Source organism: Epargyreus clarus, unplaced genomic scaffold (genome assembly GCF_041222505.1).
Source record: "Epargyreus clarus isolate Ecla_fem2 unplaced genomic scaffold, WU_Ecla_fem_2.2 ptg000009l, whole genome shotgun sequence".
Lineage (NCBI taxonomy): Eukaryota > Metazoa > Arthropoda > Insecta > Lepidoptera > Hesperiidae > Epargyreus > Epargyreus clarus.
In genome coordinates, this window is record NW_027332217.1 from 9,766,946 (window position 1) to 10,000,000 (window position 233,055).

The window sequence follows — 233,055 nt, forward strand, 5'->3', positions numbered from 1 at the left end:
TATTATTTTTTCAGTACAATAAGTGCAAATTTTTATATTGCAGAGAAAATATATTTATTCACTCAGTATAGCTCGTCGCCTAATATAGGTAGGTAAGTAGGTCATGCCAGCCTGAGATTGTGTGTGATTAAATACAAACTAATATTTTGTGTAGTAAACTTCATCTTAAAACATTGCACAAGATGTTTATTATACACAATTAATATGTGTAATATTTTATCTGTTATCTAAGCATTATATAAGAGTTACTTGACTTTTGATCTACGGTTTACAAAAAATAAAAATTGCAAACATAATAACAACATGTTGCATAAACTCGTCTAATCCTATCGAATGAGAGCTTCTGTAATACGAGACACGTAAGTCGATTCGTTCCAAACTTGCAACTCCTATGGCGGCGACTTACAAAAACTCCGTGTTCCAATTAGTGACACAGCGCGCTGGGATCCGACTCTGCACAATAAGGATCCGTCCACAAAGTGACAGCCGTCGAATTACACAGTCTCTGTTGGAAAACGATCCGTGTCTATAAGTCTAGTTAAAGATATTAATGAGCTCTCTATTATAGAATGACGATCTAGTATGGGATAAATTGGAATGCAGGGGAAGTTAATCTTGTGTATTTCGAATCGTCATGATACACCTAATTAGGACTGCGAAAAATTGTGAGAAAGTATGCAGTGTCTATTTTATAGATACCATCTGATGTTATATATTTTTTTATTCAATGAATGTCTATTTGTTCTAAATATGTATTTATATCAATAATTTAATTTCATAAAATAAAACAACAAATTTATTTTAATATTATGACTTTATTGAAAATTATACAAAATATTTAATGGATACAGTATCTCGATAGTAAAACGACAGATACAAATAAACAATAAATATGGAAATGGAGTAAATTATACATAGTAATATGTTAGATAGTTACGTATAGTGTGCTAATATACAAAGGTTATAAGAATGATAGATTTGAAAGGACAGTAATATGGATATTTGGAACCCGATACCAATCATTTGAGCAAGAATATTTGTTCACAAAACATGTTTGTTTTACGTGATATATTATATCATCGGTATGATATTTAATATTAAATTTATACTTTTCATTTCATTGTACTCTCCATAGTAATCGTTTTTGATTATGACGGTGATATTGTTATGTATAAGTGCAAATTTACAGTGTATAATTTTATATGCCATTTCATAATGGAATGAAAGTATGATACTACGAATATAGGTTGTAAAATTACGTAGTACTTATAGACAGGAACTAACTAGATAGTATCTTAAGTATGGACGTCAACTGCAAAGAAAAATCTCTCAAAATCAAATTTAAAATATTTTACGAAATGCAAGAATATATTAGGAGCATCAAATACTATTAATTACAGTCTCTAATTATACCAATTCCGTTTTGATTGCATTCAATTGAAAAATAATCGCTACGACGAAACAAATATCTTAGTGCGAAACGCTTACAGTTAACTAATATGTAATATTTACATAAACAAGTATTTAATAAACTACTTTGTACAGTTACATTAAATATACACTATATTGGATCGTGTGTCATGAAACCTCGGGCGCATTACATTATAAAAATAAATCCTATAGTTATACTTAATCTAATCGTATGTATAATTAGTAATTTACGCGTAAATGTATTGCGAGGGAAACCTCAAAACATTTGATGCGAACACTGATATAAAACTAAAAATCACAGCGAATCTCGATTACCTAGCTAACTTTACAAATCTAAACGATTCAACAAACAGTGGTGTCATATCTTACAGTATTATAATTTACCTTACCCTAAATTATTATGAAAATTCGTATTTGATAGTATAATAGTAACATTAGTATAAAGATGCTATGCAAACAAATAAATGAGAAAGTTAGGACTAGATCTGAAATTTAAATTTGTATTTACCAAATGTTGGTCCTTAATCTAAATAGATATAGAAGTAACTTTGATAGAGCCAAATACCGATGTATTCAAACTTCCCTACGAATAACTTAATACACTATGTCTTTGACTGAAGCATTAATTGCTTGCGTGGAAGTGAAATTAATTAACAAACAGTGCACTAGTCTCAGAGGTTGCTTTGACAGTTTATAATCATATTCCAAATTATATTAATATTGTCCAGATGTACGAACATATTGAAATGTATAAGTATCAATATAATGAAAATTGTATATGGATTCATTTGTGTTCACAAAGCATCCGATTGTTAGAAAATATTATTTGATAATAAATAATATTACGCCCTGTATAGTGTTTTAAAATTTTAGATTTAAATAACAAATTTAATTATAGGTACCAACTTATTACGGGTGCAGTAAGTACATGTTACATACAATCGATCAGAGACTGTATCTGAAAATTAAAAGATTCCTCTATGTACGGTTATGCTACATAATATTAAATTTATATGTAGGTATGTTTCGTCACATATATCAAAAAGCTCTGTAAAGCTGGATATAAGGATAAAGCCGTTATTTGTGCTGACTATTCACAAACCTGTTACAATAATAAAGAAGAATCGTCGATCAGTGAACGTTGAAGAGTTGTGGTGATACAATTCCGTTCGATAAGTCGTAGGAATACGTTCAAACTTTCTACATAAATGGCGCATTACTCGTTGTTCGTCATAAATATTCATTTTCGGTAACCAAGAGGAAGTTTCACGCTTCTCCCCGGCTTGGAGTAAATGCGAGAATATTACTGAATTTATGAGTAAAAATGTTCTTCGTTCTCAAGAATCGGAGTTCTACAATTTTGAGCGTATTTTTTTCGCATCCGCTGAAATTAAAGGCCTGGTAAAAAGTAATACAAAAGCAAAATTGTGACTTATTTTAAGATGTTTCTTGATAAAGATTTTACCTTCCTCGTAATACAATTTAGATAATCATATTTCCTCTATATTGTTTAAAATGCAATTGAAATTGAGTTTTGGTGTATTTGGATACCCATATTTAAAACTAAGAGTGATTCTATTAAATATACTTTATGACAATAAAAAACATTAAACAATATGTTACAATCGACTTATGCATTTGTAATAAAAGGTAACACTTAGACATAATTTACATAGTTATTGCAATTCACCAAAGCGCGTTAAATAATAACTTCATCGTTCAATTACTTACACGCGTTTGTAAATCGCAACAGGTATTTGGTAACTTACAAAGTGAAGTAACGAAGCATCAATCGGGTATATACAAGTATAGAGTCAAAGAGAAGAGAAGTAGAAGAGATATCGATGTATCGTTCACACGTGTTCACTAGATTCACTCATTGTCACTAAGTGTCCGAGTTCATAGCAAAGCTTCTTCGAGTTGATCGAAGGGTTCACACCATCAGTCGCTCTCGTAGACCGTCGAGTTGGAGCTCTTCCGTCGGCTGTACGGCGAGCAGAACTCGATCCTGTTGTCCGGGAGCCAGGTGTACGCAGCGCGTTCCGAGGAAGCGCTGGAAAGAAAGAAACAATATATTAGTCGCGTTACAAAAATATTTAAAGCTGTAGTACCCGTGGTTCGATTTAAGAGGTACTAACAACACAACTATTACAAGTCAAGGCAAGCGCTATTGTGTCTTCGTTTTAAGGGTAATCAAAACAAGAGGCGTTTCAACTTAGTCCCCAGGTGTAGTAACTAATCTATATAAGATGACCAATCTTAGATAGGAATCTGACCGGGGATTTAATATAGATGTCCATGGGCGGTAGTTCCCGTTTACTATATCACGTACGCACCTCTGATTTTGAAATTTATGTGCGTATTAAAAATTAATTATCACTTGCTTAAACGGTGAAGGAAAACATCGTGAGGAAACCTGCATACCTGAGAGATTTATAAAAAAAAAAATCTTAAAGGTATGTGAAGTCTACCAATACGCACTTGGCCAGCGCGGTGGACTATGGCCTAATCCTTCTCATTCTGAGAGGAGACCCGTGCCCAGCAGTGTGACAGTAATGGGTTGATGATGATGATGATATCACGTGGTCAGTCAGCATATTCTGTTGCAATTTTAATTTAATAAAAAATAATGTTAAAGTGCGAAGATTACCAATTACGGTATATAATAATTTATTTATCATAATTTATTAATACTACTATGGATACTTATTGATACTAATATATGGGTTATAAGTATGGTATTGAAGTTCGATATAGGTACACAATTAAAAGGCTATTTGCATATGGAACCGTAAAAAGGAAAATATACAGTAAAGCACCGTACAACAAAGGTTTTCAATACTTAAGAGAAAATAACTTATATACAATTTCGATAATATACACAGCACCGATTAATAATAACAAGATTTTCTAAGATAATATTATTATGATATACTGTAAGACTTACGATAGCTTAAGTTTCTAAACTATGCTTTATATTCGAAGTTAGTGAAGTCTTGAGTATATTCGGGAAGCGTTAAGCTAAATCGGTTTTCCCGTTTAACAGCATAATGCTGTCACAGAATTTCAAAAGCTATTTCAAAGGACTTTGTAACGAACCAAAATGTTGTTAATTCATGGCGCGATTAAACAGATTTTGATAACGAATACCTAGTTGCGATCTGCGAAACTAATGTATCAGACACATTTGTTTATTATAGTTGTGGCGGAGAGAAGTTTTGTTCAAAATGGTTGTCTTATAAAGTAAAAAAATATATATATTTATTAAAAAAATATATAACATGTTGTAAGGCAACACATTCTTTATACATGTTCCAGCAGGCTTTTAGTGAAATAGCTCTATGATTCTATAATCGAATTTCAAATATTACGATTGTGTGTCTTACCGTATATTTTAATAAAACCATAATCTCAAATAAACTATTCGTATCCTAAACTATCATTTGATTGTCCAACGACGGAAATATCAGAAACTCTGAATAGCTGACAACCTTAACCGGTAATAACATAGATATCGGATATAGCAAGACTTCCAACAGGCGCTTTGTGTAATACGCTATAGTTCACGAAAGTAGGGAAAATCAATGTCAGCATTAATATGCCTAGTTGAGCCTCGGATTAATACAGGAGTTATGGTGCGTTTATATCGTCGGTTTCCAATCGTAAATGGTATTATGACTTTACAAGCGCGCGATTAAGGATGAATAAACTCGTAAAAGCTCTGATGGTGTTGTTCAATGAGTCGTAGGAGGTACTAGGTAGTGCTAGCGTTGACCAGCAGTAAATGTATTAAAATTATATAACTTCCGTTCAAACGTAATTAAGTATTTACTTAATTTAAAGTAGAAATATATATATAACATTCATATTATTTTTTTTTATTTGATTGTATATTTACTTACTATAGCTATTATAACAGCTAACGGAACGCGAATGTGAAATTACATCGAGATAATATCGGGAAATTATTCTCTCAAGTTATTTTCGTTTTTATATATATTTTATATATATTTCGTTATAAATTTTTATATGACATGAAGTGAAATAAATAATACTATATTTTTCCTGTCTAGTATTGTCCTTATACGAATTTCTTTGTCAATTATCAGTCGTTTACCGGAATCAGTAATCAGTTTGTGTATAAACGAACCGTAACTGAAATGCATACAAAAACCAGCTGGCCTGCTAGTTGTCCTACATCCAATTTAGATATTACGACATTACGTGAGTAATTAAATCAAAACTTCCGCGTACTGATCACTAATTTATTTATTTGAAAGAGACTACAGTTATTTTATTTCTATCGGGTGTACTGCAGTTTTGAGATCTGGGGGCACAGCAGTGTGCCCGCCAAGTCATGTATGATAGCCAAGTTATTTTATTGATAGAATAGAAATAAATGTGTTAATCTTGATTCGATTATTATAAAATGTTGTTAGTTACTAAATTAGGTAACAATTTATGACAAACTTCTTTGATAAATGCGCTCTACTACGAGATACTGAAACAATTAACTGACTTTTTATAAGGTCGCTTTTACATTAGGTCTATCATTCTTTGCGGTTGAAGAAATTCGTTATGAGACACATTTTTGCATCATAATATGTTTAGAATGGGATTCGTATTATCATTATGAAAGTGTGATTTCACATAAGACCTGAAATTTGTCTACAATTACTTCCTTGTTCCTCTGCTGGGCGTGGATTTCTTCCCATAACTGGGGCGGCCCGGAGCTTTTTTCACACTTGTCCGGTGTGGTTTAATAAAATAACTTTAATAAAAGACCTTACATTTATGTTTATCAAAATGTATGCGCAACGTAATAGTATTCCACATTCTGTTCAGATAATTATATTATTATAAAATTATCACAACCATATTATATTATTATATAATTCATGCAAAAATAAATAACACAAATGATGGTTAAATTAATTACGTTTATTACGGTTGGTTTGCCTTTATCACTTATTTATGAAAACAAAACAAATATGTCAACATTCGGAAACCTTTGTAACTATGCAATGAATAAAATATTAACATGCTTATATGAGATGTCATTTAAGCATAATATGAATAAACCGTTGTTTATGTATATAAAATACATGTACATAGAATTTATATATTATATTTACTTATTTATTATGTTAAAACAAGGATAATAAAATTATAACTAAATAGATAAAATATCTATATAAAGATATTAAGTTTACGGATACCGATATCATGGACGAAATAAAATTGTAGTCTTAACTCTAGTCTTATTAAGCTATAATTACAAAAGTAGGTAATTTTAGGAAAATACTGTGTATATTTTTGAAGTAACTTTAATATATATTGAAGAATAAAAAGGCATTTTACGCAAAATCAGGATCAGGTGTCAGTCCAACACACTGTATTATATAACAACCATGTTATGAACGTGTCAAATAATACAAAATATGTTATTGAAAGTATGAGACTATAATGCACTACACGAATCATTTTATCTACATATCACAAAAATAACCTATTAATATACCATATCTTGCAACTACAGTTCCATAGAAATAAAATAGTGGAGGAAATTACGTACGTTCACAACGTCAAAATTACATCTGAAATGGGAATCGAACTAATAAACCATCTTAGACGGGAGGAAACTAACTTGTATAAATTACCGCTACTATCTAAGCGCTCCATCTGGCGAACGTTGTATGAGGTTTGCTTTTATTTCTTGAAGTTGAAAGTTAAAAGTTGTTCAAGTGAATTTATCGAGTTTCTTACGATTTTTGCTCTCTTTTTTATTTTATGTAGGTAACCCGTCTTAGTGTAAAATACACAGCTGTGGTACAATAGTGGGTTAATGACAATGATGATGATATTTTAAGGAAGCACAGATTTATTATTATTCCAATTAATTATAAATAGCCAAGTATATAAGTTTTTTATTTTATGTAGGTAACCCGTCTCAGTGTAAAATAAACAGCTGTGGTACAATAGTGGGTTAATGACTATGATGATGATATTATCACGCAGCACAGATTTATTATTATTCCAATTAATTATAAATTGTAGCAGACAAAATAATGATACTACTGAATCGTCTGTCGAAGGAATATTTGAAAATAATGATTGTTATATTACTTTTTCATTAATTGTTCGATAAGTCTAAACTCAAGAATACCTCTTCAGTGTGTTACTATTATATACAATAGCATTATTTTATAAAAAATCGAAATATTATAAGGACAAACACGAGTGGCGTATTTTTTTTTGTCAGCGCCATATTTACTTAATAAATTAATTTTTTTAATATTATATTATTGTTTATCGAAACCACAAACCATATATCCTGTATGCCGTAGAGCTCTAGGCATACTCATCACGCTTCGCTGTGCATGTAGGTAACTGCAGTAGATGCATAACTACGAAGGAGGACACTTTCCTGAATTTAACCCTCCGGTAGCTTTCTACGAAAGTCATAAGGAGAGTGGAGCTGTAAGGTATTCTAGACCACGTGGCGAAACGTAAAAATGAATGATAATTTAATAGAAATGTATTTTATCACACTAGGTATAAAAGGTTCTGAATTACTAAAATTTTTATTTTTTATTTTACGTGTACTAATATAAAAGTATTTTTGTTAAATAAGAACAGGTTTTCTATATTATAGCTGCTAGTATCTCGTGCCGTGGGTGTGTAACATAGGTAGAGACGAGTACACAAAAACACTGACTGACAATAGAAATTCTTTAAATGTGTACCAAGCCAGGAGTTCACCCTCGATCCTTCTGTGTCTCAGACTGCCATGTAGAACGTCGAAGTAAATAGCAAAGCCTAACTTAATTAGCAAAGCGACATTTATAACCTCCATAATACAGAAACTAAAAACATAATTAACATTGCAGTGAATTATACAAACCGGGAATAGAAAACGTATAAAAACCTATTCATTCATTGAATTCACAATTCACATTCAAACCTTCATTGAATTCACAAAACGAAGTTGAAACGCACTGAATTAGATGCAATGAAACTGCCGAACTGGGATTGCAGCTGCAGCTATAACGCTGGGAACTCGCGGGTGTCCATTCGGGAAGCCATTTAGAGGCACTTAACACATCAATATTTCGAGGTTTTCGCTCTGGTAAATTGAAACGTTCTATTTTCCGTTAAAGTTGATAGTTTTCCACGTACTGACTGTGTTATTTAAAGCGACATATGTGGTCTAATTTAGGGTTAATATTTAAACTGAGTTCTACTAAAGCTTCCACCTGGCCACTGCAGGGCGTGGTCGCTTCTTGCAACTATGTTAGTTCTGGACCATACATTGCCATGGTGTTAGTGAGGATAGACAGTCAAAATAATTTTATCATAATTTTTTAAACTCTGTAAGTCTTAACGATTAAATAACTTTAAATAACGATAAAACTGTTATATATTTTTTTAAGGGAATAAGAGTACAATACTAGCTTTCAGCAATTTCGAACGTATCATACATAGTATAAAATAGTCAAGAATCCGTTTTTAAGAAGCTCTGTTACCAATACATCTTTACGTTAGTAGTTGCTCAAATTGTATCTAATCTTAAATGTGCTTCAAAATTGGGTTGTTTCTATTTAGATTTTAAATGCATATATCGATTCATGTCCTAGCCACGAATAGTTGCGAATAAATTCGCTATTAATAGAGATATGTCGCTGTGAACACCATGGATGGTATCTGGGGCATGGCAAGTGGCACGATGAACTGATTTGAGTGCTCGTACGAGCTACTTTTTAATTTATGCCAGGAATTTCAGTCTAAAAGAGTAATGGTAATATCATGAAAAATGAATACGGAAATAAATAGGGAATTTCACGGGATTAAAGATTTTTATTACTAACGAGGTTACTTAGTTCTGCTCGTGGCTCTGTCTGTGTACATCCTGTTTTCTAATGCGCTCTACAAGTTTATGTGAATAGTTTGTCAGTAGGCATTAGTGACGAAATTTAAAATCTTAATTCATCATCAGCTGATGCACCAGGCTATATCTCTTCCCGCAATAGTATACTTAACACCTCGTTCTAGTTTATCTTTTAAATGACTTGGCTTGAAATCATAAGGTTTAAATTTTATTTACTTAAAATTGCTTTTTGAAATTTTAATTTGTTTAAAAATATATACATCACAGAAAAGTATTTTCAATTTATCTCATAATGTCTACGAGATAAATGATTATATTAATAATCACTAGTCATTATCTAGTATCTATTAGGTACTTTTTGTAAAATCGTGTTTAATAAATGTTACTAGCTGACCCGGCAAACGTTGGGTTGCCATATAAATAAAAAAATGTTAAGGGTGAATATAATCCTTCACTTAGGGGTATTAAAAATAGATACTAGCCGATTCTCAGACCTACTGAATATGCATATAAAATTTGGTGAAAATCGGTAAAGCCGTTTCGGAGGAGTACGGTAACTAACACTGTGACACGAGAATTTTATATATAAGATAATGACATGATTTCTTTCTCAAGTCCTTTTCCAGTTAAAAATTTACAGTACGATCGCTCCAACATTTATTTAATACTTACATTACATTTATTTAATACTTAACTACACTTAATTACCGTCCTCTTCAAGTCGATCATATTTAAAACAAACTTCATACTTAAACTTCGTATTCATTTGCAAACAATCAGAAGCTTGAAAGTTGCAGCAATTTTCCTGGAAGTCGATAGCAGTTTACCGAAGTATAATTGCACCATTACAATAATTGTACCGCGCTAGGCGGCCCATATACTACAATTTCAATAATGGTTGTTATTTTTATGAATCGGTCAATAATAATAAAGATGGATAGCAGGAATATGCTAATAAAATTTTGCCGTATAGAAATCTTTACGCAGTTACTTAAGCCCATAGTTAATTAAGATAGTTATTTTATAATATGCAATCAAGTGTATAGGAGATACAGTTTTAGTCCATGCATAAAAAACGTGATTTTACGAAATAAACTTAGTTACTTTTTGGGTTGTAAAGGATTATTTACTTGCCTTCCATCACTCCCACAATAAGTTGCAATACAAATAGTATAAGATTTTGTAGGACTCAATAATATTTGAAAGAAAAAATAAATTTTAAAACAAAATAATTGTATAAAAACCGTTTAATAAACGGAAGCCTTTAATCTAGCTGCATCAACTTGTATCTACGTCCATGTAGAACGTTAAGGGGCTCTAAAACTATTTAACTACAAACTATGATGAGTTCACGCCTTCGAGTACCACCTACGAGACCTAGAAGCATTTGAACAAACAGGAATGATATTTAACTTTGCTCTACGTGTTGTATTAGTCCTACCGAATAGGGGTCAACGTTATTGACACACTTTATAGAATGGAACAGTCAGTCTTATGAAAAGGAACAGGTAATAAATATGGAAAGAAAACTATTATTTCTACGGGAATGGGTTCTTTGACTTCTTATTGAGGGAAGTATTATTCTTTGAGGAACGGTGAAATATAAAATTATTTTTATAGCATGAACTATTAAACGGCCTGATTTGTAACGAGGGTAATGGTAGGATATACAGTATTTTAGATAAAACAGTTATTTTATTACTATTTAATTTAGGAGCGTTCATAAAATAGTTCTTATTTTGAACTAGTTTTGCATATTTTAAAACACTATTGCATTTATAATTATTGTTTGAAGCGAAACGATCCATATAACTATTTAATTTATTTTTCTTCCATTTCCCTTAAAATAGTATTCTTTCATCTACCTTGTATCTTTGTTGAAAAAAGAAATAAAACTACACAAAGGAAAAAATACCTTACATTCGCGAATCGAATCTACTTTTTACTCTTTAATTATTTTCCAATGACCAAACGTATGACGGACATTAAAGGACGTGTGCAAGAACACTATTAAAAGGAAGTGTAGTCGAGAGCCGCGACTCCGACCAAATCCAATTTGAAATAAGTGCCTTGTGAATTAATCCGGCCACTTTGAACGAACCGGATGAAATTTCTGGTATTTTTCACGTCTAGCAATAAAAACGGTCCGGAAAAAGATGAGTAATAGCTCCTTAGCTCTGAGGGTCTGTAAGGAATAATAATATTATGCTCATGCCATGAAACCTTTTTAATCCAGGCCCACCACGGTTCAGTTGAGTCTATTAGATAACCGTTCCAGGATCTGCCTTTTATAGACCCGTAGGAGTACCTTTAACACATGCTGATATTTATCATATCTGAAATGTGACCAGTGTACGATACAAAATGAAATATGAAATAAAATAAAAAAGCAAAATAAAACTTATCTGAGTTAAAAGAGAGATATTAATTTGTATGTTAATTCTTAGTAAATAAAAACGAGTTACAAATTTTAGTTAAATTAAATGAAACAAATGATGTAGGCGTTAATATTAATGATAATAAAAAAGAAATTTCCGAAAAATAAACACAATTATTTTTAATTACTATGCAAAAACCGTCCACGAACCCTAACAAAAAACCTTAACTTCAACGACGATAATGTCCCAACCATAAGATCAATCCAGGAATCATTATCATCGACAAGAAACCTAATGAGCTTTAGCGGGTTACCATAAATCCTATGGGTAAAAAAACATTTCAAAACATTTTTATCTGCGATACGTTCACTAATTTGCCGGAGCTCCACTTTAATTAATTACAGAGGAACACGCGGCATCATGAAACGCCGCATCAAAAAAGTCGCATCAGTTATCAAAAGCAATTAAATGTTAATGCTTTGCGGAGAGCCGTAATTTCGAAATTAAGTAATTTAGCATTCAGAACTTGTGTAATTAACATTCAGTCGAAAATTGTCGCCGCCTTGTCGCAGGCTATTAACAATTACAATGCTTGAGTGTTAACTTAAGCGGTGTTTACCTATGTAAGTCTATGTGTCACTACAGAAACAGATATAGTATACTGTGCAGTCGTAGGTCTGGGGTGCTTCAGCATTATTGGTATATTACGAGCCCCAAGGGGTCAAAAACACGATACACTTTGAAAAAACGCTGGCATAGATATGGTCCATGATATTGAACTAATCATTATTATAAACCAAAAAACCTGATTGCCTACTTTGCCTTTCATTATTTAGAAGAATTCAACGACACCTTATACGTTAAAATCCATTCTCAGCAGTTTGGTAAAAACAGATTGTCCATTAATATAGTAGAATTAATTTCATACGTTTAAGAAGAAAGATAGGATAGTAACGGACTTATGATAGGAGAAAAACGCGCTGAAACCTTTCGTGTAGTATACACAGTACACTTAGATCAATGCCTTCGTTTGGAACAGCTGAAATTTGTCTAACGCATTGCCGTACTTTGGGAGTTTTGATATCTTTAATTAAAATGCTAAATTGTTTCGACATCATTTCATGAATTGTAAAACCAATCTCACTATTGATGACATTGCTATTTCGAGAAAAACAAATGCACATTATTTTATAACAAAAACACAGTATAATATTAATAATATTGTATCATAGCTGCGTTCTCAGAAAATTATTAAAGCCCAAAAATAATATTTTATCTACGAGAAATGTTTATCGTAATAGCCTGCTAAAATAATTTTAGTAAATGTTCGATAGTCCAAACAATAATTTTGGTTTTAGGGTAACAACGAACTTATTAAACTAATTTGTGGTGAATATTATATGTACCTTTACTTAATAACGTAACGTCAAATATACGCAATAAACATTAATAATTAATATTTACGTTTAGGTATATATATTGTTAGCAAGTTATTAAGAATTTGATTGATATATAATAAACTAACGAGGTGACATTGTCTTCGGCCAAAATTATGATACCAATCAAATAATGTTTAGTGATAAATCATGCATATTTGTGTATTATGTTCATTACTGAAATCTGATTGATTAGACAATAAAATATTTGAATCGACATTGGCCTTTATTTCTAAGATTGAAAGAAGCATTTTGAACATATATTGTAAAATACCTACGTTGTAATAAGTAACCATAGATAAGTATAGATATCTCACCGGCTTGTAATTGATGGAAGCCATTCAATGGCTGAAACGACTGACAATTCTGTCAGCCATTTAATTACTCTTATGGTGTAATTTACGCGGAACAATGCCGACATGCGCAGTTAAGACACGAAATCGAAGAAAAAGTGCGGAGAAATATCGTTTCATACGTAAATGATCTAAAAACTACGTTTTTTTTAATATTTTTCAAACACGAAAATATATGACAGTGACAATTTCAATTGTCAAAACTGGTTACTTTTTCTTTTTAGGAGTGAGTAATCTTTACTAATCTATGTAAGTAACTAGTTTATTTTAGAAATGCCTTGGGTTTCGGTTGTGTTACCATTATCACATTTTAATTTTCTACCATAAACTTTGTTTTTTATTATTATTACTGTATGGATCGAAATTGAGCGGATATAAATATTAGAAAATGTGAATTAATCTTAATTTATTTAGATTATTATTTTATTATTGTTGTATTACTTTAATATCGACAAAAATAAAAAAAAACTACCATTTCTAACGTATTTTCTTGATAGGTCAACACCTTTGTTTACATTTTGGACATCTAATTATGAATCAGACTATAGGTAAATATACGTTACGTAATAACATAACTTACATAACGTAACTACTGAAGTAACCGCTCTATTCATATTTGTGTACAACAAAAAGTTTTCCTTTACAAATAAGTCAATAGAGAAGTTAGTGAATCCATCTTGTGTACCATTTCCTAATGCCGCTCAAACTTAGACATAACAAGGTAAACTTTGTAATAATTATTGGAATCGTTAATTGAAAGCACTTTGAAATGTAGTCTAACAACTGACAAATACATTTAGGGTTGGCAAATGTCAATTTAGTATGACAATTTATTGTCATGACTGAGTAAGTCGTTTTTCATTTAAATTGTTATAGTTGTTGTTGAAAAAATAAAATGCAATTAAATTATTATAGCGCATATAAAATAGTAGGTATTTGATTTCATTATGTGCATTAAGGAAAAAAATAGGGTTTAAAATAATTAATCGAACTAACTTATTGATGAACAAATTTTCTACATTAACCAACGGTTTACGTGGTAGAGAATGCCATCATGCATTTAGTTTGACCATTTGTACCATTACTTTATGTTGGAAATGATACAAAAAATAAATAAATATGTTAATAAAAAAAAGAAATGAGATAGAGTAACAACAAAACAGTAATATTAGGCAACTCTTAATCATAGGAACCTCTGAAGTCGTTTTTGAGTTAGCCACTTTTTCTATGCCAAAAAGGCAATTTTGTGTGGAGATTAGAGTCTAAACTAATTTTAATATATTACACCGTAGATAAACTGGTAACCCTGTACGTAGTTTTATGAGTTGTGTCAACAAGTTTTAGTTTGCACCACCTGCTTTAGTTGAGCTTCAAACTAGATCGGTTAACACTCCGTATTAACGCTCGCGAGAACATTTATGGCTTTGAATCATTGAGTTACACTCACTGTACATTGAAACGAGATCATCTCTAATTTTCGATCCTTAAGTAAATACAATTAATTTTCTATTGGTATTAAATTCACTGTATAAAGCTCGAGAGCTTTTTATGTTACGTGGGTTAATCTCCATGGAATTTATCGATAAATCACAAATACGATTGTTTCAATAAATTATACTATGACCTCAACAAATAGTTATGGATTGATCAGTTTTTATCCAGGAATTGGATTCCCCCGAATCCGCCTCGGTGAACCTGACCTAACCTAACTCAGGACTAAACCTGAAAACAGCTATAACAATATAATATAACCTACAACCACTACTCCACCACGCGATTCCTCTAAATATGATATTAATGCGCAACCACTCATACATATTTTAAAATCATAATTATACTGTGACAATTAAAACTTGATTCAAAAAAATATTTTTATGATATATCATTGTTTTCGAAGAGTCAAAAAAAATATTATTAGTTTAAATAGCCTATAACAGGTACTAGGCGAACATAAAACGAAAAAGGCAAGGGATGCTACCTACTTCGGTGGCATAAGCCGTAGCGAGAATTGTCAGTGCAAACATAGACAGCGGTCAAAATGGAAGCCCCATTGTGTCAGAATGTATTCATTTGTATGGAACGCCTAATATTGACAGTACGGAACTTGTTTCGTGTATGTAAATATTTAACAGCGAGATGGAGCCATCTCGTATTACTCAGCCCTCAATTATTTCTTAGCCTTATCCCTACTAGATACACAGTTAAGAAGAAATAAACGGAAATTAAGAATTCTAGACAATTTTTAATAATTTTCTGACAAACTTATTATTTTAAAAAATATTAATTGAATTATAATTACATTACAGCGCATTTTTTAAAATAAAGATACAGATTAATCTTCTCTTTAATTGGATTCATTGAGACTCGGAACCCTTAAAAGGTAAAACTGGTCAAGGTCTCGTTGAGGCAATTTCATTTATTTCCATAAACATTTAATTGGTCGTAGCGTGACAAACCGATAATTGTACTGAATGCAGGGTTTTGATGGGCACACATAATCATTAAATGTCTATAACGTATTAGCGACGTCGGCGCCTATCTTTTGAATCGAAAAGGAGAGAATTATATTTTTTAGTCTCATCAGAGAATTAAATTGTCTCCCGAGTCGTGGTCAGACGGAATAAAAAGGCTCGAACATAGGTATTGCATTAGATTTTTGTGCGAAATAGTAGAAATAATTTAGAACCAAGAGACAGAATCACATAATGAGTTTTATTTCCGGTAATTTTGGTTATGTGACGGGAATTGCAATTATGGAACTGGATTGCGGCGGTTGCCGGAATAGACGAAAATGTTATTTCGGCAAATTTTGTCCAATAACTACTAATTTTGGGACAAATTTAGATTTAATAACTTTGACGCTGTATGAATTTCGGCATATCTTTCTATAACATTTCATTGAGAGGATGCAACCTCAAAAGGGATATTATTTCATTAAATTTATTATACCTCTATGAACCTCTATGAAAAGATAGGTAAGCTATTATAAACTTATTATTTTAAGTAGTTTTTTTTATATTATAAAATTACTGAGATTTACTTAAGTACTTATAGGTACTATGTTATTTTAAGAGACACACAATGTGGGAATAAAATTGCGAAGAATTATCATGAACAAAAACTTATAAGGATATTTTTTCAACATTATAAATATAGGTATGTAGGTTTACAAGGGGAATTCAATTGTATTTTACATCAACGAATTGTTCTCTACGATATCTTCACACGACTATCCGGATGTTAAAATTAAGGCCTTTTGAATAGAAGTCGGAAATGAAAAAACTACTCTGGTGGTCTCAACACACTAATTAGTATTCAACGGGTTAAACATTCTCGTATCATGCGTTTACGTGTTATAAGCAATAAACTTAATCCGGGAATTTATAAGCTTACCTTTTGTTTGTTGATTTTTGTACAATAGACTTCGAAATAGTGTTAAACGATCTAATAATGCAATTAAAGATGCGTTGACTCCCCCGAAAATAATACATAAATAGTTATGACACCAATATATGAGTACTTTGAGTACGTGCACAGTCCTTTTAACTAGATTGGAAGAGGCGTGGAATATACTAAAAAAAATTGTTCCAATACAGATTTGGAAAACAAAAGTTTCAAACCGCTCTAAAAACCTCCGACAAGCCTTTACGACTGCTATTTAATAATCACAGTAGGAACAGACAGCTTAAGATTTTTAAGAGAATGCGAAACCACTATTTGTCACCAATTAAACTCCCAATTGATCTTTGCACATCATTTACGACCTACTCTAGCTACAGAAATGAACGCGCAACAAAAAAACAAAAGCGCTATAAAAACTTCATTTAATAACAACGTTTCTCTTAATAAATACCTTGTCCTTCAAATTAAAATGATACAAAAAATAAATAAAAGCGTCCAAATATTATTCAATTTACGGGCTTATTTTTAGGCGCCGTCCCTTGTGTCGGCCGGTCATAATTTTAATAGTCGTTCAAATTACACTAATAACAAAGCACTAAAACAAGCAAAGCCATTGAGACCATAAATAGATATGGAGACTCCTCACGCGACTCATAACTTCATAAACGAGGGAGTGAAATATTTTAAATATTAAATCCACACTGGAAATGAGATATTTCGGGATTGCTGGCGGAATATTTAAGCCATGAAAAATTATGTTATGGCTTTATTTTTATAGATTAGTGCTTTACATAAATCAAATAAATTTTACAGCTCGTAAGTTTAGAATCTAAAATGCCGTTTAATATTTTGAAATATAGGTATTAATAATAAATTCTGAAAGAAAATGTGAGACTATATTAGCAAAGGAAAGAAGTGTTTATGGTTTCATCAAAATATGTAAATTGTTATTAAAATTAAATTCATTATGGTTTTTGGTCATAATTGTTCAGTTAATAAATATCAATCTTATTATTTTGTATCATGCATTTGGTAACTATGTTACGTTAGTGATTATCGCATAAAAAACATATTTATCTCACAAATCTTACTTAGGTAACTAGAGTCATATTAAACATAAACGTCGGAAAGTCCCTCGAAAATCTCCAAACATGGCAACCCTAACAAGTCCCAAGCCCACTGTAATCAAAAGTCATGGGAACCAAAATTTAAACAATTCCCGAAATCTGTGTAACAACCAATTTGGTGAATAGATAAATGCATTGTAAAGTCGGCAGTTGCCAGCCAATCAACCCCCGTGATACGCAATGACCCAGCGATGTAGGGATGATAATATTGTTTGGGCGTAACCGATCTCTATGGTTACACGTACGAAATGCGATTGTTTGCGAAATCGGTATTTGAATATGTCGGCAACGTATAGACTGTAGAGTTTCCTACTTTTGATCAAGATATTGTCGTTATAATTGGTAAAAATGATATTTTGGGCCATCTTGATTATCATGTTATCGTCTTGCCATTAGGCATGTGTCTACTCTCAATATAACCAGTTCAGATCTGCGAAGGTTACCAAGAGCAGACTTCATACACTTTTTAGTCATGGCAATAAGAAGTAGGTAAATGCTTGTATGATTCCTTCGGCATTCATGTAAATTCTTATTTTCAATAATGCTATTGTTAGACAATTAGAAGCTATATTAAGCCATGATATGATATTCTTAAGTAATATATAAAGTGAAGTTATAATAAAACTACTCAATGGAAAATAAATACAATAGTGACTCGCGTGGCTGTAATAGAAGAAGATTACGTCATCAAAAAAACCACAAACCAAATTGAAGTAATTTCCAAACTCCACATACATTATTATGCTACTTAAACAAATAGTTCTATTTGTTTAACTACACAATTACTGTACATACCTATTATCCACTTACTCGACAACAATGTTTAATTTTCATTAATAAAGTTTCGTCATTAGAGTAGAACAAGTATGAACGCAAAATGTTTTAAGCTGATAATATTACATTCTGTGGATTTGATTGAATCCGCAAATAGCTTCCCATGGTTACGCGAATAGTGTGGACAATATTATTCTCGATAATAATATCGATATCGATAACATGAATTTGGATTTGTACAATGATTGACAAATAAACTGTTTGTTTCATTAAAACATGTAATTATATGAATCGTATAATTATTTCGCAAGCGAAATTTGTTGAACAAACCAAATGCTGCGCTATTACGTTATTGTAACAAATTATATCAAATTATAGTTTGTGTATTTTCAGTAAATGTTTTGCTGTATTAAACATGAATCTATAAATTTCTAGCATTTAATCATAATAATAGTCAAGCACGTTTTAATTTCAACAAAAAAGTTTCTTATTAAATTCTATAGAAATTTTGAAAATCTATGTAAGCGTATCTATATAAATGTATCTAAATAAAGATTCTTTAAACTTATATGGACCTTATTATTTTAATTAAATTGACCTGATATAAGTAACTCTAATTATTTTTAATTTTGCTTGTTCATGTTTAACTGTTTAGTGCCAACTAAAAAAGTTGAGTTGCGAATTAAAGAAATAAACGATTTTATCGCGTTTATTTAGTTGATTTATGTCGTTTATCTACAAAATCTTAAAAAAAGGGAATTTTAATTTTAATTATTAACATTAAAAATATTTCGTGTATTCTATTGCTAAAGTTTCAAATTATAAGGTAATACGTAAATTTGCCTTCAGTTAAAGACGAGAAACAGTCATCACATAGCAGTTAAGATGATCAGTTTTTATTAAATTTTTATGAAAGCATCATCGACAGAATAACAATAGTTAAACACAGACCCAACACTAAAAGGAAATGACATAGTGCGTGATATGCGGAAACGTATTTAATGAAACGCGAGGGTGAGCGCAGTGGGTCCGCACTAGCGCTTACGCACACATCGCACTCGCAATATTATACATGCTTATTGTTCTGAATTGTTATTGCGTGAATAAAACTCGATTTTATAATTATTGAACATAGACGCGCATAAATTGATAAATTGTGTAAAAAATAAAGTTTACAAAATATAAACTTTGTCTATAGTAGGTATTCCAATTTTTAATAAATATAATATATGAGTAGCAGACAAGTAAATAGTCCCTCTGATGGTAAGTGGCTTCTGCTGTCCATGGACACTTATAACTAACCCCAGAATAGATTAGATTTCCTACCTAAGGTTGACCACAGATGTGCCGGTACCCATGTGTTGGAATGCCTCAGTAAAGTAATCCTCCCTTACCACACTCTCCAATCCAGAACGCAGCAGTGCCTAACACTGCTGTTATTATGATTGTTAGATAGTTAATTGTATCAGGCGTTACTTTGCGGAAATCCATGCTATTAAGTTAAGATTATTCTGAAGTTAAGATATTTTCATCTGCATGGTTTAAAATATATACCATCATACATATTTGTAGCGGATTGTTGCGAAGTAGTTTTAATCTTAACTTAATATTATGATTGTGATTGACCTTACAGATTCAAACAAATTGGAGTGTAATATTAAATTGTAGAGTGTACTTTAAGAGAAGGTAGCGTCTTCCAGAATCCAACTGTGATGGCTAAATTTTAATATGTTGACCTAATGACTACGTTAGGACAATTCAATTCGAACATTTTTTTAAAAATTAGTATGTAGTGACGTATCCCAATGTTTTAGAACAATCTGGATTTTTTTTAAGTTGATACCTACCACTTACGGTAATCTGTAAGCAACTCGAAGTGTGATCGGAGTCCTATCTCATGACTTTGAAATGCTAAAATCTGAGAGTTCTTAGATAGTTCTGCAAAGTTCAAAACGTTCGCATGGCGTGTTAACTGTGATCACCTTACAGACAACTTCTAACTAATTGGAGTTTATAAACGTTATTGGTTAGCTAGTTTGCTTAAGAGAAATTCTGGTAGAATAGTTTGATTAATCAAGTTTCATAGTTAAAGGTCTCGTACAAAAACTTATAATTATAAAAGGTATTGACTCCCTAGGTAATTCGATTTGCCACTAGCAAGAAAAGAAAAAAACCGTTATACAGACGTCCCCTATTTCTGTAATAGGTCTCGATTGAAAGTCGTCGAGTCGCGATCCAATTCCTAGGTTGAAAGCAACAGTCACAAAAGAAGTCCTGCTGGGCAATCGATTCGAAGCCATATGGCAGAACGTTTCAAACCAGAGTTACTTAATAAATTACATTTAGACGACAATCGACACGGCTTATTAGCGAATAAAGTTACATGTCGCTAAATAGCTTGAGGCCAAACCGATAATTTAGGGCCTGGCCCCAGGAGGCAATCTCCGTCGATTTCCATGCTGTGATTCTATTATTCCCCTCGCGGTTCCGTGTAATTTTAGACTTATAATAATTAGCCCGCGCGGATAAACTGTTACTACTGGATGTGTTCAACCGAATGTTATTAGTATTTTATTGCTTAGAAACGGGACATAACGTTAAATGGGTATTAAATGAAATATCACTTAGTGTGCGTTGATTTTACAAAGTGATGGAATATAATAATATTATTATGTACGAGCTGTGCCCCGCGGTTTCACCTGCGTTTAAAATTATAAATACTCGGGAAATTGTATGTGGTTAAATATCTTTCTGCGGATCTCTAATTAATTTCTGAAATAGAAGTCAGCCTAAATTACGCCGTGTAACATCAGCTAGTTAGCTAGAAGTTAGAAGTGAAAGTTCTATCAAAATCAACCCAGTCGTTTCGGAGCTTAACCGGAACAAACATAGACAAACAGACAAATTTTGATATTTAAATTTGTTGTTTTAAGTATTGTATATATTATAACTCGTCAATATATTGTCAGAAGCTTCATTAATTAATTATTTATTTATTGTTTCATTAGTTTTGCCTCTCCTAATATAAGATAGATATTGCTGGTATGAAAACAAAGTTATTTTTAATATAATACTCAGAATATAATTACTCGATAAACAATATAATGTTTTAATATATTTTAGCATTAACGAGCTTTACATTTCAAAGCTGTTTTATTTTATAAGTACAACCTTTATTACTTTCTTCATAAGTAATAATTATGTCTTTTACTATTCATATTTTTATAAGAGTTATTAAAAATACGGGCTTTATAGCTACAAAATTGTAGATCAAAAGCATTTTAATAATATTTCCTTAAATCCCTAACATAATCTACGACTAGGACCGCTCCGTGAGAAACATAAACAAATAAAGCGAGTATCAACCCCATCAATGCGATATAATGAACCGTTTTGGCCGTTGGTAAAAAATAATTCGTAAAAAGCGCCATTAACGGTGGACTGCAACAAAATATTATAGTGTAATAAATAATGGTACACCCCGAATTTTAGCGATCGTTGCACACAGCGCACGCTCAACTTAATATGTACAACCCTACATTTAAACCTGACATTCAATTCATTGTAGGACATAAATGTTCGCACCGACAACGCGATATTATTTATTATGACCCCGCATGTGTCTGTCGCGTTAAAGAGTACAAAGAGACATTCGAGATTATTACATCTTTCCACGTTTAATTGTACACAATGGGTAAACAACAAAAGCCGAATTCTACATTTGTAACAGTAACAGTTGCACTCGAATTCATTATGCGATGGGGCAACGGCAAAAAGAATGAGCATTTGTTGCGGCCACGACTTTGTATGAGTCTTGCTCGGAATTTGAATGATAAAGCTCGATAAGTTCCGCCGTCGTTCGGAGCACGTGAATAGATGAAGATATATTAATCTAGTTGGGGTTAAATTGTTATTAAAACTATGATTAATGATTCCCGTTAATGGGGCGCAGATTAAGGAGCGGGATACACGCAACGTTTAAAATCTACGATGCCGGTGGTTGGCCCGTGACATAGAATGTAAATTTATCATCATCATACCCGCGTTAGCGTCGATGAGACCGTAACTCGGTTACTGTACCATGCTCTACAGTAATTTGTTCAATAGGCATTCTATACAAAAAGATAATTAAAGGCTTCATTGATGATGAAAGCGTTCCTACTAATAACGTTAATATTGATGCCTCAAAACGTAATGAGGAATTGCTGCATAGTAAAATCTTATGAGTGAGATGTTAAAAGGTTTAGAACTTATTATATTCAGTGAGATCATGCTTTTAAACATGGAACACCTTCTAAAATGTTTTACAGAGATTTTATACGAGCACTTCGTCGCATTAGTACATCTTGAAAATGCAATTTTATTATCGACAACCACATCCAATATAAGCAACCCCAATAAGAAATTTACTCGAAATGCTATCATATACAAGCCGCGCGTTTTATTAACTCATTATTAGCGAACAAAATTTCATTTCACGTTCAAGTTTAACCGCCTGTCTGTACAAACAGAATTCCTCTCATTGCCTCAAGTCGTTCCGTTGGATTCCGATACAAACAAACTTATATCGGAAAGGTAAACACGGTCGTAAATTTTACTACAGTATTCGCGGCACCGGAAACTCAACATCAAATTAAAATTTGCTGTTTTCACTCCGCTATTGCTCTCGGGTTCCTGATTAACTTCATAATATGCAATAGAGTGTATACATGATGTAATGATCAATTTTATAATGTTAGCGCTAAAGATGGATGGTGTTATAACAATATTTCTATGCATCTATAGTGATTGTGGAACTTCGATGACACTGAGAAACTTTTAATTCGATACTACGAGTACATATTTGAAGGTTATTTTTTCTCCATAAATACTTATTGACCATATTTGACCTACCTCCATTTTAGGAAATACTTTAAGTAATAGAAGTAGTAATAGTTCATTATTTGTGTTTATTTCTGAATACTACATTTGACAAATATCGATCTATGGCAGACAAAATAAGGGATAAATATTTAAAAATAAGCTTTGGCGATGCTACAATATTACGAACAACAACAGTACATTATTTTTAACGGAAGTTTTATTTACGTACTTTTGTTAATGTTGAGGCGATTGAATCTAAAAAAGGTACGAGCAAGCGTGACGAATGAAATTTCTATAATAAAATTAGCATAATCGATACCGGAGTCACTATGCACCCTTGCCGCCCGTAACGATCTGTATCGAAGTTTATTGGCAACGCTCCATACAACTTTACATATGTACTTAATGCACACGGAATTGAAATTAAGCATTATTTCATGCAAACGAATGCATACAACGACAATTATTGCGATACAATCTATGTGGTAGCAATTCTCTCGGTTACTGGAACCAGCTGGTTTAGTTCCAGTTATGACTTTTTTATTAATTATGCGATTGTGGTTATAAACGAGTATTGCCGCTTTAAATAAGTAAATTAAGATATGTTTCAAGAAAAAGTATTTAATTAAATACAACTATACACAAAACTATACAAATTATATTATTACAAAAAAAAAAACCAAAAAGCTCAACAACTTAAAAGTAGTATTAACTACAATAATTAAATTAATACTTTTATTTAAATAGAAATTAAATGTAATAAGGTGCTACAGGCGAAGGTAAACAACAATACAGAGAAAAATCTACCAAAAATTAATTTTAACTAACGACCTCGCAGAAGTACGTTATAATATTTTCACAGTCACTATTTTCACATTAGCGCTTCCCCATTTAATTGCAAATAACTGTAAATGCAATCATTTACACACATAACATATGTAAACAACGTTTTAATCGTTACAATACATACTATATTATGTAATATAAATGTAAATTTGTCATGACAAAGCTGCAATTGTAATGCCACTAGCCACTAGCCCATATTGACAGCATTGCCTATGTTAACGTAAGTCGTGGATAGCTATTGAACATGACTCTTTGAGGGAGCAGATTGTTGTCAAAACATTACCGTCTCACTTCTGGCCATGTATGTACGGTAGTATGAGAAGGCTTAGGCCCTAGTCTACCGCGCTGACCAAGTGCGTATGGGTAGAATTTTGACTTTGTGAAAACTTTTTTTGTAAGATCTCTCAGGTATGCAGGTTTTCTTACGATGTTTTCCTTCACTGATAAAACAAGTGATAATTAATTTCTAAAACGCACATAATTTTGAAAGTAACAGACACCCAACTTTTAGCGTGTCTGGGATTCGAACTATAGGCTCTTGAATCGAATCGCGATCAGAGTCGCGCGAGGATACCGTACCATATCGTACGAGGCGGCTACAGTCCTGGGGCGGTTTCCACCCCTGGACATTCTGGCGGATATGACCGCAGAGATCTTCTTTAACATCCGCGGTCTCCGCCAGAGGGCTGATCCTGAGACGGTCAAAATGCTTCGGACGAGAGCCAGCTGGCGCGCCCTAAGACGCTGGCGTGAACGGCTGCAGGAGCCACGGGGCGCACGCCAACGCGTAGTCTGTGCAGTACTGCCCAACTTCCGAGCATGGCTCAAAAGAAGGAAATGCGTCACCTACCGGCTGACACAGATACTCACCGGACATGGCTGCTTCGGTGAGTATCTGCATAGAATAGGCAGGGAAGCGACAGCGCAGTGTCACCACTGCGGGCATGACCAGGATTCCGCGCAGCACACGCTCGAACATTGTCCAGCGTGGCAGTCCGAGCGGCGGATCCTGGTGCAACGGATAGGACCAGATCTCTCCCCGGAGGCTGTCGTCGCGGCAATGGTCCGTTCTGGCGAGGCGTGGGATAGCGTGGTTGCATTCTGCGAGCGCGTTATGGTCGCCAAGGAGGACGCCGAACGGGCCAGGGAGCGCGCTGATCCCGCGCGGAGAAGGAGGCGCCGAAGGCGCAGATAGCGCCCCCCGGCGCGGTGTCCCTGTAGTCCCGGGACTAGAATAGGGCTACGGTATCCCCTGCCTGTCGTGAGAGGCGACTAAAAGGGGGCTTCCGGGGTTGCGGGCGGCAAGATTGGGAGGTCGAGCCGTCCAGCAAGCAACTCCGGGAAGGACGGCGGTATGTGTGGTCGCATACCGTCGTAAACACCAGACGGTGTGGTGAGTCCTGAAGCTCACCTAGGAGGAGCCCGAAGGGGCAACGCGTTCAGAGGACTCCGGTTGCGTTCCGTAGGAGATCCCGGAGTCCTCTTGGCAACGCTGAGGACGGCCACCGGGGGGGTTTTAGTGCGGTAAGAATCCCACATAACCCCGTGTCGCTCCTACGACACTGGGTACCTTTTGAAGGTTTCCCCCTCGTAAACAAAAACAAAAAAAAAAGGCTCTTAAATCGAGATACAACGTCGAAAGTGGTAGAAATCTCGAATAGTATAAACAAGGAGTTTGACGTTAATTTTTTAAATGAATTATTGTAGTTATTTTTACTCGAATGTTGAGGTGGAGGTTTCTCGATTATATGTATGTATTCGTATGTTTCATTCTTTGGCAGTCCTTGCAGCCGAAACGACGTAACATACCCATAAAGTGTCGTTAAATTCGTCTAAATTGGTGAAGTGAGATAGGTTTTTCAGCAGTTGTTAATTAGTTTTAAAATGAAATGATAGTTATTATAAAACAAATGACCAATGTTCTAGTATCTATTCGGATTATATAGACCGTAACACCTATGTAAATACATACAACACTGTCAACATGGCTGGCCGTGTCACTACATTGGGAGCTTTGTCGCTGATTACGGCTCGTTGCGTTTCGCTAATGTGACATGACAAAATTTAGTACGTACGGCAATTAACGAATGATGCTTGTACATACTATTAGTATTGATTGAATTGGTAAGCGCTAAATGATTAGTAAATACGCACGTTCGTTCGTAATTTAACTTTTTGGCAAAGTTTGATATTTGACAAATAATTTCCTAGTAAATTGGCAAAAATTAATTTACTAATTGACGATCGAGAAGTTGTAGCGAAAACATAGTTTGTGGTATTAAGACAGTTAGAACCTTGTTATCAGTGCATTCTAATTTAGAGTCTGTTCAAATCCAACGTTAAATACTGAAATGGTCACAATATTTTATTTCATAATGATTACTGTAATCCTCCGACATGTAACTTAGCATATCTTAAACTAATAATTGCTATGTATTTTTTACTCCCAATCTGCCCATTATCGTGCCAGAATAAACTAGGAGTTTTATTGGAATATCTGGTATAAAATAATGTTGTCATATTAATTGATAATTACATTTTAAATGTTGAATATTTTGTTTATGGGCTCAGTATGGAACAGGTATATCTAAAATATATCAGCATGAAATAGATAGCTCTAATACTACAAATATACATAGATGCAATGTTTACAATACTCAGAGGCTTAGTCAGCCGATTCAGGTTCATTGGCGCGCGTCACGGTAATGTGACATGACGAAATTCGCTTGTTCCGGTACACATTGTACATGTTGAGATAATGAGGATTACGTAATTAGGACTTCCTTGCTCTAATTTGTGTTAGTTGTTCTTTCTCTATGAAGTATATGGTGCAAATGATTCATCATTTTAAGTGAAATGGCCCCTATAGTTTTGAGACATTCCCAAACAGAATTGAATTTGAATATTTTTTAAACTCTACATTATTATTTAGGTATTATATGTGCTAAGTGCTTGTGTAGGCACCTAAGAAAGTTACTTATTTTAGCATATTTATTATCAAGTTATAAAAAAAACTATTAGTCCAATCTGCATTGAAGCAGTGTTCCGGAGTATGCTCCAAGTATCCTCAAGTTTTAGGAAAATACCTGTATTCATTAGTGTATTATAAAATTGATAAGCTTATATAAGCACATAACTAGGTAACATTTCTAGGTAGAAAGAAAATGTATTTTTCATTCAAAACTGCCCAAGCAAGCAACAAAATAAAACTTTAAAATGTAAGCAATATTTATGTATCATAAACTAAGAAAAATACGCACTTAAGGTGAACCACGGAAGCTGTACGCAACATTTGTATTAATTCCCTCCCCAGTTCATTCTCATCAGCAGTACAAACTTAGACAATTACGTCATAGTGCACGTAATGCCACAAATTCAAGTTAACTGACCTAATAAATTTATTGTACCATAACTAGCTATACTGGTGAGTTATGCCTCGCTACGTCGACCCGTTTCCACTGTCGCTACATAAGTTATTTACGACGGCGTAACTTAGAAAATTTAGAGGGTCCAATAAATGTGGTCAAGAGTAGCTTGGTCGTTTCACAGTTACAGCTGAATCTGGTACTTCGTTTTGTAGGATCCGTTAAAGAACGTTTTATAGACCATCTTCGCGTTTAGAGGTCCACTGGTGGACATAGACCGCCGCCGATTGACCATTCTGACCGATCTTATGACCTCTGCATCCAATATTTTCTTTACGTCGTTGCAAATAAATAAAATTGAAATGAAATGAAACTCTGCAGTTTTCTTTTCTAAATACTGGCTACTTATTACGTTAAAAACTTTAAACATGCGTCATATCAAAGTAGACAAAAAAATATTAATCGAGCTTATTTCAAAAATGGCTGGTTCGATTTTCACGCGACTACGTAAAGTTAGCAAAGAACCTTATATATTGAAAATGTCTAGATATTAATTATTACCTATTTAGATTAACCCATATTTTCTTCGTAACTCTAAAGTTCTTGAGTAAAAAATAAAAATCGAGTGCACGTGCTTGAAGCCAATGCTCGTTATAAACGCATCTTCTTAAGAAAATCTCCTAAATGAGGACAAACGTGGTCACAATAAATTATCGTAACGTGAACTAAAATGAGCACAGTGCTCAAGAAGTGTTCCGGACATTTCTGATGAAGATTTATAAAGAGCATGCTAAATCACACCCAACGTATTATTCAAAACGACTACATTAGCTTCTACATTCTAGTGTCTATTACGTATTCATTTTGCGTATAAAAAATTCGTCTCTATCATAAGAAGAAAATTAGCGATTTATTTATAACGTGAATTAATTATGACAGTAGGCATTTAGTATTAGAGTAGGTGCATTCTCGTAAAAGAGAAAAAATATGTGCTTTCATCTCCTAATTAGCCTTCTTAGGGATGCATTAGAGAAAATACTTCATTAGCACTTATTTACATGACGTAGATTCATACGTCTGGGTTTAAATACGTAAATGACAATATTCAAAAATGAGTTTAATACTTTTAAATAAGTAAACATATTATTATTTATTTAAATATAAGTTACAAGTAGGATTTATTATAAAGATTATAACTTCCAAAACCTGTCATGAATAGTTAAGACACAAATCGGCAAAGTATTTTCAGTTCCTCGCTTTACGCTATTTTCGAGAATGAGACAATTACCTTAAGTTTCGTTAAAACCTCTGCAACATTTCAGTGTAAAGTTTCAAAATGCTGTTGACAGAGTTATTTTCGGTGGCAAACTAACTAGCTGAAAGAATAACATTTCTGTCCATCAAAAACTAATTTAGTAAGCAAACTCCAAGTTTTAATGTCGCGGGTTGAAACGTGAGCTTTATTAGGTTGAAAGTTTCTAAGATACAAATGTAGTGAAATATAACTGTTTTGTAATTTATTGTGTTTTCGTTTAATTGGACGATATTTCTAAATGGTAAATGAGCATGCAGTCAACACGATACAGTAATGTAGGACTTTTATTTTAAATTGGTGGTGTTTATCATTGAATTTCACATAACACTTTCTACACTTACAGCCTCACACTAGGATTCCCTGTGTCGTGGGTGCCATGGACACACACATAGACAAATACAACGCTAATAAGGGTGACGGTAGATATTATATTCTATCAAAAAATGAAGTGTTATTATTATTATATTAGTAACACTTCCGTTGTTACCGGCTTCTAATGACGCTCGGAAATACTCTGCTACCAAATGTCTATATTACACCCCTTAGTGACCTCCGCGGACATACATAGAAAGAGATCAGGCGCTTTCTATTACAAGTAAATACCACATGGAAAAGTTAACATTTTTGACGACGGAGAAATACTATTTTGAGCCATATTTTTTAGCAAATATAAAAATAAAATAGAAACCCCATCAAGAACTAAACCAAAGCTACGCCTGGCACTGTTTTAATTACTCACTTCGATACCTAACAACAATCGTTTCGCCCTTCGCATGAATACTAATAGAACATGTACTTGCACACCGCTTACTTGTACAGATGTGATGAAAAAACACGTTCTTGATGAATAAAGGCCCTTACAATACAATACCGAACCCAACTAATGGTGTGCACGGCGACGCGGCCCGATGTGTCGTTTTAATTCATCAGAACCCACCCTAATCATTAAACAAGCTCCAAAGTAAATAAATAGGACTAGCGCTGAGTAAATATGTAGGGTATTGCTTTGTACCGACTTATAGAAAAACAGTGATAGCTTAGTAGTTCAAATTTTGTATGACATGTTACGGATTCAGGATTCGTATTCTATTACTGATTTTGCAAAGTTATCTATTAAAAAAAATATGAGCCTTAACAGAGAACGAAAACGGAAAGGAAAACTATATGCCTAATCGCTACTAAAAGGTCTCAAAGGTATGAAGTTTATCAAGACACTACTTAGCCAGTGTAGTGGACGTGTTAAACTCATCAGACTCTGAGAGGAGACTTTTGCTAGTGGAGGAGATATGCATTAACGACAAACACTTTTTTGCTAAACTGTTTATATAAGTAACGTAATTTACGCTAAAGCTTCCATAAAGAAAGCAATTTCAGGCGAACATTTCATATAAGCAGAATTATGTATAACGATTGAATTTCAAAATTTGAAATATATTTCATATATTTTTAACTCGCGGATAAATTACCGCTTTGACGATAATTCCCGCATATGACTGTAATAAGTCTAAACGTATGTTCGCAGTAAAGTACAGTCGCGCACGACACTTCATAGCGTCATAAATTGCTACTCGTAAACTCACACGGCCGCACCGCGTATCATTAAAATTAAACCTTTAATGAGAAAATGAATTACCAGCAGTTATGAAAAGTTACGACCACTATAATGTGTGCATTACACATACTTTTATTATTCGCACCGAAATGTATGGCCTGTAATGAAACATATATTATCGGCAATTTATTTATTAGAACTGACAGCGTATTGACCATAAATACCGCGATATTTCGGAAATAAATTTTGTACCGAGCGCTTCTTTACATAATACAAAAATGATATACTAGTAGTTGGGTCAGTGGAATCATATAGCAAGTAACCCATACTGATTCTTTTTGGTCACTCAAACATAATATTTTTCGTATTACATCAGTCACAAAGATCTTCTATAAATCCGCACCAAATAATATTATTTGTCTAAAAAATTAAGGGACTCTCTAGTTTAATGGCGTTCAGTTCTTAGACATATTTGTACGAACGTGTTCAGTACTCGTTTTAAGTTTATCTGATTATTGAATGAAAAGTGTCTGACTATGTTTCTGATAAAATTTATCTGCAATGTAGAGTAAACCCTTTGATCATCATTGTATCAACAAAACATTTATTATTACCTGAAGATTATTACGAACGCATTAGCGTTAGGAATTTCCTTACAAAAATTTTAACACAATAACACTTCCTTCAGAGCAAATAACTCGCAGAAGCCCGTTCTCGATGTTTCTTAACTCACAAAATCGCTTTTGATACTCCAGCTTTTTGGTACTAAGCGTCACTAACACAAACATTCATGATCGTATACACTTTGCGATAGTGTGCACTGTTGGAAACTTTTGATCCCCTGACATAAATCTCCATCAGAAAATAGGGAGGGACGTAACCGGCTTAAGCTTAACTGTGACTAGTGGGCCCGAACCTTGCTTTAAATATATTTATAATAATGATAAAATACTAGCTAATTTCGGTCTTTATTCGCTTCAAAGTAAAGAGCATTTTGTCATACCCCTGTTTGTTGTGCGAGCGTGCCCGGTGCGCAAATATTGTTTCATATTTCGGAGTTATTTTGGTAAATAGATTTTGTATTATCGGAGGCAATAATCTTGTTTCGTTAGTCAGCTAATCTGTGCTAAGTACCGTGGTACGTATTTACTTAGGTACAGGGAATAACGAAGTTAACGTAACAGCGGCTTTATTAAAGGAGAGATACTGTTTATTTATCGAGTGTTTTTTTCGCTAAAAAAATATAGAGTTACTTGAGTAAAAATTACGAGTGATACTAAATTGTTATTTTGTTCATTTGTTTTCATGAAATTTTATTCTAGAGACCTAAGGCACGTAATTTTTAAAGTATTATGTGATGCCTCAATAATCCAATTTAAATATTTTATAACATTTTGTTATTACTTAAATTCAAAATTCTGCTCGTTTTGTAACGATAACTAAATGTTTCGATGTTTTTAGACTTAAAGCTACACATTAAGATTTCTTCCGTCCTTTATTATGGTTGCCGCGGAGAGTTAAAAGTATCAAAAATGTTTGAACAGTAAAAACACAAGCCCTTTGGTTACATACAAAATAATATAATGACTTATTCCAAAAAAGAAAACGCTTGTTCGTCGCTTAACCATCTCAGTCAGACAACATAATAAACTTTGAGAAATCAAACGGAATAATTGAATTAAAAACGTATATCTCTCAATAAAGGAAAACTCGTACAAATATTAACGATTTTATTCATGGTAATGACCACAGAAATGACTGTGACCCAATTTTGCGTTAATCATTTCATATTAACAATTTCACTTTATGTGTCATCCAAATGCTTTTATGTCGTTTTGGTTCATGATTTCATTATGGCATAGGGTGGATACGACTGTATTTTATAACATTGTGTTAAATATAACATAACATTTATATTATTTATGTTGTATGTGTAATGACTTTATAAAATATGTAATAGTATTAGATAAGGCCTAACAAAACAAAATAAGTAATATTATTTACTCTATTTGCTAATTAGTTGATATGTTAATCATATTAAGGTCTTTTATTGCAATTGATCTCTCTCTTATTATTGTTTAATAAAAAGTTAGCTTATAAATAGAAAGTATTAAGACTTCAAATTTTATTTTAGGTTTTATTATAGTTAAATGGAGTTAAGGTAACCAGAAATGATCTAAAATAAAGTTGCAGACGTTTAATGTACCTATAATGGTCGTGATGCAAGCTTTCCTGTTTATTATTGAAATAACACAAAAATTAAAAATATATATTTTCTGAAATGTCCAGAATCGTTAATAATACTATTTTTAATCGCAATTTCCTGAACGGTTATCCACACTAACCTTTCCCAGTTATTGTTATTCTCTTGTGGTATATTACGGACTTAATGGCATCATTTTGGCGTATTCTGATTCTCAATAAGCTCATAGCGTCGCATATAATTCGTATCAATAAAGAGTGAAATGAAAACTGGTAGCTATCTGAAACATCATTACTGTCAAGACTCAACAAACATACTCATAAACTCTTAAGAAGTTTTGGTATAACTTGTAAATCTGTAAAGGTTTACAAAGTTTATAAATAATTTAAAAACTCTTTGTATTCTTCCCACCAATCCGCATTGAAGATGGGAGGTCTTGTATGCTTTAGGAATTCCTCCGTGGTAGGGAAAGACCCGTGTACAGCAGTGGGAAGTTCAAAAATTATAACTACCTTCTGTTATTCAATAATTTGTATTTTTGACTTCTATTCCTCATTTTTATAGAAAAACCCTCACGTAACAAACAAATGTGATGTCGAAATCCATTCTTCATTAGATAGATATTCAGATCCATTCTTTACTGGTGTAGGTGATATCTAATAGTTTTTTACCCTTGGCCATTTGACAGATATCGATGGGTCGTATGTTGGCCACAACTGTCGAAGCACGACCGACAGGTTGAGCTAACCGACGTAAAATCGTTTCGGTGTTTCAGTCACCAGTAAAGTGTGATTTATTTTTTTATTTATGGCCCGAACTCATTCGTTATCGATGCTTTGAGTCCTCTGTGAATACATGGTGCTGCCTGTTTCGTAATGCGAAACAGCGCAGTATCTGAATAGTTCGATTTATTTCCATTATTTTTATGTTTTGTCCCATTTTAGGAACATTGACTCTATTCATTTGAGTATTGATTACTTGGTGACAATTTAAATTAAGAATAAATTAATTACGATTTTTCAAAAAATTGTCACGATTTGATTTCCTTTTTCAAAAGTCAAGAGAATTAAAAAAGTAGTTTTTTATTTACTACAATATATGTTTCATACGATCGAGTCATTTTTAAATAAATTTCAATAAACATTTCTAATTTAATATTAAACGTACATGACATTTAAAAAAATATATTAAAAAAAGTATACACAAGCAGTTTATGTCACATTAGAAGTTAAGTGGTCTACAATTTCAATTAATGTTCATACCGAATGCTTAACGGGAGAGCGGCATAATTATACCCGTAACAAAGGAGATATTCGACCGCATAATCGCGGGCTTGTATGCTGGCGTTTAAGACTAATGGATGATACAGAAGGGTAACGAGTTTTTAGGCAAAATTGTTACGTAATATAACAACACGGTGTTTTTATTATTGTAGCAAGCTTGAGTCTGCATCAAGTGCTCGATATAGCCTATGGACACATGTCATTGTCGATAAGTTTGAATATAACAGTACTGCAAATCTAACTTTGCATATTGACATTTCTAACTTTGTGAAATAAGTTTATACCTAAAAAGTTACTTGCAGGTAAGTTCTCCTGAATCTGACAGCAATTTTTTTGTCTCAATACTGGGGAAGAATCTTTGCCCAGCATGGAAAAAAGTGTTGAAGATGTTGAAACATAGAATATAATTGAAAATAGACCGCAGCTGAAGAACATAGATACCACAATGTACGCTTTATCATATCGAATTATTGGACGAAGTATATTATTAGGTTATATTGAAAGGAGATTTTCTTTCAACAATCGGGATATACGCTAGGATCTCGTGTACACTGGACGACATGAAAATACAAAAAGACGAAGACACAAATACCCAAACCCACAAGCCACTCATATTTAGCGATAGAAAATTAATGTTTTCGTAATAATCCGTTTAAAATAAAAAAATAATTCAATTTGTAACTTTTTAAAGGTATTTCACACAATGAATGTTTAAAATGCTTTCATTTACATAATACGTGTTTAAAATTCATTGCCCTTCTACACCATAACCTATAATCAGTGGGAAACGTTCCCTTATAGTGGCCAAATGTCGTTCATACGGGTAAACATTAAATAATAACCAACTGGCAAGGGATTGAATTTTTCAATGAATTCATTAAATTTTTATTGCTTACGACAATTGCCGTTAAAGTTTAAACTGTGGTTTAAATGAAAGGGTGCTAATCGAATTGAGAGCGAGTGGACTTATTTTGTGGTATACATATGTGGTTTCCTGTATTTTTTTTTAATTTATGTGACAATGTTTTCTTTTGACATTTCTTATCTATACACATAAATAAAATTGGAGCGTCTATTTTATTATTGAAATAACCACTTTTTACCACATGCTTATGAATACACATACGGTACATACACCAAAATAACATTTTTTACAATTTTTGTCTGTCTGTTTGCCTGTTTGTTCTGGCTTATGTCTGAAATGGATGGACCGATTTTGACGGGATTTTTATTCGCAGGTAGCTGATGATATAACGAGTAACTTAGGCTACTTATATTTTAGAACTAGCTGTGCCCCTGTTTCTTTTTAACGCGGGTGAAACCGCGGGGCACAGCTAGTAGAAAATAAATAGGATTGTAATCCTTACTGAATTCGACCATAGGTTAACTTCTTAGTAATACTACCCCTAAAGACTAAAATGAAACGTCTTTTATCTGTATGTCTTATATCTACCTTACTAATTCCATTAAACTAGAACACAGTAGCACTCAACACTACCATTTAGGTAGCAATAAGTAGGTAGTAGAGCTGTCTCAGTCGAACCACGAGGGTTTCTACCACCATACATATCTTGTAGTCACCAACACTCATAGTTTGGTGTGATCACTATTTAAAAGCCTTCTAATATTATCATATTTAGCACTCATATTGTTTTCAATAACTATTATCATCCACAATTAATACAACTTAGTTTCGGAGCCCGGTTAAATCAAACGATGTATTAATTATTACATATTCATAACGAATACATAAAGCAAATGTTTCATGGCATTATTTATTCAGATGAAAACTAAATTATAATCCAACTAACCACAATGTGAATTGATTTAAATCGTATCGCTCGACATATTGTTAAGCTAGGGGTCTGCTAACTCGGTTAGGACGTGAAAGGGTGAGCTAACCGCGCCGTGTGGTTGAATTAAGAGGTAGAGTACTCTTACTGTTAGCGGTATTTGGAATTATATGAGTAAATTTATGCTTTTATGTTGATATATTTTTTTTTATGTCGTGGCTATGTTGTCCATATGTCTTGTCTCACTACTGTACCCTTACCATGAGTTTTCAAAACATCCCATAATTTTATGTTATGTTTACTCAATTCATTATTATGTTCCGTTTGCTTCAGTAGACTAAGTAAACGTAACAATAAGTAAGTGCTCAAGTATTTTTGTCTACCTCACATGTTCCCAAAAAAGAGAGACAAAACATAAAGCGCCATTTTGTCAATTTAGACATTTAATGTTACGTTACTGACACTATAAATCTGATACAATCCGCTAGGGGCGCTGATTGGAAATTGTATGGGCAAATACGTAAACAAATACCAAAACAGTCATATTTGTCAAAACGTAAAAACTCATGGTAAGGGTACTGAGCACATGTCTCCTTTCAGAACGAGAGCGGTTAAGGCCATAGTCCATCACGCTGACCACAGTCATGACTCAAACACGGTGCGAGTCGGTAAACTTCACTTACCCTTAAGAGCTTTTTTCAAAGAGCTGTTTCCTATCAATATCTTCTTTCACCGTTTACAAAATTGATACATAAACTTTAGAACCTATGATTCTCTGATTAAATGGCTAAGTTTCAAATCACAAGGCGACCATTGCTATTGTTTGTTACTTCCTTTTTTTTCCTATCTGACACCATAATTAAAAAAAATAAAAAATAGAGCCGCATGTTGTTCATTCAGAATCATCATCACTCAGAATTTAGTCATGCATTCAGAATTAAATTGATATCAGATACCTCTCGCATTGTCGTGATCACCGGAATATTCTTTCCCGGGCAGGTTAACATCTAAATAATGAATTTATATTCTGAATCTGGAGAAAGACTTGAAATACGAATAAATAGAAATAACATCATGTCGTAGAAAACCTAGTAAAGATTATATTCTACATATTATAATGTACTTCGGTCAAACTCCTTTATCACGTCAAACAATCCTAAGCCCGAAAGACATTTGCTGAGCGCTTATATTCTTGTCTACACAAGCAAAACGGTCGGAGCGAAATTACCGAAATCGTATTTAAATTTCACGATCTCGCCACCGATAAGCAAAATCATGAGTTAGGTCGGAAGGGTTAAAGAAGCCTGCGTGCTACCGCATAATTCCGTTTACCTCGGGGTGTCTGCGTCCATAACTCTAAGGAGATATTGGCTTCCCTTAGAACCCTCTTACATACAAATAGGCCCAAATACGCCTACTACTATTGCTCATGAAATTCTCGTTCTGCCCATATACTAAGATATTGAGCCGCATTTGTCGTCATATGTTCGGTTTATAGTTTTTACTGAATGTAATGCGAAGTATCGTAGTTTAAAATTATGTTTATTAAGGTTGTAAAATAAGATTATTATATAGGGGTGCGAAATAAGGCCAGTATATTTTATTACACGCTTCCCAAATATAAGTGATGTTACGGTAATGACTTCACTTGACTGTGCAAATAGTGACTACAGCATTATTCATTTTACGGTCCTGCCTTCTATGACATCCATAGGAGGAAGCCTACTCAGCACTTTCTGTAGGCCTGTACGACTTTGCTAATATTATAATGCTATTACTTTAACACTCTGTATAATTTCATTTTTAATATTAATGTTTTTAAATACTGATCAGATTGTTTTAGCAAGTTTGTAGTAATCGTAATATGCAGTAAGAATATGTTTACGTACAATGTAAGATAACCCGTATATCGACAGCCCTAGAACTGCCTTAACGCACAAAAGCTTCCCAATCCGTCTGAAATCAATACTCGAACATTCGAGAAGCTCTTCCATCATCGGTAAATCAATGTAGACCAACAGTATTACCGTAATTAATGGTCAATTCAAATGGTACCACAATGGCTATTGGAGAGCTTGCATACATCGGCGTCAAATCTCTGTTGAACCTCATTTTACAAAAGCCAAAGTAGTAGGATTTAAATAGAAAACAGTTATTGATTAGTTCTTTTGACATCTGTAACCAACTCCAGGTGTAATAATAGTTCCACCTCGAGCGAAATAAGTAAGGATAATAGATTATAAATAAGTAAGTAAATAAACAAATATATCGTCATATTGACGGCAGTCGGTGATTGACGCCGTTAGTCCTCAGAGATCTCCATCGTCTGTTTACCATTGTTTGCGAGCTAGAACGCAGTAGAAAAATGTTGTTGGTTCATTTATATTGTCTTAAATGCTAGATCATTATTATTGTAGCAAGATATCTGTTCATTCCTAGTAATAAAATTGAATATGGGCGTAACATGGTTACAATTCAGGATATTCATGACCGAACCGTATAAATTAGACCTGATACGTATATCTCAACAATATCGGTGGCTGCGTAATTTAATTATGCAAACACAGTGTCGTAACGTCGCATTTTATTTCACGCAACGCATTTTTATCCGGACCTCGGCCGTAATTTAGGTACCATAATCCCGGCACGGCTCGGCAAGGGTGAAAGAGGGAAAAATTGGGGGTGATTAAAGATAAACAACGGTTCAACGTAGACCCCGGATAATTTGCAATTGTATCATTATCTTCGGCAGTAAATTAAACCGAGACTTTTATGCCTTGTTACTGTGATTTATAGCAATAATAGTAGCAATAGCTTCTCGATAGAGAGGTTCGAGGTTCGAATCCCAGCCTCTTATTTTTAAAGTGCTAACCTCTGATTTTTTAAAGTTATGTGCGTATTAACAATTATTTATTCATTCTGAGAGGAGACCCTATCCCAGCAGTGGGACTGTAACGGGTTGACGACGAGCGTGATTTATAAGGTACTAGCTGACCCGGCAAATGTCGTGTTGCTATATAAATGAAAAAATGTTAAGGGTGAACACCCCTTATCACTTAGGGGTATAAAAAATAGAAAGTAGCCGATTCTCAGACCTACTGAATATGCATATCAAATTTAGTGAAAATCGGTAAAGCCGTTTCGGAGGAGTAGGGTAACTAACATTGTGACACAATTTTATATATAAATACCTTATATCGATATTACTGATCGTTGAAAGATTCTTGAACTTAGCGAACTCAAGTACTGGGGTATTAACAGCTGATGGCATTATCTTCATTAATTTATAGATGTCGTTTATTTCGAAGAGCGCGCGCTGTGACAGGTAGTTAGTGGAACGGCACCTACGAGAGTTGTATCTGAGTTATTGAAGTGATTTCACTGGTTAGCTCTAAGTTAGATTCTGGCTCTAAACGTTTCTCCATTTATTTCCGAGATCATTTTATGGTGAAACATTTGAACAGTAAATTGAAGAATTCCGAGATAAAGTACCGTACAAATGATCTTTGGATGCGACTCACTGTAAAGTTACAAACGGGAATAAGGTTCCCTAGGTGTTAAATATCAACTATCATATATTTTGAGCCTTGCTCGTACTTCAGAGGGTAAGTTAAATCAGTGCGAAGAATTCTGTTTTTATTGAATAGTTTATAATATAACTTTATTGGAGGCCTTAATCGGCTTGAACATAATTATCCGACTAGGATTGTGCCACTTACCCGTTCCTCCATGTACCAATCTGAATTAGTATAACATGAAAGTCCAAGTTTTTTTACTAGAGAGACTTCTTCTAAATAATAGTACTAAAGCGACATATCCAATAAAGACACAAAAAGAGTTACAGTTATGACGTCATAATCCTAACGGTTCGCTTACAACTTCATGAATCTATTATCTACTAATATGAATACGCGACGGTAGCATGACATTCTGCTTTCAAAATGTTCTACACCTTCATACTAGAGCCATATTGAACTCGCAAATAGGATACGTTTTGCCCATAAAATATAACTTATTATTATTTTCATAACGAATGCTAGACATGCGCCACGCGGAACCAATATTACGGAAGTTATTGCAACCTTAAAAGGAACTCACTCCGTCGAACTTCGCTGTGCTTTTATTAAAAACCTTTCATTCTCAGCCAGTTCCACTAACAGTTATTATTTCAATCACAAATGGTCCATTAAATGAAATAGCGTTTGTTACCCTCTGAGATTTTTTCCATGAAGCGTTCTTTGAAAGATTGAAGGAGTCTGTTTAATTGAACTTCAAGTTTCCTTTGTAGTAGCTTTAAGAAGAAAGGCAATTTCGCACTGTTTTTTGATTCTTCTGTTTTAGTCGAATATTACCAAATTAATTAATAATAAAGAGCATAATTATTAATTAATTAATGGCAGTGATAGCCTAGTGGTTAAGAAACTCGGACTCTCCATCGAGGGGTCCGAAGTTCATATCCCAGGCATGCACCTCTAATTTTTTTAAGTATTAGAAATTAATTATCACTTCTTAAACGGTGAAGGAAAACACCGTGAGGAAACCTGCATGCCTGAGAGATTTATAAAAAAAATCTCAAAGGTATGTGAAGTCTACCAATATGCACATGGCCAGCGCGGTGGACTATGACCTAATCCTTCTCATTATGAGAGGAGACCCGTGCCCAGCAGTGGGACGTTAATGGGTTGATGATGATGATGATGATGAATTAATTAACCCTTATAACTTAGGACTGTTACTACTCGTATTAAAATATGATGTTTCTGTACATAAATGTTACAATATACTGCTTAAATAACAATTACAATATACTTCTTCTAACCTTGTAAAACGGAAAACATGTAAGTAGGTCGTCACTATGGGATCATCCTACACTATATCGATTCTTATAAAAAGGGTAAATTTCTTAAGGATTTTATATACTTCATATATTTTCCGTAACTTGGAATATCGAAAATCCTTCACATTTAATGATAGTAGTGCGAATAATTTATACATATTTCCTCTTTCTTATATAACATCTATCTTTACTTTGGTACTGATGAAAAAAATACGCTCAGATCAATTGCAAAAATGCCTTATGGCGGTGATGGTCATAAGGTACAAATACAGGTCTGTGGTCATAAGTAAGTATGTACGAATTTAAAACTGCTATTGTAAATTATTGTTCAGCATAAAAAATGAACCAATCAATATTGCTATATTTTCAAAGTATTAATATGCTATAATTTAGTTTAGTTATGAGAAGTAACTGATATTACTCGTATTATATTATTTTTCATGAGAAAAAAATAAACAGATATTAAAGTTGGTTGTTGGTTGGTTGGTTGGTCACAATTGTACAACATTTGTTATTTTACAATAATTATCTTAACGACACCATACAAAATGTTAGACAATGTACAAATATTTTCTTAAACGTTTGAATACATTTCATGAAGCTACGCCTGTTTCTCAGAAACCCTATGAATATTTTTCGGCAATACGAATCCGTGTTACAAAGCGTGGAATATTTGATGCTTTACTTTTATCTTTATCGCGAACAAGTATCATTCTTGTTATATAGAATATGTAATAATACACTGATTTAATTTTTAGAAAAGAATCTTTTTATTCTTTTGTTATTTTTCTTTATCTAGATTTTTGTTGATAGGTATGTAACGGGTATTCACGAATCGTGGCTAATTTTTTTATTGTCAGAAATTCTTTTGATTCTCTTTTTTACTTAATATTTTAATTTTTTTTATTTTAAAGATTTCATTCTCTATGTTGCGAATTGCGTGGACACAGCTACCTAGTAGCATCAAGTTGACTGTATGCACATATGCCACTATATTTTAATAAAACAAAGTCTTTTATATTATAAGAAATACCGATAGACGAGCCCTAACCATTAGAACCTGTATACATTTGTGCTAGTAAACGTTAACTCTAAAAAATCCTTACTCTATTAATCTACTACGCTTACGCCAAAGTAACGTAATGAAGTATGATCCAGGTATAACATTTTTACCAATACACATACCACAAGCAACACATGTGGCTTACAATCTATATTAATAAACATATTTATTCACTGATGTTCGATTATAGATTATAGAAATAGTTACGGATATAAAGATCGGGTCTACGATAAACTAAACATGCATTTTATAAACGTAGATCGACGTTGTACAAATCAGCAGGTAATTTATTATTATATGTACGGAGTATCTTACAAGTAATTTCTGTAAGCAACTGCCGTGTCCGGCCTTTATATTGTAAAAAATGATTTTTTGATTGGACCGGCCGTAATGGCCATTTGAAAATGTAATTGTATAGAGATGTTACAACAAAATGTATTTATTAAGAAATATTCAAAGAAATGTAAATGATAAATAATGTAAACCTTTATTTTTGTAGACGAGGGGGAACCGATAAAAGGTACCCGACGCCATGGGAGTGACGCCGGGTTATACGGGACTTTTACCGCACTAAACCCCCAGATGGCCGTCCTCGGCATTTGGTGGAGAACTCCGGGATCTCCAACGGAACACAATCGGAGTCCTCCTAACGCGATGCCCTTCTATCAGGCTCTGCCCTGGTGGAGCAATTTACGCTCTCTCACATCCCCTGGTGATTACAGCGATATGTCACCGCACAAACCGCTGTCCTTCCCGGGGTCGCTTGCTGGACGGTTTGAGTTCCCACTCTTGCCGCCCGCAACCCCGGAAGCCCCTTTTAGTCGTGTCTTACGACAGGCAGGGAATACCGTAGCCCTATTCTGGTCCCGGTACTAACGGGAACAAAATAATGTAAACCTAGTGATAACTAAGAATTTTTGAAATATATTATTTTTTATTAGTTAATTCTAATTTGGAATAAAATAGTACGTCAAATTCAGGAATTGATATCTTAGTGAATTATCACTTTTTTACACGCACGGGAAATATAAGAAGAACTTATTATTAGGTTCATATTTCATTAAAATCAGATATCTCTGCACTTGTCAATCAGAATCTCTGCGATTGTCAATTAAATAGCTTTACATTCGTAATTTAACTACACAGCAAAAATTATGATTTCTATAAAAGTTTAGACTTATCGCTACAATCGACTTAACTTTCTTTATTTTCGAATTACCAACTCTATATAAATACCAAAGAGCTTTGGGTCACCGCAAGCAAGTAGGACGTCCCACTGCCGGAACGTACACATGTTATTGACCCTGTCCTATTGTTAACGCCATATGGTAACCGAAATTATCTCGTGCCCACACAAAATTAACCAGAATTTTTACTCCCGATACGCGCAAAACTGTTGAAAAATGTAACCATACGAGGCTTTCGTAGTCTTTTTTGGTGCCTGTACCGATTAAACTCCTTTTCTTTTATCCCATATTCGACGCCTTCGACCTGAGTTTTTAAAATTGCTTACCTTTTGAATGCCTGTGTAAATATTTTTAGATCCAGGGCCGTTTCAAGATATTAGTTTTTTTTATTATATTGGGATTGTACAAATATTTTACTTCTGATTAATCAACATGCATAAGGATTAACAATCAAGAATAATATGGGAAGTTCTTGTTTTTGTGAAAAATTTAGCTATACGTTATCGTGCCGCATTTTATTTTTGCGAGGATTTACTACGTTATCTTAATTAGTATATTTCAATAATCATTAAATAATATTCGTTATCAAAATAGAGAAAGAGCTTTCATATTACTTATTTCAGACTGATAAATTGTAGTGATAAAGCTTAGATAATAAAATTGTCAGTATTTAATTTAAACTTTCGGAAGCAAATTAGGCACGGAGCTTTTTATGTTCTACCAATGATTTATAGCGTTGAACTCCTATAAAAACATTAGTTTTTATAGGAGTTAATACTTTATTATTTTCCTAAATTATTTCATCTAAAGCTGACTTTAGCATTTTATGAATCACTACAAAAAGGGGTTGATAAATAAAAGTTTCACAGAAACGAAGCCGCAACGCTTATACAAGCTAAGTAGATTTTATAACGACAAGTTACTTTATATATTGTTTATGCGAGCAACAAACATAATTTATCTTTATTTCAAACACTACCTCACTATACAACATTTCAAATACCCAAAGTCCCCAACATATGTCGACCGTAGTGCCCAAAAAACCGACTTTATAATGATGCAAAATTATATCCAAAACAAGGGTACGAATTATCATCGGATAGACAAGGGTGGACGTGATAAAAACAGATATCCTAACACGTAATTACGTAATTGTGCGCCCTCGCCGCCTCGGGTTACGATGCCTCACGAATATGGGCTAACCAGACACCGAAAAATAAAATTACTATTGACGGCCATAGTGTGGATATGACGTGACCGTTATTGAGATAGATTTGTATTGTTTATCGATGTTGAAGGCGATAGAGCTATAGGCACAAGTATGAAAATAAAACGCTGTGACTTAGTGCTACTTTTCTTCTCTCCAATGACATATTTTACAATGAACTATTTAACTTGTACAATTTTGTGATGTGATAACTAATTTAGAAGAAACCATGAACCAGAGTGAAATTATGGGAATATTTTCTCCCAAAATTCTAAATATCCTTTCACGCAACACATTTGAACAGAATTCGCGGAATTATTTTAGCTTTTATTTTATGTCAGTAAAGGAGTAATATACCTAACTATATTTAGGTCGAAATACATTGCTACGTACCGAAGCATTCCTTAAGCATCATTTGTTCATATTAGTACCCATCAAAGTCACACACAAAACATTTATCGTTTTCACGATAAGCACTTACTACAAGTATTTTATAAATTACGAAAAAAGACGCAACTATTCATTCTACGAATCCGTCAAATCTTATCAACATTACTTCCGCGACGATGCGTGAAGATATAGAAAGGGCCGAACGAGCTTAATAAGACGGTGGAAGTAAAATATTTTCTGTACCGGAATTGTTAATAACTGTACGTTGCGGTCGAGGTCCGATATAGGCGCCAACGATTCCCTTTTAATTTGAAGCCTGAGCAGGAAAGAAAATGTTAACAAGACAACGCCTAATTATAGGCCGCAGAACAAACAAGCTTGGAATTACGACGGCTTATGACGCCATATGGTGTATTTGATAATCTCTGGCGTAGATAGTTAAGGTTCATAAAATCTGTAAGCAGTTATCAGGTGCTTAGATTTTTATGGAATTAACTGTTTTGAATATTATTATTTTGTATTGTTAAATATAGTTCATTATGTAATAATGTCTATCTTGATCCAGAATCTTGATTTTGTTTTCATGAAAAAAAAATTCTTAATTGTATTCTTAATTCTTAATTAAGTTCTACCCGTTTTACGTCCGTAAAAAAATCGAATTATCCAATGTTTTGTCTACTAAACATTGAATTTTTATACTATATTTTTATTGCCACGGGAGTGCTTTTTGTTAGAGTAACGATCTCGATATGCTGACGTCAACATAATTGCTGTAATTAATAATGCACTTATTTAATCATACGATATCTATAATTTAAAGGAAAAAGGAAGTAAAAAACTAACGCCAATTAACGTAACCCATCTGAAGTTTTTTTAATTGTTTTATTGATCTAATTTTTAAATGTAACATCGCAGGTTATCGATCTAAGATTCATCAGCTTAAAATTAAGATTAAGATTCCAATAAACCATAACCCGAAAATTCCAATAAGCGCAAATAAACAAGTGGAACATCTGAAATATGTCAAAGACAAATTCTTACTGAGCATTCTAATTCAAATATGGAACGGGGATAATCTTGTTTATCCATCAAATATTACATTTAAACAGATATTGCTATTAACTTAATATTATGGAAACGTTATTCACAACATGAAGTTCAAACATCGTATAAATTAAGAGGGGTACATACATATACCCGAAATGTCGGCGTTATAAACCATATTTCGATCTTAGACTGAATTAGTTATGAAGTTTCTGTCTAAAATTACTCTGGCCCGATAGTGAGCTTACAACAGCCATCCTTTGCTATGCATATTAATGAACTCGCATGTTAAGTTGATATGTAAGGGTATTCAGTTGGGCATATATTCCATAATTAGCTAAAATACGGCCTAAATTACCATGGATTAATGAATAAGCGGCAACAACAATCATTTGAATTATTTTTAATGTGAATATTTATAAAACAAAACATGTACATTTAACGTTAAGTTCAAGTTTTTTTTATATCCGACTGCCAAAGAAGGGTTATTTAATAAGTTTTCCTATTCGTCAATAGATGGCGCTTGAAGTTTATCTTTCTGACCACAAAATATAGTTCAACTTTTTTCTTTAAGAGCTTGAACATTCCTAAATGGTTTTTCTTATAACTTCTATAAAGAAGACTTATACACATTTAGTATAAGTATTTTGCAGCATGTCATAAAGTCCTGTCAATATCATGAAAATCTTATCATCTTAGTAAATTTGATTTCCACCACCTGATTAATGCTGACTCAATTTGGGTGTGTAACAGCCCTTATGGGATCGACTGTGCCCTTTAGAGCGATCCCTGGTCTACTGAGCTTGTGCATGATAAGTTATTAGTCAATAAATATTCATACGGTCATCGATCCTTGTACGTCGTTGCTGTTATGGGTAATTTATTCCTATAAAACGCCTGGACCGCAAATCTTGGGCTAAGCGAAATTCAAAGACGCCTAGCTAGAGCAATTTGACCGTCGATATTAGTTCTTGCATAATAAATTAGTGTGAGATAAGGTTACTCGTGAAATGTTACCTTTGCGTCAACGTTGATGTAGGTTTTGTAAGAGCAGTGCCAAAAAGGTTTTAGTCTGTTACTATTTTTGTAACGGAAACGACAAAAGAACATTGAGAACATCCGAAGTTAAGTGGTGAGCGCCATATAATATTCATACTAAAATTTTGTTATTGACTCTCAATTGAATTTGTTCGCGGTCCTATTTATTTGGATGTAATTTATTTTGGAATTATACAAAATGTTAAATTTTATATAATTATACTTAAGCGCCTACATGATATATAATCTGTGATTATTAGATTTTTCAAATTAAATTCCTACATCACGACATTCGTGACATTATAGGAAATGTTTACGAAAATGAATGCCATCACTAATATTTGTTTATCTTTATGACCGTCCACAGTATAGCGGGTGACAGATAAATTTATAGCTTCTCACAATCCCGAAAGATTCCGAGAAATGAATAACAATTATGATAATTATCACGCCATCACAAGCTTAATCTTGAAGACGGCCATAACAATAATTAAGACCGTATAAAACGCTATCGGCACGAAACCAGTAAGGTTTAGACAAAAACACTGTCAACATGAAGTTCTTGATTTCGATTTACGACTCTTCACTGCGGCTTCTATACCATTTTATCTCAGAAGAGAATCCCTTCGAAATCAACCACAAAGTTTAAGTGCTACGGTTGATTATCAAACTGCGCTGTTGTAATCGACGGCAAACATTATTTAATCAGAGTTTGGTCGAATCAAAAAGATAAAGTATCAAGTTCTCACACAACCATTATTTCGTAGTATCAAAACGGAGATGCGGCAGCGGCTTTTCCCAAATTTAATGAATTATAATTATAAACAATTACCAGCTGATTTAATGAATAAAGAAAAACGGTGGAGCAGTGAAGAAGATAGTTTATTGCCAGGGTCATAGGTGTGAGAGGGAGGAATGTAGTAAACGCCTACGCGGTATCTTTAGGCATACGATTCGGCAGGCGATAAAAATCGCTGGTCTTATTCGTCCGTCTTTTTTTAATTAGTGAGGGGTCCGATGTGAACCGAGTAGCGGCCATTGTATAGGAATAAATACGACGTTTATAAATGATCGGGCTTCCGACATGGACATTGAGAAGGACATAAGATAAAACATATTCGGAAGGGACGGGTTTTATTCTATTCAAATGAGCATACGAATTTCGTGGATTCATGCCTCAATGCCGGATTCGAAGGTGTTGATTTTTGGTTTCCCGGGAAAAAATGTCTTGGGTTTGGTTAGAATTTACAAAAGGAAGTTTACATGTCTTAAAAATAGCAAAGCGGTATTTTTTATTTTTAAATGCTAAAATAAAATGAATAAAATATTATGGAACTACTTACAGTCTGCTTATCAATCTGCTTATAATATCAAGTCTTCTTGTTACTTGATCATAGGAATGCTGATTCGCCATATATTATACAATTTCTTATTAGATTCCAAGCCTCATTAATTTTAAGCTGAACGTTGATTTACGATTTTAAAATGTTTTTACTGATGTTAAATGTTGTAACGATGTTATAATTAGTGAATTTACATAATAAAATGGCACATTGCGTTCTTATAATTAGCGGAAAGCTTTCCTAAGTTATAATTTTGTTGGTTTCTGTTTATTATTTGCATAAATTAGCAAGCGCAAGTGTATAATTGATACGTCTGTTAGGGCAACCGGCAAAAAATGATAAGGAATGTGGATAAGTAGTAATTAATCAAAATGAAACTTTTAAACAAAGCATTTAATGTAAAAAGTTTTAAAACTTGTTAAGTAGTAGTAGAAACGATAGCTAAGATTCAGTGGTGGAGAACTAAATGTTTATTTATGAAACCATTAAAATTAAAAAGCCCTCCGTGTTCAATACTAGTGGTATAATTGTAAGACTTTTTTTATAATATAGGAGTAGCAGACGAGCATGTAGTCCACCTGATAGTACGTGGCTACCGCCGCCTATGGACATCTGTCATCAACCCCAGATAGGATTAGGTATTCCTACCTGAGGTCAGCCACAGATGCGCCGCTACCCCTGAGGACTAAGCTGGAACGCCTCGGAAAAGTAAGTCTCCCTTACCCGCACCCTTCAAACCGGAATACAGCAATGATTAACACTGCTGTTAAAAGGCAGAAATAGGTTTGGCGGTGGTGCTGCTGGAGTCGAACAACAAAGGGTTCTACCATCTTCTGTGCAGTGTGTAATGCAGCTGTGTTCTGTTATCAAGAGTTCCCTATGGTATTCCTACTTCTAAATTAGTCGACATGGTAGCTAGGAAAAGAGTACCGGTAGCGCTCCAATCCTATTAAGAGTAGATAAGAGATATCCAGAGAAGGTAGTGATTACTTATCTTCAGCTAGGCTTTGTGCTATTGCTGCTTCAATTTCAAACAAAAGTTGAAAAATATTTAGTGAATATCACGACGGATTTAATAACGTAATAACAAAAATCTAAATCATATTCCGTTTTATTTGTTTAACTATGAAATCTATGGTGGTTTGGATAGAGATAATCCTATTTACGATAACGTTAATCAACAATCGAACAACTACATAAACTGGTTTTGGCAAGCATATACCAATGTACAACTCAGTATATCTAATTATGTTGTGTGATCCAACAGGATATTCGTGTAGTGTAGAGACAAACAGATTAGGTAATCAGCACAGAGCCAAATCAGACGTAAGCTCTGGATTAGTACGTCAGAAATAACATGATGTAGGGGCGTATGTGACGTAATTTAAGTGATGGTACCCATTCGTGGTTCGACTGCGTAGCTACTGTAATATGTAAACTTATCTGTAATCAATCCCAAATAAATATTAAATAAATCATCTAATATCTGCGGTCTATGTTACGAAGGTCTGCCTGCTGCTGAGTTTGAGGAATAAGATGTAAATTTTCGAACACGTATGTATCTCTTACCAAATCCTTCAAATCTTAAGTTCTGGTCTCAACTTCAAACCTTCAAATCTTAAAAAAAAAACAATTTGAAACTCGTCCTCATATCCGAGGTTCGCATTTCGATGTTGGCTGCGTTTTAAAACTTAATTACCACTTTTTTCAAGCTCTTAAAAAAATCGAAGGGTGTGTGACCAATTGTCACTTAACCAACACAGTGGACTATGGCCTAAGCGGGTCTCCTTGTGAAAGGAGACACGTGCTCGGTAGGACAATAATAGGTTGATGACGACTGCACAAGTATGGCGTATGTACGCGCTTTTCTTCAATTTATTTTCATACTAAAATAGAATATGGATTATATCCACATTAAAGTATATATTATTTACACTATCCACACTTTATTCCGCCGAAGCTTTAGTTGTAATTGCGTTATAATTGTTCCGGCTACTGCACCCAGTCTTTAAGTGAAAGTAGAACGCGGTACCTGTGTTTTTATGCACTATAATTACTTCTTCCATATTATTTACTGCGCTACCGTGTAAAATATTTCAAAGGAAAATTATCTTGAGTGTAGATATGAATTATGTATTCTATTTTTGTATAAGCTATGAGCTTCTGTGCACTTTTATGTATTTCGTATTCACATGGGTTATGAGGTGCAAATCATTTGTATTATGATTTAAAATAAAATAATATAATATGGAGTTTTATATGCATTTTTGGTGATAATTCTAGTATTCTTTCATATTCAAACTAGATGACCCGGTGAACTTCGTACCACCTAATTATGAGTGACTATCTGTACCTCGTGGTTTCACTCGTGTAATTTATGTATTATGTCCATAAACTACTGGTAAATATTAGGACAGATATTAGCCACAGGAGAACAGGAAAATAAAAAATACAATTAAATAAAATTCACTCTACCTCTCTGCACTCTGTTATTTTTTTACCGACTTCAAAAAGGAGGTGGTTATCAATTCGGCCGGTATCTTTTTTTTATGTATGTACACGAATTTCTCCGCCGTTAGTGAACCGATTTTAATAATTCTTTTTTTATTGTGTTATTTTTTATTGTAGGTTCTAATGAAATTACAAAGTCAGTTCATCATTGACTATTTAAGGGTCTGATAATGTGGCTCGGAGACAAAATATGTAACTCCTCAACCGATGGGAATAATAGAGTCGTGTTTGAAGATATTTGGTGTAGGAGGTTCTAATGAAATTGCAAAGCCAGTTCATCATTGACTATTTAAGGGTCTGATAATGTGGCTCGGAGACAAAATATGTAACTCCTCAACCGATGGGAATAATAGAGTCGTGTTTGAAGATATTTGGTGTAGGAGGTTCTAATGAAATTGCAAAGCCAGTTCATCATTGACTATTTAGTTAGGTTAGGTTGGAACACATAAGACAATATAAAACTAAGCGGGCAGGGCGCGGTAGCGCCCTGCGAGCGGGCGGTTCCAATCAATGTAAATTCAGACCTTACCTTAATTCATGATCACGTTTATACAATTTTATATTGTATTAATATAAATGTTATTATGTCATCACTAAAAAGGGTAAAAAAAAAATTAACAAATTATACAACCGACTTCTATGTCACTACATAGTAAAAAATAATTCAAATAAATGTTGGTTTAGTACATATTTCTGAAGTCGGCGCTCAATATATTTCGTTAATTTTATTTTTTACTTTGTAGTGACATAGAAGTCGGTTGTATTCTTTGTTATTTTTTTTTACAAACACGCGAAAAGAAGTACCTAAACCTTCAATAACGGTTTTTTTTAAAGAAAGTTTATTTACTTATAGTACTCTAATCGGGTTGTTGAATAGCTAAAAATGCTGAAACAGGTGTGTAAATAGAAAGGCAGTTTATAACAGTCTTAAGGGTTGATCTAAAAAAACAAACAGTGACTCAGATGCTTCATTATGTCTTATGATAATTTTCTTAGTGCTCCAAATTAACGGATATTAAATTAAAGTTCCATACCCGATTAAACGACCCTAAGGGTTGATTTTCCAAAAACGGTGAAAAATGTGTTCTATTATTTTGAATCAAAAAGCTAAATTCCATTTTTCATAGACTTTGCTTCAAAATCTGCCGACTTCTAAACGAAGTGTCTTCTAAAGCCAAATACAAATTTTTACAGTCTTTGCTTCCAAATTAACGAATTTTAAAATGAAATTCCAACCCCTACTTAACCATCTTAAGGGTTGATTTTGCAAATATCGTAAAATAGATATTTAATTACTTTCTATCGAAATCCCAAATACCAATTTTCATATAGATTTGCATCAAAACTGGGGGACTTTAATACAAACTTTCAACTCTCATTTATTCACGGAAACGCGGTCGAACAGGATAAAAAGTATCCTATGTCCGTCTCCTGGTTCTAAGCTACCTCTCCACCAATTTTCAGTCAAATTGGTTCAGCCGTTGTTGAGTTATAAAATGCTTCACGAAAACGCGGTCGAACGGGATAAAAAGTATCCTATGTCCTTTTCCTGCTTCTAAGCTACCTCTCGATTAATTTTCAGTGAAATCGGTTCAGCCGTTCTTGAGTTATTTAATGACTTCACGGAAACGCGGTCGAACGGGATAAAAAGTATCCTATGTCCGTTTCCTGGTTCTAATCTACCTCTTTACCAATTTTCAGCTAAATCGGTTCAACCGTTCTTGAGTTATTAAATGACTTCACGGAAACGCGGTCGAACGGGATAAAAAGTATCCTATGTCCGTTTCCTGGTTCTAATCTACCTCTTTACCAATTTTCAGCTAAATCGGTTCAACCGTTCTTGAGTTATAAAATGACTTCACGGAAACGCGGTCGAACGGGATAAAAAGTATCCTATGTCCTTCTCCTGGCTCTAAACTACCTCCCTACCAATTTTCAGCTAAATCGGTTCAGCCGTTCTTGAGTTATAAGTGGAGTAACTAACACGACTTTCTTTTATATATATAGATGTTGCAGATTATTGCTTAATCATTTATTGCAGATAAATTAAAGCCAAAGCATACATACGAACGATTTTACATCCATTATGAAACAAAATCTTGCATAAGTAGGTTAAATTTACAAGTTCAGGAAACAATTATTTAAAACTGACAAAAATAGTACATAAAATACATATCTGGGCATATTTTCATACATATATTCCGATTTAGTCTCCAGATTTTAAACCAATGAATCCCCGATAGGTGTTCTGTATTAGAATATTCTACGAAACTACAACTATTCCTAAACAGAATATAGAAGCAGGTGTATGGATGTGAACTCTGCTAAAAAGCGTTTTCAAAAAGCGATAGAGGCTATTGAAATAAATATCACAATGGAAAGGATATGTGACAGCCAAAAGGACGCGCACAAAAGTTTTGAGAATTGCGACAAAGTTTCTAAATTTCCTCCGATTTTTCGTATTGCGATAAAATAGAGTTTATAATTGAAACCATTTTGTATTTTGGACGGTAAAAGGAATATGGTTTTTGGTGCCGTATGAATGACATGTCCAAATGTCTCCGAGACTGTTTTTATGACAATACGTTGTAATTGGTGGGTTGGGTACCTGGGTACGGCGGTTTTGTTGTGCGACAATAGTTGGTTCATGCACAAAGGACGTGTACAGCCAGAGTATTGGAGTAATTTACTCATTGACAATTATCAAAAAAATGTCAAGGAGTAATTAAGTCATATTGTAATTTTTTCTATAATGCATATATGTACATAATTACCCAAACTGTGATTTACATACTATATTACTACTATTACTACTACATACTATATTACTACTATTATTACTACTACTTATTGAATATAGTTATTAAAATAAACGTTACTTAAATACTACAAACTATTTTTTTCTATAAACATGGATCAAATGAATATTTTTTTTTAGATGTTGTTAGATAATTCGCTCCATTCTCGATATTTTAAAAAGCGTACTGCCAACAGTAGGTAATATGTAATAATATTAGGTAATATGTAATAATATTACCTACTGTTAATTTGTTTGTTACATTTATCAACCAACGTCAGGATTTGCGGGACTGTATTTTAAACTGATAGATTCGATCCCACAATGGTAATCCCAACAGCAACGCAACTGCGATCAGGTCGAAGTCCTATCCATGAGCACTTAAGATTAGGCGGTCTTTATGCAAATGGGCAATACAATGTAATCGGAGTACCACGTCCCCTACATTAGTACTTCTATATTAGAATAGATGTAATAATTAGGAACATTATGACTTTTGCTGTAACAAAAATTTCCTTTCATTATTCCTTCAATGGCATAGATAAGTATAAATATCTCACCGCCTTATAATTGAAGAAAGCCATCAAATCGCTTAAACGACTGTCAAGTCTGGAACAACATCTGGAATCTGGAACAACAACAACGTGGAACAATGCCAACACGCGCAGTTAAGTAGTGCAAAAACACGAAATCGAAGAAAAAGTGCGGAGAAATATCGTTTCATTCGTAAATGATCTTAAAACTACATTTTTTTAATATTTTTTAAACACGAAAAGATGACAGTGACAATTTAAATTGTCAAAACTGGTTACATTTTTTTGTTAAGAATAAGTAATCTTTACTAATCTATGTACAAAGGTTACGGAAATATTTCTCATTCATGATTATCATATGAACCATAAATATACATCCTCGTATCGACATAGCTATAAAAATATATGCGTAATTGTGAAAATAACGGGAAAATTTATTCGTGTTTTCTCAAAGAGAAGTCGGGCTGCCGTTAATGGAAATATTTTTGCTAACCTTTTTCCATGCGCATACTAAAACATGTGAAAGAATAATACATACGCTAATTACGCTAAAATGTTCTGTAAAATAAAGTTAATGGAAATGCCGTATGTTTTAAATATGATGTATGTGATATAATGAATGTGTAAAAACGAGTGAATTGTTATGGGTTAACGTCAATTTCAATAAGGATTTCCTTTGTCGTGGTTGCCATGGACACACACAAAGACGAATACACAAACGCCCACACCTAGAATAGAAATCTAAATTCGTCATTTATAAATTTGGCTGGCCTGGGTTTGAACCCGGAACCTACTGTGTATTATGGTGACCATAATGGTGACCGCCCAGCCGCGCATAGTCGGCAGTCCACATATTGTCATCAGATGGACTGTATACTTCTGTGCCTCTTCAATTTCATTTTATGTTATATAAATAATTTGAAAGTATTTTTATAATATAGGAGTAGCAGACGAGCATGCAGTCCACCTGATGGTAAGTGGCTACTGCCGCCCATGGACATCTGTAATCAACCCCAGATAGGACTAGATATTCCTACCTTAGGTCGGCCACAGATGCGCCGCTACCCCTGAAGACAAGGCAGGAACGCCTCGGAAAAGTATGTCTCCCTTACCACACCGTTCAAAACGGAACACAGCAGCGCCTAACACTGCTGTTATTAGGCAGAAATAGGTGTGGCGGTGGTGCCGCCGGAGTCGAACCACAAAGGGTTCTACCACCTTCGAATTTATTATTTTTACTTTTCCTTTATTACCTATCTATGTATTTTTATATTTGCTAGAGTAATAACTATCTGGGGTCAGTTAACGTAATGAAATATGAAATAAAAATACATAATCTATTATGCATGTTTGAAAAGTCCCTTGTGTATTCATTATGACCAACTTCCAGAAATAATATTATTCCTTTCATACTACCAAACTCTACACGGAAATGCGAAAAAAGTCTGGCATTCATAAACTGGTGTGTATGAAAGCTTCAACAAGTTCAAAATTAAAATCCGTCCGCAAACTAGACTTCTAGAGTCAAGACCAAATGAAATACTCTAAACTTTTTAATTTCAGCATTAGCCGGTTTCGTACTTCGTCGGTTTCGGCCACTGCTTTCATTTCTACCCCTACATTTATCTTTAGAACTTTCCCGGTACCGTATGCGTGCACACCGGCTCATGAAATTATATGAATTAAAAGGCTGTTTTTCTTCTAGAATACATATTACGAAGAAAGATATTTTTTATTTTTTTCACGTTTTAATTTCACATAAATAAATATATGAGATTTCAAAATTTCGGCAATTTTTATTACACTCATACTTATCTATACTACAATTATAAAATATGTACTAGGGTTCCTCCTATTGATCTAATTTTCTTCTATTCATAACAGTAAGCTCGTCAATAGCTACCAAAGTTGTAGACAAAGAGAAAAAGCTCTTACGAGTAACTAAGTAGTTTGTCTTAGCCTATTTATATATAGATTTGTGTAGAAATTTAAGTAAACGACCCATAACTTGAAACGAAGCTTTTAGTTACGCTGAAATTCGTAAACCGCAACATCTGGCGTACTATCAAAGTAGGTAGTCACAGATTGCATTTCGCCTACTTTCTGAAACGGGGTAACAGAATCTGTACCTTAGAGTTGGATGTTAAAAGACCTTTTTGTTTGATAACGTGAGGTAAATTTTCCCGTACTTCGGATCTTTTGGCAACGACGGTGGAGGTTCAATCTGTTGTCTCGTCTGTTTGAGTGTTATCGGTAGGTATGCTTCCGATTTACCACACCTTATCTAAAACAGTTTTCGTTCATGTTCATTTATTCCATATCGATATACCAAATCGACCGTTGTAAATTAACCAACTAATTAACAAACGTACCAAATTACCTTAAAGGTAAAACGAATATCGTATTAAATATTCAGTAAATCTTAGTTCGACTATTAACATTGATTTAGGCGAAAAAGATATATTTTTATTTATTTAAATGAGTAGATATTTCGATTAATCGATTGTTTGACACTTGAAATTATACATCGCACTGCTAAAACCTTGTTTTGATATCGATATAACAAAACGGTTTTCATATCGATATGAAATCAAAACGGTTACATAACCGTTTTCAAATAAAACTGAAAACGGCAATGTCTACTATAGCGCTATTTCACACAGATGCGAATTGTGGGATGAAGAGGCGCAAACTCGATTTTCCTCGGGCTAGAATGAAAATCTCGGAATGACATTGAAATGAGTATTAAAGGAGTGTTTTGCGAATCATGTATGTCTCGTGCCTCGAGGGACTGTATCAAGAAAACTTGTTTGAGAATTTAAACGCGTAGGTAATCTGAAGTTTGTCGGTGTTATAAAGGGTTTATCTTTGTTAACTCGGATAAGTATTAAATACAATAATTGCGTACACATGTGGTAATGTATGTAGTAAGAGTGAACATATGGAGCGTATTTCGTTTTAGTAAATTACTTTAAACTTGCATTTACTTTTGTTATGTTTAACAGAATTCTTAATTTTTGACAGCAATAAAATTCTTTCACCATTAATTTGTAAATGTCACACCTTTATCACGATCCAACCTTAGTACTTACTGATATACGACCAATGAGGTATTTAATATAGGTACCTAATAATACACTTACATTTTTGAAAAAAAAAGTTTAAATGTTTGCTGAATTTAGTGTCCATTTAGACTATTCAATTTCTTTTATTCCACATTATTTTATGAGTGTAAACATATTATAGTATATTGAAATGTATAAAACTTTAATAGTCATAAACGTAACATGATATCCTACGTATAATAAACATTACATCCCCCTTCTAATATACGAGTAAAATAACGTTACGTAGTTATATTAAAGAAAGTTAGCGAAAAGGATTGCGCGGCAGTGTTCGAGATCGAATAAAGAAAGTTTTAATATTTTCTTACCCCATTCCCCCTACACCCTTTCTCATTTGTAGCGTCCTCTGCATTAAAAGTATTCATGTGGTTTCGCGGTTGGTGAAAGTAGGGCGAATTTTATTCGATATTTTTTCTCTATCACCTACCCTACTCTCACAATGGGTTTAGGCTCCTTACACACTAAGCGACTTACCCGCCAATGATAACATGATTACTGTATTATATCAGAAAAACGTTGAGTTGCCTATAGTAATATAATAATAATAAATGGATTTATGGTTTTTTAACTGTTTGAATGAAAGGAATAGAAAAATAGTAAAAGAAGCAAACCTAATAATTTTGTTTAGGTACTTAAATAATATATTAAAGGGAATAAATATTAAGATTAATATACGACTAATTTAAAATATTAATAAAAATCTCCGGAAAATGCTGTGAAATTGAACACGTATCGGATAATTAAAAAAAAATACATATAATTATTTGAAATCTTTTTAAAAAAGCCCGTGCAAGATCAGCCTTAGTTTGGTTGCATTGTATCTGCTTGAGAGAATGGAGGCTTAAACGTTTTCAACTTTATTTTGTGAAAAGAAAACATTTTAACCAGTAAAAAGATTGTTCTTTAAGAATAGTTTTCAAATTCTTTTAAACTTCAAATAGTATACGATCATCTGTTATTAATGTATGAAAATTGGCGTTTCCAATCCATAAACCCAAGTTTGTTGATATTTTCATAAAATCAGTTTTAGTTTGAAATTTCATTATAACTATCATTAGTTTCACTGTCGCCTTTAATAATAAAGGTATTAATATAGTAGTCATATAATTAGCTCTACATTAAAACTAAAAGTTTGAAATCTTGTCATTGTAGATATTTATTTATTAATCGTAGAGAAGCAACATTTCTATGTTCCCGTCTCTAAAAAATCGATGACAAAATGGCCGCTACTACAACATTGTTATTAATCTATAGTTATTAAATTACGCAATCATTTATTTGTATGTATTTTACAAAACAGTCCTTAATCTATTCCAATATTATATAAAATAAATGGCGTTTAAAATAGATATAAACGCAAATACTTATTAAGCAATGCAGTCCATACCTCATGAGTTGACATAAGTGTGTTAATTGAATAAATGATCTTCGTGTTTGTCATACTTTCGTGAATCATTGTTAAGTAGGTAATTGATATTTAGAGCACTTGTGAAATCGCTATTTGGCTTGTTAAAATGATGTCAACAATTTTATTTACAAATAAGAAGTTCTATTTAAATATATTTAGAATAATTAAAGTCACCTAACCAAATTAAACTACATTAGACTAATAATAATAACGATGAAAATTAAATAAGATGGAGGTTACGAAACTGTGTATTAAATTTGACGGGTGCACTTAAAGTTACTTCTACTATTATGAAAACTACAATTATTAGTTACCATTTCTATTTAATAAGATCAGTGTTAGGCGCTGCTGTGTTCCGTTTTGAAGGGTGTGGTAAGGGAGACAGACTTTTCCGAGGCGTTCCAGTTTAGTCCTCAGGGGTAGCTGCGCATCTGTGGCCGATCTCAGGAATATCTAATCCTATCTGGGGTTGATTCTGATGGCCATGGGCGGCAGTAGCCACTTACCATCTGGTGGACTGCATGCTCGTCTGCTGCTCCTATATTATAAAAAAATATGAGTACAATAGCTGCGTTTTTTTTGGAAATACAAGAGAGCTATAGGTATTTGCATTTTATCTTTGGGGCATTTTGGGCTATACGAAATAAAAAATATACGCATATTTAATTAACTTAAATACAAACGTAGAGACAATTTCTCTATACAATTTGATCAAAATCAAAATACAATTATTGGTATTATAAAAATTGATATTAAAAATGAATCGATATGTAGAAAGAAAACCGATACAGTAACAATAAGAAAAAAAATCAAACCCGGCGTCAATCGTACGATCAGTCGTAAACTAAAACAATGCATTCTGATATTCAAATGCACATATCAAATTTAAAACAATGCATCAACCGAGTTCCGATACCAATCTCGAGAAACAGGCAGAGCTTAATAAATCAAACACATTACCTACCTTACGATTGTTCCGACTCATTATTGTCTCTACGGGTATTATTTACACAGTCGAACAGTAGGTACGAGACCCGCACTTACACTGAGGGTGGCCTAGCGGTGTTATAACAGAGGATTGTCCTGAATTATTTGGTATGAAATTAACATAAAAATTGAATGTTTTAATTGTATTGCGTTATTAAGCGTAGTAGTGATAGCCTAGAGGTTAACTCGGCCTCTCGATCGAGAGCTCCGAGGTTCATATCCCAGGCAAGCACCTCAGATTTTTCGAAATTATGTGCATATTAGACATTAATTATCACTTGCTAAAACGGTGAAGAAAAACATCGCGAGGAAACCTGCATACCTGAGAGATTTATTAAAAAAAATCTCAAAGGTAAGTTTACCAATACAAACTTGGCCAGCGCTGTGGACTATGGCCTAATTCTTCTTCAATAAACATAATTTATATATTTATCTGAAGAAAGGACAGAAAATTCATATACTATTCATATATTCATTCCCAACCTGGACATTCAGTTCAGGTTGGGAATGTTCCCAAACAGAAGAAACTTTCTCATTGTTATTTTTAAATTATGGTTGGATATGGTTATCTACATTTCTCTGTCATAATTCCTCCAACGTGTGGTCACCTTAGTTACACCCGCCAGTCCAAGAAATACCACGAACGAAATGTCTTGGCACGCTCGAAAACACTTCAATTCCTCAGTCCTAAACAAATATGTTACCGGTGCAGTAATTGCTGTCTGTGTTTACAATCTTTTATTGTATATTGCAAAGCAAATATTGTTTTTGAATGCATCAGTTGTTTTACCTACAGCTGCGATCCATTCCGGCTTTTTTGAACCAAAAGTTAATTTGGCGTTCATTTGATTTGTATCATGTTTGTTCTGTCGAACTCCATCAGGGATTCGGTTCATAACGAAAGGTGTTTGTGTTGATACAAAAGAAGAATAAAAAAATTGGGAGATACTGCAAAAAGTGATTGTACAATGACATTGACTATGTAAACAATTCGCTGATAAAAAATTAAATGCATTCCAAATTCAAATTTTATTTTATTCAGATGAGTTGAGATCTTGATTTTTTATTAGAACCTCAACTAGATGGCGTTACTGTTGCCTTTTGATGATACAACATTTAATATAACGTTATGTATGATTTGTTTTAATATTTTGTATTATATCATTTTGTATAGAGAAACTTAAGTTGATTCAATATTTTGTGTAAATTTAAACTTAAATGGAATTATTCTAATTATTTGTAAATTGATCTAGTATTGTATAATCTTTTAAGGCGTCTATTTATTACATATGCCGTGCTCACCTATAATTGTGGGGACACGACCTTTTATTCTCTACTTGTTATCTTTGTGAATTGTTATTGTGTTTTCTGCGTTGGTGAGCCTTAATTAAATAAATAAATAAATAAATAAATAAAAAATAAATAAATAAATAATACCTTACTAACCGAATCCCTGTTGACGTTATTCTTTTCCCAACACCACCGAACTTGACTTTCACCCGCCCAGACTCGCCTACCTACTTAAGCAACATACATGACAACAATAAAAGTTTGAAAAAACTTACATTGAGTAAGCCGATATTAACAAACAGCACCAACTAGAATATCTAAGATTTCAAACGCAGCGGAGACTACCGTGTAATTCGAGATCTAAAGGAAGCTTATGCGACAGAGTGGGACAGTTTACAAAAAACACTTTCAATCGAGCGAGAAGGAAACTCAATACTGCAGTGCAATGTGGATTAAATTTTGTACAATCTAGAGACTCAATCGGCAGCTGTTGCCAGAAATTTAGCCAACCATTGACGCAACATTATTCCTGGAAACGCATCCGATTAACTAACAAGCTCGTTGTTAGAATGAAATATAATAACACTAAACAACAGGGCAGTTGAAATCAGTGGCAAATCTGCTTATTATTTTAAGAATAACACGTTTCATATCAACGGTCCCAAAGACTTCAAATTAAGTTGATTTAAAATTATTAATATTATTCTATTTTATGTGTTATTCATGCCACACCTATATATTGCTGCCTTATCATAGCAGCGTTAAAGGCAGAAATAGGTCCAGGGCGTATCGATCTAGGTTTTTTATTCATCTGATAAAGAGAAATCTTTTTTTTTTAATTTATAACTAGTTTCTTTAATGCACCAAAACAAAGTAAAATTACTATCGTCAGTAGTAAGGTAATGTTAGACGAAAATTTATAGATACTAAAGCGACTTCATCTTGGTATTTATTTCCATTAGCAATAATCGTTAAGACGACTGACTCATATGTCATTATAATAGTCTAATAAAACATTTAAAGCATCAACATTTTTTGAAATAACTAACGAATTATAACGAGAAAATTGGTCTATAAAATTTATTACGTCCAAAATCATGGACGAATGCGATGTTTCATGTTTATCTAAGACCCTTTTACGAATACCAAATTTTATGGTGGCCATAACATCGGTTTTCAATAAAATCTTGGTGTCATACTCGTATACAGGAAAAACAAAACAGGAGTTCAATATTATGACACGAGCCTAATAAAAGTAAAAGCGATTTATGTGCGTAGTAAGTCAAGTAAAATTGAAATTTACCACATTTTTACGAGAGGCCGCTACGGATGAATTACCTCTTAGAAGGAATAAAATTTCCTGCGCTTTATAAGGAAATTAAGTTACTTAAGGATGTAAAAGTTAGGAAATAGTATCTAGAAATCTTGACCTCTAAACCTAAGTTGCCTATCTGAAATAAAATATACTTAACACATTACTTTAACAGCAAAGGAAATAGTCTAAGTTATTATCATAGTTTTTCTAGATATTAAGAAAAATATTTTGTTAAATCTTATTTTACTGATGATTATTAGTATAAAATTTATATACCCGTATCCAATAATGGATGTTAATTTTTTAAATAAGCATGCCTAAAACATTCTAATGTCTATTTCATCTTAAGCATGCTTACTCGTAATTTGTCTAAAGCTACATAGTTTTGTATATAATCCCAGCGTCTTAAATAATGTCTATCGCTGAGAGATACTTAGCTTTAATTAGTGAAATTGCTTGCGTTCTAAGCGCATACTTTCCATCGAGGTTGCCGCAAGTAATTCGAGATCTCAGACCACTAAAGGAGAAAACATTAGTCGGAGTGTGTAAACAACGAGAACGGCGGCACGACAAACAATCAACCAGTATCTCAAGTCTTCGTGTAATCGGATACAAATGGCTCTAGAGCCTTTCTAGAAGCTCCAGACTATACCAATATAGACTTTACAAAAGAAATCGCATGGTATTGCTGCATTTTTCTAAAGGAAGTTAGTTTCGATCAGGAAAATAGCTTCGCAAAGCTTCATATTTGAAATCAAAAATTATTTCGAAAACGTTTGTCTCTCTATTTTAAGTATTAAATACGTTTTTGCTATAGATGTTCTTAAGGATTTCAACGCTATGGATGTAAGGAAGTAAATGCCTTTTATATGATAATTGTAAAAGTAAAATTAATTTTGACAATTTACATTTGCTTTCTTGTAAAAATATGTACGTACTAAAACAAATATATTTCTACCTCGTAGCTACAAAATAATGAGAGAACAGGCTACTTTATACTAAATAATGCATGAATAATAAATGTATTCAAGTTGTACTTCTTCAGTGCTATCAACGAATCTAAAACGAAACAAAAGGTATACTTGTATGAATAAACAATAACTTATTTTATGATAGAAACTAGATATTTGAGTGGCATTGAATAAGATTGGTATCACTCACTACAAACTATTGACAAATGGCACAGTACAGCTTTGAAATAAAATCGTAGGTTAACTTGAACAAGAAAATGTCTCGTATTATCCATTGTTCCGACAATCACTAGCTTGTAAACTTTCAAAGATATGAGAAATAAAAAAGGAAATTTTCAACTTTCGCACTCCTTTATTTTGAATTTATTGTTAGATATAACATTAAATAATAAAATTGTTGAAGTTATATTTCTTTTTATAACATTAGCATGAACATTTATCAACAGACATTAGATTTCTTTCGTCTTCTATTCTTTACGATGAGTTCGCTGTGATAATAACTAGGAAAATTTAATGTAAAGTGTGATTGAGCAGACGAGCTTTTTAGTGTAGTTTACATTTGTTAATTATTACAAATTAAAATTGAGTTTTATCTGACATTGTTTATTATTATTATTTGTTGGTGGTGCATTGCTACTCTTGAGGAGAACTTTGAAAAATCTCGTGTTTCTCTGTTTTTGACAAGTCTTGTTTGACCAGGAATCACGGGAGGTTTTACGAATTTTCATTTTAAATTTTCTTAAATTTGTTTCTTATATAAGCTATGAACTGTAATATTATTCTAACCGTTTAAATATTGATTCATATCGTTCGACGTTTCCACGTAATTTTTAGGAACAAAAATGATGGATGGTTATCCACTGATCTTAGCTCTGATGTATTGAGAGAACGATTTCCAATCTAAAGAGGGTCTTCGCAAGATTAGGACATATTTCATTTTCGGAAATTACCTTAACCTTTGAGAAATTCTGAATCTCATAGGTCAAAGTTATTGCGAATTGGTTCAAAGTTTTGAATAAGATATAAAAGATATAGTTCCATTCTTTGAAGGTCCATTGATATTTTTTGATCTCGTGTGAAAGATCACATTGACATTCATTTGGCTCTAGGCATCGTATTTAACAAAATAAAAAGCTCACATCTTTTTATAAATAAAACATCCAGTAGAAACTTTTGGTGACATCGAAGATCTTATCCGAGCTAAGCCTTTGCACAATGGTCTCGTAATAATGGGCTCACAAAAAATGATCAATATCAAAAACTACTAAAGGGGACAAAAATGTTATCCGGCAATCACACACGCAGAGCTGGTGACAAAAACACCGTGGTACTTACATGTGTGCGTATTTATATCAAAGGGTTTGGAGTCACTTTATGGACCTTAGCGACTGAAAAAATGCGACTATAAAAAACGGATGCTACAGAAAACGGATTTATTTAAAATGTTTAATAACACAGCGGCTCGTAAAACTAGTTGTGTTGTGTAGCAGCTATTTTTCTTTACTTTTTGTCAATCTGATCTTTAGATGTGATATCGCCCTTGGCTGTCGGGCACTCTCGTTAATGGGGTACCTATGAGGCCCGCGCCCGCATTATATGTGTGTGCTGTTCTATACACTTTGCCGTCGACCCTACGTGACAAAACTTTGTCCCTCCCTACATTCAAATTTCTGAAGGAGCAATTGAAATCGGAGATCGTAAAGAGAATTAGAGCGGGGTCTTTTTCGAGCGCCCGTTTTGTTTCGGGCGCGTTCAAAGCGGGGCTTCTTTTGAATCTCGAACAGCCATCGATGTGGAAGTGGGGGCAGCGGTTATTGGGATTCCCTATGGCCTACCAATCGGCCGGTGCGACATCGTAATCTAATAGCTTATTAATGAGGGGAAGCCTTCAATCGGTCCCCATTTTTCTATCCTAGCGAACTTTAAAATAATAGACCCAATCTCGCTCGTTGGCTTTATTTATTTGACGGCTCGTTGCGCGTATCGTCTTGTTCCTGCGGACGCGAACGGAGTGGGAAGGTCGGTGGCTCGGGCCATGGCTCCTCCCACTAAATTTATAATACGATAAATGAGTGAAGTCGGCGCGGAACCGGCCGCGGAGATAACACGTAATGCGAGGTTATTGCGTGAAAACAAACGGCAAAAAACTGGTACGTAAGAGAGATATACGGTCCAGTATAGCGGACCTTTATGATCCGAGTCGGCTAATATACGAGAGAGAATAGCGCTCCGTGGATTATCTGTGTGCAATAAAGAGGATAATTCAAAATTACGTTTCCTACAATGTTGCGCATTACGTGTAATTGGCAAAAACTAAGGTAACACTTTAGTTCTCCAGGAATCATACCTGCGATGGAGGTGTAACTACGCAGCGTTAGGTTTGAACGTCAATTCTGTTTAGTTTCTCGTATTGAAACGGTGAAAACTTTTACCAATATCTCTATAAAGTTTGTACGAATTTATATAATTATAGTTTTGTGTGATGTTTTGTATTCACAAAAGTTTTTACTTTAAGATAACAAAATGTTAAGTAAATGTATTCTTTAATTGTTTATAGATACTGGAAACTCACTAATTAACGAATTACATGAACGAACACCATGTACGAGGTAATGAGACCAATTTATTGGACAAATGTATATTAATTAAAAATCTCGTAGTCATAAAATCGCTGTAACAACTTTTTATTGATTCAACTCTTTATTGTGAAAATGTAAATTGATTGCATTTCTTTTTTTTAATGAATTAATTGAATTTAATAACGTTAATTATTTAGTAACGTTTGCTTCCAGTTATTATTTATATATTTTCTCTTCAAACTGCTCTCAATATGCAGGCGACGTAGAAAAATATTTAACCGGCTCTTACATCATCCACAACCCATTACTGTCCCATGAGAAGGATTAGGCCATAGTCCACCGCGCTGGCCAAATACGTATTGGTAAACTTCACATACCTTAGAGTTTTTTTTTATAAATCTCTTAGGTATTCAGGTTTCCTCACGATGTTTTCCTTCATCGTTTAGCAAGTGATAATTAATTTCTAATACGCGCATAACTTTGAAAAATTAGAGGTGCGTGCCTGAGATTTGAACCTAGGACCCCTCGATAGAGAGGCCGAGTTTCTTAACCACTAGGCTATCACTGCTTGGCTCTCATATCACTATCTTAAGAGTCTAGTAGTTATGTTTCTATTATTTTCTTTATTACAGGTTCAGGTTCAGGTTAAATACAGGTTCTTATAGATGTAAGAAAAATCCAAAGAATCGGTAAGGGTTAGTATATTTCGAACAAACCCCAATATTACCTAGAGTAACATACAACACTAGATTGTGCGATTAAGCGATCATAGCTGAGTCATCGGCTATACATTTGTTACATGAGACGCTACGACGAACTTCGATTCCGAGATAAGCTTGTAATAACTACGCGTGAACTAACCCTCATTTTTTCGATTGAGTTTTCTGGGTTGATATTTAATGTCACTTATCTAACGTATAGTACTGCAGTGATGAGATTTTACTGTTAATATTTATGATAATCCTTACAACTAAGTCAACTTACTCTGCATTATTTTTTTTTGCAAATCAAATAGCAGTAAAAGATATTAAGTATATAAATAGGAAATAAATCGTAAAAATGTATCATATTGCTTGCATTACCGCACTTGAGGATAAAGTCCGAATGCTTCATAAAAGCCAAATGAATTTATAAAAATCCAAGTTAGGTTGATTTAGTTTATCTCTCAACGCAAAACATACTCGTACACACAAAGCTGCATATTGATTAAGCTCCAATTCTATTTGCTTGTATTTCTTCATCACTTAAGAAGGCTAACGTGGTCGCATAATATCAATCTTTATGGAAACACCAAAAATTAGTACATTACTTAATTTAAAAATATTTTTATTTTTATTTATATGTCACCAATATAATTTATACTTCTTATACAACTTGAAACATGAGTACGACGGTTCTCTAGTGTTTTGATTCTGGGAGGTATATTTCTCTCCAGTCATCTTTGCGGTAGGTCGGTCAATCAAGCAGATATCCGCTTAAATTAGCTTGACTAATATAGCCAACTGATTTAGCTGATTGAAAAACAAAGATAAACGATCTACTTGAAAGCACTACTCGTTTCATATAAGTAAATTACGCTTAATGACTAAGCACTTTTTTATTTATTATTTACTTTCAGTATTGCAAATTAAGTGCTGTCAACATTGTGTCGTCGGATGGTTTGATATGTTATTTATGAAAGGTTAAGTAATAAGGACTTGTTTATCTGTCAAATACTTACTAAGACAAATTGACGAGTAAATGGTTATTGCTACCAGTACACTGGACAGCAGACAGCAGGAATCGAATCTAAGACATAAAATGTTTTTTTATTGCAAAACAAATATGATAAAAGTGATATAACAGAAATGGATTTGGCATCCTTCGAATTGACGGCCTGACGATTTGAAAAAGTACACAAAAGTCCTATGGATACATAGTGAAGGTCCTGCCTGATTGACACTAAATACGGAAGTCCTTTTCCCGATAGTGGACTAGCAAAGGCTAATGAATGGATATTTATTTACCAAACAATTTTACTTAAAGTAATTACCAAATTGACTTTGAAAAATGTAAACAATGTTTAACACCATCAAATGATTTAATCACAATTAAAGTACCACACAAAGCGGTGCTTTTACTAATGTAATGGTGGATTAAATGCCTTTCTCAGATGAAACAACAAGAAATCTGCTCACAATTACACGCCGATCGCTACCGGTTACGCTTTTAAACATTTTAAGCCAAAGACAAAGTCATTTCCTTTATACGTCTATGGTGCCGATACCATAGCTAATAAGATTACTAAGCGTTCGAATTTTAAACATGTGCATAGATCATGTTGGAAGCTTGCGCATACCTTAATGTAACTTTATGCTTTTTATGTTACCTGTTAGTCAAAGTCAAAGTGTAAATTAGGATAAATCGGCCGTAAAATAATTTTTCCTTATAGTGTAGTGAAGTCGCAGGCTTTTGTGTTATTGAAAGGCGTGTTGATTGAACGAAGGCTTTATTATAACTAATTTAATATTACTCTAACACTAACTTATATTAGGGTGCCTTAGCTCCACACTACAATAGCTTAGAAACATACTATAGAACCGATAATCTAGCTGCGATAAATATATATATTGCTAAAAAAATTGACGAAATTGTCGAAAAATTCTTTTTAAAATACATGGAAATTGAAATAAAATACATTTTAGTTTCGGAAAAAAAAAATACAAACTTTCATTTAGTATTATGTCAATTAAATTGAAATTCTCGATTAGCTAACTATTAAATGTCATGTTTCAAAACTGTGTTCAAATAGATAGGTATTTGACTATATTTTATTGCTAAAATTCAATAATCCTTTGCTGTCCCACAGAAGCTATCTATTGAGCTGTAGTACATAAACATCATTTTTTCCTTAATGCGATTGACTCGCCTAGTTCCGTTACCCCATATGTGTCTAGCGGTAATGGAGTTGTCATGTTTATGGTAATAAACTACAACCTGATATATCATTTATCATTTTACTAGATGACCCGGTGAACTTCGTACCACCTAATTATGAGTGACTATCTGTACCTCGTGGTTTCACTCGTGTAATTTATGTATTATGTCCATAAACTACTGGTAAATATTAGGACAGATATTAGCCACAGGAGAACAGGAAAATAAAAAATACAATTAAATAAAATTCACTCTACCTCTCTGCACTCTGTTATTTTTTTACCGACTTCAAAAAGGAGGTGGTTATCAATTCGGCCGGTATCTTTTTTTTATGTATGTACACGAATTTCTCCGCCGTTAGTGAACCGATTTTAATAATTCTTTTTTTATTGTGTTATTTTTTATTGTAGGTTCTAATGAAATTACAAAGTCAGTTCATCATTGACTATTTAAGGGTCTGATAATGTGGCTCGGAGACAAAATATGTAACTCCTCAACCGATGGGAATAATAGAGTCGTGTTTGAAGATATTTGGTGTAGGAGGTTCTAATGAAATTGCAAAGCCAGTTCATCATTGACTATTTAAGGGTCTGATAATGTGGCTCGGAGACAAAATTACTTAACTCCTCAACCGATGGGAATAATAGAGTCGTGTTTGAAGATATTTGGTGTAGGAGGTTCTAATGAAATTGCAAAGCCAGTTCATCATTGACTATTTAGTTAGGTTAGGTTGGAACACATAAGACAATATAAAACTAAGCGGGCAGGGCGCGGTAGCGCCCTGCGAGCGGGCGGTTCCAATCAATGTAAATTCAGACCTTACCTTAATTCATGATCACGTTTATACAATTTTATATTGTATTAATATAAATGTTATTATGTCATCACTAAAAAGGGTAAAAAAAAAATTAACAAATTATACAACCGACTTCTATGTCACTACATAGTAAAAAATAATTCAAATAAATGTTGGTTTAGTACATATTTCTGAAGTCGGCGCTCAATATATTTCGTTAATTTTATTTTTTACTTTGTAGTGACATAGAAGTCGGTTGTATTCTTTGTTATTTTTTTTTACAAACACGCGAAAAGAAGTACCTAAACCTTCAATAACGGTTTTTTTTAAAGAAAGTTTATTTACTTATAGTACTCTAATCGGGTTGTTGAATAGCTAAAAATGCTGAAACAGGTGTGTAAATAGAAAGGCAGTTTATAACAGTCTTAAGGGTTGATCTAAAAAAACAAACAGTGACTCAGATGCTTCATTATGTCTTATGATAATTTTCTTAGTGCTCCAAATTAACGGATATTAAATTAAAGTTCCATACCCGATTAAACGACCCTAAGGGTTGATTTTCCAAAAACGGTGAAAAATGTGTTCTATTATTTTGAATCAAAAAGCTAAATTCCATTTTTCATAGACTTTGCTTCAAAATCTGCCGACTTCTAAACGAAGTGTCTTCTAAAGCCAAATACAAATTTTTACAGTCTTTGCTTCCAAATTAACGAATTTTAAAATGAAATTCCAACCCCTACTTAACCATCTTAAGGGTTGATTTTGCAAATATCGTAAAATAGATATTTAATTACTTTCTATCGAAATCCCAAATACCAATTTTCATATAGATTTGCATCAAAACTGGGGGACTTTAATACAAACTTTCAACTCTCATTTATTCACGGAAACGCGGTCGAACAGGATAAAAAGTATCCTATGTCCGTCTCCTGGTTCTAAGCTACCTCTCCACCAATTTTCAGTCAAATTGGTTCAGCCGTTGTTGAGTTATAAAATGCTTCACGAAAACGCGGTCGAACGGGATAAAAAGTATCCTATGTCCTTTTCCTGCTTCTAAGCTACCTCTCGATTAATTTTCAGTGAAATCGGTTCAGCCGTTCTTGAGTTATTTAATGACTTCACGGAAACGCGGTCGAACGGGATAAAAAGTATCCTATGTCCGTTTCCTGGTTCTAATCTACCTCTTTACCAATTTTCAGCTAAATCGGTTCAACCGTTCTTGAGTTATTAAATGACTTCACGGAAACGCGGTCGAACGGGATAAAAAGTATCCTATGTCCGTTTCCTGGTTCTAATCTACCTCTTTACCAATTTTCAGCTAAATCGGTTCAACCGTTCTTGAGTTATAAAATGACTTCACGGAAACGCGGTCGAACGGGATAAAAAGTATCCTATGTCCTTCTCCTGGCTCTAAACTACCTCCCTACCAATTTTCAGCTAAATCGGTTCAGCCGTTCTTGAGTTATAAGTGGAGTAACTAACACGACTTTCTTTTATATATATAGATTACGATATCTATGAACCACCAAGCAGGCTTAATTCCGGTGAGCTCTTATCGATAATTTTCGTTCATATTTTTTGATAAAAGTAACTATTAATTTAAGCGATAGGACACTATACTTTAAAATATCATCTACGAGGTGTTCGACTGAGAAAGGTTATTATTATCAACTCATTACAGTCCCATTGCTGATAAAAGATTTATCTCCATTAGTACGCCATAAAAGACTACTCGCCTTTGAGAACTATAAGGATCTCCGAGATTTTGTAGGTCATCAGAATTTTGAACACCATAGAAATGTGTACATATTTTATAAAGTGTTCATGACTTTATCATATATAAAATACACACAAGATACATACATAAAATACACACAAAATAAGAGCATATTCGAATATGTAATAATATTAATGTCAAAAGTACGGAGTGCGTTTCCAAATTACGGCAATGCATGCAGTACTGTATTACTATATACAGGCCTTGCCTGTCAGAATATTGTATATAAAATGATATTGCCTGCCACATCTCATATCTGGCAAGTTCTATGTCTGTGGATATAAGTTAACGTTAAATATCCTTTGCTAAAAAAAAACAAGTGCGTAAATTTCTACGTATCCATGTAACCTAATACTGTCGCACTGTATTCGTTGTACAACCCTAGAAAGTCCCTTATAACGCTTAAAACATTTTTAAGTTCCTTTTTATTATGATATCAAAAAACCAAGCTTAATTCCGGTAAGTCCTTATCCAGTGATGCTTTTGATTAATGTCCGCTGCGACGTCCTTCGAGATATGATGAGAAGCAAGATTGTATGAAGTTACACGTCTTTATATTTTTTTTTTATTTGGTACGTATGTGATACTTCTCTACGTAATTGTACAATAATAATATGTATGACATCAGGGGGCCTACCACCATCTTTTAAAAACCATCATAGTTCAGAAAAGTTTTATTTCCTCCTTAAAACAGTAAAATATTCCGTCATACACAGTTGAACAAACTTAAACCCTTATTAATTTTTCGCTTATCCATTTTATAAAACCAATTGAAATTATCATATTTTGCTGAAAAAGTTAAATTTCCTGCAATAAAAGTAAAAATATGATTAAAATTATATTGTTTTAAGAGATGGTAGTAACCCCCAGTAATCAATCACAGACAATATTCGATTCCTACCTGAGATTAGCCACTGATGCGTTGCTATCTCTTAGGACTAAGTTGGAATGCTTTGGATAAGTATATCTTCCTCAAAAGCGAAGCACAGCAGCGCTTAACACTGCATATGGCAGAAATAAATAGCGGTGGTGCTTCCAGAGTTGAATCACAAAGGGTTTTGCTAAATACTACTTTGTAAACATTATACCTCACGAAGTACCTACATAATACTCGTAATATATGCATTTTTTACAGTTTATTTAATTATTGTTAATAAATTATTGACATGTATCTTACGTTGGTAAATATAAACTGTATTGCACATCCGTGGCTATATCAAACGTTGCTGATTACAATGATTATAATTATCTTACCTTACAAACAACAGCTAATTTCCCGTAATGGGCCAAATGCTTTATCAAATTAAAAACAGTTGTGACCATAAAGCGAGTTGGACGCAATAAATAAATACGTTATCGTGGCAACTGTTAATGGCCTTAAATTTTTGGCTTATCAGATGAGCCGAGGCAATAAATAGGTCAGTTTTATTGTTCCGAGACAAAAATTATGTGTTAGACACGTCGTTGCTGGCGCAATGAACCGTCTGATAATTTCCTGGGTTTAATTCCTTTGGTGGGTATTTAGTGTGCATTTGTAGATTTCGATGTTTGTAGTACATTCTGGGGTGACAACAAATAAAAAATATTCGAATTATTGGAAAAATCAATTATAGCCTAGTAGATAGATATTCGGCTTCTCAATCGGGGAGCCCGGGATTCGATTCGAACGCACGTAATTCACAAATTCAAAATTATGTACGTATCTCGGTGATTGGTAAAAAAAAACTTCGCAACAAAAAATCTAACGACACTTCATACATTTATAATGTCATCTACCATCCATTATACTTTTCAGACTGTAGACGATGCCAGAAATATACTAAATACGTTGTACCCTCGAAAAACATTATTCTCGCTCCGATTGATTAAAAATAGCAATAATAAATAGCAATAATAATTAGATAGCTCATCATTTGAAGTTTTATAATTATGAGTACTAACACTCATACCTTCAAAATCAACTTTACCATACATCAATATACAATATAGTATAAACAGTAAAATAGATCCATAAAATAAAACAACAGTACAAATGTCTTTTGAGTGTTACATTTAAATGGATTTCCAGTTTCAACGCATCCGTCATTCAAGCATAAAAATGCATGTTGAAAACATGAATAAATAAAACGGGAACGTGTCTAAAGAGCTGGAAGAGACACTTGAAAACCATTCCGTGTCCCATATTCGAATATGTGGACGCATAATTTTTGAATACGAAATGATACACGAACAAACACAATGAGTACCTGTTTCAGAGTATTCTGAGTGCTTAGACGCTGACAAATACATGCTATTGTTCAATTACATGAGATGAGACAAAAGGGGTTTGGTTGATGTCACTTAAACACGTTCAGTTTTCGGTACAAGTTGAAGGATGATTGTCCGGAAATGTGTTACGTTTCTATCATATCATCGTTATGTCTCTAAACGACTGTTATTTAATAGCAGCTTTATACGTATCAGTAAGTTTATAAGCAGTTTAACAACATCTGAAATTTGTAACCTTTTATCTATTACCAATTAGCTATTTCTGTTCTGTCGTCTGGTTTGATCGGTGCGGTAAGGAAGAACATGCCAGTATAGACCTAAGGGGTAGCGGCGCATCTGTGGTCAGCCTCAAGTAAGAATCTAATCATATCTGGCATTGATTACAGATATCCATGGGCGGCAGTTGTCATTTACCATTACCGTCAGGTGGACTACATGCTCGTCTGCTACTGCGATATTATAAAAAGAGTCAGATGTTAAAAGTAAACGACCGTGTATAATACAACACTTGATGATAAGTGGTCACTGCCACCCATCTGCACATATTGCTCATCTGTATGGGTTATGCATTCCTAATACTCGATAATATCTTCTGGGCTAACATTGTTTAGCATATTTAAGTGCTCTAAAGATTCTACAAATATTGCAAAGCTTTGTGTTACTGAATCTGGGGAAAGTCTGACGTTCACTCATTCTCATCTATTCAAAAAAGAATAAAGGCTCGACTTGCCGGAGGCACTGCCGTGCCTCCTGATATTGTATATCGTTTAATTTTAACCAATATTTCATTCGAATGTAGCAAATATATTATCGGAATAGAAAAACAATAACAAAAACATTACAAAGATAACCCACAACTAAAAATATATTCGTATATTTAGATCAATAAGGGAAGCAACGTCAATTCCTCATTAATAAATGGATAAAGGCACTTGATGTGGGTCGAGTTATTTCAGTAGCGATATTGCAAAAGTATTGGGTTTCTAAAAGAAATTGCGACTGAACGAATGGATGCCTTTGTCTTATTAATAAAATAAAGTCGCTGTGAAGAACATTTAAAATAAAATCTAGGTGGATGTCTTACTATTTATTACTTATTATATTTTACTTACAAACTATGAGCAGGAAATAGTTAAATAACGAATTTAAAATATATATTTTAGCTCCGTAAGTCTAGAGATAGGACATTGCGGAAAATATTTGATTTGATCAGATTATTTCTTTATGAAAGTAAATTCATTTTCGGTTAATTTTAATTTACTCTGGTTGGATTTTGTATGTAGTAAATAATATCAAAAAATCACTTACAGTAAGTATAGATATATATATCTATAGCGATATTAAATCGCCCAAACTCAATAAGAATTTACAGAGCAAGTTAAATAAAAGCTCCACTATGTCAAACTCAATTAATAAAATATAGACTATTACGGCAAAACTGGTTCATAGTGCCGTTTACCCCTTCGCAATTGCAAGTCAGTAAGTTTATTATGAACTAGTACTCAGTTAGTTGTGCCAGCACTTCGTTGTTGCCAAGTTTAAGTGTAGGAGATATGTTCAGTAATCTATTGCGTAACATTGTAAATTGTATTATGATGGAGTTTTACATTGACGCTGTAAATATTCTTCGAAAATACTAACATTGTCTTTGATGTTTTTAGGGAGGTTAACAACGTTAGCTTGCTTCAGTAGGCTTTAACCATCAAAACTTGCACGTGTTTCTGAATGGTCTGAAATGAGTGTCTAATATACTCTCAGGATTTTCTGAAAAAGTGGACTCACCAACCCGTCCTAGCCGTCTTGGTGTTTTACGACTACATAACCTCTTTTACATAATCTAAGTTAAAAGTATTCAAGTTCTATACTAGGTAATTATAGACCAGACTCATTGCAAATGATTGAGTAGGTCGATGTTATCAATTTCGAACACTTATTTATGTTTGTGATAATAATAGCTGAAGAATTCAGTTTAAACGTTACTTATTTACTTGAATAAATCTTATATGAATATTTTCCACGCTTGCAAAACTCTAAAATATTACACGGTCATACCACTACGTATAAATCTGTGATATAAACCAAGCGTAAGACAAATTCATAACCTTGTTTTATTCAAGAGAGCAACTGAAATATAAAATTCCATTTTTAAAACGCGCTCATATAATATGAGCGGCAATCCATCTGCTCAGCTGATATGATATGTAACGCTTGAAACGGCTATTCAGCAAGTGCTCTCACAGGATTTCATAAGTGGGTAAGAGAGAAAAGATTTTGTACGGAATAGACAATTGACGAGGGTGAAGGAGACATAAAGAAACTTTGATGTGTTCTATTGAAGTAGAAGAAATTTCGCGATCCGTGAGCTGAATTTAGATTTAACCGACTTGTGCCACAATCAGTTAAAAGCGTTGTGTTGTTCAATAGTACATGGTTTGTATCAGTGGAAGAGTCTTGCAGATATTGTAACTGTCACTGTACGTGGAGCATTTCTTTCGAAATTATGTTTATCGAATTACCCATTAACGCCCGTTATTAATACAAAATATGCCCGAATTTTGCATTTTAGTGTGTAGAAATTGTCAAATGTCGATTTTTTGGAAGGCAAAATATTTGATAGTTTGATTATTATCAAGGTGGGTAAACGTGTAGTTATACAATTGTTGAAGATACTATTTCTAGTTAAATAAAAAAAATACTGCTAATATGTTGTTATGATACTAAGGCCATTTACATTTAATAATTTTCTCGCTATTCGTTACCAGTGAGACCCGTCCTTAGGTTGATTTGTGACAGATATCGTTCTGCATAGAAAGCACTCTCCGAAACTTATTTCAAGTAAAATTATTCAGTACATGCTTACCGCCTTCGAATGTCTGTGATAGACGGAATCCATATGTAATAATAGATTTTTCCCATCAATTTATGTCAGACTTAACTGACACATTGACTGACTAACTCACATGCTTGTTGTTCCTCTTTAGCTGTATTGTGCGAAATGTTTTTAAAATGATGTTGTTTTAAGTTACTCACAGAACAGGCCTGTGAAGCTACTCCCACGAAGTCTTTTCAGTTTAATCTTACCTGAAACAAATGAAAGTTATACATTATCTGTGATTCAATTACGGCAACGGCTTAACAACGATAATATTATGCTGCTGTGTTCTTATGTTAAAGGTATGATATAGCGGGCATATTAATATAGATAGACCCTCCAACAGGGGTAGCCACGCATCTGTGATCGATTTATACCTTTACCTACGACTAAAAACGTTTTTTTTTCTTTATTGACATTCTAAGTTCAAAAATACATTAACATTAGCATATTAGTAAGACATATCACCTTCAGGATTAGACTGACATTTGTGATGTATCATTAGAACTTAGTACCGATAGAAAATTCAAATATGAAGCATTCTAACCACATGTCACCGCATCAGCTCCATACATTTCGTTACCGTAAGCTCGTCCATTCATACGCGACTCGTATCGCAAGATAAATTGTCCCCGTACACAAATAAACGCGGTCGAGAGAAGAAAAGGGAACAAAAACCTTACGTATACGTACCAACTTCTTAGAGGATAGCCGTAGTAATTTATTATATTCAGTTCGCTCCGATCCATTGACTTTGTGGTCGTTCGAGCATCTTTTGTCATTGCGTCAAGAGGCCTAAGCGGCCGTGTAATATGAATTAATAAGCACAAAGGACGATTATAATGCGTTTATTTGTCGCTACGAATTCTTGGAGTTTTAATTTTATTGTAAGACGCGACGGTTTTGTATGAAGCCGGAACAAATTTTGGTGCATCGCGTGCGCAAGATATTCTCGTTGGTTCTGATAACTCGGAAGATCAAGTACGGTCAATAGAGAGTCTATTACTTTAAAGATGAATTGAGGACCCATTGATTCAATATTGCAATATGTGACCCTATTGAATACCTTAAATACTTTTAATATAATATTTTTATGTCAAAGGTTGTCTAAAAATATACCAAGTTAAATTCTAGATACATTTTACATTTGCAAAAAATATAATTATTCTTTGTATTAGGTAAATAAATGAGGAGTTTCTAATGATGTTTTGAATCAATACCATGATTACTAGCGTAGAGTTTTTATTCTTCCCTTTCATTCTGAGCGAAGCTTAATGTCTTGTGGGCATGTGTAAAAATTAATATAAAACAGACATCGTGGAATTCATACATATTGACATGCAAAGATAACTCTATTATCTACACCTTATATGTCCGCATTCCGATTAAGTTCCCTGGATTGTGGTCATAAAATTGCGGACAGAATTATAAATGTACTAATGGTACATAAGTTAACCCTGTGTTTGTTTTTATTGTTCAGGTACTTCAGCAATACATTGTTTAACCTTCCAAGGTTTGAAGAATTTATGAAAAAATAATAAGCTAAGAACACAATTGTTTTATTTAAACCACATCTTTGCAAGTGTTCATTAAAATTGTTGTTCTCTTAGAGTACAAATTCGATTAGGCACTAACTACTGAGCACACCTTCTGCGGTTCCCTACACTATGGTATCTAATGACTGGGCTGGGCTCGAGATGAAAGGGTCGCCGAAGATCAGCGGAGTGCTATCTAATGTTGTTGAGGTTATCGAACTAACACGTTGTTTTCGATTGTGAGATATTTCGTGAGGTTTTGTGTTTATTTAAAAACTGATAGTGAGTACAGATGGGTGTGGTAAATTCCTGTTGAATAAAGTGTTACTAAAAAAAAAAAAATACTGGCTCTAAATTCACAAAAAAATATTATTTATTATACTTCAATCTAGCTATAGATAAGCTACTAGTTGTAGTAGTCATCGTCGCCTATGGACATTTACAACATCAGAAGAGGCTCCAATGCATTGGCGACTCTGGAGGACCGCTCTTTTTTACACCTTTTTACACTAACTCAAAATCACACTGTTGATATTTTAATTTAGTTCACAGTGTTCTATCGCCTCTACTACCGGTACCGATCACTTCTCGGAATTATAATATTCCACGAAATGTGATGACAGTTTTCACCGATAACTTTATATGATACCCTTCATCTACAAACGTAGAAAATTTTTGTCTCTATAAATAAAAAAAATAACGGTACATCAGTTCTTGCAGTTTTTACACCTAAGTTTTTGACAAGTGTTCACTTTCGATAACGGAAGGAAGTGAAGGGCCCGTTTAGATACCTGCACCCTTTCTTACTGCGCCATAACTTACTATGAATGGTGAAGGTAGTTATAGGGGCGAGACAGCAAACTACCCCATTACTTCCTACTTTATAGGATCAGAGAATCATAGATTTTAGTCATGGGAAAAGTTTTTTACTATGTGAACAAACAGTTAATATTACATCTTTTAAGACTAATATCATGGTGTAATAAAAACATTTATAATTAGGCAAGTACGTAGGTACTCAGGATACCTTAGTTTTAGATCATTTTTCGATCCAGTTGAATGGATCGTGGTCTAGATAAAACTGACCGCTGATCCACCGAACATGGTTCAAGGTGTAGCAGAATATTGGTATAAAACTGACTTTATAAGTACGAGTAATATTTATATAAAAGATGTATTCGTAAATCCACAACATACTTAAAAGCTCCACAAAAAAATATTTTTACTTACTAATTAATGTCGATCATCTATGTGATAACCACGACTAAATTATTTAAGAACAAAATATAACGTAGTTAATACTTTAAAATGGGAAACGAGCAATAAGAAGTTTCGGGCTATTATAGAAATACAAAAATAACTTTATTGACAATACCCTTTAATCCCCTAATCACCTCCATTTACTTACGAGAAGGGAGGGAGTGGTGCTATTCTAGGCAAACGATACCACGCGATATCTATAGCGCGTGGGTTATTTAACAATTCTATTTTATTTTTTCATTAAGAAAATAATAATGGGCAAATGTCTTCAAAGGCACTCATTATCTCTCGGATATAACTTATAAATAAAAGTTGATATTTAAAAATAAAGGTAGGTACTCATATTTACAAAGTATTCGTTTCATAATGACGACAATATATCTTAATTTATTATAATAAATGTTCACGGTTTACTTAAAGATTTCATTTCACAAAGCGACGACACAAAGAGATGATTTTTATTATTTAAGTTCACAAAGAAGTAAAAGGATCACGTCGTCTGTCTGTCCGGATTTATTAGAGGATTAGACGACAATAAAACTGATTTAAAGTAGCTCACGACCCATGTGTTGAAAGATATAAATAAAACAAGGATGTGTTATTAGAAACATATTTGTTAGAGAGGATTTGTCTATACAAAAAGTAGGGAATATATTCGTAGAAACTATTTTCAGTAGACATCGTCGAAGTAACATTAACATATTAAAATATTATGATATCGTACGAAATTAATGAAGAGCCTTCTCAATTAATATAAAACATTTATTTTGATGTCGTAATTATTACTACGAAATATGTCATGTTTTTAACATATATTAATTTGTATTCAAAACTTGTTTAAATGTAATTTTTAACAGATCAATGTTAATAAGATAATTTTAATATCATGTCCGAATTACGGAATGAATTTGTCTAGGTAAAAACTGTATTAGGGTGGGATTGCGATCTATTTCCACCGAAGTCATGATCAGAATGTAGTCAAAAGTAATGTTAAACGATATGCTATTCTACGTGATCTAAATGTTAAAGAATATGAATTTTCTTTTTTAAATTTATCTTAACAGAATCTATAGGAAACGTAAACAACGGAAAACAATATTTACAACAAAGAAAATCACGCATAAAACTCCAGAGGCTCGAAAAACGATGAGGAAACCGCTAAAGTGGAGCCTATAAATATTTCCGGATTTTACGTCCGCTTATCCACAACAATGGCCGAAATTGACTGTATCCTATCTCATTACAGTAGAACGCACTTCACAAAATGTTACCCATATTTTTGGGAAAACTTGATATGTTTACCTTATCGGTGCGGGAAGTGGACGGATTTCGAGCTCAACTACAAATCTGTGTGAGTTTGTTTTTTGACCTGCGATAGTGTATTTAAGATTTATTTCTCTCGTTTGTAAGATAGTAGAACCCTTTGTGGTTCGACTACGAAGACACCACCACAATTTTTCAGTCTAAAAACTGCAGTGTTAAGCGCTGCAGTATTTCGATTTGGTGTGGTAAAGGAAGCATATATTTCCGACTCTGGGTACTTGAATAGTATAGAAAACTATACAATTTAATATGAAGTTTTTCAGTGTGCTTGCTGTAATGGTGTTATGCGCTTTCATTCATAAGGACTAAAGTCCTGGTTTGAATTTAGTTCAGTTCTGATTTTTCTAAGTAACACGCGTTTTACTTATTGCTTTAACCTACATGCGTAATAGTTCTCCATAGTATTCTCAGTACGTTATATAAAGCTTAGCAACGCCACTTGGCTAATGTACATGGCACATTACAATTCTCTGTTTATTATTTTGAGAGGATATGAGATCGACTAGTTAAAGATTGAATTATCTTATACACTTAATATATACTTTACACTCGTTAGTACTATGTGTTTCGTCCTATAAAGAGCAAACCCAGAAAATAAACATAAATTATTAATGTGAGCGTTAGCGCCTCCTGGCATCGAACCCGAAAGAGTGCATATCAAACCAGTATAGTGACATCTGGGCTAGGAAGGTCATCAAATTCGGTTATAAATGGGTATAGGACGTTAGCACCACAAAATAACTACTCATACCTATCGGAAACATATAATTATTTATTAACAGTAATTTGAATATTAAATATGGATATGAATTAATAAAAATGACCTTATTATTAATCACGAGACGTTTCAATATTAATCAACGCTGACTTTATATTTAGTCCAAAATGTTACTATCGAGGTAACGAAATAGAAATTTCATGCTATTTTGTAGGCCGGTTGCCATTAACCTAGTATGGTAAGTAAACCACCGCGGTAACGTTACATTACGTCGATAATAGCGTGAACTGTTTCCGTGTAAATTATTCCAGCACAAATAACTTTGACACATAACGTGCACGACAAAATAGCCTTCGCTGACGTGATGGGGCGTATCTCAGTGCTATATTTGGGATGCCGCTGCTCGGATCTATTGCCTGAGGTCATTTCGTGCTGCATAAAGTTAAGTATGACGTAATGAGTCTACGTGATTCATGCCTTTTCCTACCCTTTGATATGGACCAGCTAAGTCAGGTGTATTCAAACTTTTGATCGAAAATTAACACTTAGGTAATATTGTATATTCTGCTATATTATATTAGTTACAACATACACATAACATCATACATATTTTATCGCTATCAATGGCTTTGTCGTTTTTCTTAGTGTTGCGTTCTGAATTCGTAGTTTAATAGAGTCTGTTTGTTAAACATCAATATTTACACGATATCCCGTAAATATCGATCGATCATCGTTTATTTAGACATATGTCTAAATTAGATGTCAGGGGTAGTAGCACGTAAGACGCGGAAAGAAATTAAAAATAAATAGCATAATTTACTACTTCGGTCTGACTTTTGGTAGAGAAGACTTTTTCCTGTAAAAAATTAAGTTTATGTATATGAAACGCCTTCATTTTTTCGAATTCATGTTTAGTCAATAATGATTTATAATGGCATTTTCAAAATACCGTTACGGTCAAATTTGCTTCACGTATATAGTATCCTAAAATCGCAAGATAAAATATTTACGCACAAAAACGACCTATAGATAGCGGACCACACTTTGAGAATCGCTAACGTAAGGTATAATACGTGCGATTGCCCTCAAGATCACCGTTGAACTGTATCAAATGTGATTATTATGTACAAAATACTGAAAATGTGCACATTTATTATAGAGGTACACGTAACTGTTTAAGATAGAACCTATACGCTACTTTGAGGTTGCAGTTGAATAAGTGCTGCAGTGATGACTTACTAATAATGCATATGATTATTAGTAAGATTACAATTATATAGACCGACATAAGGTACAACTATATTTTTATAAAGAAGAAAGGATATGTTTTCTCTTATTACTATTAGGTATACTGATGTAAAAACGTTAAAACGTTAAAATAGAAAGGATTGAATCTAGAGGAGGTGCATCTTTAAATCGGAAATGTTCTAAGATCATGACAATATGATTTGCTGCTATAAGTTACATGAATAACAAAGCAATTAAACTTCAATGACATTTTTAGCAGTTTTAGTCAAAGACAATGTAAGAACATTTTAAAACAATTAAGATTTTTTCCCATAATCATTTAAGTTATTCTTCTGAAAAAAAAAATACTAAAACTTAATGATTTCGTATCCATATTAAAAGTATTGTATAATTTACAATTAGTAAATAGTCACCTAGGTAACCGTAATTTTACGGGGAAAGCCTCCCTAAAATTTCCACAATAACTGAGTAGAATTAGTTGAATCGTCTTCGCTTTATTAGCGCCATAACACTAAAAACAATTGAGAGAACCTACTTTTGGGGAAAAGTGATACCATTTTGTTTTACGGGTTGACTTTCACACTAAATAATAATAATAGTTATTTTTACAACAACAAAGTTTTAACTGAATTCTCTGTTGCTTTATCGACAAATATTTGTGTGTATTGAACTGAGATGTTTAACAATTTTGACAACACCACGATTTTATTAATTTTAAATGTTGAAATTATTACCATTTGTATAATATTATCTGTAAATATATTTTTAAACAACTTTGTTGCAATTAATTTATTAATTCAATTTGGACTTCTATTAATAGATAACTTACTTGATTAGCACAACTAAAAAACGACAGATATGTACCCCTGAAGACTAAGCAGGAATCAGTCGGATTTTTTTGTCGCCCTTACCCTTCAAAACATAACACAGTTGTTGTTAGGCAGAAATATGTATGGAGGTGGTGCCGTCAAAGTCGACCACAGAGGATTCTACCTCCTTCTATCGCCTGACGATTTCACTATTAAAATCAACTTATTTCCTTATTCAGAATTATAATTCGTTGATATGCGTAATATGTTCCTATTAAAACGTTGTATCGTTACAACCAGTTTTCGCATAAATCTTTCATATCGTCCAAATTAATTCCGACATAATTAAACGGCTAAATTGATTACGCGTTCAACATATACCGCTTCCGAACTCCAAAAATTTACGTAGTAAATAAATAAAATACATAAAATAGTAATGTCGGGGAGACCAATCAACTACTGTGGAATTTACTTATTCCGACGAAACTAACGAACCACGATTTAATTAAAAACATATCAACTGGACGTTCTCCGAATATTTACGATGCCGCTAAAACAGAGCCCTAGTAATAATTTAACTGGTGCCTAATAAGAAAATTATGTAAAACAGAACGATTATAATTAATAATTCAGGTTGGGACGAGGAATACATTAACATCGGGTATTTAAAGCCAGCGATGACGCTCCTTTTTTTGGGTATACGAACATTTGTATTGTAAGGGATAATTCATAATGAAGTAAATTAATAGAATTCATGGCGATACGAATTTATATACTGTTGATTTTGTAATAAAGATGTTGGTTGTGTACGTTAGGCTCGCAAATAAAATCAATCACTGCCATTTGCACAGGCCTTTATGCTAATTGGAAATTTTATTTTGACGACCAGACTGACGACCTTTTATTGGTTTTAACTTTAGGAATACCTCATCCAATGAATTTTTAGGATAGATTTTTAGTATTTGAAATTAGCGACCACGAGCTGATTACGCAGATTCACACTTTTTTAGTGTTAGGGTTACAATTTATATCATCGACTTATTTATGTGAAAGGCAAAACTAAGCATAGCATAGCACACGATTGCCAATTTTGACTTATATCTTTGAAATTTTTGTAGAACTCTCGCATATAGGATATCTCAAAATATATTATTTTAGCATTAAAGTGGTGAATAAATTTCAATTGTAACAAAATATCTAAAAATCAAAGTTCTGAGGATGAAACTGAGATGCAACCTGTAAACCCCGCGTCAGAATAAGAATTTCAAACCATCAGACTATCACTGTTTAGCTACTCGTATTACTAACAAGCCGTGAAACAGGTAATAATGAACAATGTATTTTAAAAAAACATCATAATATAGCCAATTTTCATTCAATATTAGTACAGTGTGTATCCTCCTTAACACTGATTGAGAATTAATTTACGTCCAATCCCATTGGGCTTAAGCGGTGTAGATACGGCCTGAGATGGAACCGGCCTTGATTAATGCACGCGACCCCACGACAAACAAGCCATAAATAAAAAAGTTCACAAATTAAGTTGTGGTAATGTATGTAGATAATATAGCTTATTAATTCATTGCTTGATTTATAGCGAAACTCGTCGATAATACGAGTACTAATGTATATATTACATGTCGTCTTGGTATTACATGTTGCGTGCTGGTATTCGATAGAAACTTACCTTTGAAGTTATCAATAGGGTTAATAAATTATTGTATAATTATCTTTACACATAAAACATGTGTAATTACGTTACTTTTATGCTACGATAAATGTAAAAGCGTTAAATTACTTATCGCTTATTTTCGTTGACATTGGTAGGTAATCCCGAAATTGAATTGGAGGCATACGTCTATAGAAGTATAGGCACATTTTTTATAATACTGAGGTCAGCAAGCATTCAGTGTGCTTGATGCTAAGTGGCTACTGCCGCCCATGGACATCTGTAATCAAGCCCACATAAGATTAGATTCCTATCGGAGCTCGGTCACAAATGCGTTGCGTTGCGTTTCTACTTCTATATTATAAAAAAAAGATCTTGGAACGAAAGATCAATTTGAACTTCACCACATCCATCTGTGATAAGTTTGTCTAGCTGCTTGCGACAGTAACGTAGCATTCCAGAAATTACTTTTTTATATAACATAGGAGTAGCAGACAAGCATGCAGTCCACCTAATGGTAAGTGACTACTGCCGCCCATGGATATCTGTAATCAACCGCAGATAGGATAGAATATTCCTACCTGTGATCGGCCACAGGTGCGCCGCTACCCCTGAGGACTAAGCTGGAACACCTCGGAAAAGTATGTCTCCCTTACCACACCCTTCAAACTACAACGCAGCGGCGCTTAACGCTGTTGTTATGAGTCAAAAATAGGTGTGGCGGTGGTGCCGCCGGAATCGAACAACAAAGGTTTCTACCACCTTCTAGAATACCACTTATTAGTATTAATTCAGTACTTTCATATATGTTATACAATAAAATTTCTAGTTATCAACTTATTCGTACTTAATATTGTTTCAACTCTTTTAAAAGCATTTTACATCATTATTTACTGCTGTTCACACAACGTAACAATAAATACTTGAGCACGATGCATTGTTCGATTTATTGATTGTTTGCGAATTTCATTTGCGAACATTTGTTTTGCGGAGTGCTGCGCTATTTGATAGTAATAATGTGCTAATTGTTTATTTTTATGATGAAAAACAAAGTTATAGAAGGTAAAATCTTTTATGCATAGTCAAAGTTATTTTTACAACAGATTTTTTTGATTATTTTTGTTCCAAATTATGAACACACGACTAAACGTTATACAATATATAGTCCGCGTAAAACTGCTAGTCCGCTCTGAATATAGAAATGAATCGCGTCGCTATAGCAAATTGTATGACTACACCTGCTCGCAACAACTTCAGAGCGGACTTGCAGTTTGACGATAACTATACCTTCTTTTTAAACAATTACAGAAGTTCTTTTTTACTTCTGAAATACATTATATAAAAAATGTTCTATAAAAAATATACGTGCAATAGGTACTAGCTGCAATTTCGACTATGAGATTTAAACGAATATGATTTGATCGATAATACTGCCTTCACCAAAATACAACACCCTAATACGAGTATATAAGGCTAACAGACTACCCAAGATTTTTTTCGTAATCTCGTACGATTTTATTGATACACTTTAATAAGCAGTTTTAATACTCAATCACCATTTCGATTTGCTCGTATTATAACAGCATAACGGTTGCGCGGCATTTATATGCGTCCAGGTGTTGCTCTGACAAAACAATCGGCCCTTGAGCGCGAACGGGGCGGAGTTGCCATTCATAAAAATTTATAAAATCCACCAAAAAATAAAAGCTTCCAATACAAAAAACTCAATACCTCTGTTCTCGTCGATGGCCGGGCAATATTTCATAATATTAACTACTTAGGGTTGTGAAGAATGGGTGTGCTACAAAAATTTGTTATTGATTACATTGTATCGGTTTCTTTATACGGCTCATATTTTGGACCACCTATAATATTTTGGACGCTATTTTGTGGTGACCTTCTGAATTTCTCTATACGTTTTATTACAATCGTTTGAAAGGGTCAGTTTCTCGATACATTAGTAAATGATAAATGTATGTGTCGAAAAATAAATATCTAAAGTTATAGGAGTATGATGGCCTACTATAATTACACTAATAAATGACTTTGGACATACTTATGGGTAATAAACAGCGTACCAGTGATACGCTAAATGTCCCGGGGTCGATCCCAGTGAGTAATTTAAAATAATTTAAATTTCTCGTCTAAACCTTACATACTTTATTCGTTAATTAATAAAATTATGTAAAACTTACTCTGGGGTAGCGACTTATTTGATTTATTAGCATGTAATAACATTACTACAATTTTTATAACGTTAAAAAGTGCACTCCGATTTTGAAAGTTACGTACACCTATCACAATACGGCACATCAATGAAACTTCTTACTTTGTAACATGTTTTCATAAGCCTCAAGTACCGCCTTCTGTACGTTAGGGATCGAAAATCTTAACGCTCGACCACGCACCAATGGAATAATTAGGTGTATATTTTACAATTTGCCAAAGATCCCCATTGTACTCTTTGTATTGTAAGTGGATTCGCTACCAACAAAGCTTTGCTTGACACCGTGCCGACTCCAGAATCTGTATAATACACGCGTGTGTAATGTTATTATTCAGAGCCGCATCTGTCAGACGTTGTGTCCGTAATTTTACAGTTTAATCAGCGTTAAATGCACACAGACTTACCGCGATCGCAAAAAATTGAGGGTTCCGACAGTCGTTCAAGTTTGGAATGCGAGCCCATAAATCATTGGACCTCGATGACGCTAGCAATAAAATAAAGGGAGCACCTTAATAAGAATGTCGAGGAGATGGAGTGGTGGATGGAAATATGCTGACTTGAAATATCTTTTGAGTGAAAATCACTTCAGTGTGATTTTTAAAAGTCGCTTCAGAAGAACTGAAGAGAATCCAATTATGTTGTATCCTAATTATTTGCCATATTTTGTAACTTATTCAGTATTGAATTTTGGGAATAAATAACCTTATTGGTAATATTATTGATATTTTTATGCTTGCGTCATTCATATCTAACTATCGTAGCTCTACTAAATTTCAAATTTGGTAGTAGTATTAAATAGGCATAATCCTAGTGAACTAATTAATAATTTTATAATGAAGTTATAAGTTCGATAAACGGTAATTTTATTTATACAAGTATTATCACCCTTTTATTAAATTCTGCTACAGTACCTACCTACTCGTAGGAAAAAAAATCATATCTTCATTTTTAAATCAGTGATAAAAAATGAAGACTAACCAAAGAAAAAACCAAATCTTAAAAAATGAAAATTATTTTAGCTAAAATAATAAGTACTTAGTTATCAAGAATGCAAGGAAAACGTACCAAGACAATAAATAGTTCACAAACCAAATCAAACGAGTTCCTTTACACATACAACGAGCTCAATTATTAAGGTAGATATCTGAACTTCAAAGAGATGAGTCTCATAATGTTGAATAATAATATGGTCTGCAAGACAGTACGCTCAGGATACAAAGAGATATGTCATCTATTATGTCTCATTGCAGTGACCACTTAGCTCGGAGAGGAAATAATTTATTCAAAGCGTACTACGCTCTATCTTCTCCTTATTGGACCACTTAGAAGAACGATAATGTTGCATTTTGAATACTTAATGTTTGTGGTGCTTCCACAATTCTTTTGTCTTTTACTAACTTGTTTAGTTTTGTGTTAATTGAGAGACTTTCTTTCGTAAGTATTTTTTTTTATACTTTGAATTCATACAATCAACAAACGTGTAAGAACTGGAAATAAAGTATGGTGATATTTTTTTAAGGTTTTTAAATTGTGTATTTTAGGTACTAGGTACCTGACTGCGGAAGTTAATGATTTTCTAGCAATATGAATATGTATGTATGTCTCATTCCTTGGCACTATGGATTATACTCTGTAAAATGCGGTTAGATTCATCTAAATTATGGGAGTAACATAGGCTACATTTTTAAGAGTTTTATGACTTTATAATGATATTTTTTATTAAGGTTAACCTTTATAAATATTCAAAAATTGTTATTATTTTCATTGTTAAAAGAAAAGAAAACTTGAACAATATTCAGGTTCTCAATGGCGGCGTTTCTCACTATTTTCGGCTTTCTTTCCCGTTTCTGTTCAGTTTAGCAACCCATTTCCCACGTAATTGTGATATCCACGAATTACTAACTCATCAATTAGCGGTCCATTGTGTGGTAGCCAAAGTTAATTAGCTTCCCTGTACCGTTCACAAAAACAGCAGATGCGAGTTCGAGTACATACAAGCTGCATTATTAGTTGCTCAGTAATGTTTTGTTTTTATTTCTTTTGCTAACCGCCCGCACTAAAACACCATCTGTGTTCGGCCACGGTTCACTGTGGGTTTGATACTTACGGATGACTTGTTTGACGAATATTAAGATTGCACGTTTTGAGTATTACAATCAAATGCGCCATGTTTTGAACAAATAAACCGTGATGATAAACTGGTGGGACAATAATTTCATATTTCTTCAAATGGATGTCAATATTTACCTAAAAAAGTATGACATTATCTATTCGAAATTTCACTATGTTTCTTGTTTTCACTACTTATTTCACTATGTGATTAGATCACGACATATCAATAAATACGTACCTATAATATATTCTATTCGTATAATTTCAGATTTTTGAAATTCTTGCAATATAAAATAGATCATGTGCTAAGGATAACTAAATGATTATATGAACACGTACCTACATTAGTCCTAGAGTTAAAACTTTTTATTTTGTATGCCGAACATTGCACCCGTGTGTCCTAATCTGAATTTAACTTAATTATAACACTTGTCTATAGGGACTGTACGAGATTGTATGACTGTAGTGGAAGATTTATTGCGATCTTGCCGACTCGGTAAGTAAGCGCGGCTCGTCTTTTTGTTTCATTCGTTCCACGGTTAATCACTGAATGATGTCGGCCTAATGTGTTTTCGGTATAATCTGGTTAGTGTCATAATTACACCAATTTTCTCTCCTCAATGTCGTTAGTGCTTCGTACTAAATAACGCTTTTCGAATAAATAACCTCGACCCTGAACGTAATTCATGTTGAGATGGAGTTTATTAATCGTAGTAAACTCGAAATTAATTCGAAAAGTTTTTGAAAGTAAAAGGCAGTATTGAAACAGGATGTTTTGTACTCTACCTATTAATTAATTTGGACTAAGAGTAGGATAGTTAAGAACACCTTTTTATCTAAAAACACAATACGAGGACCGGTTTCAAATAAATAGGTGTCTTAGTATAATAAGGCGTTTGAAATTTCTATTCGAATCTCGGTGATAACTTGGTGTTATAAATTTATTTTAATTGGTAATACTTTATAACAAGAAACAACTGCTTCCAAACATTTATGCGTTTATGAAGACCACGATTCATTTTGGAGGGAATTAATAGTTATTGGAACGAAGGTTCGTAGAAATCAATTTGGGAAGCAATTTGTTTTTTCCTATCGTATTTTATGTCAGCAAGTAATTACAAGATGATTAAAAATTTACGTTATATTATATATGCAGCCATCATGTTCAAATATTTTACTGTGATTATCCCGACGATGCGCATAGCGTAGCAATAAACATGCCGACTTGACGAAGGGCTTAGGTTTACACTCTGGTCAAGCAGATATCTAAGTGATGAATTATAATTTCACTTCTGGATCTCGGTACTTGTTTTTGTATGTCCATGGCATCTAGGATATAGATAATCTTATTGTGGTATAAGTGCGCGCTACAATCTAACGATCGGTTTATTAATATGTACTTAAATCTCGCTTTTATATTTTTCCAAAAAAGGTTCATAGAAAATCAATTTAGAAACTTCGATTAAAAATTTCCCTTTAGTACACAAACGAAGGCTTCATTGGCGGGAGAAACGTTAAAAATTAACGACATCCAAACGGAATTTTTGCTCGTGCGAATTGAAGTGCGATTCCCGATGCAAATTGATCATGCGAACATGCAATTGGTATTGAAGAGACAGAGTCATTTGCATATCACAGGGTATGAAATTCACGAATTCTCAAATACTGTTTTTGAATTCCGTTTTCATGGGAACTTATCTCTTTAGCGCATATGCTGATGATGATCGAATAAACTGCTTCATGCTAATGATGTCCAATTCTGATTGACCGAATTACTGTTATCATTTGAAGTTTTAATTTACTATCATTATTCCTGATTATTTACAAATATGTTGAGTAAAAAACATTATATTTCAAATAATTCGTACCTATAAGTAAAAAAAATATTATTAAATCTATTTCGTAAACAAAAACAACATCAAAAACCAACAATATTAAATATCGTGAGCGCATTCTAAACTGAATATATTCTCATTAAAACGATATTGAAAATCGTCTTAGTAACACGTGTGAGGAATCACAATGTTTTGATTTCTGTTTGTCGACTTGGCATTCACAAGACGGATCGATTCGTACAATTAATATCGATGACTTCGTACTATTAATATACACCGCTTATGAACAGTTTGTGTTTAGTTTTGTAGTCAAAACAAGTAGATCTACATGTAAGTAAATATTTAATAAAATTCATGTTTACACAAATTATAATGAGAATATATTTTTTCCAACTATTTTTTTTAATCTATGAGCTAACTCGTGCCTAGCAGTGGGATTAATTTAAGCCGGCGATGCATTGGCGACTCATCTGGTGTTGCAAATGTCCATAGGCGACGGTGACTGCTTTCCACCAGGTAGCCCGTCTGCCTTATCGTTAAGTATAAATAAAAAAAGGTTATGAAGAAAAATATTACCTATTATATGATTTGATTTAATAAAATATGAGCTATACGATAATAAGTTGATAATAAGTAGTAAAACAAACAAAATGAATGTTATATAGTTATTTTATGCTCCAGTCGGTTTATTATAACCAAGTTATATAGCGAATGCTATAACTGAAACAATAACGATCGAACTATTTATAATAAGCGGAAGCATAAACAACAGCACGCATAATCTGAAACGTCATAAAACCTGTAAATAGCTGCTATATTTCATCTTCTCCATATGCGTCATAAATTTTTAACGTTGACAAAATGATATTTAATGTGCATTCATTCTATTATTATTCGTGTGTGTGTGCGTTCATTCTCCAAAACTCATTTAGGACCTAATGCCCTTAAGCATCCATCCTTAATTTTAAAGGACACGTTTTTTCCATCGACTCCGTCATCAATCTGTTCGTCTTGAGCAGTACTTATTTCCTTGTTATTTCTTTCGTCCTGCTCTTTAAGGTATAGAGGGTAACAAATAGAGAATGTATTATCTATTTTGTCTTAGCCGTGACAATAATTAATGACTGGATTTAAACGCTTCCTCACGCCCGTGACATTAACATAAATAGAATGATCTTCGTACGCTCGTTCCAGCCCCTTTGATTCTCGTATTTTTAGCTTAGCCGGCTCAACTTTTGTATATTAATTTGCTGGGTATACGTACAAGCCGTATCCAGTACTTTGATGTTTTGTGTTAAGAGGTGTCTGGTGATTTTCAGCTTAGTAGCCGTTACTGAGTCTATTTGACAGTTTACAAAGATCTGTTTAATTCAATCACCTAAAGTTTCTTCTTATAGACAGACCAATGTCTTACATGGAGACACATGACTAAACCTAATAAGTATAATATCTTATTGATGTAATTTATAAGGAAAGTAAGTCAAAGGTTTAAGTTAGGTTTATGATAGTTACAAAGATATCAAAGTAATAAAATGATGTGAAAATGAAATCATTATAGTATGAGACAAAGCTTGAATAATTTGTTCATCTTTAGAACAAAGACAGTATAATGACAAATTCATTGGGTGTTGGAGACAGTCATAAAGCAACCGATTAATGCAAATAGCGGCCGACAGCGTTGGACAAAGATACAATAGTGTCTGAAGAGTTATGAACAAGACACGTGTTAGCAATCGTTCATTATCCAAAATAAAAGATACATCCTCGTTGAAGAATGTTTTAAATTATAGTATTAAGAATTCCCTTCTAATTTAAGGAGATTATTTCAGGTGCGCACTTACGCTATGTATTTTATCAAGTAGGTACAGTTATCTATACTATATAAAATAGCAATTTTCTATTTCCTTGTAAACAAAATATACGTATGCCATTCATAATCTTTTGGTATAGTTTTATTGTAAGGATGAAGTATATTAATAAACAAAAATAGCACAATAATAATCATAGTCCTCAGTTCAATGGACTAAATAAACTAAGAAATTAAATACTAAAAGCTTGTAGTGGAATAAATTATTTTGATTAAAACGATTTGCTAAATTGCTCTTTACAACTTTATTAGTCTAGGAGATAACAATCTAGACTTGATTTTGATTGGGCTTAATAAGTGTTATATCTTAATATAAAATATGGTTTTATTGTAAAATGGTTTTATTCAGTCATAAACAGTTTCTTTTATATTATATCAAAATGAATAAATTTTATTTTGTTTTTCGTTAATGTTTTATTGATAATGGTTTAATGATCAGACGAAAGATAAAAGGAGACGAGTATCGTCACAAACAGCACCATCTGGCGATAGAAAAACCAGATAAAATAAACAAGCCAGTCATATACCAACACTGCATGAACATTAATTAGCAAAACCTGACTCCGGACATGACGCAGAGATTTATATCTAAACTTAATAATAACGCTAACTAGAATTTCACGACATAGATGCTCTCTATGATTTGCCATGTACATTTGTAACGGCTTTTTTGTTGTTTCTGTCGATTTTTGCCATATTTATATGAATGATAAAATAATTGTATTTCTTTTTGAGAATGCATTTATGTAAATAAAAGGTACCTAATTACTTTTCCCGACTACTCTTTAATCATTTTTTATGATCCTAAATTCGACCAAGTAGTGGGCAATGAAATAAAAATAATAACTAAAATGGACAACATTGATTAGAAAATAACGAAAGCCATACTACGAGTACATATTTATAATAGTCTAATACGAAATATTTACATTCATAAAGTATTTTTCGAAGGTCAATGATGTTGCCAAAATTTATAGCGATATTTATAGGTTTTAAAAGAGATAATTATAATATTTGAGTTGGTTATTATATTTTTATTGGACCAATTATTATAATTTTACAATCCTTTATGGAGACTAAATGGTATAGTTGTAAAAAAATAGTTTTGCATAATTTTGATAGCAAACTTTTAGTAGAAAGTGCCGATAATGATTAACATCTGATCGAAATGTTGCTCAAAGATATCTGGAATCAACCTTTAATAGACCTGCAGTAATATCTAGGTTTTTTATAGATACGTATATACATAAGTGTATCCTACTATTACCCTCTAAAAAGCAGAACACAGCGCTGACATGATTATGACGGATATAGATGTGATGGTGGTACTACAGTAGTAAAAAACACGAAAAGTTCTACAACTGCGCCCACCTGAAGTAGGGCACTACAGTCTACTATAAAATTCACTACATGATTGAGTAAAATCGCAAATATCTAGAAGTCTCTTTATCTACTGTCAAGCGTTGAAGTCATTGCATACTTCAAAAGTTACCTCCAAGATCTATATATTAATAACACTAGCCACTTGAAATCTACACTAGTGTATCTACACTACCCACACATTTCCTTCTTCAACGCTTTTACACCACTTATCTCGTCTACAGCTATTTCATACACAACCTGAGCAAGATTGTTCACACAAGTTATTCGTATATATATAACCGGTTTCATAAAGTTAGTATAATTGTGTAAGAAATTTTACAAGTTCGTAGGTTTTATTTACATTAGCTACGATGTTCTATTTCTGTATAATACTACCAACTTTCGTCCAAACTTGATTGCATGTGCAAGTTTCTACGAATATTGATAGATATCATGTTTAAATAAAAAGCTAGGCTGATACATAATGCAGATATTTTTAAGATAAATCAATAAATCCCTGCTAATTCTAAGATTCTTCGATAAGCCGAGATAGAAAGTAAAAAAAAGATTAATATATTAATTAATTTACTTCAAAATCAAATGTTTTGTTAGAAGTAAAAAGGAAAAAGACAAAACATTTGAAAAATATATAGGTTAATTAAAATCTGGGCTAATAGAAATTAGGTTGATATTGACAAGTTTGTTTATGTCTATTACATACAATGCAAATATGGTTAACAGGTTAACAGGCTAATAAATTGTCTTATGAAAATTATACATAGGTTCGATTTGGCTCTTCCTTGTTATCATTACTCTATTTTATACATAATATTTTGAAATGTTACATTGTTTTCATTACACTTGTTATACGTGTTCATATGACCGCTACGTCACACAAATTGTCAGTCCCTTCTGTCTTCCCCCTCGTCCTTGTCACAAGTTGTCATTGTCACGCCCTATCCACTTGTTCTTTTGTCGCTTGATCAAATACATCGTTTATGTACCCATTTAACTGAATTGTAATATTTTGACTCAGGTGTAAGACAATTTTTAGGGTTTGTTTTCCTTGTATCGTCAAGTCACACTTTTGTAGAATTTGGCGACGGTACCTCACATAATGTAATTTATTATAATTAACGTTTACAATCCGAGTAAAAATTTAAAAACGTGAAAGTCGAAAAAAGACACGCAATAAATATGCGAGCTATTATTCAATTCTTGGTTCAAATATTGAAGCTTCGAACCATCTTACAATTCACACCACTTTGTACATCGACAGATAAACTCATTTAAAATACACAGCTCTATAATTCTATTACTCTGAATACCGACGTGACACAGATTTATGTGTGCTAGGATCCGTTCAGTTTGCAATTGAGCTACAGCTAAATGACTTTCGTTCATGTGATCTGAATATTTGAACTGATCCAGAGCTGAATTACACACGTCTATTTGAGGTACTTTCTCGTAATTGAAGTGAAAGAAATGTCTTACAAAACACGTACGAACGTATCGATTTACGCTATCAATTTATCTGCCGTCTCATTGATATTGAATTATCGTCGCGAAATAATATGTTCCAGAATACAGACTTCGTACGGTTTCCTACAAATATGTGAAAGCTCGTCTCTTGTTTGTTATGTTGTTGAAAGACGCTAACTGTACAGGACCTAGACATAGCTAATCAAATTTTAAGTATCCGTGAATTAAGAATTTGTATTTTTAATGGGGAGCAATTTACCAGGACCTAGTTTTATGTCAATAAAATCGCTTAAACAGTAATCGCTTAAAGTCATAAGCGATTACTGTTTCCCTTGAACGTTGAAGGCGTTAAAGGTTGACCTTAGAGGTGTTGTTATCCCTAAGGGCTGAATCGAGATGAAAGAAAGACTAAATTAGAACACAATAATACTTTACTGTCTTACAAATACGAATAAGGTGAAATAATAGATTTTAGGATGTGCGTGGTGTTTGATAAAGAGTTTACAATTCTCATTTTTCTGTAGCATTAATACATTTTGTAGATTCCGACTATGTCGCGCTACGAACAAACAGATGAAAAGCAAACACCGGCTTCACACGCAGGCAACAACATACAGAGAGCTAGTATGTAATAAATACAAGCTAGTTTTGCTAGGAGTCAGCAAATGGCCCCGGCGTTACGTGAGCCTGATTGTATCGGGCCGATCGGGAACCCGGATAGCGTTAGAACTTAGACCTTTACGGCTCTCTAGTATTATTTTACTATCTTGTCTGATTTTATTAACCAAGTCCTATGAGTATCCAATTATTGAGCTAGAGATTTTTAATACCAATTAGAATCATTAGTAGTATAGGTATATAGGCTTACTGAGTAAACATATGTATTATTTACTAGCTGACCTGGCAAACTTTGTACCGCCTCAAAATCTATTTATCAAATATATTCCATATAAAATATAGTCTATGTTACTCCTGTATAATGTAGCTTTCGAATGGTGAAAGAATTTTTAAAATCGGTCCAGTAGTTTTTGAGCTTATTGATTACAATCAAACAAAGTTTTCCTCTTTATAATATTAGTATAGATATCACGTACAATGTAGTAAAGATCAAAAATGATACCGAAAATCATTACTACTAAATTAATGTTAACTGAAATACGATGTATCACGGAAAATCGAGAAGTATAATCTTTTATTATAGATAAAAATAATTGTTGGTGGGTCTGTTAATGATCGTGTACCTTCTGACCTACTTGACCGAATGAGGTCATATGCACACAATATGTTTTGTCATGACGATGGTTCATGAAAGACGTTGTTCTGCCCTTTCCGGTAGCTGTCATGACGAGCTTGATTTCTTCATTAGAATTAAATTTCAGTGTTTTATTGAGAACTCATCCAAAGGTTTATTTCGAAGAAAATTCAAACTACGCATAATTTATTTTCATTGAATTAACAACTTACTTAACACTTGTAAGATCTTAGCCTGTGAATAGTAATGTTATCGTTACAATGATAACAAAACTTAGTAAATATTGTGTGAGTGTCAGCTCAATCAGTGAAATCATTCCCAAGTTACACGATTATTTAAAAGACAACCGTCATACCTATAAATATCAATCTACCTATTGGTCTCCATATGAAGTTTTCCGGATGAAAATTCTATCTATAACACACTTAATCATATGGCTTATATGTGTCAAACTGAACGTGACTAAATGCGGTTATGTGAACGTGGTTTAATTTCCACCCGTTACTATAATTTTGTCGCTAACGAATAACCACGAATACATTTTGGAATTAAACATTTTGCTATTTCCTGTAATATGTTAACTGATATCTTAAATTTGATTAAAGAAAATGTGTCACTCATGTTAAAATCAATTTTACAAATACATAGCTTCATTTCCAATTTAACACAGCATAAAATATATTCATGATTAATGAAAATAAAATTGCAGATATATTATTATCAAACAATTCGTAATTATTGATAAATATGTTAAAATGAAACGTGTTAATTAATAAAACTAAATTGCGATAAGTGTACTAGAGCCGAAGTAGTCGTCAAACTATTATTATACCAATACTGGCCATGAGTCTCCTTCTCAAAGCGAGGGGATTTAAGCCATTGTCCGCCGTTCTGGCCAAGTGAAAATTAGTAAATTTCACACATTTGAAAACTTTTTTTAAGAATCCTTAGGCATGTAGGTTTCTTCATATTGTTTTTATTCATAATTTAATTTCTTATAACTTAGAAAAATCTAATGTGCGACGTGCCTGAGATTCGAAACAGAAACCGAAACATAGCAATGCAAACTTACTTTAAGTATTTTTCTGCATCTAAAACGCCACAGCAGATGTAGCCTTAATAAGCAACCAAGGGCACAACAGGGACATAAACTTTATCAGATTATTCTAGCAATTATTGGAGGATTTCCCTCACTACCGGAACATTAATAACTAACTTGTGAACTATCTCAGGCTTCGTACTAGCTTTGACCTTTGCTGACTTATTTATGTAACATATCGCACACGACAAATTAAAGGGTATTAAGTCTAAAAAGGCGATTTTTTTTTATTTGCGTTTCGAATTCCATATTTTTTTCTCTATAAATTGGCCTGACAATGATATTTTTAGGCCTATTAATTTATAAGATATGGCCACATATTTCTTTATGGATTGTTCAATCACGCTATTTCCGATTCGGTCAAAAGGGTCACAACTTAGTTGATTCAGATGACGCTCAGCGCCACATGCATTTATTACGAGTTGCTGCCAGTGTTTTGTCAACTTCGGAGCAAACGCATACATTGTGAGTATTCTATACAGTATTATTTTAAGTTAATACCCTTTTGCCTGTTAAATAATGATGTCTTTTTTGTGTCATTATAATATAATACCCTATTCGCTGTTTAATTTTGAATAATTAGTATTTTTTTAATAAAATATTTCAAAATGATACTTTATAGCCCTCGATTTGCTTGTAATAATACTCTTTTGTTTGTAATTGTTGTTAAGTTAGTGTAAGTGTCAAATCAGATACTTTCTTTTGTCGAGTATTCATTGAAAAAAAATTTAAAGATTTAGATTTTTACAAAACTATGAAGCAAAATAATAGAGCCGAAAGGATAACGAGGGCAGTCTACGACCGCCAAAGTACACCCGAAAGCAATTCTATAGGTGAATATTAAGACCGGTTTGCTGATAGTGATGACATTAGCGACCCAACGTATGTCCCCGAAAATAATTCGGAGCGGCGTTGTCAATCATGTGCATCAGAGTCTTCAGGTAGCTACCAAACCTGTGACTATGTCTCGTGTTCTTTGTAGGTGTTTTCAGCTTGCAGTAAGTCCAATAGTTTTCTATGTTGGGATCATTTTGACAACGTTCAGACGTATACCGATTGTGAATTTTACAACAAAACTGCTCATATGACCAATAATGCTCACGATAGAACATTGATAGGGGAAACAGTCAAACTGATGTACAAGACAATACTCTAACTGAAACGAACCACGATAACGTATTATCTGATTTAACCAATCTCGCCAGTGAGCAGCACTGTGACTATAAAAATTGTTTTGAATAAAAATTTAGGACATGATTTCAATGTCAAGGATTTCTCTATCTCCATCATTAACAAATTTCATACGGATAATAACTGTATGCTGCAACTCATTTTCTACGGGTCTTGAGAATGCTAATACTATGACTATTACTAAATCTATGAAGCAGATCGTCAAGAAGAAACGCAATTTAGGATGGGAGTAAATAAATTCGAAAAAGAAGCGAGTGGACCCCTGATCACCTAAAAATCCCTGTGATGAAGCTACCTGTAGGTTGAAGTGTACATCAAATATAGATGAAACTAAACTAAACCATATTTTTGATAATTACTGGTTATTGGGCGCATTGGGGCAAATAGATTTCATTAATAATACACTATGTATTATTTATTAATGAAATCTCTTATGCAGGAAATAAAATCAAAAAATCTTTCTAATCATTGTCTTATTTGTGTAAATGAAAATTTGTAGGATATTTTTTTATCTTTTACAGATTTTTAAGTAGTTACAAAAATGATAATTTATTTCTTGTATTTTTGTAACTGTATTGTTTCCAGTATAATTCTTACTGTTTTTTTGTTTTAAATACTGTATTTCCAGTATATTTTTTGTAACACTTAGTGTTTTATTTTATTACCTTGTTAGTTAAAACTAAACATTCCGCAAATTTTATGTGGTAATATAATTAATTATTACTTGATATTATCAAATTGTAGTGAAATTTGGTAAGGCAAGACAGTCGTTATTGAATAATGTGAGCGATTTGAACTGCTTATACAGTATCATCTTTAACGGGTTGTGTAAAACTCCCAATAAAACGAAAATATCAGTTGATAAATCTACCAAACTTACTAAATATTAACTAGGATAATGCAGTTTAAAGATCAATATAAAAGTAGGACATTACAGCCATTCATTTTGCTGCAATGAATTTTCAAACTTTCAAATCGCGTTATCTCAAACACTGTTTTTTAAGATAATACTGTATTGTTTGTGCTGTGCGATATCTATTATCTTCCGTTTTGTCCATTTACGTTTATTAAGTTACTTAAGCTCTTGTAAGCAAGTTACAGTTATATCGTCTTTCATGAACATGAATATTTAATTATTGTAAGGAAAATATGGAAAAGATTATATGATTATTGATCACAATTCACTTTTCCATTGTTTCTCTTATTTTTGTCTCATAGTAAGAGTTTATGAATAATGACCACGCATACGTGGTCATTATTCATAAACTTACATTACTCATAAGTAACTTGAATAAAATATATTATTTTCAATGTTCCCTGCTAAAAGAGTTGTTTTATTTGGAGTAACTCGGACAGAAAATATTTGTAAACATTTAGTTCAAATATTTGCCTCGAACTGTTTATTTTTATTAATCAAATATTTTACTCCTATAAGGCTAACTAATCTGCAAGGAATATTAAATAGAAAGCTTCAACTTTATTTTTTGTATGCTCGAATTTAGTAGTTGGCTGCACGAGATTAACAAAAGTATCCCGATTAGGCCGGGCATCTCCATAATAAGGTATGTTCTACCGCGAACGAATTAGCGATAAACTATACATATATTGTTTTAAAAATATTCAACAAAATTGTATTATTTATTTCTTAATATATGTGAAAACGATAATTTATATCTTTATGGAGGAACTACATCTTTATTAGTACAATACAATAAGTCGAATTGTCCATGTTATAGTACTTTCTTCGTTCGCTCGGATTCCAACCAATGTTGTTCAAATGAATTTGGGACCATTGGTCTTGAAATAGATGATTTGTCATCCGAAAAAATGACACGGTTCCTGGAAATACAAGTAGTTAGTTGCTATTAAATGAATAATGATTATTGTTTTATAATAAACTACCACGAAAATACGTTATATTAATATGTTTTACTTGTCATTCGTCGATTGTAGAACAAGTGTCTCAAAATGGTCCACGCCATATTAAGCCGGTGCCCCCGGGAAGGTGTCCTCTAACATACCACATTGTTTTCTTCTACCTCAAGACAAATTCTCCAATTATTAAATTCTCCCAACGTATGCATTCAGACGGGCTATTAAATAAACAATGGGCCGCGCAAGAAACGTTATATTAGATATTTTATTTATATAGAGATGTACGCGAAACAATAAAATTGACAGGCCTTATAATTTTAATGGGAATCACTTCATTATTAATTAATAAAAAGATATTTATGAATTGTTTATTGCATTCGCATCGTTCGGAATGGATGCCGCGTATTGTAACCCTTAATTTATGGGTCTCGTCGGACGCCGTAAATATTGACGTTGCTGAACGAACTTAAACTCAAAAAGAGAGCATAAAATAAGATTTAATCTTCACATGTGAATGCGAAATTGTTATTTGTGTAATTAAAACGAATATCGTAACTACTCTATGACGTTTGGGTTAAGCCAGAATTTATTGGTGTAGTATTATTTTTATAAGATTGAGGTAGCGAACGAGCAGTAAAATGCTTGGACTTGCAGTTATCTTAATGGTAGTGTGCCGCCCATGGAGTTCTGCAACCATGCCAGATAGAACAGTGATTCTAAATGAAGTCGACCACAGACGCGTTCTATCCTGAGGGCTAAGATGAATGATTCATATTCTATACTCGTCGTAGTTAGATATTTGTCTCTTCTTAAAATAAAAAGAATCAGGTTCTTTATGTCATATTTTTGGCATACTGACAAAGGGTGCAACTTCACGTTATCGTGATTACATACCTAATAAAAAACACTCAACCTCAACACTGAAATCTCTAAGGTGTTTTCAATCACTTTTTAACCGACTTCCCAAAAAAGAGACTACCTATTCGTCACGTATATAATCTTATATATAAAATTCTCGTGTCACAATGTTAGTTACCATACTCCTCCGAAACGGCTTTACCGATTTTCACCAAATTTTATATGCATATTCAATAGGTCTGAGAATCGGCTACTATCTATTTTTCATATCCCTAAGTGAAAGGGCTGTTCGCCCTTAACATTTTTTTTATTTATATGGCATCACAACGTTTGCCTGGTCAGCTAGTAATATATATATTTGAGTCAAGAATTTTTATTTATTTCTAATACGAATAACATTGTACATACCGAATGTACCTACTTAAATAATCGCATGAACTACGAATTTGATATATGCAAATAAATTATACAACTTCACAGGAAAATTAGACTCAGTGATGAATGAAATCAACATGGAAGTGCAATCATTTGAAAGCAATTTGCATAATAAGAGGTAAAATATTCGAATTAGTCACACGTATCGTAAAATTGAAATTTAAATATTTGATCATTGTGATTAGTTAATTATTATACAAACTACTAGTTAGTATCGATTTTAGAGTATCGTTCAGATTACATTAATAACCTATCGTTAAATCGTTAATAATTGTATTCGCATACTTCTTCAAGTATTTTATTAGTTTTAGAAAAGAGCTCCCTAAAGTACTTAGGCGTTGTCCTGACGAGAACTTGAGTACGTAAGAAATATAACCTGAATACCAAAAATGCTTCATATTTATAGGTGGTTTCAAATCTATTCTACTATTTAGTCTCAAATTCAAATCAATCTCAATTTCAACTCAAATTTATTACCTCCTTCGATATAGAAGTCGGTTAAAAGATTCGTACAAGCGAAAAACTATTATGATGAAAAACACTCGCAAATCACACAAACTATTTGCGTTACTATTCTGAAGTTATTCGACCAAAAGCAGGACTCCGTTGTGAAATTCTACAGGCTTTAAAATTAATATCTGGCTGCAGTCTTTAGCAAAAGCACAATGTTTGACTAAATTTATTGGGGCGTAACGCTTGTAGGCTACTCGGAAGACCAAAAACAAAAGATAAACCGCCCGTGTTTTATCATCCTGGTTTGTTTGTTTGGATACGATGTATTTATACCTATACGGATATATATTTTTTGCTGCGTGCTCGCTGTATGATAAATTACGGCACAGGGCCGCCTGAATGCAAATCTTTCGAAGTAGGTCAACATGGCGATATTATTTCACGTCGAACCACTAGTGCTGTAGCTCGTCTGCTGAATGATTGATCTCTTATTGTCTCTTGACATTTTTACGATTTGAGAGTGTAATAGAATTTTACAATGCTCGTCGAGTAGCATTCTTTGTGTGGTCGCCAATCTCATTGTGTTCTTCACGAGTGTGTGAATGCACTGTTTTTGCAGTTCCGGCTACTGACAGCTAAATCGATTAGGTGTGTGAAAAAATGCGTATTGGTCCAATAATAAATCATCGCATTGATCTCTGATCACAATAGACCCTTAGACGTGACTCTGATATTGAAGAGTTTTAAGCTAACGATAGATAAAATTGACTTAGGATTAAATTATTTGTTGTTTTTGGTTATCAGACCTGTTACACAATGCAGCGAGTATATCGCCCATCGCCCATCGCACATCCCACGCTATCGGCAATGGGCTACAGTAACGTCGACACAGCAGAACGTGCCTCGCGGCCTGTTTCCCACGAAGATGATCCTGGTGTCTTTTTAGATTTAAGAATTATGTTATCCAATTGCGGTTCCCACCTCGAACGTAATTGTACATGTACTTAGTTAATAATTTTTAATATAGTGAAAGTAATTGCAGCATTTTTGACTTTAATTTCAATCTCTGCATCCCCCGTCTGCAGCTTATGTAACTGGCGCAGTCGGTAGGATGTCCATAAGTTAGGGTCATAGCTAGGCCAAAAATTAGGACATCCTAAACCTACGAAGCTTCAGACCAAGAGGAGTATCCAAACCTCGATACAGCAGCAGAGATATCAAAATGCGCATGTGAGTACTTTAGAATCGTACTATTGTGGCTCTCCTTTCACTTTACCTATAGTAATTTTCCTTTTTTTGTGTGTATTTTATGTGAAAAAAAAAAAAAAAAAAAAAAAATTAAACTAATATTAATGTTAAGTAAATAAATGTGGTACAGTGTTAAATAATTTTGTCAAAATTTTTCATCCAAAGCAATCGTCCCCTAGGTTAGATAAAATTAAGAGAAATCAAACATTAGACTCTGGACGAAATTTAAATAATTTAAATACGGAAAATTCTAGTTCTAATATGGATAATCTAGATAACATTTACAAGGCCTTGAGGCTATTGCCAGAATTTGATGGAAACTGTCATGTCCTAACAAGATTTATTAAATTATGCGACGAATTAGTGAAAACTTATATGAGTACCACACCTGGACAAGAATTAGGTAATTTAGCGCTTCTGAACGGTATTCTCAACAAGGTCACGGGACCTGCAGCCCGGTTAATAAATTCTAACGGCATCCCGGACAGCTGGGATTGCATTCGCTCTTCACTAATAAACAATTTTGCTGATCACCGCGATGAGACCTCGCTTTATAATGATTTGGCTCTTTTGACTCAAGGGTCAGGGTCACCTCAAGAATTTTATGATAAGTGCCAAAATTTATTTTCCACAATTATGACCTATATTAGTTTGCACGAAGATGTAGCAACTACAATCGCGTCTAAGAGATCTTTGTACAAAAAACTTACCCTTCAATCCTTTGTTCGTGGACTAAAAGACCCGTTAGGATTTCGTATACGGTGCATGCGACCATCAACTATTGAGCAGGCATTAGAATTCGTTCAGGAAGAATTAAATACCATGTACTTGCAACAAAGAAATGATAAAAGTCCTGACAAAAAATTAACTTCTTTCAATCAAGGTCAATCATTTAAAGTTCCTTTTGCACATCATGCGAACACAGTTGCGATGCCACTACCTAGATATAGCTTACCCAGTACAAGTCGTCCATTGACACCACACCAACCACACTACCCACCCAACCCTCTGTGGAGGCCTCACTATGCAGGTCCTAGCCGCACACAGCAAATTTTCAGCGCACCTTCACCAAATTACAGATTTAATAATGTGTTAAGATTGCCGCAACAAAATTATGTTCAAAGTTCTTCTGCCAATAATAAAGTGCACCCAATGAGTGGAGTAAGCCATTACATTTCAAAGCCACTACCACCAACTCTAAGAGGTCATGATTGGTCGAAACAGGGTAATCCACCACCCTCTAATTATTTTAAAAGCAGGGAAATAAATTTTAATGAATTTTACGGAGAACCATTATCAGGACCTTACGATAATACAGAACCATTTGACTACTACGGATATTCCGATTATAATTATGCTTGCAATGTAAGTGGCGAATATGATAATTCATTCTGTACTGAGGTGCCGGAGTATGGTGAGGTAGAGGTAGAGGAGCATCAAGATGACACTAATTCTGGTTCTTCTCATGGTAAAAATTTTCAAAAGGACCCGAAGTCAAAACCCTTAGGATAGAAATTAACCTTCAGACTCAGCGTATGTTGCCATATATTGTAATTTCAGATCCCCCGCTAAAACTACTTATTGATACTGGGGCTAATCAATCCGTTATAAGCCCTCAGGCAGTTAAAACATTTTATTCACACATTTCATGTAATTATGAACCATTCGAGATAACAAATTATCATGGTACAAGCCAGCACAATTATTCTATTACAGTGCCGACGTTTTCAGAGTTTCGAGAAGAAGGTAATATGCGTCTTTTCATTTATAACTTCCACGATTATTTTGATGGACTTCTAGGTTATGACTTATTAAAAGAATGGGAATCTAATATTAATTTAAAAAATAAAACTTTAATAACTCGTAATGCGACCAATCCAATTCACTTATATAACTCTAAAAATTGTAATTTATTTGAGGAAATAATACCAGCTAATTCAACAAAATTGTTAAAGGTTCCAATTAATTTTAAAAATGGTGATGCGTTAATACCAGAGCAAATAATTTCAAATTGTATAATTCGAGAGTGTTTAACTGACATTAGTAACAATCGCGGTTATATTGAAGTATTTAATCCCACTAATAATGATATAGTTTTCTCAATGGATCGCCCAGTTTATGCCGAACTATTTAATTTAGAATGCAAGCATACTCAACCACTTGAAATCTCAAGGTCACGCATTGATGAAGTTCTTTCTCGGTTAAGGACTGATCATTTAAACCCTGAAGAACGCACAAATTTAGAAAAGTTATGTTCTCAATACGCTGACATTTTTTATATAGATGGTGAGCCGCTCACTTTTAGCAATAAAACTAAACATAAAATTCGCACTACAGATCAGGTTCCAGTTTATACAAAGAGCTATAGATACCCATTCATACATCGGCAAGAGGTTAAAGATCAGATAACTAAAATGTTACAGCAAAATATTATTCGGCCCTCAGAGTCTGCATGGAACTCCCCCATCTGGGTAGTTCCCAAAAAACAGGACGCATCAGGTAAACCAAAGTGGCGGTTAGTAGTCGATTTTAGGAAACTAAATCAAAAGACCATCGATGATAAATATCCTATTCCTAACATCACAGACGTCCTTGACAAACTCGGTAAGTGTCACTATTTTTCAACTTTAGATCTTGCGAGTGGATTTTACCAAATTGAAATGGACCCAGAACATATACCGAAGACCGCATTTAGTATAGAACACGGCCATTTTGAGTTTTTGCGTATGCCGATGGGGCTTAAGAACGCTCCATCAACTTTCCAAAGAGTGATGGATGATGTACTTAAGGACCTTCAAAATCGAATCTGTTTAGTGTATCTTGACGATATCGTCGTCTTTAGTGTTTCCCTTCAGGAACATATTGTCAATTTAGGAAAAGTATTTGAAAGGCTACGCGATTCAAATCTGAAAATTCAACTTAATAAATCAGAGTTTATGAAATTAGAAACTGTTTATTTAGGACACATTATCAGCAAGGATGGTATCAAACCGAATCCTGAAAAAATCACAGCCATTCAGAAATTTCCAATTCCAAAGACATCCACTGAAATAAAACGCTTTCTGGGTTTAGTAGGATATTATCGCAAATTTATTCCTAATTTCGCACGTATTACAAAACCTATGACGCAATGCTTGAAGAAGGGAGCTAAAATTAAATGTGACGATCCAAATTATATTAACTGTTTCGAAACTTGTAAAACATTATTAATGAATGATCCTATACTGCAATATCCCGATTTTACCAAAGAATTTATTTTAACTACTGATGCATCAAATCTAGCAATTGGTGCAATATTATCACAAGGACCCCTTGGGTCTGATAAACCAATTGCATACGCGTCACGAACTTTGAATACGAGCGAAATTAATTACAGCACTATAGAGAAAGAGCTGTTGGCCATTGTATGGGCCACTAAATACTTTCGTCCTTACTTATTTGGTCGCACCTTCAAAATTGTCACTGATCATAGACCCCTGCAATGGGTAATGAACATAAAAGAGCCGAGTTCTCGCTTAACTCGATGGAGATTGAAGCTCAGTGAATATAATTTTACAGTAGTTTATAAACCAGGAAAATCCAATACTAATGCCGATGCTCTTTCAAGGATCCAGATTAACAGCGACGACATAAATTCTCTTGCAGTGAATCCATCTATAAGGCGCCCATCTCGTTCTTCTACTCTTACAGCTAACTCTAGTTCTACTCTTACAGCTGACTCTAGTTCTACTATTACAGCTAGCCGTAGTTCTACTTTAACAGCTAGTTCCTGTCGTACAGCACATACTAGTCACGAAAACCCAATTTTAGAGATTCCAATAAGTGATATTCCACTTAATCGTTTTAGTAATCAGATTTGTTTTGTGATAGTTAATGCCCGTAAGAAAAACCCGACCATTACTAAACCTTTTGCAACTCACACGAAAACTATAATTCATTTATCAGAAACTTCTCTTGAGGCTGATGTAATTAATGCTATAAAAGATTTTGTGAATCCAAAGATTAGAACAGGTTTATTTGTTCAACCACCACTAGCTATGTACAAAATTATTCCCATCATTCAAAGGCAATTTAAAAGTTCTGCCATGAATTTAGTGTTTACAAAGTCTGAAGTAGAAAATGTCACAGAATATTTACAGCAACAGGTATTAATAAAGAATTATCATTTTGGTAAAACTAACCACCGTGGAATTAATGAAACGTATTTGGCTCTATCTCGAAGATATTATTGGCCTAAAATGAAAGATCAAATTGCAAAGTATATTCATGAATGTAGCATCTGCGGCCAAGCCAAATATGATCGTAATCCCATTAAACAAAAATTTCATGTTGTACCACCGCCTACCAAGCCTTTCGAAATTCTTCATGTCGATCTTTTTACAGTACAAAACGAAAAATATTTGACTGCCGTTGATGCGTTCTCCAAATATGCTCAAGCATATTTATTAAGAGATGGAACAGCATTAAGTGTAGTTCAAGCTCTACTTCAGTTTTTCACTCATCATGGCGTGCCTTTGACTATAGTAACAGATCAGGGACCAGAATTTTGTAATCAAGTATTTCTTGAATTTATTAGAGTCCATAAAACACAGCATCATAAGATCCTTGCACATGCGCCCAATGAGAACGGCATAGTCGAACGTTTTCATTCGACTATACTAGAACATTTGAGAATATTAAAACTGGAACATCCAAATGATAATGTTAAAACTCTCATGCCTTATGCCATTTTAGGTTACAATAGCTCTATTCATAGTTTTACCCAATGCCGTCCATTAGAATTAATTACAGGCCATTTCGATCCTCGAGATCCTATAGACACCGACTTGACTCAACATTTAACACAACAATACATACAAGATCACAAGAGTCGCATGAAACTAGTATTTGAATTAATTAATAAATCCTCCCTGAACGAACGAACGCAACTAATTGAGAATAGAAATAGAAATCGCGAACCTGAACAAGAATTTTCTACTGGTCAGCAAATCTTTATACGTAATCCAACGGCCGGCCGGCAGAAATTAGCACCACGTTTTAATGCGGACAATGTATTAGCAGATTTGCCCATTCATATATACACCAAACGAAATCGGGGTCCAGTTGCCAAGCACCGTTTGAAAAGACTTCCTAATAGATAGATTAAGGACGATATATGCAAAGGATGAAATTCTTGATATTGAGCTAAGAGAGTATTACGATACAATAAAATTAGGGTACTTTTACATGGATAAAAAAAAAATAATAGTAGTTTTCAAAATAGTTCCTCTAGTTTTGCCTTTTTACTAGTTATCCATAATTCCGAAGAAAAACCATACATCCCTTATACCTGTCCATCCATATGTAGCCATTCATAGAACCGATTCTTTGTACATAGAGACAGAATGTCCGAAGACCAATTCATGGTATCTCTGTGAAACCAGACTGCGTAAATCGGCTAATTATCAAGCAGGAATGTCATCCAATTTGTTACCTCACACCAGTAATCTTAACCAGAGAAGCAATTGAACAACTCGACGACAGACATTACGCTATAAGTTTTCCCGTACCAACCAAAGTCAAAGAGAAGAAGTTGCAAGCTAAAAGTCTAATGCCTCAGCCACTTCGTCCGAAGAAGTATATGCAAGGGTCGCCGACCAAGAAGAACTTCACCTTAAACTCATAAGAGCAGCATATAACCATGCAGCTATTTCAGCAACTATGTCATCTAAAGTTCGCCAATAGTTGCTTGTCTTCAGGAGGGAGATGTTACACAATGCAGCGAGTATATCGCCCATCGCCCATCGCACATCCCACGCTATCGGCAATGGGCTACAGTAACGTCGACACAGCAGAACGTGCCTCGCGGCCTGTTTCCCACGAAGATGATCCTGGTGTCTTTTTAGATTTAAGAATTATGTTATCCAATTGCGGTTCCCACCTCGAACGTAATTGTACATGTACTTAGTTAATAATTTTTAATATAGTGAAAGTAATTGCAGCATTTTTGACTTTAATTTCAATCTCTGCATCCCCCGTCTGCAGCTTATGTAACTGACCGCTAAATATAAAATACATATTTGTTATTCCCTTAAATGACAATATTAGAATGTTTATGCAGCATCTGCATGTTTGGCGGTTGCCGCAAACCTCATACCTCTAGAAACGTTTTGATCAAAAGCTATGCTACAAGCTCTTACAAACCTACACAAATCAAGTCAAACGCTCTATCCACACGTTTGAATTTGTTACGGTTTGGCAAACGTGCAGTCGTTGCATAAAGTTTTTTGTCGCCTTTATTAAGTCCGGCTAAGCTAAAATCAAAACTTGAAGTATTTAAAGTATTTATTACTTGATGTATAATTACTTTTCAAAACAGTTTCTAGTGATTGACATACAGTTACCCACTGACCTTGTTTTATGTATACAGCTTAAATGGGCCTTTTAATTTGCTTCCCATCAGTTTAAATTAAGAAAATGGTTATTTAAACAGCCAAAGACGTTGCGTATCGAATCACAAAACGAAGTCTATAGCGAATCGATCATGCAATTTGAATTTTAACCACATATACTTGTTCCTTGTATCAAACGGCTATTAGGCGTCTGAATTATGTATAATAAAATGCAAAAAAGTTGGAATCTTTGCCTTGAGAAAGTAAGATAGGCGCATTATACAAACCACCGTTCTCTATCGCAAAGTAAAATGAGTTTGCGTAAAGGTTAAAAGCGAAATGTAGCGTGGAGTTTAAGTACATTGTGTTTATACGTGGATTATCTTTATGGAAATACTTTGAAGCCATAAGAATTATGTTTTATGCTATGTTCTACATAAGTTTTGTAAATAATCTTATCGAACACATTTAATTATTTACATATTGTGTCAGGGCAATATGATTATCCATATTGATTTTGTGTCAATTAGATCTTGCCATATTTTTAATGAGCGGAAAGTTATATGTTCATTTCTTCTTTATCGATGGAATTATGGACACCCTAGAAATCTATCTTTAATTTTATCTGGTTTACAATATTTATTCTTCCACCATAAGAATTAATTAATGCTGAACTAGATTTTATTTTCTTATGATACTGGTCCAAAGATAGTTTTAATCGCCTGCTACAATCTCACATATCTTAAAACAGCTAACATTGCATGTATATAATTTGTACGCATTATAAAAGAGAGTATATGTTATATAATGATAACAAATGACAATGATTGATAGATACCTATTTACTACCAGATGCACCTACTGGATAATACTACATGGCCCCATAAAAAGATACCGTGTTGCATGTTGTTACTGCGAACATAGGTATACCTTCGGGGATTAATATTTCAGTCCTTCCACACATGTTGGTAAAGCCATCTCCGGCCATATATGCAACAACTAAAATATTTTGCATTCTTCCCAAAGCTCACAGGTTTAACAAAATTTACTTAAACACACTCACGTGAATTTTATTCATAATGCAGTTGAATAGGGCCCATTGTTGCTTGCACGAATATTTTTGTTTTTGTTAGTATGGTCACTACATTTACATTTTAACACGCTTTCTTGTAGCTTCCAGCTTGATTCTTTTTTGATTTATTAAGATAATTTTCTCTCCGTGTAAATTAATAACCTATAAAGACGTCCAGGTAGTGTTTCATTAAATTGCCGCTCTGATACCTTTGAAAAATAATTTACAAAAACATTTTTTGTAATAAAAAAGTAAGAACGGGAACAGTCGACATTATTTTTTTAATAAAATGGTTAATAATGTAAGTGTTACGTAGTAATCAATTTCAACTAATATACTGTTATAACTTGTACTTTACAGATATCCACGGGCGGCAGTGCCTTTAATCAGATGAGCTGTGAGAAAGAATATTCGTGGCTCTATTGCAACATATTTCCCTTCACCGGAACGGTAATGTAAGTACTATTATGTAATTTTCTAGTAATTAATCTATGTTCATTCGAAAACTTAAATTTGGCAATTCTTTACCTACTAGTAAATGCCTACAAATGTATGGTATGGGTATATCCGTATTTATAGGTAGGTACAAGTATGTGTTTTATGTTGTCAATCTGTCCTAAATTTGCAACATTAACTTATTATGATTTTACTAATGTCTAATGTACTAAAATAAACTATTTTCTTTAACTTCTCTCTCCTAATTCATAACATCAATCATATCTTTGTTTGAAAAACATAGGTCAAGCGTAACACCGCGAATACTAGGGGTTCCGTGTAGAAAGTCAAATTCGGAAATATTAAAATAACATATTGCGCCAATGTGTCAACGTAACGTAGTTTTCCTGTTACACAGATAATACTTTTGAGTAATGGGAATAAACTGACATTTATCACACCGGGAAAGTTCTGGTTTCGCGAGTAAATAAATAAAAACTTTCTAAGTAAAGCTTAGCATGTGGAGCTGATGTGAAGGATAGGTATATTTTTATATTTTGGGCTTTCTATATTTCGGATATTAACCGTGGAACCCTAATGAAGAAGGTTCCTTTCAAAGTCAAAAAATATGATGATGATGATGACTTATGTAATGCAATCATACGTCGTAACATTTGACGCGGACATCGGTTGATAAAAGTACAGAAGGCATAAAAGTTAACTTAATTTACTTTTCCACTCTCATTTCAATTTAAATAATACATAACAATTGCTATATAAAAATGGACCAAGAAAAATATTTTTCCAGGCTTAGAAAACAGATTTCTCTGTTTGATGACAAGCCCAGACAAAAGTGCAGCATTTAAATTATCAAAATAATGGTAGTTAGCAAAGGTCGATATTGATTATTATTTATAAAGAAAGAATAAAATACATTGTTTTTTATTTATTATATATGTATTTATGTCAAAAATATTCTCTTTCAAAATTCTTAAAAATTTAAGAATCTTGAACTTAAAGACAATTCGAAAGCAATGTTTTACAATTTTTGCCTATGCTACTTCTTGTTTGTACTGCACTGCATTATCTTGTTATTACGAAATGTTAGCCTTCACCTTAAATTGTTTATCGAAGTATAGGATTAACATTAAGATTTACGATATAAAAAAAGATGAAACACAAAAATAAAACAAAACGTTATTATATTATTCTGCTGTCGCTACAAAAGATGACGATTAAAGTAATATGGCGTAGCATCCGACTCGTCAAACTCGTCATTACTACTCCGGTACTAATATGGGCGGATACTGGCAGTATACTTGGAAGTTAACGTTCACCTTTTTCCACACATTTGTGGACTTTAACTAGATTTATTACAAGTCAGGGTCACGATCATGAAATAGGTCAAGATTATTATGATTTTATTTACCTTGTGAAATACAGTACGATAAGTAAGAAAAAAAGGAAGAAAATGTTTAAGGCATAAAGAGCCTCGTTGATTACACGGGTCAACATGAAATTTGACTTTGATTGCAAAGCATTAAATTTCGTTAGTTTAGGTCGTAATAAGACGGAAAAAAAATATATGGCATGAAAAACTTTGCTTTTGTGCTTAGAAGACTGATTGAACGAAATTTTTAAAAATCTCGGATTTTAATTTTTGATTGAAAATAAAACTATTGAAATAAAAATGTTTATTATTTTTATTAAGTTTTACTATCAAATTAGCTTACAGAAAAGTGGAAAATAACTTAAAAGTGCACACTTTTACTTTTTCTTTTATGTTCATAGCTACTTTCTCTCAATAAACCCCAAATATAGTCGCCCATCATGTTTTCATTGTATTGGCCTTGATAGCGTTGTTCAAAATTCATGATGTCACAAAAGCAAACTTTATACCGAAATAAATATAGTTTAAAAAACTAAAAAAACACGCTTTTATGTTAAAATCAACTAAAAAGCAAAAAATAATCTTCAATCTAGGAATCAATTAAGGAACAGTAAATAGTATCATTGTGGAAAAAGTGTGGGGTGCTCCATTTATCAGGTTCGAAAAGCGCCCTACACTTTTTCCACAATTATACTATTTACTGTTCCTTAATTGATTCCTAGATTGAAGATTATTTTTTGCTTTTTAGTTGATTTTAACATAAAAGCGTGTTTTTTTAGTTTTTTAATTTAATGGTACAAAATTATTAAAATCGTGTATTTTCATCGGTCCTCAATAAATCTACAAAGTTTGAACGAAATCTGGCCGTTTAAAGTGGGTCAAAATCGCGCCCAAAGAAGTCGGTTACAAACATACAAACAAACATACAGGTGAAGCTAATAAAAAGCGTGTAAAAAGGTATTTTCTTTTCGTTTTTGTGCATAACTAACTGGAAAATAATAGTATAAACTTTAGGACAAACAACGAAAATTTTTTTGTAGAGTCGTGTTATTAAATAAGCACTATTTTGATAAATAATTAATACTTGAAAATTTACACTACGCGAACATTTTGTGTGTTAACCTGGATATTTACCTCTATAAATGGAGGGAAAATTAATTGTTCAAAGCCGACATCACAATATCGACAGCTCTATTATTGCAGTTGTATGGACACTTGTCAGTGTTTTCGTTATGGAAACAATGACGTCAATTTCCTAGCAAGTATTTACTATGTTTCAATTATAAAGACAAGAAGAGGCGTGAATGAATATTAAAATAAAATCATGATTTCACTTAAATGGGGAACCCTGATATATAAGTTTGAAATATTTTTTGTATCAACTTTAAACATACTTAAAAGATTACTTTCCTCTTACTTTTTTAAATCCTTAATATTTTTTATATTTTCTCCTAAAAATCTCTACTTTTAATTATGTATCGTTTACAGCTAACTTCACTATACGTAACGTCAGAATCCTTCCAACGTTGATGTGTCCGTGTATACATGGACTGTAGCGGACTTGAAATAGTTCTTGCATCATAAAGTTAGGCAAGCACTTGCAACTTGATGGAAAACGATGTTTATAGGTCAAACTGAATTGACCAATTCCCTCTGCTCGTAAAGTTTCCCTTCGTGCAGGGTGAGGCACAACGTCGTTTTATTCCGTCGACAGCAAATGATATGAAATGTATTTTATTTGACTTTGTTATTAAATTGAAACATGTAACTACTGTAAAAGATCATCCGTAGTCAATTCTATACAAATACTAAGTTTTATTACGTCAGCTACAGATGAGTTACTACCTTCAAGAACTAAGTTGGAATGCCTTATTAACAATGTTTATCGAAACATATTTTGCGTTAATGGATTTAGACCTTTAAGCTCGATAATGCTATTATTGCGACTATCACAACGATCGAATAAAGTCATACATTTGAATATATTACCGCACTTATTCACAATTTTGACAACCTTATAAATTCGAGAACATCTGGTAACATTATATCATTTTTATGAAAAACACTTGTATTACACCTTATAACCGCTTACAAGAACTACGGCATTCAATAAGACAAGAACATGGTTAGCCTAAATTACACACGAAAGTAACCAGTAGGATCGAACCGTGAGCAATAATCATTACTTTCTTGGCTCATCAACCTTGAAAGATGGTTCATTGTCTCGATTCGGCTCATTGTCGACTTGTTACGAGTGTTATGATAGAATAAAATAAAAAAGACATCACAAACTCGTATTATGAAACCTCACGCGATCGTTATACATGGAGAAAAAGTCCGGATTATTTTTTGACTCCATTAGAATAGGCTGTTAGGTGTGGTTGGGAAGGAATCGTTTTTATTCGGTATGATATCAATTACTATTAACCTTCTGACTCATCTAACTGTGTCTATGAATATGTGTATCATGTTTTTTTCTTAAGCGATCGACAAAGGAATTCGATTGATTGATATCGACAGTGTTGTAACAACTTTCTTGTACTCACGATCTTGACATTCTGTCGTCATACCATTCTAATAGAATCCTGGTTTATGTAAATGAAGAATAATGACATTCATTTCGGAATAATGTCCGTACGTTGAAGACGTAATAAACGTTTTGTTGTCATACAAAAATATAAGAAAAAATAGCGTAGGTTAAGAAAGCGTTTATGTACATATACAAACATCAGCAAATGTAACAGTAGCTATGTTTTACCATAATACTGGTCGAGTAGCGTTCACGACCCAATAAAGTGTGCCCACTGCCCACATGAACTGTTATTTCTTTATTATAATACCGATCAAGGTTTCAGTGCTGGACAAAGAGAGTAGTCGATAGTACGCAGTTCATAGAAAGTATATATTCCGCGGAAGAGCCAATAACTTTTTAGGGCCACCATGAAAATAATATTTACGATTGTTGGGAATTAATATCGGGAAAATGGGTTCGGACCCTGGTATCTTCATTGATAAAGACCATTCGATATTGGTTTCAATATATCAATAACGTTTAATATCTTTAGTTTTGTCTCGCACAACATTCTTGTGAATTTCAATTACCTAACGAAGAGCTTATCTGATAATAACTAGTTAGTGCCTTTGATTTTATCGTATAGTCTACCTATGAACAGGTATATAGGTACTAGTATTTTACGGACACGTTTGCGCTATTGGGTAAACTTTAAGACGCCTTATATAAGTAAGTTATACTAAAAATTTCAAATCATAACTTATAACGTAGTGTAGAGTTAAGTACTGCAACCAAAAAGAACCACAAAGATGTGGTATCCTAGTAACTTGTACTTATTTTATAATTGGTAGCCTTCCGTGTATATTTCAAGGGGTTGGTATCGTCGTCATGGCAACATCCACAAAACGCACATTGATGTTCATGGGGCGTAAAAATCAATAAGCTTAAGGAATTAGTTTAACGTAGGCTGCACAACCCTTCATGGTACGCCTGAAATGTCATTATCAACATACATATTACCGTCTAATGATAGTAACAGTAAAATACCAGTGCGGTAAAGTAGACAAAGTTATCCTAGACTAGACATATCAACTTAGTCCTCAGAGGTAGCTATGGAAGACAAGAGATAGAGTCCCAATCTTATTTGGGACTAATTTTATTTTAATGTTCATGGGCATGGACACATTAGGTTATCTCATTTTCAAATAGAATGAAACTAATTATAAAGAACTTCACATACATTGATATAATATTATAGTAAGAGTATCTTATTACATTCATGCTATTTCCTTCCCAAGAGAAATGTCCCGAGTATGTGCAAGCACAATTAAGATCTCCGGTCATTAAGGGCTCATATCTTTTAAGTCAGTCGAGTGGAGAATAAAATGCGGGAACTTCCTGTTACCACACTTTGCTAAGGCACAAAGCCGTCGTTTTGATTAAATTTATTAAATAACATTTTATTTATTTTGTCAGTATTATTTTCTATGGTAACATTTAAATACTGCATCTTATTTATATTGTGTTAACTTGCGGGTTTTATATACTAAACTTGGCTCCTAAAAATTTCATAGGAGACGGGTATTTCACTCGTGAGGAATCTTAGGATATCTAAGATAACTATGAGGTAATAAAAGGTTTGACAAAGATTGACTTCACGGAAAACTTCTGATTTATGTGGAATTGGTTGCAGATATCCATAGGCGGCAGTAATATTTTTTTTTGTGTTTTGTTGTGTTTACGAGGGGGAAATCTTCAAAAGGTACCTGGTGCCGTGGGAGCGACACAGGGTTATGTGGGATTCTTACCGCACTAAAACCCCCCCGTTGGCCGTCTACGTTGCCAAGAGGACTCCGGGATCTCCTACGGAACGCAATGCGTTGCCCCTTCGGGATCCGCCTAGGTGAGCTTCAGGACTCGCCACACCGTCTGGTGTTTACGACGTTATGCGACCACACACACCGTCGTCCTTCCCGAAGTTACTTGCCGGACGGCTCAATCTCCCAATCTTGCCGCCCCCAACCCAGGAAGCCCCCTTTTAGTCGCCTCTTACAACAGGTAGGGGATACCGTAGCCCTATTCTAGTCCCGGGAATGGGCGGTAGTAACTACTTAAGATCAGGTGGACTGCATACTCGTGGGCCAATTCAATCTTATACAAAAAATATAATGTATCAAAACTCGTACGTATAAAAAGTACAGACAACCTAACCTAACCTAACATTATACTACATTATAAAATGCTAATCCTTAACCTAACTTAATTATTTATCTGAGGTCTCGTTTCAGAACTTATTTCTTTTCAAAATAACATTATGAATTGTTAAATACCACTAACTTTCGCGATCCTTAAATAAGAAACTACGAACCAACTGAACTGAAATATCCCTTAAATAAATTGTTGAAAGGAAATTTGCGCGCCAATAATTAATTTCCCTGTTAATATTATAATTGAAAGCAAAGATGTTTGTTTTAGATTTAAACGGAATGATGTTGTGACAAGGTAATGACAAATTGTGATTAATAAGGCGGGTCCGTTGTTCCCAAAAACATCCATCAAGATATTTTAAATCAAAATTAACGCAATGGTATTGACATGGTTTTCTTACTGAGTTTTAAATTAAAAGGCTTTAAAGGACTTAAAGTGTGTCCGATACGTGTGTTTTTTTTTTACAAAATTGCCTAAGTAAACGAGCGTAAGTCCCCTGCCACGGAGAACTGTGACCAACTCCTTATAGAATAGGTTCTGCACTTCTGATTAAATACTAAGACACCTCTTATTTTATAATATAAGAGTAACAGACGAGCATGCAGTCCACCTGATGGTAAGTGGCTACTGCCGCCCATGGACATCTGTAATCAACCCCAGATAGGATTAGATATTCCTACCTGAGGTCGGCCACAGATGCGCCGCTACCCCTGAGGACTAAGCTGCAACGCCTCGGAAAAGTCCTTCTCCCTTACCACACCCTTCAAAACGGAACACAGCAGCGCCTAACACTGCTGTTATTAGGCAGAAATAAACACCTATATAAATATACACCTGATATGTAGGTCAGTCGGCATTCACAACCACCAACCAAAATGCAGATCTGTTTCACTCAAGAACTAGGTATGACGGTAGTACCTCCCCGATCGAACCATACTGGTTCTACCTTTCAAATAGTAGAATAATTAATACCATCATAATATTTTCGAATTATATTTACTGATAATAACTGCTGCACCTGTATTTTTACGTGGAATCACTTTCAAACAGGGATACAACCTAGCTTAATAGCTAGTGATCGCATGTCATTGCTGCCCATTGGAATCAACTTCACATGGGCTAAATATCCTCCACGGAGTTTATCATAGAGCATTACTACACCTGATCGTGTTCAAAATGTAAATCTGCTTTGCTATATTTATTAAACGGATGGCTGTTTAATGCTACTATTTTTTGCTATAAAGCAGAAATAAGTTAACGAACAATTGTTCTACCAACTTTGAACATTTCAATAGACTACAGCAACGAAAAACTGAAGCTAAGTTTGCTAAAGAAAACTGAAGGAATACTTACTACTCAAACACAGAAAGGTGTTGAACAACCTTTAATGAAGTTTATTTTATCCTCTAGTACTTATTAAATTGTCTGAGTACTCCCGAGGGCATGTAAATAAACTTTACAAGCTTAAAATAATGAGCCAATATGTATTTAATAATAAGTTATTGAACTCCATATGCGGCTCTGTCTAGGTTGAAGGTTAGGTCACATCTGTTTTGATTACAAGCACACAATTATTAAGGTACGTATAACTTAAAACACATTTTCAAGAAAATAAATATGTGTAAATTAATTAATTTATGGGTATAGAAAGTTAATTATTTGTACAAGTGCTGATGATTACCACAAACTTAACATGTAGGTTGTAGGTACATAAACTTAAGTAGATCTCTGCGACAAAATTATAATTATTATGATAACATCTGCCACTATCGTATTAGAAATAATCATAAATAGTGTCTTATGTAATAGTCTATTTTTAACACATAAGTAAAGCGTAACACAGTGATAAAATGTAATAGTAGCACCCGATGTTTTTTCAGAAGAAATGGTTTAAGCGGTACAGTGTTCCAATTCAGCGTAATAGGTCTTACAATAAATATACAATACCTAAATGTAGGGCAATAAAAACGCTCCCGGAGTCATGTAAATGTCTCTCTATTCGTTTATTTACGCCATTATAACTTGACATTCAAACAACACCATTACGAAACTCCACTAAGCGGAGGTCCCGAAAAAAGTTTTTGTTTTAAATACCCGCCTGGAAAAGGTCGCCTAATTTGTCGACCGGAATTGGACATTATTTCCCTCTTCCATTGTTTGTGTTACGATTACCGAGAGAGCTAAATAGCGTTTAGCCGACGACTTTTTCGTTTAACTTACCCGCTGTTACCCCGGCGAAGGGGTTAAGCTCCGACCCTAAACGTAAACTGCTTGATTTTCTTTCAAGAAAATGGGGTAAGGGGTTGAAAAATCGCCGGCATAATCTCGGGCTTGTGTTTAAGGCTTCGCTACGATTGTAAGTGGTTGACGGTTGGAATTTAAAATTTGTTATAATATGCGGTTGGAGATCGAATAATTATTAAAGAAATATTTCATTTGAAACTCATATTTATTTTCTTTAGTTTACCTCCATCATTGTATATCATATTTTTTTGTATTAATTTTAAACAACAATGTTGCAATTTGCGTCTCTGTTTGATATATACCTTAAATCTCTGGGTCGGCCCAAATTTACAATGTTGGTGATCGTTCATATAGAAGGAAAACAAGACGCACTTAATAAATTGGTTATGCGGTTTATAAAGAAATCATTATTAAGTTATTTCTCGGTTTTGTAATATAAAACAATGCCTGTAATACATTTATGCAAGAAATGCTTATATTTGCAAATACCTTGTTAGAATTTTGTAATCTGAGAGATACTACGTTATATGAATCTAATCTACTATTCTATCTATTATGCAATGTGGGAAGTTTCCGTTTATGAACAATAATGAAATATGATTTTTCTGGCGCCAGTGCATAGACTGAGTTTCTTTTTTACTTAATAGTTAAAAGTCTGCGATTGGCCAGTACTTTATTGTTTTAAATAGTACGTAAATATAAAGTGTTATTTAGTGATAAATATTTAGTGATTGCGATGAAAAATATGCTTCACGCAACTATTTTAAAACTTAATGTGTACCTATATATGTATTTTATGTATGTGTATAAAAAATAAATATACATGTTATTTACGCACAAGTGGTATAAGTACAAGCAAATTACATTCAAATAGAAATCTATATTAATAATTTTGTTGTCTAAATGACCGGGGAACGAACTCTTTGCATGTCACAGAGACACGGTGACGCTGCACCACGCGAGTCGTTAAAGTCAATTAGTTAATATTAAATTAATAAGTTTATAAAAAAAAAAAAGGTGTGTGAAGTCTACCAATACGCACTTGGCCAGCGCGGTGGACTATGGCCTATTCCTTCTCATTCTGAGAAAAGACCCGTGCCCAGCAGTGGGACGTTATTGGGTTGATGATAATGATGATGATGATGAAATTAATAACATAATTTTATTCAAGACAAATCACGAACCAAATCTAATGATGTACCCTTTAGCTGAAATCCTAGTACAAATAATCAGATCCTTGCCAAAACATGACACAAATACCTAAGATGCATGCAAATTTACTCATCTCCTACCTAAGTATATAGGGCGACGTCTCTGTCAAGTTAGGCCATCTCGGCTGAGTGCAAATCAGGAGCTCACTAACACTGTGAACTACAGACAAATTGTAACATACCTATATACGTTACGAGAACATATTTTATGAGATCCAATTCAAAATTATTAATAGTGCTCTAACCTAACCTAACCTAACCTATTTCTGCCTAACAACAGCAGTGTTAAGTACTCCTGTGTTCCGGTTTGAAGGGTGTGGTAAGGGAGACATACTATTCGGAGGCGTTCCAGCTTAGTCCTCAGGGGTAGCGGTACATCTGTGGCCGACCTCGGGTAGGAATCTCATCTGGGGTTGATTACAGATGTCCATGGGCGACATAAGCCACTTACTATAAGGTGGACTGCTTGCTCGTCTGCTACTCCTATATTATAAAAATATATATATATATATATATATCCTATTTATATATTTACATCTGTGATATCCACCTTCACAAATAATTTGTTATAATAAAAGCTACATATTCACATTGATACAAGTCCCCAGTTACCGTACGTTGTTGTTGAACTGAGAATACCCGTCACTCGCTCTACGATTTAATTGAATGCCGCACCTGGGTTTGTGTGCTTTGATTATTCTGTTTATTGCGGAAAAGTCGTATGTTGTATGTGAGATATATTTTATGTTACCTATTTTTGTTGTATAGCAGCAATGTGATAAAAAGTTGTATTTTTGTTTGAAGGGTGTAGAAACATAGAGACAATTATACGATGCTTTCTAAGGTGTAAAAACGAATCAGCACACGACTTGTTGTAGGATTTCGGTGTTTTATATCGATATAGGTACAAATAGTCGTAATGAGATTTCCTACCTGTCTTAGTGGTTGAGTAATTAAAGTGAATGTACGAAACAAATCTAAACTTCCGTACCAATAAAATTGTGAACACATTTAGTACGAACAAAATCGCGGGCTCTGTCGATACGAACAATAAAGTGGACACGTTTGATCCAAACATAATTCAAGATAAAGTCTTCACGAAACTAGGAACAGTCTTTAGTGGAAATGTGCGCATATACCACAGGAACAAAATCGTACATAAAGACCATACATTTCCAATCAGTTCTGATACGGTCCGCTAGAGGCGCTGATTGGAAATGTATGGACAAATACGTAGACAAATACAAAAACAGTCATTTTTGTAAATCGTAAAGACTTATACTAAGGGTAGAGAAACAAAATTATGTAGCTAGTAAGCTAACTTCAAATTCAGTCATAGCTGACAGGGGAAGCTCTATGTCTCACTAGAGATTTCGCTGAATAAACACAGAAATTCTAAGCACGTTATATTGTAGAGAATCTGACTTAAAACAACCCGTACGAGCAAAGATGAGAATTTGAATACGTAATTCTCCCATCAAGATCGCCTTACACATGAAACCTTTGATGTACAAAATCAAAGGTGAAGGTGAAATAAGCTTACGTGGTAAGTAATATCTTGACGGTAATTCTTAGATATAAATATACATACTTAATTTAATATTATAACACGACTAGCATATTTGTGCACTTAGTTATGTAGGTACTCTAATATACAAAACATGCTTTACAAAATAGGAGTAATGACCATACCGCCTTTTACGATGTAGACAATGTATAGTCCGCGCCAATCTATTAGTCCGCTCCGAAGTTGTTGCGAGCAGGCGTGGTCATACAATTTGCTATGGTAACGCGATTCATTTCTATATTCAGAGCGGACTAGCGGACTAGTAGTCTTACGCGGACTATACAAGATTACTTAATCATGTTTAATTTTATAATAAATGAAATTTATTATTTCATTTGTATTTTTTATTTATTATTTTTAATATAAAGCTATAAATAATCATCAAAAAAAATTGAAGAAATTTTCAAGAAGACTAAAACTACGTGCGTACCTTGAAAGTTTTAACGCAAATTTATTCATATAAAATTTTATGTTCTTTGAATAAAGTCTAAATATTAATATATTCTTTAAGAAAGTGTCTACTAAGATAAAGTAAAGATGTGATGTACGGCGTACGCCCAGTCAAACGATGACATGTATAAGACCTTAATTAAATATTCTGATTGAGACTTACATATCTTTTATTCAATTCTATATATTAAATTTTACAGCAAAATTAGAAAATACGAGTACTGAATAATATAATGTGTTGCATAATTCCTACTCATGAGAATAAAACATCAAATAGATTTGTTAGTATATAATTCTGTATAAATCTCCTGTTAAAATATTTGGAAAACTGGCATTAAACCTGTATCCATCAACAAGTTCATAATAGACATATATGGTTAATATTACGATACTAGATACATTTATGACCGCTTCATTCACTGGGATCCATTACCAGGATTATGAAGCGACTATAATTTTCCAATTGATCAAATTGGTTTGACATTGGGACAGGACTATCTCATAGACTATTCGGTTGAGCTGACTAGATTCGTCTCGTATTTATTACTTTATACGGGACATTTCATAACAGTTTTATTGCTGCGCAAGATTATTTTATTGCATATAATTGCTATGACTCCTTTTATTAAAATTTAACAACACGTAAAAGAATAGAGCTCTAAAACGTTAGCTTTATTACCAAAATTTAGTTGTTCTTATATTATAACAATAACAATAAAAATTATGACATGAAAACAGTAATGTTGTGAACATTATAATTTTAATTTTAACTAACCCTGTATCAAAGTAATTATTGCTTATCAGGTATTAATAGCAGCCTACGATACTAATTAGTCACTGTTATCTACGTGGCCTGATCAAAAATTCGTAAGACGGCAATGCAAACTGCAAAAGTCAAGTTGTCATCCGGTGTCAGCACAGAAAAAATATGTCAACGGGTGTCAGTTTCATTTTTTATTTTATTATTTAGGTTAGGTTTCGAAAGTTTACACTTCTGCCGGTACTCCCGCATTGCAACCCGTTGATTTTTTATAGAGTTTTAATCTTCTACGCTTACATAACATTATGCCTCATTTCCAACTTGCAACTGACAAACAGGCGCAAATACGTTGTATCAATTTAGCGTAATGCACCGGATAGGCAGAGGCATCTTCAACGAACGTGGAGTTGCATTACTGTTCAGACATTTTACATCAGAAGGACTCTTGGCCGCTATTATATTCTTCTAATTTTAAACCAGAACGTTGTAAAATGAAAACGGGCTGTTGAAAAAATTAAACGTTCGTTAATTTTACTTTATATAAAATTTGTGTAATATATTTCCGTCGTAATTTTATAATAGTAGGTTAATAATATAATTTAAATTTTCCTAGTACATTTTACTGTAGAATTCATAATCTACCTAACTACATTTAAAATAAAAAAAATGCAATTCAAAAAAGCTACGAATCCGTAAATACCTATGAATCCGTAAATACCTACCTAGGTTACGATTACCTATTTATGAATTACCACCAATACTCATTATAATCGTAATATCCCAAGACTTAAAAACCTATAAGTGACTCATTCTTACACGATTTAGACAAACCGATTTAGAAATAAGGAATGCACAACCACTTATTTAACCGACATCTACGATAACGCACCGAGTTAAACACGTTAAAAGAAGGCCTTAATAAGGTGTGAGGCGCACAGGCCGTACTAGCTTAACTAAGCGCAATCTTATTCTGAACGCAATCTTCTGAGAGGTTGATAGCTCGCGGGCTTATCAACAATCGCTCCTCTTAATTGTTGCTCGGCGCATGTCGGCCCTTAATTAGTGAAAATACCGCGCCCTATCGCTAGGCATCTTTGATTTTGAATGCAATTATTGTCCCTTTGATAAACTGAGCGTGTTAGGTAAGAGTGAGACAGGTTTATTATAATAAACATATAAGATACATTTTAATAAGTTATTGAAATTATTTTATTAAAATGCAATAAAATAAAACTTACTCTAACTAAAAATGTTCCTACGGTTAAACTGGTAAGTCTAAAAGTAAGAGATTTTGAATAAAGAAGTACCTATATGAAAATTCGTTTTTTTTTTTTTTTTTTTTATAATATAAGAGTAGCAGACGAGCATGCAGTCCACCTGATGGTAAGTGGCTACTGCCGCCCATGGACATCTGTAATAAACCCCAGATAGGATTAGATATTCCTACGTGAGGTCGGCCACAGATGCGCCGCTACCCCTGAGGACTAAGCTGGAACGCCTCGGAAAAGTCTGTCTCCCTTACCACACCCTTCAAACCGGAACACAGCAGCGCTTAACACTGCTGTTATTAGGTAGAAATAGGTGTGGCGGTGGTGCCGCCGGAGTCGAACCACAAAGGGTTCTACCACCTCTCCACAAAGGGTTCTACCACCTCTGACCACAAAGGGTTCTACCACCTCTAAATTCGTAACCTGAAGGGGCTGAAGAGAAAACAACACCATGTGGATACAACAACAATATATGTAAAGTAAACAGTGAAAATGTTAATCTTGCAATACTTCTCTTAGCTTTTGTCAATGCGAAACGATAGAAAATAATAAACTCTTTGCTGAATAAACTAAGTAATTTTTCATGTAATTTTATAAATAAATAGTGTTAGTGTAGACAAAAACATATTATATATGTACCTATTACGTAAAAATTATACAAATATAACTCTATAATTAATTTCCTATTTACTCTTCTTACCCCTGTGCTTGAAGGTATACCTAAAACGTGATAGCATTCCCGGAACAAGTTAAATGAAAGCCACCCCAACTCACGCTGATGCATGGAAAATTAATATGGGAAAGTTGGTATAATAAATCTAATTAACGAAAATGTTCATTGGTAACGAGACTCAAACACGTACTTTTGCTGTAATTTAATTTTAATACGAGTTGTGCCCCACGGTTTCACCCGCGTTTCAAATTGTTAATACTTGTCAGATTTTGCTTTTTTTTTCTAAAATAAATATAGCCTAAGTAACTCTTTATAACATCGGCTATATGAACGACCAATCAGAACCAGTGTATCCGTTTTGGATATAAACCGAAACGTACACACAGTCAGACAAATACAAATTTTAGCATATTTTTTTATTTTAAAGTATCGTATATACTTTGATATCCGTTTATTATAAAACATATTGGCGTTATAACAGACACTTCAATTTTATTTATTTGTATAAATGTTGCGTGCATACCGCATAAGCCCATTCAAATTATCTAGTGCGGATGATCTTTAGTTGCTCACTGAAATGTGTGCTGTAGATCCCTTTTATCCTGCGACTGCGTAGGGAGTCAAAAGGCGAAAGGCTTAAATTTTAATTAATTTTTCACTCCGTGGACTTCACTTACTGGAGGCTTAATTGCCGAAATATTTTACAATACCTTCGCACCCTATCTTAAGACATTTAATTAGTGTCGAGAAATACTAACGACGATGCTTTTGGTAATTAACAGATGTATTTATTTAATAGTAAATATGTAGATTTTAAGAACCCCTAAAATAGCAATAGCAATTTTCTTTTATTGTAAACCAAGCCAAATCAAATGTGGGGTTTTACGTTTTTTAGGGTAGTAGTAGTTTGTAGTTCTCCTAAAATCAGGAAGTAAGCATAATTTGAGCTTAGAAATATACAACTTAGAACATAACTCTATTCAACATGCAAAATCCTGTGTGCGTATTAATAAAATTAGTGTTGTGTATATCAATTCACCACATTAACAAAAACATCTACTTAAATTATATTCAACATAGACTAACAACACAAAAAGGCTATTGAAAATACAAAATGAGCGGCTCCTAAAGGGATATCTATTTAAGTATCAGTCTGCCATATTCAAAACATGCCAACGTGTACTCAAAAATTTAAATACGGGAGAACATATCACAAAAGGCTTCCAATTCATTTGCTTATCTGTTTAAAAAGAGGTTAGCTGTGGGATATTCAGGCCCAATGGAGCTTAATGTCACAAAATGTCAGAGTAGACTCATCCATCCAGACATGTGAGCGATGAATGAGAAAAAATGAGAAAAAAACGTAAATATGCTCAGCGAAGCGAGGGTTTTGGAGTGGGTATCGGTGTTTTTATTGATATGTAGGATGTATGTAGGCTAGGCAAGGACGTTGTAAAGGGTAGTCCTTGGTAAACAGACGAAAGAAACAAATAAACTCCTAAGTATTTTTTAGAAAGTTACGTCAAGAGGAATGTGGAAATGTGACAAATACCTTGTCGCAAAATTCCATCGAAATTTTTAGAATCCTTTCTAGAAACTAAAATAGATAGTAATGTATTTGACTTATTAAAATGAGAGGTTGACGAATAATGAAATATTTAATTTGCACTTGAGATGAGCCATGAATAGCATAGTGTCTCACAGAATAAATTGTACCCTAACATTTCATTTCACGTTATTCATAAATCTATGTAAAAGTTAAAGCAAATATTTTAGAGCAATGATGTTAGAAGATTTCCTGAACTGAAAAGGGAAGTTTCATCACGAAGTCCAATTTGTGTGAACCAGTAGGGCTATTAGCACCCTTTCTCATCCTGTGTTGCTGTTCTAAGGGGTAGGGGAGCTCTTGCAATTAGTGACACCCGCGCAATCTCGTCAAGTCTTCCCGATTGCAATCTGTTTACTGGTCCCGATTGATACCTAGACAATATAAGGAGTATATAGGTAAGATACAGGAGAGACTAATAGTTTGGATGTGGTAATGGATAAGATAAATCCCAAAATTGATAAGGATGGCTCTCTTTGGCCTTTTCCGTCGATAGCAAATGTCCCTTACATTGTCCAAAAGACCTTTGATGCTATGTAATGAATGAGAGAGTGGCAGAGTCTAACACATGTTTTGCAATAATAGTCTAATGGAAGTGGTTCAGTGATTACAGATATTTAATCTATTCCACTTGGGTAAGTAACCGGATAGTGTTGTACTCTTTATGCCCACCCGAATTCATCTCTATGCTGTACTGACATTCTAAATATTCTTTTGCAAATTGTTTTTACTTTTAAAGTGATTATTAAAAGTGCATAGTCCTCTTAAATCTTTAAACTTAAGCAAGAATAGTTTTTGAAGACTCACGCAGGTTGGTTACCTATTGAAGTTTTCCTTCATTATTATAGCAAGGAATAATTTATGTAATATTAAACATTTATGATCAGATCAAGTAGATCAAACATTTTCTACTGTATATTTCAAAAATTGTGTCATGTGTTGTCGTCGTGCTGTAACATTACCAGAATAAAAAGCCTTTGTTTGTTCCTTTCTTGAAATAGTACTAAACCCAGAAACTTCCAGCGATGCCAATTCGTCGACCGCATCATTCAGTTCAATGGTGTTGACAGAGAAAAACTTTATATTAAGTTACATGTCACCCGGCATTTCTGAAGCGGCGATTGTTGCCAAATGGTGTGTTTTAATATCGGTCGAGTTGCCAATAGCTTCTGGCAACTGTAATGGTGGAGCTTGCACGCTTATAACGGAAACATAAAACCTTCTATATAGCCATACTAGAGTTTCCCTACGGCGCCACTCGCTACTTTGAATATTTACTTTTGGGTATTTTTTTGTTTTATTACTGTTTGTATGTAGGGCACCTAATTGCGGTAATACAATGTTCCCGATTACATATAATATTTACCACAAACTTAAAACAATTCGCATTGCCTTAATACTCACACCGTGGTTTGAAGTGTGAGTAACTTCAACATATGATTTTTTACAATTTAAAGGTGAAAATAAAAAAATTAAGGCTGGAAATTGTTAACGAATTCGCTGTGATATCCGGGTAGATCAACAAATAGAAATTACTTAGTGAAATGAATTTATGAACAGGTTACGAGAACTTCACATTCTACCAAATTAATAAAAAAAAAAAAAAAAATTGGTTGTCGTTTTATTGTAAAGTTATTTACGTTACTTATAACGTGCTACAATATGCTTACATAAGAACACTACCACTTATTGATCAATGTTTGCCTTCTTATATTGCAATTCAACTCTCAACCATAAAAAAACATATTAGTATTACAAAACGACCGTAATTGTTTACATTTCTTATCCAGAATCACTCAAAATTCCATATCGAGAACTTAAGAAAACATTCGTGTGAATAAATAAAATTGAGAGTTGATTCGGTAGCCAGCGTAGGTGTTGAGTACGGAACATATCGGTTATAGGTACATACAAAGACCAATGTAAGTAGACCCCGTATGACTGCTTTTTGGTACTTTAGAAATACAAGCTAATCAAAATCGTACAACTTTCAAAATCAAAGTATATAAATCAATTGATTCAGATTATATCTACTATTAGCTATCAGAAGCGGTTTTTATTAAAAAAAAATACACGTGGTAAATAACCTAAACGATATTTAATATGAATTATGTAATTAAAACAATAACAATCAAAGATTTAACACTTAAATAGATTTCTAATGAAAATTGACAAGAGGTCCGCTCCGCACAAAGTCTTGAATAATAATGGCCGACCGACGTGCTCGCACCGCCTTTTATACCCATTCTTGATTTTTATATGTCAACCCTCTAACACGGCCTCTCCTGACACCCTGGCGTCACGACAGGCTTATTCTTCGTCGTCTGAAGATGTAGGAATCAACCGAGGCAGCGAGTGTAGTAATGGGGCCGCTGTTTCAACGGAGTCTTCTTCTTCCAAGGATGTTGGAAGTGGCTGCGACACAGGCCCGGCTGTCCCGTCAGGTGCTGAAGATGGCCCCGCCTTATCGGAGTCAATCACTTCTGGGTTTGGATTCAAGTTTTCATCATCAATGTTATCATCAAATGCTGAAATCAAAGATTAAGTTATTCTAGCGTCCAATGTCACTGATATACAAAATTAGTTTGTTAGTGATTGTTACAAATAAACAATAAAAGAAAGAAATAGTGACCAGATCGTTTAACTTAAGGTTTTTGTAACAAACCCAAGCTAAACATCTAGAAACATGCATAATTCTTATGTGACATAGGCATGATTATCAAAATCCTGCCTAGCCATTCATAGGTTCCTCGGTATGGGCCCTACCGAGGAAATAACTTTACACCAGAGGGCAAGGCGCATGAAACCCTCTAGCGACTCTCCGTAACACGGAAAGCTTTCACGTTGGGGGAAAAGGAGTATGTACTCCCCCAACGACTCTTCGCCACGCGAAAAGCTTTCACACCAGGGGGCAAGGCGCATGAAACCCCCTAGTGACTCTCCGTAACACGGAAAGCTTTCACGTTGGGGGAAAAGGAGTATGTACTCCCCCAACGACTCTTCGCCACGCGAAAAGCTTTCACATCGGGGGAAAAGGAGTTTGTACTCCCCCGATGACTCTTCGCAACGCGAAAAGCTTTCACGTTGGGGGAAAAGGAGTATGTACTCCCCCAACGACTCTTCGCAACGCGAAAAGCTTTCTAAGGAACAAATCAAGGTACCAACATAGGTAATAAGGGTGAGCACGCACCTTCAAAAAACATTTCACATGTCTCAGGGGTCCATTCACCTTTCCATGGAACCATATACTGGGCAGCTGCGTAAGTGGACTTTCCATAAGAACCAGCAAGTAATTTTAACTCATATCGGTGGTTAGGGAGGGCTTGTACCACCCTATAAGGTCCACGCATGCCAGGATCCAGTTTACCCTGCAATTGAGCAAACTTGACAACAAACACCATGTCACCATACTGGAAAACACGAGGAGGCTTTCGGTGCTCATTGACCACAGTGTCTTGACGAACCTGGTTCCTTTTCAACCGTTCGGCCGTCCTTTGTCTAAGCATTTCCCGCCTCGCTTCTCGGTTACTTGTTTTCGAATTCAACGCGACATCTCGCACCAACATACGGATTGTAGGAGTTGCGCTTTCGTGGCCAATTAAGAGGTTCAAAGCAGAAGTCTGCGTAGTTTTCTGCTTCGTCAAGTTTAGTATAAGTTGTAATTGCCACAATTCTTCGGCCCACTCAGCCTTTCGATGGTTTACAGCGATGCGAAGCATGTTCAAGACTGTACGAATGTAGCGTTCTGCCTGCCCGTTTGCATGATGCATCTCAGGAGTAATGTAGTGAAGCTGTACACCAAGGATCTTCATCCAAGAAGTGAAGCCGATCGATTCAAACATGCGTCCTCTATCTGACACAACTAACTTAGGTGTACCGAACAATGACATTACATGTTTAAATACACGCTTCAGTTCATCAAAATCTTGGCGACATAAAGGTGTCAACAAACAATATTTTGTAAATGCATCCACCACAAGCATGACAAACCTGTAACCCTTAGACACAGGAAGAGGCCCTAGGACATCTACATGTAAGGTTTCAAAGGGGACTTCAGATTTGTCCCAGGATATAATAGGCTGTAAGGGTGCTCGAGGTACACGCTTGTGGGCGATACACGTTAAACAATGAGAAGTGTACTTACAAACAAACTTCCTAAGACCAGGAAACCAAAAATGCCTTAAAATTAGGTCCACTACCTTATCTGCACCTATATGGCTGTGCTCATCATGAAAGATACGGAGGAGGCTCAAGCGATGACCCTTCGGTATGTAGCAAAGAAGCCTCGGCTCTTCACCAATCGGCGTATACCGGTAATACAATATGTCGTTATGTTTTTCATACCTTGACGCGTCCAATTCACCTTGTTCGAGCGATCGAATCATAGTTTGAGTCTCCTCATCACCTGCTTGAGCAATATGAGCCCAATTACGCGGGCGTTCTATATTGTTAACATTACATGGGTTTCTACTTAAGTAGTCCGCGTGTGGCATCATGGTACCCTTTCGGAAAAGAATGGTGAAATTAAAATCCTGTAGGTAAATCCACCATCTTGCCACACGCGGTAACAAGTCTTTTTTATTTTGGGTGGATTTTAAGGCATTACAATCAGTCACCACCTGGAACTGTATACCAATCAAGTAGTGTCGGTAATGTTTCAATGCTTTCACTACCGCAAGAGTCTCGAGTTCATAAGAATGGTATTTTGGTTCGGCACCTTTTGTGACCTGACTATAATAGGCCACCACACGCCGATTACCATCCTTATGAACCTGTTGTAAAATCGCGCCAAACCCAAGGCTGCTTGCATCGGTGTGCACCTCTGTAGGTAAACTCGGATCAAATATCGCAAGTACCGGTGCACTAATTAAAATCTTTATAATTTCCTGACGTACAGTTTCATGTTCCGTGGTCCAGTGAAACTGCACGTCCTTACAAATCAGGCGCGCAATGCAAGCAGTCCTGGTAGAATACCGTGGAATGTATTTTCGAAAATACCCCGCCAATCCAAGAAACTGTCTAACTTGTTTTACATTCTGGGGAGCTGCGGAATCTACAAGAGCCTGAACTTTACCTGTAGCGGGTCGTACCTCCCCATTAGATATTACGCGCCCCAAGTACTCTACTTCCGTGCATAAAAACGAACACTTGTTTAAATTTAATGAGAACCCCGCTTTAGTTAGTGTCTGAAGCACTTCCCGCAGGGTTTGCAATCCCTCTTTAACCGAAGAAGATAAAATCAAACAATCATCTATGTATACTAAGACCTTCCCTTCAGTAATAAATTTTTGCAAAGTTTTACTAATTATACGTTGATAGACAATCGGCGCGTTTGCTAGGCCATATGGCATCTTTACATACTCATAGTGGGCCTCAGGGGTCACGAAACCTGTAAGGGGTATGGATTCTTCGTCAAGCTTTATTTGGTGGAATCCAGTCGCCATATCTAGAGTCGTAAAGTAGGTGCTCTTACCCAAACGGTCAATGTGGTCATCGATGAGAGGTAGTGGGAATCGATCTTTCACTGTTCGTGCATTTAATGCACGGAAATCCACACACATCCGGTCAGAGCCATCCTTTTTCTTAACAAGTAACACTGGGCTTGCATAAGGTGACTCTGACTCACGAATGATACCCTTCGAAAGTAAATCTTGTGTGATTCTACGTACCTTCAGTTTTTCATCGTGGGACATCTTGTATGGCCTGTAATGAACTGGTGTATCATCCCTCAGGCGAATACGCATACTACCTGTTGTGACAGTGGAAGTAGCCGTACCTGAAATCATGTGTTCAGAAAACTCGTCCAAAATCTTATTGAGATCGGCCAAGAGAGAACCACTTAAGGAAGTGTTACAAGTGCGTAGTTGGTTACTACCTTCCACAGAGAAAACAGCGCGTTCGGGGGCTCGTATGATTCGCTGAGAGTCCTTTGTTCGTACGTAAGTCACACCCTCTCGATTCAGTACATCGGTGCCAATAATGACAGGAGTATTCATGCACTCGCTAGGAACAACCAGAAAGTCCACATCTAGTGAAATATCTTCCAGTTGTACAACGAGAGAGACATAAAACTTGACATGCGTAATTGACTTACCTACACCTTTTATTTGTTGACTGGTGGGTTTCTTGGTACACGAAAGGTGATTTACTACTGCTGAGGAGATAAGTGACACCTCTATGGCACCACTATCTATAAGTATGTCAACCGGAATCCCATTGATAACACCAACAATCACGTTGTTTTGTTTTTGAATTGAGCCACCCGAGCAGAAGTTGACTTTACCTGAACCTGAACGGTGCTTTGCAAAACAATCGCGTATGTGATGGCCTAGTTTTTTACAATAGGCACACGGAATAGAGTGATCAACCTTTGCAGCGGTCGGTTTCGAAGCTGGTTCAATTGCGGACCCGGTGGTGGCAGGTTTCGGCTTTTTAGGACATTGCAACTGCTTGTGTCCTGACTCACCACACAAATAACACTTTGCACTGATCCCAGAGGCCTGAGTCCATCGCTTGGTAACTGACATTTTATTGTTGCTATGTTGCACAACCGGACGGCGCATTACACGTGCGTCTACATTTACTGGTTTCGAAAAAGTAGCCAAATAACCTACCAGATCTTGCGGGGCTAAATTCGCGTTTATAGCCGCTGCTTTAACCTGAGGGTCCATAACACCTCGCAACAAAATATCAGTAACCAAGTCATCACTAAGACCCTTAACAATCCGTAACCGAAGTAATGATCTGCGCGCATATTCAGCGTAGGTGCGAAAACTATTAGAATTTGTAGACATTACCTCATATAAAATGTTTGCACGATCCACCTTCCTAGCGCACAAACATTTAAAGTCCCTTTTAAAGTTTGACCACGAACGGTCATTGGTAACCCACTCGTCCAACCACGACCTTGCGTCACCTTTCAAGCACTTACCGACGCGAGCAAGACACTCGCGTTCATCCCACCGATTTGCAACCTTGGCCCTATCAACTTCTTCAAACCACGAATCCACGTCGTGTATGTTAGGGTCAAAATTTGACACATAGTAGCTATGCGTACTTACCGATTTCAAGGATTGAATCGCTTCGACAATCTGTTCAGTTCCGTTCGCGTAGGACGGCTCAGCAGAGGCTAATTGGTCTGGTAAATGTTGAGCAAGCGCCTGTGACTCCAAAGCCTGAAGACGAGACATAATAGTGTGCCACGATTCGCGACCACTAAACTCACGATTGTCGTTCCGCCGGCTGCGATCACGGCGATAATGGTCGCGGCTACGACTCCGACTGTAGTCACGACTCCAGCTACGATCGCGGCTGCTGCGACTGTGATAACGGCGATCACGGCGCACGTGACGTCTACCATGACGTTCACGACTTCGGCTACGGCTAGAACTACGAGTAAGATGTCGTCCTGTTACCGGAGGGGTGTACCCCCTGTTGGAACTGCTTGAACGATAGGTCGCAGAACGCTTGCTGCGTGAGCGGCGGGTGCCGGAGGTATGACGTCGTTCGCGAGATCGAGATCGACCCATTTTCTACCTGCTTCGAAACACCTCAACACAAAGAAGCACAACAACACAAAAATACCTTACCAATGATAATTAATCGCAACTTTGTACTTCACGGACACTCATACAAAAGTAAACAAACGTTTAAAGTGAGCAGTGTTCTATCCCACTTCTGATATTAGCTATCAGAAGCGGTTTTTATTAAAAAAAAATACACGTGGTAAATAACCTAAACGATATTTAATATGAATTATGTAATTAAAACAATAACAATCAAAGATTTAACACTTAAATAGATTTCTAATGAAAATTGACAAGAGGTCCGCTCCGCACAAAGTCTTGAATAATAATGGCCGACCGACGTGCTCGCACCGCCTTTTATACCCATTCTTGATTTTTATATGTCAACCCTCTAACACTACCATATTATGTGGGATGAGCAGTCAATAGCAGACTGTGATTAATGGAAGACAAAAAAAACCAATAGATACAAGAGGAGACGAAAAGTGATTTTAATTAAGTATTGTTTTCGAGACATTTTAAGTATAGAATAGTATAGAAATACATTTTATATATACAGGTTACTTGCTTTACTTACTAAATGTTTGATTCAAGTTCAATTTCGTTAGTTTTAAAAATATTCGTATTTTCAATTTTGTATTTACGTATACTATAAATACCTATATACATTGGTAGGTATACTGAACCTCTTTTACCAAACAGCTATACTAAACAATATGAAAGGTCAGCAGTAACTGGCAAGTCACACAAACGTGGGCGATACATTGAGAAAGAATCAAGATCGGTAAACGGAAGCCAGTGATGCATTAGCCGGTAGCCCTCACTCAATCGCGAGGTCCGATTTGATCTTATTCCCACTCTGCGAACTGCTTCCAAATAGTTTCTAAGTAGTATCAACGTCTTTGTTGAACTATAGATTTTTTTCTTTTATTTCCTAATTCTATTTAGCAAAATCTTGGTTTATTATCAGTTTTTTCTTAACTTCTTCAACATTTAAGATACAAATAAAGTAGAGACTGATTATAAAAACTCCACTGCTTAAAAATACATGCTATATAACTCCTACAATTTGGGCGAAAAAAAAACATCTCGTAAATGTAAAATCCGTTAAACGGCGTGCGAAAGAACGAAAGAAACAAACACATATACTCACATATACTCGACAAACACTACCTGCCGTAATACAGGTAAAAACAATTACAATTTGATAGGTATTATACGTGTCCTTAATATATCAATTGCAGTTATAAAAATGTTCCATGCCAACTAGTAGAAAATTGACACAAATTATAGAATAGAAATACAAATATAAGACGTTGCCAGAAATAGCCCTGTAAAAGCTATTTCTGCTAAATCAAGGCGTTAAAGAGGACGTTAGGAAAGAACCATACGGGCAACGGAAGCCAGGTGATGTATTGGCGCCTTCTCAATCGCGAGATCTGAGATTAGATCACACTACTCTTCCGACTGCTTCCGAATGGCAAGCGTGGATGAAGATTTGTTACGCTCTTCGAGTTTGTTTAGTAAGTTTTCGTGAACCAATGTTAAAATGGATCGTGTTCTTGGATAATTGAGTATTTACACAAAGAGTATATTTCCTTCAAAGAAAAATACAGCAAAGTTAACTCTAAGGTTGGTATAAGAAAAATGTGGTAAAAAGACGTGTAGATGTGTTTTATCGTCAGTCGCTGACGACAGGTAGCAACACCCAATGATCGTCGTCGACGGTTGCAGACTGTCGCAAACCGTCGCTAGTGATCGACGACCGATTAGCCGAATGTCGACTATTAGCGACTGCTAGCCTCAGTAGGTAACCGTTGTCAACGCGGGCTGTCCCTCATACGTTACCTCCCTTAGCGTACATTGACATCAATATAAGAAAAAAAAATCTTCACGTATGTACGAGTATCTCGTATGTATTAAACAATTCTAAGCTAACTCTCGGTAGCGACGCAGATTATGATCTTGATATGACCATTGTATTAATCGATTCATTCGAATGCTAAGTGGTTTAGAGCTCTCACCGCACGAACTCTAATCAACATAATGGCCGTCAATTTATAACGTCGCTAATTGTTATTCTGCACATTCTCTTGTAACTAGTATTGATGGGCCAATCATAGTTATGATTAGGTTTATTTGCCTGTCCGCCAACGCGTATATTTATGAACTCATGAATGAATGGTCTCTTACTTTTAAATTGCGACAATCTATTTGTATTTTCATTCCATTGAATGCGCATAACTTGATTACAAACAATGCTTTCTTTATTATAACGCAATGTATATTTACAATGTAATTTAAGCGTACTTTAGATCAAGATTCGAGTGTTGAATGTGGAGTTCCTCAACCTTTTTAAGTCACGGCTTAAAGGTGGGTACCATAATAATACACTAAGTCAAAACTCAAGTCACAGTCATTAATTAAAACCTTGTCTAGACGCCGCTCTTTACTATGATGGTTCTTGATTGAAACTCCCCTGTCTGATATGTTATCTACGTTGATCACGCGAATGTCTTATCTCATTAAATATTTAATTACAAAGATAGCTAGTTTTCATTTTTGTCCTCTCTTTACGTCTCCTCTCAGAGAGTGAAGGGTTTAGTCGAAAGTCTACCGCAGTGGATAAGTGTAAATTGAAAGATTTCCAATATACTGTTGAGAACTTATTTTTTACGAATTCTCAGGCGTGTAAGATTCCTCAAGATGTTTTCCTTTGTCATAAAAGTAAGTAATAATTAATTTCTAATATGCACGTAACTTTGAGAAATCAGAAGTACCTGGGAATCAAACCTCGGACTCTAATCGGTTTCTAACCACTCAACTATCATGCTAATGCAGCACTTTCACTTAATAAGCTGGTTACGTAACTATGAAGAAATGCTTGAGCAACAACAATAAATAATTAGCTTTTTAAGCCAAAGGTTGAGCATGCCCGTCCTACACTAGATACAAAACACTAATGTGTATTACGTGGGTGTCCGTCTTTCATTACAAGAACAAGATGGTTCATCACGATCGAAGGCACAAAACATCAGCAAACCATCCACTTTGTAATTGAAAACGTTCCATGACACTTGGGCGACGTTGATTGATTATTTTTCGAAGTTCTGTTTGTTTATGATCACAGTATTTTGTGTCAGCGCGGAATAAGGTTTGAGTTAGACAGGCTTATTAGTAAGATTTAACAAAGCTGGCTAAGAATTATGGTGGATAATTTATGTGTGTATGTATGTAACAATTTTAACGTTAGAGAACCCGCCACGTGGGTATCATGTGTATTGATATATATGTTCTTATATCTTAAAGACAAATATAATATCACATTGTATCCTAATTAAACATTAATTTTATCATTATAAAATATTTAACTTTCAAACTTAAGTAACTTTTACTAATTAAAATTGTGATGAAAATGTAATATTATTATAAACGTAAGAAAATTATATATCTCGGAACTTTCGAAACATATTTCGTTAGAATTTCAGGCAACTTGAATACAAAAGTTTTTATTTTACATGAAACATTACCTGTTTTTGATACTAACAAGAATAAAAATAACTATCTACAAAATATACTACTTATAAATGTATCTCCATTAAGAATTGTCTTGTATTTTTCGCTCCAAAAACAATCCATCTGGAGCGTATCCAAACATTCGGATAAGACTTCAAAAGTTGCTCGGTTCCTGTCTCAGTAAGTTTCAGTTGAAATGTTTTGCCCCGAGAGATTTCCGCATCACCAAAAAACAAAAGTATCGAGAAATCAACTTCCTGTTTAGGCGCAAACGTTCAAAACTCAATCCCGAAGTACTTTATAATCGGTTAAACTCTGACCTGAAACAAGTTGTCCGTTATCTGAGAGCAGAGAGAAATAAATCTTTGGTTTAGACATAGGTCCGTGTAAACATAAATCGTGGAGCCTAAAACGTTATTCCTAGGCACTTCCCATTCCAGATTTAGCGTTGCCTGTATGTGAGATAACAGAGTAATGTCGCTGCAGCCCGTACAAAGAATGTACGCAACGTCTTCTTTCTATAAGCTATGTATATCCGCACTCATTATCTATTAACACGCCGCAGAACTTACGCCCCTCCTACGTTACTCCCTATCTCGGCTTAAACAGCACTTTCCCGGGTCTCGTTGCGTCTCGGACTCCGATCAGATAGCAACGCTCGCACGAACAGACACTATACACTTATTTATTTACCGCACTAAGACGATTATTTACGACGCAAACCGTGTAATAGCTTGCAGTATCTTGTTTTTCTTTATAAGATCCGGCTTCCACAACATGCATCATTTGAGGCGAACAACGCGATTCGACGATCTCGCGCCGACAACGCTCTTTTTTTCGTAAAGAATATATTCGCAACACGAGGCAGATTAGCATAGGAAAGTAATTTAAACAAATTGCTTTAGCGATTTTTGTGAGAAACGCAACGCAATTTGGTTAGATAAAGTAGGCTCGTATCTGCTAGTCGATATATCAACTTATGTGTGATTCTCGAATAAATTTATTGGTCGTTAATCATTTTAGAATATTACCCAAGATAATTTTATATGAGTAGCGACGTACGCCCACGAGTTTGTGCATGTAATGTGGTTTCTATTTAACACTTGTTGAATCTAAATTATTACATTTAATAAATCAATGTTTAATTAAATCTTTCGTATGAACTATCTGAAGTGTAATATGAATAAAAATGAATGCTGAATAAATATTTTACATTTATCGATGCTTCGAACGGACAAGCCCATATTTACGTACTTGTACAAAGAAATGAAGCTACAATCATAAGTAAACGTAAACAGCAAGTACCTAAGCGGTTAAATTAAATTACTTACTCCCAGACATTTGATTTGTAGTATTAAACTTCTTCATTCAGATTATGAAACAGTAAATGTAGCGATGTTACTAAATTTTCGTGAAGTTATCAAAGTTTCTATTGTTTATATTTCTTTTTACGACGGTAGAGCACAAAGGTTCCATAATTCATCGAAATTATTTTATGTGCTTTGGAGTAATAAAGGAGAAAAAGACGATCACATTAAATGCCCCGTTTAACTGTTGGCCGATAACATTTTGCTGCGAAATACGTAAAAGTGTACATAAAGATAAGTCCTGCTACGCTTTACCAAAATTTTCCCAGTAAATTTTATTCGCACAAAAACGATTTTCGGATAATGTCCTCCCATTAGAGGTTCGGAAAATGTGATCTTTTGTGAGCTTTTTGCCTTGCGAATCCACTTTAACATTAACAGCACAGAATTTTGTTTCAAAATTACAAATACACAAATAAACAAAACGTGCTTTAATTTATATTTTTCTTACATTTACTCTGTGGACACTTTTAGATTGAGTATTAAATATTTTTTATATTACGTGACTTTATTTCTTTATAAGGTAATTTGTGTTTGACTTCGATCGGAGGGTGCATTTATTATGATTTTGTACTGATGGTTGATATTAGGATACCTATACTAAAATGACGTTATTTTAAACAACACAATTAACATGAAATACGTCCACGGGAAAATACAGATAATTAAAAAGTAGTAATAAATTTAATGAAACATTCAATAAATTTACATATTAAATAACAAACAGTCATTAAATTTAAAGTTTGACCCTTGCACAAATAGCACCAAGGTGAAGGTGTTAAAACCCTTTTTATTCGAATGACTAATTTCAGTATTTTTTGCCTTAAAATCAGAAAACATCAACGCTATTTCGCAGCCATACGAGTCCTACAATCATACCCTTAAATCTATTAAGAAACCAGTCTTAGTAAAGTTACATTTTGTTGTTTGACTTTCGAAACAAGCACTAATAAAATTTAAAAATGGCTTTATATTGGATCAGTTGCCATCATAAAACTCCCTTGTTATGCCATTTAACGGGTGGGCAACGTAAAACTATTTATAACTTACTAAGGAAAGTGTTTCGTATACATTGAGAGCAATAAATATTAATATCGGAGGCCCGAAGTTTCTTTTATGACCGATCCTTGGACATATCAGTGAAAGTAGAAGGACAAGGCGTCCGTTTTCTTAGAAACTAATTTGTCCCTCAAAAACAAAAGTGAAATCGCGCTAGTTTGGTCGTCCCTTCTTACTGAGCCTTTTGTATGGAAGTACGGGTACCTATTTATACTTTGGGAATGAGCTGGCAGTGATTCAATGTCAGTGTTTTGTAAATGAAATGTTTAGTACATATTCTAGTTGGTTAACTTAGAGATTTTTTTAAATATGGATATTTATGTCAAAGCCTCAAAAAAATTAGAATATTTCTTCGCCGTTAAAATTTAAAAGACTTTAATTAGAGCTTTTTAATTTTATTTTAGTTATTCATAAATAAAAATCTTAGAATTTACATATATGTTGTGACAAATTATGAAATAAAAACCTCAGTGTATTCATTCAGCCCTCCCAAGTTATCTCCCACAAAGGTACAAACGGCATTGGATTGTCACATTTTAAGAAGGATATAAAATAATTTTGTTGCATTTTTATAGCATTACGTCATATGTCGTGCAGTAAAAATAATGGAGATCAATTTAAAGCAACCATAAAATTGACTGGTGCAATAGCCAAAAAAGGCTTTGAATAGAATTGTATGTCGTAAATCTAAACAAAGATTGTTATCCACTTTCCTTTCTTTTTGTTTTGTCTCAGCATCCCTTGTATGCAAATTGGTTCAATTTCGGCTTTCGCTTACTGTCAAAATCGTCATAAATAAGTGGAAAAAATGTGTGAGGGTCTCCGAAGAAGCTGGCGTTATTATCCATTGTGGAAAGACCTACGTTTTTATACCTTGGTGTGAGGAAATAATAGCAGAATCCTTTTTAGAAATGAGAATCTTGTTTATCATCGTCGCAAGCTTTAGATTATATCTTTTTCAATGTTATATACAAAATCGTTATTATTACATAGATTTGATAGTAATTGTCAAGGTTTTTCTACAGATTACTGAAAACTAAGAGGCAATTAAAAATATATTACTATTATCAAATTTTAAGTTTCTATATCACTTATAGTCTCTCATACGAAACGATATACGATATTACGAATACGATTCAATTGTCTTTTGCATAAATCGATACAAGTCCTTTGTAATAATAATCCATCATTATATCTAATGCGGGGTTATTCATAGTTACTTATAAGTAGTAGGTATTCATTAGTGTAGCAATTACTTATACTTTTTATATTACTCGTTTTAAAAAGTAGTTTCTTTGAGGAAGTATAATATTGTTTGATAAATTATAAATGGTTGAAGGTAATTTTAATTGTATACATCTGATCTGGGTTTACGTTTTTTATTTTGGGTGCGTATCCATTGTACGGTCTCGTCACTTTTGCGTACGAATACAAATATTGTGACAAAAAGTACATCTTCAATTAAAAACTTGTGTACATTTCAAACATAAAATAAATACGTTAATGACTTACGAAACTGTGTTGTTTCGTTAAATATGAAAGTTACTTAAACCAAATAAATTGTGATTAAAAGTAACGAATATAGTTAAAAGAACTGAACAGGTTTGGATTCCCACTTAATTCATAGGGGTTGAGATGTAAAGCTCATATACTTGTACAAAAGTGCAAATGAAAAGCATACGTTCTAAGTAGAGCTCTTTGAATTCGCTTGAACATTCATCAAAAGTTTTACAAGTTACTTATTCAGCAAACGGAAATGCAAACATAATGTAGAAGATAGGAGTACAATAAAATTTAATGTTACAATGTTAAATTGTATGTAGTTAAAAGTCGTAGAAATTTGTCACGTTCGTCTGCGGTTGTATGACTATGTTACCTATGTTTGCGGTGTATTGGCGGTGTAGCGCTGCTGTGGTCTAGTTTGTAGGGTGTGGAGAGGCATAATCCCTTTTTCGAGGTTTTTCATTTGTCACCTTCTCGTCTATTATTTGTCATTAGTTTCGAAATCCACGATCGGCAATGGTTATCTACATCGACATAATATTGATATAATTTATAGTAAGATGGCCTTAGTGCTCATTTGCTACTTATATTACGTGAAAAAGTTAGTTAGAGGCATTTCATAGGTACATATGTAGTAAACTTCAGATTTTGAAGTGCATTTTTCGTAGTATGTTATTCTGATGTATGTTTACCCGTACATTTTACATATTATAGTGAATTTGTACCACTATAATCCCAAAATCATCTTGCATCTGACTCCCTAAGTATGTAATCCTCGAATAAATCCCATTACCAAGCCCGTCTAATGGTTGATCTTCTTAGCGAGTTACAATAAAACAAAGTTGATTAGGCATCGTGATGTTCCGACCATAACCCAATAGTTTCGTATAGAGATCCGTCTCACGGCGTATGTAATGCCCCAATAAAATGTTTATTATTACTCACAGCCGTTTTAATCACATTAGAAGCCTCCACTGGACGTAAATCGTATACAATGAAGCGAGAGTAATAAAGCTGGGAAAACTGGATTTAATTAACGACGTAACGCGACACGCTTGTTCAGAGTGGACCTTACGCGAAACATGTTACAATGTTTTTAATTGTACGAAAATACTGTACAAATTTCCTTAAAACGTCCGAAAAAAAATAAAAATATAAAGCGTGCATTTATAAAACCAAATTATGCGTATCCTTTATTTTGTGTGGTGTAGACAACAATTTCCAATTTTCCCCGTCCTCTCCCTTAAGCAAATCCTAACGAATTCCTAATCCTAATAGGCTTTGAAACCAAAGGATCAAAGAAGATACAAAGTTTCAAGATTCAACTTAAGTTTTAACTAGACGCGATATTAGATTTTGAGGTTAAAATAAAACGAGAAAGACAATTCTAATAACACCGTTGAAACGAAGTTTTAAAATGAAACGTCATTTGTCAAAGCTCCCGTTATTAAACGAACTCAAGCAGCGAAGACCATGTCGTTTCTCTAAAAACATGTCGTGCCACATCATGGTGTAGTAGAAAGGGAATAAAAAGACGGGCTGGTACTAGCACGATCCATCAAGCATAATGTTAAAGACGCCTTCAACCGCAATCGTGACGAATACGTGCCAGACTTGTGAATATAAAAACGTCACACGGTCCGCTAAGGTTCGTTCACCTTAGTAATTTGTCGCGAAAGCCTCAAAAGACATCCTGATGCAAGTTTAGGGTTTATTCCTGTGAGTCAGGATCGTTGCGCGTCATTATGTTTGACGAAACAACGTTTGGGAGCAGCGATGGGGCTAAGTTTCTCTTCCTTAATTACCATGCCTCGCTCGGAAAAAAAAAAACTAAATAGAAGTGAAATAGTGACTGTCTTGCTTTGCATGTCTTTGAAAAGTTTTTATATATTTTTTTTACTTACAAAATACATTACAATAAAATAACGAAGAGTCTTGATTATCCTCGTTATGCTAGTTGATTTCTTGTCGTCCATAACGACATTAGTTATTATTTTACTCATAAATTATAAACCCATCAGGCACTTCAATCCTTTTATTTATTAAAGTACCTATTTTGTTTATTTCGCTATGATTTTTAAATCTTTGTAAGGAAACATTTGGACCCTTTTTATTCCATTACCGTAGATAACGCCTGTTATAATAGTTTCCCTTACCATGTTTTTCTCTCTTATTCCTTTTTATTACAGCAATTTTTCCTTAATCGCATTCCCTACATTCGCGTCCACAAATGTAAAAATATACGAATATCTTGCATCATTGTCGTTTCTTTACTATACAAATGATTCAACGCTGAGTATATAAAATTGTAGTATTCATATTCATTATTATTCAATTCCATAACGCTGATAATATTCTTTTGTCAAAACAGATTACTAAGTGTCTAATTTTCATTAGTATATTATTTCATTGTTCGATTGATTAAATGTAAATAACATTAATATGTTATAGCTTGTTTGTTACAAAACAGTCACTTTGAAAGCTTTAATTTTAATGTATTTGTGTTCACATGTTTACCTGTTAACAATGTGAATTTTATTTGAAACATATTTCATATTCTACCCAGTATTCACATCCCAAACACAATTTGTCTGTAACAAATGAGCTGTCATCTAAATCAAGTATAATAGCAGACTCTAATTTTATGCATTGATTTATTTAAAACGGTTCTAAATAATTATTTTTGAGCATCGACACCATTATTTTAACCATTGTTTAAGCGCGCTGCTGAAATATGAGCCGACATGGCCGAGTGGATAGTTGATTTATACCTAACTGTAGGCGTTCAAGAACTCATAGATATTCATCGTCTACATGATAATTAAATTTGACCTCGGGCGTTAGGAGGAAATACAACTATCTTCGTATTTATGATCACAACGAAATTTACTTGACACGTTAAGATACCAGGTGCTGACTTGTTTCTAGCTCCGGCAGTAAATATTGTTAACGCAATAGGAAGAACAGAAAATTATACAGCTATTATAATAGCGTTAGCAACATTTTTATGGACTGAGTAGGCAGCATGTGATGCATACAAGAATTTATATTTATTAACAATGACTTGGCTATCACACAATATGAAAGTAAGAATTTATAATCTATGATGCGTTTTTATTTCATATTAAGTATAATTTAGTAATAGTATAGCAGTCTAAAAACGGTATTTTTACTAAAAATGCTTAACAAATCATTCAGCTCTTTAAATATCGTCCTTTGGAGACCACACTCGCTAAAGTGTAAAACTTTCAGACTATAAATAAAAAGAAACGATTTTAACTTCTTTTTGATGAGTGCCCCCAACGATTATTGTTGTTAACTGACACATAAATATGTTCACAGAATCAGTAACAACTAGCGGACTCAAAGGGATTAAATATTTCGGTGATATGTTGCCGGAAACTGGGCCATTAGTGGCACGCAGTAAATTCTACAAATTAGTAGCGTATGACAAACTAAAATTAATGAACTTTTGTCAGCTCCAGGCATTTTTTAATTTCGCTCGCTTGGGCCCTAATGATCGAGCAGATGTCAGCGCCATGTCAGAAAATGACAACCACACATATATCATCTATTTCGGTTTTAGTTTAAGGTCATTGGACTTTGATTTTGTTTTATTATTTGTAAATAATACCATAAAATATGAAATAACATGCTTTTTATATCGTTGTTCTAACTTCGTTGGATTTTATTCAAAATCCATCAGTTTGCATTTATTTTTGAAAATGATAAACAACTCGTTATTCCATGAATAGAAGTGATTTCTAACGAGCCTGAAAATATCTATTATGAAAATTGAATACAGTACCCTTACCATGAGTTTTTACGTTTTGACAAATATGACTGTTTTGGTATTTGTTTACGTATTGGCCCATACAATTTCCAAGTTCTGATATGATCCTGAAGGTGCGCTGATTGGAAGTTGTATGGGCAGATACGTAAACAAATACCAAAACAGTCATATTTGTCAAAACGTAAAAACTCATGGTAAGGGTACAGGTCACATTATTATTCGAAAACGTGTGCGTAAACTGTTTTGATTAAATCAAAACACATTTTATGGAACAACAGGCGCAGAAATATACGTACTAGATCCTATTACAATACGGGAGAGGGTAGATTTTGATTAAAATTTCATAACCCCAAGCTTAAGCGGAACAGTCTCATTGTAAATTATGACGGTATCCTCAATATTTAATGAGCAGAACCTTTGTTAACAAGTGTAAAAACGCTCTCAATGATGTTGCTCTTGTTATTTTGTAGAGTGGCTAATTATAAGTAAATGTTGGAACAAGACCACTTAGGTATGCAATTTCGATCTGTTGAAAGAATGGAATGCTGTTTAATTTATTCAATTAATAATTAAGGAGGAATAATTTTCGAAAACGCGGAATGTATATAGGGTAAGTCAAGAAACTGTTATCTACACTAATATTATAAAGAGGAAAACTTTGTTTGTTTGTTTGTTTGGTTGTAATGAATAGGCTCAAAAACTACTGGACCGATTTTAAAAATTATTTCACCATTCCAAAGCTACATTATCTACGAGTAACATAGGTTATATTTTATATGAAATATATTTGATAACTAGATTTTGAGGCGGGATAAAGTTTGCCGGGTCAGCTAGGGATATATGTAAAAGTAATAATAAAATTTAATATTAAATAATAAAGACGCATACCCATACTACGTTTACCTACATTCTGGGTGTCATTGACACACAGATGATTACACAAACACCCAGACTCAGAACTGAAGTCATAAACACTTTCTACACTCACCGCCCCACACTAGGATTCCCTGTGTCGTGGGTGCCATGGACACATACATAGACAAATACACAAACACACAGATCCAGAAACAGAAATCTTAATTCATAATTTAAAATCTGTCTAGCCGGGGATCGAACCCGGAACCCACTGCGCGTCAGACCGGTATGGTAACCGCTCTGCCACGCGGGTCGTCTAAATTCATAATTTAAAAATCTGTCTAGCCGGGGATGTCTGCTACACCACGGCATTTAACTACATTGACTCCGTATTCGATCTCAAATAGCAGGTCACATCATAAGTCGACCCTCAAGATATAACAGAACGATTTGCAATCCCTCGAGATCGCAAGTGGCTGTATTTCATCCAACTACCGCTTCAAGTATCCCAGAAGCTATATATCAAGTTAGATTGTCAATTATAGGCGTTCGGTGCTCGGAACTACCTCTGGATTATCTCAACTATATTATAGGTTCTAGCTTCTAGGATTATTCATTCATCAAACCGAAACGAAGATTGGATACTAACCAAATCTCTATAAAGAGCTTAAATATAGGTAACTAAATATTTTTCACCCCAGCGAATTTAACCTTAATTTATTTAAAAAAGATTCTTATGAAATCTTAAATAACAACATTTTATTCATAACATAAATGAGTAGTAGGAAAACTAGCAAAATTTGTATCATCCCTAAATTGGTAATAAAAAGGTCATTTGTCTTAATGAGTTTTGAACGTAAGCTAAGGAAACTATATTTTATATACATCTTGTCTAGCTAGATAATATTGTGTAGGAACGGGACTTAAAAAACAATTTCCCAAGCGGTACTTACTCGTAGTCCTTGTTTAATTTAGTCTTGAGTTTTAAAAAGAGATTTATAAACCATATAATTTCTGCAAGAAATCACGAACAAAATTTACTTTAGTAACTTTGAACTATTTCTATAAAATAGTGTCGTAGAACTCGCATCTTAAAATACACTTAAATCTTTGATAGCATAATTACGTTTGCTGAGTTTTATAAGAGATTTTACGAACATTTTTGTCTAACTAGCCACCACATACCACACTGGCATGCTTAAAAGATTTATTATAGGAAGGATACTAAAATGACATCCAACTCTAATGTTGGGAAACTAGAAATGAACCCATAATGACGGTCCCGCTGGAGCTATTTACTGCGCCTCGAAAATTCTCATAGTCAACACCACTCGAATTCTCGAAACATTCAGTTTGAATTAACGACGCCGAATAGCGTATGAGTCATGTAAACGATTGAAATTAACACTGCACTAATCGCTTAAGTTACAAAAATTCACGTCCCTAACAACATTCTTTGTATACAAATTTAGAATGCGACTTTGGACATTTATAGTTCGGGTCTACATTAGTACAAGTTTGGTCGGAGGAAATGATGTTAGCCGGTTGTAAATGCGTAAGCAATTTTTGTGTGGACCAAAATAGATTTGTGAACAAATAAATGCGTTTCAATGATTCTCTATTAAGATCTACTAAATATTTTTCGAGAGCAACGGTGCATGTGATTAAGGGATGGGACATTATCTGTGCCGCTTTTGTCCTCGATTGTCCTTGTTTTGCGGTCTGTGGTTGGAATTCCATTTGTGAAGAAGCCGAATTTGTACCTTATTGCGTTGCTGGTAAAACATTATTTTACGCGATGATATGCGAGGTAAACATTTTGTATTGAGTTACGCAAACCCAATACCGTTGCCTAGGCGAAAGCTGATCTCTTTCGGTGACATCTCTAGAGTACGTAAAGGATTATCGAATGACAATATGCATTTTTTCATGTTGTGTTTGTATTTAAACGACGTTATTCATCGGGGCTCGCTTTGAGACTAGGATGCTATTAAATTGCGCATACGTCTTTTGTCGTACCATATGGCATTTTACAGCAGATGGCTCTTTTGTGAAGTCTACCGTTTCGAACAAGTAAACTAACGTGATTATTTAAGGAAGCTGAAGAAATTAAATACAGAAAATCCCCTTGGAATAGGTTTTATCCAATACCCATTACGTGGGTCGACATTTTACGAAGTCATATTCAGAGGTTGAAGATGTTTAGAACAAAACCTTAATGTTGTTTGTTGATGTTTAGAACAAAACATTGAGGTTTAGAACAAAACTTTGATATAAAATTCAAACTTTAACTTTGTTAGTTGAATGCTACATATCTAAATTAGGAATGTTTCTAAATTGTTAAATTATTTTATGAATGCACGAAAAATATGTAAGTTGATAAATTATGTCCTCAGTTGACATTATTTATTAAAACATACATCTGCCATGAGTATGTGATCATAATAACTTTATTATTGTTCCTACTCTAAGTACTTTACGTACGTACTTTTTATGCTAGTAGTTACGTTAGTTTGCGCAAAAAAAATAGCACCAACCGTCGACCTACTTTATATTAAACATCTGGCTTGAGTAAACGATCTTAGCGATTCGTGTACTCTTCTTAAACTTTAATTTTATACCTTATTCAGTCTACTTTCCATACAAGTACAACAACTACCCAAGAACTTTTAAGTTTCTCGTTGCTAGCAATTCTTAGGAACGTCTATTTTAGTAGCATCGAAGTCTTTTGTTCAATGCATGACGGAATTCCATTAACCAACTAAAGTTCTTGTTTTCTACGAATTTATATAAATCTAAATGTTCTTTGGTGCATTTATAGTTTCTGACTTTACGCATAGCTCTCATTGGTAGCGTATTGAAAACGATATATTCTTCTTCTTATTTAAGTCTCCTTCTTCAAGTCAAGCAGCTGTATTGAATATTGTTATTGACCAATCTTTATAAAAACGCTATTGTACCTACTTGGGTAGGATATTAAGAAGTGATTTTAGGAGACAGTAGGTACATATGAGTTGTTAAATGTTTTTGGTGCTATCTTCAATATACAACATGGTAGAGAGTCATCTAGGTGTCTCTAAGATACCGGGAGCGATTCGAGCTCGCGATTCGACCATGACTATAACTTCCTCAATTCAGACACGCGAAACGCCAAGTTTTGAAAAAAAAATAAGAACTGGTGACACAGGTGGTGACATATATATATGTGTGTGTGGGGCCCTTGCGAACCGGATGAAAGTTAAATAATATTTTATTTTATAACCTTTAAATTAACCACTAACCTAACTTATCCATAGGGCACATGATGTAAATTTACATGTAAACCACAACATATTATATTAAGAGGCCTATTAAACTCAATGCTTGAAGACAAGACGGACACGCAGACCGAAGCTCAGTCACTAATAATTAATTAATTGACACTTTCATATCATATAAAAGTGGACATCGAATTAAAACGAATAGTCATTTCCAATTAATACGCAATCATTGCTTTCGATTTAATTAACATAATTTATATACAACAGTCGCATATATTAAAGATCGTTAAGACTTTTTATATTTATTTGATTTAGATATGTGCGAGTCAACTTTTAAGATAATGATGAATTTTATCACGCTATTTCCTGTGAGATAATACAACAATTTGTAATATATTACACACACGCTTTATTATATATGCCCCATAATGAGACACCTGAGTTTAGAATGGACTCGGAAAGTCCATAAATATTGGGCGTATTTGAATATTGATAACACCACACAATATATCTTTAAATATGTAGGTGTTTTTCAAGCAGGCGTTATTTAGCGAAATATAAAACATTAGGTATATTAACGCCTTAAGCAGATATTATGTGTTTAGTTGGGCATATCTGTCATAAGCCTTAAATAGGATAGGACTTACATCTTACCTGAGCTCGGCCGTAGATGTTACTAGTTGCTATCCCTGCGGGCTAACTTGAAACGCCTGGGTAAATGTCTTTCACTTATCATGCCCTGTATACCGGTACCGGACATAGTGGTGCATAATAGGTACTTCTACTATTATAGTCGTCACAATTTAATAGGCCCGTTATGACACATGCCATAGCTAGGCACTAAGCATGTGATATACAAATCGATTACCAAGGAGACCGATTTTACGACAAATCACTTAATATTTTGTACACAAAATATTTATTAAATATTTTTCTATTTATTAAAAAGGAGAAAAGATAGTAAATTCTAGTGTTATTTAAAAATTTAATTATGTTTAGAAATTTAAATAAAGCATCGCTCGTGCTATCGTAAACTGTATTTTTTTGTTTTATCATTCACTAAGAAACAAAGACCTTGTTATTTTATTATTGTTTTGATAAAAAAGGGATAAATAATTAGTTATTGGTAGTTAAGTTTCGATTATTTGAAAGGTAATCGTATAAGGTTTCTTCCGAATGCTTTGAAGCCGCAAGCTCTAGCCGTCACGTGATCGTACACTGCCTACTACAAAGCTAGTTTAAAAACATTAGTGACATTAGGTTGGCATGTGTTAAAATGGGCCTATTAAATTGTGACGACTATAGGCAGAAATACAGCGATATTTCCTTGTAGAATCGAAGCAAACCATCAAAATCGTACCCATTGGACATAATACATGGCATTCCATATGGGAACTATGAGTCCGACATATACAAAAAGTAATTAAACCATTTGGGGCTTGAGCATATTTAAACAGTCTGTTCTATTAGATTGCGGGAAGCAGTGAAGTGTGGAGCGAGCTTCCGAGTTAAATCCCTTTAAATGAGTTTTTCCTAAGTTCAACTCCACTAAGTCGCATTTCCGCTTCGTGTAATGCGAATCCTTTACCATGTTTTAAGACTTAACGCTACTCATACATGATTTAATTTGGGAAAATGAGAGATTTTTTATATATTTTTGTAACGATATAGTATCTATGTTTTGTAATCATTGCTCAGGTACGTGTTGTGGAAAACTACAAATACTTATATCGTAGTACAATACACACGGAGGTTTAGGGCCTGGCGGGACAGATGTCTAAATGATGAAATCAGATTTCGTTTTACCCACGACGCAGGGAGTCCGAGCGTATGGCCATAAGTACAGAGATGTAAGCTTTGAGATATAAGTAGAAAATGCATATTTCTTAATTTTTACTTATAACCGACGCCCTAGTAGAGTTCTACATAAATTAGGGAAAAATGTCAGGAAGGTCGAAGATGATTGAACTATTTCGTGGTTCCACTTTGGTGTATTTACCGTCCCCCTTAATTTTGATCCATAATAGCTATATAAGCTACTTATTAGTTGTTTGAAAGGTATTACTAAAAATAAACTAATTTTAGATAGTTCAATCTATTTATCATCGGTTTTGAGGTACGTAGGATCGACGTCAGGCATTAATACTCTTATCGTGTTTGAATTCTGCTAAAAGTGTTTACTGGCAGTACTGACCACTTGCTTTCGTTTAGTTAAAATTCCATAGGACCTCTCTTCTGTAAATTGGAACGTATTTACCTAGATGAGAGTATCTGAAGTACCTAGATATGAGTAAGACTCTCTACTCTTACTGGTTTCAGCCATTCATAATATACAAGAGGAACAATCTTCATTTATTATTATCATACTACTATGTATGTATACCACATAGTTTAGTAAAGATTACTCGCTCCTAACAAGAAAATGTAACTTTTTGACAATTGTCACTGTGTCAATTATTTTCATGTTTGAAAAATATCAAAAAAAATGTAGTTTAACCATATTCTTCGCTCTTTTTCTTCGATTTTTGATTCGATGTCGGCATTATTCCGCGTAAATTACACCACGACAGCCATTAAACGGCTAATAGAATTGTCAGTCATTAGCTTCCTTCAATTACAAGGCGGTGAGATATCTATACTTATCTATGATATACCTATATTGTTATGAGAAGCTTTACGACCTCATTTCGCCAGAATATTAGACAAATCCTTGCATAATGTGAGCGAAATAGAATAACGCTTCGAAACTCAAGTTTCATAAAATTATACGACATCGAATATTCGACCCTCGGTTACTAAATTCCAAACTCCGGTACATACTTGTGGCTTCGTAATATCAGTTCAAACACACAAATGTTCAAAACTAAATTTTATACCAGATAATGCTATCTCTGCGGGTATCCCTTTTAAACAATAAACTAAGTTAAATTATAAAACTAATTCCATTATCCCTTATCCTTTCGCGCTCGTAATTTTCACACTAACTGAAATATTAGACAAATAAATACTTTGTAAACAGTCTTTGATAGTCTCCTAAAATTCTTTATAAGTAGTATTTACCCATTGATAACGCACGCCCGGTATTAATATAATCAATACATATCAATATATTGCTTATTGATCCAAATTCGAATATTTCTAGTAATTTTTCAAATATCGAACTTTGGTAGGCAAAACTTTGGATAGATTGACTATTAATAACGGCCAAAAAACGGTAAAAAATAGCTTGAAATATTGTGCCAAACATGGCTTCTTTACTTTTTCATGCCTATTTTTGTGCAAAGTTATCCGTGTTTTTATATTCCTTAGTCTCGAAGGAAGGACCTTATGGGATTTCCTGTACATCTATAGTAAATTCTTGGAAGTTTTTTGAGAACTTTGAGAATAAGAAAGTAAATAAAACACCAGAACGGAAGCAGTATTTGATAAATAATCCATGATATGTTTATATTATTCAGTGGAGTTGTCCTTACTGTCTTAATTCTTCATATATTTCTAAGGAAGTATATTTATACAATATATATAAAATATGGCGTCAAGAACAACTTTCAGATTTAAAAATAACGACCAAAATCTTCGTTAATTACCAGTCAGCTGTCTACGGAGTTATCTCGGTATTTTGTTGACTTATAATAATATTTATATACTTGTTCTATTTATGGTAAATCTTTGTGTGCTTACACAAAGATTTGCCATAAATATATTTCGTTGGATAACGATGTAAACAGCGTGTCTAATATGAGCGCCGACTTCAGAAATATGTACTAAACCAACATTTATTTCAATTATTTTTTACTTTGTAGTGACATAGAAGTCGGTTGTATTTTTTAATTTTTTTGTCAATATATTTCGTTGGATAACGATGTAAACAGCGTGTCTAATATGAGCGCCGACTTCAGAAATATGTACTAAACCAACATGTATTTCAATTATTTTTGATGTGAAACATCTATAGCCGCACGTAAAACTGATTTCTGGCGTGGCGACGCATGCCGATGGTATATATATATAGTCTATATGCAGTAGTGTGTACGGTGTGGCGACGCGTCGCCATGCGCAAACAGTATTTTATCATTATGACATATTTAGTTCCTATCACAATATGTTCTTTTCTGCATATTACTTTTACAAAATAATGTCGATGTTTCACATCTGCCAGGCGTCCCGTGACGGCTCACATTTTTTTGTTTTTTTACTTTGTAGTGACATAGAAGTCGGTTGTATTTTTTTGTTAATTTTTTTTTGAAATGTGCAGTAGGATAAGGCTCATTACAGAATACGTCAAGAAAATTGACTAAATATAGATACTATGTAACACAAGAGGAATTTAGGCAAAGGCGTAAGGTTCGTATTCATAAAAGAAAATTGTTGGGCTAGAGTTATCTCTTTTTTGATATTTACTAAATACCACTGTTAAAAATTTCAACTTCGTATATAGTCTTTATATCTTCTACTTAAGTATATCTTACTTGATACTCATTGTGTACGATTTTTGTATGCTTGTAAAGATTTACCCAGTAATTTGTAAACGCAAAAAATAAATATCGTAACTACAGAATTTATATTAAAATATTCTGAATATTAAGGGGAGTAATAATAAGCATACAATACCTAAGCAGCTATAGACGATTAAAAAACAATTTTTGTTATCGAGCAAAATGTTCTCATGGAATTCTTCCGGGTTCAAACCAGCATTCTAGAATTACAAAGTCTTAAGTCGTTATATTACTAAGCGGTTATTCATGCATTTGATACGATGAGAATTAGCTCGTTAGATTGATTAACGTTCATGCCAGTTGGCGAGTACTAAATCAAGTATGAACAAACTGTAAGTGCAGTTAATTTATACGTTTATTTTGAACAACATCCTCGTTTATGTCCATAATCTTGAGGGATGACTGGTAAATAAGTATTTTATTTACCACCGATTATATACCACTTTCTGCAAAAAGTTTAAAAATAAATTTCCGGTGAAAAAATATTGCACCTAAGGAAAAAATACAGATCTATACACGGGCCCAACGTGGTTGAATATAGAACATCAACAGTGGAATAAAAGTTTGAACGTAAATAGTTATTGCTTTCTTGTGGGAAAAGTATGTTTCTTACTAAAGAAGTATTACTTAATTTATTAACGTTCTACCTACCTCTTTTTACTTAACCCTGAAAATATAGGTATGGAATTTTTTTAGCCAACGTTGTAATACCGGTATGTCGCCCATTGTGATCGACATCCTGACCAATAGAGGGTTCTGGTATCGATCCGCGATTCATTTTTAAAAACGTAACTCGTAACGTGGTTTGGCCTTTGTTTTACTGTTCTTTATATAACACACTATACAGTATAGAAATATTTATTTATATATTTATTATATTAGTATGAAGAATATTAAAGCAGCAAAAAGAAATACATTTTTACTAGAAATCTCGTGTAAACGAGAATAGTATAATAGCGTCCATATAAATGTACACTTCTGTAGTCTTACCGGCTTACATTTCGCTTAGACAGCGCATTCCTTTCAAGTACGTAATGCACTATGCAGATTCAAGTGCTTTAAGCTTATCACGAATGCGTTGAACACAAATGTTTACAAATACTACATAGTTTTCGTGAGAATTCTCCAAAGTACGAAAAGAAAATATTTAAAATTCGAACCATTGACCAATCTTACTGTTATCTACATTTATTCAGTGGAGACATAAATATGCGGTATCTGATAAAATGATGCGACATACCGTCCTCTCTCGCTTGGAGCTCGTAAAAACAAGTTTTCCCATTATTTCTATGCTGACCCGTCGCTGGCTGTCGTTTTGATAAGGGTGCGAACGCCAAAAATAACCGATGCTGATTTCATTTTGATTTGTCCGCGTCGAGATAATAGCACTTTCATGAGTTGATGAGGTACTGCCGCGCTGGATATAAGTGGATATAGCCGGGTGAAACCGGTTCCAACTTTTTGATGCGAACGATATTTTCTTACGATTTGTGTTCAGTAGGTTGAATGAGTTGAATGCTTATTTAATACATGTTCGTCTTTGTGTGTGAAGGAAGTCGCAAATAGACATTATAGCTTATATGTAAATCTTGGTACCAAATAAAATACAAAAGTTCTACTTGAAGAATATTCCTGACAGCAACCTCAATGACTTGCACTGAATTTCATACACTAAACGATAATGTTTCGAAACAAATATGTAAAAAAGTTTGTTGCAAAAAATTTTCATGTCCATTATTTGAATGGTAACCAAACGTAACTGTATTTCTCTGTTTTATCTATAATAGTGTATTAAGATTATGGGAGATGGACGTTCGGTCAGTTCTTATGCTATTAAGATAACATAAAATAGTAATAAACTTCCATATATCTAAATAATAATATTCTGAATACTGTATTCGTGTTGTACTTAATTCCAATTCATATAAGGTACTTACGAACGTCCATTTCTCGAACATCTGTAATGTTTTGCTCTGTATCTGGGTCAGAGGACAAAGTCGGGATTACCATCTAAAGACAACCGGCCTTGAACACTCGGGGCCAAAGGGCTTATCGAGATAATAATTTGAATACAGCAGAAATTATAGGATTTACTCTCGATACAATGATAATAATTTCACGCTCTTTGATCGCCTTAATTTTATTATGGAGTCGGTATTAAATATAATTTAGCCTTCTAACAGGTCATAGTTTCGAATAATAAGAAGAATAATTTTTGAACTTATGTACCTACTCATAAGACATTAAGACTTAGGACGAAGAAAGACATCATCTTTATCACCTTATTATTGTTATGTAGTATTAAATATTCTTTCTTTTGGATCTTAGGCTATACACTATATTTATATTTAAGGATAAATAAGGACATCGCGAGGAAAGCTTTTGGTCTGAGTGTTCCTGAGTAAGGTAATGATAAATTATAGCTATTTTACTTACATACATTAGTGAGGTAATAATTACTTATACTCACTTACTTACTTATAAGAGTTGAAATTATGTTTTTATTATTTTTACATTTGCAGTAGGTATCTTACCTTTTGAATTTGAAACACGATTCAAATTAATTTATTGGTGTCTGTTGTTACATTACAATGTAAGCAAAGATCTGATATGATATAGGCGTAGAATTTAAATGAAAATAAATAAATAAATTGATATTTAGCATTTTGCCAAATTAATAATATTACTAGAATTTATATTTTTCTAGATATTTTATTTACGATGGCGACTTAACTTATTTATACTTATTTTACTGTAAGAGTAGTCAAAATTGTACCTATATTAAATATTCTCTTGGCTGTGTCCCAACATTTTCAAAGTTATTTCGTCTCAAAATATTCTTAACTAATCAAACATCCTTTGCCGCTCCTAAGTAAGTAAATTTGTCTTTGTAATTACCTTTTTAGCATACTGAAACTTTCCAGCCTTAGTTTGGCAAACTTGTTTGAAATGTTGCTTTTAATTTTGATCTTATTTCATAAAAACCATTACATTTGATAATTGATTAACTTTACTAAATGTGATTATCCATCTTAAACTTTTAATGCGTGTTATAAGATTATAGATATGTACCTGCTTATTATATTTTGTAAGTAGATACCGATTTAATATAAGTCAATAAAAACATCTATCATTATTATTATAGTTATGTCCTGACATATGAATATTTCACTTTTATTTTATATTTTAATACTTCAATGAAGGGTTACACATGTTTGTTCTAAATCATCACTATGAAATAACATATAACTTTGCCTGTAATGTATTTCTTTCTATTAATTCTGATAAGTGAGCGTTAAATATTAAACTTGTGTTAAAAGTACCTCTAAATTCCTACTCAACAGTTAGTCAGTTGGTACGTTTCACTTTACTTAAGCTTCAGTTTCCTTCAAAATAACGTTGAAGTATTAATTTTCAATAACGTTTGCACAGTAACCAATTTACACATTATGCTGGATACTTCGGAATAGTAGTCCGTTGGCAACGAACTTCATTATTATTCAATGAATTTCCAACTTAATGGTACTAAGAGGTTCAGTAATGAATGCTTTAGTATTGTGTACGATCGTGTAAAATTTAATGCGTAGGTAAGGCGTGACCTTAGTTTTACTATACCTACTACCCTATGTGTAATGTTTTGGTGTAAATTAAAATAAAACAAATAAAGTAAGAAAATGTGTGATACGAACAAAAATGGAAAATAAATGAAACAAAACAAAATAAAATTTGAAATGTGTATATTTCGGTTTCTTTTGATAATATTTTTTATATTTACAAATATATACAAAAATTAAATTATAATCATATTTACATTATTTCTTACGACAATACTTTAGTTAACATTTGAAAATAAATGCATCTGTACATCAATATTGTAAGTTTTAAACTTTGGCATTATAATAATTTAAGCGATTGATTTATGTTTTTCATTAAATAGAACTAGTTTCGAACCTTATTATATACAAACCTATTATACACCTAGAAATATTATCGCAGAAATTAGGAAAACAATCCATAATATACAAATAAATGCATTTCCATAAATCCTATTTAAATACAAAAATGGAACATCTTAAACATAATTATCACTTTGTTGGACTAATACGCTTTAGCGTTGCAGTAAATTACCTGCGTTGGAGCATACGCTACGCCCAGAGCTGCGCATGCGGCGGCATTCGGTGGGGATGCGGGTCGCGTGCGTGCACGCCGGCCGGCATGCCCAGCCTGTCCGCGAGCCCGTCCGCCAGCAAGGGCGGCAGCTTGCCGGGCGGCGGTGGAGGGGGCGGCGCCGGCGCCCGCCCGGCCCCCACCGGAGACACCGACGCGTAAATATTCACAGTCGAACGATGATATTGACACTTCCTTAAGTCTGGCATCGCGAACCTTAGTTTCTGCCAGAACTGCCTATCACCCCACTCTATGCACGTATTCGCTTTCAAACACAATCTCAACTCTGGGTCGATGTCTCTGTTCGGTAGATCGCCTAGCAATATTATTATCAGTCTTCTTCGTCTCTCTTTGAGAACTTCGTGTAGAGCCGTTTTAAATTCAAATCGACACCATTCATTATTGATAAAGTTTTTGGATAAGACTATAATAGTTCTTTTCGAAGATTCCACGGCCTCTACGATCGTATCTGCCACGTACGCCGACGCGTTGAAATCGCGATAATGTAAGCAAAGTCGAAAACTCGGGTCGGATGATTCTAGGCCGGGCGCTAACATCTGAGCGACGAATGCCTCATCTTTAACACTGTAACTGATGTAGGCGTCAAATAGTCTATCTTTATCGGCCTCGTCGTCAAATGCGGTATTTTTATAGCATAGCCTGAATCCGCAGTGATAATAAATCCAAACTCGTAGTTCACGTCGCCAGTAAAATATGCCGCATATTAAGGCGGAGCTTATTACAAATACACAGAGCGATATCAGCAATAACGGAAGATAATCATTTATAACTTGGTTCTCAATTATAGATGAGCTTCCACCGACGTGACTCGTACAAATCGTGGAGTTAAAGTCGGCCATGTGCGGTCCCACCGCGTTCGTCACGTTATCGAATATACACGTGATTTTATCGGAATCCTCCACTTTGCCAAGATTGTTTTTGAACCAATTTCGGAACTTTTGCAAGTACTGGCAATCGCATGACCATGGATTGCGAGAGAGGCTTATCTCAACCAAATACGGATTCATCGTGAATTGCCACACAGCAAAGCTGTAAATGCTATTCCCTTCTAGGCGCAAGACTTCCAAATGTCTTAACTCCATAAAAGTTCGATTGTCGATGTAATATATTTTATTGTCTTGTAAATGCAACTCTCGCAAATTCTCGAGGGGAGACAATTCGAAACCCAGTAACTCTTTTATATTGTTCTTTTCTAAATGCAACACTGTTAAGCGTTTTAGTCCACTAAACGTATTATTATACAATGCATCGATATTAGAATTATTAGCGTATAATATTTTTAAGTTTTTACGTCCGATAAAAGCGTGACTCGTTAAACCACCGAAATTATTACCGTCTAAATATAGTTCAGTAGCGTCCATAGGTATCGTGTTAGGTATCTCGGAATACCCAGCCGCGGAGCAGTCCACAATATTAGCCGACCACGGTTGGTCGTGATAACACGTACAGTTCGATGGGCACGTCATTTCACAATCACACGCGTCGAAATCACAACAATGACACAACGTAAAACAGTGAGTTTTATATGTACACAAAAACTGAGATGATTCCGCTTCTATAAGCGGAATATAAGTCCTTTCCCTATTATAGAGCAACTTGCAATATATACTCTCTAAGTCCATTACCCTAGGATGTTGCCTAAGGTGATCAAGTTTGTTGATTCGCTGTAACCATTCCATTGTACAGTCGCATTGAAAAGGATTTCCTCCAATATAAAATTCGGGCAGGGGCCGCCCTGGATCGACCGGAGTTAGACGAAGCGCATTGAGATCCATGCTAGTTATCTGATTTGCATACAAATCGACTCTCGTTAAATTGGTTTTTCCAACAAAAGTTTGAGCTTCAACTTGCGTAATTTGATTATCATTCAAGAACAGAAGCTCGACACTGCTGGGAATAGAATATGTAGATATCTTTGTCATTTTGTTAAAACTTGCATCTAATGTTTGTAATCGCAGTTCTTTGTCGAGACGGTAGTTGTTTCCAAGTTCTTTGATGTTGTTGCTATGAAGATCTAGCCATTGAAGTCCTCCGGGAATAACCGCGTAATCAAACCATTCTATTTGGTTATCTGACACGTTCAACCACAACAGAGACGGTATATTTACGAAAAGGCCTTGGATATCTGTCAGTTGGTTTGCATCCAGTCTAATGGCTTGTAAATTTGTTAATGTTTCGAAAGCATTGGTATCTATACGCTTCAATTTATTTCGTGCTAAATTCAGAATTTGCAACGTAGGTAAATCTGAAAAGACATCTTTACTGATATTCTCTATTTTGTTTCCAATAAGTCGTAGCCCATAAACATTATGTAAGCCAACAAACCCAGGCTCTTCTAATGATGTTATCTGATTCTCTCCGAGATCAAGAGTCCTCAGTAATCGCATATTTCTTAGCGCTATGGGCACTTTCTTCAAACGATTTCCATTTAAATTCAAATCCTGCAGCGACGACGTATTTCGGAATGCCTCAGGGTGGAGTTCCTCAAGATGATTATTGTCTATAGATAGCAAAGACAATACATATAATCCATTTAAGGCATAAGCGTCTATATGGGATATTTTATTGTATGATAAGATTAAAGTGTGCAAATTATTCATTGGCGCGAAGGTGTCGGCGGCGATGTTTTCTAACATGTTGTGTTGAACATTCAAAATTTGCAGTGTGTAAAGGTCTTTAAAAATTCTTGGATCCAATTTAGTTAATCGATTGTTAGATAAGTTTAACAATACCATCCTTATGAGACCAGTGAATGTATTTTCATTTATCCATGTGCTAGTTAGATGATTATTAGATAAATCCAAAGCCAACAATTGATCTAAATTAGCGAAAAGACTTGGTGAAAGCACACTTATAGAATTATTTTGTAGATATATTTCTTTGATAACAGGTCTACTATCTTTGAATAAATCTTGTGGAAGAGCGACGATTTTGTTGTTAGATAAATCTATTATTTGCAGTTGCTTTAAGCCAGAGAGTGCTTTATCAGCAACCATAGATATTTCATTATCGTGGATATGAAGCTCCTTAAGTCTTCGGAGTGCCATAAAACCATTTTCTGGCATTAATACGAAGTGATTACTAGATGCATCGAGAACCTCTATATCTAGAGAGCACGCAGCATGCGACAACGATGCCGATGAGGGAGCCGGTCCATCCTGTTCACTAATTAATGCTTGATGCATTGCCCTTTCTCGGAAACCCAAATCGCTTACATCTTGAAGTCTATTAGATGAAACGTTTAAGTACACTAAGTTGGTTAAGGGGCAAAACAAATTTTCAGGGAACGACCAAATGTTGTTAAAACTGAGGTCCAACTTTTCCAACTGTCGAACAGCCGTAAAGCTTTCTGATGCTATCTCCAAACTCATAGCGGCCCACTCAGTGTTTTTCGTTCGGATCGTTAAATTTCGGAGGTCTCTCAATCCGGAGAGTACACCAGGCGGCCATCTTCCAATTTTACAGTTATCCAAAACAAGTTCACGCAGTTTTACTAAATGCGCGAAACTGCGGTCATCTAATGAGCTTTTATACATCATTTCTTCATTGCACTCTATCCTGAGTGATGTGGTGTGCTCCGATGGTATTACGCTGAAGTTCGTCGTGTCAAATTCACTATTAATTGTACGTAGTTTACAAGTGAGAGAAACTTCGTGAGCATCGTTTGGTCCTCTCAGCCACCATTGGCAATCATCAGGAGCTTCGTACTTCAGCGGCAACGAGCTCTGATTAGCCACATTTAGTCCAATAACAAACCAAAACAAGATTTGTCCAAAATGTAGCTTTCTTAAAGATGCGAGTTGAACAGCCATTATGATAAAAATCAAATATCAAGGAAGAAGGAAAACAAGACACGGAAAGCTCAGTGTCATGTTTTTTCCGTCGGCATTCGTGTATTGCTTCCCCTGGCCGGATGTGAAGTATCCATCAATTTAGAACTTTATGCCGGTCAATTTAACAAATAGTCCTTGTAATATGAGAGATGCACATGATGAGCTGGTTTTTGACAGTCCAATTCGTCGTTCGAAACGTAAACAAAAATTTTCACGTAACAGTTCACATTTGGCGAAATATTAAATAAACAGTCACTAATTGTCCACGAAAAGTATTTTTAACGATAGCTTTCACTGATAGAATAGTCGTAACTTGTTATATTTTGTTCAGTTCGTAAGTTGTTTTTAAAACGCGAAGTGATAAACGTGTAATCACTGAAACATTCGTCCGATTAAAGCGTCGAGTGGCGCGACCGTGCCTCGACGCTGCGGCGAGTCAACTGAATGCTTGTAGAGGCATTGCAGTCGTGTTGAGTATACGTTCCGTAGAGAGGCGGAGGGTGCGGGGTAAGATGAGCCGAGCGGTGGCGAATGTTCACGACGACTTATTACAATAAATTATTTTTTACGGAGCTTTAAGAGATCGGCTGTGCGTATCCCAAACCACAGAGTTTGAATGAACGTATCAGCTGCCTTGGTTTGTTATAATACGATTTTCATTTCATTTCTTGTACTCTTTGTTAAATTATTTTAAGTACCTTATTTATTCAGCACGTTAACTCGTTAAATATTATATTGAGACTTTATATTTTAACTTTTATGATTAATCCTTAAAATATCGATAATAATTATATCTTAACAGTTGATATTCCTTCACATTTTTGATCTCTATGGTTAATTGTTTATTTTTAATACATTGTTCATGTCATTTGTTTTTAGTTTGTGACTTCTATCAATAAGCACGGAGTGCGTTACCAAATTTGAGCAAATAGATAATAAAAAAAACCTTTTCTATTAAGAAAAGACCTGTGGGAATTTCTCATCATCGAAGCCTTTTAAGTTGCGAAATATTTAGCAAAGGAACTTTGACATGATCGATGTAAAGCCTTATCAATTCTGTTCGATGAAATGGTTATTTTGAGAGAAACCTTCCGCATTACATGACACATTCTCACATTTTTTGTTAGACTTTTTATTTGTCTAATGTATATGTACATAATTTGTATAGGTACTTAAAGTATTCATAAATAACATATTTATTTTTTGTTTTATTACATTTAAGTTAAAATGTTTTTTTAAAAAGATCTCTTACTCACGCGTAAGTATAATTTTATAGTATACATCTGATTAATATACCTACTTAAGTATAAAAAATCTGATTTATCACCGGCTATTTTGATTTAATATAATAGTTCATTATGTGTATTCTGTATGATTTACTTTTTTAATACAAATGGTATACACACATCTCATAAAATATTACTAGTTTTTTAATAACTGAAACAAACTGTGTCCCATAGATGGCGCTGGCATCCTAGCTTGACGCATAAACCGTATTCGTGTTTAATAATTACGAACATTATAGTTCTTGACAATATTTAATTACACTTTATTAACATTATAAATTAAAATAAACAGTATTGAGAAACTTTGAATTTTAAAATTAAAATATTTCCTTACGTTTATCACATTTCTTAGGCCATCAGCTATTCTAGAACAAAGCACAAAATCTTAATGAAATTAACATGAGGTTTAATTATTATTAATCTCAAAAACTTTGATATAAGACAAACCACAATAAAATACATATTTACCTACTTAGTTATAGGGAATGTTCATTGTAACCTTTGAAAAATTGAGTGTTATTTTTGATTTAAAAAATCTATTGATATAATCTTTGGCGACAAAAGTAATTTTAAAAGGGTTTAACCTAAACCTCCCAAATCTCTTTACTTCCATTAGAGTTTTTGTTGAAATCAAAATGAATTTACCGCCAGATGTATACGACCGTGAATAACAACAAAAGAATTGTACCGCTTTAAGAGTGAGGAAATCTTAAAGAAGGCGAGATTAAAAATCACCCTTTTATATTCCGAATGGCAAAATTAAAAAGCAACTATGGTATAAAAGTATTAAAGGCTTAAGGTAACAAAGGGTTGGTTCACGCTCCGTGGACCACACTGGATGTCAGACGGAAGGTATCGCTTTAATCCTTTTAGCTAAGTTCGCTATGAAAAGATGTAACTTATGACATCCGTGATTTCTTTCGTCTTAAGACCGATGGTTATTTAAAGAAATAATATTATCGATTTGTCATCATCGTTGCGTTATTGTCCCACATGTGGACATAAATATGGATTTATATAAGGCGATATAAGGACCGAGACGCTTATGAAAAAAAATAAGCTTATATTGGTAAAAAATATTTAAAATTAAAATTATATTGGCCGACTTTTGGTTACTAATACAGTAATGTATCATTATTAAAAGATTTGTACCAATTTACTACCAAATCTACAATGATGGTAGAAGTGTTGCCGAAAATAATAACTTTACAAATTGTAAAAAAAGTGAAAGTTAGTCATAAAAATCTGAAATAAAAGAATATTGTTGGACTTCGGTTCACTTTTACTTTAAGTCATAAAACCTACTATTCTATTTCAAAACAATTGTATCACTTTTACTGCTCCCTTTTGAAGCAAAAGTTACTTTATGCAATAAATGTTACTTAAAACAATAACTTCACAGATTGTAAAATTGAAAGTTAGTCATAAAATCAAACAACTGTTATTGTCGCTTACTGCATTATACTTGCCAAGGAATATTATATTGTTCTACAGTAAACAATAGATACCCAATGGCTACCTTACAATATTAAAGTTTATGACGTTAGTTGCCTAAATTAAACCAACATTCCATTTCAATTTGGTCGCTGCTTAGACTTCTGAATAGCAGCTAAATTATTGAACGCCGATGCTAAAAGTAGCTGAAGGTAGAAACATTTTGTGGTTCGACCTTGTAGGCACCACGGCCCGCCCATTTCTGCCTAATAATAACTAGCTGTTCTAGTTTGAATGGCGTGGTAAGGGAGACGTACTTATCAGAGTTCCAATTTAGTCCTCAGGAGTAGCCACGCAACTGTCCCACCACAGATAGGACTCCAACTTTATCTTAGGTAGAATACATATGTCCATGGCAGTTAGTAACCACTTGCTCGAATCGTCCAGTAAGCGATCCCGGGAAGGCCGGCGGCATGTGTGACGCATACCGTCGTGAACACCAGATGGTGTGAGAGGAGCGAAAACTGCTCCCCCAGGGTAGAAACCGATCGGGGCATCATGCTTGGAGGACTCCGGTTGTGTTCCGTCGGAGATCCCGAAGTTCTCCAACAAGCGTTGAGGACGGCCACCCGGAGGGGTTTTAGTTCGGTAAAAATCCCACATAACCTGGCGTCGCTCCCACGTCGTCGGGTATCTTTTGGAGGTTTCCGTTAAGAAAAAAAGGTGTGGTAGTAGCGATGTCGCAATATGACCACAAATAAGTCTATAAAATTTTATGCGTTATTTTAGTTCATTCTATTTGTCATTCATTATGATGTATCGCTTACACATTCGGATCTCAATAGCATTTCTTAAATGAAACAGATTTATAGCTCGATATATTTAAAAGTACGAACTAACAACCCAAAATTGTTCTTGCTATGAATATTAACGCTTTTGTTGTTTATAATTTATGACACATTATATTTACTAATGTCGCACAAATATTAGTATTATACCGTTTATCTAGTTTAATTTGTATATGAATAAAATATAATGGTTGAGTATTATCATAACATTTGTTGCAGTCATAACAGTGTTTTACGTCGTTCATCAATAAGATAGGAGGCGAAGTCGGTGACGTATACAAATACTTGTATCGTTTGGAAAAATACTTTTAATATCTAAATCAAGTTTAAGGTCCGGGTTGTAGATGTTAGAACTCATTGTTGCCTTGCTAAGATAGTCTTATAGTTATGTTAACGCTCTTATGTGTTAGATTGTAAGATAAATTTGAAGGTGGTAGAACCCTTTGTGGTTCGAGTCCGGCGGCACCACTGACACACCTATTTCTGTCTAATAACAGCAGTGTTAGGGCCTGGTGTGTTTCGTTTTGTAGGGTGTGGTAAGGGAGACATACTTTTCGGAGGCGTTCCAGCTTAGTCCTTAGGGGTAGCGGCGCATCTGTGGTCGACCTCAGGTAGGAATACCTAAACCTATCTGGGGTTGATTACAGATGTCCATGGGAGGTAGTAGTCACTTACCATCAGGTGGACTGCAGGCTCGTCTGCTTATCCTATATTATAAGAAAAAAAAATAAACGTGTAAGATGAATTTGAAATATTTTAATTTATTAATTACCAGTAGCAACACCATTTGATCAAGTTGAGATCGAATATGCTTATTTTATTAATTGGCTTCGTTACAGACATAATTATATTCGGTTAATTTGTAAGTGTTTAATGAAAAACTTATTATTCATTATTTCTAAAATTGTTTCATTTACAATTATAAATTACCTACCCGTGCCACTATTCATTTCATAAGTTGTATGTCCACACAGTTATTGACAGATTATACTGTAAACAGATTAGGTACCTACTCACGTAAATATATAATCTTTCGAAATTTTTATCGTCTTTAGAAATTAAAAATAAAAAAAAGTTAGATTTAATTAGTCAATACATACGTAATATGTGTTAAATGTATCTTACTTTATTAATAAAAGAACCAAGCTTGTGTCACATATTCATTACCTTAAGCTCCCATTAGCGTTTTTACGCTTCTTCACATACGAGTATTCGGAAATTAAAACACATGTAATGTTTTGTCATCGCACAATGTAATGTTGGAGACGCAAAACGCGTTAAAGTTATTATGACGAAGTGTTTTCACATCAAAATATGTCAGCCGACGAAATGAATAATGATCAACCGTTTTCGCTTATATTCGCCGTAGGCGCTTCTTGCACATCAGGAGCTTCATTCTACTGAAAATCCTTGTGATCTGACTTAAAAATTTCAAATATTCGTTGATAAGAAATTCGTATTGATCTTGAAGTAATGTATATTATGTTGTAATTTTTAACTCCATTCCGTAGACCTGGATTCGAATTTCGAAGTCACATATTTTTATTTCTTTGAAAGTCACATATATTTATTTCTTTGATGTATTATTATTAGACGCGGTTATATATAAGCGGAGGGGCTTGGAAGTTCAGACCCCCCCCCCCCCCCCTACTAAACATATAATGTGAAAAATTTCAGCGAATAGTCGATATTTTCCGACATCGACTATATTAGCATTTGAACTCACTTTCCCTGACAATTTGTTGTAGCTGAAAATTGTCAATCTTCGATATAGTAAGCAAAAATTGTATTCCTTAACTAAGAACGGGCGTAAGTAAGTCGCAGTAAGTAAAGGTACGCATCACTGCAAAATTGCAACATCATCATCATCATCAACCCATTATCGTCCCACTGCTGGGCACGGGTCTTCTCTCAGAATGAGAAGGATTAGGCTATAGTCCACCTCGCTAACCAAGTGCGTATTGGTAGACTTCACATAATTTTTGAGATTTTTTTTTAAATCTCTCAGGTGTGCAGGTTTCCTCACGATGTTTTCCTTCACCATTTTAAGCAAATGATAATTAATTTCTAATACGCACATAACTTTGAAAAACAGAGGTGCGTGGCTGGGATTTGAACCTCGGACCTCTCGATTGAGAGGCCGAGTTGCTTAACTATTAGGCTATCACTGCTATTTCAACTGCAACTTGCAAATTGCAACTTTCAAATTGCAACAACCTACACGATAATAATCTTTAGGACCCTTAAACAAAATAGTAGAATAAACCTCTACGTTATTTTGATGCGTGGGCTCGTACGATCTCAAAATAATTCCTGGCAATCAAATTTTAATAGCTGGAAATAATCGATCCCGAATCGGTCTGTGATGATTGTAGGGAATTTACGATTTGTTTCATGTACTTTATAATAGTTATTTGTGATTGATTTTAAGGCTTGTTAGACGTATTCAATACAATTAATATAAAGAATTGCTTTTTATTTCGTAGCCGAATGTTGTAACTTTGTTGGTCCAGAAATATGTTAATGTAATATAATAATGAAATTATTTAGTATGATTTTAGGCAAATATAATGTTTACTAACGATATATTGTTTTAATCTCTTTATTGCCGATATTTCGTCCCAGTTACATGAAGCGCTACAGAGAAATATCAGCATTGAATAAATCAAAACAATATATTGCGAGTATCAGTTACGTAACTAAATGTATAAGTATATTTTGTAACACTTTAGTCACAAAATATAACTTTAGTATATAAATTATAGTTACAAACTGTTATGATCAAATCGCTCCAATAATATTGCATATTCCTTTAAATTATAGGTAGGTAGCTAAAGGTTAAGTTTCTTTTTTATCAAAATATAAACATACATTATCTGCAAAGATATTCATCTCAATCGTAAGAAATTCATCAAGTGTTGTATGCCATTACAGCTGTGCTAAAATACCATAACAAGAACCACCTTATCCACTTGAACTAATTTTGAAGTACCATCAACAAAAAATGTAAAAGCAATCTTCCAGAAAAAAATTAAAAGATATCTTACGCCCTGTAACAAATTGTCCTCCTTAAGAATTTCGTACAAAGCTAATCTATGAAATTCTATGCATTGAAGTAAAAATTCTTAATAATTTAAATTTAATAAGGTTATCGCCACTTGAGCTACCAAAGGTTAGGGGTTCATTTACGTGTACAGACATAGAACGTGTCAGACACGTGTAGTAGCACACAAAACAATTGGTATTTTGTTATACGTATGCGTATTAACGTATTCCTAACTACGGCAACTATAGTCTGATTCATAATTAGGTGTCCAAAATGTAAACAAAGAAATGTCATTGTCAAAATTCGATGACAGGTATTGCAAACCTTAACAAATTAACAAGAAACGAAAACTTTCACAAAATTCAACATAAAACAAAAACTTAATAACTGCACACAATTAAAAAAACGCGCTATGAAAACTAGAAAAAAATCGAGTTCGATCACGATCACGAAAATGAATAATATCAACTACGAAACTTAAAAATGGCGGCATAAAAAATGTTTTGGATGCCGATTGTGTGACCATTATCACAATTTAATTTTTTCTCATAAATCTTGTTTTTTATTATTATTACTGTATGAAATGAAATTGAGTTAATATAAATATTGGAAAATGTGAATTGATTTTAATTTATTTAGATTATTATTTTATTATCGATGTATTAATTTAATATTGTCAAAAATAAGAAATCGCCATTTGACACATATTTTCTTGATAGGTCAACACCTTTGTTTACATTTTGGACACCTAATTATGAATCGGACTATAGATAGCACAGGGGGGCTAGCCAAGTTGACATTCTACAGTCGCTTGCGCTGTAGAAACGCTATAGAAACGCTAAAATGTATGAAATTATCAATGATCATATGATCAAAATAGCGAAGTAGAAAAGTCGTAGCCAAGTTACATGATAGAATAGAACGCTAGCGATTCTACAATGCCCATGTCATTGCTTTTTTCCATACAAATGACAACCTTTGACAACCTTTTGATTTTTGTGTCAAATTTGTTAGCGAAGTGTATTCTAAGATAAATGTCATAGTGAGCGATCGCGCCGACCCTGTAGAAAACGTAAACGCTAATATAGTGGCGGATTCTGTATCAGCTGTTTATCACTTCACTACGCGCTATCACTGCATTATAGACTTTAATTACTTTTGATAATTTTAAAATGGATACTTTAAACGTGTTGAAATTTGAATATGGCTCTCTATAACTAGGGTACCCTAAAATATTATAGAAATGAATTACACAGTCGTTTTTCTATTTTAAATTCATAGGAGCATATTATATCATAGATAGATTCGATAGAACTTAGAGTTATTCCAGTGTTTAAATAAAAATATTGTCTCAGTTTAACCGTTTTATTGCATCATTATTAATGCTTCTCATATTAGCTTTACTTGTAACTAAACCATTTATTTACACCTTAAAAGAAAATATAATATTAATATCCGTATCCTTTTTTTCATTATTATCTCCTGTTTCCCAGCAACAGGGGGTTTGCTGGCTAGGCATAAAGCCGTCGGTTAGGTTTCATTTGTTAGCATGGCATGTATGGTATATACCTAGTGGCATTTTCGTTTATAATAAATGCCTCCTTGGAATCCGCTCCTACGATGGAAGAAGATCCTGAGTAGCTCTCCTTTTGATGAGCTTTAAAGTGCGGGTGTAATTCATAAGTTCACTAGCAAGTTCATTGGAGTATATGATTTTAGTTTATTTGTCACTTTCTCTCTCACTGTTGTCTCTGTGGCATCAGCTATCATGCGAAGCATTTTCAATTGGAAGCGCTGTATGATGTCCAAGTTTGAGTTGGATGCGGTTCCCCAAAGTTCGGATCCATATGACCATATCGGTTTTAGTATGGATTTGTAGTGGACAAGTTTGTTGCTGAGAGACTTTCGTGCCATGAGCCAGTAAATCTTAACAAGTTGGACGTCCAGATATTTTCTTTTGGTCATACGTATCCTAAGTTGAAGTATACAAAATACATGCAATAGCTGTTACTGTCATTAGTAATATAAACAATTTGTATACTCTTTGTAAACAATCACTAATCACCATAGTTACCGTCCATAGACACATTATTAAGTTTAGTTTTTGCAAATAATTTTAAATAATAAAATACAAGTGCTATAAATTATGGTATATTTTTTATTTATATTATGATGATATATTGTAATATTACTATTAAATAATTAATCATTACATGTAGCTATTTTGGCTGTCGTAGAAACTAGACGATATTGTATTTGACGACAATTGATGTAAATGTGATAGCTAACCATAGACTTATCATATATGTAGAATGATATTAGCTAACGAATAGAATAGAAAACGAATAGAACGCAAAGTTTGTAACATGGCTAGCCCCTCAGACATGCGATGTGCCCGTGTGTGACACGTTTTACACACGTTGACACGGCCTACAATTTGACACAAGATACAACTAAAAGGAACCTACTGTGTTTTATACGCACAGCCACACATAAACGCGTTAATTAAATTTTATTATTACATAGGCTGTGTATTAATTTTAAATAAACTAACATCAAAATCTCTGTCTAATAAAATTTCTAGTACCACGGACATTTTCATGGTATCGTCTACTTAAATTTGTGACACTAGATAATAATATACCGAACAACAATATTCATATACACAGTGAAGAAACTTTAAAGAAATAATATAAACAGGTACATGTTTACGAATATCTAACAATCTATTAAAGATCTGTAAGGAAGGATAATAAAATGTGTAAAATATTCTCCCCATGTGTTTTCTAAGACAGAGATACGGCACCGATAACAAGCGGATTCTTGTTAGCATAGAAATTACGTTTTAGTATGCAAAATTCTAGATACCAAGCCTGTAGGTATTATTGATAAAACAACGTGTGTTTCTATCGAAATATTTACAAATCGACCTTTAATTAACCATTAAACAGCGTGGGATATTAATATTTTGACTGATTTATTAAAATATTCGAGTTTTTGGCATAAGCAGACGTGTCGATATTTTAGTTATGGCCTTCCGCCTTAATTATAATTCTTTAATATCTAATGGCACATGTAATAAAATGTTTGATAAATATATTTTCTACTGACGATACAAGTTATTTAGTTTCTGCGATATTTTATTACTTTTTTCTCTTAACCTCTAATTTAATTTAATAAGTAAATTATTCATTAACGATACACGATACCATAAAGTATCGCAAATTATTTCAAATAAAGCCGAGCCCATAGGAAAACGGGATATATAACTAATGATGATATTCGATTAAAAGCAAAAAGATAAATACCCAATAGTTACTTACACGAATCAATTAGTTTTAAAAAGGAAGATATAAGTTTCACGCTTAAAGTTATACGTATCGTTAAAAGGTACTGCATTTATTTGGCTTAGCTTTCTCACAGTAAATTTATGTCACAGCGCGAAAAAGGGCATCATAAATCTAGCTTATAAAAATATTACGTGAAAGAGAATCACCAAAAACCCTACTTCCTATAGGAAATGCCAAATACTTCCTTCTTAGCTTTTTTATCGGGCCAATGTGTTGACAGTCACGGTAACCAATAATATTCAATGGGCTATAACGCACAATGACCCAAACCAACGAAGGGTAAACATAGCATTCAGTCCAAAAATCCACGCTTCACAATACCGTCACCGTATAAAATCAGAAAATATGAACCCCGAATGCGTGAATCACTAAATTAATATCCTTGAAATCTAATCAAAGCAATTAAGAATGCATCTTTCTTATACCGTTCTATAGCCATCCCTTTTTCTCTAGAACGAAATCGTTCTCGCTATCCTTGTTCCGCAGAGGTTTTAAATTTTTATAAGGTAGATATGTGACAGGGGTTGGCCCGCAATATTTCACGTGCGGTGTCTAGAAGGCACCCACGCTCAGGTAGCAAACATTATCACTATAGGCGTTGTTCATAATTTAAAAAGGTCCCTTAAAAAATGTTGCCTAGAGGTGTAGAGTCGACACAAAATATAATAATAAAAAGTTTTGTTACGTACTTTTGTTATAATGCAGTCTAAATTAAACAAAATAAATGTTATAAAAAAATTAAATTTGAATTCAAACTATTTTTTTACTCAGTGCCGAATTACGGGTACCTTTGGCCAAATTTCTAAATATTTTTTTATTTACTTGTCCAAAAATAGTAGTAGAGATAGAGATAGAGATAGAAAAATAGTAGTAGAGGAGAATATTGACTGCCACAAAAGTAAAGAATACATTGTTTTTTTTAGGAAACAAATAAATATATTATATTAAATGATTCATTAAAAAGGTAAAATAACCTACTTAAATACTTTACAACTACGACTTTAATTAAGAAAGTTTTTATAACAAGAAATTATATTATTTCCTATGATGATAAAAGGTGGTAGAACCGTTTGTGGTTCAACTCCGGCGGCACCAATAATAACAGCAGTGTTAGGCGCTGCTGTGTTCCGGTTTGAAGGGTGTGGTAAGGGAGACAGACTTTTCCGAGGCGTTCCAGCTTAGTCCTCAGGAGTAGCGGCGCATCTGTGGCCGACCTCAGGTAGGAATATCTAATCCTATCTGGGGTTGATTACAGATGTCCATGGGCGGCAGTAGCCACATCAGGTGGACTGCATGCTCGTCTGCTATTCTTATATTATAAAAAAAAAAAAAAAAAATGATACTAACCTATTAAAATATAACTTAAGAAAGAGTCTCCATACCTTTCTTTCTTCAAAATCCGGAATAAACTATGAAACAGATAAAAAATAAGCCGCTCACAGCCGAGCTGCAAAGAAAAAATAACGAACAAAATATTAATCTCAAAAAAGATAAAGCGCTATTTGGTTCGAGCGTTCTTTTTTGCGATATGGCATCTTTTGTGCCAATTATGAAACTGTTTTCGACTGTTCAGCTCTTTTTTTGATGAAGCTAATGTCAACGATAGGTGGGAATTTGTGACGACGTTCAGAACTATTTTTTGTGCGTTCTTTTTTTAGTAAATTACTTGTTTTTGTTTAGCTTTTGTTTTAAAGCGTGTGTACGGGACACATCGTATGATATAAATTGCTTGTATTGTTTTAACAGTGGTTGTTATTTCATGATTAAGGGCTCGATTAAAAATATTGCTTTAACCCGAAAATGTATGCCTATTCTTATTCACATTTAATCTTAAAGTTTTTGGATTACTCATGCACTAATATTCTCTGTACTATTATATAAAATCCAAGTAGATAAAAATTAGAATTTTATGTGTCTGTTATTAAACGCAAAATACAGTAAGTAAGTTATTTAAAGTAAGAACTTTTAAAACAGCTGTATAAGAATATACTCATAAGGCAAACTCATAAGAATATACCGACGCATTTGTTGTTGTCCTCCTGTACATGTATAATTATCCATTCCTATATGGATTGCATGGTTTATATTTCAGGTAAATAAATTGTAGTGTCCAGTCAAAAGTCAGGTGGATTGCATGTTTATTTTCTACAATAAAGATGCCCAAAAATATTTGTATCATTATATTATCACTTTAACCAACATGTCTACATAAAAATGGAAGAAGGTAGAGTTCCTTAAGCAACCGAGGCAATTATTTAGCCTCCGATCTAACTCGTTACTAATAGGCACACGGTCCTTTTCAACGAGCCGCTGGGACGGTTTAGGGCGAAGACACACTGCAGGGTTCAATCATTCTTTGGGGTTTTTTATACTGGAAACTAACGATAAGACAGACGGGCTACTTGAGGGAAAGCAGTCATTTTCGCCTATGGACAATTGTCCATAGGTGACTATTCTGGTGTTGCAATTGCATCGCCGGCTTTAATAATTTATTTATACTATGAACGAACTATTACATCACTTGTATAGTATAGAAAGAACAAACGAGTATACAGTCCACCTGAAGGTATGTGGCTACTGCTGCTCATGAACATCTGTAACCAAACCCAGTTAAGATTTTCTTGTAGAGGCTGGCCACAGATGCTTTAAGTATTTTTCGATATTGAAGTTTCGATTTCGAAATAAGTATTGAATCGAAAATTGTATAGTAAAAGTTATTACTTTCTTTAAAACTGTTTTCTCCATCTCGAAATATTTATAACTGGTATCATATTTTACGACAAATAAAAATTTCTTGCTACCTTTGTTAAGTAAGTGTTACTAAATTAAATTGTGGTGTAATCGTTTCGTCAAAATCATAAAGTTGTTTTTACAGTGAGTGCCATCCTTAACCCTTCGGCCGCTGGAAGCAAATTATACCAAGCGCAGCGGGGCACTGGGCTTGTTTAACGCCATATATCGAATTTCTCCCAGTCACTAAACGATTTATCGAAATTTACTAGTTGAAAGGAGTTACCTTCAAGTTATTTTCTAATCGTTATGGTTGAATAATGACCCCGCTGACAGCGAACGTGTTGTGGGTGCATATTTTGCAGCTAATTAAAATAAATATATACAGTGAACTATGAGCTAAGAGGATCGTAAATCGGAACTGGAATAAGTTTGAATTGTTGTTACAAGTCTTGACTTATAAACCACGAGTATTTAAATTGAAACTCGCTAAAAATGAAGTATTATATCTCGTTGAGTCTAATATATTACATAATTAAATGCAATTTGTCAGTATATAAATAACTTGGCATTAAGTAATTTTACAATAGTTTCTACCTATAAGAAATAACCTTATTAGTACTTATTTATTAAAAAAGTAAGTACTAAAACGTACAAAAGAACATCCAAACACATTTTATTATGCATACATAGCCTTTTAAAACAAATTAAAAGCCACAATCAAATTACATGTCCAATATCAGTATTCCGGATCCATAAATTTGACTTGCGGCCTAAATACATTCAGAAAGTTTATTCAGCCGAATCAAAGTACAAGTTCAAATTGAAACAGGATGATTAGTTGACAGAGAACAGTGGCACCAATAAGTTTACTTCCGAATGTACAACTCAAACACGACCAAAATCTTGTGGGGTATGACCACAATGTTGGCAATGTTAATGCTATTAAATTTCGATAATATTGCATTTAAATAGATAAATATATTTACTAGATTTTATAATAAGTTATATAAAATATGCTTATGCATAGCATATGAACGGAAACAGAAATTAATTTGGATTAAAAATATTCTTAAACATTTTTATTCCTGTTTCTAAAGTTTTATCTATGTATGTTTACTTAGTATCTGATCTGCATCAAATATAATCATGATGTATTGTTATATTTGGATCAACTAATAACTTACTTAAAAGTATATTCACAAAGTTTTGAATATTGCAGCTTCATTAGGTTTTCAACCATGCAAAATAATTAAAGACAAAAATCAATCAACACTATCTCCCTACATCTTGTAAGTCTACTTAGCACAAGTGACCGCTATAGAGGATTAACAGGTAAAGTGAAAGGAGTCAATCTTTCGTTAAAAAGATTAACCTAAGATAAACAGCACCGGTACTGCAGGCCCCGACGAGATTAAATTAGCATTACGAGACAACAAAGGCATTTAAGTGTTGAATAAGTTGTAAGGTTTTACTATCCGGCTTTCTATTGCAGATGGAATGTGGTGATTTTCACGGAACCCTTTAAGAAATAAGATTAGCTTTGCAAACAAATCGCAGTGTCGCACAATACATTTAGTTAAAATTGAAAATTCTAAAAAACTTCAAATAACAGGTTTTTTACATATTTTACTCGTCAAAGGATTAAGACTATAATCCCTCATCATGTAATAAATGGAAGTTTCATTTCTATAGGGTGTTGTTCACTATTGGGATTAGATTGAACCCTTCAGTTAAATATTTTTCGAGATACAATACCTACTGCTAATTTTCACTACTAAACAGAAATTTAATTAAGATATTATACACATTGTATAAAAATTCGGTATTACATTTGGTGATATTTTACAAAATAAAATAGCAGCTAGATTGACCATAAGCAGTTCCATTGAAACTACACCTCGGTATAAGTTTTTTGCGTAAGAATGTTATCTTAAAAACTTATATTTCAATAATTTCGATCTCAAATATTATTCGAGACTAGCCGATTCTAGTTTTAATAAAAAGTATCAGAACATAGCGATAACGCAAAACGAAAATTGCTTAAACTAAAAACATTTTTCAATATAGATATTTAATTATGTAAGTTTTACAATATTATAATTGAACTCTTAAACTTCGCAGACAATCTTTCGCGTAGGCTTCGTTGTTAATCAAAAATTCTGTTGCCTTTTGACTTTCATTCGTATTATCCTTGGGTGCGTTTATGGATATTCGAGAAAGCTTAACTTTATTTCTAACAACGTAAACAAGACTACTCTGATAAGATTTTGAGGGACTAGTGAGGCAAACATGAAAAACTAAAAGAAATTTCGTATGCTATTAAGTTAAAATATAAATATAATTTAAAAAGATTAGTAACGTAACTTAAGACCGTAACAGCAAAGTGAATTACAGAGAGAAACACGAATACAGGGTCGTTCATTTTTTTTTTTATTGTAAGATCCTAATGAGGTATTTTCTCTGAAAGACTTGTTTATGACAACACGTTTATTAAAAGCTTATAAATAACAAACAGTAAATTTATGGCTTATCTGAATTTTGACAATCGAGTGCGAATAGACATCTTAATATTGCATTAAGACTTTGGATGTTTGGGAATTTATTGCTATTTATTCAATCATTTTGTGTGACTAAATTCTGTGTGCGGTTAGCTCTAGCGTAGAGGCCCCAACGAGAACTTTTGACCACAACAAGTTGACGTCTCAGTTCTAACAGACACGAGACCCGCGTGTATCGCGTAGAGAAGTGTTGCTTGTTGCGGCTTCATGGTGAACCACTGACAAGTTAGTTTGATTAATTCGTAGTCTCTGACTTATGAATTTTAGGCATATGAAGAGGTCTATAATTATAAAGCTGGAGATTTTTCTTTGAGATAATCTCTGAAATCAGTCCTACAACTTTTATCAATGTTTTTAATTTTTAACATAATAATGAATCTATCTATCTTCAGCCCACGTTAGTCCACTGCTGGACATAGGCCTCTCCCAAGGCACGCCACTGAGCCCGATCTTCGGCTCTCCTCATCCAGCTAGTTCCCGCCGCCCGGCGCAGATCGTCGCGCCACCTTGCAGGAGGGCGTCCCACACTACGTTTGCCTAGACGCGGTCTCCACTCCAAGAGCCGTCTACTCCAGCGATTATCGGCTCTTCGACAGATGTGGCCAGCCCATTGCCACTTCAACTTGCTAGCCTTTAGAGCTATGTCGGTGACTTTGGTCCTCATCCGAATTTCTTCGTTGCGGATCTTATCTCTCAGAGATACACCGAGCATAGCTCTCTCCATAGCACGTTGAGCGACTTTCAACTTATGGACTAGCCCTACTGTAAGTGTCCACGTCTCGGCTCCGTAGGTCATCACTGGTAGGACGCACTGATCAAAGACCTTGGTCTTCAGGCTTTGCGGTATGGGCGACGAGAAGATGTGACGAAGCTTCCCGAAAGCTGCCCAACCTAACTGGATCCTCCTATCGGCTTCCTTCTCAAAGTTGTGTTTACCCAGCTGGATGATCTGGCCTAGGTAAACGTATTCATGCACAACTTCGAGAGTCATACCCTCAACGGTAACTGGGCTAGGAATGACATGAGTGTTGAACATAACCTTCGTTTTGTCCAAGTTCATTCCAAGCCCTACCCGTCGGGAGGCTCCATTCAGGCTGTTCAGCATTTCCTGCAGCTCCTGCAGCGATTCTGCCATAATGACGATATCATCGGCAAAGCGCAGGTGCGAGATGTAATCTCCGTCTAACCGTATGCCCCGTCCTTTCCAGTCCAATAACTTGAAGACATCCTCCAATGCAGCCGTGAACAGTTTCGGGGACAAAATATCCCCCTGTCTCACGCCTCTGCTCAATTGGATGGGTCTTGTTTGGACGTTCTGGATTTGGACGGACATAGTTGCGGTGTTGTACAGACATCTCAGCACATCGATGTATCGCCAGTCGACCTGACATCGCTGCAGAGATTCCATAACAGCCCAGGTTTCGATAGAGTCAAACGCTTTTTCATAGTCCACAAACGCCAAACACAGGGGCTGATTGTATTCCGCGGTCTTCTGTATAATCTGCCTCACTGTGTGGATGTGGTCTATGGTAGCAAAGTCTCTACGAAACCCGGCCTGCTCTGGTGGCTGGAATTCGTCAAGTCTTCGTGCGAGTCGATTCGTAATAACCCTCGAGAACAACTTGTAGGCATGGCTCAGGAGCGAGATGGGTCGAAAGTTTTTTAGCATCGTCTTGTCCCCCTTTTTGTGGAACAAAACTACGATGCTCCTGTTCCAAGCCCTTGGAGTTCTTCCTGTTTGTAGGACGGAGTTGAACATCCTAACTAGCTGTTCAAGGACTGGTTTCCCTCCAGCCTTTAGCAGTTCAGAGGTAATGCCGTCCTCACCAGGGGCCTTTCCATTTTTAAGTTGTCCGAGGGCTAGTACGATCTCCCCAAGACTGACTTCAGGAAGCTCGTCGGTGTAGTGGCGTGTTAAGGTGGCTCTAGGATCCGTGGCTTGAGGTTCTGGTCGTGGAGCACGTGAGGCATATAGCTGACCATAGAAGTCTTCTACTTCAGCGAGAATTTCGGGCTTAGAAGTGACGGTTCTACCATCCTTGGTCTTTAACTTCGTCCGCAGACTTCACCATATGACTTCTTTCAAGCTTGATATTGATACTTAGAGAGCCTCGTACAAGTCGGTGGTCACTGCCGGTATTAAACCTATTGACCACTGAGACGTCTCTAAATATGTGCTTACAGTCCGATATGATGAAGTCTATCTCGTTTTTGGACCTACCATCAGGGCTTTTCCAGGTCCATTTCCTTTGTGGTTTTTTCTTGAAGAAGGAGTTCATCAAGAACAACCCCTCGCTCTCAAGGAAATTGACCAGCATTTGTCCCCTGTGGTTTCTTCTGCCAAAACCGTGGTCACCAATTGACGATTCGACGCCAGTCTGTAAACCCACTTTAGCGTTAAAGTCCCCCATGACAATGTTGTAATGAGCCTTTGTGGTGCTATGCAAGGCTCTTGCTATATCTTCATACACTTTTTCAACTTCTTCATCCAAATGTGTTGAAGTAGGAGCGTACACCTGAATGACCTTAAGAGAGTACCTTTTCGTCAACTTCAGTATAAGGTACGCAACTCGTGTCGACACACTGGATACTTCTACAACATTGTCAGTGAGAACCTTATTGACGAGGAATCCGACTCCGCCTTGGGAGAGGCGATCGCCTTCTCGGAAGTAGAGGAGATGGCCTGATTTTAAGGTTATTCTGTCCTCCCCCTGTCTTCGGACCTCGCATAGCCCTAAAATCTGCCAATTCACTCTCTCCAACTCTACCTCGAGTTCAGCAATGCTTTCGTCAAGCCTCAAACTTCGTCCATTGTACGTCGCCAGGGTCAGTTTTTTGAGGTAGCCTACCGTAGCCCGGGGATTCTTCGCACCCCCTGCCCCACCGATACCATGACCGCTACCGTGGCCTGGCCTGGTGGAGCGGCCGGGAACTAGGGGCCCTTTATGTGTCGCGCAATTCATTTGGGAGGTTTTGCACTAATCGCCACGCTGGGCAAGCGGGTTGGCGATCGCAGACACTAGACCTTTCTACCATCTGACGCTGCTGCCCGTCATTGGCACTGTCATTTGATGTCCAGTGTAAATGTGATGGTTATTCCGCCATCATTTCGGTCGTCATTTGCCTCGTTCGTTTTTCAGCAGAGTGTACCGCGTGCAGGTGAGGTTGACTTTTGAGACTTGAGATGTTATGTCCCCTTACACCCCTTACATAATAATGAATATAAAATAGAAATAAAGTAAAAAATAGCGAAATGAAATTTGTAATATTCTATTTAAATTTTGAGCTAGTTATGAATGTGGTAGGCACTAGCGTAGAAGCCAACCGAGAACTTTTGACCACAACAAGTTCGCGTCTCAGTTCTAACAGACACGAGACCCGCGTGTACCGCGTAGCAAAGTGTTGCTTGTTGCGGATTCATGTTGAACCACTGACAAGTTATTTTGATTAAGTTGTAGTCTCTGACTTATGAATTTTAGGCATATGAAGAGGTCTATAATTATAAAGCTGGAGATTTTTCTTTGAGATAATCTCTGAAATCAGTCCTACAACTTTTATCAATGTTTTTAATTTTTAACAAGATAATGAATATAAAATAGAAATAAAGTAAAAATATGTGAAATGAAATTTCTGATGTTCTATCTAAATTTTTTGCTAGTTCTGAATGTGGTAGGCACTAGCGTAGAAGCCAACCGAGAACTTTTGACCACAACAAGTTCACAACCTATGAGCAATTGATAATTTTTACATTAAGCTTCTAAGTCAATGACATATAAATCGTTATTTTTCTTTGAAATTAAAAAACAGTGTTTAAGTTTACAATTTAAAATGGCTAGACAGCGAACAAACACTATGTGGTTGGAACTAGCAGATGAACCGCGGACTTTTGACCGCAAGTTCGCGTCTTATTTCCAACTCGGGACTGCGTGTGAGTAGTTGCTTGTTACGGCTTGATGTTGAACATTGGCATGTTTTGATTAACTTGTTGTAGAGAGTACAAATAAATTTAGCAAGGCAGTTTGGGAGGAAACTTGGTTTAGGTAAGAAATGACGCAGTCCCCATTATTTACGCAGTTGGTGGATTATATATGCCGCAGCATATCTGGAGATATATAACCCCTGGGCTTGTATACATTAGCCGATCGACTAAGTTGAGCAACTTCAGGTACTTGACCATTAGTGTTTAAATTTTATCAACGTCACAGAGAATACTGCCAAACTGCCGACATTACCTTAAACATGTTCGACATTAGTTGGTCACTAGCTCGTATTTTTGCCAATTTACTCTAAAGTGATACTTAGAGTATGTTCCTCGCATTACCTTGTCATATAGAGGAGTAGGTAGAAAAATGCGAGCAACCAAACCTGAATTTATTTTCCAATGTCCAAATATTCAGTGTATATCATAAGTAGTTTGCTACGAAAGAAACTTATATTCATTGCTTATTATTTTTTCTGATTAATCTTTCCAATTAATTCCCGCAGTGACATTCAAAAGCTTTATCCCGTAGCGTAATAGTATCATCTACAAGTACCCACTTACAATAGGAACGCTGCTAAGGAATTTAAATACCAATACTGAATAGTCGATACTCTACAATCGCCGACAGTTCGAATCGAATCGAGTTTTTGTAGGTTTGATTTAAAAGGGAACGGAGATCCAAATGGCGCAACTCTATACTGCATAACTTAATCACAATATATTTCGTAAGACACCTCCGCCTATAAAGTGTATACGTACCTACGTATATTTTTAACAAGATATTTCTACATGTTGTTTAGTTATTTCACGTAATATGTATTTGAGTAAGTAGCATTAAAAGTTAAGTTAATGTTACGCATGTTTTTGGCTGTCCCCCTAACAGGCAACAAACAACTAGTATTGTAGGCGTTTTTTCAGTTTATTGAATATGTATACATAGTAGCTATGCTAAAATATACTGAATATAAAAAAAACTTAAAAAATAGTTGGTATGGAACCCACCGTGTGGAACCCACCCCCGAGAGTTCGGCTCGCACGGGGCACATAATTTACTTATTAAATAAACGAAGTAGTTATTGATAAGGTTATTCCTAAAATGTCTCTTCTTTCGAAATATTGTGAGCAAAAAACGACATTTCTCTTGAGATACGAAACATAATTTTCCTATGCTAAATATTTCCTATTCTAAAAAAACACCGCAGATAATCATCAGGATCATTACGGGTAATTTGAATTCAAATGTCCATAATTTGCGAACAATGATAACATCGAATTCCAATACCTTTTATTATCAAATATAGTTAACTCATCGTCACAATAAGTGTTTTGTGCCGCGATCACAAATGATAAACGATATCATCATATTTAGTATCGATTGTGTCGATACTGCACGAATACTTTATAAAATAATGCAGTGTAATGCAAAAACGTCGTATTGTAAAGCATATTTACAATCAAATCGATTTTTCGATGCAAAAAACATACGATTTAAGTATTCATGATAGGTGATATCATGTGCCGACACCATTTGTTTATTTATAAAATTTACTAACAAGAAATAACATTATTGTATTATTAGGAAAATTAGTCAGGAAATAATTTAAAAACAACGTATTAGGAAAACTTGTCAAGAATTTATTAATTAAAAACAAACGTTTATAAACCGAGAACATTTTACTTCACAACTTTACAAAGTTAACAAAATAACAATTAAGCATACAAATTATAGATTCGACAACAAAAGTGGCAGAGTAACGTTCTTTACAATAGTCGGAAAATAACTGCCCAGAAAGCGATCTACAATGCCCTTTTATACGCCCCTTTTTACTGAATACCCTCATTTTAAGATTACATTTTCTATCATCTGTTGACGTTCCTAACACGGCCTCTCCTGACGGTGTGGCGTCCTCGACACACTCTTCTCATGCACCTGTAGACGCCTCGTAGATCCAGGAACTGCCTCGTACGCGTGCAGTAGTGGCACAGGCGCGTTGACTGTCCTGGCTGAAGTAGCAGACGGAGCTGTTGCCACGGCTAGACAAGGTGGTGTAGCGTCGTCTTCAATGTCAAACTCTGTAGATGAAAGAACGATATAAAGAAAACTGACAGAATTCAACCTTCTTAATCTAATCTTACCGATACAAAGTACGCCAGAGGAACTTTGATTCGGTAATACAACTGTTTGTGATGGCGAGGCATCCTCAACCGCTTCATCACCCAACAGCGGCATGCCTCGACCAGCTGCATTCAGAGGATTAGATTGTTCACCTTCTGTAATTGAACAGACACATTTAAGGTTTCATACTTATTTGTGTGTAATGTCCTCAGATCGTTGTTTTTGAGAAAGTAATTAGAAACAACAATTCAGAACCCTCATTACAGATGCAAGCGTGCACTCAAGCATCAGCAATAAGTAATTCAATATGAAATTTTGAAAAGAGATATAACAAAGATCTAGGCAAGACAAAACAAAAAAGATGAATGTCGTGCATATGTCTCAAACTGCGCAATTCAAAGCACAAGCATGACACCTTTACAATGGCTAGCCCGTTCAGAAAACGTTCTAACAAAGTAGCACGCTGTATTCCCAATGCTCACCGATACAATGACCATTAGCAACACATCGCTTTTGCGGTAGGAGAAGCAAAATCCGGCCGAATCCACCTCAGCCTCACCGCAAAGGATGGTAAAGTAAAACATAAAGATGCTCACCTCTATGCAGGCCACGGCAAAAAGTTTATTCTTTAAGTCAATAAAATTGGACATAGTAATGTCTAAACTCAGCGGATATAAAACAAACAGATACGAGTACCAATCACCCGGGGCAGTTCCTGTCTACGGAGTGCACCCTCATGACTCGTTAGGGGTCTACGAATGAGACATAACTTTGCATGTGCGAATCGGTACCCATAAAAGGTTGTTCCAACCCAAACTAATAATAAAAACAAAATGTTTGCCACACGAACGTCACACACACCGTGACTCATCACAGGTGTCAGTGGGTTCACTCTGCGTGTACAGTTGCACACAGCTCCAGGACCACATGTCTGAGCGACTCCAAGACAGCGTCCGAGCACACAAAGCAAAACACAGCATTCGCTAGGGTATGTTTCATATGCACCCGCAGAGTGAACTTTACTTACGAACAAAGTCCTACACATTGTGTAGTTGAGTACACTAACTAATACGTTTACCATTATTTTTCTTATTATTTCCAACTTGCTATAAATATTACACAGTTTGTTACACTTTGTTACATGTTCAATAGAACCGCGGTAAATGTGCTAAATACTAAAAATGTCTTATTACAAGCTCAGCCAATATCGTCACGCTGTCGTCACTATTATAGCCCTAACACTCGGTACCCAGGCATTACATGGACTTAGTCCACAGAGGCCGCAGCGGGTCTTACACTGTATCCTTCCAAGTACCACAACCCGTCCCGGACAGTACCCAGGCATTACATGGTCTTAGTCCACAGAGGCCGCAGCGGGTCTTACACTGTATCATTCCAAGCACCAAAACCCGTCCTGCAACACAGTACCCAGGCATTACATGATCTTGGTCAACAGAGGCCACAGCGGGTCTTACACCTGTATCTTCCAAGTATCAAAACCCGTCCTGCAACACAGTACCCAGGCATTACATGATCTCGGTCAACAGAGGCCACGGCGGGTCTTACACCTGTATCTTCCAAGTATCAAAACCCGTCCTGTAACAGTACCCAGGCATTACATGGTATTGGTCAACAGAGGCCACGGCGGGTCTTACACTGTTTCTTCCAAGTACCAAAACCCGTCCTGTACGCACGATACCCAGGCATTACATGATTTTGGTCAACAGAGGCCACGGCGGGTCTTACACTGTGTCTTCCAAGAATCATAACCCGTCCCGTGATTGAAGTGACAGTATCCAGGCATTACGTGGGATATAGTCACCTCGAAAGCATAACAATCTTTCGAAGAGTCTTCTATACCAATCCACAACCCGTTGTTGACCTCCAGGCATTACATGAATGATCTTGGTCCTCTCGAAGTCGCGTTAGGCCTTACACGCTCCGTCTTACCAAGTCATTACATAACCCGTATATATTGAGCTGATAGCAAACATTGTAACGAGTACGCAAAATACTGATAGAACAAACTTATTTGCACATTGTAACAAAAGTGTAACAATAATAAAATTGTAATTTAATTGAACTTACCCAGGTTCAAATTCAAATCGTCCATTTTCTTACCAAGGACCAATTTAAATTCCATTTGAAGTACCCTTAATGCCAGTATCGCACGGTAGACTATGCAGCACACGTTAGCACCAGCAGTGCTCGCACGGCACGGCATCGCCCGCACTGAATAACAGCGCCCGGCAACGCCTAGTAGCGCCCATAGCACGCTGCGGAGCCCGCAGGGCACGGCGGCGCCCGCAGAGCACGGCAGCGCCCGCACAGCGCGGCAGCGCCCGCAGACCGCAGTGGCGCCTGCACAGCGCAGTGGCGCCCGTAGAGCGGCAGCGCCCGCAGAGCGCAGCACCCGCAGAGAGCGGCAGCACCCGCAGACCGCAGTGGCGCCCGCACAGCACAGTGGCGCCCGATAAGAGCGGCAGCGCCCGCAGGGCACAGCTGCCCAACACCATACGACGACACGCACAAGTCAGCACTGGGCTCCATCGTGTCACTATTTCACTGTACACTGAGAATAATTATTTACAAGACAGTTTACATAACATAACGTAGTGCAGTGAATTTAATAAAAGTTTCATCATCATCGCTCGGCTAAACCTGACCCCGATTTACGTACATGTTAAGTGAAGGTACAGTTTTCCATCATTGCCTTCAAAGTTTCCAATCTTGTAAACTTAAGTACATAGGTCTACGAACAAGGGTATTAACAAAATACAAATCTAAAATAATATTTTTAACGATTAAATTTGAATACAAATGTTTTGAACGATTTCTAACATCCACTAGTTTCTCTAAACAATTTCTTTAACAACTACACAGATTTTTATTACAAAACAAAATGGTTAAAGGACTTAAAAATGTTTAAAAGATACTAACAATTTTAAAATCTTTGGTACCATTGATATACCAAATGCCAAAGGTCGGTACCTACAAGAAAGTTAATATTTTGTCTGTCTATCACAAACATAAAATGTTTTAAAACTCCAACACTAAATATTAGCAATTAACTCTGAAATTAAAAGTAATAAGAAAATATTGGTTTGATCTTACCGCTTTGCCAATCATATCAAACTTGCCAGCAATAACCTCCAGCTCAGGCTCCACTACATGCCCGAGCATTCCACCAGTAGTGAACAGACTTAAGCCGCGGTCACCACGGTGGTGATGCACGTGGTTGACGCAATATGTTCCATTGCGCCGCAAGCCGCTGTTATAACGCTAAAACCTTACCAATATCGCCCCTGGAGTACAGCCACAATACTCACGACTTCCGTTGTTATTTTACCGATACACGTGGTCTGCCACTCTTCTTGCTTACTTATTTAATTATTAAGAACAAACATACAAGGGGGGTGGATCAGAACGTGGGGCGGATACAATCCCACTTCTGATATTAGGAAAATTAGTCAGGAAATAATTTAAAAACAACGTATTAGGAAAACTTGTCAAGAATTTATTAATTAAAAACAAACGTTTATAAACCGAGAACATTTTACTTCACAACTTTACAAAGTTAACAAAATAACAATTAAGCATACAAATTATAGATTCGACAACAAAAGTGGCAGAGTAACGTTCTTTACAATAGTCGGAAAATAACTGCCCAGAAAGCGATCTACAATGCCCTTTTATACGCCCCTTTTTACTGAATACCCTCATTTTAAGATTACATTTTCTATCATCTGTTGACGTTCCTAACAGTATATTATATTTATTAAACATATTATCAATGTATAACTGTATGAAGGTGGTAGAACCCTTTGTGGTTCGACTCCGGCGGCACCACCGCCACACCTATTTCTGCTTAATAACAGCAGTGTTAGGCGCTGCTGTGTTCCGTTTTGAAGGGTGTGGTAAGGGAGACATACTTTTCCGAGGCGTTCCAGCTTAGTCCTCAGGTGTAGCGGCGCATCTGTGGCCGACCTCAGGTAGAAATATCTAAACCCATCTGGGGTTGATTACAGGTGTCAATGGGCGGCAGTAGCCACTTACCATCAGGTGGACTGCATGCTCGTCTGCTACCCCTATATTATAAAAAAAACTGTCAATGACCTCTCAGAATAGAAGGAATAAAGTCACTATTTACCACACGGGCGAAATACAAATTGGTAAACTTCACACATTTGTGAAAATTAAACTAACCTTGTAACACTTGAGGAAACTTTTAATGTAATTTAACTAGCTAATACAAAACTTTGTACAGTTGTAATATTAGGAATGATAATACTATGTATTAGAGCGTCTTCTAGTGTTTCTATTACAAGAACATGTTATTTCTTAAGTAATTTACTTGACCCTTATATAAAAAATAATAAACAATATATATTGCTCTAGTTTGACGTTTAATTCCATTAAATAGTACATTATATTAATAGTAATAGCCTATATAGTTCCCATCCATTCCCATATATTTTTCATTTAAAGTGTACCACTGCTATAATACGATGTAAGACAATAGATGCTATTAATACTTAAAACGAGCTTTCCAGTAAAATATTATATTAAAAACTTTTACTAAAAACTGCCCATTTACTTTTAAGGAAAATTGTCTTAAATAAATAACTAGAGTTGGCTTATAACTTAATCCTCTCATTAATTTTACCCCTTACGTTACCTAACTTTGTAACAAAAAATGTACAAGAACACTTTTAAAAGTAAGTGTACTATAAACAAGATCCCTCTTATCCCACCTTAATCCCATTTTACGTTCCTCTAAACACTAATACCTACAAGTTGTTACGAAGGTGGTAGAACGCTTTGTGGTTCGACACCGGCGGCATCACCGCCACACCTATTTCTACCTCATAACAGCAGTGTTAAGCGCTACTGTGTTCTGGTTTGAAGGGTATGGTAAGGGAAAAATATTTATACGAGGCGTTCCAGCTTAGTCCTCAGGGGTAGCGCATTTGTGGCCGACCTCAATTAGAAATATCTAATCCTATTTGAGGTTGAATACGGAAGTCCATTGGCGGCAGTACCCACTTACCATCAGGTGGGTTGCATGCTCGTCTGCTACTCATACATTTAAAAATACTAATACCTACAATATCTTATATCCCTATTGAGCTAAGACTAGAGGTCTTAATTAACTTCAAAGCAGACAAGTTATCTGGCTACCGAGGAAAATATTTCATCAATCATTGTTCGGTTGATTGATAATGTAACGTGAATTACTGATGAATCGAGCTGCCAGCCAACAGAATGCTCATCTCAATTTATTTACATGTGTTTGTACTACTTGTTGATGTTAGAAACGGTATAAGATAGTTTTGGTTATTTTGGGTAGAAATGGACGGATGCGGCAAATTGAGATCAAACTAATATTCTAATATTCCAAAACTATGTTACTAAACATATGAACTTAATTTTTTTTATTTTTTGTGAGACAAGATATAAGAAATATGGTGGGTACTCATGTCTTCATTTGAATATAAAGCGGTACTAGGTATTCGAGTTCACAACAATTATGTAGGTACTTGTGCTACCTAGGTATAGAGTATAAATATCTGTGTTATGTATATACACGTCTTTTAACATTTAAATTTTATTGTAAAATTACAAAATAAGAAGAATTAATCACAAAAAAATATTAAAGAATAATTTTCCAAAACAAAAATAATCATGTAAATGGCGCCTCCATTCTTTTTAAGCTTCGTGATGCCGATCACAGATACGCACGCTAACGAATTGTCGGATGTGATTGAAAATCATCGTAGAGGAATGATGTCCTAGACGGAAGCCATTATAAATCATGCCCGGACAGTAGTCCATACATCAATAGGGTCGATTATTTGATAACTCCACACATAACACGGTTAGTGGCCTACCGCCGGTTATCGTCTGTTCTGAATCGCTACAACCTTTATGAGAACGGCAATTAAAATAAAAATTCTATTAAACCTATCCGTTCGGAAGAACCATTTAGGTTAGAGATGAAAGTTGAAAGGCCTTTTGATTGATGCGACCTCGGCAATCTTCTCATAATTCTAACCATGCTTGACACAACTGTACTCTCGAATCACTTTTGTATCATGACGCTTTGGCAGCTAACGATAATGTATTTATAACAATGGCAATACCGCCTTTGTTCTCAAACAGATATCGCTTTGAGGCCCAATAATAAATAGTAACAATTACTTAATTAGAGATTTAGTTGATACCCGAGGCAGGTGTAACCATCAAAGATCACGATCAACGAACGCCGGACATCGATTCGTTACAAATTTGACCATTTAGTTACACCTCGTTGAGTCAAGGACTCTCCAACTCATTCTGTGCACAATAAAAAGAGAAAAAATGAAACAAATTAACCGATTGAACCTGTTCGGTGCGAGGACCCCTAAAGAGCGAGTTTCTGTTAAAGTGAACTAATTTATACCCACCTGTATCATAAACAATATAAAGGCGCCGATACGGGATGTTTTAGAAGTCATTAAATATTTTATTCGATAAGATACGACGTTGGATGTAGTTTAAAAAGATGTTACATCGTAAACATTGTTTGGAAGTGCGAATTCTGTCTTGTTCATTTTCGTGCCGCGTTATTTAGATCTTTATTGTAAATGGTTTCTTCGATATTAATTGAGTCGTATTAAATAATGATTTATAAAAGAAAAACGTAAACTTAATACAATGATCTTTGGATTATATTTTTTATACGATAGGTCATAGATAAGTATAGATATCTCATCGCCTTGTAATTAAATGGTTCAAACGGCTAACAAATGTGTCAGCCGTTTAATGGCTGTCATGGTGTAATTTACGCGGAACAATGCCGACATGTGGAGTTAAGTAGTGCAAAAACAAGAAATCAAAGAGAAAGTGCGGAGAAATATCGTTTCATTCGTAAATGCTCCAAAAACTAATTTTTTTTTTAATATTTTTCAAACACGAAAATACTTGACAGTGACAATTTCAATTGTCAAAACTGGTTACATTTTATTGTTAGGAGTGAATCCTTACTAATCTATGCGATAGGTCGACTACATAATCGTTATTTTTAAAGCTTTAGAGACATGTTAAAGAACTAACTGTATATGTTAAAACGAACGTAAATTAGTTTCTGTAGGCGGGCGATATTAAAAGGTCCTATTGGCGTAGCGGTGGCTCACAATATTCCATTTCGTTTGCCAGTGGGGGGCTCGGCGTTTCAATCGTTGCGACAATTAATCACAGTATAGTAGTGTCATCCGGCACCGGTCCGGCCGACAACACCGACGAATTTATAGCGTACTCTTTTACCTTTTTTAAACAGTAAACATTGCATACCGTTGGAATTGAGACAATGTCTAACGATTCCGATTTATGTAGTTCTGTACGGTTTTGTTCACTGGAAATATGGGTAACGAAGTCGCTGTCTTCAGTGAATTGTGTTGATGCTTCTTAAATTTATAGCGATTTAGTTAAAGCTGATGAATTTGTATACATCATGTATTAAATGGCGAGCGAATGTTAAAAAGCTCAAAATAATTTTATACACAAACGTAATTATTGTAATTTAAAAGAAATTATACATTATGTAATATAAATATCCAGAAAATATAGCTTAAAGTTACGCTAGCTAAATAGGTACCGTCTAAATGTTTTATTAACCATAATATAAACCTAAACACATCAATGATATAAAATTATTTACATCACGTTACATTATTATGTCATAAATTTTATTTGTTGTTCTTATTGCACTTAACTGCATTCTTATTGCATTAAAATCACAAAGCGGAATGAAAGCTTAGTATATTTAATAGTTTATTACAACTATTCGCATCTACTATTCAAAATAGTTTTTAGAACATGCTCTCTTTTATCTTTCCGTCGAGTAAACATTGCATTTAGAATTCAAACAGTGTCTAAACACTGTCTAAACATAGCAGAGTAAGGTCGCGAACAAAAGACTATGGAATTACTGCTGCTCTCTCGAAAAATATGTAGAAACAAATATAATAACTTAAATGTACCTATATTTACCGAATAATTTAATGATCAGATCATATTTCAGAATATTATGTTCCCTTTTACATTCGCAATGAAAAATAAAAGCATAACGATTAAATTACATTATTCATTTTTAGATGATGTAGTTGTTAGCCACTTATTTGTTTTTGTATATCTAAATAGTATATACCTATGTATGTTATGTAATGGATATAACACGCGTATTCTCCCAATTTCAATAAATTGCAATAGGTTTAAGTGACCGCTAGTTTCATAGGCATTGCATTTCATGAGCACTTTTGAGCTCCGGATAGTGTAGTAACCTTGATGGCGGTTACTTTGACTGAATAGTAGTTAAATTCGACGCAGATGGACAAAAAACGAATACCTTCCTTAACTAATTTAAATTGGATTGAAATATGCTCCAGACCTCACTTGTATGGGAGACCTGTTTAGCAGCATTGAAAAAAAAACGTGACGACAACAATAAACTCGCTGAAACAAGGACTAACTCAATTTCATTTTCTTTTACTGAATTCTATGTGTCACTCACATCTCACTTCACTTAACTATTTTCTCTTTTATTAACCGAACTGAACGTGGCTTGAAACTAAAGTAGCACTCTGAAACAGATGTTTCATCGATTAACGTTAATGATTACTCAGATTTAAAAATGTGAACACATTTAAGAGTAAATTATTTAAGCGGGTATCTTAGACGGTTTACGTCGGATTGTGAAAAATTTTCTTTAAAACTGTAATCAAAATTATTGTTAGTCACAAATTTAATTTGAATGGTCACTTTCAGGGCCAATTTCAAATGTAATGCATTTCCGAAACATGTATGCAATTTTATTACTAGACAATTATGTACTGTATAGAGATTACTGTATTACAATTTTATAACAGAAATTATTAAAAAATACGAGCATATTCCTGTACTTTATTTGTTTATTCTGGATTTTTTGCTCCTTGTCTCTTTCCCGGGTAAAAATAAAATTTCTACACACCTCCGTATTATAGGTGCCATAAACAAATGTAACGGAATACAAGTAGATTATTTACACATTACGGCACATTTAGATTATTTGCCAAACTAAATGTATCTATTTAGTATAGGCCTACAGCAGGTTACAAATTATCAATTACAGTAGTTTTTCAGAACATTAGGTGCCAAGAATTAAACCCAGAACTGCACCAGACGACAATCAATCGTTACTCGTTACCCGTCAGTGGTAAGAAGAGTCCCATATGAAGCCACGTCCCGTCTGACCCCCAATCTACGACTTTTTGAGGACACTTGCCAAAGTTTCTCCTTATATCAAGCTTTCTACAGTAGACAAATTTGGATTCCTTCCAGAATAGTTGACATTTTAGGGTATTCACACTTAAACTCATTCCCTTTTAAAATATTTTATTGATGATAAAATAGATGATGCTTAAATAAACATGTTTGTTGAGATATATAAAATAAAACAACAAATATGAAAACAAAATATAATATATTAAGCCAGGTTTTATAAAGAAGAACAGGATATTTTAACAAATCCATAATCGAATCAACGTATCCAATATCCAATTAAAATCTGCACACGGAAATAAAGTTAATAAAAGGTGCAAAATTCTTCGCTTTTGTATGTATAATCCATGACTAATCACAAATCCAGACATATTTTTAGTATCATCGCAACAAATAAAATCATTACGCAAAATTAAAGAATGGAAAATAAAAAGCGCATTTCTTATAATATTTTGTACTGGATTGAAATAATGATCGAATTAAACCTTGCCAAATCGATAATAGTGTTATAATAAGGAGCGTTAGTAAAGTATAACTCACACTAAAACCGGTCGCGGTAGTAGTTGTTCACAAGTGCAGACGCAGATAAACTGATTAGGAAAAAATAATCTTTGTGCCATTAGTGATAGTTTTGCAACTAATGTTAAAATATAAGTTATGAATTTGAATAATTGGTACCTACGTACTGGGGATTTTTAGACCAATATTACACGAGTTTATTCGTTTTGGGTTAATTAAATATTTGTCGAAAAATACTGTATTTTCATAATTTTCTTAGATTTTTTTTCGTATATTTAATAAACATTTTTATAGCGCACATAGTTTGATACACTTTTTTATTACATGTGATATAATTCAATTTAATCTTATATTGTAAAATAACGGACCGATTGAATTTGAATCAACCTTTAGCTGCGTATTTTTGAGTATATTCGGATCATTTGTTATACGGACGTCTCGGAGTGAAACGAATCTAGCAGATTGTTCAGTCCATTTCGATTGACTACTGACAAGCAATTTTTGACTTAATTTAGTTTAGCATCACCATAATTCACAGTGTATATTTTTTGCTTATAAAAATATGTTTAGCAGAACTAGGAATTAATTAATTGAATTAATTTAGCCATTCATCCTATCATTTCGAAACTAAATTCCAAATTAAACATGTGGTATCTTGATGACGGGACTTTAGGAGGCGATGCTACTGGCGTTTTTGAGGATTTTAATTACCTTTTAAATGCTTTAAAATCAATTGGTTTGGAATTAAATTTTTCAAAATGCGAACTCTTTATTTCGGAAATGTTACCTGCTACTGAAAGAGAAATAGTTTTAAACAAATTTTATTCATTGTCCCCCGATTTAAAAATTGTAGATAAAAAATCGCTTCGTCTCCTGGGCTCTCCCGTATTAGAAGATTCTATTCCACCTTTTTTCGATGAACTATTATCAAAATTTGATATTGTTTCTGAACGTTTAGGAAAAATCAAAATTCACATGGCATATCAAATTATTCGATTCTGTATTTTCGTTCCGAAATTTACATATTTTTTAAGATGTTGTCCGGCTTGGAAATTTTTAAATTTACTGTCATTTTTGGATTCTCAAATTTTGGATACATTATCAAATATTTTAAATTGCAACTTAGATGATCGATCCTGGTCCCAGGCCTCCTTACCTATACGTTTTGGAGGTCTCGGGATCAGGAAAGCTTCAGCGGTTGCTTTACCTGCTTTCCTGTCTTCTGTTCACAGTACGAGTTCTCTTTTTCAAAAAATTACAGATGCATCTTTAGGCCGTACAGAAATCTCGTACTGTGCGGAGGCTAGGGACGCGTGGTCCGAAGCTTGCCCTGGCGTATCCCCCCCTTTAGACTTGACAGTTCAAAGACTCTGGGACGAGCCGCTCTGCAGAAAGACTCATACTAGTTTATTAGACTCAAGTACATGTTCTGCTGAGCGTGCTCGTCTTCTGGCTGTTTCTGTTAAAGAGTCGGGGTTTTGGTTACATGCAATTCCGTCGAGTAATCTTGGTACGGTTTTGGATAACACGTCTTTTTCTATTGCCGTCAGCCTGCGACTGGGTTTAACTTTAAATCATCCACATTGTTGTCCTTGTGGAGTTCAGGTCGACCACTTGGGACACCACGGTCTCTCTTGTCGGCGCAGCGCCGGTCGCCAATCGCGCCACGCTTCCTTGAATGATGTCATCCGCAGGGCTCTTGCTACCGTCAACGTACCGGCTCAATTAGAGCCGAACGGTGTTGTGCGTGACGATGGCAGGAGGCCTGACGGTTTGACATTGATACCGTGGAAGAATGGGAGGTGTCTTGTGTGGGATGCTACGTGTGTTGACACACTGGCACCGTCCCATCTTACGTTATCATCAAGGGCAGCTGGTGTTGTGGCTACCGACGCTGAGATACGCAAACTGCAGAAGTATGCAAGTCTCAGTAGAGACTACATATTTTTGCCGTTTGGCGTGGAGACAATGGGACCGTGGGGTTCTGACGCTCGATCTTTCTATAAACATCTTTCCAAGCGATTGATCGAGTGCACCAATGACCAAAGGGCTGGCGCTTACCTCGGACAGAGAATAAGCTTAGCTATTCAGCGGGGTAATGTCGCCAGTGTTTTGGGAACTCTTCCGAAGGACAAAAATTTGGATGAAGCCTATTATATTTAATTATAGTTAGTATTTTTATAAAGTTTTTTATTTAGGTGTATAATATATATATAGTTTAGTTTAGAATGTTGTTTATATACATATCTATAGTTTTGTTGAAAATAAATGTTCTTCTATGGAATTAAAGTATAAAAATATTGATAACAAATTATTGAAGTGAAAACTTCTTTAGCGGCGTTGTACAAAAATATAATTTGATTATATTATTGGAAACCATACCTACATGATTATGCGAATCAGCCTATGTGGAACAAGTTGTGTGTAAAGCCACCTAAATCAGAATTTTAATATTGCGTACAATATGCAAAAATATTATATCTCCTATACAATATTTTTATACAAAAAATATTGAAAATATTGGATATAAAATATGCATTTACTATTTCGAGGCACGGTTCGTTATTCCCGTAGTTCGGTTATTGGGACATTGTGGTGGAAATTGTTTGTTTTATTAATTGATTAAATGTATGCGGGAATAAATATTTAATAACAATCAGTGTTTGCAATTTATGTTTTTTGATGCATGGTAGTAACTAAATGGCGAACAAATCCGATTTTTTATAATATAGGAGTGGCAAACGAACATGCAGTTCGCCTGGTAAGCGGCCACTGTCGCCCTTTGACGTGTAATCAACGAAAATAAAATTGGAGTTCTACCTGAGATCAGCCACAAATGCGTTGGTACTCCTTAAGACAATTTGGACTACCTCTAGTTCTTTATGGTGTTGGTCCATGGGCAACAGTAGCGATCACTTATTATCAAGTAAAAAACATTGCCTTAAAGATAGCTGATATAAAGGTATTTTATTTGTGATTAGTTATCCTGATTTTAGTTACTCCATGTAGTGAGAAAATTTAAATAAAACGTTTGTTCCATTGACCATCTTTGAAAAAATGTAGCCTTGACCCCACAGAAGAGGTACAGCTGTTTTTCAATTCAATTCCAATGGAACTTATTTGGCAATCAAATCCAACAAATCCTTTTTTAGCTTTGAAAAATGCAGGAGACTTCATATAATTGTTCGCGAGAGAGACTCCGCGAAGACAATAGTTGCACGGGAATGTAATTGAAACGTCAGCCTTAATTTGTAACTTCGTTTCGAGACGGGCGCCTTACCGACTTAACTCACCACGAAGGGTCCGCGATAAGCGAATGATTTTTTTTTACCAAAAATAAAACATAAGAGCCGGTACCTCGCAGATAAATTAAACATGTAACACATAACCTCACCTAACGCATAACCTCTTCTCTGTTTTTCTTTAAAACGTATTTCCATGTGTAAAGTTATAATATTAATAAAGAGACTTTGATTCTTATTGAAGTTATCTAAACTTTAAAGTGCGTAAGGTTCGTAAATTAATACTTTTCTATATTTTACATGAATTTTCATAAAAGGTAGGCACCACCGCACTTCTCTGATTGTGGCAGATAGTAACGTTTACCATTAGTCTCAAGAATATGATAAATATAGAGAAACGTTTTTAGTTTACCATTTTTTACCGTTACTTTTACAGCTCCCTGTAGTTCGTTTTCGCTACTCTCTATGTCTGAAACATGGACCTTTTTCCGAGCGTTAGTAAGAATGCGCTTCCATTAATTTAAATTATTTTGTTGGGTTCGTGTAATTTGTTCAGGATTTCGTCCCAATTTGCACCTTCTTATCTAATCTTGGACGAAAACACGTGTAATGTTGCTTGGGAGGTCACGACACTACACAACCACTTATTTTTAGAAACCGGTTTAATTAAACAATATTATAATGTTGGATTTAAATGAAACCCTTTTTAAATGACCTGTTCAGTTATTTTTATATTTTTTCAGCTTAAGCAGCTTAGCTTACACTTTTTTATCTTCTGACAGTTTAATTGTTTGCAACCAAAACTTATGATTAAAGTGGAATGAAAGACGCTGGTAGAAGTATGAATGAGTCGAGCGCAGTAATTAGAAAAGACTTAGTTACAACTATATGTAATAAGTCAGTTACATGGAAGATAAAATTTGTATACTTACAAGTGTCAGTTTGGTATGACCGATGTACCACGCAGGTCAAATTTCGTTTATCAAAATCAACTGTTATATTAATCGGACAAGTGCGACTCGATTTGCACCGATCACGACGAGTTCCGTACCACAAAATTTTCGACGTTACAATATTTAAATATTTATTATCACAGCAACTATGGAAGAACATGAATTGTAAAAAAAAATATAATTGGAGATTTATAGATAAACACCAAAAATCAGGTATAGGTACACCTTTGTTTTTAACCTGTTTTTTTGTTGTTTGCATATGTTTGTGCTCTGTAAACAAATAAACGCTTCAAGCCCTGTGGGCCCTGTGAGAGGCAGACAGCGGAGGTTTAGAAATAGAGATTTTTTAACCTTTAGGTACGGAACCCAAAAAATCTAGTGTGCTCCAAGCTTAATTTCAAAACCAATTGGACGCCCCAATCGATTACTTAATTCGTTTGCGGCAGAACTACGCATGTTACCGATTATATTGTCGATTCGGTTCGAGAGCTCGGTTTTGAAATAATTAAAACGAATACGCAAATTAGGGTTTACGCTTTTGTTTGGCTAGCCGCAAATTTACATTATTAAGTGTTTGTTATTATGCAACTATTGGCTTGGATGTAGGGAGATATGTATTTAATAATAGTTATTTTTTATCGCCACTATCTTCCTATTTTATATTTATACCTTAATTAAAGAAATGTTGTAAATTAAAATGGCGACTTTTGGTGTTTTTCGCTTATACGTTATAGAAATAGAGCGAAAGATCAACATAAATATCGCCATAAAATAATCAATAATGTGATTCGATTTTTTTATCATGTTAAATACATTAATTATTAACTTAACACTGTTTATTTAAGGGAAAAACGGTATATAGAGAATAATGTAGGTGACATGGTCTCATTATTACTACGTAAATGTGGGCCAAAATAATTCGTGACCGCTAATAATGGGAAATTAGAGTGTGTCATTAGTGCTGTAACGGAGATAATGACAAGCCGAGACCATGCAAATGTCAGAACACTACAATTATTCTGCTTCCTTCTAAAGATGTATACACACTAACTGTTAGTGATCAAATGGGTCACGTAATGAATCTCGTGTAAGGTGATTATACAGGCAGTGATAGCCTAGTGGTTAAGAAACTCGGCCTCTCGAGGTCGAGGTCGATCGAGGGGTCCGAGGTTCAAATCCCAGGCACGCACCTCTGATTTTTCAAAATTATGTGCGTATTAGAAATTAATTATCACTTGCTAAAACGGTGAAGGAAAACATCGTGAGGAAACCTACTGAGGAAACCTGAGAGATTTATAATAAAATAAAATAAAAAAATCTCAAAGGTATGTGAAGTCTACCAATACGCACTTGGCCAGCGCGGTGGACTATGGCCTAATCCTTCTCATTATGAGAGGAGACCCGTGCCCAGCAGTGGGACAGTAATGGGTTGATGATGATGATGATGATGATGAATGAAGATTCAATTCAAGATTCGTGGCGCATGTATTATGTAGTATACCTACTGGTCGGAAAGAGATTTGGGTTCTATCACCGGCCAGGTAATCTAAGTAATATTTCTTTTTATTCTCGGTTTAGGTGTCTGTGTAGTCATATGTTAGTATCCATCCATATATGCATAGTGTCATGTATTATGATAAAAAAATACTTAACGCATAAGGTGATTATACAAGTAGGTACGTATTTACATACTTGTATACATTTACCGATTGACAAAAAATCATGAAATCAAAATGCTGTTTTTCCCTAGATTCCTTCTATTTAGTACGCTAATTAGTGGGATTTGTTTTTTAGAAGCGTGTACATTTTTTGTATAAAAGCCTTACGTACAGGGTTACATAAAGGTAGTGTGTAGTACGCTTAATATTGTTTTGAACATCCAAATTTTAAATATACGATAGTAAACCTTATTCACGTAATAATTATTATAGTTAGATGTGACTTCGGCTTGCATTTCAAATAAATTGTTATTCAAGTCGTTAAAATATAATATCGGTGATGTTAGACCAGGAACACGAGTTACATTTTCGACATCACTTTTATAAATATTTCGGTACGCACTTGATTATAAAATACTTTTAACAATATATTTTATATAGGTAGTTAAATATTAATTTCTATGTACTTGAAAAATCATTGTATGATATTTTAATAAACATTATATTGCAAAAATTAGATTGCGAGTAAATTGATTAGATAGCACCTAGCCTTGGAGTAGTTATAAGTTTGAGAGAATATGGAATATTATGCAATATATGCAAATGGAAGGTATATTCATACCCATATGATGGGGGTAAATAAAAAATAATAGGTTTGGAATCTTGGAGCGTTTGCCTTGTTGGATTTAGAGAATGCAATGTGTGCAATAGCTCAATCGATTAACTAATTTACAATTCAATTGCAACAATTAACCTTCGCATAAACACGAACTAATTAAGAAAGTTATATAACATATTAGCTTATCAAAAGAATTACAGGTCTCTCTCACAATCAAAAAATATTATATCAAAAAGCACAATTTAACACACCGCTCCAAGTCTTGGTACACTTGCTCTCGCGTCGAAATGATTGCCATAATAAACACAAATCATATGCCGAAATAGCAGTACACGGGTTTTAGTACAAACCTGCCAATAATAGCTGGCCTTTGCACTTTCATATGGTTTAAATTTCTCTTCTAATGTGCGAACGAACGAATGGTCAGTATATTTTATGCTGTGCGAACTTAAAGGTACGTTTACACTAGAGAACCTCTTTATGATAAGACTTTATGGTATAAACATTTTTATACACTTCTACTATAAATACATTTGATCAGTTCAATTTTCAGACAGACCTCTGAATATACGCCACATTGTAAATGCTTGATAATTAACATTTTTTAAATTAATGACAAATAAGAATATCAGAAACTAACGCATAAAACGTCACAAAATAACAGAGGCAAATGTGGTTATAATAGTAGAACGATCGATATATTTCATATTATTATGTACCTAGCTTATGTTTAATTTTTATTGCAAGGAATATAAATAAGCCACTTTGAATGTTAAACTGAACTACTGCTTCTTTAAACATATTTGAATAGAAACTCGAAACTCATTCTAAACATGTTTATTTTCGATCTTGCACATTGTCTTACAAACGAGCACCAGGAAATACACACGGTAAGATGGAAACAGTGCAATATTTTAATGATAACAATATGTAAATTGAGACCTACATACTTTATAATAGGAGCATTGTGGTGCTATGGTACGAAATGGCCTATCCCATTTAGGGGCGCATACTAAGAGAATGCTTAAACAAGACAAGCTCGGTTGCAAGCACTGTATAGAGCTTTCTCGTTAGTAACACTATCTAACAAGCTGGTTGGATAGTAGATACTATACCAGGGAATAATAATATAGTACCTAACTAAAACGAAATAATCATGAAAAACCATTTTATGGCTTACCTTACATAAGAGTTAAAAGATATGAAGATATCATTGTGTATTGAGACCACTATATAGGTATGTGATTGATACATATAAAACATTGATTGTTTTAATTATAAAGTATCAAAACAATTATTAAAACATGAATAGCGCGTATATTTTAAATGGAAATTTAAAAAGTGTTACTTTTTATAAACATAAAGATTTATTTTACGTTAGTACTATAATTTTCTTTACAAAATGTTACTAGTAGTATTTATATACTCAATAACATAGCATTTGACTTATATATCGTGAATATCTGGAAAGACTATTTTAATAAATCCAGGTCAAAATTTAGCACAAATGGGACTCAATAAAATGTGTCAAGCAAGACCGGAACGGGCTGCTAGTATCATAAATATTTAGTTGCTCGCAGTTAAAACTGCAGTAGGCTACACCAAAAAGGCAAGTATCAAACATGTGGACTCGTAACATAAAATACACAAAAAGAAGTATACAAAAATACATGTGCAACATGATAGCGCGGCTGAACTTAATAGACCTTAGGGCACATTCATAAAGAACGTATACACTTGAGTCCAGTTGTATTGTATAAACGTTATAATAAAAATATTTAGTTTAAGATTTTTAGATATACTTTTTTATATTGGCACGGCTGAACTCTAACACTTTGTATAAGAACATAACATAAAATATATGTTTAGTGTATGCATATTTGTGTTGTCTCATGTTTTATTGTCTTGTCTATATATACGTACAATACTTTTTTAAATTTGTATTTTAAGTTAAAATATATTTTACTTATTTCTTTATTTATATTTAACAAAGGCGAAAAAACTTCTCTTGCATACATGCAGATAATCTTATTTAAACTTTAATTTGTGTGCTTTCCAAAATATACAAATGTGCTGCTATTCTTGATATATCGGCATTTAAAACTAATAGCCATATTTAACGTAATATATATTATGAGGTATGCTGTTATAATTGCACATTGTATTAAGTATATTACAATATTATCCTATGCATCACAATCTTAAGCCGTTCCAGAACCGTCAGCAGCAGTATCCGGTGTATATTGTGGTGTGAATGAGCTCTTATGTTGGTTCCGCATATTGTTGTACATTTGTTTGCGAACACGGAGGTACGAATTCTATGAAGTGACTGCACTGTGAAATATGTACTTTAATTTGAAATCGTTGATGACGGTTGCAATTCGTATAACATCGCAATAAGACGAAAATCAAGTATTTTAGTATCTTCGAATGACTCTACAATAATGTTAATTTATTCAAGTAAATATTTACCTACTATTCATTAGTCATTAAGAATTACAAAATGATATTTTTTACAATTAAACAAAATATTTATAGATACATTACTTATCTAAAGTGTATTATTAATCATAACTTACCTAATAAATATACAAAGAAAAAAGTCAATCTAGTAATTAATAATCCCACTATTAAAAGTAATTTACTATAACACACAAACATAGATATATAGGGTACTCCAATATATTCGCAGCTCTATAGCAGCAATATAGCAACGTTAGATATCGAACAGGCCTAAAGCCGCGCACACGTGTACGCTAGAGTATAGGCGGTGTTACGTTGCATGGCGACAATAATTTAACGTCAGGGGCACTTGCATTGAAACCGCACTACAATTTAAGACCTATGCAATAAGGGAGGCAGCATTGTCTGCCGGCGTCTCGTGTTACCCGCATCCATGCACTAAGCTTTATGTTAGCCTCAAGGCTTAACTCAGACCGACCACTTACCGACCAAGTGCCAACCGTACTGATAAATGATAGTTAACTAGAGTGGAATAAGTGTAGATACTTTTTGTCGCAATAAGATAACATTAATGCTTTTATTTTTTGTAATATTTTTAAGCTATTGCATAGCTTTTATCGCGGGCTTTGAGCGCGGCGACCGAATCGAGAAATTCCGTAACGAAAATAAGTAACACCTTTGTTGGATATCAAGTCTCCAGGCAACCGAGTTGTTGACTGTCAATAGAAAAATATGGATATAATTGAATAAAGTATTATTTTACATTCCTTATAATTTTATTTGATATTGGCGACGAGATGTCGAATGAACTAAAAACAATAAGAAAATACGAGCCACATTACGTGGGTTAATGAAACGAACCGAAAATTACATTTCGGAAATAGAAAAAATTGACAATGAAGAAATAAATATACGACTGAATTCTTTACAAGAAAATTTGAACAAATTCTACGCGATTCAAGAAAAAATTGAATGGCTTACAGAAGAAGAAAATTTAGAAGAGGAAATAAAATACAGGTACGAATTTGAAGAAATATATACAAAGCTAAAATTTAAATTTTTGAATGTACAAAAAGAAAATAATCGGCTAATACCTGAATGTTCTTTTATATCGGCAAGAGCAGAAGTTTATTTGATAAACTGTTAACTGTCAAGGCACGCTTGAGACGTACACCTAATACAAAAGGGTTATCACCTTATCAGTTAATGTTCGGCAGAGAGGTAAGAACCTATATGCATGCCTTATTTAAGAAATCCGCCCCACTATCCAGATTACATTACAATGCACCGCCAACGCAGGAGTTCGGACAAGGTGATAAGGTACAAGTCCGCAGTTACACCAACCCAAGAGTTAAATGGGAGTTCGGAGTCGTCATCCGAAGATTAGGTAGACTCCATTATGAAGTCAGAACTGAAAATGGCATACTGGTGCGCCGTCACCTTGACCAAATGCTGCCGGCGCCCCTGGTGGTGTAAGTGAAAATAGCGGTGGAGGACTGTTGGATATCAAGTCTCCAGGCAACCGAGTTGTTGACTGTCAATAGAAAAATATGGATCATCATCATCATCAACCCATTACTGTCCCACTGCTGGGCACGGGTCTCCTCTCAGAATGAGAAGGGATTAGGCCATAGTCCACCGCGCTGGCCAAGTGCGTATTGGTAGACTTCACATACCTTTGAGATTTTTTTTTATAAATCTCTCAGGTATGCAGGTTTCCTCACGATGTTTTCCTTCACCGTTTAGCAAGTGATAATTAATTTCTAATACGCACATAAATTTGAAAATCAGAGGTGCGTGCCTGGGATTTGAACCTCGGACCCTTCGATCGAGAGGCCGCGTTTCTTAACCACCAGGCTATCACTGCTTTTAAGAATAGAAAAATATGGATATAATTGAATAAAGTATTATTTTACATTCCTTATTATTTTATTTGATAACCTTAATTCGTCAACTTGAACGCAGACGGCAGTAATACACATTTTTTTATAATCCGTGCAGAAATCTTAAAATTGCGTGAAGTATATTATATATTCCCATTATAAAATTCAAAATTATATTACCATATTATCCAAATAATATGTTTTATCAACATAAGCTATGTTGAATTCTGGATTGATAAAATAACGTAAAAGAGTGTTTGTTATTTTTAAACGTACAATTACAGCACAAAATCAAAACGCCATTATGATTTATGGTACAAATAATTTGTGTACAAAGTGTTTTAAATATGAATAAACAAAGTGCATTTATTAATGAAAAATGCGATGTACCTGTAACATTCGGCCAAATGTCACAGGCACATCGCATTGATCCATTTATATTGCTGGTTGTTAATACTTTATGTCACTTATTAAATACTTTTCTATTTAGGTGTTCGAGCCTTCGCTTGAACCACATTGAGATTACCCCTTCAATATTCGTCATAATTATCTGCTATCTCGCTCTTTCTATAGGTGTTTTTCAACATTATTAGTATCCTTGTCTCTTTCTCGCATATGACAGGCAGCGCGCGGCGGCCATTTGATTCAGTACGCTTTCAATATTCATGCTATCAACACGTATGTGAAGAATTGTCGAATGCTTATTTCTATCAGAAGAAAATACCTAACGTAATTCATCCGCTCGACGCTTCATGCTCAGCGATGAATTATTGCCGCTCGGCGCCTACTGGCCCAGCGATGAGTCGAGACATACTTTTAGTATGGTTTCTTTCGACGCATCCAAAAATCAGGCGACAGCATGACATTGTCATGTCGCCTTGATTGGATAATCAAATATCTCAGACGACGTGTCGTTTTAATTGAGACGACGTCGTCTCAACTGACACAACTTATGTCAGTCGCCTCACAAAACTTATGTCATGTGAGAAGACACGTCGTCTCGCGAGGCGACGCCTTCATTCAGATAATTTCACGTTTTGGCATATTTGAGAGGACATGTTCTCTCGCGAAACGACGCCTTGTGATGTCGTCTCAAGTCACAAATAGTTCGACGCGTGGTATATATGAGGTGATATGTTAACCCGAACCGTAGCCCAATGGGAACGGCCCGGTTGTTGGTACCGGAGATTGTGGGTTCGAATCCCACCGTGGCGGGGGTGGAACGATAAACAGGCCTAGATGCTTCATGCATCTTTTAGAGATACGACATTTTCTCTCATAAAGCAATATGTCGCCCTTGGTCATATAACACGACGACGTGGCATAGGTACATGAGACGACATACTCTCTCATAAGGAGATACCTCGCCGAGAGATATCTGGATGAGAGTCGCCTGCATTGAAGTGATCCGACGTTTTAGGATATATGAAACTCCACGATTTTCATACCTACCAATGCATATAAGATGCCTTCACGACTTGGTTGCTCTCTGTCATGTTCAGGGCTTGGTTTCAGAAATTCTTACTAATTACTTTGTATACGCTCACTTCTAAAACATGTCCAAGCGAAATAGTCGTGCTAATTAAGGCTGTTATTATTACCGTAGACGCAAGTTTACAACATTGATTTCAGAGTTAGCTGCTTTATTATGACGCTTTTGAAAGATTAATTATTTATTGATGGAATGCATCTGCAACTTTTATCATAGCCTATCCTAGCTATAAATCTATAAGAGGTAAAATTTTTAAAATGTCCTCTTGGCTGCCGTTTTCTTCTCGTAATGTCATGAAGGGAATTTAGATTCTATCATATCACTTTTAAAAATATGAAGGATCCTTTAAACTAATTAAGGACTTCAAAGACAATTTAGTGGATCCAAGACCATTGCGACAGGGAATACAATAATTGGTCAACAAATAAAATCACGGTCATGCAGGCAAAACAGAAAAATAACATTAAACTGTGATTGCAACAAAAGTTCTGTTTTGTTCTACTGAAGTCTATATGGGTCCATCTTTTGAATCCATTCCAGAGACAATTGTATGAGGAGAAAAGGCACGAATTTGGTCCTGGCTAAAGAAGCGGAGCTATACTATACTATAATAGCTAATGCTCAGCGGCGACCGTCGAGCCGCACGTTTAATGTTACATCATATGTTACTCGGCAAATTTTTTTTTTGTGTCTCAATTGCTTATGCACCAGAGGCTGTAAATGGAGATCAGTATACTGTGTCATAAATTCGTAACTGTCGTATTAGAACGCTGGGACACAGTAACTGTTGCAGGCTATTTCAGTTTTTAATGCTTAAGCCTATTAATTTTTAGTGTATTGTTCCCAAGACTATAAATGGTTTAAAAAAAAAAAAAAAAAAAAAAAAACAAAGAACCTATATTTTGGTAACAATCATGAATAAATAAATCCAGATGTGGTTATGGTGGTTCAGGTACTCCTTCCACCCACAGTAATTAAAAAGTAACTAGTTTTTCACGATGGTCCGATGGTGATAGTTTTATGTTAGTTTGTGTTATGTTTGCGGATGTCGAGCAAAAGTCCTTGGAAACCGCAAAGAGATTTATAAAATGACTTATTATATATAAGGTTATATAAATGAAAATTAGTAATATAGGCCAATAATATTTTTGTTTCTCATTACAAAACCCTAAAGCCTCTACCCTACCCTAATAAAAATCAAAGCTCTTGAAGAGATTTGACATTCCAGTTAAAGGTTAGGAGGTCACAGAGAATCGCTCTTAAAAGTTATTTGATCTCAGAGTACTCGACACTCAATTGAGAGTTACAGAGCCTTGCCTTGCCTTACCGGCCTTAATGGGAAAATACCCCCTAAAAGCAATTAGAAACACATGAGGTATATAATTATATAATTCACAAACTTTCTAGCTCAAATTTGCTTTTGTTGACATAGTACCGACTTAAGATGACTTTAAAAGTATAGAAGTACTTTATATCTCTCTTCTATGAGAAATTAATTTACACATATATCTTAAACCAGTGTATTGTTGCTGAGGAATTTATTTTAATACGTCTTTCAAAATTTAATCCGATTTTGTCACAGTTGTTTTCCTCAGTCCTGGCTATTAGGAAGAAATCTAACGTAGGCTTGTCACAACAAGTGCGTCTACACACCAGCCTTTCGCCAGATCAGTCAGCAATACAAAAACAGTAGGTACTAAATACATTATATGACGGGATGTCTTTCAGGCACATTTTCACATTTCTCTAATGTCGGAGGATCGTCGGTTTCATAGTGTAAAAGTACACCTGGCAATGTCACTTCTTCCTTTGGGTTCGGCGAGCGCAACATCAGCGCGACGACTGAAGTCGCGCATTAAATTAGGAAGCAATATTTACGACTCGTCTATCTGAACAACTTTCGGGAGTCCCACGAAGATCCTTTAACCCTATAGAATATGTTGTGTTTAACAAAAGATTAGTTAGGAAGACTGTGGTGGCAAATGAATCAGGTATAATCATCCTGAGCAAATGCAACCAGATTAGAATACTTGGGAATTATCTGGGACACGATAGAAAATACCAACAACTTGTCATTCATAATGATAAATGTGAATCGAATAAGGAATAGTATATTATATCTACTGCAAAAGAATCGTCGGAATTGGAGAAAATTAAAATAAATTTTAAGGTAGAGAAATGTTACATCTGTCTGTAAATAGATTACAAAATTTTAGATTTTTTCTATTTACAGAACTTCCTATCTACTTTCTACAGAACTTTACAGAAAGATTTAGACAATTATTTTCGCAGGAACTTCATCAGTGCTCTTCTTTACCGGTGTCTAGATGGGGACATAATATAATAAGTCTTTAATTGAACAACCCAATGATGATTTACATCAACAAGCTACATATCAACGAGTATGATATCACTAAAATTATTATGAGTAAATTGAGAAGTTGAGAAGTTAGCTGCTTCTGCGCCACCTATTTCATTTAGTAGCTCGATGTTTTCCTGACCTATACAGTGGAATAACACACGGATATGACTATAAAATAACTGAATACACTATTGACTATACGATAAGATCGCCGTTGTGAGGAAAAGTTCTACGAAAGATGCATCTAGAAGAAAGTAGGGTTATCCATGCAATGAAGAAAACCCGAGATAGACTTACATGCATCGGAATCTCGTTATTTGAGAGAGATAATATATTGACGCGTTCAGCAAGAAGTGACGGTCCAGACTGTAGTGTATATTTCCTTTACCATCACCAATGCCTCAGATACATCATTAATAACATAATGTTTGGTATAGTATAGAATATTTGCACACGTCGCTTTTCCGTATTCCGTATTTCCGCTTTTGAAGTATTGTAGGAGAATCAGTTTGGATTACCGAAACTTCAATGTCAAGTAGGCTCTGCACTTGATTCCCAATTGACGGGAAAATATTTTTGTTATACAAATAAAACAGACTGCTCTAAACCACTGGGCTGAGTTTGGGTAGTTTTAGACTGACCGTTTCATGTGGAAGGATTGTTTAAGACCGAAAACTTTTTTAATGAGAGCTTATAAGAGGAAGTCGACTCTAAAATTTTTATGCGTTATAGTTTATAACATTTTAAAGTTATTCAAACATTTTAGACATCAAATCGAATGGATCAAGTAGTGTAGCTCAAGGTCTCAATAGTTCAATACTGTTCCGAAGTTAGTTACCAAAATTTTAACCCGCCATGAATCTATCATTTTAAATTTTGTTAATTGAATCAGCTTGCTAAGTTGGCAAGGTTAAAAAGCTATTTTTGCTTCTTATCTATCAGTAGCTAAAACAATAATCAAGTAGAGAATAGAGGAAAGATTTTATATGCTCTTATTTTCGTCGTTTATAAATACACGTGCGGTTTATTCTTATTCAAGAAGTCAAGTGTCAAGAAGAAAGTTTATTTCCTTATACTTCAGTGTTTATTCAATGAAAGATGTGATGAAATATTATTTTCTACTAAATTATGTTTGAAAACCGATTTGATTTCTTATGGTCTGGATGTTTACCCAAAGGTGGAAAGAAGTAAGGAGAGTTTAAGATTTATAACAGTTTATAAGGAATATTGTAACAAAAAGGCATAAATATTTCTTAACTTAAATAGGAATTATCAGACCTGTATCGCATACCTACCATGATAAGAATATGCGCATGCATAGTTTTTGTGCTGCGATTGCTACTTAAAACATAATTGGTTTGGTAATTAAGAAAATAAAACTCATGAGACACTAAAGTAGTCAACTATCTAAAACACTCTCTGTACACAGTATTTTACGAAATCCATAGTTTGAAGCCTAACATATAGACAGGTTAAAATTAATATTTTTCTTGTATGGAGCAATTAGCACCAAGATTTTAAAATATTTCTCAACAAAATAGAATAGGATTAATTCATTTTCATATTGAATAACATACAAGTAATAGAAATATACCCACATAATATAAATTTTAACGCTACTAAAATTAGAGAGTTTCTTCTCATATGGAGAAATTGACGGATTATTTAGTAATTATAAATTCGTTTTAACAAGCAATTAATCATACTCGTTTATTCCAACTATTGTGACATAGGATTTCGTTTTTGGCTGAAAGAAAAATTATTGCATAGTTAAAATCCTTACTCGTTAAAAGTCGTTTGGTTGAACTAATTTTTGGTAACCAGGTTCAATTTTATGTTTTTCTGTGTATTCAATAAGCTTGTTAATTATTTTTATTAAGTATAATAAAATGGCAAGATTATTACAGATTTCTAGAGATTTCACAGTACGCTTAGGCAGCGCCGGCAGATAGTAAACACGTCTCAATGTGGTTCAAGCGAAGGCTCGAACACCTAAATAGAACCGTTTTACCCCCGAAGGGCATAAAACGGATATTTAGGTTTCAGCCGTAGCTTGAACCACACCTTTAGGGCCTTGCCGGCTTGTGTACTGAATCAAATGGCCGCCGCGCGCTGCCTGTCATATGCGAGAAAGAGACAAGGATACTAATAATGTTGAAAAACACCTATAGAAAGAGCGAGATAGCAGATAATTATGACGAATATTGAAGGGGTAATCTCAATGTGGTTCAAGCTACGGCTGAAACCTAAATATCCGTTTTATGCCCTTCGGGGGTAAAACGGTTCTATTTTATATTTTAGAATGTTCAGTCTTGCTTGGAGTTATGAAATGTCAGCTAATATTTGCAATGTCTTATATAATGGAGATATGATAAAATAGTGGATAAAGATGTATTAACGTAAATGTTGATGATCATAGCATAAAAAATGCTATGCAATAGCTTTACCGCGGCAGTCTCCGAGTGCCACACGTATTTTTTTTTATTAATTTTATATCGAATATTATAAATAAATGGTTATTTACCAATATTATTTAATGTGTCGTGAATATTAAGGACACGCACAAAGATAAGTACACAAACAAACAGATCTGGAACAGAAATCTAAAGTATCCTTATTTGGATGTCTGCGCCACAGGCGGTATAGTAGAGGTAGTCAAAAAACTTAAACACTATTTTTTATTTAGCAGTATACGAAATGTTTACATAGTGTATTTTGTATTGTTACTTTATCTACCATTGTAATTGTTGTACGAGTATATACAATACTACTTATTTATTAATAATTTTACTTCATAAGTTTTTTTTTCTATAACTTTATAATTGAAAAGATTACGGCGCATCTGAGTTGTCTTTTAATCTAGTTTCAGCATTTAAGTGTTCATTTCGTACTTACGATGTTTTGAATGTGTCTAACAGTCAACCTCCCACAAAAGGCACGGTATGCAAGATTTACTAGTGTAATCGACGCAATTTATTATTTAGCATTATTATTATATTTCCTATTTAAGTTTTAACATTACAATATATTACATGATTTTATTATATCAATTGATACTGTAACAACACTTGATTCGAAAATACTTAAAAAGTTGATATTATAATCTAAGAATAAACAAATAAAATGAGTATGTAGGGTGGCTAGACGTTCTCTTTTTCTGCAAATAAAACTTTTACAACTTTTAAAACTTAATTAGTCGGTGCTTTATTGTAAAATCACAAATCGGTAAGTGTTTTACAACTACGTAGGAATCATGCAAACGGTAGTTCATTTTTCATCATAAATAAAAAAGTTCGCCGCCGAAAAAAACTTGTCTACTATTGTCTGTTCGAGTAATTTACGATTCTTTTATTATCCTAAATAAAGGATCGTTTTTCTGTCACATAACAGTTAACGTATCGTGTCTGTGCTGACATTATTGTTTGGACTAATAAAATTACTTGCTTTTAATTAATTTATTTTACGTGTGTTTAAGTAACATAAATATGTGCAGAAATTCAATCTTAACTTCCACATAAGAATAATTGTTTCTAATAAAAAAAAATGTAGCGGAAAAGTGGAACTAGATAATAGCATGTATTTAAAGTATTATATTATATTTATTTATATTTATAGTTTTTAATTTATTATTTTTAATTTTTTGTAAATTAATTATAATTGTAAATATTTTTCAGTTAATAAATTTAAAGTATTACATGCAAATACTCGTATATTTTGTAGAAGTAACAATGCACTTCATGCTTAAGACATTTTACTTATTTTAATCTAAAATAATATTAATTAAATAATTATTTTAATTTCAAAATATATAATTGTGAGATAACACACCTACGAATGACAGCAAACTACTACACGATTCAAAAATTAATACACGAGCCGCGATGACCACGATCGCAGCCTCTCGTTAGATATTGGCGACAGTCTGCGACCGACGGCGACGGTCGTTAGCGACCGCTGACTGTCGCTTCCTCGTAGCCCTTAGTAGAGCCCGCAACAAGAGCATTCAATTATTGGAAATAATGTTATAAGGCAGAAACACATGGCGTTCTTACTTCTCTAGCTAAACAGAGGGTTTCATCTTCAAATGCTATTCAATTATGAGATTATGATACTATCACGCAATATTGTATCTATGTATATGGCCCAACATCGCTACTTTCAAGCGAAACGCTGATTCAACCATTAGCCTATTAGCGAATTATCTGCTTAGAGCCTTGGGGTTTCCGGGTTCAATTTCCGCTCCGGTTAATTAATAATCCTCTTATATGCCGTTACATATACTATTAATATGCCATTAAATTACTACTAATGATATTGACAAAACAATAGTTCCAGTGGCTTTGGATTCGAGTTCAGCAAAAACCCGTTGAATTTAGTTATCTGTTCTACACAATTAAACGATGTTGGGCGTGGATATAATAATGGATATGTTTTTTCTTAATTACAAAAGAACGAGTTTACAGTCCACTTGACGGCTAGTAGCCACTGCCACTGCCACCCATGGACATCCCCAGTTACCCCGACCTACTAGAGGTCAGCCACACATGCATTACTACTGCCCTGAGGAATAAGTTAAAACACCTCGGATATGTATGTTTCCCGTACCATACCCTTGAAGCTGTAATACCGTAGCGCTTAACATTGTCGTTAATAGGCAAAAGTTGATGCGGCGGTGGAGTCTAACAACAAAGGATTCTGTTACTTTAAAATATGCTTCAGACATCTCACACTTATGAAAGAAAGTAACGTCATATATGAATGAAGAAAGAATGTGATTTATTCACATCACATAAAACATGTGCAATTTAATCGTTACTCTTTACGTTGTAGTAAAAATCACTCATTTGTCACTGATAAATCTGAAGGAATAAAAATGTAGCGGGTCTTCGAACTTCGGAAACCGCTTGTGCAGAAATCACTAAGATATTGATGAAATCGAGTACATAAGCTTAGTGTAGCGTGCTGATGGCACCATAAAAAACTCATAAAACTCCAAGGAAGAGAAAGGAAATGTTTAGGGTAAGGTTTTCGTGGAGACACTTTTAGGAACGCCTTTTTGATGGCACGTGTAGGTTGATTTTTGTTTTTATTATCACTAAATAATATTAGATCTGTTTGGATTCGTATCCTATTGTATTTAAATTAGTAAGGAAACATGTACTCACTAACTATCTTTTTAAAGTTTTTTCTTATGAATTTTAAGTTTAGAAAGCTTTAAATAATATTGTTATAAAGTCATTATGGACATAACATTACATAACTCATGTTTCGTCCATATTTTGATTTATGTAATTAACAGTTATAAAATGCTTATAAGAAAGTTAAAAATAAACTAAATATTCACGAAAGAGTTAATGTTGCATTTACAAATATTTAATTTATATGTGACGTTTAAGTAATGATATACGAAATTTGTCCCCGTTGACTGTAAAAAATAATACTTAAAATAAGCCTATTAAAGATTTCTAGAGCGTATCACCATTTTCAGGTTTTAAAAAGATTTTCTTTATTTTTTTCTTTATAACATCTATACAAAATCAACAGTACGACGGGTCAAGCCCGCAATTCGCGTTGTATTATCTGTAATAACCACCTTATTTAGATAAAACCTCCAGCCAATTCCGACGCAAGCAAAGCGAAAAACTTTTGCTCCTTCCAAGATAGTCATTAGGTTTGCAAGGTATGTGTTTCATTAAAAACGATTAACAGCAAGAGAAAGTAACAAATTCAGTTAATGATGATTGAAACCTTCAGATATGGAAGTACCTAAAATGAATTTGGTTAATAAGTTGTGCCTTAACATCATATTTTGTGACATTACTACACATTGACAAAAATAACAATTTTTAAAACAAATTTTACAAAAATAACATAATTTTGCTTTTGTTTCTTAATATATCAAAATAAATAAATAAATAAATAATTAATATCCTTCACATTTGATATTCATATAATGGGGGTGCACTTTGTACCTTGGTTTAAAATGAGCTCATAAATAGAAGCTTGTAAAAAAACAACTTTATTTAACAATAGAAAACATCGCTTCTAGTTACACGTTTAGTGTCTGACAATCAGTATCCGATACCTCGGTTCGCTCTTTCGATCTTACCATAACTTCACATATAAGAGGATTGCCTCACCATAAGGATATCGCAACAAATTGACTGTAATTTTGTTTTTTTTTCTCACGAGCAAATCTGAATAGGTCTCATACAACGCTAGTGAACCGCGGTTACTCACGAGTGTGGGCTCAAGATTGTAGGAGAAAATTGCTTATTTGAATCCGTTTGACTAGTTAGTAGTTGCCTCGTACTTTTTCATGCTTCGTCGTTTAAGATTATGAGACATCTTTATGAGCGCTCCGTGATTGCTTTAAGACCTTCCCTTGAGAGTTATTAAAATGAAAAATGTAGAGTGCAAATAAAAAATAGTTCAACATCGTGAAAGGAATATTAAAAACAATGTTCAAATAGTTAAGCTGTGTTTATTAAAATTGGCAGCCGTTTAAAGTTAAGAAATCTCTAATTGAAAGTTGCTACCGGGATTTTTAATACGACAAGCAAAGTTTAGTTCATGTTATTCTATATATTTTAATAACATTAAAGTAGAAAACAGGCACCTTATATTGCCGTCTACCTTATATTATCTGGACATATTTTTTGTAAGAAAGTGTACGATGCGATGTTATTTATAATTTTAAGTCTTAATATCAAAACATTTATACAAAGGAATAAATAAACATCAATTGGTTATACAATTAATAATTAATCAATGACTAATTACTAAAGAAACATCGGACGAGCAGCCGCGGGGTACCAGCCACATCTCAGTAGTACTTTACATAATTTGTAATTTACATTAATTATGCCTAAAAGTAAATAATGTAAGAGGCGTAGAGATTCAACAAACCTTGACGTGTCTTGGGGCTAGGCATCAGTCTCCATGTCGTACTGTGTACGAGAAGCGAGAAGCGAGAAGCTATAAATTATATTCATGCTATAGTGTAAAAAATTATAATCAGTAAAAAATTTGAATACAAAATTAATTTTATAAACACACGCTCGTCGCATGAATAGTTTTTTTTATAAACTTTTACATAGTTACATTTTAACATTATATATGTTAAGGAGTCTACAATATTAACATAGTAAACGTATATTTTTTACTTAAATTTCTAATACTTGCATTAATACTATACTCTATTATTCACGCGACTATTACTTATATTTCAAATATGTATATTCACTTAAAATATAAATATAACTTTTATATAAGTTTATAATTTCGGCTGTACTTTTTACTGTACGATTATGCTTTGTTTTCAAAAATTGCGGACTATATTCTTTCGAACAATTTTATTTGTTTACTCGCTTTCCGCTTAGAGTCAAACATTCCCCAAGTATCGTACTTAATAGATACACTCAAAGATGAAGCCAAATGTAATTATACAGTAAAGAAATTAGTAACATCCAGCATTGCTCTGATCACTAATTTTAAAATAATTGGATGAATTAAACATTAATCGTTACACATGATTCAAGAATTCGAAATTTAACATATGGGTTAACAAATGATATTTATGGGTAGAAAGAAAATGTTTATAAATATTAGTTTTACCTTTTTAGACGGAAATGTAATGTACAAGAAATGTTTATAAAATAAATTTAAATTACAAAATACTGCGATTACTTCATTTTCGACATAATATAATATTTTTATGTCACTCGGAGCTGGATTTATGTATATTCTAAGTAAGCTCAGCATTTATTCGTCATAATAGTACGATTGTCTCTCAACCCAAAAAAAACTTAGATTTCTTGAAATTAAAAAATGTCAGAATTAAATATCCTTTGTCTGACAATCGCGTTACACTGAAGTGTTTTTCTTCTTTGGCTCTAAATATTTAATAAGACTGGACTGGCCACTCAGTTTTTAAGCCTGGCTTAGTTCCTTCTGATCATTTCTCCGCCGGAAATTAAACGCTGCTAGCGCGGTTGGAACGGAAAACTTCAAAATTAAAACTGTTAACCCTATCCTTTAACATTTCTTGACGAATTTCTTAACGTTTTAATCCCCAGTTCTGCGCGAGTTAACAATCCTTGCTCGAAACTTTCGTAACGGTCGAACTTACGAATAATAATTTTCACTTCATTTATAATTTTATATCGGTATTTTAATAAAGCTGGTATTCAAAAGGTTTTATAACAGAAAGCGTAGTCGTCAGTTACAGTTTATAGAATCATATTAAAAAAAAAACAAACATAATATTCGTATTTCGTATGGATGGACATGTTCTGAATAATTAATTAATTCTTTTTTCGGCGATTTCTTTTTCCTCGTCAATGTAACAATTACCACTTGGCCAGTATGATATATTTTAGCCTATATTGTTATTGTGAAAGATATGAGATAGTTTCTGATTGATGTTAGTAAAAGGCTGTGGAGAAGTTGATGTCGTCAGCTTGAGAATCAATAAGAATGGAGGGGGAGAATCTATTTCAATTCCCCTCGGAACTACTTCTGATTGAGACATCATCAGTTCCGACTAACTTGACGTATATTACAATGAACAAGGTGAGGAGTAACTTCGGATATCATTGGATTATTGGAAATGTTTATTATCATAAACCGATCATGCAAATATGGGAGAAGTATAAATTGTAAAACAATTTATACTTCTCCCATATTTGCATGATTATCCCATATTTTACTAATAAAAATCGAACAGCATTGTAGCATTGTATTGTATCCGATTGCTAATAGCAAACTGTAACAAACACAATGTTTCAGTTAATTGGAATATTCTCAGAAATGTTGCAGCAAATAAAAATCTACAATGTATCGTTTTATAATATCGGGCCGGCGGCAAGTGGTCCGCTTGTATTGTAACTACAAAACAAATCTTTAGGAGTAATACCGACTTTATTCGAGCTGAGTAATTGCCCCCGTCATACAACTGTACAATAAACTTGGTAAGGAACAGTGCACACAATAAATTCCCGTTTTATGGTTTTGATTAGCGGCCGTTCAAGTTACATTATGACATATTCATACATTACGGCGGGTATTCTTAAACTTAGTATGAATACGGGTCATATTGTTGTGGCCGTGTTATTGCTAGCCACTGAAGACCGCCGCTTTGTTTGTGAATTTTATTTGAATCTTTTAACTATAAATAAGTATTTTAATTTAGCAACATTGTATGCAAGAAGTTTACCTACCAAATTTGTTTTATGTACCTATTACGTTTATGAGCATACATTGCTGTGAAAAATCCTTTTCGTCTCAATTGTAGTTTCTTAAGAATCTTGTACGACAGCAAAAATGCTGCATGCGTTAAGACAAGAAGGCCATGTTCACATTAAACCCGTATGCGTCAATAAAGATTAAGGTAACCAAATAAACTCGTTGATATACCTTTAGCAAAGCGTTAGTTAAACGACTGAAAATCAGCTAACACCTCAGAGCTTACCAATAAAAAGTATTCGAATTAAACACATGTCTTAAACACAAGTAATTAATTTAAAAAATCAAAACCCGACTGCACCAAAAAGGCTGAAGTAGAATTTCCAAAAGCAGTGAAATACGTATTTCATTATTTTTATCCAGAAAGCCAATACAAAGTTTCATAATAGGTGTCTGCTTCAAAAACAAAAGATGTTCAAACGATATTATCCTATTTTATTTATCCTAGTGCTCATTTACGCTATATAAGGAACCTATGTGTAAAATTCCAGCACGCTTAAGTTCAGCGGTTTCCATTTGCGTTGATCTCTGGCACAGCAACTCACTCATTTAGTCAGACAGTCATCTCGATGTGTATATATGTACTAGCTGACCCGGCAAACGTTGTGTTGCCATATAAATAAAAAAATGTTAAGGGCGAACAACCCTTATCACTTAGGGGTAAAAAAATAGATAGTGGCCGATTCACAGACCTACTGAATATGTATATAAAATTTTGGTGAAAATCGGTGAAGCCGTTTCGGAGGAGTACGGTAAGTAACACGAGAATTTTATATATAAGATACATTATATAATGTATGAGTAATCTACTCTTAATTTTCTTTATTTCGACACCCTACTCGATAGGTTTGGTTAATTTTTTTAAAACGTGTTACTATTTCGCGAGAAAAATTCACCATTTACGGTCTATAAAATATATAACTTCAGTAATTCAAAGTTTCGTTCATTATTTTACCTCGTTAGAGGTAGAATTTCATTATTTTTATCCAACAATCCTGATACAAAATTTCATAGTGTTTGCTTCAAAATTGACGGTTGTTCAAATGAACTTTTAACCCTTATTTAACCCTCTACGGGGTTGATTTTTCGGAGGGGGATAAATAAGTGCGTCCTTGTTCCTATCCAGAAAGCCAAATACAAAATTTTATAGCAGTTGCTTCAAAATTAAAGGATTTCAAAAAAACTGTTTTTCCCTATTTTACCCTCTTAAGGGTAGAATTTCCAAAAGGCCTTTCTTAGTACTTATTCACGCTATATAGAGAACCTATGTGCAAAATTTCAGAACTGTAAGGTCCTTAGTTTAGGCTGTACGTTGATTTTTGAAAAATGAAAAAGTCATTTAGTTAGTCAGTCAGTCAGTCACCTTGCTGTTTTATATATATACAAATATATTTTTATAATCTCCGTTTAATTTCCTTTCAGTTGATACCCTACTTGATAGGTTCGGTTAACTTTTTTTTTTAAATGTGTTACTATTTCGCGCCAAAAATCCGCCATCTTGATTTTTTTTTACTAACGCCTATCTAAGGACACTCGGGTCATTGAGACGTATATACTGACACCTTAACTGCCGAAATTCATCCAGCCGTTTGTAAGATCGGATCAAATAAAGAAAGACAAACATACAAGATACGCGCGAAAAACATAACCCTTCCTTGGCAGTCGGGTAATAAAATAAACAGGAAAGTTAAATTCGCACTCGATCAGTAAACGGAAAGGTTAAGGCGGGACGTCGTAACTCTTGTAATTAAGTCGAATTAAAAATAAAGTCGAAAGGAGAGTGCTACAGGCTACAGCTGTTGATTAAGCGCCATCTCGCGGCGACCCCATCAGTAACAGTTTAATTAAACACTTTTATACGCGCCTCAATGGCTCGGACGCTAGTCTCGGCTTTTAATTAGCTTTTTTATTCCCATTTTATTTTCCTTTTTTCGCTCAATAGAGTTAACTGGGGCGTCAGTCCCTGCGGAATTAAGGGACGAAACAAACGACTAACTTCGCAAAACATATTTGTAGGAAAATAATAGGCTGGGTGAAATATTTTCAATAAATACAAACGAAACAAGTTCGAATTGTGTGTTACATTTTTTGTTTAGCGTGAACGCAATGTTCTTTTGGCTAGTTTTTATTATTTGTTACATTATTTAAGACTACACTATGGTCTTTAATATCACCATAATACATATACTTCCTTGATTTGATTTGATTTCGTTTTGTCTTTTATTATCTCGATACTTTTTTTGTTTACGAGGGGGAAACCTTTACTTACAACATGTTTAATGTATCATATCCGATAAACAGATAAATTATGTTATATAAACATCATAACAGGATATGAGTTTAGAAAAATGTACATAAAAACTAAGCCACATCAAAGGATTAATTCAAATACTTTGAATATAAATATAATTTTATCTGCGTTTTAACTGATCAAATAATTAAAACCACAGACAGATACATGTATTATTCTTCATTAATTAGTGTTAATAGAGATAACCACTGCGCACAACAATTAGAATTACCGCAAACATGTTGGAGCCTATAGTTCCGATATAAACTGTAATTAAATTAACATGAAACTGAAATAGCCATTAATTTAGTTTCAATAGGGAGGACAGTTACACTTTTTATCCGCTAGAGGCGCCACATGTCACTTGATTTTGACGATACAGTACCCTCACCAGGAGATTTTACGTTTTGACAAATATGACTGTTTTGGTATTTGTGTACGTATTTGCCAATTTACAATCAGCGCCCCTAGCGGATTGTGTCAGAACTTGGAAATAGTATGGGCCAGTACGTAAACAAATACCAAAACAGTCATGTTTGTCAAAACGTAAAAGCTCATGGTAAGGGTACAGTTGACGTCAGCCTATCTGACCACTGTCCCACAGCTGGGTCCGAGATTTCTCTCAGAATTTGAAGGATTAGGCCGTAGTCCTGCGCACTGACCAAGTAGGTACGTCTGGGTAAAAATGTACCTTAAAGTAGTCCGTTTTGAAAACTTTAAAGAATGTCGTTAGTTTTACCTTTTCTAAAAGACTACAAAATACCAATATATATTTCAAGACTAGAATTGTACTGAAGAAATTTAAATCTTTCGAAATATATCATACTCTATAATAGTGGACATGCCATTTTTTTACTATATAGCCGGTCTATCTTTATCTTCTGTTTATTCGCTATCAATGAGACGAGTGTCTCTATAAAGCCACTTGGTCAGAAAGATAACGAACGTAATTTTATTGTTATTGAAGAGATGATAAGAAATGTCCATGCGATGCAACAACGATGTCAAGAAATAAAACTGATAAGCGTTGAAACATTTATCGGCTTGTAGGGGAAGGAATAAAAATAAAGCGCTATTATATGCTTGTTTGACAATGTCCTTATTTTAATAGCTTCTTTGAAAGCTATTTAAATAAGGACATTTTTATATTTCATTCAAAAAGTCTAAGGTAGTAACGTAACGTAAAACTATATGGTGCAGACTATTATTCGAAACGTGGTTTCTCAATCGAAGAGTCTGAGGATCGAATTCCAGTCACGCACCTCTCATGCTTCAAAGTTATGTGCACATTATAAAACAATTATCACTTACGTGGACAATAATATCGCGAGGAATGTTATTGTGTCGTTTCTACCAATTATACGGAAAACTTCACTGGATTAGAATATTTTTAATTTATTTAAAGGAGTTTACGAACTTTCAGTAACCTGATTAACATCCAACAATCCAACAATATTTTTATATCTGATCATAACTGATCAGATATAAAAATATTGTTGGATTATAAGGTCAGCTCCAGAAAGTGCCAATATACTGAAGTCATGGTTCATACACATACAAAAAACTATGTGTGTTTATGCTGTTGTGTTCTTATTCGAGTTAGAGTAAGGGAAATTTCTTAAAATTCTTAAGTAAGGCAAATTAAGGAAATTTCTTAACATGACAGTGTAGTTTTGCCAACTTTAAATGTTAAAAGAGTTTGGTAATTTACTTATGTTAAAAAGCCGATTAAGTTACTTAAAATGCATAATTGGTTAACCGAAACTGCATTGAAATCATTGAATTTTTGATAAAATCGACCACGTTGCGGCACGACAATCGAAAAATTAAAATTGGCGAAAATAATGAAAGCGCATTTTTTCATGAGACCCAATAAGCTTCGCTTGCATTCGATATAAAATTTTAATTGATTTTGGCTTTTGGGCACTTTTACAGACTGACTCAAATTGATTTACGGATAAAACCGTATCTCTTTTTTGAATTCAAAAAAGATAAATTCATTGTTATTGAAACTCAGGATATTAATGTGTATTTGGGGAATTCAACAAAATGTAATTAGTTGGATTATTGAATGAAACAATGAAAGTATTTGTGCTACCTACGAGTTTCATTAAACTTATCATATTTTCATTTATCAATGAAAATTTAAGTAAGTATGCAAAAAACATTTATTTTCATTCTGCTATATACGCATTTATTTTAAAATATACTCTATTAAAACCTTATTCTACTTAAAGTTCGTAGAGAATATTCTGTTTGGGTCTCACTAAATGAGGATAATCGAGTTATGTAAATTAAGGCTAGTATCGAATCTAGTTTAAAAAATAGGTACTGGCGTAATGGACTAATAAGATTATTCTGGATCATATTTATTCAGAACAGGTAGATTATAGTAGAAAAGAGAGAATAAATGACAAAACAAAATGGCAGAAAATGAAACAAGGCAGAACATTAAATACTTTTATCAAAATATAAGACCACATATTATTATACAATTTGAAATAATGTGTCTCTTGAAAATAAGAGAAATATAGAGATATATCAGTCGTTATTGAATTGAAAATCCCAAAAAAGTCATATTTATTTCCACTTTTCTCAATTGCCTATTTATACAGCAAACTGTATATACCAAATAGTCTTCCAGTGGAAACTTAGTGTCACATAGTTGGAAAACGCCAGAGTGCAAAGTGCTCCACACGAGTTCTTCTCACGTAATCAGTTTATGAATGTTATGAGTTTCACGTGCACGAGATAGCGGGACGTGCAACGACTCACGCGGTGTATGTACGTTGCATACTCCCTTCAATGTATCTGTTACATACATTTTCCCTTGTTGTTTTCGTGTGCGCGGTTTGTAAAGTCCTCAGGTCTAGTGGATTATAAAGAAAATTGCGGCACGTCTCATTTTCGTGAACTATTTTTTCGAAAACAGAAAGCTATTTCATTTTTAATTCTCACCGACGAGCAGAATACTAATGATTTTTCAATTTAAGTAATCTTAGTTGCCAATATTGCTGGGCGCGGGTGTAGTATAAATTCACTTTTCATTTTAAAAACCTCCTATATATCGAAATAATCATACCAACTACATATAAGACTTCTCTTAAAATATTCCATGCGATGTCACATTAAATAAAAAGTTTGACCCCAAGTTATTTATGACGCAATTAATACAAACGTACTTACGTAATTAATACAAACGTAATTAATCGGTTTATTAGTATCTACATTATTGTATCTATAAATAAATGATTATATTTCGTTATAATTAATCAAGTCACAAATTAAAAACGAATGTTTTATAGGTCCTAAAACGAGTTGATACTCGTATCATCATTATATACTTTTTGTTTTATAATGCGTGTCAAAATATACGAGGCGATTTGCATCTGATTGATATGTTCTTATTACTATGATACGTTTTAACATAAATTGTCAGATAATAAATAACGAATTGGCTAGATAATAATTATACAATTAATTTTTGGAAGTAAAACATTTAACATTTTAAGAAGGTAGTAGAACCATTTCTGGTTCGATTTCGGCGGCACCCCCGCCACACTTATTTCTGTCTCATAACATGTGTTCCGGTTCCTTCCGGGTGAAGGGTGTGGTAAGGGAGACATACTTTTCCGAGGCGTACCACCTTAGTCCTCAGGGGTAGCAGCGCATCTATGGCTTTCTTCAGGTAGGAATTTACAATCCTATCTTGGGTTGATTACAGATGTCCATGAGCGGCAGTAGCCACTTACCATCAGGTGGACTGCATGCTCGTCTGCTACTCCCATATTATATATATATTTTTTTAAATCAACGTAATTTACAATACAGAATCTATGTGCAATTATATTCCGTTTAACTTTATTTTGTGGATTACGTTTAAACATCAATACTGTGTGTATTTTTTATTTTTACCGTTGTCTCTAAAATCACTTTGCCAGGCTTGGTTGGCTAATATTGTTTTTAAATATAGAGATAATAGTCACATTTCAGAAATTTCGTAGAAACGATTTCGTAGATATTATCCAAAGATAAAACTGAAAACAGTTTTATCTTTGGATTCGTATCATTAAATTTTAAAATTCTTACTACTACGATGCCACTCCTTTATATCACTTTAACCATAAACTCTTGCAAATTCACGCTTCCTTACTGCTTCAGAAAAAGTCGTCAAGCTTACTCGCTCACAGCAAAATATCTCAAACATCTTTTAAATAAATTTCAGTCGGGTACAATCTTACATAATACTACCGAACCATAACGCCGAGGTATTTGAGGCCGCAACTAAATTAAAATACTCGTACGCAATTCATAATGCCGACTCCGAGCGAACATAAGCAAAGTTGAATGGGAGCTCTACCATTTGTCTTAAAATATGATTTGGTTATTATTTTAACTTCATTTAGGTAAATATTTCTGAAGGTGTATTTTTGGCGGTTAAGGAAAACTTATTTCAATTTCCACCTCATATCACTCGTAGGTAGCAGTGCTGTGTCCTCTTTTGCAAGAGTATATAAAGCGTTCTTAGTCTCCAAGAGTGGGGACACTACGTATAGTTCAAGTTATTTCAAGATCTTGTACCCTATCTGAAATTGTTTTAGGTTTCCATTAGCAGTAATACCAGCGCTTACATCAGTGGACTGCATTTTTATTTACTACATCAATTAAATTATAACCGAAACCAAATATGAAACCTTAAAGGATAGAAGCAATGGTGTAAAACTGCCTATAATAACTTGTTCTTAGACGCTAAAATTATAGGGTCTTACGAGTATGTCATAAATATGTAATTATGTCACAATATAAAGCGTAATTAACGCGTAAAAATAAAGGACAAACCTTATTAAGCGTATTGTTTGGTTTCACGCTCAATTTCAGGAACTCGGTTACATTCACTTTGTGTGCGAGAACACATGGTAATCGTGTTTGGTGTAAGCACAAAATTACGCATGCCATAATAATTCTAACAAGCTACAGTACCTCCGCTTAATTGCATTCTCACATACGTCTATACTCGTAATGGAAGAGTTCGGTGCACGGATATAATTATGTTTGGATTAATATACAACGTCCCCGTAATACGTCGAACGTGGCTTGTGGCTTGGCTTTCGTGAATATCTAAATTTCGTATGTTTTGATTTATTAAGATAGCAACGTGGTTGAAATCCTTTTAAGTCTCGCTTCAACGTAATGGATCCCTTACAAATAGGGAAGTCCTTAGTATATACACCACACCACAATATTATGTACCTACACACGTGTTAGTGGACAATACTACGTACCTTTTGGCGATGACGTTTGCGACAAGCTTTAGCAATTGCAATTCAATATAGCCCGCAAGAATTCTTTCATAAGTCATCTCATATTTACATGAGTCTTATTATTGTTCGTTCTAACTAATTCGCAAATAATAACAACATAAGAGTCTCTGATTAACTTTAGGTAAGTAGAAGACTTAAAATGTTAGTTGCTTAATATTATGACAGATTACTTAATATCGTTTAAATGTATTAGATATGGCAATCTCCAGTGTAAGCGTGTTTCGTTATATTGTTTAATAAAACTTGTTTTAAAATGTGAAGCCTGTGTTATAATTACTTACAATACCCAATGAAGTTTGTGAAACAAAGACGAAAAACGAAAAAAATACAGAAAGCACCGACACATTCCAATTTTATTTCTTTATCTGTATTGATATTCTATTTATCTCCAATAATGATTGTAATCAAAGCTACACAGCGTCTACACCTACAACGGCATCTCTACAGCGATAACGTAAACAAATGAAACAAGCGCGCAGAAGAAATCTCACGAACATCTATTACGGATAACAGATCTACCAAATTAACAGTTCAAGACTATTAACTTGGCTTGCGTTGTACCAATTGCCTGTAACATCTTAAACACAAATGATGTATTTGTGAACGCCCATGAGGGGAACCTCTACTTGGTAATTATCGTGCACTAACGTGATAATCTCTAAGTCTTTGATGAGTTCATCGAAACGAAAGCTGTGTTCGTTTCTGGGCCATTAATTAGACTTTTTGTGATTAGTCCAGCGCATACGAGTGAGATATTAGATGTCATGGTTGAGAATGATCGCACTTTAATAGTTACTTCGGTGCAGCACAAAAAACGAGTAAGTTTCGTAAGTTCAACTTAACCGTTACGCTTGTACAATATTTTTACTCGTTTTATTAAGGTTACAGTTATTGCTTAGAAAAGAAACTATTTTTTTATCTGGATCTCACTATTCTTCCTCCACCAAACGGAAAACCCTGGAAAGCCATGTATAAGGTGAGTCTCGAGTTGATGCGTGTAAATCTAGTTATTACGCATCAAGTGTGAATTCAATGACAATGACAGATAATTGCAACATTGTGTTGTATTTTATCTGTTATTCATTGAAAAGAAAAACCGAAATTTAGTTTATTGAGATGACATACATTTTAATTATTCTATAAGTTTATACGTATTTCGACCCTATATCAAGGATCGTGATAACGACAAAACTTCTTAAATATATATTAACTGACTTAAAAAAGATCTTATAGAGCAAGTACAATAATATACAGTTAAATATTTACAGTATAATGTAATAAGAAAATCGTTTAGCCAGTAACGAACCCAGCTAATCAACTCCAATAATTTAGCACCTTGATAATAAAGCCGTTTATAGCGTATCTAGAACCAGTATCCGTTTTAGAATAACGAGAACCATTTTCATGTCATGCAAGTTTTCGTTGTGGAGCGATACTCTATTGGTATTCAGTAATTACGCCCTTTGAAATATCGCGCCTCGGATAAGATGCGCGAGCGCCGTTAACAAGACAACATAATGATACGAACCGCCTTTGTCTGTGTTTCGCCACCTGCCCAAACAGTAGTGGGGGAAGAGTATCGATATGACTTATCGATAACGGTTGTGTGCGTTGTGAATTTTACCTGTCGTACATAGTTGATTGAGTAAAGTAATTAGAAAGATATAATCCATCTGTCATGAAGCTGAGTTTGAAAAGTTAGGATTTAAAAGCCAAATCTCTTACAGTGAACTCAAGACCTATAAAAACTGTATAAGTCTTACAAAAATAGAGAAAAAACAAAAATAAAAAACAAAGTTATTTATAATTATATTTTTTAAAGCGTTCTTTACAAAAATCAGAAAATCACTGGCCAGTAGACGATCTACAATGCCTTTTTATACCCTTTAGTTAATATCCGCATTTGACAAATTTGACAATAAATTTCTTTACTCTTACCATCATTTCTAACACTATGTTAATACTGCCACATAATATGAAACTTGAAAATATCGATACTTACATTTACAAGAGACTTGTAAATATCGATAACTGTACAGACTACGTCAAATACCACTTCCTTATAATGCTACCTTGTTAGCGGTTGTTAGTCACTCCGATGTAAGGAGAAACGAGACTCTTAATTCCAGCTTTAAACGTGTGATTTCTGCCGTCAGGAAGTGTCAAGTCATTATTTAGGGTCGTTTTTTACAGAGTAAACTTGCACTTGGTAATTTTGGAAAGGTTGAGGTCGATCCTGTCTGAATATGGTTTGAAGCAATTTTACAATTTACGGTGGATTTAATTTAAATAATAAACAGCTGTCTTCGGTTAGCTACAGACTTAATAATAGTTATAACAAACTCGTTGAGAACATTCTTAAGCTTTATAACTTTAGTCTACGAATTTGCAAATAATAATCCAACAGGTAGAATTTCTATCTTATTTAGGGGATAAGTTACAAGGCGTTTTAAATCCGTTCTTAGGATTAAATATTTAATGGACATTTAGATTGTTTATTTATTCCTATAAGTAGTTAATACTATAAGTAGGTTGCCGATCATTCACTCATTATGTTAACCCACCACTTAAAAAATCCTACTTATATAACTTTAAAAAATGCAGTATATATAAAAATCACCGGGACTAGAATAGGGCTACGGTATTCCCTGCCTGTCGTAAGAGGCGACTAAAGGGGGCTTCCGGGGTTGCGGGCGGCAAGAGTGGGAGCTCGAACCGTCCAGTATGCTACCCCGGGAAGGACGGCGGTATGTGTGGTCGCATTCCATCGTAATCACCAGATGTTGTTGGAGGAGCGAACGCTCCCCCAGGGCAGAGCCCGATCCGGGCATCGCGCTTGGAGGACTCCGGTTGTGTTCCGTTGGAGATCCTGGAGTTCTCTAACAAGCACTGAGGGCGGCCACCGTGGGGGTTTTAGTGCGTTAAAAATCCCACATAACCCGGCGTCGCTCCCACGTCGTCGGGTACCTTTTGAAGGTACCCGACGACGAGAACCCCCCCCCCCACGAAAAGAAAAAAAAAGATATAAAAATCAATAATAAGATCCAAAAAAGAGAACAAAAAAAATATATTTATACTAATTGGTGAAATAAGTATCTAAATTTAAAGTTACGTCAATGTGGTACATGACTTTATATTGATTGATAAGAAAAACTAACAAATGTTATAATAAATTTCTTCTCACGCACTTTTACTTGAAATTGATTATGATTGCCTAGTTCCATAACAAAAGCTATGCAAAACAATTTATGCTATAGCAAAACATATTATGCGTTCTCACACGCAATGATGCGTTATAACACATTTATCATACCCTTTCTTCTATTTCAAAACGATAGCCACAAATCAGTTTGTTATTTATTTATGGAAACGTTTAGCATGAAGTGCATCATTGTGTCACCGCTTATAGGCTAGGAATATAGAAATCTTGTGGATGGTAACCAACCAAACACAAAATTTTCGTGTCACAATGTTAATTACCGTACTCCTCCGAAACGGTTTTACCGATTTTCACCAAATTTTATATGCATATTAAGTAGGTCTGAGAATCGGCTACTATCTATTTTTCATACCCTTAAGTAATAAGGTTTGTTCACCCTTAACATTTTTTTATTTATATGGCAACATAACGTTTGCCGGGTCAGCTAGTATTTTTATGAATCGTTTAGATTGAATGAAATTATTTAATTTATTCAAGGTAATTTTTTACAGGCGTAACTTGTTATCTTACTTATTAGATTATTGCGTATTTGAAATACTACATCAAATAAGATACGTAGATGTTCTTACATTTGTTTGTGTGGAAGAAAGACAAATCACAAAATTCCATAACATTAGAAAAGTCAGGATCCATTGAATTTTACTTATAATTGACATTAAACTCTTGCTTATTTAAAATCATAAACGTCGCTGGTGTCGACAACATTATTTGTAATGTGGTATCTATATTTTATATTCCAAATTCGGTGGTATACCAAGGAACGCCGTTACCGACTTTACGGGGACAGTGTATATCGCCTTTCTTTGTGGAGGATTTATAGCAATTTCATGAGCTTTATTTACTTTTATAGACGCTTGACGCTAGACTAAGCTATAAATAACGCAGGGCGACCGGACACACTAGCTAGTGTCGTGAATAAGATTTTCCTCTTATTATGTTTTCGGATATAAATTAGGCAAGATTTATGGTTCTACCGCACTAAAGAGTATACCAATTTGGTTTACTACCAGAGGCAGCTTTTTATATACTCTCAGTTTTGTGACATATTGCTACTATGTTATGTTGTAGAGGATATTATGTTTAATTGTTATACATTTCATGTGTTGTAAACAATTATAAGTTAACAATTAACATATTTATTTTACGTCATTAATTAATAACCCTTTAAGTTTCTTTTATAAGATTGCCTTCCATATACATCTGTTACAAAACGCTATATGTATAGAATACGGGTTACTTTAAGGCATTAATCGATTTATTGGTGTTTCTGAGGACCAATACGGTTGTATCATAATAAGTCAACCAGCATTCTATTCACCACAAGCAAGAGCGACTTCACACTACGATAAGATAAAGTGATAGTACCTGCGCTGGTTCTGTTACTTTTCTGAATACCTATGTGCTGTTTTACCTAAAAATGTACCTATTGTAACAAACGAATTGCAGTTTTATAAAAAAAATTACCTCCGTCCATCAGTCTCTAAAAGTTCCAAGCCAGACATAGCCCTCTTCTAGGAAGCAGCTGGTAGCATATTTTATTTCATAATATGTACTTCGAGATAAATTGTGTATATTAATTACTTTTATAATAAGAGACGTTCCAAGAATGTGTTTGTTATTTAAGAGTATGAAACTCAGTCTTACGCAAACTTAAAAACTAATTTATAAAGTTAATGAAGCTTGCTTTAGTTCCTTTCGCTACCGTTTGAACACTATCCTAACATTGAACGTAGAACTAAATTAGTTGAAGAAAATTTTATTATGCAAGTAAGTTTTGTCGGCGCAAACAAGCTGAAACAGTGTAGTTAAAAAACTTTATAACCGCTTGGAATTAATTAACAGAATAGGAAATAAAAGTATTTAAATTTGTGAATAGTAGGAATATCATATATGTATGAGCGACAGTGAGATATGAGCTACTCCTTATATCCGTTGATGACGGTCGCTGGCGACAAGTGGCGGCGGTTCAGCCAGTATTGGCCCCTCTTTAATGAGATAGAGCTGGAGTTCCTCAATCCCAACTTATTTTGAGAGTCGCACACGAACCCCACACACGCCTTCTCGATGCCTATAATAACGCCATGGTGAACACATCCGTACCCACCACATTTTACCTTTTTTTTGGTATCGGGGGGAAATCTTCTAAAGATACCTGATCTTCTGGGGGACAGACCGAGTAATGTAAGATTTGTAATCACTAAAACCTCCTCCTCACTGTGCATAAATGGACTTACCACGTTGTGCCTACTAGACTCTACTACATAATGTTCTAACTTAGTTCTTAAGGTTAGCAACATGCCTTTGACCAACCTCAGATAGTACTTCACTATTTGGACCTTTAATCAATACTGATCTCCACCGTCGACAGTCACATGTTACTATAGCAACTGTAAATATCATAAAAACATAACTAACATATATCGTTTTAACACAGTCTTCATGTAGACCAAAAGGTCTTTAATCGACTATATTGGAACAAAGCATTAAAAGTACTTCACTAAGAGAGCTACTAAGAGCTTCCATACTAATTACACTTTAAATACGTATCTAAATTCAATCAGACATCTCAAATTATTCTGTTACGACTATAAAGCCGGTTTAATTTAAAAAAGATAGATGCCATTATTTTCGTATAATTGATAGGCCGCGGTTAATTCTATTGTAGTTCGAATTTATTGTTTTACAGCTCGTTATAATATAACTATAAATTTCTTAATTGGACCCCACTTTGCTCGACAGTCCCTTAATTTACAAGGGCGAGCAAGGACTGTAGCGGGTTTTTTATAATGTGTGTCTGTATAGAGTACAGTCAAGGCGATATTTAATAGATACTTATATATTCTCATTATTAAGCTTTAGTTAATATCCGTATCAATAGATGAAATTTCTACTTGAAAAAATGTATATCAAGAGGTTTTTGATTTGATAAAAATTACACTTTATTTTATTGAATAAAATTATTTAATGATATGTAAGATATCACTTTCACAGTAATTAAAAATCTAAAGATATCCTAAAACTATTTTCCTTGCTTATTCGTCTTGATAAATTTTAATAAAACTGATCCTTTCATTGCAGATGTTTTAAATTATACGGGACAAACGTCTTTATTTATATCACATTTTACCACCACAGTCTTAACATTATTTTGACAGTGATGTTTTACTAACGCAAACCTAAAACAAAATAATATTATCCTAAATTATGTCCTAAATAATAACGTACTTTAATTTATCTAGGCGAGTGTACCGTAGGGTCATTCCAGTCAGCGATGTCGACGTTCAGCTAACAAGGCCGGCATCATATAATTTGGGACTGGATGTCGAGACACTCGGGCAGCTGCTTGCAAACAATTTTCACGTTTATAATAGCTAGTATTTCTTATGAATTTGCCTAATAACTTGTTTAGGCTGGTAATTTGCCTTGCTTTGAATTGGGTACGATTGTGCGAACGAAATAGCTACTTTATAACATGCTATGTTTTTAGTTCGTTTTTATGTTATTGTGGGCTTAAACTGTTTTAAATCAATTATTGATAAATTTGGAAATTATGTCGAATTTTTGAACCGACTGTGGAGGGTATGGTTTTTATGTACTCGTATGTATTTATAGTCCGCGTAAAACTGCTAGTCCGCTCTGAATATAGAAATGAATTGCGTCGCCATAGTAAATTGTATGACTGCACCTGCACGCAACCACTTCAGAGCGGACTTGCAGTTTGGCGCGGGCTATATTTATGTATGTCTTACTCTTAAGAACGCCCTATAGAATTAGCTTGACAGATTTTAACATGTGACATGACATTGGATTCGTCTAAAACGTTGGAGTAACATAGGCTATTTATAAACGAGTT

The 233,055-nt window shown here is 34.2% G+C and overlaps 2 protein-coding genes across 2 annotated transcripts; one reads left to right on the plus strand and one right to left on the minus strand.

Moving 5' to 3' along the window:
- Positions 1–819: 819 nt before the first annotated feature.
- Toll-6 (Toll-like receptor 6) lies at positions 820–163,729 on the minus strand. The gene is made up of 2 exons (XM_073076702.1): positions 159,392–163,729; positions 820–3,484 (listed from the first exon to the last, which is right to left on the minus strand). Exon 1 carries the CDS (start codon positions 163,261–163,263, stop codon positions 159,409–159,411), a length of 3,855 nt encoding a protein of 1,284 aa, XP_072932803.1. The 5' UTR covers positions 163,264–163,729; the 3' UTR covers positions 820–3,484; positions 159,392–159,408.
- A 31,333-nt stretch (positions 163,730–195,062) lies between these two features.
- Positions 195,063–196,616, plus strand: LOC140745149 (uncharacterized). Its single transcript, XM_073076920.1, has one exon. The coding sequence runs from the start codon at positions 195,099–195,101 to the stop codon at positions 196,614–196,616; it is 1,518 nt and encodes a 505-aa protein (XP_072933021.1). The 5' UTR covers positions 195,063–195,098.
- Positions 196,617–233,055: the final 36,439 nt, after the last annotated feature.

Excerpts from the sequence above, each read along its gene's own strand:
- Toll-6 (XM_073076702.1), bottom strand. The coding sequence starts at position 163,263 with ATGGCTGTTCAACTCGCATCTTTAAGAAAGCTACATTTTGGACAAATC.
- LOC140745149 (XM_073076920.1), top strand. The coding sequence starts at position 195,099 with ATGTGGTATCTTGATGACGGGACTTTAGGAGGCGATGCTACTGGCGTT.